Below are 216,549 nucleotides of genomic sequence, written 5' to 3' on the forward strand. Positions count from 1 at the left end.
CAATGAGAACACATGGATGCAAGGAGGGCTACAACACACACTGGGGCCTGACGCCGGTGGGGCCAGTGTGCAGGGGGAAGGAGAGCTTCAGGATAAATAGCTAATGCATGCTGGGCTTAATACCTAGGTGATGGGTTGATAGGTGCAACAAACCACCATGGCACGTGTTTGCCTATGCAACAAACCTACACATCCTGCACATGTATCGCAGAACTTAAAATAAAATAAATAAATATAAGCTGGATAATAACTGGTCAAATTTTCATTATAATAATGCTTACTAATATTTGTTGTGCTACCCTCTGTCATTAATACACACTTTAAAAAAATTCGGCTAGGTGCAGTGGCTCAGGCCTGTAATCCCAGCACTTTGGGAAGACGAGGCGAGAGGATCACGAGGTCAGGAGATGGAGACCATCCTGGCTAACACGGTGAATCCCCGTCTCTACTAAAAAAAATACAAAAAAAAGTTAGCCAGGGGTGGTGGCGGGTGCCTGTAGTCCCAGCTACTCTGGAGGCTGAGGCAGGAGAATGGTGTGAACGTAGGAGGTGGAGCTTGCAGTGAGCTGAGACCACACCACTGCACTCCAGTCTGGGCGACAGAGCGAGACTCCATCTCAAAAAAAAAAAAAAAATTTACTTGCCCAGGTTTTATAACTAATAAATAGTAGAATACACATTCAAAACCCAATCTCTCTGAGTACAGAAGACATATTCTAAACTCAATATTGAATCCCGAAGGATCAGTTTGTCAACAACATGGTAGGTTAGAGAAAAACGTCAGTTAGGAGGCAATTACAACAGGCTGGATGAGAAATAATGACAGTGTAAACTTAAGCCAAACTCTTTGAGAGCAAGAACCATATCTTTTTAACCATGATCTGGCATGATGTGCCTGACACATTTAGGTGTTTAATAAATATTTTCTGAATGAATGGAAATATGACTGAGAGGAGGACAAAAGGAACCAATTTAAGAAGTAGAGTTGGCATTTGGGAGGTAAGTGGTCAGGATTAGTTAGAGGAAGAAGTTAAAAGACTGGTTTCTAGTAGAAGCGATAAAGTGAATTGTGATGCCATTAACTGAGATATGAAACATCAGAGAGGAGCAGGTTTGGACAGTGAGGTGGATGAGGTGGTGGTGAGGAGGATGGGGTCTGTTTTGAGTTTTAAGTACCTGTGTAATGCTTAGATGGAGATGTCTGGTGGATAACTGGAAATATAGATCTGGAGCTCAAAGAGGAGTTCAATCTGAAGATAACCATCAATATATGGGTAGGAATCAATATAGACACTAAATGAATGAAATTTGTGGATATAACTTTACAGGTAAAATGTGTAATATGAAAAGACTCCTAAAGATCAAATCTGAACTGCACTAATATTTTAGTGATGGCCAGGGAGTGCTGAACCTGTAAATGGCACTGGGAAGGAGTAATAAATCTCAGAAGAGTGCCATCAAAGACAATGGGGGAAGGCCAAGAAGGAGGGAGTGGTTCACTGTCAGATTTTGCATGAGTCCTTACTTTAGTGTATCAGTTGGAAAAGGAAACAGAAAACACTGCAGGTGTTTTAAGCAAGAAGGATTGAATTCACAGAGATTGAGCTGCTTATAAAATTGTTAGGGCTGAAGTGGTAGATTCTAAGCCGGGCTTCCTGATCAGTGCAGAAGTGCCCCATGTCTCTTCACATGAGGACCCAGGCTGATTGCAACTCCGTCATCTGGAATGTCTCTGGTTTGCCAGACATTGCAAGGGGAAGGGAACAAAGAGGAAGCTTCTGTTTCCTAAAACTTCCGTCCAAATGGCAACACCTAATTGCGGGAAGCAGGGACATGCTGCATTACCTTGTGCTCAGGACGGGGAGTGTAGTCATAGCGAGCATATCACAGGCAAATTAACCTCCTGTACCTCACTTTCTTCATTTGTAATCATTCTTTGGCACTTATCTCTTAGGATTGTTAGAGTTAAACTAATGTATACAAGATGCTACAAAGAGTGATTGATCTAAAGTAAACCCTAAGCATTATTGTGTTTTTCTATCCCTTGTCTTTAACTCTCGTCTCCTCCAGTACCTCTCTTTCAGCCCTGGACTTGCTCGGTCCAGCCTGCATTTTATTCTGATCTGCCAGTGCATTCACTCCTCCAAGGAGAATAGCCCCTTTCTCCACCCACCACCCCACAAATCCATTGCTAGGGAAAAGAGAACAGAAAATTTCTCTTCTTCCTTGTCAAATTAAATTAGATGTCTCTCTTACAAGATGACAACTCAGGAAGATTATTAAATTATATCTAGTAAACTGCCTTCTATCCCCTGCTTCTCCTAGTGGGTCACAATGGCCAGTCCGCAACAGGCACTAAAAAATAATTTGGAGCGGATTGATTCCATAGCTGCTATCAGCTGCTACAGGGATTTTCACTTCTAGTCAACCTCGAACTGCTTGGAACTGCATATTCCCCCTTCCAGCAGCTCAGACAGGGAAGAATGGGAGTGAACAATCTTTCTTCTCCCTGTCAACTCCATTTCACTCTAAATCAGGGAATTGTATGCCTTCATGAACCTATTTCTGTCCTATCCCCAAGAGCAACAGAATCCATCACAGCTGCAGCCTAGAAGGGGAAGTGTCCTGAGTACAAACAGCTGCCTTCCCTGCTCGCACCAGGAGAAAAGCAGAGGAATTTATAGAGCTACACTTGGTCACGGCAGAGATTTAGTCATTCCCTTGAGCCCAAGAGACCCTTTTTGCCTCCCTCTTTTCACCCCACAACCCTATTTCTCTGATTCTTCAGCTCCACAGCAGTCTGAGGCACATTGGGTGGTGCCTCTGCTACCCTAAGCGTTTTCTTTTTCCCCAGACTCTTGGGGTCAAAGATATCATTTTGGGAATTCTTGACAATGACAAAAAACATCCAACAACTGAACATCCCTTTGTAGTTCTGACCTCTCATTCTTGAAGAAGGAAGAGTGGCATTATTTTTCTCCATACCTGTCATCTCTGCTGGGAATACATTGTCCAGGATGTCTGAGCCCTCTTATTGCTTTCTTGTAGGGTGCCTTGGAATGAAGCAAGCCACTGGCAGTAAGACTGTCACATGCTAACCCTGTTCACCTCCCCACTACCCCCTTACTCCCAAGCCTGAACTCTCTGCCAGGTCATGTCGTGCATGAGATCTGATTCCAGCCTGTTCTCTAATGGCATCAATGTCCCAAAGTCCTTGGTTGACTAACCAATTAATTAAGCAACTAGTATACCCAAACATGTCCTAGATACTGAGAATATGGAACAGATTTGATACTTGGGTTACTTTCTTTTGCTCTCAAGAAGCTCATTTTTAAATTTTTTATTATAAAATAATTCAAATAGTCAAAAAGTACAGCAATTACAACACTAAGGAGATGTAAACATCAACATTTGCCAAGGTTTTGAAGACTTTACATTGGTAAAAAAGAAAATGTTATCAACAGAGTTGAGGACGTCTCTGCCAACCTCTAAATTTCCCTGTCTCCCTCTTTCCTTTCTTCCTTCTTTCCTCCCTCCATTTTTTTCCCCAAAGGTAACTACCAGCCTAGTTACCTAGTGGCCATGTATTCATAAAAAGTAGGATTTTTATTTTTAAAAAAATACACTAAAGGTATCATACTTGATATGTCCTCTTGGATGTTACATTTTCCTTTCAAAATAATGTTTTTGACATTTATCCAAGTCAATACATGTAGAACCAATTCAATGTATTCTATCAGTTGAATGTTATTTTGTTATGTGAGTTTATCATAATTTATCTTTTTTTATTTTGATGATTATGCATACTAATTTCAGGGTTTTTGTTATTATAGTTCTGCAGTGAGCATTCATGTATGTGTTCCCTTGATTATGTGTGTGAGAATTTCTCTAGGACAATGTTTTGCAACTTTATTTTGACAAGGATCCACATGTAGACAACATTTTATATCATCATCACAAGTCCACATGCAAACACGTATAAACACATACATAGTCATTTAACTGAAAAAAACCCAATATATATTCTCATATTATTCTATTCTGTTCCTTTTCTGTTCTATTCTGTATGCTATTTCTTGTTATATTCTACTCTCTTCTACCCCTTGTTAAATTCAGGGACTGACATACTGAGTTGATTCCACAACTGAACAATGAGTCAGGATCCAGGGTTCGAAAAACACTAACTTAATGTATATATCCAGGAGCAGAATTGCTGTGTCTAAGAGTATGAGCATTTCAACTTCATTGTATATTGCCAAGCTGCTCTCTTCATAGCAAGATGTACCCATTTTAGAGATATTAGAGATATTAAAATATAAAATATGTGCATTTTATAATCTAGGTTATGCAATATTCTGGATACAAATTTTTCATTCATTGTATGAATTTCCATTTTTAAAATTTGTCCTTTAACTTTCTTTATGTATATTTTATCATGTGGATGTTTTTAATTTTGGAGTAGTCAAATGTGTAAAGATGTTTCATATAGCTAATTTAGCCTTTAAGATATTCCTACTTGATGTCATAAAGATAGTCTCCTACATCTCTTTCTGAAAATTCTGCAGTTTTGACTTTTGGCCGCAGACTTTTAATCTATCTGGGGTTGGCATTTTGTTATTGTGTGAGATAGGTATTAATGGATACCCTCAAGTATCCAAATTTTTTTTTGAGTCACCCATTTTTCCACATTGGAGTTTTTTGTTTGTTTTAAAATTTTTTATTTCCATAGGTTATTGGGGAATCAGTGGTGTTTGGTTACATGAGTAAGTTATTTAGTGGTGATTTGTGAGATTTTTGGTACACCCATCATCACACGAGGAGTATACACTGCACCCAATTTGTAGTCTTTTATCCCTCATGCACTTCCCATTCTTTCCCCCTGAGTCCCCAAAGTCCATCGTGTCATTCTTATGCCCTTGCATCCTCATAGCTTAGCTCCCACTTATGAGGGAGAACATACAGTGTTTGGTTTTCCATTCCTGAGTTACTTCACTTAGAATAATAGTCTCCAATCTCATCAAGGTTGCTGTGAATGCCATAAATTCATTCCTTTTTATGGCTGAGTAGTATTCCATCATATATAATACATATATATATGTATGTATGTATATGTGTGTGTATATATATATGTGTATATATGTATATATGTGTATATATGTATATATGTATATATGTGTATATATGTATATATATGTATATATGTATATATGTGTATATATGTATATATATGTATATATGTATATATGTGTATATATGTATATATGTATATATGTGTGTATATGTGTATATATGTATACATATGTATATATGTATACATGTATATGTGTATACATGTATACATATGTATATATGTATACATGTATATATGTATACATGTATACATATGTATATATGTATATATGATATATGTATATATGTATATATATGTGTATATATGATATATATGTATATATGTATATATATATGTGTATATATATATATGTATATATATATCACAGTTTCTTTATCCACTCGTTGACTGATGGACATTTGGGTTGGTTTCACATTTTTGCAATTGTGAATCATGCTGCTATAAACATGCATGTGCAAGTGTCTTTTTCCTATAACGACTTCTTGTCCTGTGAGTAGATACCTGGTAGTGAGATTGCTAAATCAAATGGTACTTCTACTCTTAGTTCTTTAAAAAATCTCCATGCTGTTTTTCATAGTGGTTGTACTAGTTTACATGCCCACCAGCAGTGTAGAAGTGTTCCCTGTTCACCGTATCTATGACAATATCTACTATTTTTTGATTTTTTGATTATGGCCATTCTTGCAGGAGTGAGGTAGTATTGCATTGTGGTTTTGATTTGCATTTCCCTGATCATTAGTGATATTGAGCATTTTTTTATTTGTTTCTTGGCCCTGTGTATATCTTCTTTTGAGAATTGTCTATGCATGTATTTGGCCCACTTTTTGATGGGATTGTTTGTTTTTTCTTGCTAATATGTTTGAGTTCATTATAGATTCTAGATATTAGTCCCATGTTAGATGTATAGATTGTGAAGATTTTCTCCCACTCTGTGGGTTGTCTGTTTACCCTGCTGACTATTCCTTTTGTTCCGCAAAATCTCTTTAGTTTAATTAAGTCCCAGCTATTTATCTTTGTTTTTATTGCATTTGCTTTTGGGTTCTTGATCATGAAATCCTTGCCTAAGCCAATGTCTATAAGGGTTTTTCCAATGTTATCTTCTAGAATTTTTATAGTTTCAGGTCTTAAATTTAAGTCCTTAATCCATCTTAAGTTAATTTTTGTATAAGATGAGTGATGAGAATCCAGTTTCATTCTCCTACATGTGGCTTGCCAATTATCCCAGCACCATTTGTTGAATAGGTTATCCTTTCCTCACTTTATGTTTTTGTTTGCTTTGTTGAAGATCAGTTAGCTGTTAAGTATTAAGTTAAGTATTTGGGTTTATTTCTGGGTTCTCTATTCTATTCCATTGGTCTATGTGCCTATTTTTATACCAGCACCATGCTGTTTTGGTGACTATGGCCTTATAATACAGTTTGAAATCAAGTAATGTGATGCCTCTAGATTTGTTCTTTTTGCTTAGTCTTGTTTTGGCTATGTGGGCTCTTTTTTGGTTCCATACGAATTTTAGGATTGTTTTTACTAATTCTGTGATGAATTATGCTGGTATTTTGATGAGAATAGCATTGAATTTGTAGATCGCTTTTGGCAGTATGGTCATTTTCACAATATTGATTCTACTCATCCAAGAGCATGGGATGTGTTTCCACTTGTTTGTGTTGTCTATGATTTCTTTCAGCAGTGTTTTGTAGTTTTCCTTGTTGAGGTCTTTCACCTCCTTGGTTGGGTATATTCCGAAGTTTTGCTTTTTGGGGGTATTTTGTTTGTTTGTTTTGTTTTTGCAGCTATTGTAAAATGTGTTGAGTTCTTGATTTGATTCTCAACTTGGTCACTGTTGGTATATAGACGAGCCACTGATTTGTGTACATTAATTTTGTACCCGGAAACTTTGCTGAATTCTTTTATCAGTTCTAAGAGTTTTCTGGAGGAGTCTTTAGGGTTTTCTAGACAAACAATCATATCATCAGCAAACAACAACAGTTTGACTTTCTCTTTGCCGATTTGGATGCCTTTTATTTCTTTCTTGTGTCTGATTGCTCTGGCTAGAACTTCCAGTACTATGTTGAAGAAGAGTGGTAAGAGGGGGCATCCTTGTCTTGTTCCAGTCCTCAGAAGGAGTGCTTTCAACTTTTCCTCATTCAGTATTATGTTGTCTGTGGGTTTGCCATAAATGGCTTTTATTACATTGAGGTATGTCCCTTGTATGCCAATTTTGCTGAGAGTTTTAATTATAAAGGGATGCTGGATTTTGTTGAATGATTTTTCTACATCTATTGAGATGATCATGTGATTTTTGTTTTTAGTTCTGTTCATGTGGCATATCACATTTATTGAGTTGCATATGTTAAACCATCCCTGCACCCCTTTTATGAAACCCATTTCATCATGGTGGATTATCTTTTTGATATGTTGTTGAATTTGGTTAGCTAGTATTTTGTTAAGGATTTTAGCATCTATATTCATCAGGGATATTGGTCTGTAGTTTTCTTTTTTAGCATGTCCTTTCCTGGTTTTGGTATTAGGATGATACTGGCTTCAAAGAATGATTTAGGGAGGGTTCCCTCTTTCTCTATCTTGTGGAATAGTGTCAGTAGGATTACTACCAATTTTTCTTTGTATGTCTGGTAGAATTCTACTGTGAATCCATCTGTCTGGACTTCTTTTTGTTGGTAATTTTTAAATTATCATTTCAATCTTGTCGCTTGTTGTTGGTCTGTTCAGGGTACTTAATTCTTCTTGATTTAAGCTGGAGAGTTGTATCTTTCCAGGAATTTATCCAGCTCCTCTAGGTTTTCTAGTTTATGCACATAAAGGTGTTCATAGTATCCTTGAATGATCTTTTGTATTTCTGTGGTGTCAGTTGTAATATCTCCTGTTTCATTTCTAATTGAGCATATTTGGATTTTCTCTCATCTTTTCCTGGTTAATCTTGCTAATGGTTTATCAATTTTATATATCTTTCCAAAGAACCATCTTCTTGTTTCATTTACCTTTTGCATTTTTTTGTTTCAATTTCATTTAATTCTGCTCAGATCTTGGTTATTTCCTTTCTTGTGCTGGGTTTGGGTTTGGTTTGTTCTTGTTTTTTTACTTCCTTGAGGTGTGACCTTATATTGTCTGTGCTCTTTCAGACTTTTTAATGTAGGTATTTAGGGCTATGAACTTTCCTCTTAGCACTGCCTTTGCTGTATCACAGAGGTTTTGATAGGTTGTGTTACTATTGTCATTCAGTTAGAAGAATTTTTTAATTTCCATCTTGATTTCATTTTTGACCCAATGATCATTCAGGAGCAGGTTATTCAATTTCCATGTGTTTGCATGGTTTCAAAGTTCCTTTTGGAGTTAATTTCCAGTTTTATTCCACTGTGGTCTGAGAGAGTGCTTGATATAATTTCAATTTTCTTAAATTTATTGAGACTTGTTTTGTGGCCTATCATATGGTCTATCTTGGAGAAAGTTTCGTGCACTGTTGGATAGAATGTATATTCTGTGGTTGTTGGGTGGAATGTTCTGTGTATATCTGTTAAGTCCATTTGTTCCAGGGTATAGTTTAAATCCATTGGTTTTTTGTTGACTTTCTGTCTTAATGACTTGTCTAGTGCTGTTAGTGGAGTATTCAAGTCCTCCACTATTATTGTGTTGCTATCTTATTTTTTAGATCTATTAGTAATCCTTTTATAAATGTGGGAGCTCCAGTGTTAGGTGCACGTATGTTTAGGATTGTAATATTTTCCTGTAGGAGAAGGCCTTTTATCATTGTATAGTGTCCCTCTTTGTCTTTTTAAATTGCTATTTCTTTAAAGTTTGTTTTGTCTGATATAAGAATAGTGACTCCTGCTCACTTTTGGTGTCCATTTGCATGAATTGTCTTTTTCCACCCCTTTACCTTAAGTGAGTCCTTATGTTTTAGGTGAGTCTCTTGAAGGCAGCAGATAGTTGGTTGGTGAATTCTTATCCATTCTGCAATTCTGTATCTTTTAAGTGGTGCATTTAGGCCATTTACATTCAATATTAGTATTGAGATGTGGGGTACCATTCCATTCATCATGCTATTTGTTGCCTGCATACCTTGGTTTTTTGTTTTTGTTTTAATGTATTTTTGTTTTATAGGTCCTTTGAGAGTTATGCTTTAAAGGAGTTCTGTTTTAATGTGTTTCCAGGATTTGTTTCAAGATTTAGAGCTCCTCTTAGCCGATCTTGTAGTGGTGGCTTGGTAGTGGTGAATTCTCTCAGTGTTTGTTTGTCTGAAAAAGACTGTAACTTTCCTTCATATATGAAGCTTAGTTTCACTGGATACAAAATCCTTGGTTGATAATTGTTTTGTTTGATGATGCTGGAGATAGGGCCCAATCCTTTCTAGCTTGTAGTGTTTCCACTGAGAAATCTGCTGTTAATCCTATAGGTTTTCCTTTATAGGTTACCTGGTGCTTTTGCCTCACAGCTCTTAAGATTCTTTCTTTCGTCTTAACTTTAGATAACCTGATGACAATGTGCATACGGGATGATCTTTTTGTGATGCATTTCCCAAGTGTTCTTTGAGCTTCTTATATTTGAATGTCTAGATGTCTAGCAAGGCCGGGGAAGTTTTCCTTGATTATTTCCCCAAACGTTTTCCAAATTTTTAGATTTCTCTTCTTCCTCAGGAACAACAATTATTCTTAGGTTTGGTCATTAAACATAATCCCAGACTTCTTGAAGGCTTTGTTCATATTTTCTTTTCTTTTTTTTTTTTTTTTGAGACAGAGTCTCGCTCTGTCACCCAGGCTGGAGTGCAGGGTGTGATCTTGGCTCACTGCAACCTCTGCCTCCTGGGTTCAAGTGATTCTTCTGCCTCAGCCTCCTGAGTAGCTGGGACTACAGCCATGCACCACCATGCCCAGCTAATTTTTGTATTTTTAATAGAGACAGGGTTTTCACCATATTAGCCAGGCTGGTCTTGGACTCCTGACCTCATGATCCACCAGTCTTGACCTCCCAAAGTGCTGGGATTACAGGGGTGAGCCACCATGCCTGGCCTTTGTTCATATTATCTTATTCTTTTTTCTTTGTCTTTGTTGGATTGGGTTAATTCAAAGACCTTGTCTTTGAGCTCTGAAGTTCTTTCTTCTGCTTATTCAATTCTATTGCTGAGACTTTCTGGAGCATTTTGCATTTCTATAAATGTGTCCATTGTTTCCTGAAGTTTTGATTTTTTTTTTAAATTTATGCTATCTATTTCATTGAATATTTTTCCCTTCACTTATTGTATTATTATTATTTTTTGATTTCCTTAAATTGGGCTTCACCTTTCTCTGGTGCCTCCCTGATTAGCATAATAACTAGCCTCCTGAATTCTTTTTTAGGTAAATTAGAAATTTCTTCTTGGTTTGGAGCCATTGATGGTGAGCTAGTGTAATTTTTGGGGGGTGTTAAAGAACCTTGTTTTGTCATATTAGCAGAGTTGATTTCCTGGTTCCTTCTCATTTGGGTAGCCTCCGTCAAAGGGAATGTCTAGGGCTGAAGGCTGTTGATCAGATTCTTTTGTCTATGGAGTCTTCCCTTGATTTAGTACTCTCCCCTTTTTCCTATGGATGTGGATTCTGGAGAGCTGGGCTGTAGTAATTGTTATCTCTCTTCTGGATCTAGCCACCCAGCAAGTCTAACAGGCTCTGGGCTGGTACTGGGGACTGTCTGCACAGAGTCCTGTGATATGAACCGTCTGTGGGTCCTGCAGCCATGGATACCAGCACCTGCTCTGGCGAAAGTGGAAGCAGGATGAAATGGACTCTCTGATTGACCCTAGCTTAGGTGGTTTAATGCACTATTTTTGTGCCCATTGGCCTCCTGTCAACACTTTCCAGACAGCATCAGCTCTGGTAGTATAGGGAGGAACAGTGGGTGTGGGGGCCCTGGAACTCCCAAGAGTATATGTCATTTGTCTTCAGTTACCAGGGTAGGTAGGGAAGGACCACTGGGTGGGGGCAGGGCTAGGCATGTCTGAGCTCAGACTCTCCTTGGACAGGTCTTGTTGTGGCTGCTGTGGGGGATGGGGGTGAGGTTCCCAGGTCAACAGTTATGTTCCTAGAAGGATTATGGCTGCCTCTACCATGTAATGCAGGTCGTCAGGAAAGTGGGGGAAAGCCAGCAGTCACAGCCCAGTTCCCACACAATCTAAAAGGCTGGTCTCACTCCCACCATGCCCTGACCAACAGCACCAAGACTGTTTCCAAGCAGTGGGTGAGCAGGGCTGAGAATGTGCCACAGGCTACCTGACTCCCAGCTGCAAAACCAAGTAGGGCTTTTATTCTTCCCCCATCTGTAGAGTTTGCACACTGGATTCACACCCTCTCCCGAGTTCTGGCCAGGAGACTTCGGTTTAAGTTATTACAAAGTTCAGCTGGAGGTTGCCTTCTCCCTCTGGCCTTTTCCCAGTGCCTCTATCCACCGTCCCCAGGGATTCCTGTGAGGCAAGGCAGAAATGGCTTGCTAAGGGACCCTGAGAGCCAACAGGTCTTTTCCTGCTGCCTTCTCTACCCTGTATTTCACTCTGCTCTCTAAATTGACGGAGCTCCAGGTAAGGTCAGAATCTTCTCCCTTAATCTAGACCTGCAGGTTCCCCAGTGGGGGTGTGTGTTCCGGGCAGATGATCTCCCTTTCCCACTTCTGCAGTTTGGGCACTCATAGTATTTGGGGTGTCTTCAGGGTCCTACAGGAGCAATCCACTTCCTTCAGAGGATCTGTGGTTCCCTCAGTTTTCCTAATATATTCCTACAGTCGTTCTGGAGCAAAAGTTCATGAGGCAAGCCTCCACATGCTGCATGTTGTTAGAGTCAGAGCTGCAATCTAGTTCCACCTCCTGTCCACCATCATCTCCGTCCACATTAGAGTTTTAATACCATTATTGTCCTGTATCAAGCACTCAGATTATGTGAGTTTGTTTCTTGGAATTCCTTTTTTTTTTTTTTTCAGTTGCAGAGCTTATCCCTGCATAAGCATCACAGTGTTATTTACTAAAGCTTTATTTTAAAAATCTCCTATAGAATTGCATAGGCTTATCTTGATGACTTATTTTTCTCAAGTTTTTTAGAATCAGCTTGTCTAATTCCATGAAAAAGTACACTGAGAATTTGATTGGAATTACACGAATTTATAGATCACTTTAAAGAGAATTGTCATATTTTAACCATTTATTCTTTGAATCCATGGATGTAGTGTATCTCCTTATGTATTTAACCTTCATTAAAAATCTTAATAATACAGCTTGTACATATTGACATACTGAATGCTGTGGTATGAAGCACTGAGAAAAATACAACCTTATTTCTGTTAGTCTTAACAAAAATGCATAACTTCAATCCACTCATAAGAAAACATCAGAAAAAGTCCAAACTGAGGAAGATTCAACAGAATAACTGATCAACCCTGGCAAAAGTGTCATGATCGTGGAAAGCAAGGTAACGCTGGGGAATGACTCCAAACTTTGGGAGACAGTTATGTCTAACAATGAAATGTCATGTAAAATCTTCTATAGGAAACTAGAACAGGAAAAGGACATTAGGAGAAAACTTGTGAAGCTCTAAGATCTTTAGCTGATAGTATCGTACCAATGCTAATGTCCAGATTTTAATAATCATACTCTGATCATATAAGAGGTTAACATTTGGGGAGGCTAGGTAAGGAATATAAAGAAACTCTCCATACTATTTTTCAACTTTTCTATAAGTTTAAAATTAGTTCAACATAAAAAGTTAAAAAACATGTTTGTAAATTGACATCGTTGTGTTAGTTGGGACTTCAACATTTCACTCATAGCATATGTTGTTTGCTCTTGGTCTTAGGTAGGTATTCTTCAGCCGTTTAAGGGGTTTCTGTCTTATTCATAGTTGGATAAATGTGTGTGTAGGAGGAGGTGTTTAATCACCTCTAGATGTTGAATTTAATCCAATATTTTTTCTATCTATACCAACTGATGTATTCAAGTACAGTGTTTTGTCTTTCCCTTTTAGTTTGCAAATGTGTTAAATTACTACCTTTTCTAATATTAAGTCACCTTGTAGTTCCAAAATAAATCCCCTTTGTCATATGTGTTTTTAAGGTACATTGATAGATTTGATGTACTAATGTTTAATGCATTGTTTTTATATCTATGTTCATCACCTGAGATTGTTAATGAGTTTTCTTTACTATAATTTTTATTGTTTTGCATGCTTACTTTTTTTTTCTGAGTTTCCTTTTACTTCTTAAATTATGGCTTTTCTATTGCCTTTTGTCTTTTTTTACCCCCATTCTTCAATACTGGATCACCTATGTAGACTTTTAGTTGGTATTATCTTCTCTAGGACTACCATAACATTTTAAAGTACCCTTGCCTTCTGGCCTTTACTTTCACTTATGAGAAACTTTGCTGCAAGTCTAATTGCTATTCATTTACAGGCAATTTGTTCCTTTGCTCAAGTTGTTGTTTTTTAAGATTCATTTTTTGTCTTTGGTGTTCTGCAGTCTCCTTATAATGCATCTGGGATACTCAAGAACCAATCTGAGGATCATGACCTTTCTTAATTCTAGAAAATTATCAGGCATTATTTTTAAAAATATTGTCTCATCTACACTAATTCTCTTCTTGTTCTTTGCAATTATTTTGGATGTATATTGAATTTTTCTCCATAGTCTTCCATGCCCCTTATACTGTCTTTAATATGTTTTTTATTCTCTTTATTTGTGCTGCTTTTTTGGGCACTTAGACCAGATTCATCTTCCAACATACTGATTTTTCCCTTTAGCTATGTCTAATCTATTGCTTAACCAATTTATTTAGTGTGTTAATTTTAATAAGTATGTTTTTTTTTCCAGAATATCTACTTTCTCTTTTCCAAGTCCACATTACTGTGGCCACATCTTTAATTTTATTTTCTGTTTCTTCTTATATGTCTTAAACACTTCGATTACTATTTTACAGAGCTATTTTTATCATTGCAAACCCTTGGGATATTTTTTATTATTTCAAATGTTTGTTCTTTATTGTTGTACTTGCTCTTCCTTTTCAAGATAGGTCATTTTCCAGTACACTTTGTATTTTTTTTATTGTGAGCTTCTCTTCAGGAGGGTGTGTGTGTTTCTGTGTATGTTTTAATTGGAGTCCCATGTGACTTGGTTGCTGGAGATTTTACTAGTGAGAGGTTTTATATTTGCTTTTATGTGGTACTTTAGGCATTTTACTACTCTAGGACCAAATTTCATATTCACCTCCTTGTTGTGGGTTAAATTGTGTCCTCTAAAATGAGGTGTTCAATTCATAACCCCTAGAGCTAATGGATGTGACCTTATTTGGAAACAGAGTCTTTGCAGATGTAATCAAGTTAAGATACGGTCATATGGGATTAGGGTGAGCCCTAAACCCAGTGACTGGTGTCTTTATAAGACAAGGGAAGGGAGCTGTTAAAACAGAGGGAGAGAGAGAGACAGTGAAGAAGGCCATGTGACAATGGAGGTAGGAATTGGAGTGATGCCGCTCCAAGACAAGGATCACCAAGGATTGCCAGCCACCACCAGAAGCCAGGAGAGAGGCACAGGACAGAGTCTCCCTCGGGGCCTCTAGAAGGAACAAACTCTACCAACACTTTGGTTTCAGACTTTTGGCCTCCAGCACTGTGGCAGAATAAATTGCTGTTGTTTTAAGATACCTAGTTTGTGGCGCTTTGTCATGACACCCTAGGAAACAGACAATCCTGGCTCGGTATTTCCTGTGAGGACATTAAAATTTCATTTGTTTGTCTTTAGAGCTTTTATCTGGGTTAGGTATCCCTTGGCATTGGCGTAGACACTCACTGCTTTGATTTTGAAATCCCACTTGAGGGTTTCCTTTTTTCCTAAGGCTGGCTTTCTACAGTATTATAATTTTGTTTTAAATATTTGATCCAACACAGATAACTGTATCTAAAAGGAAAGTTATCTGCATTAACTCTATCCACTATATTTCTAGACTCTGAAATCTGATTCTCACTTATGGCCAAGGAAAGGAAATTACAATAGCCTGCTCTGTACAATAGCCATACCATGTGCTATGGGCACAAAGAGGCAGAGAACTGTGGAAAGTAGGAAGTGTGGAGGGATCCCAGTACCTCATCAAACTCTCCTAGGCCTTCAAGTATTTTCATATTTGAGAAAACATAAGCTCATTTGTGTAAACTGAGAGTCCCTGCGTATGTCCTGTCTCATCTCTCACCACCCCCTCCTTTTCATAAACCATCACTCAGGCCAAGGAAAATGCTTCCTTTCTTCAAATGGACTATTATTTCTTTCACTCTCTTGCCGCACATGTAAATTTCTTCTTCCTAGAACATTCCTGTTCCTTTCTGGCATCCAAATCCTACATGTTCTTTAGGCCTTCTCTGGATGAGAGAAGCCCCACCAGTTACTAAATAAGCAGTGGGTGAGAGGAAGCAAGACTGAAAGCAGGATCCCAGAAAGGACGTGATGTGGACCGACCTAAGATTTGGGGATGGAGAGGAATAGATTTACTTAAGTGGGAAGAGTCACTGAGTTCCTATTATTAAGCATGTGGGGGTTATCTAGTCAACAAGTATCTCGTATGTATTTTTGGCTTTATTTTTCTTACCAGATCAGAACTTCCTTAAGGTCAGTAACATTATGGAAAAACATTTTTATCCTACACAGGGCCTATCCCAGGACATTGCAATAAAGAAATAAATATTTGTTGACTGAGGGGCTCAAAATATAAATTAATGAACATATATTCATTGAAAATATATTTTCCATATCTTCAAGTATAATATATACGGTCTGAGTTTCAATTTTAATAAGCCTCATTGTGGGTTTGTTTTGTTTTATATTTGGTGAGGGCTGGGATTTTGTGTTTTCTTGAGAATGGTTGGTGGAATTTATTTAATGATTCTGTGGTTATGTCTTCTGTTTTAATCTTTTATTTTTCTAGTGCTTTGTGTCTTGATGTGAGTCCTCAGAGAAAGGGCCTTGCTCATTCTATGTACCACAGAGGGCTTAGCATATTTTTGGCACTCATTAAATGTTAACATCAACAAGAGGATCATGAAGAATGATTACACAAGAGGGAAGTAAACAGAAAGGCAAGAGTTGGCAAGCGTCAAATAGATACACTCACTTCTTCCCCCAAACTCATGATTATAAAAGGTATTTATTTTCTCAGCATCTTTAACTCATTCACTTCTGGATACAAGTACAGAGCAGAACAGATTGCAAAACTCGTTTTTCTAAAGAATTGATCAGGAATTCAAATCTTTTTTTCACTGCAGCAGCTATTCCAAAAATTATAAAACAAGGTTTATTCTTTTGAAACCTCCAAGGTTAGCAGTATCCGTGTTGGCAGGAGTGGTACATACAGCTCCAGTTTTCCTTTTTCCCCAATAGTGAAAGGACTCCAGTGTGAAGGAAGCTCTTTGGTGCCAAAGGACTATGGCTCCTAACTCCTGTCTATAGCAAAACCAGGGAAATAGATTTTTTTAAAAAAAGCAAAATCCAGCTACCAAACACCTTGTCTCCATCAACAGTTCTGGCTAGATCAGCTGCTTTTTTATTCTAATTAAGTCTTTCCAAAAAAATTTATATGTCAGCAGAAGTGAGAGAAATAAAGGAAGCATTTTTACTTGGCAACAGTGAAACTTTTCGTTGGCCAAAAAATATGTGAATGAAGTAAGCTTTTAAGAGCTTATGGGTTCTTTGTCAATATGAACCTAATAAATTAAAATTGGAAATACTTTCTGCCATCCCCCCAACATCTCATCAATCACCAATGTACTTCGTCTCCCTCCCTCCTTTCCCACCTCAGATACAGTAAAGGAAGACAGCTAGCAAGCTATGGAGTCTTAGTTAAAACAGGTCATATTATTAGTAAAGAAACAGGGGTCTTGCTACAGGAATTCTGAAGCACTAGCGTCAGGTTTACTTTTTAAATGTGCAAAAGGAAGAGGAATGTTTTAAAGAGAGAGAAAAATCTTTGGAATCTTCAAAGTTGGCGTTTGTTGGTATCACAGCTAAGCGTTAGCACAAAAGTCCCAAAGACATGGAAATGAGAAGAATGAATTAAATATTGTCCTCACATCTTCATCCTTCACTTGTAATGGCATGTAGCACCACTCAGGTGGAAAACTAGATCTTCTCTGAGGATAAATATCAAAAACCTTTTACTAGGTAAAATTTGCACTACAGTTAAATCACAAAACTGTTTTTCCCCCCAGGTACATCCTTAGTCTACAATGTTATTAACGCATTTGAGTCAAGTGTAAATATAGTATAGACTGAGGCTTTGACTGTCTTCTTCCTTGTTTTTTAAAAGGGAAAAGAATGAAACTGTGTTTTCATTTGCATCATTTGGACATTAAGCACTAAAGACTTCAACTCATGAAACTCAGAACATTATAAGAAATATTTTGCCCTATTCCTCACTGTTCCCCAGTGCTTTACACTGGCTTTGGAGCACTCTTTGAAGGTCTGTAGGCATTTGATTTATCCCCTCTTCCTTTTCCTAGATACTCTGTCCATGAAAACTCAGAGCAAGAAAAGAGGATAAAAGTGCTGAAAAATGGCCAGGGACATACTCACTAGAGGGGATCAGGAATGAGTTGTGTTCAGGCAATAGTAGAAGATCTCAGCAAGAACAATTGTGACACAGGCTATACTTAGTAGTGGGTTTCCAAGCTCAGCAGTGGGGTCATAGCAGGACTGAGAGGAGATCTTCCTTGTGAACACAGAGCTTAGTCATAGGAAAGGGCTGTGCAGAAGGATTCCCCCTCCTGGGAAAATAGATGGCTTTTAATGAAAAGGGAACTGGATTACTCAGTGCCAGGGAGAGCTTTGCATGGGGTCATCCAGCAGTTGAATTCACATTCTGGTTATGGGTCAAGGAGCCCCTGGGATGAATTTGGGATCCTGTTGGTCGGCACTTGGCCTTTCAGATCCCAGATTTGGGAATGTTGTGCAATCCTAAGTCCTACTAAATTTGGCACCTGGGTTGTTTAAATGTCTTACATGTGGATTCATCCATGCCTGGAGAAAGATCAAGTCTTAAGAAAAGAAGAGCCATGGCAGGGCCATTTGGAATATAGGCTGGTAGAGGCCTAGAAAGGAGTTGGGGGCTGACATCAGCTTCCTTCCAGGAATTCATCAGGAACATCATTTTTCATGCTTAGGTAGCAAGTTTTCCTATTGCTTTTACTTATAAATCCATTTGCCTAAAGTCTTATCTAAAGGGTTGGCTTTACTATCTAAGACCTAATTATTTGTCCTTTGTATTCAAGTAAGTATTTTCTGTCATGTCATTTTATTTGTATATTAATTAAATGACACAGATAACTCAAAATAGAAGTCACACCCTATCTCTAAAGAAGTTACATAATTTATTTTCTGTAAGAGAAAAAGAAATCTACACAGTCAAGTGGGCTACAGGGTAACTTTCATTTGCACCTCCAAATCCACACTCTAACATGCTCTCTGCCCCAGGAGGCTGACCTATAAGAAACAAACAAAGGAATCCACTGACCACCGCTTCCAGTTTGGTTCTACAATGGGAGGCACTAATGGGAGATGAAAGGGTGGGAGGGATGTGAGGTGGGGATTGCCAGGGCTTGGCCTTGTGCTTCTGCCAGAATCCCTACAATCTTTCAAGTTGTTTTTTCCATGTGGCTCTTGCTCCAAGTTCCTCTCTTTGTCCCTTCAGGCCTAGACATGGTAACAGAAACACTTTTGCCTTCCTAAACCCTTCTATCTTTGTAAATTGATCTGTCCCAGATTTGGTTCCGAAGAAGCAGACTCCAAGATGGAGATTTGTGGGCATGAGGTTTATTAGGGAGTGCTCTCAGGATCCAAACCTGCAGGAAGGAAGGGGAGGGAGAAAAGTAGGGCAGAGGAAGAGGCTAGGTAAGCCCAAAGTGACTGGGAGCCTGAAGCTGGGATGCACCTTCAGAGGTAGATGCACCTCTTTGTGGGATGCTTCACAGAGGCAAAGGGTAAGGCCTTTATAGTCTTGGGCTGACAAGTTATTGGATGCAGGCTCTCCCTGGAAGAGAGCATGAAGTTGGGTGAGGTGACTGTCTTCAGCCTATGGGGACTAGGTCCTTCATTCCTGATGGGAAATTTGAGATGTGCAGTTTCCATGACAGCTCAGCTCTTGTGCTTCATGGATCCACTTCTTTCTGCATGTTAAGGAGAAGCATCTCTAGGATCACAGTTGGCCTCTTTTCCTGGGGAAATCTTCCTGTTTTGTTTACAGTCTAAATTTCCTGTCTCTTTTTGGTACCTCTGCTGGTCTACTTGGCTGCTGGAATGACCTAGCTAGCTTCTCACTCCTGAGAAGACCCATCACTATGCCTTTGTTAGGTGGAGGCTGTTGCATTTATCCATCTATTATTAAAAAATGGGCAAGGGAATTCTAAGGGACACCCAGGCAAGTTAGCTGGGGGCCTCTCTGTGGCCTTGTGTCAGCAGTCCCAGCTCCTTCTCAAGAATGGGATTGATTAATGCCTATGGTATGGTGATTCCTCTTCTTGCTTGGTAATCTCTTGGCATGAGGAGCCTGATGCTTCCAAGTGGCAGCCTTAACCTCATGTTCAATTGAATGCTTGTTGTATTCCCTGATGGAAGCACATCTCCTTTGGGCACCAGGACCTCTAAACCCACAGAGCCTAGGCACAAGTTCCCTAAGGAGTCAACTGTATTGATGGTAAGTGAGGCTATTGCTGCGTCCACTCCTTAACTCCCACATATTTTACCTCTTGGGGACACAGCATCATATAATGATTGTTTATTTAGCATGTATATTACACCCAGGAGAATCTGATGATGACATTACCTTGCAAGGATGGGGCACCATTTTCCTGGGTGTAATACACATGCTAAATAAACCTCCAATGACATTACCTTGCAATGGTGTGGCCCCTCCACTATGCCTTCAACAGGGCTTTCCATCACTCTGTTAGTGTGGCAGCTTCTGGATGGTGCATGATGTGATGGGACTAGTAGAGCTTGTTCCAGCTGGGGCAAGCTGGAGCTTGTCCACTTACGCACCTCCTTTCTTGTAAAGTGGGTCACTTGGTTTGATGGGATGTTATGTGAGATGCCATGTTGGTGGATCACTAACTCTCTAAGCCTTTAGATGCTGGTGCCAGCTGAGGCCCTGCAGGCAAGAACAGTAAATCCAACCCAGAACCACGAATTAATTAATACCAAAATGAATCAATGACCTTTCCAGGGTAGAAGATATTCAAATTTCCACCATGTGGCTGGTTGATCTCAAGGGCTAATACCATAGCTGGGCAGGGATGAAGGTCATCCTTGGTTTCTGTTGCTGAAAGGTTGAATATTTCAGCCTTGGTGGCTGGGTCAACGTTGTGGAGTGGGAGTGCATATTGCTGGATCCATGCATAGCCCCCACTCCTGCTACCAGGGCTATGCCATTCATGCACCGTTGTTTGAACATTGACATCTAATGACAGAGGCTGGCCAAAGTCAACGGGCCACATATTCTCTTGTGTCTATTGGTGATTTAGTGGGATGTTCTTTTGTAGTGGATGTTCCCTAGTGATCATTAACATGTAATAAAAGGATCTCCACACCTCCTTCCTGTTCCCATAAATCCATTCACAGCTCTTTCACCCAGACTTGCTTCATCCTGATTTTCCAATCTTTCTTGATCAAATAGTTAAGCAATTTTCTTGTTCGTGAATCCATACATATTCTTATCTGGTGATGATATTGGGACTAAGAGAGGAAGGGAGGCAATGAGGAAGTAAGAAGAGAGAAAAGTTGAAATATTGGTTAGTCATTTTACAAGAACACTTGAACAATCAGAAAGCTGTGGCAGGTAAGAATTGCATATTCCCATTTAGTTTCTACTAATGCCTCTGAAGACTCTAAAGGCAAAATATTTTGTTTCAAATCTGAAATATTTGGCAGGACAGTAATGCTGATATTTAAGTTACTTCAAACAGGAATGATTTGATACATTTATGGATCATCTTTTCTAAAATTTCTAGCAAATTAAAAACTGGAAGATAAGAAACAGCTTTCAGAATGAGGCAAGTAATTCTAAATAAATGTATATGAACTCAAGAAAAAAATAATGCTTCTCTGTGGCGTCTCCAAGATAAATAATAAAATAATGTGGTTTTTTTTGTAAAATACTAAAGCAGAGGAGGAGGAAGAAAAGGAGGTGCCCTGGGTATGTGCAAAACTTTCACTCATGCTAGGCATATCAAAACCGTGCAAAACTTTCACTCATGCTAGGCATATCAAAACCGTGCAAAACTTTCACTCATGCTAGGCATATCAAAACCATCCCCCTTCAGCTCACATTTTAAAGGAAATAGGATACAGGGAATTACCATATCCTTCCCAGGTCCAAACATTTTGAAAAACTTGCCATTTTCTCCACAGTGGTTGCCCTGACGTTTTTAGTCTTTTCCAGTACGAATCATAGCTTCCCCTCATTATAAAGCAAACACTTTATATCTCCATTATATAAAGCTGTAATCCCCATTATAAAACAAAAACTCTATACAATAGAAATAAAACTTTAATGTCCTTTTGATCATTTATTACTTCACATTTTTAATAACTTTTGGTTGAATACTTCACAGAATGCTAGGCTCCGAGTATATCTGGATGAGCAACACAATGTGTCTGAGTCCAAATGTAATAACGTATCATATTTGTAATGACACGAGAAGTAAATGGGCTCATGAAAGCAAATATTAGGGATACTTGTTCCAGTCTGGTGGGAGTATAAGAATGAAGTCACAGATTTGACATTTAAACTGAGACCTGGAAAGTATTTAGGATAAAGTTTAGATAAAACTGTTAGCCATGGTGGATGAAAGCCAGGGAAGAAATAGTTGCAGAACTCTAACACAGGTTTGGAGAGTCATCAAGAACAGGTAACAAAAGGTATAGACACTATCCCAAGGCTAATAGGAAGTTACTGAAGGGTTTCAAGCACTTCTTCTTCCTTCCCTTCCTCTCTGCCTCCTTCTCTCCCTCATTCCCTTCATCCATTCTTTCCTTGTTTTTTTTTTTTGCCTTTTTTAAAAAAGATGACACTGACTGCCCTATCAAAAATGAAAGAAGAGGGTAGATTCAATAATATTTTTTATGATGGACTCAATAGAACTTGGCCACAAGAAATATTGAGTTAAGAGGTAAGAATAAGGTTAAAACCCAGGTTTTTCAATCCATCTATGAGAAGATAGTGATCTCACTGACAAATTTGCAGCAGAGAAGGTGAAGAAGATTCCCTCTGTGTTCACTGATCACAAATATATATATTTTTTATATGATGGACTAAGATAAGAACTCTTTTGTTTACGTTTTTATCCTCAGAACCTAGTCACAGATCTCATTTCAAAAATCTTGAATCGCCTTGGAGCTTGTGATGGATAATTTTATGTGTCAATTTGACTTGGATTAAAGATGCCAAGATAGCTGGTAAGACACTATTTTTAAATGTATCTGTGAGGGCTGTTTCAGGGAGAGATTAGCATTTGAATCAGTATGCTGTGTAAAGAAGATCCACCTTCACCAATGTGGAAGGACATAATTCAATCTGTTCACAGCCCAGATAGAACAACAACAACAAAAAAAAAATGGAGGATAGGCTAGTTTGCACCCTCTCTCTCCTTGAGCAGGGAGATACTTGCATTACACCTTAATGACCACTAGAGAATATGCACTTCAAAAGAATATCCCCACTAAATCACCAATAGACACAGAAGAATAATTTGGCCAGTTGATATTGACCAGCCTCTGTCATTAGATGCCAGTGTTCAAACAACAGTTCATGAATGGCATAGCCCTGGTAGTAGGAGTGGAGGCTGTGCATGGATTTAGCAATATTCACTCCCACTACTCAACAGTGACACAGATACTGGTGCTGACAAATATTCTTTCTAGCAACAGAGGCCAGTGAGGACACTCATCCCCACTCAGGTATGGTATTAATCCTTTAGGCCAACCAGCTACATGGTGGAAAGCTGGCTACATTGAATATTTTCTACCCTGGAAAGGTCATTGATTCATTTTGGTTGGAAATGATTTGTGTTTCATGATTCATGTTTTACTCTTCTTTTTCTGAGACACCAGTATCTCGTTCTCAGGCCTTTGGATTTAGCCTGGAGATTACACCATCTGACCCCACCCCTTCAGACTCTGATCAGGACTTATACCATTGACTCCCCTGATTCTCAGGCTTTTAGACTCAAAATGAATTACATCACCAGATTTCCTTGGTCTTTAGTTTGCAAATGGCAGATCACGGGGCTTCTTAGCCTCTATAATTGCATGAGCCAGTTCCCATAATAAACAAACAAATATATATCTCTCCATATATCTTACTGGTTCTGTTTCTCTGAGAACCCTGACTAATAAGTCTAATTTTCAAGTGATGGCAGGCAGTAATGGTTTTTCATGCACCAAATCCATTCAGTGGATAATTTATTTTCCCACACAAGTTTAGGTTAACCTAAAGGAAAAAAAAAAAACAAAAAAACACAAGAACCAAATAAACACTACACTGGATCCACACCAGCCCTATAAAACTAAATGACTTCCTTTAATTTTGACGTGCTCCAAGATTCAGTCCTGGATATTATTCTCCTAATTATCTACACTCATATCAATCTGATCCAATTCCATGGCTTTAAATACTATCTACATTTTGACAACTCCTAAATGCATGTATCTAGCTCCAATTTCTCTGCTGAATCCCAGATTTGTATATTCTCCCTAACCAGTATCTCTACACTGATGTTTGGTAGACATCTTAAACTTAACATATACAAAACTGAACTATCTTTTCCTGCTGTTACAGAATACCTGAGACTGGGTTATTTACAATGAACAGAAATATATTGGCTTACAGTTCTGCAGGCTTGGAAGTCCAAGACTGAGGGTTTAGCATCTGGTGAGGGCTTTCTTGCTGCACCATCCCATTGCAGGAGGCAAAAAGGCAAAAGATGACCCATTCCTGAAAGCATTTTTATCAAGGCATTAAATCCACCTCTTAAATATCTCACCTCTTCATACCATTACTATAGCAATTAAATTTCAACACGAATTTTGGAAGCGACATTCAAACCATAGCACCTACTCTATCTGAAGTCTGCTCCATCTCTAGCCATCCACTTTCTTAGGACAAAAATTTCGACATCCCATATTCAATCACCTTAAAACCTGTTGGCTCTGCCTTCAGAAAATATCCAGACTCTATTTCCCACTACCTCTTGTGCTATTACCCTGGTCTGAGCCACCATCCTATCTCACTTGGATTCCTGAAATTGCTTTCCAATGAGTCTCCTCATTTTCCTCCTGCAGCCTACAGTTCATGATCAACAGGGCAATTCCTTTTGAAAACAGAAGTCATGTTAGTCATATCACTCCTCTGTTTAAAACCCATCAATGATTTCTAACTCATTCAAAGTAGAAACCTAAGAGGTTCCATATGATCAGATATACAATTGGATAACTTCCTGACCTACTTCAAGCCTTTGCTCAAACATGAATTTTTCAGTGACTCCTTCATCGACAATTCCATTTAAAATTGTCACTCCTCTTCCTCAGACACTTCAGATCAGAGATCACCACTCCCCAACCCCCACCTTTGTTCTACAATTTGTTATTTTTGATAGCACTTATCTCCCACAAAAAAGAACCCTGAGTTAGGGTTCTCAGAGAAATAGAACCAATAGGCTATATGGAGACAAGAACTACATAATTCACTTGCACATTATGTTCATTGTGTATTGTTTTTCTTCTGTCACTAAAATATAAACTCCATGAGAGCAGGGATCTTTGTATGTTTTGTTTTTTGATATATTGTAAGAACTTCAAACAGTTCTGATAGATAACAGGTGTTCAAAAATGTCTATTGAATGAAATCATGAATGTCTTCTTTCTTTTAACGAGGTTCTGTGGCTAGTGGTATACTATATTACTGTTCACAAAAATTCAGTGTCTCCTCACCATCTAAAGAACATAGTCATCACCAAATGACTTTTTTTATCTAATAAAATGTAAGTAGGAAGAAATTTGTGTTGTATGTGTTCAGAAGCTTTAAGGACCAGCATGGGATTTAGCACACTCTCTTTTCCCTACCCCTGCATTGTGGAAGCATGTGTGGAGGTGGGGCCTCCACCATCCTGAATTCCTGAGGGCCTGTGATGAGGAGAATCATCTTGCCAAACTATGATGGACATGTAGCTTAATGACAAATGAAATTTGATATTATGGCCTATCCTGACTAATATAGAATCAAATTCTGGGGTCTTCATACTCAAGTTAAGTATCATCAGGTGATTGGAATTAATTGCATTTTATGAACATTTATGTTTATCATGCTCTCCAATTAAAGTAGAATATCTGAGAGTCACAATTAGGCCTTTCAGGTGCAATGTAGGAAAAAGAAGGCATTATATGGTTTCGTTGTCTCTTGAAACATCAAGATATAGGGAGTCTCCATGATGCTAGAGGAACTGCAGTGATGGTTGTCTTCCCAAGGTAGCATGCACACAGCAACTGAGAAAAAGGTGAATCAGATGGGAGAGTCACAGTGTAGGTGAACCTTGCCTAGATGTGGATCCATGTATCATTGGGTCAATTCAAGTCTCTTCTCAATGACACTTTTAACCTCTTTGTAGAGCATCATTCACCTGTCCATGTTTCCCACCATAGATATAAAAGAGGGACACTGAGTCTACAAAAAGACACAAATGGCTAGTGTCTTCATTTCTTTGAAGGCAATGTAGAGGTTCTTAAAGACCAGAAAAAGTTCAACTCAGTAAGCTCAGCCCCAGGGAAACCATTTGGGTCTGGATGGCTGGAGCTTCAGACCAATTGCCTCTAACTGTGGGCAACACTATCTAATTATCCTAATGATTGGTGGAAATGTTTTAATTTTTAATGCATGCTGTGAGGTGAAAAATTCAGCAATCATGCAATATGATAAGTGGTTGAAAAATATAAATTGCCATGGAAGCCACAGGACGGTCAACCCATCTATACTTCCTGGTCTCATTAGAAAATTAAAGATCCAGATTTCTGTCAGAATCCAGCCATAATGTAACCACAGGTTGCATCTTGGGAATCCACAGGCATAATGCTTTGGGAAATCTTGTCAAAACCATTGCTTAACTTTTTAACCCAAAATTCTTGATGTTAGAATGTGACCAGTATTCTAATAAAAAAGTATTCCAGAAATTTAATACAGAGTTTCTATACAGAGAGAAGAAATTGTCCAAGATTCAGAGGAGAGGGCCAGTGTCCAGAAATATTCTTAGAAGACTATAACATTATCAGCAGCCATGCCCTTCCATTTCTGCCCATGGATGTCAGATGGACATTCACTGTGCCATCCAGCTGTTAGGGGATCCTTCCCCTTGCCACTTCTGCAAAGGTCCAGGGAATGCCCAGGGCCAGAGACATTGGAGTCATTGTGAGAAAGGGGAAAGGGATGCACACCCAAGTTAACTTCTCTGCTCACCTCAAGCTTGGCCTGAGAGATGCAGCTGGCACTGTTACCTATTAAAGAGAAGCAAACCCCCGATGGGCACAGGTTTCTGTCACACTCTTCTGACCAGACATCTCTAATTGCTTAGTGTGGGTGAGAATGGGGATTCCCCAGAGCAGCATCCCAGTTAGGCACTGTCCCAACCATTCTCCCATAATTGATCCAACATTTGTGAAATGTTATTGGATAATTGCAACATTACTAAAATGCAAAGACTTTGAAGCACATGTTTCTGCCTCAAGGTTAAACAACAGGTTTGGGAAGGGTTATAGGTCAATAACCAATATGGTTTGATTCTGTGTCTTCACCCAAATCTCACCTCTAATTGTAATTCCCATGTGTCAAGGGAGGGACTTGGTGGTAGGTGATTGGATCATGGGGCAGTTTCCCTCATGCTATTCTCATGATCGAATTCATAGTTTAATAAGTGTGAGGCTCTTCCACTTCACTCTTCTCATCACAGCCCCTCCCATCATAGGCCTGGAGGCCAAGGAGGCAAAAATTGTTATGTGGGCTGGGTCCAGGACCCTGCTGCTCTGTGCAACCTCAAAACTTGGTGCCCTGTATCCCAGCCTCTCCAGCTCGAAGTATTGCTAACAGGGGCAAACATACAGCTCAAGTTGTTACTTCAGAGGGTGCAAGCCCCAAACCTTGATGGGTTCTACATGGTGTTGGGCCTGTGGATGTGCAGAAGACAAGAGTCGAACTCTGGGAGTCTCTGCCTAGATTTCAGAGGATGTATGGAAATGCCTGGATGTCCAGGCAGAATTCTGCTACAGGGGTGGAGCTGCCTAAGGCTGTGGGAGCCCACCCCTTGCATCAGTGTGCCCAAGAAGTGAGACGTGGAGTAAAAGGAGATTTTGGAGCTTTAAGATTTAATGAATGTCCCACTGGGTTTTGGACATGTGTAAGGCCTTTGGCCCCTTGGTTTTGGTCAATTTCTCCCACTTGGAACAGGAACATTTACCCAATGTCTGTACTCCTATTGTATCTTGGAAGTAACTAGCTTGTTTTTTATTTTACAGGCTCACAGGCAGAAAGGACTTGCCTTGTCTCAGATGAGACTTTGGACTTGGACTTCTGAGTTAATGCTGGAATGACTTAAACCTTTGGGGGACTGTTGGGAAAGCATAATTGGTATTGAAATGTGAAAAGGACATGAGATTTGGGAGAGGCCAGGGGTTCAATAATATGTCTTGGCTCTGTATCCCCACCCAAATCTCATCTCAAATTGTAACCCCCATGTGTCAAGGGAGGGAACTGGTGGGAAGGTGATTGCATCATGGGGGCAGTTTCCCCCATGTTCTTCTTGTAATAGAATTATCACACGATCTGGTTGTTTGATAAATGTATGGCTCTTCCCCTTTGCTCTTCTCTGTCCCCTGTCAGCTTGTGAAGAGGTGCCTGCTCCCGTGTCGCCTTCAGCCATGATTGTAAGTTTCCTGAGGCCTCCCCAGCCATGCAGAACTATGAGTCAATTAAACCTCCTTTCTTTATAAATTACTCAGTCTCAGAGAGCGTGTTTATGGCAGTGTGAAGACAGGCTAATACAATGACTCACCTATAATCCATGTAAGAATTGAGCAAAGGGCACACTTGTATTTTACGGGTAATATATGGTGGTTCCCAGGGGCTGTGAGCATGGAGAAATAAGAGACCTCCCTAAAACAAGGTAAAATTGGGGTGGGTCATCTTAGGACACACCATTTTTTCTCACCACAATCCTGGTTATGACGTAATGTAACAACCTCAAATTGACTGGCACCTTCGACATCCCAGTGGGGTTATTTTCTATAAGCCTCACTTCCAGCATCTGAAAACATACATTGTCTGGGGCATAGGGAAGGGCAACAACATGTTTGCTTCTTGCTAGAGCCAGGGCTCACTGAGCATGGAGCATGGCCACACATCTCTGGACTCTAACCCCAGAGCTTATGCTAGATATATAAGCACACTGCTCAGGGAAACAAAAAAAGTGAAACTTAAGCTTTGTGTCTAAATCTACCTGGGATTTAGACTATACAGTAATCACTTCTAGAGCTACTTTTTTTGTTTTGTTATGTGTTTTTTTGAGACATTTTTCTGTCATTAAGGCTGAAGTGTAGTGGTGCAATCTTGACACTGCAACCTCTGTCTCCCAAATTTAAGTGATTCTCGGGCCTCAGCCTCCTGAGAAGCTGGGATTCCTGGCATGTGCCACCACACCCAGCTAATTTTTGTATTTTTAGTGTAAATGGGGTTTTGCCATGTTGGCCAGGCTGCTGTCTGAAAGATTCTCCCTGGGGCTTGAAAGCTTAAAGGGATGAGTAATTCCTCCCCTCTCAAGTCCAGTCCCAAGGCACAAGGTGACTTGAGCCAGCAGTGTGCATCAGCAAGATAACAGAAGCAGGAAGAGAGCCAGGTGGAAGACACCTACCCTGGCCGGAAGACACGTACCCCTGAAGAGCAAGAAAGAGGCCATCCAGGTACTACGTAGCAGTCATGTCAGACTAGGACACTTCCTATTTCCAGGAGACCATAAAACCCCTGCCCCATCCTCATTTGATGCTGACGCCATTTTAGGCCTTAGCCTACCTGTACCCAGGTGCTCATTAAAACAGCATGTTGCTCCACATCACCTCATGTTGTCTGTTGGCATGCTCTCGGGGTTCGAACTGATACAATCTAGTTGCTGAAATCTGGTGGTGAAATCCAGGAGGGGCTTATGTCTGCATTCTCCGTGGACCTACCCCTCCACCCCAGAGAGCAAGCCACAGCAGCCAGACAAAGGAAGCTCCTCAGCCTCCAGTGGCCTCTCTGTGCATGCACATCAGTCACTGATCTCACCTACTCGTAAATTTCCCAGGAGCCCAGTTAACAGGGGAGAATCTGCACAGCCTCTCTTGGTTTCTCCTGTCCAAAAATTCAACATTGGCGCAAGAAGGCTCTGGCGTATGCCAGGCACTCACTGATCATCTGGTCTTAGGGGGCCTCTAAGCCATTTGATCCCGTTTGGGTAACAAAAAAGGCAGCAGTGACGATTGCTTCTTTTATCAATCATCTCCCTCTGGCCGTCCAGGACGGTCTCATTTTTCCCTTCTCCCAAGCCTACCTTCTGTTATGGGAAACTCTCAGTCCTCCATTCCAAAAAAACAGCCCTCTAGGCTGCCTCCTAAAAAAATTGCAAACCTTAGTCCTCAGGCAAAATATCCACTCTAAGTGCCTTGTCTTTTTTGCAATTCTCTCTGGCCACAGTGGGTCCAAATGGGCCACAAATGGAACATTCAACTTTACAATTTTAACTGACTTAAGCAATTGTTGCTGACGAATGGAGCAATGGGGAGAAATTCCTTATGTCCAGGCCTTTTTGCCCTCAGATCACAACCCGACCTCTGCAATTCTTGCTCCCCTGTTCAAATCCTTCTCCTCCATTCTCTCCACCCTGATCACCTTTCCCCTCCCAACCCTACCTCTTTTTCCTCATTAGATCCAGCAGACTGCTGTCCACCCCTGCTAGCCCCCACCTCTCCCTCTCAACTGTCTTCTTTACCCCCATAAGCCTCCTCATTATTTTCTCATCTGCGATCTTCTTAGCCGCCATCTTCCCAGCTGCCATCTTCCCAGTCAGTTGTATCCACTTCTTTTCCTACACTTTCCCCTCCTCAGGACAATTTTAGTATTGCCTGCACCCATTCTCCTCCCCCACCGCCCTCTCCTGAGGCTTGTAAACCCATCCCGCCATTTTACACCTCTATCTATTCTCCACTGCCTGTTAACTCAAACCCCCTTCTCCCTTCAAACCCTCAGCAGGAACCACTTCCAGGTTCTTTCTTCTCTCCCACCCGTACTCAGGCGCCATCTTTGGCCCATGCCCCACCCTTACTTTAGCGCCTGTGCTAGAGTGCCCCCTTCAGGAAGTAGCAGGCACTGAAAGTATTGTTAGAGTTCATGTTGCCTTCCCCCTCACTGATCTCTCTCAAATTAACAAAAGACTTGGCTCATTTCCAGAAGACCCTACCTCTTATATTAGGGAGTTTCAGTACCTTACCCAGTCTTATGAACTAACTTGGCATGACCTCTACATTATCCTCTCTTCCACCCTCTCCCCAGAAGATGGGGACCGTATCTGGACCCTAACTCAGGTGCATGCTGATACAATTCATCACCAAGCTCCTGCCCAGCCTACTGGTGCAGAGGCAGTCCCTAACCAGGACCATTACTGGGATTATCAAGACGGGGACCCTGGATGCCACCATCAAGACCACATGATTATGTGTCTCCTTGCAGGACTCAAAAAGGATGCCCATAAAGCAGTGAACTATGAAAAACTTTCAGAAATCACCCAAGGTCCTGACAAAAACCCAGCCTTTTTCTCTTTCATTTAACTGAAGCCATGAGAAAGTATACCAACCTAGACCCAGACAGCCCAGAAGGAATCAGTATCTTAAACCTGCAGTTCATCTCCCAATCCACCCTCAATGTTCAGTGCAAGCTTCAGAAGCTTGACGACGGTCTTCAAACCCCACAACAAGACCTTCTTAATTTAGCCTTCAAAGTCTTTAACAATCATGATGAGGAAAGTAAAAGGCAAAAACAGGCAGAGTTTCAAATGCTTGCCTCTGCCATCAGGGGCTCTGCAGGCCTAGAGGGCTGCAGCTCCACACAGAAGCCTCCTAGCAATCCATCTCCACCTGGCGCCTGTTTCAAGTGCAGCAATGAAGGCCACTGGTCCAGACAATGCCCAAACCCAGGTAAGCCCACCAGGCCATGCCCCCTCTGAGGAGGACCGCACTGGAAGTCAGACTGTGAGTGGCCCCTGCAAGGACTGCCCCCATCACTTTCTAAGCTGGCCAAAACCTCCTAATGGGATCTCATTGGCTTTACCACTGAAGACTGATGGTGCCCTGGAACAGATGCACTGGCAACTACCATTGCTTCATCTGAGCCAAGGGGAACACTGATGGTGGTAGGTAGGCCAGTATTTTTTTTTTTTTAATTAATATCAGGGCAACCTACTGTACTTTACCTAATTTTTCAGGACCCACCGAGTACTCCCGGGTCTCTTTTGTAGGACTTGATGGACAAGTCTCCAAACCCCGAGCCAACCCTCCACTTTTCTTCTCCCTGCACACCTTTTCCTTCACTCACTCTTTCTTGGTCCTGCCTTCATGCCCAACTCCACTCCTAGGCAGAGACATCCTTTCAAAACTCCACACTACTCTCCACTTTCACATTCTCCATAGTACCCGATGCATCTACCCAGTCCCCTCCAGTACTTCTAACTTCCTTCTACTCCTCCAACCTTCCACCCTAAACCATGCAACTTTTCCTTATTCCCCATCCGTAGTTAACCCCACTGTTTAGGATACTTCACACCCTCAGTCGCAGAACACCACACCCCCTTCCGCATTATTGTTAAAGAGCCCACCTAGTTCCTGTCACAGAAGCAGTATCCCATCCCCTAAGCAGCTCTCATATGCCTAAAGCCTATCATTTCTTGCCTCCTCGCCAGTCACCTACTCTGCCCAACAAACTCCCCTTTTAACACACCAGTTCTAACTGTTAAAAAGCTGGATGGAACTTATCGCTTAGTCCAGGACCTCAGGCTCATTAACCAAGCTGTACTCCCGGTATGTCCAGTAGTTCCTAACCCATATACTTTACTTTCCACAATTCCCTTCAATACCACCCCTTTTTCTGTTCTAAACCTAAAGGATGCTTTTTTTTTCACAATTCCTTTACAACCTGATTCCCAAAACCTCTTTGCCTTTAAATAGGAAAACCCTGACACCCAACTTTCACGTCAGTCAGCTCACCTGGTGTGTACTACCTCAAGGTTTCAGAGACAGCCCCCACCTTTTTGGACAGACCCTTGCTCACAACCTCTGTGCTTTATCCCTAAAACAGTCCACTGTCCCTCAATGTGTTAATGATCTGCTCCTGTGTAACCCCTCTCCAAGAGACTGCAACGCCCATACTATCTCTCTCTTTTAAACTTTTTGGCAGAACGGGCGTATTGGGTCTCCCCTAAGAAAGCACAAATATGCACCCCCTCAGTCACCTATCTAGGCCTAGCTCTTACCCGGTGAACCCAAGGTCTCACAACCAACCACATATCCCTCCTCCAGTCCCTCCTGCCTCCACAAACTAAGCAAGAAATTATCTCTTTTCTAGGACTAGTGGGATATTTTAGGCCCTGGGTTCCCTCCTTCACTCTACTTGCCAAACCGTTATACCAAGCCGCTAAAGGCCCTCTCCATGAGCCTTCAAACCGTGCACAGCCTATTATCCAACCTTTCCGTCTACTCCAGAAGGCTTTCACCTCAGCTCCTGTCCTCACTCTCCCAGACCTCACCAAACTTTTCTCCCTCTAGACTGACAAATGGCGTGGAATTGCACTAGGTGTTCTAACCCAGTTTAAGCGACCCACCCTCCAGGTTGTTGCCTACCTTTCTAAACAGCTTGAAGCCACAGTTCTCGGATGGCCTGCCTGCCTCTGAGCATTGGCACATTGGCGGTAGCTGCAGTCCTCACCCTTGAAAGCCTAAAACTATCTCTCTATGCCAACCTAACAGTTTATTCAACCCATAACATCAAAGACACGCTAGCTCACTGCAGTGTACTGTCTCATCTCTGCCCCACAGCTCCTCCAATTGTATGCTCTATTCATAGAAACTTCCCACATCACCATGCTAACCAGCTCCCATCTAAACCCGGCCACACTCTGTCCCTGTCCTTTTTCTCTTGTCCTTACTCCTCAGAAGAAAAGCAGGACTTCTGATCCCAAAACCTTCAAAAGCAAGGACCATGGCATGTCAAGGAAGGGTGCTTTGTTCTTCCTCACTCTCAAACAATCTATCGTCTAAAGCCCCCACAACTATTTCCATGTCGGGTACAAACCTCTCTTGCAACTTCTCCACCCTGTCCTCACCTTTCCAGCCTTGTTCGAGAGATTACCCAGTCCTGCTCTATCTGCCACTCAGTATCGCTCCAGGGTTCCCTCTGACTGCCGCCTTTTCCTACCCACTAAGCCCAGGGCCAGGTACTGAGGCAAGATTGACAGGTAGACTTCACTCACATGCCGCCTGATAAACGGTTCCACTAACTTCTGGTCTTTGTACTTTCTCCGCGTGGGTAGAAGCATTCCCAACAACTTCAGAAGGTGCAAATGTCGTCACACAAACTCTCATCATGCATATAATTCCCTGTTTCAGACTCCCAACATCCATCTAGTCGGATAACGAGCCCACCTTCATCAACCAAATTACCCAAGGTGTCTCTACATTCTTAGGTTAAAATGGGTTCTCCACACACCCTACAGGCCTCAATCTTCAAGTAAAGTTGAAAAAATTAACTCTGTCCTTAAAGCCCAACTTACCAAGTTGCTTCTAGAAACCCAGCTGTCTTGGACAAAAAAATCTCCCTTTCCCCCTCATGAGACTCCACACAACACCAAAAGAACCCTCTTTTTACAGTCCCTTTGAAATCTTCCGTGGCCGAACTTTTGTTTTAGGGCCTCCATCCTTATGAGACTCTGAGCCACTCGTGAATTACCTCCACTCCTTAATCCAGACACGGTCTTTCATTCATGAAGCAGCAGATGAGGCCATGCCGCTCCCTGTCGACACGTCCTTGTCCTCTCAACATAACTGTCTTGCAGGCACAGATGTGTTTATCTGCCAACCCGACCCTCACCAGTAGCTACAACCAAAGTGGACAGGCCCCTATACTGTGATACTCAGCATGCCAACTGCAGTGAGAGTCCAAGGACTCCCCCACTGGGTCCATCACAGCAGGGTCAAGCTCACCCCCAAGGCTACTCCTTCCTCCAAAACATTAACGGTGGGCAACACCCTCGGAGTCCCTGTATGTAATAACCTAAACAAAGAAAAATGATCCTTAAAGGCAGGAGGAAGCCTAAGATGGCAAGAGGACGAATGGCCTCTGCAACAGATCTTTGAATATCATGGTCCTGCCACTTGGGCTGAGGATGGTTCATGGGGTTATTGCACTCCCATATATATGCTAAATAGAATAGTTAGACTACAGGTAGTTCTAGAGATAATCACTAACCAAACCGCCTCAGCCCTGGAAATGCCCGCACAACACCAAAACCAAATGCATGCAGCAATTTATCAAAACAGGCTAGCACTACTCTGCTTATTAGCAGAAGAAGGTGGGGTGTGTGGTAAGTTTAATATCTCTAATTGCTGTCCTAACATAGACGATAATGGAAAAGCAGTTTTAGAAATCACTTCAAACATCAGAAAAGTAGCCCATGTACCAGTCCAAACCTAGAAGGGATGGGACCCAATAAATCTTCTAAGAAGATGGTTCTCTAATTTAGGAGGATTTAAAACACTGGTAAGGACAGTAATCTTCATCACTGGACTCGTCCTGTTTCTCCCATTGTTATCCCACTGATAATAAAAGCCATTAAAATTCTTGTTGAAACTACAGTTAACTGCCAGACAATCCAGACAATGCTCCTGTTACAATGACACAATGGATACCAACCCGTCTCTCAAGAATACCCACAAAATTAAGTTTTTCTTTTTCCAAGATGCCCATACCACCCCCATGTCATGACTGAAGTAATTATTGAGAAAGTAGCCCCTTTTCCCTTTCTTCTATAACCAATAGACAGGAATGGAAAGATACTCCCCGGGGTCTGAAAGCTTAAAGGGATGAGTAACTCCTCCCTTCTCAGGCCCAGTCCCAAGGTGCAAGCCTACTTGAGCCAGCATCGTGAGTCAGCAAGATAGCAGAAGCAGGAAGAGAGCCGCCAGGAAGACACCTACCCTGGCTGGAAGACACGTACCCCTGAAGATCGAGAAAGAAGCCGTCTGGGTACTACGTAGCAGTTTTGTCAGACTGAGACACTTCCTGTTTCCAGGAGACCATAAAACTCCTGTCCCATCCTCATTTGGTGCTGATACCATTTTAGTCCTCAGCCTGTCTGCACCCAGGTGCTCATTAAAAGAGCCTCGTGTTGTCTGTTGGTGCACTCTAGGGGTTCGTACCTATACAAGAACCTTACAGTCTCAAACTCCTGGCTTCAAGTGATCTGTCGCCTTCACCTCCAAAAGTGCTTGGATTATAGGTATGAGCCACCGCACCCAACCTAGAGCTACTTTTGAATTCATCCAGCCTTATAATCACTTCAAGAGGTGTCTAGGGAGATCTCCCTTTACTCCTTTTCTTGCATTCATTTCTAGACTGTAGAACATTTTTCTCATACATATACAGTAGCTGATGGGGAATTTCTGAAGCTTCAAGATACACTCTTCTCACACCATGTTTTTTATTTTAAAAGAACATACTTACTCAAGTGTTATTTGTTAAAAATACTTTATTGAAATCTTCTATTTGCTTTATAGGACTTTGTACATATTCTCTCAGGGAGAGAGTTCTCCAGTGTTCTCCAGTGCCCCTAAGAGACATATCTGTGGGTAAATGTAGAAGAATCTGTGGTAACTGTCATTCTGCCTTGTCTGAGGGTCATCTGTAAGACAAGGTGCTGAGAGAAAAGTACTACACATGCACACACACGCCACACACACAGGGTGATTTAAGGATAATAACAGCCTTTTAGTATGTAATCCCACTTCTAAATTCAAAGCATATGGTTAAGTTCTGATTTTTAAACAATAGCCAATTTGTATGCTTGTTGTGAGCAAAACTGGTTTGACTTAACTTGACTTTTCCCGGCTGAAAACTTCTCAGTTGCTGCCTTCAATGGAAAACAGATTAAGAGACAAATTTCAAATGAACCCTTGATGCCCTTTCTTGAAAGGAGGAAAACAGAAGGGGAATGCTCTGCTGGGGCTGGTTTCTGTGAGGCTTGCTGTCAGCACCACAGTCCTTATCCCTCTGCATTTATTTAACTAGCACTGGAAATGTGCTGGGTTGTGAAAATGTGATCAAGCCCACCCCATGAAAGTTTCAGGGTCACATCATTTACTGGAACACATTTATATTTTTTTGCACATAAATTACCTACATGCCTTTAGATTAAATGCACCTTCCAAAAAAAAAAATTCCACATCATTATTGAATTGCAATTTCATACACTTAGCCTGAAATTTCCATTCTGTCAGAATCACTCATGTTACCCACAATTTCAAAAGACTAAAATCATTTTACTGTAACTACATTTTTTTCAATACTAGGCCAAGGATAAATGTGGTTACATTGATTTCTCACAAATGAACCTTAAACCACTGATTTGGAATGAGAAAACCATTGTTTGAAATCATTTTCAATCTGAGGTATGTTTAATTGGCTTTAAAGAAACTTTGCCAGCTTATTTGGAAAAAACAAAAAACAAAACAAAAACAAAAAAACCTCTTGATCTCACTTTTGTTTTCAATCCCCTAGAAGAAGCTTGACTGTGAAAGAACCTCTTTCTTCACTGTTTTCAGCTTTTTCACCCTCCTGAAAGCCACCGACTTCCTGTTGGCCTCCCTTCTGAGGTGCCCTATCAATTTTGGCCCAGGGTTGGTCATGTCTAATCCATAATTAGAATGGGCTGGGCGCAGTGGCTCATCTCTGTAATCCCAGGACTTTGGAAGGCAGAGGTGTAAGGACCCCTTGAGTCCAGGGGTTTCAGACCCACCTGAGCAACATGGCAAAACTCTGTCTCTACAAAAAAATACAAAAGTTAGCTGGGCGTGGTGGGGTGCACCCATGGTCCCAGTTGCTCCAAAGGCTGAGGTAGAAGGACCGCTTGAGCCTGGAAGGTCAAAGCTGAAGTGAGCCAGTATTGTACCACTGCACTCCAGACTGGGCTACAGAGTGAGAACATGTTTCAAAAAAAAAAAAAAAAATTATAAGAAAAGAAAAGATTGAGGTATTGTCCCAACCTGAACTCGAGATTGGTGGGAATGCTGATTTTTCAGGTTCTGAGTGTGTTATCAACAGCAGATCTCTTCTTCCGGCAGCCTTCAGGTTACGGCATAATGATCAGATATTCATCACTTGGATATAACCAATATTGGTCCACAAAAAGAGGACTGCCTTAACCCACTCACAATCATCCTCTGCTCCAGGCCCTTTCTGTTGACCTCTCAGATCCATGCTCCTCAAGAGCACTGGGTGCCCCAAGGGACCTGTCTCCATGCCTGCATCAAAGGCTCCCTTGTCACCTGGCTTCTGTTGGTTCAGCCACAGGAGGCACTGGCAGGAGGTCGGGGTGAGAAAGAAGGGTAAGTTCAGGTCATGTTTGCATGATTCCATCACTGTGGGTCATCCCTAGGGTGGCTTGAGATTTTTTCTTTTCTTTCTTGTTTGTTTGTTAACTGAAGGCTGCAGCTACGGCCAGGCAAACCTCAATAACAACTACTATATCTTCTTTAGTTAACTTTTCTCCTATCCCCTTTGCCCCTTAGGTCTAAGGTTGGTGAGATCATGCCAGGATGCTTCATAACATTTTGCTTTTTGTTAATCCTACTAATTCCTTTATAAAACTCAATTTAATTGCCTCTTTGAGTGAACTGTGTCAAACTGTGACAAGCTTTGCTACGTTACCATAGCTTAAGGGCTGTTCCTTTACTTATTATACCTTCTGAGAATATAGAAGAAAGGAGATCCCACTCAATGAAAACTAAACTAATTAGTCACTTACAGATAGAGAACATGAAAGGAATCCACTCAGGTATAAGAAGAAGGTAGGCCAACCATCTGGTATTTCATTTAACTGATCTGGGCTCCACCAGGCTAGGGGCTACAGTTCCTTTAATGATACTTCCTAATTTTCTCTTAGCCCTAGGCATTGAGAATAAAGTGTATTTGTCTGTCTGCATTAGCATTCCTTCTAAGAAGATTAAAAGATCAATTATTAATTTAAGGAGGGCGCACATCATTGAATTTGAAGTTACAAATTTGAACCAGTACAACTGTTCTGAGTGACAAACTGATATATGCAGGGAATATTAAACACTTCAGGTTCTGCTTTGAAAGATGATCAAACAATGACAGAATAGGTCAGAGGCAGATTGTTTCAATCTGATCTACAGATGAAAGCAAAGTGGAAGCAGGGGACCAAAAATTAATATTGATGTTTCAGAATCAGAAAATAGGGGTTTAGTTTCCATTCTTAATGGTTATGCGACTTTGAGCAAATTAGTTTTAGAGACACATTAGAAGGTTGGTTTCTATGATACAAGGCTGCTGGCATATATTCTGCTAGGGATTTCCCTCCCTTCCTGCAAAGACTCGTTTCTTAATCATTGGGTTCCTTACTCTACATCATAGCTACTAAAACACGTTTTGATCTCTGTAATTTAAAATATTTACATAGATAATCCATTTTTTATTATTTTTAGAATCGATTTTGGCTAAATTTCAAGTTTTTAAATGATCTCTTGAATGGACAGGAATCATCTCCAAAATATAAGCCCCAAACCCACCTAGGTATAATGACAAACATAAATTTATAAATTCGGCATTTCTTATTTTAAAGATACATAGACCCTAATACTTCAGTACTGATTTTTAATCTAATGTATCCTTTTCACCAGATAACACGTCCTCCAGTCTTTGGATTTCTGATATTATATTTTCCTCACATGAATATATTGAAAGGAACTTTTTAAGAGAAGGCTAAATCTAAACCCTCTTTGCTACTCATTCCGTTACTGTTTTTCAAACTTCTCCTTGATTTCTTCTACATTTCCTCATTGCACTCTGACAAAATTCTGAGAAGCTCTGCAATTCTTTGTAATGGCCTGGCTCAGGTCATTGGTTCCCTTCATTAATGACAGTTCATTCCAACCGTGGACCCTCAGTGGGGACTCTGGCAACCTGTCCCTTCCTACTGGCTCTTTTCTTGGTATTACTGACATGCTCCAGGAAAGATTTCAGGAATGACATTTTCTATTTGATACTATTTCCATTCCCACTGAATTGAGATTTGTAGATCACATAGTAGAAAACCGTTGCTGGCTTGCTGAGGTAACATTGAAAATGTTTGTTTTATTTATTTTTAATATTGACAAACATACAAGGTAGAGCTCATAAGTCAGCCAATTATTTTAATATAGGTATATTCATTTACAAACAAACAAATAAATATATACAAATACATGTGTTAGTGACCAGTTTAAATAGCTCATGACATTTATCACTCAAGTAGTGTTTACAACTTACTCTGTAAGAACAACCCAGCGTGCACAGAGATCCTGTCACACGCAGGAATAGCAGATCAAGAATCAAGAATGGTCACTCTTTCTTACTGAGCATGCCTCCTGAACACTTCTGCTTAGGTTTTCTGACATTGCCCTAACTCCGTGTAACCAAGACCAAATCCATTTTTCACAATACCGTTTATCTCCCCAATTTGCCTTATTCTCATAGAAATCTTCATTGTCCTCATTATCCAAGAGGTGTTGCCTCTTTCATCTTTCTACCTTTTATTCATATATCTAATCAATTACTGGTCCCTACATTCTTACTGATGAAAAGTTCTTCAAAATAGCTACCATATTATTGCTGATAAAGGCTACAATATAAGAAGACTGTTTCATTTTTAAGAGGCAATCAGCTAGCATGACATTCTGAAAACTGTCAAGAACAGCATTCCAGAGCCTTTTAAAAATAAATATTAGCTGCCAGGATAATAATATGCATGTGACATATTGATAAAATAAAATAATTTAAAATGAATATTAAGGTTTTATATCTCCTTATATATTGTGAAGAACTGTATTTTCGACCATGGCTTTCCTTAAGTCATTCTGCAACCTCACATCATTTCTTTCTGCTCCTTTGTGAGGTCAGCTCACTTTATGGTCCATCCTACCAGGGACATATAGGAAAAGGGAACAAAGGGAGAAAGCATGGTTTTAATATTCATTGTTTTGTGGTTCTATGTAGCTAAACAGTAACTCTAACCTGTCATTACCCTTACCACCCCTGCCGCTAGAGTACCTGAAAAATGTCAGAGGATAAGTTAAACATGATTCCTTTGTGCCTATGCAAGCCAACCCCTTATTACCCTCTTTTATAAAAAGGCTTATTCCGGTTGTATCTATACCCCAAGTTTCATATCAATCAAAAGGAATTCTAGGAGGAAAATTTTCTCAAGCCTTTTATTAAAGAAAAAATTACTGAAGAACCTCCTCATTGTCTCATAAATCTATAATTGGAATAACCTCTCCACTGTCCCCAGCTCCTGAGTTCAGATTCTCCAGACTCCATTCTTCATAATCATTTGCAACACATAATGCCTATGCCTTAGCCTCTGAGGTTCAAGGCCTCATGGTTGGTGGCTAAGGCCCTGCATTACTGGGACTCACTCTACTTGGTTAAACCTATTTCCATCACTTCCTGCCATATGCTTGTCAGCCAATCCCCCAATGTCCCTCTCCCCTAAAACAAAAATATATCTCTGCTTTTTAATTTGCCTCTATTTGATTGTTCTCTCTCCCTACACGCTCTCCATTCTTTCCTTTTCCTGTTTAAATCCTTCTAGTCCTCAAGGATCATTCCTTCACAGTCCAGTGAAGAACTGAGATACCCTTGTGTGCCTCATGCCTAGGGCAGACCAACTTCCAATGACCAGCCAATCTCCTTCACTTCTTCTCATACTTCCCTGCACTTCTTCGGTCTCCTGCTTTTATTTTTTCTAATACCTCCCTGTACTCCTTGGTTGCTTATTGACAGTGCCATGTGAGTTAGCACCTAACTTAGCACCCTTATATTTTTCCAGAATTAATAATGTATGTGTGCTAGTCTTCTCTCCTCAATTAGACTGTAATCAGGGACTGTGAGGAAGATTATTTTTTAATGTATATCTACGTGTGAAATTAAACTTATTTTAACGTATGTTGTGCATAAAACTACCTCTGGTCTTTTTAAAAAGATACTAAGTGATTAAATTATTCACCTCATAACAAACCTGAAGATTTGCAAGCCTCACATCATCAAAAAGGCACAGGGTGCATAAAACTGTCAGAATTTTGGAGAAGGGAGGTCACATACAAGAGCAAGAAGCTTAGAGCAGGGAGGGTGGTCCACGAAGAGAAACCATAGCTTTAGAGTAACAGTTTTGATCTAGATGGAGGATGTTCTAGGATATTCCAGGAAGAGGTAACAGACTACTTTGAAATAAAATAAATAAGCAAAACAGTGAAATAATAGATACTTGAACTCAAATCAATATTTGTAATTTTCATGGGGACTTTAATCATTTAGAACAGAAGATTGAAAAAATTAAAAGAAGATTGAATAGCCAGCAGCAAAGAGGGAATTAGGTCAAAGGTACATTACATTTCTTACAAAGAGACAATATATGGCAGGCCCAGCTTGGGGTGTGTGTGTGTGTGTGTTGTGGGTGAGGTGCCTGGAGGTGAAAGCCCAGCAGTGGAAAATGAAAAGAGTTAAAGGTAGGGAGGCAGACAAGTACTAAGAAGTGTAATGGCAGGTGAGAGGTAGCAGACAGGTAGGCTGAGAGGCAACTTGGAGAAGGTTTGGTGGCACATTCTAGGTACCTATTTATGTAAGCGGACACAGGCAAAACATAGTCTGTTGAGAGACTGGAAGGAGAAAGTGGGAATCTAGTTCCACAGAAATTCAGGTATGAGAATGAAAGCAGGTGTCTGCCTACTCTTTTCTGGAATACGAGGTCAGGTTTGGTGCTGTAACTGGAGGATTGATCACCAACCACTGGCTAAAGGCCCTTATCATGTCCAGACCAGGAGAAATGGTAAACCTTTTTAGCCTCCATAATCATGTGAGCCAATACTTGATTATGAAATGCCTCAGTGTATAATAAATACTTTTTTCTCCAGGGTCAACTGTAGAGATACAGATGCTGTATCTCTACAGTTGACTGGAAGCTGTTGACTGGAATCCTTTCTAATAACATAAACAGACAATTAACACATAAATAGAAATAATTCATGAATGCCTAATTTTTCTTAATTTTTAAAATATTTCTGGGCTACATAGTTTATCTGAGTTTTTTCAATCTTTCGCAAACCTCAAAAAAAAAATTCCAATATATTTATTTTTAAAAATCTATAGACCCATAAGTTTCAAACCCATGTTATTCAACGATTAACTGTATACAACTAAATTGGTTCTGTTTCTCTGGAAACTCTGCCTAATACATTTTCTGTGCTGGACTTTTCTTTTTAAAAGATAGCACCACTTGCCCTGGAGTTGTGGTCAGGGAAAGGGCAGGATTCAGAAGAAACATTATCTAACAGGCTTGGATTCAGACCTTAATATTCTCGCAAAGTCACAGAGGCCATTCTTGATGCTATTTCTGAAACCAGCTCCTCTCTACAACCAGCTTGAGCACATGGCAGGTGCTCCATAAACAATTAGTGGAGGTTAGAGCATTCCACACGAATGTTAAAGAAGTTCTCATTTGCAAACTTTACTTGCAGGAGCCTGTGCACTGAATCAAAGATTTTTGCCTTGGTTGCAAGAATGTAAATGTCACCATTTTCTTTCAGGAGGTACACATTTCACTTTAAATCAGCATGTATTATTCATTTCACTTTAATTCTGTGGTGCCGACCCTGGAATTGCTTATCCCTACACTGCTGCTGACTTCCAAGTGCCTTCTAGGAATAATGGCTAGTCTGAAGCTTCAAATAACATAACGCCTGACATCTCTCTATTTCCCACTGATTACGTGAGGTCACTTCATAAGCCTGCCAGAAACCCAGCTCCCCACTGGCAGAAGAGATTCATCTGCTAGCATAGCTCTGAGCTGAGAATATGTTTCATCCCTGAAAATATGTGCTTAAATATTTAATAAAAGCGTAAACTTGAAGAACTTATGGCAGCTGTAGGGAGAGAAGCTGAATAGAAGGCAAAAACAATCTTCATTTGAGGAGATTAAGAGAGTTAAAGAAATGTGTATGGTATTATACAGCTCTATGGTAAACAAACACTCCAGGCAAAAATGAAGAAAAAAAGACACACAGAGTGCTTGCCCATGCAAAGAAGAAAACACAATATAGAATATTCTAGAAGTTCAAGTTTGAAGTAAAATCCAAGTTATGTCAGCACTAACCACTGTCTATATAGCCTTCCATACAAATCAGCCCTGCTCCTCAGGAAGACAGATGGCTCAGTATACCACACTTACATAACCACAACCTGAGCTGAGAGGGACCTGCCATAAGCAAAGAAACAAAGCTGCCTCAGAGAAAAGATAAACTGTGCTCTTTTTAAAATCCACTGGAACTACTGCTCCCCTTGGCAACCCAGGGTACAGTAGGGGGGCATTGGCATCTTCCAACACACAGGCAACCAGCTGTACAACCTTGGCAGAACAGCTGGTAACTACAGCCAGGCGGCTGTGTGTCATTAGCTGAAGCCTCCAAACCCCAGGGTGGCTACCCGGTCCCCTAGGTTGTCCCAGGCGTGGCAGGAGCTGCCTTCTGAAGGCTCAGGGATCTGCATTCCTGCGCTGTCTTGGGGCGGGAGCATTAGTCAGCCTTCCTGAGCACAGACAGTACCAGACTTGCCCATCCGTGGCTTATAAATAAATGATCCAGGAATGACACAGAAGGTCATTCCTGCCAGGCTAAAGGTAGCACTCACATTCTGTTTCCAGGAAAGTCCGAATGAAATAACAGAGCATTGAGAGGATCTGTGGATGCTCAAAGCCAGGCAAAATCTGTGGAAATCAAGAGCAGTTTAGAGGATTAACCTCAATCGCCACTTAAAGCAAGCATCTCATGAATAAGTCATTCACTTTTGTGGGATTCGTTGCTATCAGCTTGTCTTCTGCATACTTGATATCTTGTTCAGTGAGAAAATCCATGTTATGACTGGGGTTAAAGGGGATATATTTTAAAGTGCAGTATTTTAGGAAATAGGACAAATCTGGGGTGAGGCAAAATAATGTCCTAAGCTATGTAAACCAAAAATAAAATTCTAAGGCCCCCAACCAACTGAACAGACCCCCTCACGGCCAAGGGAATCCCAAAGAGACCTGAAAAACTAGTTCAGGCCAAGACAGAAAGGGCCGTTGGATAGACACTCCTGCCTTGTTATACCCTCCTCCCTTTGGCATTTAGGCACAATTGAGCAGCATTAATATAAAATAAAGATCATAGACTGACAAAACAGACACTTTGCAGCAATAAGATGCAAAATTCCAACCTGACTCTGGTATAGCGTCACATGATAGATAGCAGTCCCTGAGGGAAATCAAAGTATTTTACTCCAAAATGCATTTTTTGACGTATTTTGAAATGGCTCTCCTTTCCCTTACTAGGTCTTTTCTGGAGAGTGTCACACCTTTTAAGGTCAGATAAAAGACATTTAAGACATTTACAATCTGTTCTTTCTGAAGGTTGCTACCTGGAGGTTTCATCTACATGATAAGAACCTTGGCTTCCATAACCCTCTTATCCTAGCTCAAGCATTTCTTCATGCTGACTTCAACTCTTCAGGCATAGCTTAACTCATTCAACCAATTGCCAGTCAGAAAAATCTTTGAATCCACCTATGGAAGCCTCCCTGCAACACCCTCAACCCTGCTTTGGGCTGAACCAATATATACCTTACATGTATTCATTTACACCTTTGCCTGTAACTTCTGTCTCCCTAAAATGTATAAAACCAAGCTGTGCCCCAACACATTAGGCACATGTTCTCAGGGCCTCCTGAGGCTGTATCATAGGCCATGGTCCTTGACTTTGTAAAATAAACCTCTAAATTAATTAAGTCCTGGCTCACATACTTTTTGATTTATAGACAAATAGACTATCGAATATCCCTTTTTCCAAAATAATTCCAAGGGCCAACCTACACAAATGACAGCAGACAGACCTTTTGGCTTCATTTCTGCATTCTGAGCCTCCTGCTCCCCAGGTTCAGATTTTAGGCTTGCTATGTGAGTCTTATGACTTACGATTTGGTGATGTTCTCAGTTACACTAATGTTTATCATTTGGATGGGAACCTACTCACCACACATAAGAATGTTTCTCCAAGAAACACTTTCCAAGTTCTCCACAAGTGACTTAATAAAATAAAATTTTAGAAAGCAATGTTTGTAAATTGGTAGCAGCTTATATCTAATATATTAGACCAGCTTATTTTCCATAATGAATTAAATTACATAGCGTCAAACTAAATTTTCCCCCAAATTTCATGCTCTACATTATCTATCACTCATTTATTTGCTAGTTTATTGGGTTCTTGCAAGATGTTATGGATTTAGACATGCACAAGACTTGGACCCAACTTTTAAGGATTTTGTACCCTGAAAAAGCAATTGCCGTACAACTCAGGAAGGGCTGAGATTAAAGGAAGAACAAGATGCTTCCTTCAGAAGGTGGATTTTGCGGAAGCATAGCAAGAAACCTTGAAGAGGAAGTGGCTCCAGACTCCTATCTTGAAGGACAAGAACATTAGATCCTATGGTCGGAATGTTTGTGTTCTTTTGAAATCCCTGTGTTAAAATTCTACCCCCTCAAGATGATGATATTAAAAGGTAGGGCCTTTAGAAAATGATTAAGACATAAAGATAGAGCCATTATGAATGTGATTAGTACTTTCCTTGGCCATTATGAATGTGATTAGTGCCTTTGTATAAAGAGGCTGAGGGAGTTTATTTGCCTCTTTCATGAGGACACAGAGAGAAGTTGCAACCCAAAAGAGGACGCTCACCAGAACCCAACCATGCTGGCATCCTGATCTTGGGCTTCCCAGCCTCTAAAGCTGTGAGAAATACGTTTCTGTTGTTTATAAGCCACCCAGTTAATGGTATTTTGTTGCAGCAGCCACAGTTGACTGAAGACATTAAACTTCTTCTGAGGAACATCCTTGTACGATACACTCTTATAGGGTGGGGCTTGAGTCTACTATTATTATTAACCATTTTAAAAAGTTACTAAGAACTGTTATAATCTGAAAAAACCCTGGACAACACTATCTAGCTACCTCCCCTACAAGTCTCTTCCCATGCCACCACGTCCAGTGGACCATTTGATTTACTTTTTGAATTTGATTGGGATTTATCTTATTGGAGGTACCTAAGCAGAAAGAGTCCTATCAAATTTCTGGTTACTCTGAAAACAGTGGGCCCATGGCTTTAGAGGCATCTAGTAGTAACAAAACCTTGACATGTTTTGTGACAGATTTCCCACTTCCCTGTAATATCTATGTGTCTTCAGGGTTAACTGAGCTGCTAGACCTCACAAAGAATAGTCAACAATGGAATTTAACATTTGTTGAATATTTAAATGCAATCATTAATTTAGGGAATATTTCAGATATCATATAGGCAATAGAATTTTGTCAGCAGGTACACTTGTGGTCCATCAATATAATTTCAATTAGTGCTTCTCAATTGGCAGGCAAATGTGCAATGCTGTGCCATTAATGGGCCATAGGAGTACTTTCCTTGGCCTTTATAGCAGCCATGTGGGACCCTGAGTTCCTGGGCCAGTGGCAATGGCATCTTTATCCATTTATCAAAATACTATAAAATATTATCATTTTCTAAGTTTGCATGATTTGAAAAACGTTTGAGAAGTCTTAGTTTGTACTAGAAGCTCGTTAATGAGCCTGACCAATCTGTCTTTGACCTCTCATTGTGCTGGACATAGGGTAAGATGCAGACAAACCCCCATGACCAAAAATAGCTCTCAGAAACACTGAGCTGAGCTTTATGATCACTCATTCCAACCACATGTGAAGAGTGCTTCAAATTATGTTTGATGATGATGGTAGTGAAGTCTAGCCTTCACTCTGAGATTCATACTCATCTAGACAGAAGAGAAGTTAAATCAGCTGCAGTCTACTCTTTACTGTTCCGTCTACCTCATAACTCCCCCAGCTGGCTCCATCTCTAAAAGAAGCAATTGAAAAAGATATCCTATTATAAGTAGACAAATTTAGTTTGTTTTGACTCATGAATAATCAAATAAAAGATTTTGAAAAATATTTATCATATAAAGGGGTAGTTTTGACATAAACCTGAGGCCAATGTAGTGTCAAAACTCCTACTTAGTAATCCAATGGGAAACTCAGTTGTCAAAATCCTCCCAGAAATGATAGTAAATGAGGGACAGTGAAGAAAGGCAGTGGTACTGTTCACTGTAGACATGTGTTAGCGGTAATGATGGCTCTGTGGCAGCTTCTAGGGCCATTTTATAACAGAAAATAGAAGGCTCACTGAACTGTCCACCCAAAATACCACACTGTTGGCATGTCATCACTGTCACCTCCCTCCCTCACACTGGAACTCTGGACAATTGGCATTCATTTTCTACAGAAGCCAAAGACATGAGGAACAATGGGACAGAGGGCACATGGAAGCCACCTCATCTTAGCCATTTTATGCCAATCTTTACCCCTATGTGCTCTTCATTTCAGACTGAGGAGTTGCACTGTCACAGACAGATCAGAACCAGCAGTTCTCTTCTTCAGCCTGTTTGACAAGACCTGTTATGCCTTTGAAATGAGAGACCACTGACTCAGGATGCAAGAGTCATCGCAATGGGCCTACAACCAGGAAGACTGGCTCAGCAGCCTGACAGCACATTGCCTGGAGACACATGTGGTGTTAACAACCCGATGAACCCATGTTTTCAAAAAGATAAGATTTGTGCATTATGAAGTCCCAGACCATTAGGGAGGATATTTTCTCAAGTCTTTAAATGTAACAACACAGAGGAATTTTTCTGAGGTTGAAGCCTAGATAGTCCATGTTGTGAGATAACAGTTGGCACTCAAAAGCAATTTCTCAGGAAGTGCTCATGATTATTTTTTTCTAACACTCATGTACATGTTGGAACAGAATAGAAAGAAAAACTGTATGTTGGGTGGCCAAAAGAGTGATACAAGACTCATGAGGCAAATCAAAGTTTTAAAAATAATGCTTTGTTTTACATTAATCCTGTTGATAATGCAATATAGAATGTGTATATATATATAATGTATATACTCAATCTACATATATATCACATATATGATGTATGTGCACACATATATACTTGACATGTATACGCATTGTATATACATATATACATTGTGATGGTTGATTTTATGTGTCACCTTGACTGGGCTAAGGAATGCCCATATAGTGGGTAAAACATTATTTCTAGGAACCCAGAAATAAATCCACATATTTATAGGCAACTTATTTTTGACAAAAGTGCCAAGAACATTTATTGGGAGAAGGACATCCTCTTCAATAAATGGTACTGGGGAAATTAGAGATCCATATATAGGAGAATGAATCTAACCCTCTATCTCTCACTATAAACAAAAATCAATGCAAAATGGATTAAAGGCTTAAATGTAAGACCTGAAACTATGAAACTAACAGAAGAAAACACCAGGGAAATGATTCAGGACATTGTTCTGGGCAAAGATTATATGGAGAAGACCTCAATAGAAAAGGCAACTAAAGCAAATATAGGCAAATGGGGTGATATGAAACTAAAACCTTTTGCACAACAAAGGAAACAATCAACACAATGGAGAGACAACCATCAGAATGGGAGAAAATATTTGCAAACTCTTCATCTGATAAGAGATTAATAACCGGAATATGCATGGAACTCAAACAACTCACCAGCAAAAAAACAAATAATCCCAACAAAAAGTGAAGAAAGGACTTGGATAGACATTTCTCAAAAGAAGATATCCAAATGGCCAGCAGGTGTATGAAAAAATGCTCCACACCATTCATCATCAGGAAAATGCAAATCACAACCACAGCAAGGTGTCACCTCATCTGATTTAGAAAGACTATTATTAAAAAAGACAAAGGTAAATGTTGGCAAGGATGTGGAGAAAAGGGAATGCTTATACACTGTTAGTGCAAGTGTAAATTGGTGCAATCATTATGGAAAATAGGAAGTGGTTCCTCAAAGAACTAATAATAAAACTACTATATGATCCAGCAATCCCACTATGAAGTATGTATCCAAAGTGAAAGAAATCAGTATGTCAAAGACATATTTACACTCCCATGTTTATTGAAGTGTGTTCACAATAGCCAAGATATGGAATCAGCCTCAATGTCCATTAACGGATGAATGCAAAAAGAAAATGTGATATATACAAATACTACCCAGCCATAAAAAAGAACAAAATGCTGTCATTTATGACATCATGGATGAGCCTGGAAGACACTATGTTAAGTGAAATAAGCCAGGCACAGAAAGACAAATACTGCATGTTCTCACTCAGGTGGAATCTTGAAAAGCATCTCATAGAGAGTCGAAAAGTGGTTACTAGAGACTGGGAAGGATGTTGAAGTAGGAAGAGGATATCCAGAAGTTGCTTAATGGATACAAAATTACAGCTAGATAGGAAGAATAAGTTCAAGAGTTCTATAGTATGGCAGGATGACTACAATTAAAATAAATTTATTGTATATTTTCAAGTAGCAAGAAGAGCAGATTACGAATGTTCCCAACACAATGAAATGATAAATGTTTGAGGTGATTGGACATGCTAATTACTCTGATTTGAGCATTATATGTTGTATACATGTATTGAAATAGCACACTGTATCCCATAAATATGTACAACTATTTTGTGTCAATTTAAAATATTAATAAAAGCAAAAAACAAAAATCACTGGGTGTGTCTGTGAAGGTGTTTCCAGAAGAGATTAGTATTTGAATCAGCAGAATGAGTAAAGAAGATTGCCCTCACCAATGCAGCTGGCCGTCATCTAATGCTTGAGGGCCTGAGCAGAACAAAAAGGCAGAGGATGGCAAATTCACTCTCTCTGTCTGAGCTAGGGCAGAAATCTCCTCCTGCCCTTGGACATTGGCTCCCCCAGTTCTCAAGCACTCAAACTCATATTGGAAGTTGCACCATCTGCATCCCCGGTTTTCAGGCCTTTGGACTCAGGCTAAAATCTCACCACTGGCGTTCCTGGTTCTCCAGCTTTGCAGATGGCAGATTATGGGACTTCTTAGCCTCCATAATTGTGTGAGTCAATTCCTTATAATCTCTCTCTCTCATTCTCTCTCTCTCTCCTATTGGTCTGTTTCTCTGAAGAACCCTAATTAATACATCCATCCACACATATATCTTACACACACAGATGTGTGTGTGGTCATTTCATCTACAAGAGGAATGGAGTCATAGGAATAAGCTCCTTCACTTCTGTACATACATATGTACACACATGTACGTATGTATAATAGTATACTTATTCATATGTGGTTCATTCATCCCTAAAACATGAGAAGGGGCTTCTTCTGGAAAGATAGCAAACTTAAAATAATGCAAAAAAAGAAAAAAATAAATTAAATTACATCAATACCTCAAAGAAATGCTAAAATAGAAATTTACTCAAACCAGAGAAAAACTGTATTAGTGAATTAGAAATGTGAGTTGTTATTTGACTTCTTGAAGACAAGAATTGATTTTAAATTAATTTGCATAGGCTACTAGACATTAGACAGAAGGCTTGCCCAGACCATTTTTAGGTGTGAGGTTCTTGAGAACAAGCAGAGAATTATGTTACATCAACTGGATGCTAAAAGTAGAAAAACTCAACAGCTCTGAACTCTTCTCACCCAATTTGCACTAACCACAGGGAGGCAGCATCATGTTACAGAGAACAGAGCCTAAACTGGGGAATCTGAAAGACACGGATTTAAATTATGGTTTCATTATTTACTAGCTGGATATATTATTTATTTTGAAGCTCAACTAATCTGTATAATTCACAGACAATTATCTCACAGTTTTTGTAAATAGAAGATAGCATTTGACATTCCTAACATATATTTTAAACACTCAGCAAATATTTATTCTTATTCTTTCACCCCTCAATTGTGGTGATGCATTGATCATTGTCCTAGTATCCAAAATAGCATATGGAAAGTCCACAGAACAGTATTAAGCAGTATACTAGATACTTTCACAATTATAGTGATTCTACTTAATACTTCCTTCAGTCTTGTATGACATATCCCATTTTATAGATGAGTAAGACCAGACTCTGAAGGGCCATATTCAAGAGCTGGACCAGTGTAACCACAAAGCTCTTCTCCCATGCATCTAGTTGCCCTCACTCTCCGTCGAGGCAGCATTTGTTCTATCGGCAGGGGTGTCTGCTTTCTTAGGCAGGAGTATCACAATCCATGCTGTAAAGAGTCCTCCCAGGCTCTGCCTAGGCTAAGAATTCATGTAGGCATCCATGCAACAGATATTTATTTATTGAGCATTTCCTGTATGCCAGGCACTGTCATAAATACTGGAAAACTGAATCCCCTGAAGATATTTAAATATACCAGTAGGTTGGGTCCTAAATCTTTAGTTTTCTCATTTCTACTACTGTTTCCCCAGAGTATAATGATAACTTTGCTGATAACCATGACCAAACATCACTGTATCCCATGTGACTCTAATGTCCCTGAGTCTTTGTGGATGCCATGTAATAACAAAATGGCTATTTCAAATACCCTTTTGAGAACTAAAACTTACACTGCAAAAAAGAGGTTACCTTTTTCTTTTTTTTTTATTATACTTTAAGTTCTAGGGTACATGTGAACAATGTGCAGGTTTGTTACATATGTATACATGTGTCATGTTGGTGTGCTGCACCCATTAACTCGTCATTTACATTAAGTATATCACCTAATGCTATCCCTCCCCCCTCACCCCACACAACTTCAGACCCCAATGTGTGATGTTCCCCTTCCTGTGTCCAAGTGTTCTCATTGTTCAATTCCCACCCATGAGTGAGAACATGCGGTGTTTGGTTTCTTGTCCTTGCGATAGTTTGCTGAGAATGATGGTTTCCAGCTTCATCCATGTCCCTACAAAGGACATGAACTCATCCTTTCTTATGGCTGCATAGTATTCCACGGTGTATATGTGCCACATTTTCTTAATCCAGTCTATCACTGGTGGATATCTGGGTTGGTTCCAAGTCTTTGCTATTGTGAATAGTGCCGCAATAAACACACGTGTGTATGTGTCTTTATTGCAGCATGCTTTATAATCCTTTGGGTATATACCCAGTAATGGGATGGCTGGGTCAAATGGTATTTCTAGTTCTAGACCCTTGAGGAATCACCACACTGTCTTCCACAATGGTTGAACTAGTTTACAGTCCCACCAACAGTGTAAAAGTGTTCCTATTACTCCACATCCTCTCCAGCACCTGTTGTTTCCTGACTTTTTAATGATTGCCATTCTAACTGGTGTAAGATGGTATCTCATTGTGGTTTTGGTTTGCATTTCTCTGATGGTCAGTGATGATGAGCATTTTTTCATGTGTCTGGTGGCTGCATAAATGTCTTCTTTTGAGAAGTGTCTGTTCATATCATTCACCCACTTTTTGATGGGGTTGTTTGTTTTTTTCTTGTAAATTTGTTTGAGTTCTTTATAGATTCTGAATATTAGCCGTTTGTCAGATGAGTAGATTGCAAAAATTTTCTCCCATTCTGTAGGTTGCCTATTCACTCTGGTGGTAGTTTCTTTTGCTATGAAGAAGCTCTTTAGTTTAATTAGATCCCATTTGTCAATCTTGGCTTTTGTTGCCATTGCTTTTGGTGTTTTAGACATGAAGGCCTTGCCCATGAGGTTACCCTTTTCTAGAGTCAGGTAAGTGCTGAGTGAAAATTGCTTGGATGATGGGCTTAGTGTAAAGTGGTGAGTTCAATGTGTAAGTGTTTCTCATTGCTGCATGTGCACCATCTCATGCATGAAGAACATGAGAAATGAATGACATCAAACAGGAATAAAATACTGCAAAGTGCCTTATTTTTCACTATCAAGCTGAAACACCAATAGTGTGGCAGAGAATTTCGGTAAGCAACTACCAGAGGTGCTCCTCATAACACAAAAAGTCAGCAAAAGTACAGCTCTTTGTATCTTCCTTTGGTATAAGAATTATCAGTCAGGAGCACTTCTGACACTCTCTTGAAATTCCAAGCTGCTCTCAGAGTCATGGGGGAGGGAGGTTCTTAGGGTTATAATTTTAGAGTCAGCCAAAGCTACTTTGGGAAGTAGCTTCCAGTGTGAAGACTTTTTGGCCAAATAGAACATCCCAAACCTTTTCCACCTTCATAGGAATTGCAGCAGTACCCTAAAGTTCCAGCGTTTCTTATGGCTCATTCAAACCATACTACCTCAAAGAAGCACTCTTCTCTCTTGCTGATGGAAATGAGTTTTCTTGGTGGCTATTCAATTCTGATCAACACTTTGGGCATTGTGGGATAAACTTCTGCCCAGCAACCCAACATTCCCGTCAACCTAGAAGTGTATATTGGGGAGCAGGAAGACCATGGGCAATGGAGAGAACCCCTACTATTCACTCGAAACATTCAGTGAGCAGGATTCTTTCATCTCAGGCTAGGAAGCATGCTTCATTAGTTATCTCATCATCCTTTTTACTTTATGGATGCTTAAAGTATTGACCTCTTTGTTCCAAATTCTATTCCTGAAAGCTCTCCAACATGGTACATAATTTCTTCCATTTGTTGGGTGAGTGTGCATCACATAAACCCACATATGCAACTGGGGGAAATGAACAGGAAAATGATGTCACAAAGCAAAGGAAATAAGGCTGCTGCAAACCACAAGTCAATACAGAAGCATCAGCTAACCATTTACGACCAATCATTAGTTTTTGTGTGCAGGTGGAACAGATAAGATATGGAAAAGATAGAGAGTTCTCTTCCTGTCTGTGAATCAACTTACCTTGGTCAAGCTTTCTTTTGGGAGGAAAAAGATGTTTTTAATGGGCAAGAGCCTCTTTCTGTTTAATTTTCTTTAGACAGTCTCTCCATGACTCTTTATAAAATCACAAATAATGTTTACCATTGTTCCTCCAGATGACAACACAAGCTTTCTCAAATACCCAAGAGTTATTCAAAAAAGTTCCTGATACAGTTGAAATGTGCTGTCTTAGTCTGTTCAGGCTGCCATAACAAAATACCATAGACTCGGTGGGTTTTAAACAACAGAAGTTTATTTCTCATGGTACTGGAGGCTGCAAAGTTCAAGATCAAGGTCCCAGCAGATTTGGTGTCTGGTGAGAGCCTGCTTCCTCACAGACAGCTGTCTTCTCCCTCTATTCTCACAGGGATGAGGGATTTCTCTGGGGTTTTTTTTTTTTCTTTTTTTGAGACAGTCTTTCTTTGTCACCCAGGCTGGAGTGCAGTGGTGTGATCTCGGCTCACTACAACCTGCATTTTCCAGGTTCAAGAGATTCTCCTGTCTCAGCCTCCTGAGTAGTTGGGATTACAGGCACCCGCCACCACACTCGGCTAATTTTTGTATTTTTAGTAGAGACGGGGTTTCACCATGTTGGCCAGAGTGGTCTGAAACTCCTGACTGCAAGTGATCCACCCGCCTCGGCCTCCCAAAGTGCCGGGCTTATAGGCGTGAGCCACCATGCCCGGCCTCTGGGGTCTCTTTTATAAGAACACTAACCTCATTTACAAGGGTTCCACCCCCATGATTAGATCAGCCCCATAATCTAATCACCTCCTAATGGCCACACGTCCTGATACCATAACCTTGGTGGGCGTGAAGATTTTACCACATGAATTCGGGAAGGGGTACAAATGTTCAGATTATAGCATGTGCTGTGCTGATTCTGCATTTGATGGATCTGTGGAGTTGATGAGGGAGAGTGTATGTGGAGTGAGAAGGACATGGGGCAGTGGCTCCTCTACACACATGCATACATGCACACACATCACACTCACACTCCCATCAGCCACCAGACGAGTAGTCAAGAATCCTTCAGGGTCTTCTGAGCAGTCTCACACTTAGGACACCAACTAAAAAGGGTCTCGGTGGAAAAAGAGGAAGTCAGTGGGGTAACATTTTCCCGTGGACATACATGTCTTTCTCATTATGTCACTGTCACGGCCCTGAAACTTATCTTAGATGCTACCATTGCAGGCATTTTAATTTTTAATAATCTGTCGTATTTGGCAGCAGCAAGGATAACATGTTGACAAAGAAAGGACTGACTGCATGGTCTCTAATCAACTATTTGGATCACAAAGTAATTATGCAGAGATAAACCCCAGAATGGCCTGGCACAGTGGCTCAAGCCTGTAATCCCAGCACTTTGGGAGGCCGAGGTGAGTGGATCACCTGAGGTCAGGAGTTTGAGACCAGCCTGGCCAACATGGTGAAACCCCATCTCTACTAAAAATACAAAAAATTAGCCAGACGTGGTGGCGGGCACCTGTTACCCCACCTACTCAGGAGGACAGATATAAGCAAGACCCCTGAATATCCGAAAGAAATACCTGGATTGGCAAAATAGCAAGAGCGACCTGCAGGTGAGACAGCAGTTCCCAGCTCTTTTTCAGGAAAAGAGCTCTTTTCCCCCCTGAAAAAGAGCTGGGAACTGCTGTCTCACCTGCAGGTCGCTCTTGCTATTTTGCCAATCCAGGTATTTCTTTCGGATATTCAGGGGTCTTGCTAATATTTTATATCTGTCCTCTTCCCTTTGGTAATACTCCCTGCTCTGATCTGATGGAAACCCCTCAGTGAAGATCTGCTCCTGAAGTTCACAGGTTCCTCACCCGGGTCCTCCATTCTCCTGAGGCAGGAGAATCACTTGAACCAGGAAGGTGGAGGTTGCAGTGAGCCAAGATTGCACCATTGCACTCCAGCCTGGGCAACAAGAGCAAAATTCCATCTCAAAAAAAAAAAAGAAAAAAAAGAGAAATAAATGAATAAATAAATGAACCACAGGAAACTGGGGAACAACCTAAAAGGCAAACACAGTAATGAGAGGTGGAGTGGAGAAACTTAAGGAAGCCACAGATGTACTGTTGAGCTGCCTTGGATTTGGGGAATTGCAGCCTCCTGGGGGGATGCATAACTCGCTTTTCCTGAAAAAGAGCTGGGAACTGCTGTCTCACCTGCAGGTCGCTCTTGCTATTTTGCCAGTCCAGGTATTTCTTTTGGATATTCAGGGGTCTTGCTAATATTTTATATCTGTCCTCTTCCCTTTGGTAATACTCCCTGCTCTGATCTGATGGAAACCCCTCAGTGAAGATCTGCTCCTGAAGTTCACAGTTTCCTCACCCGGGTCCTCCATTCAAAAACTGGCCACGACTCCCAAGGCTTTCTAGGCTTATGGATATTCTTCAAAAGTTGACACAACACATGTAAAAATGTGCCTAAAATGATCTCCTCTACAGGGAGCTCAAGACTTCATTTCTGTCAGGACATTTGGAGAATGGTGGGCTTGATTAAGAATGTGTACAGGGCCAGGTATGGTGGCTCACACCTGTAATCCCAGCACTTTGGGAAGACTAGGTGAGCAGATGGCTTGAGCCCAGGAGTTCAAGACCAGCCTGGGCAACATGGTGAAAACCCCTCTCTACAAAAGAATACAAAAAAGTAAGCCAGGTGTAGTGGCACATGTCTGTAGTCCCAGCTATTCGGGAGGCTGAGATGAAAGGATTGCTTGAGCCTGGGAGGTCGAGGCATCAGTGAGCCATGATTGGGCCACTGCACTCCAGCCTAGGTGACAGAGCAAGACCCTGCCCGAAAAAAAATAAAAATAAAATAAAATAAAATAAAGAAGATATACAGAAGGGCACATGATGAGGGGACTTAGGAGCGGGTTCTCCAGTGGAAGTGCCTGTGCAACCTTGGATAAATTACTCAAGTCCTTTAAGCTTGGTTTCCTTATTCACAAAATAGGAATCAGAAAATCTATCCTCTTGGATTTCTATATCCTGGTAATTCTGCTTTTCTGGTGAAATACTGATCGATACAATTCCTTATGGGGAGCTGACTTCCCTCACTGGAGTGGCGGCCAGGTTGTCCATTTCCCATGTCCCCTTAATTCTCAAACTCGAAGTGTCCTATTCCTTGAGCCATCCCTGGCCACAGGAGCAGAACCTGATGAAGGTGAGTCAGTCGGTGACCTCCCAGTCCCCAGCAGCAGTGATGGACTGAGGGCTGTGCACATTAGCTAAGTTGATCTAGTCAGGGGAATGTCCAGGTCTCTTACTAGATAATATGAGTAAAAGCACACATGGCTCTAGGAGTTCCCCGCAGCCATCTCACTAGCTTGGGTGAAGTTAGTCTGCAGACTGTTGACAAAAAATATTTTACTGTTGTAAAATACTTGAAGAGATTTATTCTGAGCCAAATATGAGTGACCATGTCCCATGACACAGGCCTCAGAACATGTGGCCGAGGTGGTTGGGGTGCAGCTTGGTTTTATACTTTTTAGGGAGGCATTAGACTTCAATCAAATACACTTAAGAAATACATTGGTTTGGTCCAGAAAGGCCAAAGTGGGGGTGAAGCTTGTAAGTTGATTTTTAAAAGTGGGGAGTTTCCAGTTTATAGGTAGATTTAAATTTTTTCTGATTGACAATACGTTTATTTATCCAAAGATCTGGGATCAGTAGAAAGGGATGTCTGGGTTAAGATAAAGGACTGTGGAGACCAGAGTCCTTATTTGCAGAGGAAGCCTTCAGGTAGTAGGTTTCAGAAAGAATAAGTTGTAAAATGACTCTTATCACACTTAAATTACGTGTTGATATTAATGCCACAGAGATATAATGAGGCATGCCCACCCCTATTTCCCATCATGTTTTGAACTAGTCTTTCAGGTTAAATTTTAAGAGTGCCTTGGCTGAGGACAAAGTCCATTCAGATGGTTGGGGGGACTTAGAATTTTATTTTTGGTATACAGGACAAAGCAGACAGGAGGACCAAGGCAGAACCAACAGCAGAGAAACACAGTTGCCGCTTTAATGATGATGTGGCCTCTGGAACCTGAATCCCCACTTTGCTTTCACTTTAAATGATCTATTTCTTTAAGAAAGAAGAAAAGAAACAAAATGCCCAGCGCCATGGCTCACACCTGTAATCCCAGCATTTTAGGAGGCCAAAGCAGGCCGATCACTTGAGGTCAGGAGTACGAGACAGCATGGCCAAGCTGGCGAAACCCTACTGAAAATACAAAAATTAGCTGGGCATGGTGGCAGGCACCTGTAGTCCCAGCTACTCAGGAGTCTGAGGCAGGAGAATCGCTTGAACCCTGGAGGTGGAGGCTCTAGTGAGCCGAAATCACACCACTGCACTCCAGCCTGGGCGACAGAGCAAGTCCCTGTCAAAAAAAAAAAAAAAAAAAAAAAAAAGAAAAAAGAAAAAAAAAGGAAAAGGAAAAGAAAGTTGAATTTTCTGCAATAGGAAGCATTGCCAATGCACTCATTCCCCATGGGACTCAGTCCTCTGGGAGTAAACACATAGCTCAGTACCTGATGCTGTGATGGACCCAGGTCCTCACCAGAGATGTTTGGTGTCCTTTCAGATGGGTTGGGAAGGGCCATGAGGAAAGGACAAAGATTCTGCCAAAGAGGAAAAGATGTTCTGTCTTTTTTTTGAGAGTCCAGCTATGTCTACCACAACAGACCTGGAGGGCATCTTTCCCAGCTTTGTTGGGAGACCTTATAGGAGATAAAGTCTACAAATCTACAAATTATAACAAAGACCTGAGATAAGGAAAAAGATACAATTGCCCATTTACATCCTCTGAGCATCTGCATCTGGTCCTATCTCAGATCCCACCTTTGCATCTTCAAGATTCCTAAGCAAAAAATTCTCATTTTTGCTTTAATTAGCTGGAGTTACGTTTCTATCAATTCCAACTTAAAGAGTTCTGATGAACGTGTATCCTTTTCAAGATGGCTCTGTTTAAATGCAAATATATCCCTTAAGATGACTAACGTGAGTCCAGGGGTACAGGGACTTGATGACGGAGGTGGCGCAACTGTGCTCCCTGGGGCGGCCTCTAGGCGGCGGCCAAATGGATGTGTCTGCAGGCCCCACCCCCACCCCATGCTAAGCAGCTCTACTTCTCTCTCTTCTGTTTTATGGACTGGGCTTCTGCATGAAGCGCTGTTTGAAGAAAGGAGTCCATGGTTAAAAGTATTTGAAAACCACTGGCTTGTCAGATTCAACAGAAGAGAGCAGGGCAGGAAGGCAATGGGATGCAGAGAAGTCTTGTTTTCCAAGGCCTGGAAGAACTCTACAAGAGAGGCCTGGAAAAGATCATGCAGTGCTAGAAATGACCACGAGAGGGCAGCCTAGAGACATCGGCAGCCTTGGCCCTAGTCCCAAAAAGGGAAATTCTCCTCTTTCCAGATGTGACCAACACCTGGCTTAGACTGCCTGCCTCAGTCATGTTTTTCTTAATTTTATTATTATTAGTCCTCACTCCCTATCGTGACTGTCTGAATTCAACTATAGTGAGAACAGATACCAGAGCATTTTCTGTTGCCGTTGCTGCTAGTCATTATGCCTCTTGGACATTATGCATAATAGGTCAACTTTCCGTGGATGTGTGTTTTGTTTGTTTGCTTGTTTTGTTCTATTTTTATGAAAATGATCATTGTGGAGAGAGACGGGTTATACCTCTGTACCTGTAGGTTGCTCTTTCCAATTTATCCACCAGATTCCATGTGCTTGCTAAGCCCATCTCCCTCTAGGACCTGTATTAAACGATTAACCACCCTGGGTTTCCTAATAATGGGGAACACAAATTGATCTCTCAGCTGTTCTAACCTAAGATCCAAATACCCACGCTGACGCCAAGGTTTTTGACTTCCTATAAATCCAGGCAACTTTTTTTCCTGGATGTTCTCCACAGCCTTGGAAACTAGAATTCAGCTGGAATGGTTTCTACATAAGTGAATAAAAGTCTGTAATGTGAACACTAAACTCCCGGTCACCTGGCTCTCCCTGTGTCACAAGGTCTTCTCGCAGACCAAATATTCCTGATCCAACTATTGACAGGAGTACAAGGCTCTCTTCGTTTCCCTTGGCTCCCCAAATCTCCATTAATCATTTCCTCACTGAGACCATTTGCTGAAATGCTCTGTAGCTTCAAAGTTGAATCTATTCTTGCTGCTTAATAGGCCATCTTATGATCTGGCTTTCTTTTCAAAAGCTCTTTATGTTCCTTCTTCTCAAAATCATTTCCACTTTGCCAAATGATACTGTTTTGAATAACAGTAAGAGCATTCTAGAAGTAAATTGTGATCTAAAACTGGCTTCATCAAAATAAAACAGATTAAAAAATAGGCCTAATTCAAAGGGACCCGAGCCAAGGACGAGAGGCAAAAGTCAGCTAAACTTCTAGACTGAATTTAAGGAGGACCACCTGCTTCAGTATCACTTGGATTACTGGTTAAAAATGCAAAGTTCTGCACCCAATATCTAACTTTCTAAATCTCTAGCAATCATCTAGACATCTGCATTCTAAACACCCTCTTTGAGGCAGTGATGCACATGGAAGTTTGAGAGCCTCTGCCCCATAGGTAGGCTCTTACCTGCTGAACCTATTTTATTTATATGGCCTTTTTCTCAGCCGGATACGTCCCCTCACCTTGGAGGCCAAAATCAAGACTTTGAACACTTACTAGCCTAATACTGCTCCATGACCACAGACTGTGTCCTAGCTGTTCAGAAATCCTATTCTAAAGCCACAAGGGGGACCAAACAAGAGGGTATGGATGATACATTAACTCAAATCCATCTCTACTATTGAAAAGACCATGCTGGAAATATCCCTTCCTGATCGTAATGCACTGGTATCATGAGAAATATCACATCAGTGGATATGCAGGTCAGCATTGCACTATGTGTATAGGGGAGTCTAGAGAGCACCTCCCTCCATTCTTGTAGATTCCAACCAAATTATTCCTCCCTGTAAATTTCTCTGTTCCCAGCATCATTTCAATCTCTTCCCATATCACTATTTTATCCTTAGATACCTGATTTGGATTCATGTGTCTATCACTAAATACAGCAGAGGTGCTCTTGAAGAAGTTTATGAAAAGATGGGGTTTTGTGTTTTGCTTTTTGGGAGGTTTTTAATTTCTTTGTATAAATCAAATCAAATTGTTAAATTTTGAGTTCATAAAGAAAATAAAATTTACCACCAGCAGATAACCTGCATAACACACAGGACTTTGTTGAAGGGTATTTATTCGGTACAGTCCAGTGAGAGGACTTTTGGTCAGTGGAACTATAAATGCCTTATCCACAGGCAAGGCTATTCCTCTTTCAGTTGAAGGACTCTTTATGAGATCATCTGAATTCCTTTTTAAATTAAGCTCCATGCTCACCAAAGAAACATTCTGATTATGATCTTGCTCCTTACATAACTTAGCAACAGGGAGGAAATGCTGTGAGTTTGCCTCCTGCCTTCTGGAGAAACCTTTTATCTTCATTTCTACCAACCACATTATAGTCTTCCTTTGGTTCAGAAAATCTTCCATGGTTTCTTTAATAAAAGTAACACATAACACTAAATAAAACTTATTTTTTCTGAGCTATGGCTTTAGTTCTCTTTTCTGAGAGTCTGCTTCTGACTCATCAATGGGTATGAATTAGTGGCAGAGGGAAAGAGCTAAAGACTGATCAAACCTCCAACCTTACATTTCCCTGAAATTCACAGAAGATGCATAATGAGCTATCACCTTACATATTTTTCACAACTGCCTTTACTCAGAAGTACCAAAATGCAAAGAACTCCTTTCTTATAGGCTGCAGAGCCTCAGAGACCAAATAAACTGTGAGCATTTGAATGACAACTGAAACCTCTTGTGTGCATTTTTATTTATCTAACTCAAGATTTGCTAGAGTTCAAGCAACTATTTAAAGTTCAAAAACCTATGATTAATGTTTAAATTGCTGATGAGATATTTTTCAGATCCTGATCATTGCTGAGCAATGGCATAACGTTAAATGCTGGAGCAGCAAGATTTTACTTTCCAAAGGACTGAGCTTACAGAACATGAGAGGGAGGCAGGAAGAGGGAAAGGGTGGAGGAGTCTGAGGCAGCTGAATGATAAGCAAAGAACTCTTTTGTTCTTTTCACACTACGGAATCAAAGTCATTTCAGTTCACTTCCCACACCTGAGATGTTTGTCACTAAGCCATTTCCTTCTCTCTGAAGTGGGTTTAGACAGTCATTTTGCTGTTGTGAAATTCACATCCCTCTTTTCCCAAACCACATCCATGCCTTTCTCAGTTCACCCTCCCCAGAAACACCTACTCTCAGGCAGGATTGGCAGTTTGCAAGTTTAGAGTCTCATAGAAGAGAAAGATGACAAATAAAGCTAGGAAAAAAAAAAAATCTCTTTTCAAGGAAATTGTAAGACCTCTTGAATACAAAACCTGTTTTTCCAGGTTTCTGATTTTAGCCGGTATGAAGATCAATGGAAGCAAACTGCATTACAATAAATGTTGTCAATCCCACTGATACTCCTTTAAAATGTATGTTCATGGAAGCCTACAGTCTGACCTTGTTTCAGTGGGATGCTTACCTGAAGTTCACCTCACTACATTCCAGTTACTGAAGCACATGACAAGTTGTGACTTGTGCATAGTTTTCCCCTGAGTTTTGAAAAGTAGAAAGCTGTTATTTAACTTTGTGGTTTGTTGGGGTTTAAATTTCTGTTGCTATTGCAGCTGTCTTAGTAGTGCAAATCCCAAAGCAAAGAATGATGTGAAAAATTTTGCTCATTTTGAAAGTGTTAGAGAATTTTTTTTAAACTTTGACTCCTTGAATTCTCCAGGAAATGATGTCAATCAGTTTAAACAAACAGCACTTTCCACAGAGCTCCCAGGCAAAGGCACATGGTGTTCTGTGTGCTTGGAACTCACCAGGTTGGTATTATGAGAGGGGACAAGTCAATTGGTAAGTTATAGCAGGGAGGAAAGTCTGAAAAACTTGGAGGATGGATGAGTTCCTGAGTGATTACCTAATTCATTCTCTTGACCACAAACAGTTCTATTGAAGAACCTTTCCCAAGAGACAGCTTTCTATTGTGTTTTCAAATATTTTTGGAGGGGAAGCTCTGCTCTGCAGGTTAGATAAAATGGGTAAACTGTCAACTCTAAGGTGGGCTGTAAGTAGGACTAAAGACATCTGCTTCTTGTCTGTGGCAAAATCCTAGATTTGGATAGATCAAATTTGGATAGATCACATGCAAGAATATATAAACAAACAAACAAACAAACCTTTAGAGAAACAATACTGAACTAGAAAGGAATGTAAACCTACTTCCAAAGATTCCGAGAAAAATCTTGTATTTGAAAAATAACTTTAAATCAGAAAAAAAAAATTTATGATGACATTTTCTTAATGTCATTAAAGGAAGCAGGACTACATGGCAACTATGAAAAAAGAGCAGAAAATTACGGGGAGAAAATTCATTCAGATGAAGACAGAGATAAAAAAAGAAGCATTCTTAAATTTAAAATGTAAAAAGAGTTCTGTAATCATACAGAATTAAAATGAATATGTGAATTGGAGGCATTAATGAATAGAATTGACAACACATAAAATGAATTGGTCCTGTGGAATAGTAACTTAAATATCTCCCAGAGCGTCAAGTAAAAAATAAAAGAGTTCAAGCTGCTGAGAGTGAAGATGATTGATGATCAACATGGGTAGCCAAGGAAAGAAAATCATAAAATAATAGATGTTCCAGAAAAAAGATATGTGATTGATGAGAATAAAACAGAAAGTAAAGATTCAATAAAACAAGATAAATATTAAGAAAGATCAAAAAGGAGTAGGATAAAACAAAATAGCAGAAGAAAAAGCAGGTAAATTAGTTAAGACAATAATGAAAGTAAACAGGAAAAAATTTGTTTCCAAAGGGCAAATACCCAGAATAAACATAAAACTACCTGGGCTATCAGACTCCTAATATATAAATCAAAAGGCCAAAGAAACATCAAATCTAAAAGAATAAAGAGTATTAGACAAATAGTAAAGATAAAAGAAACCATGCTTATGGCATTTCTAGCCAGAGAAAGTAAAGTTATAATTACAATGAGAAATGGAATATTTTCATAAATTGATGAAAATTATGATTGTCAGAGACATTTGAGCCAGAGCAACTCCATCTTGAATAGGGGCTAGATAAAATAAGGCTGAGACCTACTGGGCTGAATTCCCAGAAGGCTAAGGCATTCTTAGTCATAGAATGAGATAGGAGGTCAGCATGAGATACAGGTAATAAAGACCTTGCTGATAAAACAGGTTGCAGTAAAGAAGCTAGATAAAACTCAGCAAAACCAAGATGGCAATGAGAGTGACCTCTGTTCGTCCTCACTGCTACACTCCCACCAGCACCATGACAGCTTACAAATACCATGGCAACATCAGGAAGTTACCCTATATGGTCTAAAAAGGAGAGACATGAACAATCCACCCCTTGTTTAGCATATAACCAAGAAATAACCATAAAAACGGATAACTCCAGAGGCTGTTCTGCCTATGGAGTAGGCATTCTTTTATTCCTTTACTTTCCTAATAAACTTGCCTTCACTTTACTCTATGGACTCGCCTCAAGTTCTTTCTTGGGCGAGATCCAAGAACCCCCCTTGGGGTCTGGATTCGGACCCTCTTCCGGTAACATCTTTCTGGTGACCATGAAGGCACTATACTGAGGAGACCCCTAACCCAAAGGAAATAGACTGCAGTACTGATTGGCTGACTTTGGGTAAATGGTCAGGTACCCAGATAAGGGATGAGATTGAGTTAGAGGCCCAACTTAGGGGAGTTAGAGCCTCTCCTAAGACAGAGAGGGTTAAAGGTCCCTCTTAATAAAAGGCAAGAACACTTGACCGAACTTGGATTAGAGTCAAAACTTAGGAAGTTTAGAGCCCTTCCTAAGATTTGGGGGGTTAGAGGCCCCTCTCAGTAAAGTCCCTGTCAGCTAAAAGTGAGTCTGACACTATGGGATGTTAACCACAATTCTCTGTGGATGAATCTTTCTTGCACTCTTTGCTTATGGCTATGAGTGACAGAATTAGGCATATATAGGATCATGGGACATGGGGAGCTTTTTCCTCCTCAAAAGGGGAAACTTGAGAGCTCATGGGACTGCTGGAAATGATCCCTTCATGACTGACAAATGGCCACTTGAACTTTTGATTCAGCGTTGCTGGGATGGGTGGGTCTTTCTCTGGCCTCCCTGAGCATTTCACCTTCCTCACTCTGCTGCAGACAATGCTTTTCTCTCTCTCTTTCTTTCTGATATGGTTTGGCTCTGTGTTCCCACCCAAATCTCACCTTGAATTGCAATAATCCCCATGTGTCAAGGGTGGGAACAGGTGGAGATCATTGAATCATGGGGACGGTTTCCCCCATACTGTTGTCATGATAGTGAGTGAGTTCTCACGAAAGCTGATGGTTTTATAAGGGGCTTCCCCCTTTGCTCGGCACTCATTCTCTCTCTTGCAGCCCTGTGATGAGGTGCCTAACACCATGATTGGAAGTTTCCTGAGCCCTCCCCAGCCATGCAGAACTGTGAGTCAATTAAATCTCTTTTTTAAATAAATTACCCAGTTTTGGATATTTCTTCATAGCAGTGTGAGAAGGGACTAATACAGTAAATTGGTACCAGGAGGGGGGTAATACTATAAGGATACTTAAAAATGTGGAAGCAACTTTGGAACTGGGTAACAGGCAGAGGTTGGAACAGTTTGGAGGGCTCAGAATAAAACTGGGAAATGTGGGAAAGTTTGAAACTTCCTAGAAACTTGTTGAATGGCTTTGACCAAAATGCTGACAGTAATATGGACAATGAAGTCCAGGCTGAGGTGGTCTCAGACGGAGGTAAGGAACTTGTTGGAAACTGGAGTAAAGGTCACTCTTGCTATGCTTTAGCAAAGACACTGGCAAGATTTTGCTCCTGCCCTAGAGACGAACTTGAGAGAGATGATTTAGGGTACCTGGCAGAAGAAATTTCTAAGCAGTAAAGCATTCAAGAGACAGCAGATCATAAAAGTTTGGAGATTTTGCAGGATGATGATGCAATAGAAAAGAAAAACCCATTTTCTGGGGAGAAATTCAAGCCGGCTGCAGAAATTTGCATAAGTAATGAGGAGATGAATGTTAACAACCAAGACAATAGGGAAAATGTCTCCACAACATGTCAGAGACCTTCATGGCAGACCTCTCATCACAGACACAGAAGCCTAGGAGGGAAAAATGGTTTCCTGGGCTGGGCCCAAAACCCCCTGCTTTGTGCAGCCTCAGGACATGGTGCTCTGTATTCCAGCTGCTTCAGCTCCAGCTGTGGCTAAAATGGGCCAAGGTAAAGCTCAGGTCATTGCTTCAGAGTGCGCAAGCTTCAAGCCTTGGTGGTTTCCATATAGTGTTGAGCCTGTGGCTGCACAGAAGTCAAGAACTGAGGTTTAGGAACCTCTGCCTAGATTTCAGGGGATGTTTAGAAATACCTGGATGTCCAGGCAGAAGTGTGCTACAGGGGCAGAGCCCTCATGGAGAACCTCTGCTAGGGCAGTGCAGAAGAGAAATGTGGGGTTGGAATCCTCCCACAGAGTCTCTACTGGGGCACTGCCTAGTGGAGCTGTGAGAATAGGGTCACCATTCTCTAGACCCCAAAATGGTAGATCCACTAACAGCTTGCCCTGTGTGCTTGGAAAAGCTACAGGCACTCATTGCCAGCACATGAAAGCAGCCAGAAGGGGGGCTGTACCCTGCAAAGCCACAGGGGTAGAGCGGCCCAATTCTGTGGGAGCCCCATTCTTGCATGAGTATGACCTGAATATGAGACATGGAGTCAAAGGAGATCATTTTGAAACTTTAAGTTTTAATGACTGTCCTATTGGATTTGGACTTGCATGGAGTCTGTAGCCCCTTGGTTTTGGCCCATTTCTCCCATTTGGAATGGGTATATTTACCCAATGCCTATACCCACATTGTATCTAGGAAGTAACTAGCTTGCCTTTTGATTTTACAGGCTCATAGGTGGAAGGGGAATTGCTTTGTCTCAGATGAGATTTTGGACTTAAATTTTTAGGTTAGTGCCAGAATGAATTAAGACTGTGGGGGACTGTTGGAAGGGCATAAATGTATTTTGAAATATGAGGACATGAGATTTGGGAGGGGCCAGGGACAGAATAATATGATTTGGTTCTGTGTTCTCACCTAAATCTCACCTTGAATTGTAATAATCCCCATGTGTCAAGGGTGAGACCAGGTAGAGATAATTGAATAACGGGGGCAGTTACTCCATGCTGTTCTCATGATAGTAAGTGAGTTTTCATGAGATCTGATGGTTTTATAAAGGGCTGCCACCTTCACTTGGCACTCTTTCTCTCTTCTCCCATGGTGTGAATAGGTGCCTTCTGCCGTGATTGTAAGTTTCCTGAGGCCTCCCCAGCCATGCAGAACTGTGAGTCAATTAAACCTCTTTTCTTTACAAATTACCCAATCTCGGGTATTTCTTCATAGCAGGGTGAGAATGGAATAACACATCCTCCTTTCCCTTTTTTATCTTTTCTGTTACTCAGGGCAACCATCTTGCCCAGAGGCTACATGTTGAAAAATGTCCTTGGGAGCTTGACCTTGTAATCACGTGGTGGTACTTTCTCTTGGTCTCTGCCATGCAGGGAATAGGAATTTGGGTGTTCAAGAGCTAGCCCTAAAAATTATCTTGAGCAGTTAAAACCTTTGAAAGTTCAAAACTGGCTTCTCTAGACTCCTTCTGGGAAGTACAGTGGAAATTGCCCAATGCTGTAGCTCAGCAGCTAAGGCTTCGCCATTTTACGATAGTGCCCCGGGTTCAATGCCCGGATTTTGGAATGAGTCTTTTCTGATTTGATATCTATGTGACCTTTGCCATTTTTAAATTCTTTTCCCCTCCATGAACCATCTTGAATTTTCCTTTCTCTGAGCACATGGGATGTTTCTTTTAGTAAAGTTGAAAAGTCAGAAACATTGGACATTTGGCCAGCTAAAGTTGGGTAATAAGAAATTTAATTTTTTTAAAAAGAAAAGAATGCTGTAGTCAAAAGTCAGCTTGATTAAAAGCAGATATTCAAGCTCTAACAGCCTGGGACTCCTTGGGGATAACAAGAGGTGCCACAGACCCCATTTTGGGAAAAACCTTTGTTTCCCTCATGAAACCCCAGGAATTGAAAATGAATAGATCCCTCTCAAAATCTAAGGCTTTGCATTGTGTTATCTGACATTTTTGACTTTGAAGGGTATCGGAAATTGCTTTGCTAATATTATAAGAGAGCTTTAGTGTGTAATAACTAGGATGAAAATATAATTTTGGGGATGGCTAATAGCAGTTTCGGGGGGATTCTTGGATTTTTGCACATTTGGATAAGAGAAGCATGCTCTTGGCCACCTAGGAAGTATGCAGATGTCCCTAGACTCCACTGAGAGATAAGACTCCCATGGGAGATGGGCTGATTCTCTCTTTTTGGGATCCAGGATCTGGTATAAAAATGGGACTCTTAATTTTAGGGGTCTGTTTTTGCCTTCTAGCTGTGCCTGCTTATTAAGCTATATAAACTGCATGCTTTCCTGGCCCTGTTCTTCCAAGGGCTCCACCTTGAAGCCAGTAATTCAATTAGAAAACTGGCAAATGAAAAATCTTACAACTACTGGATCTTTTCTGTCTGTATATTTATATGTGTTGTGTGTGATGATATAAAAGCGCTTTGATTAATGGCTTAAAAATAATAAATACTTAAATCAAATATTTTGTCAGAAAAGTAAAAAGTGGAATGCCTCTTGGATTACATGACTTAAGTAATCTTTGGAAAATAAAATCAGTTTTACAAGCAAGGTATGTAAGGAAAGTAAAATGTGTTTCTGGTAAAAGATTATAAGAAGGCAAGGGGATATGGAATTTTTTTTTTTTTTTTTTTTTTTTTTTTTTTGCCTAGATTTAAAAGTGGAAGGATTGTTTTAAATTGGATAAGATAAAGCTAAAAGTTTAAGCAAGTTATGGAAGGCTTGCAAAAAGTTAATATTGTAAAAGAAATTCTGAATATGAACATATTGCCTAAAGTTAAAGGTATTATTCAATTTTTCCATAAATTGAACATTGGAATATAAGCACATCAGGTGTTTCTTAGAGCACTGATCTGCTCTTTCACAAACATTATAAAGGGTTATAAGAGGTTTATAATCCACTTTGCTAGGGAGGTGAGAAAAAAAGGTTTATAGGAATCTTATCTTATGGTCAAACTGATTAAGATTGAATAAATTTGTCTATAAGGTTTTATTAAGAATTGCTTTAACATTAATAGTACACTAATGCAACAGTAAAATTTGGCTTATTTGGTATAAAAGTCCTACAGGAAGCATTGTAAAATACAAAGTTGGCTTTTTTGGGCTGTATTTGTCTAAATATGTTATCGGTATGTGTTCCAAAATTATGGGAAACTCCTACAATTCTCGTAGGACTTAATGTTTGTTATTAATAATGATAATTGTTACATAAAATCATTGTATGCCACAGAGGTAACCAAAATTTCCTTGTCAATTGTGGCTTTAATAGTGGCTGTCCTAACTAAGACTTTTTGTCAGCCATTCCCTGGACAATTGTTGTCTTGTTTTGGTCCTCTTTAGAAAGTGGGTTATAGTCAGCTATAGGACTTTCTGCTGTTAAATGCAGGTTCCCAATGACTTTGGAAATTGTAACATTAAAATAGAGGGAAAAACTTTCAGGACGCTCAGGGATAGCAGAAATGTTCATGAATATCAAGCAGAACAGGAGTTAATTGCATGGACTGAACTAATAGAAGACTAAAGTAATATTTTTGACTTTTTGCTTAAAATGTTGCTGATCCTTTGTTCTGTTTTTCAAAGTCAAGGAAACTTTTCTCTTGAGATATTGACAGCATTTAACAATTGAGTAAAGTATAGTCCTGTGAACAAAAGTTGGAGCATATTTGTTTCTCTCTACCTGATTTCTCCAGAATTTGAAACTATTAATATTTGTGAGTATCTTAACTTAAGGCAATATAGTTATTTGCATAAGTGCAATAAGAATCTGTTTTCTGGCCGGGCGCGGTGGCTCACGCTTGTAATCCCAGCACTTTGGGAGGCCGAGGCGGGCGGATCACGAGGTCAGGAGATCGAGACCACGGTGAAACCCCGTCTCTACTAAAAATACAAAAAATTAGCCGGGCGTCGTGGCGGGCGCCTGTAGTCCCAGCTACTCAGAGAGGCTGAGGCAGGAGAATGGCGTGAACCCAGGAGGCGGAGCTTGCAGTGAGCCGAGATCGCGCCACTGCACTCCAGCCTGGGCGACAGAGCGAGACTCCGTCTCAAAAAAAAAAGAATCTGTTTTCTTTTGCAACAAGACACAATTGGAGAAACAGGTTATTTTACCAAGGCTTTGACTGAAATGGCTTGCTTTCCTTTAAGGAATCAAACTTGACTTGTAGAGCCAATAAATCTCCTTGGGAAAAATTGACCTCATACTTTGTCTACACAGTCCCTGTACAGGGTTTATGACCTATGGTAAGTAAAGAATGTCAATTTCTAACAGGCCCTGGAGCCCCAAGTTTTCCTGGGACCTCAGTAGGAGGGGAATTTACTCAGCTTATAGGTATTTGAAAGTATAAACCCATGTGTGGTATCAGCTTTAAAAAAGTCTTATCTGAGATTCCTTCTCTGGAAAAATTTCCGTCAGAACCAATTTAAAAAGAGCTTAGGTGACAAATATTCTTGCTGCACTTTATACAAATAATCAGACCAAGTATAATAAAGCAAATCAGTCTTACCATGATTTCTCCTTAGTAAAGATGGGAGATGGGAAACCGAAAAAAATTATGCTTTAAGAACTATGGCACACCTGTTATTACATTCTAGTCTCATCAGTTTTCCTTGAGCTTTTTCTCCTGACATTTAGACTGACCTTGATTATTACTGTGAACCAATCAGTGATCTCTGACAGCAGCTCAGAAGAAACAAGAGGGATGGGTAATGCAAAAATCTGGATTGATATTCTAATTCTGGACGGGTATTAGAATCAGCTAGCAACCCCATATCAGCTTGATTCCAACTGTTCAGTTAATGGAAAGTCTTCTAATTTAGTTTACTTGGGATAATATTGCTTATTTTCCTTTATTGTTGTGAAATATATTGCTGTTGTACTCTATGTGTAAGAATGCAGTATAAGCTTACTGAATGTTCTCTTAAATTGAACATACATTAATCTTCCAGATATCACTTTTCATTGGCACTCAAGAATTATGAATAGCCCTTGACATATAAATGATTTCCGACTGAGCTTCTCTCTACCCTGAATGCAAGAGACCCAATAGTTAAGTAGGAATATCATTGCCCCTATTCAACCTGAAGATGTGACAGAAGAAAGATTATCCCTCTACAAGCCTTAGGATGAAGGGTTCTCTTATAAAAGGGAGGGGGAAATGTCAGAGGTGTTTGAACCAGAGCAACTCCATCTTGAATAAGGGCTAGATAAAATAAGGCTGAGACCTACTAGGCTGCATTCCCAGAAGGTTAAGCCATTCTTAGTCACAGGATAAGCTAGGAGGTCAACATGATATACAGGTCATATAGGCCTTACTGGTAAAATAGGTTGCAGTAAAGAAGCTGGTTAAAACTCACCAAAACTAAGATGGCAACAAGAGTGACCTTTGGTCGTCCTCACTGCTATACTCCCACCAGCACCATGACAGTTTACAAATGCCATGGCAATGTCAGGAAGTTACCCTATATGGCCTAAAAAGGGGAGGCATGAATCATCCACCCCTTGTTTAGCATATGATAAAGATATAACCATAAAATGGGCAACCAGCAGCCCTGGGGGATGCTCTGCCTATGGAGTAGCCATTCTTTATTCCTTTACTTTCCTAATAAACTTGCTTTCACTTTACTGTATGGACTTGCCTCAAATTCTTTCTTGTGCGAGATCCAAGAACCCTCTCTTGGGGCCTGGATCAGGACCCCTTTCTGGCAACATAGTCAATATCAAAACTAAAGCATTCAGAACATTTATGTGCCAAAAAATACAGTGTCAAAATACAGAAGGCAAAAATTTTAGGCAATTAGAAAATAATTAACAAAACCATAACACAAGTTTCTGCCACCAACATACCAAAGAAATAATAATCGTCTATTGACTTCTGTACTTCAGAATAGTTTCCCAACCTACCAGCACTCTTGTATCCTTAGATTTCTTAAGCCTTGCATCATTCATGGAGCTTGGGTTGCTGGAATATTCGGGTTGGCCACCTCCAGCCTTGAGCAGCTTTTTCTGGGACTCTTCAGCAAACAGCCAGAAGAGAGGAGTCTGACAGCCTGACCCACAGTCCATGAAACCAATGAATACAATAGCAGTGTCTCTGGTGTAACACAGTGTGCATGATCAAAGAATGTCCTGCCACTTGGGCGTCTGATTCAACAGCCACCTGAAGACTGATCTGCTGCTGCCTGTCATAGACAAAGGCCCATGCACCTACAAAGGAGTTCATGTAGTGATGCCAAAGCACTAAGTTGTGCAGCTCAAACAGTGGTTGAATGATAGGGTAGATGAGTAAGAATCTGCTCAGGCAGCAGCCCTAAATTTCTGCTGTCATGTATTTTGGATACATCCATGCCTTTGTGGTTGATGTGCCTTCCAAGCTAGCAGCCAGCACCCTGTCTGTTCTAATGATGTACATATAACCCACAAATTAGAGCCTTATAGTTATTTTAAAATATTGATATAAAAACTTTAATTACATGTAAACCCATTTGCTTTATCACAATTTATATCAGAGTGTATTTGGGAAATAAAAGAAAGAACTGTTAATATCATTGAATATAATTTTAACTGTTGTAGAACTTTGAGTGGTTATTTTCAAATTTTTAAATTTGTTTTATCTGCTTGCATAAACAAAGGTTAGTACAGCATGGGGGAAACCACCCCCAAAATCCAATTACCTCCACCTGGTTTCTCCCTTGACATGTGGGGATTATAGGGATTCTAATTCAAGATGAGATTTGGGTGGGGACAAAAAGCCTAACCATATCACCACCATTAGGCTTTCTTCCCTAAGGTCTAAACAGAAACCAGCCTTTTCAAAGACTCCACACTGATAATGTTGACGACTAGCTTATGTTCCCAGGTAGAGAACAAAGACACGATGAGATTAATTATTTCCTCACCCCTCCCTGAGATGTCTGCTTCCTCTATTCTCATTTTCTTCATGTGTTTGCCTTATCTTATGTGTAATATAGATTTACTGGGCACTAGCTAAAGTCTCACGAGTATATAACCATTCTTCTCACTGTATCCCACCACCCACTCCCACCTTCCTAAGGAAAATATATAAATACTGATATGGTTTGGCTATGTCTCCACCCAAATCTCAACTCAAATTGTATCTCCCAGAATTCCCATGTGTTTTGGGAAGGAACCAGGAGGAGGTAATTGAATCATGGGGTCAGTTTTTCCCATGCTATTCTTGCAATAGTCAGTAAGTCTCATGAGATCTGATGGGTTTATCAGGGGTTTCCACTTTTGTCTCTTCCTTATTTTCTCTTGCCACCACCATGTAAGAAGTGCCTTTCACTTCCCACCATGATTCTGAGGCCTCCCCAGACATGTGGAACTGTAAGTCCAATTAAACCTCTTTTGCTCTGCAGTCTCGGGTATGTCTTTATTAGCAGCATGAAAACAGACTAATACAAATACTAAACCTCCTGAGAACTCCTTTGGAACAAATGGCCACAGATCCATCTGTGACTATTGTTTTTCCAGGTACATCCTCAAGCAGGCTCAATAAACCTTGACTGATTGGGCCACCTGCTGCAATCACTCATTTTGGTTGTCAAGGGCCATAAAAAATGAATTTACAGGAAATGATAGGAATGAATTGAAAAATATAAAGAATAGAAGGGAAGTTCTAGAACTAGAAAATATAATATCTCAAATAAAACATCAATTGGGCGGACTTAACAGCACATTAGAGATGGTAGAAGAAAGACTAAGTGAACTTGAAGACAGAGCAATACAAATTATCCATCCTCAAGAAGAGAATATAGGATTAACAACAGTAAAAAATGTATAGTGCCTCTGAAACCTGTAGGGAAATATAAAAACTCTAATATATGTTTAATTAGAGTTCTAGAACAGGTAAGAAAAGGAGAGAGTGAGGAAACAGTTGAAGAAACATTTACTGAAAAGTTTCAAAATTTGGTCAAAAACATTGACATAGAGATCAAAGAAGCCCAGTGAACCTCAAACAATATAACTTACAGATAAAGACACACACACACACACACACACACACACACACATACACATAGCCCTACCTCAGCGCATCATAGTCAAACTGGATATGATAAAAGATTAAAAAAAATCTTGAAGGAAGTCAGAAAAAAAATGACACAGTGCACAACAGGAAGTGACAGAAGAATGATGGTTGTATTAGTCTGTTCTCACACTGCTAATAAAGACATACCCAAGACTGGGTAATTTATAAAGAAAAAGAGGTTTAATGGACTCACAGTTCCACATGGCTGGGGAGTCCTCACAATCAGGGCTGAAGGCAAAGGAGAAGCAGTCACGTCTTACATGGTGGCAGGCAAGAGAGCTTGTGCAGGGCAACCACCATTTGTACAACCATCAGATCTTGTGAGACTTATTCATTACCATGAGAACAGTATGGGAGAAACTGCCCCCATGATTTAATTATCTCCACCTGGCCCTGCTCTTGACACATGGGGATTATTACAACTCAAGATGAGATTTGGGCGGGTACACAGCCAACTATATCAACAGTTTATGTCTACCTCATTAGCCACACAGAGGTCAGAAAACAATTTAATGGTTTCTTCAAAATGCTTAAAGAAAAAAAATCTGTCAACACAGAACTCTATATTCAAGGAAAATATTCATCAAAAATGAATGCAAAGTAAAGACTTTTACATATAATGCAAAAGTAGATTTCATTGCCATCAGGCTTTAATTTTAAGAAATGCAAAAAGGAAGTTATTTATCTGAAGGGAAATGACATCAGATGGAAACTTGTCTCTAAATAAAGGAATGAAAAGTCTTGGAAATGGTAAAACTGTGGGTAAACTTGGGAGGCTAAAGCGGGCATATCATGAGGTCAAGAGATCAAGACAATCCTGGCCAACATGGTGAAACCCCACCTCTACTAAAAATACAAAAATTAGCTGGGAGTGGTAGCACACGCCTGTAGTCCCAGCTACTGCAGAGGCTGAGGCAGGAGAATCGCTTGAACCTGGGAGGCGGAGGTTGCAGCGAGCTGAGATTGCATGCCACTGCACTCCAGCCTGGTGACAGAGCAAGGCTCTGTCTCAAAAAAAAAAAAAAAAAAAGTGGGTAAACATAAAAGGCTATAATTTTTTCTTCTATTATTTTCCTAAAAATGTATATGACTATTTACATAATAAATTATAGTACCATATTGTGGGGCATACAATGTGTATAGATATAATATATATGAAAACTTGTATATATATAATGAGGGTGAAATAGATTACATTTTTGCAAGGCTTTTACATCTCATGTCTCATATGGAACAGTACAATAGTATGCTAAGTATATGTAATAAATTAAGAATGTATTTCACAATCCCTACAATACCCTATATTGTAACTAAATAAATAGTGCAAAGAAATACACTAAAAACCAGTAGAGAAACTAAAAATGAATCTGACAAAATACAGCTATTCAAAAAAGGCAAGAAAAAGGGTAAGATTTTAAAAACAATGGCGCAACTAGAAAAAATATAGAAAAAAAAGTAGACATAAATCCAACTATGTAAGTAATTATATTAAATGAAATTGAAACACTCCAATTAAAAGACAGATATTGTAAGTGGATTTAACTTGGAAAAGGACCCAACTCTTTGGCATATATGAGGAGCAATTTAAATGTAGGGCACAGAGAAGTTGAAAATAAAAGAATAGAAAAAAATATCATAAAAACAGTCAGATAAGAAAGCTAGAGTGGCTATAATAAGATCAGACAAAATAAGCTTTAAGATAAGAAATATTATCAGCAATAAGGAAAGAAACTTTAAAATGATTAGGAAAATAATGATTAGGAAAATAACAACAATCATGGATGAATAGGTGTCCAATAACAAACCTTCAAAATACATGAAGAAAAAACTGACAAAATTAGAGGGTAATAGCCAAATCCACTATCATAGATTTTAGCAACTGTTTCAGCAACTGCTAGAACTTAAAAAGAAATAAGCAAGGATAGAGAAGATTTAAACATGATTATCATGACCTAATTGACATTTATATAACAAATAATCCAATAACTATAGAACACATCTTTCTTCTAACTATGTATAGAATATTTACCAAGGACCACATGCTGTGAAGTAAAACAATCATTAATTCACTCAAAGTTTAAATCTTACCAAGTATGTTTTCTGACCACATAAAATTAAATTAAAAATCAATAACAATATTTATTAAAGCCCCACTTAGTTAACACACTGCTAAATATCCTATGGGTCAAGACAGCAATCAGGAAACATTATAAAATACTTCAACTGAATGATAATAAAAGTACAATGTTATAATATGTGGGATTTAGGTTAAAGCAGTACATAGAGGGAAATTCATAGCTTTAAGTGCTTATACATATATTTATATATAAATTATATATAATATATATTTATATTTTAATTGATGTTTAAATTCAATATTCCTAGCTATCAACCTCAAAAGATGGAAAAAGACAATCAAATTAAATCCAAGATAATTTAAACACCAAAAGCAATGGCAACAAAAGCCAAAATTGACAAATGGGATCTAATTAAACTAAAGAGCTTCTGCACAGCAAAAGAAACTACCATCAGAGTGAACAGGCAACCTACAGAATGGGAGAAAATTTTTGCAACCTACTCATCTGACAAAGGGCTAATATCCAGAATCTACAATGAACTCAAACAAATTTACAAGAAAAAAATAACCCCATCAAAAAGTGGGCAAAGGACATGAACAGACACTTCTCAAAAGTGCAGCCAAAAAACACATGCAAAAATGCTCATCATCACTGGCCATCAGAGAAATGCAAATCAAAACCACAAGGAGATACTATCTCACACCAGTTAGAATGGCCATCATTAAAAAGTCAGGAAACAACAGGTGCTGGAGAGGATGTGGAGAAATAGGAACACTTTTACACTGTTGGGGGGACTGTAAACTAGTTCAACCATTGTGGAAGTCAGTGTGGCGATTCCTCAGGGATCTAGAACTAGAAATACCATTTGACCCAGCCATCCCATTACTGGGTATATACCCAAAGGACTATAAATCATGCTGCTATAAAGACACATGCACATGTATGTTTATTGCAGCACTATTCACAATAGCAAAGAGTTGGAACCAACCCAAATGTCCACCAATGATAGACTGGATTAAGAAAATGTGGCACATATACACCATGGAATACTATGCAGCCATAAAAAATGATGAGTTCATGTCTTTTGTAGGGACATGGATGAAACTGGAAAACATCATTCTCAGTAAACTATCGCAAGGACAAAAAACCAAACACTGCATGTTCTCACTCATAGGTGGGAATTGAACAATGAGAACTCATGGACACAGGAAGGGGAACATCACACTCCGGGGACTGTTGTGGGGTTGGGGGAGGGGGCAGGGACAGCATTAGGAGATATACCTAATGCTAAATGATGAGTTAATGGGTGCAGCAAACCAACATGTCACATGGATACATATGTAACAAACCTGCACATTTTGCACATGTACCTTAAAACCTAAAGTATAATAAAATAAAAAAAAATAAAAATAAATCCAAGATGAGTAGAAAATGATATAAAAAAGAGCAGAAATCAATGAAGTAGAAAACTTAAAACAATTTTTGAAAATTTAAGAAAGTCAAAAGTGGGTTCTCACTATTTCTATTCAATATTGTACTGGAAGTATTAGGCAGTTGAACACTGCAAGAAAAAAATAAATGCATAAAGATTAGAATGGAAGAGGTAAGTCACTCTTTAATAAAAAATTCAACTTTTATTTTAGATGTACACATGCAGGTTTGTTATATGCATATGTTGCATCCAGGTAACCAGCATAGTACCCAATAGATAGTTTTTTAACCCATGCTTCTCTCTCTACCTCCCCCATCTAGTAGTCCACAGTGTCTGTTGTTCCCATGTATATGTCCACGTGTGCTCAATGTTTAGCTTCCACTTATAAGTGAGAAGGTGAGATATTTGGTTTTCTGATTTTGCATTAATTCGCTTAGGATAATGGCCTCCAGCTGCATCCATGTTGCTGCAAAGGACATGACTTCATTCTTTTTTATGGGTGCATAGTATTTCATGGTATATATATACCACATTTTCTTTATCCAATCTGCAATTGATGGGAATCTAGGTTCGTTCCATGTCTTTACTATTATGAATAGTATGACTATGAACATATGAGTGTATGCATGTTTTTGGTATTATGATACACCCAGTTATGGCATTGCCGGGTTGAATGGTAGCACCTTTTTAAGTTTTTTGTGAAATCTCCAAGCTGCTTTCCACAGTTACTGAACTAATTTATATTCCTACCAACAGTGTATAAGCATTCCCTTTCCTCCACAGCCTCATTAGCATCTGTTATTTTTTGACTTTTTAACAATGGCCATTTTGACTGCTGTGAGACAGTATCTCACTGTGGTTTTAATTTGCATTTCTCTGATGATTAGTGATGATGAGCATTTTTTCATGTTTGTTGGCCATTTATATGTCCTCTTTTGAGAAGTGTCTGTATACATCCTTTGCCCATTTTTTTATAAGGGCTATTGGCTTTTTGCCTGTTGGTTTGTTTATATTTCTTATAGATTCTGAATATTAGACCTTTGTCAGATGAATAGTTTGTGAATATATTCTCCCATTCTGTAGGTTGTTTGTTTACTCTATTGATAGTTTCTTTTGCTGTGCAGAAGCTCTTTAGTTAAATTAGGTCCCACTTGTTAATTTTTTTTTTGTTGCAGTTGCTTTTGGGGACTTAGCCAAAAATTATTTGCCAAGACCAGGGTCAAGGAGGGTATTTCCTAGGTTTTCTTCTAGGATTTTTACAGTTTGAGGCCTGATTAAATATTTAATCCATCATGAGCTAATTTTTCTATATGGTAATAGGTCAGGGTTCAGTTTCATTCTTCTGAATATGGTTAGCTAGTTATCCCAACCCATTTATTGAATAGGAAGTCCTTTCTCCATTGCTTGCTTTTGTTGGCTTTGTCAAAGATGAGATGGTTGTAAGAGTGCGGCTTTATTTCTGAGTTTTCTATTCTCTTCCATTGATCTGTCTTTTGTACCAGTACCATGCTGGTTACTATATTCTTATAGTTTGAAACGAGTACTGCATTGCCTTCAGCTTTGTTCTTTTTGCTTAGGATTGCTTTAGCTATTGTGGCTCCTTTTTGGTTCCATATGATTTTTAGAATAGATTTTTCTTTTTCTAATTCTGTGAGAACAATATTGGTAGTTTATAGAAATAATATTGAATCTGTAAATTGCTTTGGCCAGTATGGCCATTTTAACATTACTGATTCTTGCAATCCATATTGCATGGAGTGTTGTGTAGTTCTCCTTGTAGAGATCTTTCACCTGTTCAGTTAGCTGTATTCCTATGTAGTAGATCACTTTTTATTTAAAGAAAACTTGATTATGTACATCGAAAATAGTAAGAAATTCACAATGTAAATATGAAAGTAAATAAGAGATTTTATCAAGGTCACAGAATGTAAAGTCAATAAAGAAAAACATTTGTCCTTTTATACACTAGGAGTAAACAATAGAAAAGGCAACATCTTTTTAAACATGGCTTTAAGATAACATCAAAATCATAAAATACTTAGGAATACATTCAACAAAACATGTAAAATGTCTACCCTGAAAACTATAAAACATTGATAAGAAAATGAAAAGACCTAAATAAAGAAAGAGCTATACTATGTTAAATGGACTGCCAGACTTAAACTTTTTAAGGTGTCAGTTCTCCACGAATTTTTCTATAGAGTCTAAGCAATCACATCACAATCTCAGAAGGCTTTAGAAAAAGAATTTGAGAAGGTGATTTGAAAATTTATGTAGAAATGAAAAAGACCTAAGAGTGCCAAAATAATCTTTGAAAAGAGCAAAATTAGAAGACATACTTTACTTCAATTTAAAATTTACTATCATCATCAACACAGTAAGATATAATCAGGATATATGAGTCAGAATAGACTCATAGTTTGACAGAAGAAAATGTAGAGCCCAGAAATAGACTCATATTTGTTCAGTCAATTGGTTTGGACAGCATTTTTAACAAATGGTGCTGAAACAAGTAAATATGCACATGGAAATAAACAAACAAACCCTTGATTCCCTGCCACACACACACATAAATCAAGCTGGATCATAGATCAAATCATAAAGGCTAAAACCACAAAGCTACTAGGAAGAAAAAAAAAAAAACCCAGGAGGGCCAAACCTGGTGGCTCACACCTGTAAACCCAGCATTTTGGGAGGCCAAGGTGGGTGGATCATCCAAGGTCAGGAATTCGAGACCAGCCTGGCTAACACTGCAAAACCCCATCTCAACTAAAAATACAAAAATTAGCTGGGTGTGGTGGTGCGCACCTGTAATCCCAGCTACTCGGGAGGCTGAGGCAGGACAGTCGCTTGAACCCAGGATGCAAAGGTTGCAGTGAGCTGAGATTGCACCACTGGACTTGAGCCTGGGTGACAGAATGAGACTCCGTCTCAAACAAAACAAAACCCAGGAGAATATCTTAATAAACTGGGTGTAGCTAAAGATTTCTTAGAATATGAAAATAGTAACAATAGAAGCAGAAGATTAGTAAGTAAGATTTCGTAAACCTCAAGATTGTGTTCATTGAAGAACAATGTTAAGAATATGAAGAGACAAGCCACAGACTTCCAGAAAATATTCTTAATGCATGTGTCTTGTGTAGAAAATATAGAGAGAACTTGGCCGGGCACGGTGGCTCACGCTTGTAATCCCAGCACTTTGGGAGGCCGAGGCGGGCGGATCACGAGGTCAGGAGATCGAGACCACGGTGAAACCCCATCTCTACTAAAAATACAAAAAATTAGCCGGGCGTGGTGGCGGGCGCCTGTAGTCCCAGCTACTCAGAGAGGCTGAGGCAGGAGAATGGCGTGAACCTGGGAGGTGGAGCTTGCAGTAAGCTGAGATTGTGCTCCAGCCTGGGTGACAGAGCGAGACTCCGTCTCAAAAAAAAAAAAAAGAAAATATAGAGAGAACTTTTACAAACAACTCAATGAATTACTGGCAAAAGATTAGAATGAACTTGTCAAAAATGAGGCTATATGAATGGCTAATAGCATTGGAAAGATTTCTCTACATCACTAGTCATCACTGAAATGCAAATTAAAAGCACAATAAGATACCACTTTGCATGTATTCGACTGGCTAAAACTAATATGACAAACACAACCAAAGTTGTTGAGAAGACAGAGCAACTAGAATTCTCATACATAGCTGATGGGTGTGAAAATGACACAACCACCACCACCTTTGAAAATGGTTTCGCTGTTTTTCATAATGTTATACATACACCTGGCCTATGATACAGCAATTACACTAAAAGATATTTACCCAACATAAACAAATGTGTATGTATATGTGTATGTGTGATGTAAAGACTTGAACACAATGTTCATAGAAATGCTTTTAATAGTAATCTCACATTGGAAAACTGGAAATAATATATAGATTCATTGATAAGGGAGTGGATTACAAAATTATGGTACAGTCATGAAACAGAATTTTAAAAAAGATAAATTATCCTTAATTTTAAAAAAGGATGAACTATCATTATAACAGCATAGATGAAATTCACTGACATTGGGCTGTAAAAGAATTCATTCTCTATGATTTCACCTACAGGATGTTCTAGTATAGGCAAAACTATTCCATGACGGAAAAAATTAAAAAGCAGTTGTCATTTGGTGATGGAGTATTAATTGGTTAGGAGACATAAAACTTTCTCAGGGGATGGATGTGCTGTTTATCTTCATAGCGGTTCAGATCCCAAGGCTGCATGTGCTTATCACAATTCATCGAATTGTACACTTAAGATATGTGCATTTTACAATATGCAAAATTTTATGCCAAACCAAAAGAAACAGAACACAAACAATATTGAACTCTATTGAATATGCTTGGGTGATTTTTTTGCAGAATTTGAAGCTAGGAATTCTAATTTATACTCTATGTATTCTATTATTGAGAAAACAACTAAATCTACTAAGGATAATGGAGACAATTTTCTCAACTATTGGATAAGGGCATTGTAAATATGGAAAGCATTAAAATGATAATGTAATGTGTGGTGTTGGATTGGAATTGAAAATGTCAACATTGACTCATTACAGGTAGGATGGATGGTTAGATAGATAGACAGATAGATAGATGAGAAGAAAAAGCTCTTCTTTATAGTGGAAAGCCAACCAATAAATCCATAAGGAGCCACAGAGTTAGAAAAACATGAATGCATGATAAAACTGAGTGGTTAAAATTCATTGAGGAGCAGGATATTTACATAATTGGAAAGTATCTCCTCAAAATTGCTTCAGAGAGTAGAGATCTATTGGATACTTCGTCAACTTAGTGATTAAAGTTAATATCCCCAGTACTGTGACAAGTCAACATTATATGATTCTTATATGATGCACTGAGAAGAGCCCAGCATCACTTATTTGGTATTCTTGCCAAAAACGCATTACCTAAATGTAATAATGAAGAAACATCATATAAACCCAGATTGATAGACATTCTACAAAGTAGTTGCCCTGCAATCTTAAACATTGACAAGGTCAAGAAAGAAAATGTAAGTCTGAAGACCTTATTCCCAGGCTTTTAGTAGACTAAAACACATGACAACTAAATGCAATTCATGATCCTTATGGATTTTGATTCAAGATTTAAAAAATAGTTATAAAACAATGTTATGACAAAAGGTAAAATGTAATATACATTGTGGATTAAGTGAGAATATTGTATCAATGTTAAATATCTTGATTTTGATCATTGTAAGAGAATGCATAAATATTTCAGAGTGCAGAGGCACAATATCTCCAACTTGCTCCTAAACAGTTCAGAAAAAAAAATTATATACGTGTATACACACACATGTTCATAAAGAAATGAGGCAAAATGCAGTAACTGTTAAGTCTGGGGTAAACGATATACAGAAGATCTTTGTATAATCCTTGAAGTTTTATCTGAGTTTAAAATTATCTCAAAATAAAAAACTATTGTAAAAATACTAAAATACTTGAAGTTAAATATTAAGTACAAAGGCAGAAACGATGAAATTGAACTTGTACATTTTTATTTTTTGAGACAGAGTCTTGCTCTGTTGCCCGGGCTGGAGTGCAGTGGTGCAATCTTGACTCAATCTCTGCCTCCCAGGCTAAAGTGATTCTCGTGCTTCAGCCTCCCGAGTGGCTGGGATTACAGGCATGCACCACCACGCCCAGCTAATTTTTGTATTTTTTAGTTGAGATAGGGTTTCTCCATGTTGCCCAGGCTGGCCTTGAACTCCTGGCCTCAAGTGATCCACATGCCTCGGCCTCCCAAACTGCTGGGATTACAGACATGAGCCACTGCGCCCAGCCTGAATTTGTACAATTGATAGATAATTTTATAGTTGTCTCTGACAACTGAAACAATATATGCATTTTCCAGAAATATTTTTAAAAGAATAACATCAATATTATAAATGAGAAAATAAGCATAAGCATTGATGTAGTAAATTAAAACTTGAATTTTTATACCTAGAAGCAGGGTGGAAGAGGGAAAATCCTTCTGGGAAGATGAAACAGTGCTAAGACCTTGTGCTAGGAGGGAGGATGAAGCTCTAGGGGAGAATCCATTTCCTTGCTTTTTCCAGTTCCTAGAGGCTGCTGGTTTTCTGTGGCTCATGGTCCCTCTCCTTCATCTTCAAAGTCGGCAGTGGTGGGCTGAATCCTTATCAAACTGTATCAATCTGATCTGCTCTTCTGCATAATTTTCTGCACATCAGAGATCCCTGTGATTACATTCAGCCTTCCTGGAGTAGTTAATCTACCTATTTTATAGTCTTCTAATTAGACATCTTAATTCTATTTGCAAGTTTCATTTCCCCTTTGCCATGGAATATATTCACAGGTTCCAGAGATTAGTATGTGAGTGTCTTTTGAGAACCAATACACTGCCTACCACAGTGAGTAGAAAGCCAGGGTTCTCGGAGTACAGAGAGTATGGGAAAGGGTGATAAAGACCACGCTAGAGGGGTAAACACTGGGACTCTATTACTACTTACACAACGTCCTCAGTTATTACAGACAAGAAGATGTATAGATCCCCTCTCTCCCAACCCTACTTCCCATCCTGTTTCCCACTAAGTACGTGGAAGAATCTAAAGATTCTTCTAAATATTCTAAAAAACAAAAGGAAATTTCAAATCATCATCTAAATAGTTGGATATGCAAAAGGGCACTTTTATGTAGGAATGTAGGTTGGAAATACCTAAAATGGGAGGACTTTTTTTTTCTCCTTAGAGAGATGGAGCAGAAAAGAGTCAAAAGAAGAGAAGAGGGTGGCAAGAAGGGAGTTCTCTTGTTCAAGAAACATGGGAGATTTGCTACAGGATCTTTATGAATGAAGATGTCTAACAATCTGTGTAATGTTTTTCTGCTCCTAAAATTTAAATCTCTAACTTTCGTCAAAGTTTGCTGTGTATAAGAAGGCTCTTAGCGAATAGATTTGTTGTAGAAATCAGAAACAGTGGCTGCATGCACCTCTGGGAGACGCCATTGGAGAGATAAACAAACACTGTAAGACACAAAGCCAACAAGGATAACTCAATAGAGGCAAAAAGTCCAAATGAGAGGTCACCATGAGATGGCATGAATTCCCTCTTAGAAACACAGAAGTCTAGGGAGGGCATTCAAGACAAACTTATTCAGATTCAGAGAGCTGAAAATCTCAAGTTGACATCTAGACCATGAGTTTGCCCTCTTTCTCTAAAACTGCATTTTTTCAAGGATGCCTGTTTTCAGCAGCATTTCATATTCTCTCACCCGTTTTGCAGCCTCTTTGCCTTACCAAGATCCCTTTTCCATAATTTTAATCCAGAAACAAATGATAGCTCTTAGAGTACATAGATGTAGGAAAAAAATGAGAGGAAAAGAGAGAACATGTTTGCAACTACAAATCAGAGCTGACATGGAAAATAGATCTTGGGTATCCCGAAATAATTTCACAGGGCAATGTGTGCAGGACAGCATGGAAGTAACCGACATTGAGTTTGGCCAATTTAAGGACTTTCCAATTACTTTGAAAGCCATTGATTGAATTTTCTATTCTGAAATAAATAGTCACGTAGTGTTCAATTGCTCTGTTCAGGACAGAGACTTACAAAGCAATCAGTAGTTTAGTTTCTAGAACTGTTAGCCAAATTGAAATCACTTCAGTGTCTGACACCTCGTTTTTCATTAAGTTTGGAAATGAGATGTAGTGAGAGGAGACGAGTCTCCAAGTTAGAGAGAGTTCACAGCTCTGGAGGGAGTGAATAGAAGCCAACCACACCCACCCCAAAAAGGAAATGCTTTTCAACACCTACGTATTTTTTTAAGTTGCATTTTGTGTGTTATTTTAAACAAAAACAGCTTGACACACTCTGTAGTGTCATGCACTAGAGCTGCTTTTCCTACATTTTATTTTCTGATTTCCCAGGATTTAATTTTTCCCTTCCATTTCCGACTTTATTTATCTTGAGTTAGAACAGTTGCTCCCCTCAATAAAAGTGCCAGAAGGAAGGCTCTCCAGCATTTCAACGGTCTCCAGCAAAATGGCCAGAGGAATAGTCAAGACTTTCTACTTCGCTTCTAATTCAATAGGGACCTCTATCATGAAAACTCAAGTGCTTATTCTATAGCCTCGGAGTTGAAATATTACATAAAATGCTGTTGAAGATCCCCTTTTAAAGTTATATGGAAACATGGGTTAATTACAAAAAAGAAGGATTATGAACTGAAGTGAGTATTCATATAATGAACTGGTACATCCATAAATGAGCCAGAGGTTTTAAAATGAGACGAGTGGCCAATTCTGTTACCTGTAAAATCACTTTTGAAGACATTATTTATACGCAGCTTTTACTAACATCTCTGTTAGTAAAAGCTGTGATGTGTAAAATTCCTACTCCCACTGAGAACAATGGGATTTGATCTGGACCACATGACAAACAAAGGATTCTCTATGAGATATTTGTTTATGCTAACAGGTCCTTGGCTGCTCCCATGTAAGAAATCAACATATTATGCACAGAAATAAATTTATCGCAGGTTCACAATTCTCATTTCAAGAGTTTCTTGTTTTTAATTCGCAAGTTCCTCCAATCCTTACTAAAGACTTGCAATATTTGTTTTGCAAAATAAGAAACAAGATCAAACAACATTGTTTAAAATGGTCAATATGTCCTCCAGTGTTGAAATCACGATTGAGAGTTTCTGTTTCTATATAACCTATGCTATTTCCTGATTCTTAGCTACGTTTTATGAGTACAGATTTGGAAACAACTTGGCCCTAATTCTCCCCTCCCCACCCTCAAGCTTTCTTTCTTCCTGCCCCAAAATTTTGATTTAAATGGTGGCAACAGATGATCCATAATGGTTGTTACTTGTAGGATGACCAGTATTGTGAAGAAAAAAGCAACATTAGGATAAAATAAGAATGAGAACTGAGTGAGACTGAAAGAGAACCTCAGAGATGCTTATATAAATCACATAGGTGATGGCCGATTGAGAGAGATAATTCTTTTTATAAAGGAATAGATGGAAATAAACACACTTAAGGCCCACAATGTTCTCTTATTTAATTTTCAAAAAATTATAACTTTGCCCAGGCACCGTGGCTCAGGTCTGTAATCCCAACACTTTGGGAGGCTGGGGCAAGAGGATTGCAACCAGTTCAAGACCAGCCTGGGAAACACAGGGAGACTCCATCTCTACAAAAACATTTAAAAATTGGCCGGGCATCGTGGCTCATGCCTGTAATCCCAGCACTTTGGGAGGCTGAGGTGGGCAGATCACTTGAGTTCAGGAGTTCAAGACCAACCTGGCCAACATGGTGAAACCCTATCTCTACTAAAAATACAAAAATTAGCTGGAAATGGTGGCGCACGTCTGTAATACCAACTACTCAGGAGGTTGAGGCATGAGAATAGCTGGAATCCAGGAAGCGGAGATTGCAGTGAGCCAAGATTGCGCCACTGCATTCCAGCCTGGGCTACAAAGGGAGACTCCGTCTAAAAAAAAAAAAAAAATTAAAAATTATCAAGTGTGGTGGCCCATGCCTGTGGTCCCGGCTACTCAGCATACTGAGACAGGAGGGGAGCCTGAGCCCAGGAGGCTGCACTCCAGCCTCGGTGTCAGAGTGAGACCTTGTGTCAAATATATATACATTATATATATGCATATCTATTCATGTTTATGGATAAGAAAACCAGGGCCACAGAGGTTGGGTTATTGTTTAAAGTGAAACAACAAAAATGAGTGACGGCATCCATATTAAACCCACAGCCATCTGGCTTCAGCATCTATCTTCTTTGGTAAGAAACATGGAGAAGTGACATATTTATGGATTTAAAGGGGCAAAGGGAGGCAGAATTTAAGATAGAGATTGAGAATGAAAACAGAGAGGAGGAGGCTCAGTCAGAATATCCAGTGTTTCCAAAATAGAGAAGAGATATGGTTAAGAATCCGAGCACAGAGGCCAAGAGAAAAATGTCAAGTTGGGTTTCAGAGGGCCATGAGGATAACATAAGAACTTGTTTGTTTGGAATTTAAGGGTCATCCCACAACTGTGCTCTGGTTCCCAATGCTTTCTCCTTTGTAGATTTCTAACTCCCCACCTCTTATTCTTTTCTATAACTTCATCCTCTCCATCTCCAGAGACTTCTTTACATCATCCTTGAACTATATCCATGTATCTTTTCACAACAAACATCTTCATTTTTGTCCTACAGCAGCTGTGGCTCTATTTCTCGTGTGCTTCTTTTCAAGCAAACTTCTTGAATTCATTGTTTTCACTTCCACATACCCTATTCACTCCTTAATCTGGTTTCCTGCTCCACCATAATCCCGTTATCAACAACATGTCATTAAGTCAAACACACATCTTCCATTGGACTTCAACTTCGCTTGATCTTTGAGCAGAATTTTGGCACTTTTATCATTCTTTGATTTCCCTGACATCACTCCCTCCTGGTTTTCTTCCTACCTCTGTTCACACTTCATTATCCTTTGTAGACTTACCTTCCTCTACCTGAACTTCAGGCACTGGTGATTCTGAGTTCTGCCATGGGCCCAGTGCCTTTCCCACAATTCTCATCTACCCATGGTGTCCTTATCCATGCTTGTGTCTTTCATTATCTGTCATGTGGAGTCATTTCCCTCAAGAATGCCTCAGTCTTATTTCCAGCTATCCACTAAACATGTACTCTTATCTCATGGAAACACAAAACCATGCATTTCTAAACCTGTTATTATATTATTACCGAAACCCAATATTTCTAGAGATTTCTACATTAGCAAATCTTTCATTCAATTTTCCCTTCTGCAAGGCAAACTCTGTTTCCTACTTCACCCATTCCCAGTTGCATCTATCCAAGTGTCAAATCTATTTTACCTTTTACAAATTATTCAGTGTAAATTAGTTCAGCCACTTTGGAAAGCAGTTTGGAGATTTCTCAAAGAACTTAAAACAGAACTACCATTCAACCCAGCGATCCCATTACTGCGTATAAACCCAAAGGAAAAAAAGACACATGCACTTGTTTATCATAGTGCTATTCATGATAGCAAAGACATGGAATCAACCTAGGTGATCAGTGGCTGATTGGATAAAGAAAATGTGGTCCATATACATCATGGAATACTATGCAGCCATGAAAAAGATGAAATCATGTCCTTCACAGCAACATGGATACAGCTGGAGGCCATTACCATAAGTGAATTAATGCAAAAGCAGGAAACCATATATCACATGTTCTCAATTATAAGTGCGAGCTAAACATTGGATACTCGTGGGCATAAAGATGGCAACAATAGACACTGGAGACTACTAGAAGGGAGAGGAAGAGACAGCGGCAAGGGTTGAAAAACTAACTGTTGGATACTATGCTCACTATCTGGGTGACAAGATCATTCATATCCTGAACCCCAGCATCACCCAATATACCTATGTAACGAACCTACATATGTCCCTCCTGAATCTAAATCTAAAATAAAAGTTGAAATTATAAAAATAGATAAATAAATACATATTATTTAAGATACTTTACTCCTTCCATTCTCACTTTTACTCTTCTAGCCACAGCAATATCATTTATTGCCTTCACAATAGTAGCCAACCCTCACTGGCTGCTCTGCTTCCAGCCTGTGGTCTTTAACTAATTCTCCATACTGTTCTAGAGTTTCTCATGTCACTCTTCTTTTAAAAATACTTTAATGGCTTTATAGTGTGGTTTAGGTAAATTTCACTCTAAATTGCTTACAAAACTCTGTATGATCTGATCTCTCCCTCCCTCCTACCGCATTCGATCCGCTCTCCTCCCACTCTATGGCTCTAGCAATGACAGAGCTTCCTGGAATGCTGTTACTGTCCACCACATCTTCTTTCTTTTCTTCTGGCTGCTGTTCTTTCTGCAGGCCTCAGCCCCGACATCATTCTTTTAGAGGGGCCTCCCTGGCCTTCAGGCTATATTTGGTTTTGCACTCCCATTGCACCTAGCGTTTTTCTTATTGTAATATCCATCAAACATTATGGTAATTGACCATTGTATTGTCTTCCCCACTGAACTGAGAGCTCCATGAGCACAAGGTTTATGGAAACATGCTCACCCCTATATTTGCAAAGTGTTGTGTCTTACACATGTAAGTTCTCTATAAATACTTGCTGAACAAATGAGCCCAAGATAACCACATAAAACCAGGGTGTCTAAGGTAGCTGGCCATGAAGCGGTACTTTCAGTCCCTCTACTTTGATCCCGTTGTTTATTCTCTGTTTCACCAATGTCACAGACAGCAAGTACATGGTATATAATCTGATTAGAAGTTCATGGGAAAAAAACTGATTAATAATATAATTTTTTTAATGTTTATTTTAGGTTCGGGGATACATGTGAAGGTTTGTTAAACAGGTAAACTCAGGTCACGGGGGTTTGTTATACGGATTATTTCATCATCTAGGTATTAAACCCAGTACCCAGTAGTTACCTTTTCTGTTCCTCTCCCTCCTTCCACCCTCCACCCTTAAGCAGACCCCAGTGTCTGTTATTTTTTCCTTTGTGTTCATAAGTTCTCATCATTTAGCTCCCATTCATAAGTGACAACATGAAGTATTTGGTTTTCTGTTCTTGTGTTAGTTTGCTGAGGAGTTAGTTTGCTGAGGATGATGGCCTCCAGCTCCATCCATGTTCTTGCAAAAGACATGATCTCATTCTTTTTTATGGCTGCATAGTATTCCATGGTGTATACGTACCACACTTTCTTTGTCCAATCTGTCATTGATGGGCATTTCGATTGATTCCATGTCTTTGCTATTATGAATAGTGCTGCAATGAACATTCGCTTTATGCTAGAGTGATTTCTATTCCTCTGAGTATATACCCAGTAATGAGATTGCAGGGTCAAATGGTAGTTGTGCTTTTAGCTCTTTGAAGAATCACCATACTGCTTTCCACAATGGCTGAACTAATTTACTCTCTCACCAACAGTGTGTAAGTGTTCCCCTTTCTCTGCAACCTCACCATCATGTTATTCTTTTACTTTTTAATTATAGACATTCTGACTAGTGTGAGATGGTACCTCATTGTGATTTTTATTCGCATTTCTCTAATGATTAGTGATATTGAGCTTTTTTCATATTCTTGTTGCAGCATAATAACAGAATTGTTCAATCCTAAAATAAAAAGAAATCTAATCCAGACAGAAATGTCTGGAGGAAACTTGACCATTATCTCATAAACTTACTAAGAAATAAACACAAGCTAATAGTCTCTTGTCTAATTCATATTATGAAATCCAAAAATAGATTTAATAGAGATAATACAGGATAAAAATATAAATAGCTAGACTAACCTATAAATTTTGTTATAATCAAAATATTTATAGGAAAAAAATCAAACATCATAAAATTTAGAGCAGCAAATTTTGACCTCAGAAAATCAGACTGTAGAAATAATAACTGTAAAAGAGAAAACTCTAAATGAAAGAACTTATATCTGATAAAAAGTTAATTTGGATTTCAGAAGTGATCAAGTAAAATCCATAGTAAAATTAATTGAGCCCACTGAAAATAATTTTAGTAAGACAAAAATGGTAAAAGATAAGAATTCAAAATTATTTGACTGCTTTTTAGAGATAATTAAACACTAAGCTGGCTTAGTGAATTTTTACACGGAAAATAATATTTTGGCAACATTATATTACTAAATACATACATATATGTGTGTATATATATTTGTATATACATATACAAACACATACCCCCCTATATATTATACGTATGTAATACATAATTAATTGTGTCAACATCCTTGGAGAAAAGAGTAAAATCAGTTGGGTCAAAATAATAGAAATCAAAAGTTTCTATGATCCAGGTGTTGTCTTTTACGGCCAATCTCACCAGCTCACAGGAATGTCAAGTGAGAATCAGAGAATTGCTTATTGAGCACGAAGTCTAAAGGAAAAAAATTAATTCAAATTAAAGTATTAATATTAGATAGCAATAGCCTAAAAAGGTTATGTGTTCCTCTTTGTAGCCAGGGCTAGACAACCCAAATTCTTTGGTTTCATATTTCCTGTTTTCAAAAGTATTTTTTGTGTGTGTGCCAGATTTAGAATGCAAATTTTACCACTTTACTCCCAACATTAAACTTTTAACTACCAAAAGACTGGTTCCCTCATTTACCCACAAATAGTGTCACACGCAATTCCTTCTTTGCAGTTTTGCTCCCTCTCTGCAATTCTCTCCTGTCCTTTTATCCATGTCTAAATCCATGCTTTCTGCTTCATAATGTCTACGCTGATCAACACAGCTTTATATTATCTCACCACTCTGCTTTGAATTTTTCTTTTTTTGAGACAGGGTCTCACTCTATCACCCAGGCTGGAATGCATTGGTGTAATCTCAGCTCACTGCAGCCTTGACCTCCTGGGATCAAGTAATCCTTCCACCTCAGCTTCTTGAGTAGCTGGGACTACAGGCACACACCACCACACTCAGCTAAGTTTTTTTTTTTATTATTTTTTATTTGTAGAGATGGAGTTTCACCATTTTCCTTAGGCTAGTCTTAAACTCCTGAACTCAAGCAAAACTCCTGCCTTGGCCTCCCAAAGTGCTGGGATTACAGGCATGAGCCACCATACCCAGCTCTGAATTCCTAAACAATTTTTATAATGTTTACAGATAGTTTCTTGACATTTTCATTTGCCATGTTTTTAAGAAATAGCACTTTATCGGGAGGAAAGTATTCTGTCTATTTCTCCTAACTAAATAATGAGTTCCTTGAAAAAAGGGGAAGATGATGCCTTAGCTCTGCATCTCTCATGCTGTCTTGAACATCACAGGCAACTCACATAAGCTTTTTAGATTCTGAAAAAAATGGAAATATCTTTGGAGAACATTTTATCCTGAGAGATGCATTTCTCCATGAAACTTAGCAGAAAATGGAAATATTCTATTTAATTTAAACTAATTAAATAGTTTAAACTTTAGTAGTTTAAATATTTAAACTAATTTAAATAGAATATTTAAATTAAATATTCTATTTAATTAATAACTTCACCTAAAATAATCTATTAGAACATATAGACCAGAGATTACAAACTAATAGCCTTTGGCCACAGACATGTCTTCAGCACTCAAATAATGCTGTTTTCAGTTTAATTCATTGTCAATCTTTGAAAATCAGAAAAATTCATATTAAAATCTACATTTCTACTTTCTCTTGAAAAATCAGAAGTGCTGGCAATACTGGGTTCATGTGGTTCAGCATAGCAACGATTGCCTAACTCAAACGTGGCTAGCCCTTTGAGGTGTTTTTTCACCATATTCTCTTCTCAGCTGTCTTCACTAGTTTTCTATTACTTGCCTGATCTAAATAGCCATTTGGGGTTATCTCACCGACTCTTTATGTTATTCTGAAGGGATGATAATGTTTTTAGTTGGTTTTAGAATAACAATTTCCAAGAAACAAAACTTCCTTCTCATCAGAAATGTGCCTTGCTTTTCCATCCTCAGACAGGTCAAATAAATTACAACTCAGATCCCATTCTACTGATGCTTGCGGCAATCCATATAAAAGGCAACATTCTGAGTATTCAAGAAAAGAAACCGAGCTACCATTCATGTGATGAAATCATAGCATGGCTCAAGAAAAAAGGGAAGATATCATTAGTCACCCAGACAGAATGTAAGATCTGCAGGAACTGGCAAAAAGTTCACTAAAATTACAGCAGAAAGGAGCACATGTTTGCTCAAGAAACACACAGAGATTTAGATCCAGCAAAGACAGAATGCTAGCCCAGCTCTGAGAACAATTGTTTATGCTCTCACATGGAGGATACCTAATTTAGAAAGCTGTAATGAACCTCGATTGTCAGGAACTTCTCAGAAACACTGTGCAGCTCAATCCACACCAAATGACACCAAGATTCAGTGGTTTATAAAAAGTTGGTTGACTTATCATAAGAATATGTTGGGGGTAAAATCCAGAAAGGCAGAAAGAAGAACTGTGTTTAATCAAGAGGAAGTGGAGAAAATTATATACATGTATTTTTATATAGAAAAGAGGGAGAGGATATTTAGAGCCTTTTGGTAAACATCAAATCCAAGAAGTCTGTGTCTGTCTCTCACTGAGGATATTGTAAAGATGCGAAGTAGGAAAGAATACACCACTAAAAGAAGCACAGTCTTTTGATTCTAACCTCTGTCCCAAGACTATCAGACCATGGAGTTTTTAACAAGTTGTTTAGTGAAAAAACGCTGCCCAAAAAGACTTGGGAGACTCTAATTCCCTTGTTTGTACATCAAGAAACTACAATCTAGATAGGCTGCATGATATGCTGAGGTCGTCATGCATTCAGCAATTATTTACCCGATACCTCCTTTTTTTTTTTGAAATGGAGTTTCACTCCTGTTGCCCATGCTGGAATGCAATGGCAAGATCTTGACTCACTGCCACCTCTGCCTCCTGGGTTCAAGCGATTCTCTTGCCTCAGCCTCCCGAGTAGCTGGGATTACAGGCATGAACCACCACACTCGGCTAATTTTGTATTTTTAGTAAAGATGGGGTTTCATCATGTTGGTCAGGGTAGTCTTGAACTCCTGACCTCAGGGGATCCACCTGCCTCAGCCTCCCAAAGTGCTGGGATTACAGTTGTGAGCCACCACGCCCAGCCCAGATACCTCTTTTTGATGTACAAAGATCAGTTAGCCAAAGTCATTGCACTCAGATGTCATAAAATCTATCAAGGAGAAAGGGCAGGAGCCCCAAAACAATATGTATTAATAGAATAATAATGTTAATGACAATAACAGTTTTCAGTTACCATATGCTGCAATGTTTCAAATGCTGTGTTATGTGATGAATTTCGATCACCTCATTTATTCTTCCAAACTTCCTACAGGTAGGTCTAACCATCCATACATTAAAGATTCAGTGATTAAAGCTTAGAAATTAAACATATTATTCTTTCATTCGATAATTCTAATTCAAGCTATTTGAAATATATACCTATATATGCATATATATGTCTAGTAGGAATAAGTGCTATGAAGAAAAATAAAGTAAGGCAATAGGATAAGAAGAGAAGAAAGGTTTCTCTAAGAGGTGATACTTGAGAAGAGACTTAAAGAAAGTGAGGAAAAGAGTCATTTGGGGGAAGAATATTTGAGGCACAAGAATAGAAAGAATAAAAGCCCTGGGTGAGAGTATATATAAGAAATATTAGTTCCCTCTTTCCTATTTCTTAGGAGATAGGATAAATTGGACTTGAATCCTTCTCTCAAGAAATTTATAATTGACTAGAAGGGTAGAACTTGTGCACTAATATAAAAAAAAAACTGTGGTAGAATATCAAAGAGATAGAAATGAAATTAAAAGTCAAAAGAGATGGATATTTTGTTTAACTTGGAAACAGGGGACCACTGCAGGTTGGAAAAGATTGAAAACCTCCCAGAAGTGGCTTTGGAACTTACCTTTAAGAATAAGTAATATTTATCCAAGTAATATTTGGATAGGGGGTAGATTCTCAAGAATGAGGAATACTTTCTAGCCAGTGGCTAGAACTTTGCAGAAAAAGTAGAAAAATGCTCTTTGGGAAGAGTATTACAGAAAAAAGTAATTTCAACTTGGCCAGAACATAGCAGGGATGAGCGCAAAAAGAGAGAAAAAACATTTGGAAACACTAAAGGAGGTGTATTCAGTCCAAGCTAAGGCCCTTGGAAGTAAATCTAGTAGGATTTACTTTGAGAGGAAAGGATGAAGTGAAGACGACACTGATGTTTTGCACCTTGGTGACAAGGAGAAAGACAAATAGAAATAAGGAAATCAGGAAGAGGAGCAAGTTGGTGACCTGGAAGACGATGTGTTTAGTATGTTAAATATGAGCTCTTAGAGCAGTGGTTCTCAATAATTCACATGCATCAAACTTAAAGGGAGTGCTCATGAAAACACTGATTTCTGGGCTCCACCTGTGGGAGTTTCCAAATCATAAATACAGAGATTTTTCATATTTAGCAAATTCCCAAGTAATTTCGATGCTGCTGGAGCAGAGACTACCCTTTGAGAACCACTATCTTGGAAGAATATTTAGGCTGACACAGACAGAGGAAAATGCAAGACTAGGAAGAGGTTGCCTTGAGAGTGGCAACGAATCCAATGGGAGCCCAGAGAAAAGTGACAAAGTTTTGCAAAGGTCACTGTGGGCGTCTTCTTAGAGAAATGGATGACAACCTAAGTCATCTATTTAGATTTCTCTCCATTTCATTGTCACACATTTTCTGTTCTTAACATGCCAATAACATAGCAACTATCCTAGGATTAAGAGTAGATGTTTCCAAATTACTTTGAAAGTGTTCTGGAAAGCATGATCCAATAGGAACATAATGCTAGCTACATGTATAATTTTTAAATTATCTAGTACATTCATTTAAAAGAGTAACGAAAGGGTAAAAAGTAACATGAAATTATGTGCAAAATATATTCAATCCAAAATGCAGTAAATATAACAAATTATAAAGAAGATATTTTACTTTTTTTCTATTAAGTCTTTGAAATCTAGTGTATATTTCACAATTACAGGCCATCTCAGCTTGGACTAGCCATGATGCAAGTATTCAATAGCCCCTTTTTTGGGAGGTTTTCAATCTTTTCCAACCTGCAGTGGTCTCCTGTTGCCAAGTTAAACAAAATACTTACCTCTTTTGACTTGTAATTTCATTTCTATCTCTTTTGTATTCTACCATGTTTTGATATTTGTGCATTTGTTTTACCATTCTAGTAAGTTATTAGTTTCTTGAGGGAAGGATTCAAGTTCGCATACTTACTATAACACAGTGGCTATCATAGTGGACAATGCAGCACTAGAATCATGTGATGGAAATGCCCAATAATAATGACAGAGTTATATATGTTTGGGATTTAAGAGAAGCAGTCATGAAAACAGGACCAAATGTAACTTAAATGTTACTGAATGTGATGGTTAATTTTAAGTGACAACTTGATTGGGTTAAGAGATACCCAGATAGCTAGTAAAGGAAAAGTTTGGCATGTGTCTGTAGGAGTGTTTCTGGAAGAGACTGACATTTATGTCAGTGGACTAAGGACAGAGATCTGCCTTCACCCAATATGGACAAACACCATTCAATTCATTGAGGGCCTGGATAGAACAAAAGGGCAGAGGAAAGGTGAATTTGTGTGTGCTCTCTCTCTCTCTTCCATGCTCTTTTGCAGCTGGGATCCTTTTCCTCCTGCCTTTGGACATTAGGACTCCAGATTCTTTAGCCTTGAATACTGCAGTTACATCGGCAGCCCCCTAGAATCTCAGGCCTTCAGCCTTGGACTGAGCCGTGCCACTAGCTTCCCTGGTTCTCTAGCTTGTGAATGACACAGTGGGACTTAGTCTTCATAATTGCATTAGCCAGTTCCCAAAAGAAATTCCTTCTCATATATTTATATATGAGATAGATCGATTAGATAGATAGATAGATAGATGATAGATAGATAGATAGATAGATAGATAGATAGATAGATAGATAATAGATAGATAGATAGATAGATGATAGGCAGACAGACGGATAGATGGAGTTACCTTACTGGTTCTGTTTCTCTAAAGAACTCTGACTAAAATACTGATCTTAATTTGTTTAGGCTAGGACAGAAGCCAGGAAAGGTACGTGAAGAGAGAAGCAAGGATAAGTGTAAACAGAAGTAAACTGACTGCTCTTCCAGCCATGATGGAGTCAAAGAAACCAGATTTACCCTCCTGACTGAAAGATAAAAAAAAAAAAAAACCTGACAAAATACATAAAACAGTGGTCATTCTATATTAGATATTATATATACAGTACAGGATATAAGTCCTGAGAGGGAAGAAATAGACAAAGTAAGACTTATGAAGGCATCTGCTTAGAGTTGGGAGAGTTCCTAGGCCATAATAGGGCAGGGAAGGGGAGTCCAAATGGAGGCTAGAAATCTCTGTGAATTGAGAACATTCAGTTCAAAACCTGGAGAGGACCAGGAGAGAAGAGTTTGTGGGGAAGATCATGGGAGAAGACAGAATGCATAGAAAGAGAATTCCAGAAATCCCCTGAGCAGCTCATGTGAATCTATGGCTGAGTACTATAAGAAAATGGCCTGGCATGGGAGGGAAAAATCACCCTAAAGTATTAGAAGGAACAATCCGCAGAACTCACACAGAGTTGGGAATAGTTTGTGTTCATTCTAGCAAGTGAAGAAAAAACCTCATAATTCACAGGACATTGAGTAGAGAACACAGAAGGCATTATCTCATAGTGGGAAGAAATCAGCCCTAAGCCAAGGCTGCTCTGATTCACATAATAAAGCTGAAAAGTAATCCTCAAAAGAATAAAACTACTACCAAATAATTTCACTTTGTCTTGGAGTAAAATTCAAGAATATTTATAGAAATTCAAAAATATCTAGCACTAAACAAAATAACATACACAACGTCTGGCATCCAATAAAAATTATCAGGCACACAAAGGAGCTAGAAATATGACCCATAATGAGGAGTGGGGAAAAATCAATGAATGAAACCCAGAAATTTCAAATTTCAAAGATGACAGAATTAGTAGACAAGGAAATTAAAAGTATTATTATAATTGGATTTTGTCTCAGTCAGTCAAGGTTTCTATAAGAGAATGCCATAGACTTGGCGGCTTAAACAACAGAAATTCAATTCTCATAGTTCTGGAGGCTGGGAATTATGAAAGCTGGTTTCCAGCATGATCAGGTTCTGGTGAGGGCCTTCTTCCTGGTTTGTAGATGGCTACTTTCTCACTGTGTCCTCACATGGCAGAGCATGAGAAAGAGAGAGCAGTCAGGTCTTTCTTCCTTCCCTTACCAGGTCCAAACCTCTTAGAGGACATACCTCCAAATTCTATAAATCCACATTAGGGTTTAAGGCTTTAACATATGAATTTTGGGGGGTACACGTTCACTCCATAGCATATTCCTTATATTCAAAAAGGAAGAGAAAAATCGAGTGTGTGAAATAGAGACAAAGTGTGTATATATGTGTATATATATATATATATATAATTTTTTTTGAGACAGAGTCTTGCTATGTTGCCCAGGCTGGAGTGCAATGGCACAATCTTGGCTCACTGCAACCTCCACCTCCTGGCTCCAAGCAATTACCCTGTCTCAGCCTCTCCAGTAGCTAGGACTACAGGTGCATACCACCATGCCTTGCTAATTTTTTGTATTTTTAGTAGAGACAGGGTTTCGCCATATTGGTCAGGCTGGTCTTGAAATCCTGACCTCAGGTGATCCACGGTGCCTTGGCCTCCCAAAGTGCTGGGATTATAGGCCTGGGCCACCACACCTGACCAAGAATATATTTTTTAAAAGACTTCTAGAGATGCTAAATACAATGGGTGTGATTAACAGTAGGTTAGACATTGCAAAAAAAAAAAAAAAGTCTGTAAAGTTGAAGACATAACAAAACAAAATATACAAAGTGAAACAGAAAATAGAAATAAAAGTTGAAGAGCATTAGTGAGCTATGGGGCAAGTGAAAGTAGTCTAATATATGTGTAATTGGAATTCTCAAAGATGAGGGAATTGGAAGAGGTCGAGACCATGGTGAAACCCTGTCTCTACTAAAAAAAATACAAAAAATTAGCCGGGCGTGGTGGCGGGCGCCTGTAGTCCCAGCTACTCAGAGAGGCTGAGGCAGGAGAATGGCGGGAACCTGGGAGGCGGAGCTTGCAGTGAGCCGAGATTGCGCCACTGCACTCCAGCCTGGGCAACAGAGCGAGACTCCGTCTCAAAACAAAACAAAACAAACAAAAAAAAAGAAAACATATTTGAAAAAATTATAGCTGAAAATCTTTCATGTTTGAAAAAAACAATAAATGCACATGTCCGAGAATCTCAGTGAACTCCAAATACACAGAACATAAAGGACATTACACCAAGGAACAGCACAATCAGATTGCTAACATCTTGGTCTGCTCAGGCTGCCATAACAAAATACCGTAAACTGGGTGACTTACATAATCAAAAGGTGTTTTCTTACACTTCTGAAGACTGGAAATTTAAGATCAAGATGTTAGCAGGGTCAGTGTCTAGTGAGAACTCTTTCCTTAGGTTGCAGATGGCCAGCTTCTTGCTATATGTCCTCACACAACCTTTCCATGGTGCATGCACACACAGAGAGAAGGTTTTGGTGTCTCTTCCTCTTTTAAAAAGGGCACTAAGGCCAGGCACGGTGGCTCACGCTTGCAATCCCAGCACTTTGGGAGGCCGAGGCGGGTGGATCACGAGGTCAGGAAATCGAGACCACGGTGAAACCCCGTCTCTACTAAAAATACAAAAAATTAGCCGGGCGTGGTGGCGGGCGCCTGTAGTCCCAGCTACTCAGAGAGGCTGAGGCAGGAGAATGGCGTGAACCCGGGAGGCGGAGCTTGCAGTGAGCCGAGATTGCGCCACTGCACTCCAGCCTGGGCGACAGAGCGAGACTCCGTCTCAAAAAAAAAAATAAAATAAATAAAATAAAATAAAAAATAAAAAGGGCACTAATTCCATCACATTGGAGGTTAGAGTTTCAACTATGAATTTTCGGGGAACAAATTTCAGCCTATAATAGCCAAAAAACAGTAATAATGAAAATATCTTAAAAGCAGCCAGAGAGAAAAGACAGATTAATATAAGGATGACGTCAGCTTTCTAATCAGAAACAATGCAAGCAAGACAGTGGAGCAATCTCCTTAAAGTCCTGAAAGACAAAACTCTCAACCTTTTATGACGACCTTTAGACATGTTTTTCTTTTAAATAAAAGGCAGGCTAAAATAGAAAAGATAAGTAGGGGTACAGAAAAGGCTTAATTAGGAATTACGGGTTTTTAGAGCAATGAGAAATAGATCTCTGCAGCTAGTTGTATCATTTGAAGAATATACTTTTTCTCAATGCTTAAAGAAGAATCTAGAATAAGAAAAGACATTTAGAAACTCTATTTTCTCTCTCCCATCTTGATTCCTATTATATTTGAAACAGGTGTCTCCAACCCAAACTTTATATAATAAGAGGTTGTTTGCAAAGAGATTTTAGTACTTGTTAGAGGTCTAACAACTTTCATTATGGTAAAATTTAGCTCTCACCACCTGCTTTGATCAAAACAAACATTGCAGAGTTCTCTTCATTGCCCCGCCAAAACCAACAAACAAACAACACTCCAATTACTTTATGTTCCTTCAAGTTGAATAATGCTGGTGGCTAGATAAGACTTTCCTGACTCCCTGTTCGGACTCTACCAACAAGAAAAGAAAATGAGTATGTCATGTGCCGAACTTTCCATCGAATTCCGGTTCAATTTCTCAACGGTTTCATATTTCAACTTTAATATAATTAAGATGGTGACTCTTGAAATACCTGATAGAGAAACAAATTACTCACTTCTCTCTGCTAAACCATATAATAGAATTATAGAATGTTAGATCTGGGAAGGACCTTTATTTTACAGATGGAAAACTGAGGAAAGTGAAGTGAACTCTCTGTGGCTCTAACAGGTTTTTGATGGTGGTTTCTCCCTCAGAGGCAATGTGTTAACAATGGAAAAGGCACAAATTTTGGAGTTGGATGGACCAGGGTTTGAAGATTTGAAGTCTGTTTCCATATACAATATGTACATGGACAATTTACTTATCTCATTAAGCCTCATACTCATTAACCATAAAATGGAAATGTTAGCTAGCTACTTACAGTTGTAATAGAAATTAGTGATTATATATATATGTATGTATATAGCAGGGTCAAAACTTATGCACTAACAATTGAGTTGCCTAAATATAACTTTATTCTTTTTTTATATCTAAATTCAACTCTTTCCTAAAGCTTCAATCTCCACAGAGTAAAAAAAAAAATTATTCTACCCAATTTTAATAAATCTACAGCAATCAGTGACCTTTAAAATCAAATTATTATTTCAGTTGCTTTCCAATTCTTAGCCACTTTGGGGAGCATATTCAGTCTTTGGAGGTTCCTTCCCTTTCCCTATCTCTATTGTCAACTCCTATGTTGATCTAAATTCCCAGAGAGATTCATGTGTTGCCCTCTTCTGGCACCAGAAAAGAGTAAGCAATCCCCATGGGCTTGAGTTGGAGAGATCTTATCGTCCTAATTTCTAAGCATGAGCCCGCCATGTCACTGGGCATCCTCAGCTGATACCACCGAGGTTGGTCTGGTCTCACTGGCCTTTTGGGCATTATGCCAACATCAGTCACTAAAGACAAGGAACTTAGTCAATGCCTCCAGATGGCAGCTCCCTGCCTTCTGCAGCTTCTTTATCTCTAATCTGGCTTTAGTCACTCAGTTATCACTGTGTTTCCCTGCAGCATCCTCAGGTGCTCAGAAACAATCAGCTGCTTTCCCTGAAACTCCCCTGAATCTTCTCTTGAGCCCACTTGCTAGAAGTCTTCCCTGGTCATGACAACTTGACCATTGCCACACTGTGCTGGTTTTTGGGACTCTCATATTTCCAAACACAAAGTGGAATGCACCTGCTTTCCAATTGTCTGAGGTTTATATTGCCTCACATCTTCCATCATGGTGCGAAGCCGGGGAAAGACATATGCTGGTTCCCAAGGAACTCAAGTAGTGTCTCTACCCTTAGTCTAGTCTTCTCTAACTTACTCCCCAAACTTCTCCCTAATTCCAAAGGGTTTTTTGTTTCCCACCCTGTGGAGATGGTTGGTGGGGGGGACTTCCTTTGTGCTGCCCTCATTTTTTTCCTGCTATGTGATTTATACCATAGCCAAAGATTTTTTTTTAGTTTCTTTAAATCCTCTCAAAATTCTGGAGGCCAGAAGTCCAACATTAGTATCACTAGGCTAATAGCAAGGTGTTGGCAGGGACACTTCTACAGCTCTGTAGGGGAGAATTCACTCCTTGCCTCTTCTATACTTGAAGCCAATTCTTTGGCTCATGGTCCCTTCTACCATCAAAGCCAGCAATATAGCATCTTCAAATCACTCACTCTGCTCCCATCATCACACCTCCTTCTGCCTTCTGAGTGTGTCTAATCTTTCTCTGCCTGTGTCTTAGAAGAACATTTATGATGGCATTTAGGATCCACCCAGATAATGCAGAACAATCCCCTCATCTCAAGATCCTTAATTGAATCACACCTGTGAAAACTTTACCAAGAAGGTAAAGTTTCCATGGATTAGGATCTGATAACTTTGTGGGGGGGCGGTCACCATTCAGCCCACTCCAGCTGCCAGTGCAATTAAATGGTGAAGAAAATGTTTTCAACAGAGCACCGGATATCTATACGGAAAAAGATAAGGTATCCCTATTTAATGCTATATGTACAGATTAATTGGAAATGGATCATAGTATTAAATGTAAAAGATAAAACTATAAAGCTTTTAATATCAGTATTTTTCTGAATTGATATTCCTCAAAGCAGCTAGTATAGTGTGTGGTGTAAGAGAATTATGTGAGAGTTTAATCTCCTCATTGTCTCATTCTTTTATTTAAATGTTGAAGGGAAATGTTAAACATGATGTATTTATACCCTCTCTGTTATAATAGGAATGCACTCCAATTTATAAAATGCATACACTGGAATAGGAAACTTTATATTAATTAAATAGGTGTGACGATGGCGAAATAAAGTGTTTGAGAACAATTAAGCCAGGAAAGAGGTTAGGAAATAAATTGCATGCTGGGAATCTCAGGTCAGGTGACTTAAAATCTGACTCTTCTACCTGCTGGCACAGAGGACATAATATATAGTATTCATAAAACGTTAAAGTGTCTATAACATAAAAACATACTTGTTACCCAAAAGAATCACAGTTTTCTTGATACTGAGACTCAGCAAAAATTTCTTCCTGGGTCTTCATGAAAAGTGGTCTGTAGTGAACACTTCCTCAATATCAGTCCTTCAATTAATTTAATAATTAGAGCTTCCAGAACAACATCTCAGTATGCCCCTCAGTGTAGGCAGATGGAGTAAAGCCAAAGTGCACCTCAATAAAGCCAGTTCTACAGAGATTCAAATAATTGCCTAGGTTCCATCGCTGTCTAAAAACTGAGTTTTATCCAAAATGAATAGGTATTATGCAAAACAAAATAAAAGGGATTTCCTCTTCAAATAAATTTGAGAGACTCTGGGCTAAAAATGTTCAAGAGAGTAAAACTACTAAAAGTGTGTGGTGAACTTAATCTTTACTCATTTAGTTAATACTTAGGGAATAGGCACACTGGTTCTTAGAGAAGAAAACACACACACACGCAAAAACAATTCTTCATGCCATTGCTTAATTAAAAAAAAAGCAAAAAAAATGTTCAAGAGAGTTCATTGTTGTGGGACTTTTCAGAGCCTTTAATTCACTAATGTATATTGTGAATTTTTAAAAAGTCATTATTTCCCGTACTATCAAACTAATTTGCCTGGAATTAATTTCCCAATTATGTTTCTCAAATTAACTATGTGGAGAATATTTTAGAGCATCTGTAGAAGCTAGTATTTTGCCAAAAACACTTTGATTAAAGTTGATCCAGAGAAACAATACATCTATGTAGTGCTACAGCTCTTGTCAAATTGAGGATTGTGTGTTGTGAATTAGATGCAGAGGATAAAGGATGAGAGGAGGCCAGGAGAAACCTCATTTCTAGCTTGTATGAATGGGCAGCTACCTTTGCCCAGGCTCCATATCAGAGGACATTGTATTTTTCTGGTGTATGAGGCCTAAGAGTTGAGTTTCATCCTTGCAAACTAGTTTTCAGTAGATGTGTTTGTATGAAGAAAAATTGGTGTTAAATGTAATCAAATGCATTAATCTGCAGCATTCCCGTCACCCATCAAAAAATAGGAAAAGCTGAAGAATTGAAGATGTTTACTTGGTTCAGAATAAGAACAATTTTAGACAAATACTTAGAAACAACAAACCCCAAAACAAAGGTCTTAGAAAAAGACATCTTCAAAACACACAATGATAGAAAAAAAATTAATTTCTCTGAAAATAAAAGCAACTAATTTGAATGTGAAAAGTAACCTCACAGTTTCCCAAACTTCCCTTCCCTGAAGCTTTTTGCTTAGAGAACAAAATGCTTCTCACTTCACTAGACCAGCTGTCTCTTAAAACACAGATAAGACCTGCTAATGCTGGGTTCCTGAGTGCCTGCTCGGGTATCAGTTTCTCTACGGCAGCAGAGCCCTTTTGCTCCCCAATTTTGATACACACAAGCATTCTATTAGGAGGGGAGAGCGCACATTAAAATGATGGCAAATTTCTCAGTGCCGGATATGTTTTGCCCTCGTGTTCCAAGAAAGGTCAACAAGATTAAAGCTGCAATTTTCAAGGAAGAGCAATCATCCATAAACTTCCTTATTAGACATTCTGTGCTACTGTATTTTATAAGGAATATTATCTGCCAGACTAATTCTTTGTCTAGGCTAGTCTAGTCTTGCCTTGAAATAGCTAAGGAAGAAGCCTCGATGGCTAATTCTCTAACCCATAGTGTCTCCATCTATTCTGATTTAAGGACACAGGGAAAGAGATTTCTGCCCTAAAGCATCCACCCTACTTTTTGAGTGGTAGTGTCATTGCCATAATTATAGACACACACTGCCCCTTGGGCCTATCTCAGGGAAATTAAGATGAGATCAAATACTTGAAGTGTGGTCTCATTTCTTAGACCTTACCAAGTAAGAATTAAAGAGCAGGTACTTTTAGGAATGGATCCCTGAGAGATACTGAATAAGGTCTTGGAAAACAACTAAGTGCAATAAACTCAAAGAAAGGCAGGCCTAATGTGTAGCTAAGCCAAACGAGTCTGATGGATAATAAAGTTCTGTAAAGACAGAAGACCATAGCTGTGAATTCATCTACTGTAAGGAATGGAGCAAAGGTACCCAGAGTTAAGAAAGAAGAGTTAAGGCCAAAATGTAGAGAGGGAAGTAGGTGGTTTCTAAACAGAGATTAAATTTAGCATCTAAGAGTTGAGAGAAGAACCAAAGACGTCCCAGATTCCAAAAGCACAGTCCAGTGGGTATCTTCCAAAACTGGCATAGTCCAGAGAGAACAGATCCGGACTGCTAAGCAGGCTGGGCTAGCCGAGAATAGTCAGTTTACAGTGCAGCACAAATGGACATGTTCACATAAGAGAATATGAATACTGAGACTTGATGAGCCTCTCTTCTTTCTTGCTTTTAGAAATGCTGTGTAGGATAACTTGAAATGGGCTAGGCAGGAGGCATGTCTCCCTAGGCTACTTTAACTGTTTAACTATGATGAAGACAAGAACCTCAAGGAGCATTCAAAAAGAATCTTACAACTGACTTTCATAATTCCATTTCATCAAACAATGCATAGCTATCTTTTTCCTTCATCAATATTCTGAAGTCTTCCACTTTAGTATAATTAATTCGGAGATGAGAACTTTCAGATCCACATCTCCAGTCCACCCCCTTTTCTCACCACATCTTCCCTGGGATAGTGCCCATCTTCGGTCCCCAGATTCTTTCATGTGGGCTCTTTTCATGCTTAACTCCCTATTTGGCATAGAGTCACCTTTCCCTCTGCCTTCTCATCAGCAATCTCGTATGTCCCACCCACTTAACCTAGCAAATCTCTGATTTTGGGTCAAGCAAACCACCACTTTTTCCTTGTGTCTGCATCCTGGGTGCTGAAAAAATCAAATTATATGACTCAGTTGGTTATACCACGGAATAATGGTCTCTGGTCTTAGTTTATCTCTCAGAAACACACTTTTTCTTTAATTCATTCAACAAACTGTCACTGCTCACTACTTTCCCAATACGTGCAGAGAAGTATTTCAAAGTGTTGATATATATGTCAAAAGTACCAAATATTGATGCAAGTTTGAATAACGAAGAGCTCTTATGAGATGCTTGAAATGATTAAGATGCATTAATTATCTTTTTACCTTGCCTTTTAACATAAGGATGACGACATCTTAGAATTTCTAAGGACACCCCCAAAACTAAATGTGAACAAGAACAGAGTCTAGCTTTCAGCATCCGTGGAGACACAGATCTCAGAACCTTCCAAACATGGAACTTCAGGAAGAAAGCACTGAGAATCAGTGCTTTTCTGTCTCCTTCCCCTCTGAAGCTTTGGGTCCTTAGCATTCTTTGAACTGCCTGGAGTTTCTGGCAGTGTTACCAGACTGTCCTCTCCAGGTAATACTCTCAGCTAGAAATATGTCCTCCATCTTACTCCAGTTTGTCTCAGAAAGCACTCTTGGGAGATATACTGCATGCCAGACTCTGTGTTGAGAACATAGACATGAATATGATTCCTTCCACAAAGTCACTGAATTTCCTCTTGAACTTCCATTGAACTGACACTTTCTGATTGTTTTTATCATCTTAACTCAGAAAAATTATCATAGTCTTATATGCAATTTGTATTAAGGGTAAGCCTTGGAAATGGACAGGTACATTTCTTCCTTGGAAAAAAGTGGGAAACTTGGTAGAGTTTGATGGCTCATGCCTGTAGTCTTAGCACTTTGAGAGGCCAAGGCAGGAGGATCACTTGAGCCCAGGAGTTCGAGACCAGCCTGAGCAACATTGCAAGACCCTGTCTCTACAAAAAATAAAAAACTTAGCTGGGTATGGTGACACATGCCTGTGGTACCAGCCAGTGGGGAGACTAAATGGGGAGAATCACTTGAGCCCAGAAGGCTGAGGCTGCAGTGTTCATGCTGCTGCACTCCAGCCTAGGTGACATAGTGTAACCCTGTCTCAAATAAATAAATCAATAACATTTTAAAAATAGGAAGGTCAGAAGGATGGATAACCATCTAGATAAGCCCTAAGGAAGGTGAGTATGGTAAAAGCTGAAAACATCATACACTGGCAGCCTGCATTTCCCATGAATGACTCTGTGATTTCCCCTGCTGTGGGTTCACGGTAAGGGTGATGGGGACAGGGTGGAGTTGTGACCTTTAATGAGATAAATGTCTGGGATAGCTGCTATTAATATGAAAAGGAAAAGACAATCTGAGCACCTTTTCACAACCCTAACTTACTAACTTACTAGGTTATTTCACCTGTCCTTTCTTAAGACCAGAATGCTAGTTTATCCAAGGGTCTGTGCTTACTTTATTGTCCTCCTCTTTTTTTTTTTTTTTGAGACGGAGTCTGGCTCTGTCGCCCAGGCTGGAGTGCAGTGACGCGATCTCGGCTCACTGCAAGCTCCGCCTCCCGGGTTCAGGCCATTCTCCTGCCTCAGCCTCCGGAGTAGCTGGGAGTACAGGCGCCCGCCACCAGGCCTGGTTAATTTTTTGCATTTTTTTTTAGTAGAGACGGGGTTTCACCGTGTTAGCCAGGATGGTCTCGATCTACTGACCTCATGTTCCGCCCGCCTCGGCCTCCCAAAGTGCTAGGATTACAGGCGTGAGCCACTGTGCCCGGCCTGTCCTCCTTTTAATATTAAAAAAAAAATCTTCACTTTAACCCTTTCAAATTAAAGTCTGTGCCATTGGATAATAGTTATTGAATAATAACTATTTTTCGTTGGCTTCTATAATGTCTTGAGACAAGAGATTAGAAAAGTGAATGAGATTCTGCCTTAACCTTCGGGACACAGGCATGGGAGTCCGTTCTGAGCAGTGGTTAAGAGCACAGGTTCTCACATCAGATGCTGAGGGTGTGAACCCGCACTCTGCCAGTTTTCAGTTATTTAATGTTAGACAAATTAACCTCATCATTCCTGGTATTTATATGTAAAATGGAGATAATTGATAGATTTATTGCATTAGTTTGAAGATTAAATGATATTACAGATGTAAATATTGTTCAGTTTAATATCTAGTGCAAGAGAAAGTACTACATAAGTTTTAGCCATTATTTTTAGCCCTGGCTCTCAAGACATAACCAGCTTAGGCTATGAGGATGTCAGTCATGGTGAGTAGTAGAAGTTTTTCAGGGATTTACAAACTTACAAAATTTATATGAGATAGGACTGTGGTTTAATTTTAACACTAAGTCAAGCTTGTTTAAATTCCAGAAAGGGACATCAAAGTCCCAAATCAGGAATCAGTTGAATAATTTTGTCTCTTTTGGCCTAACGTAATGATTTATCTCTTGTCCCTTTTCTTTGCTCTTCTGTCTTCACTCTCTCCCTGGTAATCTCATTTAATATCAAGAGTAAAGCCATCATCTTGAGAGAATTGAGTCTCAAATATCTTTCCTGAACTCCAGGCCCATACTTCCAACATCCTGAAAAATATTTCTGCCTGGATGTTTCCCCAACCTAGGAAACTGTATTTTGCCTTCTTCATCTGAGTGTCTAATCTTCACTTATAAGAAGTATAAATATATTTGTGTTTAAATGGATATAGTGAAGAGAATATGCAAATACATGCATGTAAATGAATGAGTAAATGAATAAAACTTGTGAACAGTTTTTCAATTTAGACTAAGATTAGCATATAAAAAGCCTTCAAACTATTTCCCATTCACGAAGTCAAACTAAGTTGAAAAATAACATGCTGACTTCATTCTTCAATTTGGAATAGACGTCTAAAAGTGGGGTTTGGTGAAGAATCTGTCCTGCCACCCAAAGTCAGCAAAAAGGCTTAGGCAGCAAAATAGTGAGATAGAAAGGAGACTGTCAACCTCAGTCACAGGCAGATCACAGACACACACTTGCATAATCATTGCTCTAAGTCCAAGCAATTTCTAAGGGTAGGAAAAAGCTAGACAGTCTATATCAAGTAAACATGGCTGTGCACTGCAAGCATCAACCTTCTTTATGGAAAGCATGTGAGTTGTGGGTACAAGTGGTGGGGATAATGGTGGACCCCACTGACAGTGGACCAGGAACTAAACATATAAATACATCCCCATCCTCTACTTATGGTCTAGACTCCAGTGAAAAAAGAGCAGGAAGTAAAAATTTGGAGAAAGTATGTAAGAAACAGAGCTCCCTCTCATTAGTTTTATCTGTTTAACAAAAAACTCCTGAATGCCCTCCAAGTTTCAGGGACTGTTAGATGCTCTGTCAGATATCCTAATCAAACCATGTGATAAGAGTGGTATTTGGTGTCCACACAAGTCTACTGTACTCTGGGGGGAAGTTGCTGCAACATTTCCAAGTCCTTCTGATTCCTTTTGAATACGCACACATACACACATACACATGTGTCTGGGACTACGGTCTGGTGGGATGTAAGGGGCATGACCTTCTGTTCAGGCGACCAATGTCTTGGAGTAGAAGGACACATCTTTCTCTGATCTTTGTCACCAGGAGACCTTCGGTGTCAGCCTCATGAGGCCTCTACAGGCTGGCCTCCACTGAAGAATTCAATAGTAAGCCAGAGGCAGATGGAGACTGGAAGATTTTTATTCCTTATCCTGGCCAAGTCTAATATTTCCAAGAACTTGTATCCCCTTAAAAGATATGTTAAAGTCCTAATTCCTGTACCTGAGAATGTGACCTTATTTGGAGATAAGGTTTTTACAGAGGTAAACAAGTTAAAACAAAGTCCATTAGGTTGGACCCTAACCTTATATGACAGGTGTTCTTATAAAAAGGGGAAGTTAGGGGCACAGATATGTGTTCAGGGAGAACGCTATGTGAGGATGAAGGCAGAGATCAGGGTGATGCTTGTTCATAACAAAGAATGCCAAAGATTGCCAGCAAACCATCCAAAGTAAGGGGTAGGCATGGGACAGATTCCCTACCCAGCCCTCAGAAGGAGCCAACCCTACTGACACCTTGGCCTCAGACTTCCAGCTCCAAAACTAAGAGAACAAATTTCTGTTGTTTAAGACTGTCACTAAGTTTTTGGTATGTGCTTTATTGTGGCAGCCCTAGCAAGCTGATACACAAGGCTAATGCTTCCAACTATTCTGGAAACCAAATTGTATCCAGGTTCATATGCTACCTCATAGGAGATGTGAATGCCTATCAAAATCTTTTCAAATTTATGTTAATAGCATTGAAAGTGAAAAGAAAAAAGAGCAAATATTGTCTCTTCAGAATGATTCTCCCAAAATCATGACAATGTGCTCTTTGAAAAGCTCCTCTCTTTGGAAAAGGCATCCTGTATCCTAATCATTTGTTTCCAGCTGAGACAAAGAACTGCTCTTTTATTTCAACAGCAGATAAAACAGTCAAGCCAAAACAGCAGTAATTAACATAAACTGTCTTATGAGTTGCTTGTACAACTACCTCATTTTTGTCTCATGAGCCGAGCTACAAGATAAATTAATTAAAAACCAGAACAGACCAAAGATGGGCAAGTTTGGGTATATTAATACTTACTATGAAATTATGATTATGACAACTTAGATAAAGTGAAAACTATTTAAACAAGGCTTCATTGTTTCCTTTTCTAGGCTAATAATCATCACCACTCAATTCTGGCATCAAACCAGAGCTCAGGGAGGCATTGTGACTTACAAGTGAAGAGAATGGATTCTAACCTGGGTTTAGCAGGTATAGCTACGTAGTTTGCAGGGCTGGTGCAAAATGAAAATGCAGGGTTCATTGGTAAAAAGCAGGAAAAGAGTCATTGAAGGCACTAAAATAATATAAAGTTTCCTTCCTTCATCACAGGGTTTTAAATTATATTTAATGCGGTTTAATATGGTTCTAAGTAAATTAAAATTAACATTTTTAATTGGCTGGGTGTAGTGGCTCATGCCTGTAATCCTAGCACTTCAGGAGCTCAGGAGTTTGAGACCAGCCTGGGCAACACAGTGCAACCCCGTCTCTACTAAAAATACAAAAATATTAGCCAGGCATGGCGGTGTGCACCTGTAGTCCCAGCTACTCGGGAGGCTGAGGCAGGAGAACTGCTTGAACCTGGGAGACAGAGGTTGCAGTGAGCCAAGATCGCGCCACTGCACTAGAGTCTGGGTGACAGAGTGAGACTCCATCTCCAAAAAAAAAAAAAAAAAAGTTAAATTATGAGTGAATTTTACTATTTAGCTTTATATTGTGCTATGAGTTTTAAATGCCAATGTAAGAGTATTTGATGTGTATGCAGAATCACTGAAATCACACAACTCATATTTCATAGTTTTTACGTGCATATTTATTTTGTTCTTATCAGAAAAGTGGAAACACTGCACAGAATAAACTTGAATGTGTTTATTTCAATTCTTGATGTGCACACATTCTACAAACTCTTCCTACCTTTGGGGTTACTGATGGCTAAGGAAAAATTAAAAGGAAAAAGAACTATGGATTGCCCTGTCTTTCCCTTTCCTTCCATGTCAGCATATTCAGCATAAGTGGCTGACTACTGCAAGGGAGTAACACGTGTAAGAAAGGATACAATAGGGTTCCTTGGTGGTTTGTGTTTCTTGGAACACCATAGTCTTCTCTCTGCATTCTAAGCAAGTTCCCCTTGGAATGGAAAGTGTAACCTCTCTTGGGGCTGTCAGAAGCCCCACCATGCCTCGCAATCACTCAGAATGAACATAACAGGCTTACCTTGCAATCACTTGGAGTCTCCCTGAACTCCATGCATTGTGGTTACCAGAATTCTGTGCTCAGGGCCACCACACGCTCTGTGCACATGAAGCGGCAAAGAACAGCACGAGCTTCATCATTGCATTGCACTTCTGTTACAAATCACAAGTTCAAAGATAATTAAGAATTTCTAACAGTGACAGCAGAGCATTAAACCAAGCGTGGGGCCCTGTGTAATTGCATAGTTTGCACAACCACAAACACAGTCCTGGGTTCTCGCCTGGATCCTCCCAGTAACTTAACTATATCCTGAGCAATCCACTAATCTCTGTGGGAGTCATTTTCCATGTCTGTGAAATAAGAAGGAACAAACTCTCATACTACTCAAAAATTCTATGGATCTGCACTTTTCATGCCGTTTCTTTCTCATCATTCCTTATCCATTTTACAGCAGTCTCACCCACTCCTACTCACAAGAATGTAAATTCTATAAACGCAGGGACTTGCTCACCACTTTATCCACAATGAGTAGAACCAGGCTTAGAATATAGTAGGTCCTCTTTTTTTTTTTTTTTTTTTTTTTATGAGACAGAGTCTCGCTCTGTCGCCCGGGCTGGAGTGCAGTGGCACAATCTCGGCTCACTGCAAGCTCCGCCTCCCGGGTTCACGCCATTCTCCTGCTGGGACTACAGGCGCCCGCCACCGCGCCCGGCTAATTTTTTGTATTTTTTAGTAGAGACGGGGTTTCACCGTGGTCTCGATCTCCTGACCTCGTGATCCGCCCGCCTCGGCCTCCCAAAGTGCTGGGATTACAAGCGTGAGCCACCGCGCCCGGCAGTAGGTCCTCTTTTAAATTTATAATGAATGAAGAAATAATAAACAACACCCTCACCACTGTACTAGCTAATCTTCCCCACTCCCTTTATTCATATAATAAGACCTAGGACCAAACACTTTAAAAGCATATTACATTGAAACCAAAAATCAACTCTGGCCTAATGATGTAGTTTTGATGACCTATGCAATTAATACAAATATAGTGCCAACGTTTTAAATTTGGGAAATTTCACATTAGATACAACATTCCAGTTATTTTTTTAAACCCTAAAGATATGGTGCTACTCATCTGAAGTAGAGCTGGGCACACTCTCAAATTTGTCATAGCCTTATTAGGCCTGCTTCTCTCATGAATGTCACCTGGGGTCCTCTCTAAATATTTGAGTTAATGATCTCTGTTTTAGATCATCTGGAGAGAAATAAAAGAGATGATATTGACGATTTCAAGTCACCCACAGTGACATGGCTTATTGGCATTTTTTGTCTACCCTCTCAGGGCCAGCATTCTAACAAGCAAAGCATCACCATGCCTGGGCCTGCCCATGGTATGGGTAAGGATGTGTCTCACACCAAATCCTTTTCCGTAGACCCTTGACGGTGTCTCTTTGCAGCCTCAAGTTGTCTAGTTTAATAGAAAGCCTCTGATACATAAATAATTCATAACATGGTCCTAATAAATCAATGAGCTAATCCTTCTCCAAAGCAATTTCATTTTAAAGAAGCTCTAGCCAGAGAATTGCAATGCTCTACCCATTCATTTAATTTCAGTTGCTGTGATACCTAAGTTCAGGACATAGTTGTGATGAGAAAAGAGAGTTGAAGCACAACTCAAATCGTATCAACAAGTTAATATCTATTTTTCTGATTTTTAAAGTTTACACTGTATATAGAGCAGCTCTAAAGTAAGGTCTGTGACTTTCAAAAAGTAGATAATATTATATTTCTAAGTACTTGTGATTAGATATAAGTTCATACTAATCAGATATGTATAATTCATAAACACTTGGGGTGATATTTATGACCAGGTACTATTATATTGGAATATGTATATCACAGTATATATGTATGAATTAAAATTTTTCATATATAAGTGCCTATGTGTGTATGTGTGTATACACACATGCACACACACACACACACACACACATATATAGAGAGAAAGATCATATTCATGATAAGGTATTAACTTTTATAATATGTATTCAATAAACACATATCAGAATCGGAAAGATTATTGTAAATTTAAAAATGATTTCGTTTGATAGTGAAAGTCTATATATTCTTATAGTGCAAGACCCTGCACTGTTTTCTAATAAGATATTTAAAACCAAACCAAATGCTCAGAACATTTTTTCCAGCAAGAAAATCCAATTGTTTCATTTGTTTTAGTCCAAAGAACATGCTTTAGCAAGGCCTTTGTCTTGAGGATTTTACCACTGTCTTTGAAACTCGCTTCAAAATTTAGTCTTTTTAAAACTGCACAAGTAAAAAAGGAAACTTTCTTTCCCTATAAAATTCAATTTACATGTAAAATTAATTTGAAATCTAACATAAAGTCAGATTTTTACAAGCATTATTCCAAAACTCATGCCAAGAAACAGGCACTTGTACAATTTCATGCCTCGCACTTCATTTCTTCTTAAGTAAAGCAATTGAAAAATTCATTAATTTTTGTCTTGATCATTAGCTTGAAAGTTTTCATTTAATGAGACCATCAGTTGAAGCTATTTGATGTATTCTATGGTTGCCTCTGAGGTTAACTCTCTGTTACCAGTTTTAACCATGCTATAGTCCAGACAAAATTTTTATTTGCTGACTTGTTTGAATAGTTACAGTTTTCTATACCCTGGGCATTATAATTATTCTAACTTTCCTCCAAAATCTTGCAATCTTTTGCCCCCAGGGCCAGTAAGGGTGCATGTTCAGTGACACCATTCAGGCTCTGCTTGCCGCTTGGAGTGGAGTTTGGAGAATAGTGGGGATGCTTTTGCCTTTCCTGCCTTCTCCCATCCAATTTGCCCTGATGAGATCATGCTACTATTTAAGTGGCCAGGGCCCTGAAAATCCCCTACTAATTCATATCAGATACATACATCCTGGGTTTAAAACTGTAAACAATAAATGGCCTGGGCTTTTTTTCTGTTTTTTTTTTTCCTACTTTACTGATTTTTCCACTTGTATTTCTCCCTCTTTCCTTATTTTGACGTTTTAGTGTCTTTGTGTGTTTTCTTAACTTTTGAATTGTATGTTTATTGCTTTTATTTTCTTTCTTTTAAAAATGTTAACATGGTTTCTATAAGCTTTTTTTCTAGAAATTCTGTAATTTTGATTTGTATGTTTCCTTTGACTCAAGATTTATTTTTAAAAGGATTCTTGTCTCCAATCAGGTAGATTTTACTTTTTGTCATTTGTTTCTAGTCACACTGCATATTTATATTGGCAGATGTTACTTGCATAATTTATTATTGATTTATTATTCTTTAATGATTGGGCAAGAGATTCTTTCTGTATTGTGAATTTATTTTTAAATATGTCTCAAACTCCTTTTCCTTATTTTCTTGCTGACCCTTTTGGCTCTTCCAGACCGGGAGCAAGAGGGGCACAGTAGTATACAGAACACAGACGTGGACCCCAGTCAGACCTGAGTGTGAATCCCTGCTGGGCTTCCTGGCTGTGTGACTGGGGCAAAGTGATCTTTTAGTTTCAGTTTCCTCAACTGAACAAATGCTAAGATTAAAGGAGATAATGTATGCAAAGGCTTTAAAGGGGTACCACGAAAATGGTTGTTATTCATCATCATCATCATTATGATTACTCTTGTCTACTTCACTACCAATAAATTACTTATATAAAAATTGCTTTTATGAAATTCCTGGAGAAATTGGAAACTGTTACCTAGCTAATGTGAATAGGGGATACAAACACACACATATATAGAGAGATATGCATGCTATATGCAATTTTATTAATCTTTTTATTAATCCTATGAAGTAAGTAAAGTGAGAAATATTCCACCCATTATATAAAGAGACCATGATTAGATAATCTATGGAGCCACCTTCAATGACTAAGGAACTACTAATTCCAGGGGGTTGACCCAGGCCTTCTAACTAAAACTATATTCTACATAATCACACACTCCTAGTTGATTTAATTCATGTTGCTCAAATGATTTCTGAGTATGCATCAGGTAACTGTAAAGTATTTGTTAAAGCAGGCCATTATCAGTAGTAGTCATGGTACACTTTCACATTTCCAAGGACAAGAATATAGGTTAAGAAATAGCCCAGTCTAATTGGATCTACATTCATGCTCTTAATGTGTAAGGGAAGCATGGAATAAGAGGACATGATCAGTGAAGAACAAGTTTAAGACATCTTTTGTTTGGTTATGTTTTTGACGCCAGCAATCTGAAATTCTGAAAAAATCTTATTTGTAGCAATGAGACATCTTAGCTGCTTTCCTCACGAAGTCCAGAGAATTGTGGATTTTTTCAAGGCTGGAAGACCTTTGAGACGGAGGTCAAGAAAAGTAAAAGATGTTCCAAAGAGTGCTGTCTGGGCAAGCCATTTCAAAATATTAAATGGGTTATTGTCTCTCAAAACAACACTACTGGGAGCTATATAATTCTATTATATATATAGATGCCTCATTTTATTGACATCTCCCAGGAGTTCTGAAGTGCTTTGTAACTGACTGGTTCCCCAACCCCCACCTCTGGAGAATGACAGAAAAGCTAGTGATCCCAACCTTGCATCAAAACTGCTTGCACGGGCATCTTTGATGTACCTACAGCAGACTTGGACAAGGGTGCTAATGCTGCACAGTGCCCCTTCGGTTCTTCTTCTGTCCAGGTGATAGATTATAGACATAGCAGTTTGACTTTGGAGTATAAAGAACACCACTGGGAGGCAGAGGCAGGTGGATTGCCTGAGCTCAGAAGTTGGAGACCAGGCTGGCCAACATGGTGAAACCCTGTCTCTACTAAAAATACAAAAAAAATTAGCCAGTCATGGTGGTGTGTGCCTGTAGTCCCAACTACTTGGGAGGCTGAGGCATGAGAATTGCTTGAACCTGAAAGGTAGAGGTTGCAGTGAGCTGAGATCATGCCACTGCACTCCAGCCTGGGCGACAGAAGGAGACTCTGTCTCTAAATAAATAAATAAATAACACACCTTCCCCATAACATTGTAAAATGTTGGTTTACCAAACAAAGTATTCATTTCACATTTGATTTCTGGGTATTTTTTAGAAAACGATCCTTTCATAAAAAGGCCTCTGTATTTGTTTGGTGAGAAACAACAAACAAACAAATTAAAATCTAAGAGGAAGAGTGTGCACTGGGGTGGGAGATGTTTACAAGGAAGTGTGCTCACCTTCCACAATGATCACTTAACAAGCATGTATTGAGCCCCTATTGAATGCTCAAAGACAACAGAAAAGTACTTTCCGTACAAAGAAGATTCCTGTTCAAAGTAAGAGTGAGATTGACAAGTGGTTCCAGATTTTCAGACACATGACCTCCTTTCAGGGCCTTCTCTTTGAATCATCCATTTTGTTCCATTGCTAGGGAACTCCCCTTTGACATACAAGCATTCAGCTACAGCCGTGCCCAGGAACACTATGCAGCCAGGACATTTGTGTCCTGTGAGACCCGTGAGAGGTACCCCAAACCTTGGGGTACCTCTATCTCTTCTGGTCCCTTGACCACTAAAACACACTTCCTCTCTTCTTTAAAAGTGTAATGGATTTGTCCCTAAGAGTTGTAGAAATGCCAACAGGATTTATTTCATTTTTCGTCAATCTCCTGGGATGGCTGGACTGAGAGAAAAATAGAGACTAGTAAATTTTCATTGTATGTATGCACAGTTGATCTGAGCATGAAATAGTACTCATTGATATGGTTGAAATATCTGCAGAAATCCACGGATCTGCCTTGCAAAACCATGTATCAGGACACTTTGATGACATATATGCAAGAAAAGATGGTAAAAGCATAAAAATTCTCACAATCCAACTGAGAACCTAGAAAAGAAAATGAGCAAGCTATGCACATTGAAATTTGCTTTTTAAAAAACATAAACATAAAGCTTTAATCAGTGTAGTTTTATATCAATTCATTCATACTGTCTTGTTTAAACTATTGTCGTCTACTAATAATTCATTTACAATAAATTATTGGATTCCTCTTTCAGTCATGATGGAATAACTGATATCAGATTTGCTTTCTTACTGTAAACAACTAGAAAACAGGGCAGAGTATAAAAAAGGATTGTTACCAGTTCTTAGAAATGGCAGTACAGGATTATGATCCCTGAGAGAAAATAAACAAATGAGGTGACCCTTGTAATTGCCTCACCTTCCTTCCTTCCAGGCCACAATACTGGGAAAAGGAGCATAGCTCTCTCACTGAGCTGAGGATACAGAGTTTGGAGTTCAGGGAAGATGGGGAGCCTGGAATGTGTGGTGCAGGTTGCTAGAGAAGCAAGCTATGCAGATAAAAACATCCCCCAAATCTGCGTGGAATCCTCTCTAGTCTTTGCCTGAATAACATGAGCATACTGTGAGAATCCACAAGACTAGGCAATAAAAAACAACTTCTGAAGAAAAACAACAAAAAGTAGGGAGCTCTGTGCAGAATAATTCCCAGAGCTCACACAGCACTGAGACATCTTTGAGATTCATCCAGCTAGTGTGGAGTATACTCCTGAAACACCCAGAATATTCAGGAAAGACCCAAGACACTCCAGTCTTAATAATAAAGCTAAACTGCTTCTAGAATAAAGGTTGGCCTAAACCCATCTTAACAAGTTTTAAAATAAGCTTTAAAAATATGGAGCTCACATATAAATAACTTACTGCCAAAAGAAAATTTAATACTACTTAAAGAAAAATAAAACCCCAAAGACACATATTGTATATATGTTTATATATTTTAAGTAATATAATATATACTAGTTTAATACATAAATATATTAATATACATTATATTATTCAGTAATATATATGATAATATTGTATATAAATATATTTTATGTTATATATATTTATATATATTCTCTCTCTCTCATCATATATATAAATAGAAAGAGAGAGAGAGAGAGATACTTGCAGCAATGTGATGTTACAATGTCCAGCTTCCATTAAAACATCACTGGACATATGGAGAAGCATGAAAAATGTGACCCACAACCATAAAAAAATCAGTCAATAGGCACAGACACAGAAATAATAGAGAGATAAAATTAACAAGGAGTTCAGAAAAGCTATTATAAATATGTTCAAAGATTTTTTTAAACATAAGAATTTTATGGAAATTTTAAATGCGACAACATCTAAGAGAGGAGAAAGATGGAGTTGAAAAAGCAATTTGTAGCCAGGTTATGAACTATGGATGCCAGGTTTGCACACCTGCACACCCAGGTGGATTATACACTTGTAGAGTGGAACTGACAGGCAGAGAGGCCCTGGAGCAGGACTGCCTTGGTTACCAGGCTGTGGATACCAGACACCTCAGCATGCCCCTCTCAAGACACTTAATCCCACAATGCCTTCCTTCCTCTCTGATAAACAGTTGTAATAATATTACCTAGTTACAGGTTATGCTGGTGACTAATTAAGTTACTGCAACCAACGGGTTATAGAAGTGTTAGCTGTTATTATGTGTGTATGTGCATGTGTTTGTATACACACACTGACTTATATGTGACATTATTCTCTGTTTGTTTTTCTCTTACAGGTTCTCTGGGAAGTCATCACTGCCTAGAGAATGAAATCAGCAAGTATCTAGCATACACCATATATGTGACTTCCTTCCATCTGAGTCCAGGAAGTCAGTCTGATAACCATCATAGCTTTCCTCCATCCATCCAGCTCTAACTGGAACCATATGGATATTATAAAATCTCAACCTTGAACTCCCTTTAATGCAGCCAGGGGCTCAAGTTTATTTAAGTGTTTGATCTCCTGTTTTCCCTATGTATGAGATGGGAGTATTTCTCTATCAATATTTAAAAGCTGGTACTAAATGACCTTGAGTATGGTTAAATAGTTTTCTCTATCAGTTCATCTCTTATGGTTTGGCTCTAGTGAAGTTTAAGGAAGTGATTTGATTATAGAAGGATGTGGGATTCTACCAAATGCACATTTCTAATCTTAGTGGAGGCATTTACTTATTTCATTACGTGTTCACCTGTTGTCTCACCTTCTTGGAAGAGTTTTATCATGTGTACTAGCCAGGTTCAACCAGAGAAGCAGAACCACTAGGAGATTTATATGCATTAGAATATTGTAAGGGATTTCACAACTGTGGAAGCTGGTTAAGTTTCAAGTGAGATGCCAATGCAGGAAGTCCAGAGGGCAGATAGTCAGGAAGATTATTGCTATAGACTGAATGTTTGTGTCCCAACAAAATTTATTAAAATTCTAACCCCCAATTGATGGTATTAGGAGACGGGGTCTTCAGGAGGTGATTAGTTCATGAGGGTGGAGCCCTCATGAATGCAGTTACTGTCTTCATAAAAGAAATCCTAGAGAGCTCTCTCCCCACTTCCACAGATGTCTCACCAGACCCTGAATCTGCCGGCACTTTGATCTTGGACTCCCCAGCCCCAAGAACTGAGAGAAATAAGTTTCTGTTGTTTGTAAGCCTTCCAGTATATGATAGTTAGTTATAGAAGCCCAAATGGCCTAAGGCAGTCACAAAGTGGGGGAGAGCCAAACAAGCTGGGGCTCAAGTGCATGGAGCAGGACACAAAGGCCCAAGGACTGATTAAAACTCCTGTCCACTCTTCTTGCTATGTCATTGGTAGCATGGGCATCCTGCAGAAGCCAGGGCCCTTCCTCAACAGAGGTAAAGACATATACCTGACCCAGAAATCAGAGAAGGGGGAGAAGGCTCCAGGGAGAGGAAAAGCAGCTGCAGACCCACGTGTTGCTTTAAGCCAGCAGAGTCAGTCAACTATTGTTGATTATTTGTGTAGAAAACCAACGTATGAACTGCAGAATCATAAGGCTGCTAGAAATTGCAGAGGTCATTTATTCCAGTCTTCTATCTCCAGAAAGGCTTTGTCCAAATCTCTTCAGACAAAACCCTAGCCACCTCTCTCTTTGTTCAAGGTGTCCTCACATAGGCTTTCAACCACCCTTTGCATTATTTAACAATAGGTTGGACTCTGTTTCTATCTCTATCAATTGTAAAGCTGAAATAATCTTGAAAATTTGGACTATGTATCTATTATTAACTAACATTTCTGGAAAACTTAAGTGAAAATGGAATTTGTGGATTTGTGAGGAAATAGTTGTAATTATCTACCTGGCATTGACAGTGGCTATTTATTCATTTGGTCAGTGGTCAATTTGACTGGCTACTCCACAGTTTCATGGCTACCCTAGCTCATGGGCCAAGTGGACTGTGCTGAGACCATAACAAGCCCTAAGGCCAAAATAAACAATTTTGGGATCTCAAGTATGACAGTTCATGCCTGTAATCCTAGTGTTTGGGGAGGCTGAGGGGGAGGATTGCTTGAGGACAGGAGTTTGAAGCCAGCCTGGACAACATAAGAGATCTCATCTCTATAAAATATATAAATTATCTCTATAAAATAATAAAAAAATTAGCTGGTCATGGTGGCTGGCATGTGCCTGTAGTCCCAGCTACTGGGAAGGCTGAGCTGGGAGGGTGGCTTGAGCCCAGGAGCTCTAGGCTGCAGTGAGCTGTGATAGCACCACTGCACTGTAGCCTGGGTGGCAGAGTGAGATCCTCTGTCAAAAAAAAAAAAAAAAAGAAAGCGGAATACTTTCTGGGAGACTCAGGTGACCACATATTTACCTTGTTAGTAAATATTACTACTTCTAGTAAGATAATTTCCCCTTGTTTCTAACATAAACCTTCAACTTCAACAATTCCCTTTTCTTTATTCAAGTTGAATCAGTAACAGAGTGTCCAGCATCTTGCTAATTAGGCCTTTGTATAAATGAAGACATTTTAGCCACACAGTTTTTCTTAAGTGATTCTGATTTCTGTAGCCATCCTACTCCTTTATTTTCCAGCTCTTTGGTCATTTCTTCCCTTCATCTCCCAAAATCTTGACAAATTCTCTTCCTATTTCCTAGGCTCTAAAACTATGGAAAAGTTAGATGGAAGACATTGTTTGAACTGGGATTAAAGATGTGCAGAGGACATTTATGCAGCATAATTTTCTCACTATATTCAGTGTGGACATCTTCTAAACAGTATTCTGGGTGGGAAGTTCACAGCCCTTCTCTGTTCCCCAATTCTGCAATTCACTTGATCACTTTGTCTTGATGGAGTCCTGGTGTCATTTTAAAGGCTTTATCTTAATAGCTTAAGCTGCACTTATTATATTTTATATCATATAAACAGTCTGTAAAGAGCCCTTAAAAGGCAAATTGATTTTTTTTTTTTTTTTTTGTCAGTCACAACAAGCAAAAGGACAGTTCACCTTCACCGCCTTGAGGTTGTTATGTTTTGTTTGCGAAGCAGTCCGGAATAAGAATTATGCAACAGAGTTCTAATAGAACACTCTCAACTGTCAATATCATGTACAGATCATGTCTACCAGTGGCATTACTGAAGGTGAATAGTGAATACTCTCTTTTGCTCTCCTGTTACCTCTAGACTATTTAGAGCTTCTCAGAAGAAATGTGATGGTATTGTCTTTGTCTGCCCAAGTTGCCATAGTAAAATACCATATACTGGGTGTTTTAAGTTACATAAATTTATTTCTTACAGTTCTGGAGCCTGAGAAGGCCCAGTCAAGGGGCTAGACAGTTCTGTTTCTCCTGAGGGCCCTTTTCCTGGTGTAAGATGGCACCTTCTTTCTGTGTCCTTGCTTGGCAGAAGAGAGCATGCTCTGGTGTCTCTTCCTTTTTCATAAGGGCACGAGCCCTATTGGAGTAGGACCCCACCTTCATAATCTCTATTAACCTTTATCATCTACTCACAGGCTGTATCTCCAAATACAGTCACATTGTGGGTTAGGCCTTCAACATGTGAATTTGGGGGAACACAAAAATTCAGTCCATAACATTCTGCCCCTGACCTCTCAAATTTTAAATTCTTCTTCCATGCGAAATACTTTCATTTAGTTCTAACAATTCCAACCCTAAAAGTCTAAATTCATTCCACCATCAGCTCTAAAGCTTAAAGTTCAAAGTCTCATCTAAACATCTAAATCAGATATAGAGGTGAATCATGGTATAATTCATTCTGAAGAAAAATCCCCCTGCAGCTGTGAACTTATGAAACCAAATGAGTTATGGGCTTCCAAAATACAGTGGTGAGAACAGACATTCCCATTCTCAAAGAGAGAAATTGGGAGAAAGTGGTGATGTTATCAAGAAGATCCAAAACCGAGGAGGACAAATCCATTAGACCTTAAGGTTTGAGAATAATCCTCTTTGGCTTGATGTCTGTGATAGTTAATACTAAGTGTCAACTTGATTGGATTGAAGGATACAGGTATTGATCCTGGGCGTGTCTATGAGGGTGTTGCCAAGGGAGATTAACATATTGGTCAGTGGACTGGGAAAGGCAGACCCACTCTTAATCCAGATGGGCACAGTCTAATCAGCTGCCAGCATGGCTAGACTATAAGCAGCCAGAAAAATGTGAAAAGAGAGACTGACCTAGCCTCCCAGCCTACATCTTTCTCCCATGTTGGATTCTTCCTGCCCTCGAACATCAGACTCCAAGTTATTCAGTTTTGGAACTTGGAATGGCTCTCCTTGCTCCTCAGCCTACAGATGGCCTATGGTGGGACCTTGTGATAGTGTGAATTAATACTTAACAAACTCCCCTTTATATATATATTATATATAAAATATATAATATATATTAAATATATAAGTATATATTATATATAATGTATATTATATATAATATATAAAATATATATTTTATATAATGTATATTATATATAATATATAAAATATATATTTTATATAATGTATATTATATATAATATATAAAAATATATATTTTTTATATATATATATATATATTCCATTAGTTTTGTCCCTCTAGATAACCCTGACTAATACAGTCTCCCAACTTCCAGCCTTCCCGGAATGGTAGTGTCATTCCACAGCTTTGCAGAGCCACCCTGTCCCTCCAGCTATCTGGGAGGGACCTGCCCCGACAACTGTCTGTGAGGGCCCCACCCCTGAGGCTCTCTGTGAGTGCCACATAACTCTATGCCAGATCCCCTTTCTCTGAAACCAAGGAGAAAACAGTCTTACCCCCTGGGCCTGTGGCAGGAGTGGCAGTCCTGCCTGTCTCTGAATTCACTTCAGGGCCATTCTTCTCCTTTCTTGAAGAACAGTGTATCTTCACAGCCAAATACCTCTATGGTCCTGCCCTGTAGAATCCAAGAAGCCTTGACAGCCTTCCTTTATTTTGTCCCATCTCCATCCCCTTTCATTCAAACTGGCAGAGTTTCTGCTCATATACGCCATAAACTCTTTATCAAGTGATAGTTCAGCCACACCTTTGATGTTCTCTTTAGAACACGCTTTATCTTTTTTTGCAATATGGATAGACTGAGGATTTTCTCAATATTTAATTTCTGACATTTTTGGGGTTTTTTGTGACTTGGTTGATTTGGGATTTTATTGTTTGTTTGCTTAACAATTCATTCTTCAATTTATCTCTCTCTTCTTGTATTTTACTATAAGCAGTCAGGTGGAACCAAGCCACTGCTTCAACACTTTGCTTACAAATCTCTTGAAGCTATATAACCAACTTCCTTGCTCTCAAGTTTCTGCAAAACGTAAGGACACACAATTCAGCCAAGTTTGTTACTTTATAACAAGGATAACCTTTCCTTGAGTTTCCTATAACACGTTCCTCATTTCTATCTGAAACCTCACCAGAATGGCCTCTAATGTACATATTTCTACCAATATTCTGTTCATGATTATATCCCAGCCCAAGGAAGTTGGGTGGGACAGTTTCCCCTTACTCATGGGAATGTCAGCCTTTTGTCCTGTTCAGGCCCTCAACTAACTGAATGAGACCCACTCAAAATATGGAGGACAATAAGCTTTACTCAGTCTGCTGAATCAAATGTTGGTTTCATCCACAAACACCTTCACAGATACATCCAAAATAATGCCTAAACAAATATCAGGGCATCCCATGGCCGTGGCAAGTTGGCACATAAAATCCACCATCACAGGTACCTTCTATTTTACTTTCAAAATTTGTGTGGATTTGTTGAGAGGATATGTTTGTTATTGTCTGTTTAACTGATTCATCCAACAAAAATTCATGAGTTACTATTATGTGCGGAGCTATACAATGTCCTATATTCTGTACAAAATTCTGACTGCTCAGAGAAAGACTTTTTTCATTTACCACTTAAGCAGAGGAGGGAATAATTACTTTCTTTCCCTTTAAGAGACATACGATATTTGGGAAAATGCTGGTTAGTGGAATACCTGTTCTCAGCATGGTTTTCTAACACTTTAGACTTACAAATAAGTGACCTGTTACAGACATTGATGTTGGCAATATCAGTAGGTCTGAGACCCAGACCAGGGTAAATATATTGGAAACCTACAGTGAAAATCATATATAAAAAGAAAAAATATTCACTTACTTGCAACTGTAGACATGTGCTGATGAGAAGGGAGTGAGAGCTGAAATCACTGGTCATTCCAAATGGTCTGAGGGCCCACTCTCAGCCCTAACCCTGCCAGAGAAGGGCAGGTTTCTAGGGTCTGTTTGATTTGTGGCCTCTGACTCAGCAGGGCTTCAGCAGCACTTGCGTCATGTAAGAGAATGATTTGATGCAAGCCTCATTTAAAGGGTCACTAGATAGCTATGATTTTTGACCTCTGCCTGTTTCTGCTCAATGCATATAGAGACAAACAAACAAAACATTTTGATCAAACTAGCTCCCTTCAAAAAAGGTAAGATAGTAGTGGCTGTACAAGGTCACTTCTTGATAATACTTAGATGTGGACAAAAGAAAACAGCAATAAAGAGCCATAGTATCTCACGACGGTGAGATCATTGTGACAACACACTGATTCTTCAGGGAATGTGCCTGTGTCTAAGATACTTCTCAATATATGGTTAGGAGCCCATTCTGCAGTGCAAGCACTAAGCTATTTTCCATTTTAGTGGTATCTATAACAGATAATTAAAAATCACTGGATATTTACAAAAACCTTATCTATGGAAAGAAAAGAACAAAGTTTCCAACAAATACATCAGAGTTTTGTGAAAGAAAATCAATTCAGCCAGATGCAGTGGCTCATGCCTGTAATCCCAACACTTTGGGAGGCTGAGGCAGGAGGATCACTTGAGCCCAGGAGTTCAAGACCAGCCTGGGCATAGCAAGACCCCGTCTCTACAAAAAATAAAATAAAATAGCCAGGCTTGGTTGTACATGCCTTATTCCCAGCCTCTGACTCGGTGGGGCATCAGCAGTGATGCCCTCTATTCAGAGGCTGAGGCAGGGGAATCACTTGAGCCTAAGAGGTTGAGGCTGCAGTGAGCCATGATCATGCCATTGCACTTCAGCCTGGGCAACAGAGTTCTTTTTTTTCTTCCAAAAAAAGGAAAGAAAGAAGGAGAGAGGAAAGAGGAAAGAAGAAAGAAGAAAGAAAGAAAGAAAAGAAGAAAGAAAGAAAGAAGAAAGAAAGAAAGAAAGAAAAAAAGAAAGAAAGAAAGAAAGGGAGAGAGAGAGAGAGGGAGGGAGGGAGGGAAAGAAAGAAAGAAAAAGAAAGAAAAGAAAGAAAGAAAGAAAGAAAGAAAGAAAGAAAGAAAGAAAGAAAGAAAGAAGAAGAAAGAAAGAAAAAGGAAGGAAGGAAGGAAGGAGAGGAAGGGAGGGAGGGAGAGAGGGAGGAAGAAAGGAAGAAAAAGTAAGGAAGGAAGGAAGAAAGGAAGGAAGGAAGGAAGGAAGGAAGGAAGGAGAGGGAGGGAGGGAGAGAGGGAGGAAGAAAGGAAGAAAAAGTAAGGAAGGAAGGAAGAAAGGAAGGAAAAGGAAGGAAGAGAGGGAATAAATTCATAGGTAAAGGGGGAACTCAGTAAGTATAATCTCAACATCCAAAAGTCCTTCAAAAGGGCTTATTCAAAAATCTATCATGGAAATTGCCTTCCAATGTGACTATCCTTACAGTCTCTGGTGACGAGAGAAAAAGCTTGATTTATCAATAACAGAGAAATGCCTTGTGTAAGGATAAATGGGCACTGAAATAGATGAAGGATTTTACACCATGGAAGATCAGTATTCTAACTAGTTTCATGTAACAAGTAAATGTCGTGGAGGAATCAGGAGGGGAATGTAGAAGTTTAAAGATGGAATTAAACTCTTTGGAGTAGTGAAAACACCACATTAACGAGGAGTACAGGAGATTTAACTTGGTCTAATGAACGGAGAAAAATTGCAGATAAATTTCTTTGTGAGTAAGCACAAAGTACTGCAATTATAGATATAAACTTATGGACACCGAGCTATAATTTATAGCCCAGATAATGGTTTTGGAAAGTTACAAAGGGTATTGTGAAGACGTGATGCTTAAAGTTATTTTGGCAATAGATAGTGAATACATAAGTGAAGACCCTAAAGATATTGGCCAGTTGAGGCACTGTTTATAAAGCCCAGAAAAATACTGAATATCATCAAAGCCCTCAAACCCCAAGCACATCTTTTAACATTTATTACATTACCATGGGTTCAATATTAATACAGAATGGGATCTTATATTAATATGTCATATGGAAAGATAAGTAGTCAGACCAAGCATGTCATTGAAAGCATCTAAAATTTCCTGAAAGCATATTTTAAGATATTTCTAAAAGCACTGAAAAGCTAGCAAGATAGCATTAATAAACCAACACAGAAACCCAAAGAGACGAAAAGAGCACCAAGACCACTTTTGCCCTAAGGACTTCAAGCTAAGAATTTAAAGTTTTAGAGAGAGACAATATATTACAGAAAAAAGTAACCAGCTAAGTTGATGCTAGACCAGATTGCCTAGGTTTAAATACTAACCCACCACTTGACTTTGGGGCAGTGATTTAACTTCTCTAAACCCTAAGTTTTTCAATTATGGAATGGGTTAATGATAGTGGCTTTTAGGGTTGACATGAAGATTAAATAAATTAAAGCACATAGAGCAGTATCTGACAAATAGGGAGCTATACATAAGTGTAAACAAATTTTAAAGTATTTAAGAAAAAATAAAAGATGGGAAAGAGGGGAATGCGACTGGGGAAGGCAGACTGAGCTTTCTGGGTGCTTGTAATATTGTTCTTGACCATACTGGAGATTATGCAGAGATTCACTTTAGTATTATTGTTGAATGATATAGCTATTTTTTATTCACTTTTCTGTATGTGGTTGTATCTTATTTTTAAAATGGAGTAAACCCCGTGGAGTGGTTCTCAAATATTTTGTTCTCAGGTCCCTTTAAAGTCTTCAAAACTGTTGATCATTATAAACAACTTTTGTTTACAAGTTATATTTATCAGTTCTGATTTTAAAAATGAAAACTGAGAAGTTTTAAATAGTTACTAATGAATTTTAAAATCACAACAACAATTACATGGTAACATAAATTACATATTTTTTAAAAATTGCTACATTTTTGGAAACCAAAAACAATTAATGAGAAAAGTGGCATTTAAAAAGATTTTTGCAAATTGCTTCAATAACTGGCTTAATAAAATCCAGCTAAATTCTCATATTTTCTGCTCTCAATTTGTTGATATTTATTGCTTTGGTTAAAGTACATGAAGAAAATCCAGCCTTATACAGACATGACTTTGGAAACAAAGAGAACATTTAAATTGGCTTTTTAGATATTTGTGAATATTCTTCTTTGATACGATATCAAAAGTAGACAAATGGTAATTGTTTAAATGTTGCTTGCAATGTAGAATCAAATTATATCAATAAAATTTTATACATCTATGCCTCTAACTTTCACTTTGAATGAATCTTTTATTCATTCATAAACTCCTACTGGTTCCCCGAGTTAGGTAGATCTCTCAAATGTTAACACATTTTACTAGGCAATATCATAAGTGGCATTCATTAATATCACCACCAATCTCATCGGAAACTTTTTAAGTGCTAGCAAACTGTCATATTAAGAATGGCAGATTACATTTTCCAAAGTTTCAATTTTCTCTTGAAAGCTTTAAGTTTATCATTAGCAACAAAGGTGATGATTGTTTTCCTGAACTGACAGTCTGACATTAATTTTCAAGAAAATGCCTGCCCTATACCCAAACATGAATAACTGTATCTCATCTGTTAGTAGCTCTTTCAAAAAAAAAACAAAAACCCTGATATTCTTGGGAAAAGTGGCTAATTCGGGTTGCAATTGAAACAATCTCACATTGCTTGCAATAGCCATCATACTTTGGTGTGCAACAGAAATGGCCTATGTACATTTCCCATTTTGTCATAACGAAAACCTAAAAAGGTATGTATTCAAGTATCAAAATTTTAAATGGTAACATGTTTACTGTTTCAACAAGGACATTCTTAAGTGAAATTGACTTACTCTTTTTCTGTTTACTGCAAATGTGTGGTTTGGGTAACAAGAAAGACAACTTGGCCTTTCATCCACTGGTCTTTAGTTCCCGTAAGAGATAAGACACATGCTTGAAATGTCCAGGCCAATATGAAAAGTCTTATGTTCATCTTGTTGAGGGACATGCAAACACCAGGAGATCACTAAACTTCATCATGACATTATGCAACCTAACCACTCCTGTGCATCTTTCTGATCAAACACATTTATAAACATTCACCTTGAAAGATATGTTTTGTGCCTATTGCAAAGCAAGAAAAAATTGGTCCAATTTAAACTTAGAAATAATACCTCTCCTACAATATTCTAAGCATTAATTCAGGCAATTCTGTCTATATATCTGAACGGTCTTGGATCAAAAATGCCATTAATTTATTTATTCCAGTTTTCTGAATACTTCACTAGATCACCAAAAACATGCTATGAAAAGGCAAAAGTTCAAATAACAAAAGTCTAGTATGAGGGGTCTTCAAAAACTCCATGAAGAATGTATATTGTAAAAAAAAATGCATGGATTTCAAATTTTTTGCACCAAAATCAACTTGTACTAATTTGTTAGAGTGTGCAAAAAGAATCTAGTTGGAAGCACTGAGAAAGAAAAGTTTGAAAAGAACCCCTATCAGAACAACATGAATTCTGCTAAAACTGAAGCAAGAACAAACATCAAATTTATGATGAAAGTTGGGTGAAAGAATGGTAAAAGAATTGATGATTTACAAAAAGTTCCAGGAACCATGCCCCAAAGAAACCAGCAGTTTACAAATGTGTAACTTATTTGAAGAAGGGACAAGGTGACATTGAAGATGAAGCCCACAGTGGCAGACCATCCACATTAATTTACAAGAAAAAAATTAAGCTTTTTCATGCCCTAATTGAATAGGAACAACAATAACTGCAGAAACCACAGCCAACACCATAGACATCTCAATTTTTTCAGCTTTTGCAATTCTGACGAAAAATTAAAGCTGAGCAAGCTTTCCACTTGATGGGTGTCAAGACTGTTGCAACCAGATCAGCTGCAGACAGGAGCATAGATTTCAATGGAAATTTCAAATAAGTGGAATCAAGATTCTAAAGCATGTCTTCAAAGAATTGTAACAGGATAGGAAACCTGCCTTTACCAGTATGATCCTGAAGACAAAGCACAATCAAAGCAGAGGCTACTAAGAGGTGGAAGTGGTCTAGTCACAACAAAAATGGTTGTTCAAGAGCAAAGGTCATGGCAATGGTTTTTGGGGATGCAAAAAGCATTTTGCTTGTTGACTTTCTGGAGAGCCAAAGAACGATAACATCTGCTTATCATGACAGTGCTTGGAGAAAGTTATCCAAAGCTTTAGCAGAAACATGCCCGGAAAATATTCACTGGAGTGTCCTTCTCTACCATAACAATGTTATTTCTCTCATCAAACTAGGGACATTTTGTGAGAGTTTTTATGGTGAATCATCAGGCATCCACCTTACAGTCCTGATTTGGCTCCTTCTGCCTTCTTTTTGTTTCCTAAACTTATAAAATTTTTAAGGGGCATCCATTTTTCTTCAGTTAATAATGTAAAAAAGACTGCATTGACACAAGTGAATTCCCAGGACCCTCAGTTCTGTAGGGGATGGACTAAATGGCTGGTATTATTGTTTACAAAAGTGTTTTGAATTTGATGGAGCTAATAAAGTTTATAAGGTTGTGTTTTTATGAGAAATAAAGTTTATGTTTTTTATTTTTTTAATTTCATTTTCTATGAAATTTTTGAAGTCCCTTCACACACTTCTTAATTCAGAGATTTAAGTTCAACAAATTTAATCTACAAAGAGTTTGAAACCACACACACACACACACACACACACACACACACTTCTCAGACAGCTCTTTGTGAAAATAAAAGCAAAGGCTTTACCCTTAGGAGGATTAGATAATATGTGAATGAATATGAGGCGAACATAAAACCTGGAGTGTCTATGCCGAGTTGGCAGTGATGGGGATGTGAGAAACTGCAGGTGCTGATGTCAGGGTAGGAGGAAGAGAAGCAGAGGTGGGCTTACTTGACGATAGCATTGTTATCGTACTCAATTCAAGTGGTACAGAGTGTACTTTATATAAAGTTCACTGTGGGAAGAAAATTTCTAGAAAAATTATGTTTAACCAGTTGCTACAGTTAAATGCAGTGTAAAACCAGAAATAAACCAAAGAATCTTAAGTAAGACCATAAGCTTTGGTGACTGTATCAGTTTTCTATTGCTTTATAAGAAATTACACTTAGAGGCTTAAAACAACACCCACCCATGTATTAGTTTACAGTTTGGTAAGTCACAAGTCCCAGCACAGTGTAACCACATTGTCTGCTCAGGGTCTTATGAGACTGAAGTCAAGTTGTCAGCCAGGCTGCATTTCTTTCTGGAAGCTCTGAGGAAGAATCTGCTTCCACACTCATGCAGGTTGCTGGCCAAATTCAGTTAGTTCCCTGCAGTTGTAAGATGGAGGTCCCTATTCCCCTGCAGGATGTCAATCAGAGCCACTTAGATCTCAGAGGCCACCCATATTCCTTGCCATTTGGCCAGTAGTGAGGAAAACTATGTGTGCAACGAGGGCTGCTTGGAATTTCATCTCTTGGACAAGGTTTATGTTCATGTTTTATCTCATATAATCACATTTAGACATGATTAAAGAGTGGTCTTGTTTTTGTTTTGGTGCATCATGCTCACAAAGTGGCCTTGTTTGATGTTGAGGTCCCACAAAATCATTTGTGTTCAACGACAGCACATCAAAGCCTAGCTGAAGCACCAGGCTGGCCCCTTGATGTCTGCAGCGTAAGGGGCCATTGGACGACCAGAGTGGTGCTAAAGTACTGAATTTGGAGGAATTTCACTCTTTACACTTAGGACAAGTTTGGGGCTCAAGGATATTGATGATCTGCTACAGATCCTTGGGCATGAGTCCCGTGTGTGGGCTCTTGCATGAGCTTTCGCCCTACCGTGGCCGCCTCCCATTCTACAGGACCAGAGAGTAGAATGTAGCATGTGCAATATCCTGTGTGTCCTCGTCACTGGTGCCCAGCATGGTCACCTCACGTCCTCCATAAGCTCCATGTGACTTATCGGGCAGTCCTCCATTGTGGGTAGCTGTACTTACCTCAGGGCTCTCAAGTCCTTCGTTCTGTGACATGAATGCACCCTTCACATAGGTATCCTCCTTGCTCCCAGTTAATGTGTGGATATCATTGCTCACCATAAGCCATGCTAAGAGGACTGCTTAAGTGGGTGGACTACTCTACCATGGTCCCTCCCCTATTCTCCCCCGATGGAAATTTGTGGAAGCCGGGGATATGGTCATTATTGAAAGAGATCATATAATTACAACCTGAAGAATTCCAGAGGTCATGTTTGGAAGATGTGTTCCTCTATGTTTATGCTGTAAAACTCCTAATGGTAAATTTAACATGAGAAGGAAACAAAATACTGTTCGTATTTTCCCACATACTCTGGGGGCAACCTTTGCAGTCATCATCAACAAAACAAAGTAACAACCTTTGAAAGAGTCACTAAAAGCCCATACTCATGGGCTGCTTTTGGTTGACCCAGCATCCTGAGTAATGATGTCACCAGCATCGAATCGATGATGTCAGTGAACTGTAGAAGCAAGAAGGTCTGTGTTGTTTCTATCAAACATTCTGAAGAGCCACGGCATCGTGAGTTGCAAAATTTTTCTCACTATTGAATATATATGAAATTAGCCAGGGGCAGCATTTTTGATAATTAAGAACATGCACAGATGATTTCTAAACCTGAACAGGAAGAAGAGATGGTGCCTAGACACCCTAAAGATCTTTCATGTGCCCTGCTGAGAATTTACACAAATATGCAACCACTTCTCTACCCATTATTCTATTATCTTCATTCAATTCTTGCTTGAATTGTGTAATACATTCTTAAATCAAAATGTTTATATTGACAGTCGTCCTACAAGAAGTGTTTTCCAGGCCAGGCACAGTGGCTCCCACGCCTGTAATCCCAGCACTTTGGGAGGCCGAGGTGGGTGGATTACCTGAGGTCAGGAGTTCAAGACCAGCCTGTCCAACATGGTGAAACCCCGTCTCTACAAAAATACAAAAATTAGCCAGGCATGATGGTAAGTGCCTGTAATACCAGCTACTCAGGAGGCTGAAGCGGGAGAATCACTTGAACTCAGAAGGCAGAGGTTGCAGTGAGCTGAGATTGCACTATTGCACTCCAGCCTGGGTGACAGAGAGAGACTCTATCTCAAAAAAAAAAAAAAAAAACTGATTTCAGCATACACCCTAGGAGATGCCTTGCAGGGAAGGCTTCCTGAAGAAGTCAGGTTTAAGATACAAAAGTATGTTTAGGAGTTAAGTAGACAAAGAGGGGAGTGAAGTTTGTTCCAGTCAGAGAACATGTGCAAAGGTCCTGTGGTGGGAAGGACCAGGTGAGTATGAGGGACTAAAACAACACATTCTAAAGGACAGTCAGTGGATTCTGTTAATAGTCTGGTTCCCCACTCACCAAGGGACTGGTAAAAAGCCTCAGTCAGTATAACATCGTTGTGTGTGCTCCACACAGTTCTCATTCCCCTGTACCTGCCCTATGCTTGCTCCCCATCTCAGCTTCTTGCTTGGGGCTTTGACTGCTCACAGGAGATGGTTTCTAGTCTTTGCTCCTTGGCTGGAAGGAAGAGAGCTACACCTCTCATTCCTTAATTGCAGTCCTTCACAGCTACAGCTTCGGATTTCTTCTTTCTGTCATGGCTATGGGAGGATATTTTTTAATGCCTGTGGTGGAAAGTGAGTCCTTGCTTAGTGAGAGAGGCTGAACAAACCCCTTGTTGTGTAGAAGAATACACGTGGCGACATTCCTCTGTAATAAAGCTAATGCTTCCCCTAGCAACTGATGCTTGGAACATAACTGTTTAGTCACCTTACACCCAGTAACGCAGGGGCGGTATCAGCTTTGCTTCAAAGCTGAAATGAAGATCAAAACTAATATAAAGTATAGGGGGAGGCAGCATTAAGTAGGCCCAGGGTCTGGCATCTTTTCTTTTAAGTTTTGTCCCAATGGATCTGAATTGCTTTTATTCAATGATTTTTCCCCAGGCTTTAATCCCATTGGCTTTTTTCTCAGGTAAAAAGCAAATCCCAAGTGTCTATGCCGTGTGCCTACTGGTAAGGTAAAGAAATCTGTCTGAAGAGTGGAATCTTGACATAGACCCAGCTCCTCTGAGGAAGGGGAACAGTACCAAGGCTGGGAAAAAAAATGGGAGTAATGGGAATTGGAGGGGCATAGGTGTCACACACACAGCCTTGTGAGAGTATCTCCTCTAAGAAGCCTCCTTTGATTTACACTCCCCACCGCCCCCACCTTAATTCTCAAACTGCCTGTCTAAGATTTAATAGAATATATGCATTTTTTCCCAACTTAATCTCAGCCAGATTGAAGCCAATCTCCACCAGATTGAAAGGAGCAGCTGGATATGGGATGCTAGTGCTTGAAACCAGAAGGAGAGCTCATCTGAGACATGCTGAGTGGTGACACTTCTGAGCGGATTGCAAGAACGAAGAAACGAAGGAATATCTTGACTCCTTACATACACTGCAAGTCCCTTGAGTGAAAAAATGACTCTCCTTATCCTGAAAACCTGAAAATACTACCTCAAAAATCAACTCAATACATGTTTTGTGATAATGTGATTATGTGCTTTGTGCCAGTTTTGTGAATCACATCTTACAGATAATGGTGTTGATATCGATGGTAATGTTTCTGGTAAAGGAGCTTTGGCTCCAAGAAAGAAAAAGAAAAGAAGATCCTGCCCCATGTGCAGGTCTACTCAGGTATGGCTCAGGAGGGCATTTGGGGTAAAATCCTTTGTTTTTTGGATAAAAGAAGAAAGACCCAGCAATTACATATATATGTCTCTGTAAATATGTGAAAGGGTGAGCAACATTCACTCAAAACAAAGAGGGTTTATGTCTCAAAGGATTCTCAAGCACTCACATATTTAATCCACTAAATTACTCGGGGTAATTTTACACCAGCTTTTCACTTGAAACTGAGATCCAGTGATGTTGTACCTTCCTGAGGTTATTCTGCAAGGAAGGGCTGGAGTTTGCAGCCAGAGCCTCTGTCTCTGTTTCAAAGCTCACTTTGCAACTCCATAGTTGCCAAAACTGTGGGATGCAATTGACAGTTCATTCTGATGGAGAGTGAGTCCAAAAAATATTTGTTTAAGACAGAAATCCAGATTTGTTCAAAACAGCAATATCCTCTTCAGCCAGTTGTTTGCACAGACATCTTTGCTGCCATCCAGGCAAATCTGAGCACATACCTTCCCGGTGCTTCCCTGCCTTGAGCCAATGCTGTCCTTATTTGACAAGGAAGGGCAGGACAGCCTGCAGCCAAGACTAGGAGACACAACACTGAGTTTCTTTGCTCCCGGGACCCAGAGAAGTCACTCAACTATAGAGCTGGAGGGACCGCCAGCCTCTGGGAAATGCTGCTCTTTAACCAAACCAGAAAGATCATTGTCTGCCTGTTTTTTGACAGTCAGATAAGGAAATGCCACTGATTCCCTTGAAGAGTCATCCTGGTCAATCAGAAAACTTTTCTCTAAATGGCACCAACAGCAAAAACAGAAAGGATAATTATTAACCTTAACATAGGGATTCCAGATGGCAATCTGTTCTTTCATCTCAATTAAGGGGAAATGGCAGAGACAAAAGTCAAGATATGAAAAACGGAAGAGGCACTGCCTGTGGGTGCTTCAGCTTAGCATTTCAATGGTTTTAGAGCTGGATGTCGATTAGGCAAAACTGAGGTCTCCTCTCAGAAGGTGGACTATCATTTCACTAACAGGATGTTGAGTGCTTCTCTCTGATCCCTTGAGTACATGTATGGCAAGTACGTCTCATTACACAAGAATAAGACTAATAGAATTGCTTCCAATACTTTTTGGATGGATATTGTGGGAGGCCATTGAGAAACAGAAGCCAGATTTCACACATATTTAATTTTAAAACACTATTTAAATAGTATTAAGTTTTCCATGCTTCCATATTGGCTTAAAATTCATAATGTCGTGATTCAAAGCACTTTTTCTCTAACTTAGTGGTTCAAAATAAGTGCTTATTAAAGGAAATGTATTGTGCATTGACCTTTTTAAATTTTCTTTCTTGGATCTTAATCACAGAAAAATAATTAATAAACAGAACCTTTGCCCAGCAGTCAGTTCTTTCACTGTTAGCTGTGGAATCAAACCTGTCTCTGTGTTTCCCTTGACACAACAACACTAACACCTAACTAGAGCTATACTGACTGCTTGAGGATTCCTGAATACGAATTGTGTTTTCTCTATTTTATTATAAATATTTTGAGGTAAATAGCTGAGGCTTTGGAATCAAATGAGCCGAAGTCAAACTACTTACTCACTGTATGTTCTTGAGCAAATTATTTTTCCTCCCTGAGCCTCAGTTTTCTCATCTGTTAAATAGGGATAATAATAAATACTTCATAAGATTGTCATTGAAGAATTCACTAGCTAATACATGTAATGTAGTTGTTCAATGAAAGGTAGCTTGTTTTTATCCCCGTTGTTGTTATCAACTTCCTCTTTGTATTAATTTTTTTTCCGACAGAAAATAAATTCTCATTCCTACTTATATTTTCAACCATTGAAATTCCACCTGTTATCCAATGTCCTCTCTCAGGAGACTTCCCCAGTCCTCTCTGCTAGAATTGAATTATCCATTATCTCTAATCCTATGTCTTGTGTAGCACTTGCCACTTATTATGCTGTGCTCTAGTTTCTTTTTGCACAAATCTCATCATCCTAATTAGAATGAAAGCCTCAGAGGGCAGGAAGCAAAATGATTTTTCCTGTAAAATACCTTTTGAATGCCTGTTGAATGAATATTGAAGACTTCCCTATTTCATTTTGCATTATTTGTTGAATAAAAACAGAAATGATTTTTCATTTTTGTACTTTTTAAAATTTTAGAGTTTAGATATGTCAATTTAGTAAATGTTTCATCCTGAAGTTACGACGTAATAGTTGAAGTCAGGATGAAAACATACATTGCTGAATGGTCTTATTCTTTTGCTCTGACAGAGTACGGCAGCCGTTTGCCTTTGACTCCCTGTAAGTAGACACCATTCCTCCCATATCTAGGTGGTAACACTTCCAAAACAACCTGCAATGCAGCCGTGTAACCTCCAGTCCTGCTCCGGTTTTCTCACCTATAAAATAGGTGGGGGATATAATCAGATGACCTACAAAAGACTTTCTTTTTCTTTCTTTTCTTTTCTTTTGTTTATTTTATTTTATTTTATTTTATTTATTTTTTGGAGACAGAGTCCTGCTCTATCCCCCAGGCTGGAGTGCAGTGGCACAATCTTGGCTCACTGCAACCTCCACCTCCTGAGTTCAAGTGATTCTCTTGCCTCAGCCTCCCAAGTAGCTGGGATTACAGGCACCCACGACCACACCTGGCTAATTTTTGTTTTTTTAGTAGAGATGGGGTTTCACTATGTTGGCCAGACTGGTCTTGAACTTCTGACCTCGGATGATCCTCCCGCTTAGGCCTCTCAATGTGCTGGGATTACAGGCATGAGCAACCGTGCTCGGCAAGACTTTCCTTTTCTTAGAGTTTCTGGTTTATCATTTTTTAAATGAGAGCATTCTACTTGGTAATTGTGAGGTTTTCTCTTTGTGGAGTGAGTTTTGTTACCTTTTCTTTCCCAGATGACATACATTCCCAATAAGAAAAACAAAACATTAATTTCTTGGGTGTTGCATCCACTATTCAAAAATTTCCCAGCTACTTCTGAACATCCCCCTAGAGTTTTTCAAATATACTCATAAATAAGTTGCTCTGTACTCCCTAAGGATCCCGTGATTTTTTTTTTTTTTATATTCCAAACATGTCTTTAGCTGCTCCTACATCTCATAAAGTTGACTATGCTGCTGGGGCCTCACTGTTTTAGGATCAGAGGTTTTGACTTGATTTTCTTAGCTTTACAATGAACTACACTCCTACATCTCCTGCACTGCTCTTATGCAAAACTGGCGGATGGGGGATTCTGAGTCTTAGGATAAACATATCTTAGACCACAAGAAGGACTCCCATTCTATAATAATACAATAATTTAGATATACTGTAAGATGTCTGATGATTAATAATAATGTTAATATAAGAGTTTGTCAAAAGTAATTCTTATTAGGAATCCCCCAGTACAACCAGGATTTAAGTAAATTGGCCAGTCACTGCGATTAGAATGATCTAACAGGTGTGGTGGCTCATGCCTGTAATCCCAACACTTTGGTAGGCCAAGATGGGCAGATCTCCTGATGTCAGGAGTTCAAGACCAGCCTGGCCAACGTGGCGAAACTCCATCTCTACTAAAAAAATACAAAAGAATTCGGGCTTGGCAGCAGGTGACTGCAATCCCAGCTACTCAGGAGGCTGAGACCGGAAGACTTGCTTGAACCTGGGAGGTGGAGGTTGCAGTGAGTAGAGATTGTACCACTGCACTCCTGCCTGGGCAACAGAAAAAGAGTCTGTCTCAAAAAAAAAAAAAAAAAAAAAAAGATTTAAATCATTCCAAGGAGCTAACACTGACTGTGATCATTGGAAGGAAGACCTCAGCTTGGCTAGGCCACCTCAGACACTGTACATGGAAAGGATTTATTAGTACTGATAGGAACTTGAGATACAGGGAGGAGGTACAGAGACACAGATTCTGCTTTTTCTCATGGATTTATGCAAATCATGTGTCAGATGCATATTCTAATCTTTGCAAATGAAGGGTTTGACATGCCCAAACTCTTTGCCCGACTACCTACTCCACATTGACAAAAGTTCAGGTGGAAGTCAAAGATTTTAAAATTGAGCCAGGTGAGTGAAGATTGGAGCATTCACAGAAAAGAGCAAAAAAATCACTAAAAAAATTTTTGTTGTTGTAATAGTCTCACTCTCTTGCCCAGGCTGGAGGGCAGTGGCCGGATCTCGGCTCACTGCAAATTCCACCTCCCGGGGTTCAAGTGATTCTCACGCCTCAGCCTCCTGAGTAGCTGGGACTAGAGGCATGCACACGATGCTCAGCTAATTTTTTGTATTTTTAATAGAGATGAGGTTTTGTTACATCAGCCAGCCTGGTCTCAAACTCCTGGCCTCAATCGATCTCCCTGCCTTGGCCTCCGAAGTACTGGGATTACAGGCATGAGCCACAGAGCTCAGACTAAAAATGCTTTTGCTTTTGTGTGGAATCTCACTTTGGGAAATTCTCCTTTGGATTGTCTCTTTTTTTTTTTTTTTGTAATAGGAAGATGGTGTTGTCAGCCACTTGGGGAAAAGTACCTTTTCAGCTGCTGAGTGATGAGACCCGTTGAGTGAAATGTCAAGAGGCTGAAAGTAAATGAACTGTCAGCTGTCCCTCTCCCCAGCTTCTAGTTTGGGTAACAGGGTCCTCAGAGACAATGCACAGTGCAACTCATTTCCTCCATAGGAAGCTACATAAAAGTTTAGGCCAAAACCCCTGTTAGTAATAGAGTGTTAATTATCCTGGTGGGTCCCATCTGCTTGCCTCCTGGAAGACCTGCAAAGATGGAAGGCAGATGGTGGAGGACTCAGAGTTTTAGGATCCCAGCCGTCTATGTCTCTTCCATTAGAAAACCTACTAACACCTACTATGGGCCTGGCTCTGGACTCAGCACTAGAAAGTTGGGGAAATATCAAGGCAAAAATATTTCTGGGACTTATCTCATCACTTGGTTACAATTCCCAAAAGGCTGGACTCCATTCAGGATCCCAGATCCAAGCCATTCAGGGGACTCAGCTGCAGCAGAGGGTGGGTGCTCACCACCTTCTAGAATGTGACTCTTGCCCTATGAACAGCAGCAAGATGAAGAGATATCTGCACTGCCTTGTTTATTGTAGCACTATTCACAGTAGTCAAGATATGGAAGCAACCCAAGTGTCCATCAGCAGATGAATGGCTGAAGAAAATGTGGTATGTATACCTGTATTCTGCAATGGAATACTATTCAGCCATAAAAAGAATTAAATCCTGTGATTTGCGGCAACATGGATGAACATTATGTTAAGCGAAATGAGCCAGAAACAGAAAGACATGATATCACTCATATGCAGAAACTAACAAAGCTAATCTTGTAGGAGAGTGGTTACCATTGTGCTCCAAGCAAATACACCACTGGGGAAGGGAGGAGGTCATGGGTTCATGGGTACAGGGTCACAGTTAGGAGGAATCTCCTAGGAGACAGGAGGAATAAGTTCTGGAATACTGTTGCACAGAACGGTGATTATAGTTAACAAACTCTTGGTGTATTTCAAAATATTTAGAAGAGAGGATTTTGAATGTTCATTCTCACAACAAAAAAGATATATGTTTGAGATAATGAAAATAACTATCCTGATTTGATCACTACACATTAAATACATGTATTGAAACATCTCACTGTACCCTACAAATATGTACAATAATTATGTATCAATTAAAGATTATGATTACATAAATTAAAAACAAATAAAGCCACAGCAACTTACTGTCTGTTTGATGTGCTCCCTGCTTTGCTAAGAGAGAAAAAAGAGATTTAAGTCAACAAAAGAACATTCCTAGGTTGCAAAAGAAGGTCATTTTTTAAAAGAAATTGTTCTGCTAGGAAACTGGATTTTTGTTTTCTCTTCACCCACTATTTTTCCATGAATTTATAATATTCTTTTGGGGGGGGATTTGTGGTATGTGGTATTCTGTCTATCAGAGCACTGTGTATTTACATTCTTGCATCAAGACAGCCTGTCCAGCTAGCAAGGCAGGTTGTTAAACTGTAACAGAGACTTAAAATAACAGAGAGAGCTTATTACAAGCAAGATGAAGCGTTGACTGATAGTAAGCATTTCTGAGAAATTCCAAGGAGAAAAACATTTGGCAATGAATTGGAAAAATAACCCGGTGGTAAAGAGTGTTTCTATCCCTCACCTAACCCCTTACCCCAGCCCTCTTGCTATGAGCAATTCTTGCTGTGCACGTCTTCCCCCTTGAGGAGGAAAGATTGAATTAAGTAAAACCGCCATTCTTCCAGTCTCCAAGGTTGTAGAGTGCTAATAAATGCTGTCCTTGTTACTTTGAATCATTTCCCCAGGGCATTTGTCATTTGTGCACTGAAACATTCTGACAGCCACTTGGCACTTGCATTTTGTCATGTCGTAATGGAGTATATTGCCATTGCATTCAATATATTCAATATTTTTTTCATTCCAATTACATGCAGTGAATCAAACCCTTGCTACACTGAAATTGGTTTGAAGCCCTCCCCAGAGCCAAGATCCACCAGAGAACCCCGATCTGATGTCTGCCGGCGGGTCTGTGCAGTGCCTTCCTCTCGATTTGAAGAGCAGCTAATTTAATTTGTTCTCTTATTTGAGAGTGAACCAGATCATTTGCATTGTAAATAAAACCATTTCTTGTCTTTATTTCCATCATTTTTGGTTGCTTTTGGCGGCTTAACTTGGATAACTTAATCACGGGCCATATGAAAGAAAGCAGAAAAAGATTTTAAATAAGTTTAGGAGTGAGTGCAAAGCAAATCCGTGGCAGTAACAGGTGACTAAAACGTCTCTGCTATCAGACTTTGTAAGCATCATATGGCACTTGAGTTATCATCTCTGCTGCTAGAGGTCAGAGGAAAATTGGAATAGTGGCCTCTTGAAATAGGTCCTCTGTGCTAAATTCAGGCTAGGAACTACATGATGTGCAGCATTTCAGGGAGACCCTGGTGTTCTACCCATGGTGGAAGAGCACGACCTCTGCAGCCAGGCCCTGCAGCTAGTGCTGCCTCTGCTCCCCTCAGCCCAGAATCCGAGTGAAGGCAGAGCAGCGCTGCATAGGATTGCTTCTCTGCAATGGCCATTATGGGATAGAGAATGAAAGGAACAGTTTTAATAACTAGTTTCCTTTTCGCTATAATTTAACAATTTTGCGATAGCATCCGTTCCCCAGCATAGTGAAAAGGGCATGAACTTAAAATAGCCACAAAGATCATTTTTTAAGCCTAAATTACCTGTGTTGTACTTAATCATTATTGATGTGATAATCTCAAGAATTACAATTCTTTCTAAAGATGATGGTATTTTAAGATGGGCTTTCCCCATGCACAGGAAGATCTCTGAGGTGCCAAGAAGTTTTTCGTGAAGTAGTTAATTCCTTACTTGCTTCATGTACAGTCTTGGTAATAGCCTTGAGCAGCAGGTGGTGGATTGCACGTCCTATTTAGAGCAGTATGGAGTTTCCTATTCCACTTATGGGCAACATGAAAAACCTCAAGGAGGTTGTGCTTGGGATACGCACTGTCCATCCCAGCCTCAGCTGACTCATTGAAAAGAGGCTGATTGCAATCTCCCGAGACACTCTCTTTCCTGGGAAGGACAGGGAACTCCAGTACAGCTAGCTCTTGATGGGCCTCGGGGCATGCCTTCTGAGTCCACTAGAGGACTATTGGGCCTAACTTGGCATCTAGTGCCCCACTAAATCCCCCATGCCTCACCTACTTTGCCCCTTTTGTTCTGATCCTCTCTCCTCTTTCAACGTTTTATCCTCATACTGCTCTATGTTGCCTCTTTCCTCACCCGAGCCCGCAACAGCTTTCTTCTCCTCTTAATCTTTCCTCAGTGCTCTTTGGAACTCCATATCCATGGTTAGCCAGTTCTACTTCCATGATTATTCCTTTCACCTCCTAGCCTTGACCAAACATTGTTACTTCCCTGGGAATTTCACAGCCCCAGAAAGCTTCTCCAGGTGGGAGGCTGCACAGTCCTATGCCCCCTAAGTCAGGTGTTTGGGAAGCTGAATCAGCGAGCTCCTCATTTCCAGCTGCTTCTTCCAGACTCATGCTAATTGTCTCATGCGCAGTTTGAGTGAGCTCATTTGCGGCTCACACCAAGCATTCATATACCATTGATCACCCCCTCTACTGAACGCCTAAGACTTCAGGCCTGCTGGGATCATGTGGCATGCTGATGTCATTGTAAATCTGATGAATATTGCATAGGTTTGGAGTTCTTTTCTTTAGAAATTAAATGTTTATTGCTTATCTATGACCACCTTATTTTTCTGACCCCTTCACACACATTCTGCTCCCTGACTACACCTCATTTTTGCCTTCTTTATGTGTTGACCCATTACTTTGCTCCAAACTCTGCTTCCCACAAGCCATCTAGTCTATTTCATTCCAAGTTGTTGAGTCTCTGTTCAAGTTCACTCTTTTTCATGAAATGTCTTCAGATGTACCACCCCAAGGTGGATTCTCATCACATGTATTCGCATTTATTATGTCTGCCTGGTGTTCAAAAATAAAGCGTATACTAGTTGTGATAGCCTCTGAGTCTGTGAAACTTTTGATTCATTTCCCTACCCTTTCAAATCTCCTGTCATTACTGTTTTGTGCCACACAAAAGCCCCTGGTTGTGTGAGCCCATCATCCTCCTCATCACCATGGGGTACAAGAAGAGTGAGCCCTGCATGGGGCAGGCAGACACCTTGGACCATTAAAGGGCAGATTTGTCATCACTATCACATATACGATGATTGAACGCAAAAAACTGACATTAGAACTCATTATAAATAGTAATTTAATCACTTTCTTTACACACCTACAAATGTTTTTCATACTTGCAGAATGCACTGCTAATTAGCTTTTTAAATGCTCTTATAGTGACAAAACCTGCCTAAATCAGAGAATTTTAGAGATGAAGGGCATTCACTTCCTACACTACTTATTTTACCAAAAAAAAATTTTAAATGTATGTTACTTTATCAGTCAGAATAACTTTAAATCAGCCAAAGCTTGCTTTTCACTAATGGTATATATCGAGTATAGGTCAGTGGGAGGAGATTAGTTCATCACAGTTTCTCAGGAACACAGGTAGATACAGTCTATATTATAACACATGCTTCTACTATTGCTGAGGTGGAGAAATCAGAGCTCTGGAAGATCTTTCCCTAGTGACAAAGTTCTGGCCCAGGAATGACATCTTTCACAAAAGCCAGAACCATTATTCAGGAACAATCCATGACCCACCCAACCACAAAGGAGCCAAGAAGCTCAGTCATTCATGTACCCTGTACTGAAGTTGATGGGCAGCTCTAGTAAACAGCATAACTATAACTACTCCTCAGCTACCTGTGTTATATTAATGCCATTTCATTATAATACGATAGAAGTTAGTAAAATGAGTATGCATTTTGGAGCCAGATAGCCTAGGTTCAGAACCCTGTTCTGCCACTTGTTAGCTGAGCCTGTGTGGCCTTGGGCAACATACTTAATCCCTCTGAGCCTCAATTTTATTAACTTCTAAATGGGTATTTAACAAGGTTACTGGGAGGATTCAATGAGATGGAATGTATAAAAAGATAAAAACCTAAAACAATGTCTAGCAAGTAGTACATACTCGATACATATTAGTTTTTGTTTTCCCTCCATCTCCCCACCCACATTGTTTTGTTCACCTTCATTTTGTCCTTCCTTACTTCCCTTGTGAGTATGAATTTGTTCTTGCCTTGGGTTTGAAAGATTGAATCCCATTTCCCTCACCAGCAGATAAGCACATTCGCTTCAATGCTATAACAAGAGTGTGCTTTCTTTAATATCTCCACCACTATCTCCAGGGCTGTGTTGTTAGAGAGTTTTCTCTATTTGATTTGGTCCAGCTATTAGATCAATTCCTTTCAAAAATTTGTGAATCACTCCTCGCCCCAGCCTCACTTGAATTCTGTTAACATATCTCACCATGAAGATCATAAGCCTTTCAGGGATAAGGACCACATTTCAAACCTTTGTGTCACTCACATAGTCAAGTATTTTGTTACTCACACAATCTCAGGTGTAAAGCAGTTAATTGGGTATATTAGTTTCCTAGGGCTGGCCATAACAATTTACAATCTTCTGGGTGGCTTAAACAACCGAAATTTATCTTCTCTCTAGAAGCTAGAAATCCAAGATCAAAGTGTCAGTAGGGCTGGTTGCTTCTGAGAGCTGTGTGGGAGAATCTGTTCCATGCCTCTCCCCTGGTTTCTGGTGGTTTGCTGGCATTCTGTGGCTTATAGAAGCATCACCCTAGTATCTGCCTTCATCTTCACATGGTGTTCTTGTGTGGGTGCATCTGTGTCCAAATTTCCCCTGTTTATAAGGGCATCACTCATACTAAATTAGGGCTTATCACCCCAGTGACCTCATCTCAACTAATTACATCTGCAGCAATGCTGTCTCCAAGTAGTCACATCCTGAGGTACTTTTTCTAAAAGAAAAAAAAAAAAAAAAGCCTTTTATTTCAGGTTCATGGGGTACATGTGCTGGTTTGTTGTATGGGTAAATTGCATATCACTGAGGTTTGGAGTACAAATGATATTGTCACCCAGATAGTGAGCACAGTACCCAACAGGTAGTTTTTCAACCCTTGTCCCCCTCCATCCCTCCCCCATCCAGTAGTTCCCAGTGTCTACTGTTCCCATTTTTATGTCCATGTGTACTCAATATTTAGCCCCCACTTACAAGTGAGAACATGTGCTCTTTGGTTTTCTGTTTCTGGGTTAATTTGCTTAGAATAATGGCCCCCAGTTGCATCCATGTTGCTGCAAACAACATAATCTTGTTCTTTTTTTATGGCCATGTAGTGTCCTATGGTGTATACATATTACATTTTCTTTATCCAGTACACTGTTGATGGGCATCTAAGTTGATTCCATGTCTTTGCTATTGTGACATTCTGAGGTACTGGGGGTTAGCACTCCAACACATGAATTTAGCAAGCCCCAAAATTCAACCCATAACACATGAGTAACTATAATTGGGATGATTATTTAATTATCTTGCAGAGAAAATAGTATGACGTCAATGTCTCTGCCACATCAAAGTATGATTTTCAAAGTGCTGAGAACTTGATACTGCAATAAATGTAAAGTGAACAGGTATCCAAAAATTGTTTTATCTAATTCATCAGAGAACTAGCAGGATGATAAAACTAATTTCAAGAACATTTGAGGAACAGAGGTTTATATATTCCTCAGCAAAGATATGTTGAAATAAGTTTACAGAGTTAAAGTGACAAATGGCCTACAAACTATAAACCCACAACCTTTGGGGTCACCTTTTCAGTGATCATAAATTATTTACACCTCTACTGAATACAAGTCAGCAAATTAATATGTAACATCCCAGAGTCTTGGCTCCAATCAGTAATATACAGCAGGTCAAACAAAGACACATACCCCAATATAATTGACTGTCTCTTGGATAGCATGGTAGGATATTGAAAGGACTTGGAGCCATCCTTTTCCCTTATTTTCATGATTTAGATATGTTTTCTTAGAACCTTCCAGCCAAAATCATCTCAAAGGATTATCACTAATTACAAAAGGGCTGGTTTCATAATGATTCCACCTGATTAATTTATATGTTAAGCAAGAGGTGTTATTAAACCATATAACCTTCTTTATAATCATCCAATCTTTATGATTATTAAGCACAGTTACTAAAATCACAGAGTTAACTTCAGTCTGGAAATTTTATAAAGAATCTTGGACTCTGAATAAACTTTTAAAAGCCTCTATTATTCGTTCTTCAATCTGGAAGCTAGGAAGCCAAGCCCAAGAAATTCTCTCACCTAGGTTTCACTTGCAATATCTATAAATGTGGGTGAACTCGTCTCTCCTGCGGTTTATCAATATCTGCTAACATATTTGACCTTCAAAGAAATGACCTTCCTTACTCCCCGTAATGCTAGGACTCTGTAAATACAAAACAGGTACCAGACTAGTTTCCTGGGAGGGCTTTATAGGTATTGATTCCACTTGTGAATGAGCTACCTTTGTTCCTTAATTGTGATCTTATCACAAAAGTGTTAAATGAGTTATCAAACATGACACTCCAAGTAAGTATTTGGTTACACAATAAATTGCTTCAATTATATCCTGGTAGAAAGGAGATCAGGTATGTACTGAACCTATGCAAATAACCACATTGCCGTGAAAAGTAAACATAGTAAAATGCTTGTTTCTGTATTTTGAGAGATCAAGAAGGGAAAGATAACATTTAAAGAATGTTTCTTTTCAAGCTACAGAATTATTTTGTGCTAAGTTGAGGGATAGAGACAGATCAAGAGAAAGGGAAAAGGGTTTTCTGGAATAACAGTAAAATACAGAATATTAAAAACAGTATAAATAATATTTCAAAGCAAATAACCATAATTCTATTTTCCTCCTTATCAATGCTAGTTAATCTTTTTTTTTTTTCTGCTGGATCTTGGGACAGCAGTTGCTTTCATAAAATCATCTTATTCTGGGGGCCGGGCGTGGTGGCTCACGCTTGTAATCCCAGCACTTTGGGAGGCCGAGGCGGGTTGATCACGAGGTCAGGAGATCGAGACCACGGTGAAACCCCGTCTCTACTAAAAATACAAAAAAATTAGCCGGGCGTGGTGGCGGGCGCCTGTAGTCCCAGCTACTTGGAGAGGCTGAGGCAGGAGAATGGCATGAACCCGGGAGGCGGAGCTTACAGTGAGCCGAGATTGCGCCACTGCCCTCCAGCCTGGGCGACAGAGCAAGACTCTGTCTCAAAAAAAAAAAAACAAAAAAAAAAAACATCTCATTCTGGATTGAGAAGAGTTCTGGAAATCCTCACTTAATCCCAAATACAGTCAGAGTTGCCTAAGACATGTCAATTTGAAAGTCCACACTGTAAAATATCAGTGTTAAGTGCATTAGTCTGCAAGGACTGCCATAACAAAAGTACTACAGACTGGGTGGCTTAAATTACCTACATTTATTTGCTCACAGTTCTGGAGGTTGGAAGTTCATCATCAACATGTCAGCAGGACTGGTTTCATTCTGAGGCCTCTCTCCTTGGCTTATAGATGGCTATCTTCTCCCTTTATCTTCACATTTTTCTCTGTGTCTGTGTCCTAATCTCTTCTTTATAAGAACAATAGTAATATTGGCTTAGGGCCCATAATGTGCCCTTATTTTACCTTAATTATCTCTTTAAAGACCCTATCTCCAAGCACAGACCCATTCTGAAGCACTGGGGGTTAGGACTTCAACATATGAATTCTGGGAAGACATAATTCAGCTTATAACATTAAGTATATCCGGTTTAGTCCTTTTAAAAATATATTTTCATGGGTACATAGTGGGTATATATATTTATGGGGTACATAAAAGATTTTGATACAGTCAGACAATGCTCAATAATCACATCAGGGTAAATGGGGTATCCATCGCCTCAAGCATTTACCATTTCTTTGTGTTACAAACATTCCAGTTATACTCAGTCATTTTTAAATGTACAATAAATTATTGTTGACTGTAGTTATCTTATTGTGCTATCAAATACTAGATCTTATTCATTCTAACTATATGTGCACATATATGTATACACATAGGACCCATTAACCATCCCCACCTCTCCCGCCCCCAACTGGTTTAGTCTTTAGCAAGAAGCTCTCAAGTTTTCCTTTGTTGACAACCAAATTCATGACTTCAGGCAATTGTGAGCAGAAAGTAGAAACAACTTGGCAATGTTAAGGTTGAATAGCTGTTAATTTTTTACAGTAATAATAAATACAGTGATAGAGAAGTAGAAAATTCTCTATTTAAGTACACAAATACACAACTCTTTTGTAAGGATCAAATCAATGCTTCCACTCAGGGTAAGAACATATTATGGACTAACAAATTTTCATGGCCTTCTAACGCATCTTGTAAAGTGTGCAATCTATATAATATGTATTTATATTAATAATGTTTTTCCTGCACAAAATTAACCTAGAGAAAGACGTGCTTCTTCTTTTATTTGACAATTATGAAATTCATGCAACAAGTTGAGCTAATTAAGAGCAATGAAACCAGGAAGTCTGATTGTTTTTATCATCTCTCTTTCTATAAAAGACAAAATGTTTATGATTTTCTTTTTTCTTATCTTTTATTTTCTTTTTTTTGTTTGAAATAGCGTCTTGTTCTGTAGCCCAGGCGGAAGTACAGTGGCACAATCATAGCTCACTGTGGCCTCTATTTCCCAGACTCAAGTGATCCTCCCACCTCAGATACTCAAGTAGCTGGGACTACAGGGACACGCCACTATGTCCTGCTAATTTTCTCTTCTTTTTCGGTAGAGACGAAATTTTGCTTTGTTGCCAATGCTGGTCTCAAACTCCAGAGCCCGAGCTCAAGCAACCCTTCCACCTTGGCCTCCCAAAGTGCTGGGATTACAGACAGGAGCCACTGCACCCAGCTTAAAAGTTTATGATTTGCTAATATTCATCTGGAAAATCTCAAAGATAGTTTTAGGTATAAAGACATTGTGACTTTATTTTTTAATTTAAGACTAAATCTTGTGAAGAGAAAATGAAAAATGATATTAGGGAAGAGATCATCATTTATTGACTTTGGAACATATTGTGTAAGAGTAATGAATGGTTGAGGTAATACTGGTTGAGTTTAACTACATGTTAGTTAAAGTGACTTTATCATATTTTAAAATAAACATAAAGTAAGAAGATAAATTGGAAGAAACCACAACAGTTCAGAACTGAGAAACTGTTGTTATTTGTTTCTTAAAACAAATCAAGTTATACAACAAAGTCATTACAAAGCACAGAAAGTTATTTTGCTGACATATAAAATCCTGCTTTCTGGCAAGATTATCCAACGAGTATAGAATATTCTTGTATTAGCTCTTATTAAGGGTAGATTAGATACTCCAAATCTTATTTGTCACTTGAAGATTGAAAAATTGACACTCTACTCTTTTTTTAACAAAATTATTTTATAAATTGTATTAGTCTGTTCTTACACTGCTATAAAGAACTACCTGAAATTGAGTAATTTACAAAGAAAAGAGGTTTAATTCATTCAGTTTCACATGCTGTACAGGAGGCATGGCTAGGGAGGCCTCAGGAAACTTGCAATCATGGTGGAAGTGTGAAGGGAAAGCAAGCATGTCTTCACATGATGGCGGGAGAGAGAGAGAGAAAGCTCAAAGGGGGAAGTGCTATGCACTTTTAAACAATCAGATCTCATGAGAATTCACTCACAATCATGAGAACAGTAAGGGGGAAATCTGCCCCCGTGATCCAATCTCCTCCTCCAAGGTCCCCCTCCCAACACTGGGAATTACAATTTGACATGAGATTTGGGTGGAGACACAGAGCCAAATCATATCATAAATAAATGCATCAAAACCAAACTCTTGAGAACCAAAATCTTTCTCTTCTGACCAAGATGGAGTAACAGAGGCAGGATTTATCATTCCACCTTAAATAACCAGAACACTGAAAAAAATTATATGAGGCAATGATTTTTTCAAACATGGGACAACAGTAAACAAAGGACCATTATCCCTGAGAGAAGGGGAAAAAATTAGGAGAGCTTTATGTTTGCTCCAGCTTATTGCTTGGAGACAATTGAATTTGTAGTTAAAACCTTCCAACAGAGAAATTTTCATGCCAAATGTTTTCATTAGTGAAACTTTTGAACATTTAAAAAAATATATCAGTTTATATAAATATGCTAGAAAATTGAAGAGGAGAGAACACTTCTCAACTCATTTTATGAAGCCAATATTAGCTTAATAAGAAAACCAGACAAAGACACTATAAGAACAAAAAGCCACAAATCAATATCCTGCATGAATATAGAAGTAAAAATCCTTAAGGTAATTTTATCAAGTCGAATTAAGTAATTTACAGAAAGGATAATAAACAGACCAGATGATGTTTACCCCAGGCTTGCCAGTTTAGATTAGCATTAGAAAATAAGTCAGTGTACGGAGAGGCTGAGGTGGGAGAATGGCGTGAACCTGGGAGGCAGAGCTTGCAGTGAGCCAAGATTGCGCCACTGCACTCCAGCCTGGGTGACAGAGCGAGACTCTGTCTCAAAAAAAAAAAAAAAGAAAAAGAAGAAAATAAGTCAGTGTATTTCATCATATTAACAAACTAAAATAGAAAATAAAAACATATGATCTCAACAGATATGAACCCATAAACAGACAAAGAAAGAGAACTTAACCTGATAAAGGACATCTACTAGGAACTTACAGTAACTGATATCATACCATACTTAATTATGAAATAATGAATGTGTTCCCCCTAAGAGAAGACAATTTCTGTTCTCACCACCACCATTAAACACCGTATTAGAGATCTTACACAATGCAATAAGGCAAGAAAAATAAGGCATACAAATGTTTTATTCATGGACAGGTACTTGCCCTGCCATTGTATAAAATCCTAAGTGATCCACAAAAAGACAATTCAAACTAACACAGGAGTTTAGTAAGAGAGATATAGGATCAATATTAAGAAATCATTTGAATTTCTCTATATCAGCAATAACAATTAGATATTAAAATTAATAATACCATTTATAATAACATCAAAATATACAGATTATTTAGAGATAAGTTTGACAAAAATTGTGCAAGATGTATATAATGAAAACTAAAAAATATTGAAAAGAGAAATTTTTAAAGAATTAAATGAATGAAATAGATAAAGCAATCAGAAAAGGGCTCTTTTAATTTTACAGGCTTTGTAATCTAATTTATTAATGCTTTCTGGCAGTAGAAAATATTTCAAACTTACACAATGAGAGATAAATGTTTTTCTCAATTATAGTCACATCAATGCAAAGAGAACTTACAACATCAGTTCTACAACATTAGCCAAGGGTCAAAAATAAACACAGAACAAAAACAGCTTAACAGTCCAGATCTCAAAAGGCTTCTCTCCTATCTAGAGAGAATGAAATATTTTTATAGTTGATTTGACTGCATTAAAAACACATTAACAAACAGACTAACAATTTTAATTTTTCTGATATATCTCACTCCTTCAAAGATAGCTCTTCACTGTCCACACGAGAGAGATCACGAAATGATCAGACCATAAAACAAGGTTCCCAGTTATCACTGTCTCCAACAGCAAATAATTTACCAGTGGTGCACAGATTGTATTCTTATATACGAGATGCTTTTCTGACTACTCAGATGAGTCCAGCCCAGTAGTCTGATAACCTTTAATCTCTGGACCCAGTTGTAGAAAGACACAATGCCCAAACAACCAATTTATGTACAAGTTTTTCTATTACTTACACAGTCACAACCAGTCTGGTGATCTGACAACTACTAATCCCTGGTCTCACCTTTGGAAAGGAATACAGCCCTAGCTCTGATAGACAGACATTGATAGACCAACAGATTTAGCCATGAGCCAGAAAGAACACAAAAATAGAAAAAGAAAAAAAAAAAGAAAACAAGAAAAAAGATTCAGGACAAAAAAAAACATGTTCTAATGCTACTTGAAATTCATTCTGGGAGGCCAGAAAAGATGTGCCTAGTCTTTAGCAGCCCAGGAAGTACACTTACATGGCAACATGGTATAATTGGCTTTGGTAAGTGTGAGTCCACTAGGACATCTTAGTGGAATGACCTCAAAAATTGTTACATAATAATTCATTGTATAAATTTCAAAAGATTAAAAAACATGAGTGTCTTAGTCCATTAGGGCTGCTTTGACAAAATACCATAAACTGGGTAGCTTATAAGCAATAAACATTTATTTCTTCTAGTTCTGGAGGCTGGGACTTCCAAGATCAAAGTGCTCACAGATTGCCTGGTGAGGACCCATTTTCTCAAAGAGATGCCTTCTTATTGTGTCCCCACATAGTAGAGGGGGAAGGGTTTCTCTGGGGCCTGTTTTATAAGGGCACTGATTCCATTTATGATGGCTCTGCCCTCATGAACTAATCACCTCGCAAAGGTCCCATCTCCTAATACTATCACATTGGGTGTTAAGATTTCAACATATAAATTTGAGGGGCACACAAACATTCAGACCATAACAAAGACTCATACAAATATAAAATAAACACATTTCAAAGATTTATTTAACTCATTAATGAGGCAATCAGCCAAATTTAGTTAAAACGGGGGAGAGCATTTCACAAATATAGTCTTTTAGAAACAGCATGCTGAAATAAGTGTGCAAAGTTGGAAGAAAATTTCAATATGGTAATACCCAGTGGTAGATAAAACTTGGTAAACTTTGGACTTCTTTTTCTTTGAAGCTCTTCCAGACAACATCAAGTTAACACACTTCACAGAGTGTAGGCCCTAACCAAAACAAATAACAAGTCAAACAAAAATATATTCCTGTATGAGTCCATTCTCACACTGCTGTAAGGAACTACCCAAGACTGGGTAATTTATGAAGAAGAGAGGTTTAATTGACTCACAGTTCTGCATGCTGTACAAGAAACATGGCAGGGAGGTAAGAAAACTTACAATCATGGTGTAAAGCAAAGAGGAAGCAAGCATGTCTTACCGTGGGGGAGCAGGAGAGTGAGGGAGCAAAGAGGGAAGTGCTACACACTTGCAAACAACCAGGTCTCATGAGAACTCACTCACTATCCTGAGAACAGCAAGGGGTAACTGCTCCCACGATCCAATCACCTCCCACCAGGTTCCTATCCCAACATCGAGGATTACAATTCAACATGAGAATTGGGTGGGAACACAGAGTCAAACTGTATTAGTTTGTTCTCACACTGCTAATAAAAATATACCCAAGACTGAGGTAATTTATAAAGGAATTTATAAATTCCTTTATAATTTATAGAGGGGGTAATTTATAAAGGAAAGAGGTTTAATGAACTCACAGCTCCACATGGCTGGGGAGGCCTCACAATCCTGGCTGAAGGTGAAAGAGGCGCAAAGTCATGTCTCACACAAAGGCAGGACAAGATAGCGTGTGCAGGGGAACTCTCCTTTATAAAACCATCAGATGTCATGAGACTTATTCACTATCAGGAGAACAACACGAGAATGACCCACCCCCATGATTCAATTACCTCCCACCGGGTCCCTCCCGTGACACATGGGAATGATGGAGCTACAATTCAAGATGAGATTTGGGTGGGGACACAGCCAAACCACATCACAAACCATATCAATTCCTCTAGAGAACTAAGTAATTTTGGGACAGGCCCAATAGAAAATGTGCTGAATGACAGCCTTCCTTTCCTCTAATTTTCAATATTCACCATTTTTTTCTTAACAGCTCCAAGACAGGTATATGTCTTTAACATGGACCCCAATCAGGAAATGATTATCCCCATCAAAATAGCAGAATTTCCCCTACCTCTGATTGCTGTAAATCAGAATAGAATGCCAAGATGCAAGTGAAAAGAGCACCTCAAGATGCAGGATCATGCAAACTGAGAAAGAATCTACTCTCTAATCATAGGAAATCTGTAGCAGGGACTCGGTGTGCAATACAGTGCACTACTGAGCACAAATATAGGTCTGTAGTTAATAAGGAACCACTTAGGGTGAAATTTGAGAAATTATAGAAGCGCAGACTGAGAGGATTTAATATCATCTGTAAAAACTCTTCAGTCTTTGAATACATTCTCTATGAGCTAACAGAGATATAGATTTCAGAAACTAGACTCATTTTAACAGGAAGGAGCCAAAAATAGAAGGGACACACATCCACAGGAAGACCCACAATCACCGAGCAAACAGAGATGTGCCCCGTCTCTTTTCAGCTTTCATGTGCAAAATCGAAGAATTATTCTAAAATTATACATTGTATGCCTGCAAAGTGCAAGCACTGTGCTAGGTGACATGGGAAATTCAAAGGTGAAGGAGATAAAGGTTTAAGTTCTAATTTAGTTCCATCCCTAGCCTAGTATATGACACCATAAAATCCAAATGTTGCCAGAATTCGGTTTTCCAAGCGGTAAAAATCTCTCAGGTTTCTTGAAATTGCACAAGACTATAAATCTATAATTTTGTAAATCCTGTCCTCAAAGAGTGTAGTGATTTTTTATGAAGACTTCAAAAAATATACACAGTGGGATGGGAGTGGGAGGGAGTTCCCAATACAGAGATTATTTTATTCAGAAGTTTTCAAATTTTACGTTACTTTTTACTTTTAGTGATGAATTATTTGCTCAAAAGCATTATTAACTAGAAACCTAAAGAAGTAAAACAAGTATGTGGAGATGTTATGATGGAATCAGTTGGGAGATACCAGGACCCTGGCTTGGCGGACGCTCCCATCTTGACCTTTGGACATCTGTGTGTCCTAAGCAGCTCCACAGAACCCCCCAGGGCTCTCTAGAGCATGTCAAAAATCATTTAAGAAGTCCAACCTACTTCTTTTATGGATAATATAATAATAGCCAAAGAGAAGTCAAGTTTTCTTAATCAGGAAATGTTCTTTCCAAGTTCACAGAGATAAGGGACAGAATGAGGACTGGGTTTCACCTGCAAATAAGTCTCTTCTCCAGATACTCTCTGGCACTCTATGTCATCTCCCCTAATATGCTGATCACTTTTCTGTATACCATCAGCTCATTTGCTCTCTTTTCATAGTCACTCCTCAGAATGCAAAAGGGACTCATATTTGCTTTCGATTCTATTAAACGTTGTTATTTTTATAGACTTGCAAAGGGACCATTCAACACCAAGATCAATCTATCTAAACACTTTCCTAAGAGTTATCTGGTAAATGAAAAGACCAATGGAAAAATGTCTTGGGGCAAATAACACAGCACGCTTGGCGACACTTGCCTCCTAGAAACATTTGTAAAAGTTTCATTTTTGTTCATGAACATAGTGATGGAGGATTTTAAAGTTTTTTCTAGAGCTTCAAAGGTCATTTAAAAATTTTTCCATTTTCTCTGTCATTTCCTGCTCCTAGATCAGGTTATATATTTCCTGCTGTGACTCTATGTTTCCCAGTGAGGCAGATTCTTATTGTTCTTTTAGTGTTTGTCAATTTAATGAACTGTTTTATGACTTAGACCCAAATAATGGAGCTTTTGTGGGAAAAGGCAGGGGACAGGAAAGAAAGGAGAGGAGAAGGGGGTGTAGGGTAAAGTGATAAACTCTAACACATTGGGATTGCCTTTTAAAATCCTACACAGTTTCTTCCCCCATTCAGATAACTTGCTGACCTTATCTTATGCTACATCTGATTGCAATTACTTCAGTTTGTTAGGCTGACCAATTTTAGAAACTTGGACAATGTACTTCGTTGCAATCAGATCTGCATTAAAACTCAGAAATGAAGGATAAATCAGTTATTGCCATTGAAGTCGTTATGGTGTTTTTTTCCAAAAGAAATACACTCATGTCAGCAGGCCTGAACTTTCGTTTCTCTAAACTTCTAACATGACATCTGCAAATAAGTCTGGTATCTTCTACATAATTAATCTGTAATCTTATAAAACCCAGTTACACGCTGTTTCAATAGTTCTTCCTAATTCCTATCTGCTTGTCTCCTTTTTAAATTTTATAATTATTGACAAAACACTTGAAGATACAATGCACATAGAGAGGAAAAAAAACCTAGGGAAGAGCCAGCATATTTTTTTCAGCTTTAGAATTTTAACCCTCCTTATTCACTAATAGATAGCAATTTATCTTTCCACCAGGCTGCCATGCCATAGGTAGAGTGATTTGGCAACTTCTTAACACAACGTTATTTGAAGGGTATAAAATAAGACATCTCTGATTTAAAAATTTCCCCCACAAATTGTCATAGCCTCCAAAATTCCCACCCTTACCTTCCGGAGTGAGGATCTATGGAGAAGACTCAATGAAAATGTAGACGTGTCACTGAGAATGCATACTAGGATCTGTGGTAAATACATTGTCATTTCCCAAGTAGAGAGCCCTGAGGGGGTAAGATGGGATTTTAATGGGGATAGTGAGTCAGGAAGGGAGCAGAGCCTTTAGGGCAAGCAGGCAGTCACCCTCCCTTGCTTCATAAAATCACACACACACACACACACACACACACACACACACACACACACACACATATATATATAGTTAACAAGGAAGTACAGGCCTAGGAGAAATACTTTGGCAGAGCCACCAGCAAGTATGGGATACTGAGAAAGTCAACTATTTGCCCAGCACTGGTGGTCTCAAACACATTACCTTATCTTATCTTACCTTCATCCTCAAGACACACATGAGAGTTAGAGGCAACTGTACTAGTGGAGAGAAAAGGAAATCAGCTCCACAGACTTCAAGTTCACAGAGTTACTTTACATCAGCATCTGGATTTGGATTCATGGTCACACTCAATTTCACTTCCTCACAGGAACTATAGGAAGGTAGAACGTATGGAACCTGACACATGGCAGGGAGACAGAGGAAGCTGGAAGCCACTGGTGCCTATTTCACAATTCTGCTTCTTGTGATATCTGGCATGTGAAAGTGAAATGAACCCTAGTTCTGATTAATTCTGAGTGGAATAGAAAAACTGAATTCCAGATGGGTAAATATTCAGCTTCCAATTGATTTGCTGAGGCTTCTCTCCTCCTTTTCCCTGAGTTCGCCCTGTGCTCCAATATTCTACTTTGCCCCATCTGTGCATTTGTTCATGCCATTCCCTCCGCCAGGAAAGTTCTTTTCTTCCTCTATGCTTGTCAAACTCCAATGAAGTGGAGTCACTTCCAGTGCAGGAGTTACATTATAAAGTCAACACATAGGCATAAATCGACTTTGTCAAAGTTAATCTTTAAAATCCCTAAAATCACCTTCAAAGTTCAATATCCTTGCACGTGTCATTGTCAATCTCTACAGCCTAAGAGAACAGAGGCTTCCGAGGCAACAGTAGATTCATGTCTTCCATCTCATGCTCTGTCCAGGATGCATTCTCATCAAATAGGAGGGTGGATGGAAATGGCCTTGACCTAACTTAGTTGCTTTGTGTCTTTCTTTTTCTCTTCTAATTTATAGCACATGTAATTCAACTCATGTAAATTACTCATGTGATTTGCTGTCAGTCATTCAAAGTGGATTGATATCATACTTCTTCAATAGATATGAAACCAACCTTTCATCTCATTTGGTGCTTACTTTATTCTTCCTTGTAATTATTTTTATTGGACCCCTCTGCATGGATTATAAGATTTCTATGGCCACAGTCTGTTTTTCATTCATATTTCTAGGCCTCACTCTGCATAATAAATGTGTTGAATTTTAATAAATTAAAATGCTAGTTGTATATAGATAGTTTTTCTCTGGCTGGCCAGAACCACTTGCTGAAATGTGCCCAGATACTTTATGGCCTCTATGGGTAGAGCAGGCATGGGGAGGCCAACTGGAGTAGAAAACTCTTAGGAGAGGAAAGGCCCCAAGCCCAGCCTGGCAGCAGCAGCTAGGCAAAGTCAATGGTTCCAGTGTAAGGTAGGGAAAGTACCTATCCTCACCATTGTCTAGAATGCCAGAGGCTTTGCTAGGCAGAGGTGGCCCTGCCTTGGGATTGATGGACTGTTTACTGGAGCCAAGAAGACCTCATCACAGACTGAGCAATGCTTAGGAAGGGAAATGGATGGAGGATGTCTTTGGAAGAATCTTAGGACAGAAGTGTCATGATGAATAGGGAAGACAGGCTTTCAAAAATCTTTCCTTGGGTGGCCAAATTATGGGCTGTGCTACAGGATTATAAACCCCATCTGAAGAGATTATCCAAAATAAGCACCTTGGAGAGACATGTCCTTTCCACTTTCATATGGACTCAATGCTGACCTTAATGTTTAAATATCTGTTCATTCTAAGTTTGTCTTTCTACATTGGCAGCTTTTAGGTATATGACTAATATGATTTGGCTTTGTCCCCACCCAAAGCTCACCTTGAATTGTAATAATCCCTGTGTGTCAAGGGTGGGGCTAGGTAGAGATAATTGAATCATGGGGGCAGTTTCCCCCATGCTGTTCTAGTGGTAGTGAATAAGTTTCATGAGATCTTATGGTTTTATAAATGGGAGTTCCACTGCACAAGCTCTCTTGCCTGCCACCATGTAAAAAGTGCCTTTGCTCTTCCTTAGTCTCCTCTGCCATGATTATGAGACCTCTCCAGCCACATGGAACTGTGAGCCCATTAAACCTCTTTCCTTAATAAATTACCCAGTTTGGGGTATGTCTTTATTAGCAGCATGAGAACAGACTAATATGACAACCTTGAGTGAGTTTTTAAACTGTTCTCTTCCTCAGGGTTTTTTTTTTTTAAATCTCTTAAATGGAAGTAATAATCATACTTATTTCAAAGGGTTGCTTGATGGATTAAATGAGTAAGTTCACACAAACCACCTAGGATAGTATCTGGCCCTGAGTAAGCTCTCGATAAATATTAACCCTGTACCTTGTCCATCTTCATCAATTCATCTATTGACCACAGCTTGACCTCTTACTCTATTTGGCACTGCTCCATTTCAAATACCCCAGCCTTGGTGCTCAACCTGCACCATCTCAGTTTCAAGAGTCTGCCCACATTCCTCTCTCAAGCTGAGTGGCAGAGTCTGTTAATTGTTCCTGGTATCTTTCCTCTGCCTCTTTCCCCTGAGTTTTAGCTGACCCCAGTCACTCAGCCAAAGACTACCTTTCCCAGGCTTCCTTTCAGCTAAGTGTGGCCCTGAAACTAGGTTCTGGCCAATGGGAGCTGAGATAAATTGAAGTGTACAATTTTCAGATCATGCTATTATAAAAGAAGAAGTATGCCCTCCATTTTGCTGGCTGAAGTGTGAGCATACCACAAGATGGAAGCCACATGTGAAGGCAACAGAGCACGAAGACAGGATGAGCCTGGGTCCCTTGTGACTTCCCAGGGCAGAGCCACCCACATTTAAACAAGCACGGCAGGTTGGCTTTAATTTCTGTTATGGATTATTCTTTTCTACTTGGTACCTTTGCTCTTTATGGTCTATTATAACCTGTATCAGAGACAAGGATATCTAAAAAGAGGATCAATTTCAGGTCTCTAAGAACTTATGGTTTTCAAAGATCTTAAAGTGAAAAAAATGACAAGTTGATTACTCTACATTCTACTGTAAATAAATTACAGAGGCTGGCTATTTCCCCCCTTCCTTGCTTGCCTTTTGGTTTGAGAAAAACTGATTTCTCATCACTTACCTCTTTTTCTTGCTAATCAGTACAATTTTTAAATATTGAGACACCTTGGCTAAATCATAAATGTTTTGTTAACATGCGTTCGTTGTAAAAACTTGCCTTGACTCATCTATGATTGTTCCAAAGATTTATATGACCAATTCATGCCTGTTTCTCCACAAAGTGATCTTCCCTCGCTTCTGAATATCTGTCAGCACACATCTGTGCCTGTGTGTACAAAAACTTCACCTCTTGAGAGCCCCAGATTTGACAGAATCAAGTTTGCCTCATTTTTCAAACAGCGTTAACTCAGTTTAAAAATACTTTTCTCATTATGTTATTGCAAGGGTCTTTTATTCCATCTCATGCTTTTGTCTATTTTGGATCTAACATTTATTTAATTAGAAATCTATTATTGGGGAGGGGGCACAAATAAAATTTAGCTACCACTAACCACCCCCTGTCAAATGGTGGTATGTTAAAGAGATGAAGGAAGGTATTACTTTCTTCAGATAACATAAGACAAACATTTAAAATTCAGTCCACTTGGAAAATGCTTTCTCCACATCTTCTTTTATGTGGAGGGTGATTTCCTTTTTAGTGGGTTACACAATGCAAATGAGGCACAGTTCATTTATATCCAAGTCCAGGGAAATGAATTTATAGGCACTCCAGAGGAAAAGTTCCATGGAGATATTCAAGCTTTCTTACTTTCAGACTATCGGAAGCTCTGCAATGTATGTCTTTCCCTAGATATCTTAAGGGCACCCAATAAAGCCAGTCTTGCCTGAGAAAAGCCATTTATACCCCTGCTTTCCATGGAAGACTAATTGGAATCGCTGTTACCATTTTAAATCTCTTCAACTGGTTAGGGTGTTGTTATCAGTATAACTCAATCAACCAACATATACTTAATGATTTCCAGTTAGAAGAAAGCTTCTTCCTTCTACAAAACATACAAGGAAAAACATTATTTCTGCCCTGAAGGAGTTGCCAATCTAGTTGCAAAAACTTGTGACAGTCTCTGGCTCCATCAAGACCCCTTAAAAAGACAAAGTCATGTCCTGCAGTGCCCCATAAATGGGTGTACACTCTCCTTTGGCAGTTCTAGTCCATCTTGTGTGTCATCATATTGCCTAAGTTTGAATAAGCCTTTTAATCTTCAGTAAATTAAATTCTTAGCAGGGGCTTATAAATCCTGTTGTTCTCAATGCCTAACCCAGTGCCTGATCCACAGAATACATTCATGAACAAATAAAGGAGTGGATGAGTTAGAAGCAGAAAGTAAAACAGTGGTTACCAGAGATTGAGTAGGGGAGGCAGGAGGGGAGGATGGAGAAAGGTTAGTCAACAAGTACATAGTTAAAACTAGATAGAAGAAATAAGTTCTGATGTTCCATTGCACAGTGGGGTGACCATAGTTAGCAGTAACATATTGTATATTACCAAATAGCTAGAAGAGAGGCGTTTGAATGTCCTCACCACAAAGAAATGATAAGTGCATGAGGTGATGGTTACACCTGATTTGATCATTATACAATATATATGTATCAAACATCAAATTGTATCCCACAATATGTATAATTATAACATGTTGATTTAAAAAAAAGCGAATGAGTAAATCAATGTAGGTTACAAAACTATCTAATTCATCTTCAGGTCTACACCCAGGACATTCTGGCACAATAATTGCTATTTATGCCCAAGAGGCACTAAAGATCCCTTTATTCCATTTATCTATTCAAATTTTCAACAAATCTTTATTGAGAGTTCAGTATCTGTGCAATATTTTCTTAGGTGCTGGGAATACGATGGGAGTAAGCCAAGAATTTGCCCTAAGGAAGCTTGTATTCTAGGGAGAAAATGATGAGGAAAGAATCTCTCTATAGCCAGCCAGGGAAGGACCATGACACCACATCAGCTTGGGCTTATAGGTAAATAAATGGGACATGTCTATTAAGATTTATTAAATTCAACAACAAAATGGCTTTGATCTCACAAGTGAATAAACCACAACAAATTACTCCTTGAAAAGTAGAAATGAAAAATTATTACATTTCTCCTTCCTAATTGGTACATCCATAAGGGAAACATTAAAAAAAAAAAAAAAAAACTAAGATGAAAATCAAAAATGTGCCCCAGAAAGAACTATCTGAACTATTTTGCATGAAACTGTATTCTGTGCTTAAAGCCAATGTTTCCCTAATTTATGTGCTATCCTTCCTTAATTCCTTCTGTCTCCTTTAACAGTCTTTTACGAATGCATTGATTTCTTCACTAAAATTCTCATGAGGGCAAAAACACAGACAAGATGCCCAACTGTAAAAACTTACTTATGTCTTATATAGTCTACTGAATAAAATACTGTTAATGAAAAACATCAAAGTGATGCATTTAACCCATGTGGAAGTTAACACCACTTAGCTTCCCGCTTCCTCCCCCCATAATAACAGAAAAATGAGTGACTGAGGTAGGCATTAGTGATGGAGGAGGTGGACATATCTCTCTAAAATTTAAATTTCTAATTTTCTCTTTTTGAATAATAATCAGCCAGGTGCCTTTGATCACCAAGGGTAGGTAAAGACAGAAAGTTGAAATACATTCTTCATGAAGTAGCAAAATCATTTTTAAAGTAGAAACTTTGAACTTAAAATATTACTGTTTATTGTTCATCATACACTTTATGTCTCTTGCTAAATAATAAATTAGGCTACATGGAGCTTCCTCCATATATTTATGTCTGTTGAAAATATTTGGCTAAATTCATTTTGGAAATACTTCACTTCCATGAAATATTGACATGGCAAAGACCATGTCAGAAACTTTGCCATTTTTCTGTGGAAAATAATACACGTGTCAGCCATACTTTATTCCTTCCCACACTTTAATGCTTAATGATTAAACATTTGAAAAGTACTATTTCTAAATATTCTTCCAGACTACCCGTCCAACACTGAGTTAGCTATTCCAGTGCAAAGTCCTGGCTCCCAGACAACTAAGGGATCTTCAGAAAGGGGTAGAAAATGGCGGCTTCTCACGAGAGCCCTAAAACTGGGTAAACTCTAGGAAGGAAACAAAGTGTAGAAGGGGATGGGGAAGGAAAGGGAAGGAGTCTGGCATCTGTGATGGAGCTGGCCAGGTGGCTACAAACTCATTTCTCCTTCTGAGCTCAGGAATAAGCCACATTTGCCACCCATGCCTGGCAGTTAGCAGTGGCCATGAGACTGAGTTCTGGGCTGTGTGGAACGTGGGTAGAAGTGGTGCTCACCACTTCCAGGCCTCACCCATAAAACTCCCTGCACAAACCTGCACATGCTCTGCCTCTCCCAGGACCACCCAGCTGCAAAGGGCAGCTCTCTCAGGAGGCGCTGGGGCATGGTGGAGCCACTGGGCACAAATGCGATATCTAACTTGATTCGTTGCATTTCTCTCAGACTTCTGAATAACTGAGGGCAACAGAGCACCCACACTGGATGAGTGATGTCAGAAATACAACTCTGTGTGAAGCCGCTGAGGTGTGGGGTGATTTCTGACAGCAGTAGTCTTCTCTGGCTAATTCAGCGAATAAAGAAATAGAGTGATAAGGACAAGCTCCACTTCTTCATCTAGTCCTGTGAAGCAGTTGATCTTTTTCAACGTCTCAGTTATGACATCTCTCATGTGAAAAGCATCAACGCCAGGAGCTGCTCCATGTCCTCTGAGCAAGGGATGCATCCCATCCATTTACAGACTATAAAAACTCAGGGGGAGGGTTTCATTGCTCAATGAGGGGCTTGAATTTTCTTTGATCCCCTACTGATGGCGAATGATCTCTTTATTCCTTACACAGGGAGGGAGGATAAAACCTGGGGCAATTACATTAGATTCCGTTGACATGTGAAGCAATTTTGGCAAACCTAGCGAGCCTTTTGGTTGTGATTTATATCTAGTCAGGGAGAAATGACATCTGGGATGTCTGATTTATTCACTAGCAAAATGCTGGCTGAACCTAAAATAAGAAAATAGAGATTTATGTAACAGATTGCAGAGCCTTAATTTAAGAATGGTTAGGAAAGCAGCAGACACTCCAAGGCTCCGCTCTGCTTGGAATCACATGCTGCAAGTTAATATTACCTTTCTTAAAGTATTAAGTGACATGTTGAGAGTTAGAGCATTATTTCTTCAAAATTCAACACCTGAATCTTTTCAAGATGACTGTTTCATATCCAAATAAGTCCAGGCATTCCTTTACATATTGACTGCCATAGAGAAGCAAACAGCTCTGTGAAATTTAGCAGACAGCTACAGTCTATTGTAGTTCTACCTGCAACCCTACAAGCAACTTCATATTAATCTCCATGCGAGGAGAACCTGGAAAGTACTGGGACTTGGTGAATAGGGAATTCTGTCCCCTCTGTTAAGAGACCACGTGGAGTCAGCACCATAATTGTTTCCTCTTCGAAACCTAACAAAATTTTTCTGGAAGAGACTCAATGTTGTAGACACCAAAATGCAATTTCTTTCCGGTCTCAGTGCCCACAGTAGATGTGCTCCTGCATGTAGTGCTCACTAGACGAGCCACTGATTTATTCTTGCCTGGTGACACAGTCCTGTTTCCCGCTTCCTGCTTTACATTGGCCTTTGGAAAGCTCAGAGTCAAGAGGCAATCCCCACTGAGAATGCAGAGGACTCCACGGCACAAATGCGATATCTAACTTGATTCCTTGCATTTCTCTCTCTTTTCTGACTTTGTTTCACGCGTTCTCATCTATGCATCAGTTGATCAAGCAATTCATTTATCATCTCAGCTGGCTGAAATTCTGAATAAGGTGAGGGTATCCACAGAGAGAGAAAAAAATCATAAAAGAGAGAAGAGAATGATGAAATAAGAGGGGAAGAAGAAAGGGAGAGAGAAAGAGAAAGAGGATAGGGAAAGGTGACTGGGCTGGGAAGGATGAATAGGACACAGGCAGGGATAGAGGGAAAGACATACCCCCCATTTCCATCAGTGTTCAGCTGGTGAGAAAGCTGAGTGCTTATCAAAGGTTCACTAAACAGATGGATTTATCTTTTCCTTTAGAGAAAACTAAAGCTCTTGCTATTGTTCCTTTCTTCTTTTAGATTTCGCATATAATGAAGGGATTGCACTGAAGAATCTCTTCCACAATATGAAATTTTGCTAACTAATCACACCTTCGTTGATGTTACGATTTGGAAAGAGTCATTGCTGTAAAAATTGGGGATGAGATTTTTGTCCCTAGCAAGTCTAACCTTGGTAAGCCTGCTAAGGCTGTTTAGTTGCCCCCTTTCAATGCTACTATTGGAGACAGACTATCCAATGTCTCAGGGAGCATGGTTTCAGCTTCTTTACACCCTTCACTCTGACTGAGAAGCACAGCTACTAGGATGAATGGTGACATAAGTAAAGTGCTTCCTGCCTGCCTCCCCTCTTTATGAACTCAGCCCTTTGCTCAGGCATAGCATACCATCTTGCTGACCTTGAATAATTCCTTGGTGTGACCTTGGGCCTCTGTGTCTGCATCTAACACAACAAGACCCACCTGGGAAGAGGGCCTGATTTTTTTTCTCCTACCAAAACTAAGTGCTTCTTTCTTCTCTTTGGAAAAATATTTAGTAAGTGATTTCATCCTTATGTGCTATCAGGTTCCAATCCAAGTTCTTAAGGCAAGGACGGGAGCAAGATAGAGCTGCAGAATCTGCCAATATGGACTTTTATGGGAAGATGAAAAGCATTACCTGAAAACTGAAAACTCAGACAGGGGTCATTGAAGGTGAGCTGTGTGCCTTTCTGGTTGCCCATCTCTCGAGGTGCTTGATCATGGACATTAGGTTGTAAATTTCTTCCAGCTATATCTATGTATTTAACAATGCATTTTCTTTAGCCAAAGCAATGCATCTATAGTGCATATGAAATTTAGTCCACAAAAACTAGAGTGCAATAAATGTCACATTTATTTCTTTTCTTAATTTATTATAAGTTTCCTTTTCTTTTTTTTTCTTTTCTTTCTTTTTCTTTATGAAAAATCCAATCATGATCATTATTTGGGGTTTTATTCCCACTTTCCCAGTCAAGCAAAGTTCCTTGTGGTCCTAGGCACTTGGCAGTGTTAGGTGAGGGCACCTGGTCTTCTGTTCATATGTGCTCACCACTGGCGTGCTTGCTTCCCAAGCCCAAGAGGAGTTTCAGCTTCCATGCCAAGCAAGGACACTGAGCTTGGCATTTATGTTTAGTCCACTCTCCCAGCCCCTGAGCTATCCTCCTTCTGGGGCTCTGTGTATAAGTGTGTGATAGGGGGAGGCTGTAGCACTTTCTTGGGCCTCTGGTTTCCTTCTCTCCTTTTCAGCCCAGTCAATTCTGTCTTTTGAACTCAGAGCACTACAATTCATCCACGCACTCCTCTCCCAGGACTTTCTAGTGTAACAAGCCTGAGTTCTCACAGTGACCCCTAAGCATCTAAGAAGGATTGCCTTCTTTGCTTAGTTACTCCCACTTTCCTCCCTGTGCCACAAGTGTGCTCCCAAAATGAGACCCGACTACAAGAATCAAGTAAAAGCCAACAACTCAATCAACTGTCCCTCCACCAACAACCAGAGACAGATGAAGTGATATCTGCAGCTGAGGAGCTGACGTAGAAGAAAACATAGGGCAGCATGGGCTCGTGACTCCCCACCCCACTCCACTTGAAGGGGGAGCCCCGCCACTCATATCCAAGCAAGAGGAGAAGAGATCCTCTCTGGGAAAGGAACCCAGTTTGGTTGTGTAAAGAACAAAGCTTTCAATTGAGAAAAATCTGGGCTCAAATATGGGTTCTACCCTTTACAACCCCTGAGATATTATGCAAATTAATCCCTACTCTGCTTCTTGGCAGAGTCCTTTCTGTAAAATGGTAGGTGTTCCTTCCTTGCAAAGTCCCCATGAGGAGCCAAGGAGTTCCTGCTCTCCTTGACGCCTCTCTCAAATGCAACAAATTACTCGCTAAGATACTTGGAGGATGGACAGGAAATGGCAGAAAGGCCAGGGGAGACATCCTAGAAATCCAAAGATTTTTCTGCTACAGCCCAGTATCTTATTATGCTCCACATGCCAGATCAAGCAAATGAGAGGAGACAGACATGCTAGGAGCACAGGTCCACTATTCTCTATCCCCTGTCCTCTCCTGGTGTCCCCGAAGGTGATCCTGTCAAATACAGTGTCATGGGTCAACCTCAAAGCCTGGGAGTCACTCAGGCCTCAGTAGAATCTCAACATCATCACAGGGAGGGTGAGTGAGCCTACTGATGTGTGATACAGGGACCATCCTACTTGTGACATAGAGTTATTGTAAGAAAAAATGAGATGACACATAAAGGTCTCACCCAGTGCCTGACAATACTAATGTTACTCTTCTTTTTCTTATTAACATCTTCTGTCCACTCGCTAAGAAATCTTTCAATAAATAACATCTGTTACGAGATTTTTCCTTTTTCTTCTTGTTTAGTTAGTTTTATTTGTAAACTTTTCAAAACTTTTTTTTAGAGACAGGGTCTCATTCTATTGCCCAGGCTGGAGTGCAGTGGTGTGACCTTGGCTCATTGCAGCCTCAACCTCCTGGGCTCAAGCAATCCTCCCAGCTCAGCCTCCTGACTAGCTGGGAGTATAAGCACACACTACCATGCCAGGCTAATTTTTGTATTTTTTTTTTTTTTTTTTTTTTTTTTGTAGAGAAGCAGTCTCACTGTGTTGTGCAGGAAACAAGTTTTTTAGCCTTTTCCTGAGTATGTTCAACCTTGTGTGAATTCCATTAATCCACTAACTTGGAATCTGAATAATCTCCAGCCATTCCACAGCAGCTCCAAAATACAAGAATCCACTAACAACAGATCTGCTTCCATGGAGCTAAGAGTGAACATCCCAACACACACTGCAAAGCAAACTGTGTGCAGGGTATATGCTTATAAACAGTCTCACCTTCACCCAGGATACCATCTTTTATTATTATTATTACTCTCTGTTTTCCTCTCGAATGCTGACAAGTTGCACTAGGTATTTCCTTCTCTCTTAGATACCAAAATAAAGCCTCTTCCAAACTTCTGGCTGTTGAGCTGCTATGCCAGGGTGTCAGAGCCAGCCCCTGAGTCACTCAGCCGAAAGCCAAGCCGAGGGGAGGTGGTTTTCATTGCAGGAACTTGGGTTAGCTTCCTAGAGACAAAACACAGCGACATCAATAAATAGGGTAGAAAGGAGGCAGTGATAAAAGATGAATTTAAACCTCAGCTTCAATATTAACTAAAAAGCATCCAATAGTTAAACATAGCTATACAATAGAATGCATTTCTATACAGTGGAAGAAAAGGGTCAAAGTCAAAGGCAGAATAGGCTTTGATTCTTCCATACATGAAGTCAACATGGACAGAAATAGCATTTTCTTAAATCCACAGCCTTTTTATGGCAATAGCCCAGCCTGTTTCTAATGGGTATTTTCAAGTTCCTTTTTTTCATTCATTCTGTAAATATTTATAAGTGCCTCCTATGTACCAGATGCTGGGGATACTACAGAGAAGACACTGAAGTTCCCTGACTTCATGGAGTGTCTATTTTACTGGAAAAGATAGATTATAAACAATGCACGCCAAGGGATGATGAACAAACTGTGTGACCCTGGGAAAGTGTCTTAATCATCCTATGCCACCTATTTCTCATCTGCTTAAGGGGGCTACTAATAGTCCCGACACGATTTGGTGTGTAGGCTTGGTGTGCAGATGAATGAGTGTTATGTGTTTGAGGCTAAGCACAGTGTCTGGCTCTGGGTCAGCTTTGCCTATGTGCAGGCTGTTATAGCCCCACTGGAATGGAAGCTCAGAGGGTAGGGACCTCTTGTCTGTTTTGTCCATTGTCATCCCCGTGCTTAGAAATAAAATAAACACGTGCTCAATCAATAGTTGTTGAATGACTAAAATTTTAAAAAGTGATAGATTGTGATTTATGTTTTGAAAGAAATGAGCAGGGTCCTCTAAAAGAGAGGACAAGGAGAGCAGGAAGCAGGGATAACAGCCAGGATAACCTCTCTGGGGAGAGATAGGGGAAGAATATTCCAGAAAGAGGGAGTGAGTACAAATGCATTGAGGCAGGAAAAGCTTGCTGTGTTCCAGGGTCTCCCGAACGCTCCAGGGTGAGCACATGCGTCTCTGTGGTTGCGGGTTTCCCAGGCTGTAGCCTCTGGTCCCACCACTGTCCATCTCCAGCCTTTTCCTTCCCTCCTTGTTACTTAGTTTATTTCCCCCACACTGCAGCACACGATTTCTCTCAGTTGAAATATATCTTACTATTTCCTTTAAGGAATAATAGTGGAATATAGAGGGAGACAGTAGGAAGTGAAAGAACACAGATCCCTCAAAAATTTCAGCTCTTCACAGACTCAGATGAACCTGGTTGGTTGCAGTGTAGTCATGCTGGAGTTTCCAGACATCTCTCTGTATCTTTTATCCCTGTGTTTCATGCCCCTTCCTGAGGACGTTTAACAACTTGGGATTCCCAAGACCTGCCCTTAAGTCTTTAAGTGGGGAGGTTGCATCGTGTCTCACAAACTCATTCCCCATTAAGGGATGTTCAACCTATGTGTTTCCATCCCTCTAGGCTCAAAGTTATTCTAAAATAATTGCTGAGATGTCTTCAGAAATGCTCATATTTTCTCAAAGGAGAAAGTGGTATTTATTTTCTTATAATAAATAAAGCAGACTTTCCTCTGTTTTATGAGGCAATATGTAATCTAATAGGATGTGCCTGTGACTAGAAAGACCAGAGTGAAGAAGAACCCTTGACTCCTCCTGAGAGCTCCTCAAGTGTTCAGGCTACAGATGTGCCCATCCAGACAGTGAGAGGCATCAGCCATCACACAGCTCCCAAAACTGTTCAATTCCCCCAACACTCTTGCTGTCAGCCTTTGTAAATTAGTTATTTCCTAGCCATGCTGAGGAAAGAAGAGCAGTCAGTGAAGAGATTTAATGTGTCATTCTTTCTGTTAGCCCATGGAAAAGGAAAGAGCAAGAGAAACTTTAAGTGGGATCTCTGCTGGCTTCTTTGTCATGATTTTGTAATATCCAGGATATAGGCTGGGCATGGTGGCGCAAGCCTGTAATCCAGTGCTTTGGGAGGCTGAGGCAGGTGGATTTCTTGAGCCCAGGAGTTCAAGACCAGCCTGGGCAATGTGTCAATACCCCATCTCTACAAAAAAAATACAAAAATTAGCCAGGTATGGTAGTGTGCCTCTCTTGTCCCAGCTACTTGGAAGACTGAGTGGGAGGATTGCTTGAGCCCCGGAGGTAACTGAGGCTGCAGTGAGCTATGATCTCCCCACTGCACTCCAACCTGGGCAACAGAGTAAGACCCTGTCTCTCTCCGTGTCTCTCTCTCTTTCTCTCTCTCTCTCTATATATATATACCTCCAGGATATGTTCATCAAATTGAGAAATGCAATTCCCTTGGGAGTAGATAAAAATGTTTCCATTATATAATATCTTCTTACTGAAAACCAATAGAGATCCCTTCTTTCCTTTTTCCAAGACTAAGTGGGTGTACTTGTATAAATGCCCAACTGGGAGCTGAGGCTTGGGGTTCTAGTCTTGGGAATGACGTTTTGTTCCTTGAGAAGTCCCCATGGCCTCAGCATCCTTGCCTATAAAGTAAAAGGCCCTGGGCTTGGTGTCTGTTCAGCTCTCACACATTCCGTGGGTCTATTTAACAAGCATCAACTTGCGGGTGTTCATGTGGCACACCCAAAAGGGAATTTGTCCTGTTCTGGCTCCATTTAGTGAAGCCTGTTCTGTACTGTTTCTGCCAATGTCAGTTGGACCTACCTAGTTCCCACATCTTTCTGTAGCAAGTCCAGGTAGGATTATGTTTTATTAGATTTTTAAAGGAGAAAAAAATCTGTGAATGCACTGTGGATCTTTGTGTGTAAGCAGAATGTTAATAAGCTGTGCATCTTATGTTCTACGGCATCAGTTTATTAACGCTATGTTTACACATGAAGATCCAGAGTTGCATCAATTAGCAACAATCACTGCACGCATATAACTATAGGGTGGTTTGCTGTAGTACCTCCAATCTTTCCAACATGTTAATATAAACACTTAGACAGATACCTGGAAGGCAAATATTTCTGCCATGGTTCTGTTCTCATCTTCGTTTTATAGGCCTCTTTCAAAGCAGGGCAGGAATCCTCCTGTATTCCATACCAGTGTGTATGTGACCTTCTTTATAGACAGATTGGGAGAATTCTTAGTGGCTTCTATGATTTCACAGCATTCACACATTAAAGTTCAGAGTCTTCATCGGTTATCTTTATATAACTCTAGCTATTTCTATTCCTACTTGTGAATGCACAGACTTATGCAAATGCAAGACGATGGAAAGCATGGCTCACCTCCAGGGCCCACTCTACAACGTGGGATTGCTGCCACTTGCCTGCTACAAAAAAAACCTTCTTTTCTGTGCCTGCAGCCACGGAAGGGCTTCTATGGACCTTCCTGCCTTTTGGCATGAAAAGAACGTCTGAACTGAATACTGTCTAAAGAATGCTTCCCGACTATGTAGAAGGCATTACCCCAAGGTGACTTCCTGAGTCACCCAGCCAATGACCCCAGAAAGACAGCAGCTGTGAATCAAGCCATGAACTTTCTGGTCACAGGGAGTTTCTTGTTTAACTATTTTACCCCCACTTACTCCAAATTGTACTCTCTTGGTTGTCAGGAATCTGTCTTCTTTAGCTTAAGTACACAGTGATTCATCACTTATTGGGAACTACAGAAGAGGAAACTCAGTAAAACCTCCTGTTAAAAGTTGACCCAGAATTATGTAAGTGGGTGAAATGAATAGCAGAAACAGATGATTTTAATGTCTCTCATCTGCTCATTACCTGCAGGGCAGATGCATATATTTGTAACTATTGCAGCATAAGCTCCATTTTTCATTTACCACATCCTTTGACCCCCTTCGTTGCATTAGAGATCCTTAAGTTCCCTTTCTTGGAAAGCTATATATAATCTCAACATTCCTCAATTTCCATCCTGTGCTTCTCATGTGATCAACAAAAATATATCAATTCTTGTAAAACTGTGAAAGCTACTTCTTGTTTCTATGAAAACTGGGATTCGTTCTCAGCCTCTCCTTGCAATGTATCCCCATGCCCACTCCCTTCCAAATGTGTGACTTTAGTTCATTATTCTTATCCTCTGTTACTTCCACTATAGATATTTATTCAATTTCAATCTTAGAACTCATCTGTTTGTGGTGCATGTAGATCTACTTAACCTTACCCAAGAGTTTATCACTAAAAATGAAATTGTCTTTGAATCCTTTACTCCATAAATCTCCAGGAAATATAGATGGTGGCCTCCATCTCCTATGACAGATAATATTCTTGTCCTGGATTACCCTACTTGACTTGCACAAAAAAAACCTACCCAAGCGCTCACCATTCCTTCATGCTCAGCACAGTCCCCGCATGGAGGCTTCCATGAGGACCCTTGCCTTTATGGGTCACCTCTCCACTGCAATCCCAGGGCATCAATGGCCCAGCACTCAGACAGATCCTGTGTCATACTGACCAGTGCTGCTCTGTGTGAGGTACTCCTGTGTTGCCAATTACATTAGTATTTTCTTGATGTCTGTGTAATGTTACTAGATCTTCATGTCTTCCCTGGACCTCTACCTCCTTCCCTATAAAGAATAAAATGAACTCTCTTCTGAGATCCCTTATCTATTTTCCCTCTAGAATGATGACTTTCCCCTGTAGAAAAATGAATGTAATTTTTTTTCTGACATTCCTTCTCTATTAGTCTATTCTCACACAGTTAATAAAGACACACCCAAGACTAGGTAATTTATAAGGAAAGAGGTTTAATTGTCTCATAGTTCCACATGGCTGGGGAGGCCTCACAATCACGGCAGAAGGTGAGTGAGAAGCAAAGTCACATCTTACACGGTGGCAGGTAAGAGGGCGTGTTCAGGGAAACTTCCCTTTATAAAACCATCAGATCTTGTGAGACTTACTCACTATCACAAGAACAACACAGGAAAAACCCAGCCCCATGACTCGATTACCTCCCACCAGGTCCCTCCCACAACACATGAGGATTATTACAATTCAAGGTGACATTTGGGTCAGGACACAGAGTCAAACCATATCACCTGGCTGTACTACTATTAAATAGATTGTAAACTCATAGAAAGTGAGTCAGTGCTTCATTCACCCTTCTATCATCTATGCTCAGTGCAGAACTTTTAGGAAGTGTTTGTTCCATATGGAAGAGATAAATGGGTAATAACCAATTGTTGAGATTTTTAAATCCTTTGTAGTGTTTTAACATTCAACTTATTAAATGTTAGAGAATCAATAAACACTGCACATCAACAATTCAGTCTTATCTTTTTGACTGGCCAAAGTTATTTTCCCTGCCCAGATTTTCCCAAATGAGTAAAGCATTCAATTACGTGCTAGAGATACTCAGTCATTGCTAAGATGCAAATAAAATGTAGCACTCTGCACTGAGAAATGTGACCTGAAAATAGTTGCTAGTTTATACATAATATGCCTAGAGAGGTGCAGAAATGTTCAGTGATTTCTATGCGTTTGATGGCTCCAAGGGCAACATCTAAGTATCATTTAAAAAAAAAAAAAAGGCTGCTCAATGTGAAAAGCTGACAGTCAGCCATGGCTCCTGCTGAGGGTCTGCCTCATGGCTGGTATCAGGGAGAGATATTTTCTTTGTGTCATCAAAGTTGACAGTGAATATTAAAGTGGTCTTTCACCTTGCCTGAGACCTCTAACAAAATACCTCTCTATCTCTTCTTTCTATGCTCATAGCAAAAGAGCTAACCTAAAAATCACATCAGCAGGTTCAACCCACTGTTATTTCAAAGTGCAACCCACATGTGGGAAAGGGGCCTGTGGCAAGCCGTTCAAGGTATTAAAACTGTGACTCACTGCCAGACAGAAAAAAAGTATTCTCTGCACAGAAATTCAGTACCATGTTATTGCTAAAATTAAAAAAAAATTAAACCCTCAAAACAAGCCTGTGATGTATCTGTATAAATGGTGGCATTAGAACATAAATATGCAAAAAGGTCTAATTTTTCAGTAAATTCACGGAAGAACATAAGATCATATCAAAAAGCAGAAACAAAACGGAAGAGATGCATCTGAAAAATGCTTTCTTTAACTGAATGAAGTCATAGAGTTATGAGAAGGGAAGGACAGTCTGGCTTTCTTGGCAAGGCTGTATGTAAACCAAGTTTGGAAGTAATTTTAAAAAGATTATCATTCCACAAAAAATATATCAGCTGCATCATTTTCAACAGCAGTTACTCTGCACCATGGACAGAGATCCCTCCTTGTGTCTCTCTGGCTCATCACAGGGATTGAGAGTTGCTAATAGGAACCACAGTCCCTGTGTTGCACATGGTACAAAGACTCTCACTTCACATTTTATAGCAAACCAACCAGTCTTTCTGAGAGTTTACAATGCTGTATCCAAAACATATGCATGATCAAATGAGGCAACAACTCAGGAATAAAATCAATCTTACAATTAGAAAATATTGCTTTATCTTTCATTTCATGCAGGTAGTGGCTGAAGATTGTTGAGAGCAAGGGAAGATCAATAAGTGTCTCCACAATGTCAAAAGAGGTTGAAGAATGAAAGATTCACTTAGTCTCTCAGTTGTTTATGTTGGTGGTGAAAACAAATATTTGACTCTTTGTGAGCTGAATTGGTCCCTTTGAAAATTGCAAAGTGTAACTTGGAGGAATGATGAGCACACAATTATTTAAAAGGGCAAAAAGGAGTGTAAATATATGGGTAAGAATAATGGAGAACTCTGGAGTGGAGGCTGCAGAACGTGGTGGAAAATGCAGTTTCACATGCTTACCATCCAGCTGAGAGCAATTTCTAAGAGCACCACCCAAAGAACCATGAGGCTCTAGTGGCAGGTGTTTGGTTCAGGAGCCAGAGCTCATGACTGGCAGCTCACTTCAGGAGGCTGTGTGAAATGCATCCACATTTGGTCCAGAGCAAGCCTGTGGAGCTTTAACCATATAACTGATTTAAGCAGGAAACCCTAATGCAAAAAGTTAAGTAAATTTAATATTAACTGAAAGTTCCTTAAAGAAAAACACCATCAGATGGATCTGGAAAAATTTGGAGGAAGATCTGTGGTGTCACAAAGATCTGTTCTGGGCCTTGTTGTGTTCACCATTACTCTGTGATTCATATGATAATATAGATGCTATTTCTATCATTTACAAGAAAATTTTTTAAAGAACATTGAATTGAGGTCTGAAACTATCTCAAATCCTGGGACAATGGGCCGAATCCAACACCCGTAAATCTCACTCCTCCTTCAGGACCTAACTGAAATCATGTTTCTTCAGCAAGGTCTTCCCCAATCATTAGACCAGGCAAGGTCTCTCATGTGCTTCTGGAGTATCTTGTCCTGTTCCTTTCTTTGTAGTCAAATCGTAAATTTGTTGAGGGCAGGAGAACAAGTCTATTTCATTCACCATTGAACTCCTAGTGCTCATAGCAGTTCCTGGCACATAGCAAGTGTTTCATACAAATTCTTTGAGTTAAAAAAGAATATACAAAATGTCGTGCATTTTGGCTAAAGGCATTAGTGTGTGATTAGAAGATGTAGCAAGGGGGTGGTGGAGATTGTGATTGCTAAAGAGTGGCAGATATGACAGCAAGATATAGAAACCTTACTATATCAACAATAAGTCAAGACCTCAAACAGTTAGTACAGCACAATAAATTCAAAATTCCACCAAAAAAGACGGAGATAGTACACTTCCAGTCATCCTTGAAATTGTATATCCAGTTCTGGGGAAAATGACAAACTGAAATTAATCTAGAGGCAAGCTAACGTGGTAGTTGGGCCTGTGAACCATGAAAGAGGCCTAAACCTCTGAGGCTAATTAAAACCAAAAAAAATAATTTTTAGATCTTACCTTTAAGTCTTTAATCCATTTTGAACTGATCTTTGGGTATGGTGTAAGATAAGGATTCAATTTCATTCTATTGCACATGAATATCCAGTTTTCCCAAAACCATTTGTTAAAGAGACAACCCTCTCCCACTGTGTATTCTTGATACCCTTGGTGAAGATCAGTTGATCATATACAAGTGAGTTTATTTATGGTCTCTCTATTCAATTCCATTGGTCTAGATGTATGTCTTTATGTCAGTATCATATTGTTTTAATTACTTTAGCTTTATAATATATTTTGAAATCAGAAATGTGATGTCTCCAACTTTGTTCTTCTTTCTCAAGACTGCTTTTGCTATTCAGGGTCTTTTGAAACTTCTGTAAAAAATAGGAGGAAAGCTTCTTGACACTGGTCATGGCAATGATTTCTTGGATATGACACTTAAAGCATGGGCAACAAAAGCAAAAGTAGACTGGTAAGACTACGTCAAACATAAATGAGTCTGCACTGCAAAGGAAATAATCAGCAAAACGATTGTTTCTTTTGCAACCTACAAAATTTAGGAAAATATTCACTAATTATATATCTGATAAGGGGTTAATCTCCAAAATATATATAAGTAACTCCTACAACTCAATAGCAAAAAATCAAATAATCCAATTTTTTTAATTGGGCAAAGGACTTGAATAGACATTTCTCAAAAGAAGACATACAAATAGCCAACAGGTATATGAAAAAAGTCTCAAGATCACTAATCACTAAGGGAAATGCAAATCAAAACCACAGTGAAATAGCACTTCACATATATTAGATTGGCTATTACCAAAAAAACAAAGACTAGTTTTGGTGAGGATGTGGAGAAAAGGGAACCCTTGCACAGAGGTGATGGAATGTAAGTTGGTACAGCCATGATGTAAAACACTGTGGAGGTTCTAAAAAAATTTTTTAAATAGGTCTACCATATGATCCAGGAATCCCACTTCTGAGTTTATAGAAAAAAAAAATTGAAATCAGGATCTCAAAGAGATAGTGCACACCCATGTTCACTATAGCATTATTCACAATGACCAAGACATGGAAACAACCTACATGTCCATCAGCAGATAAATGGATAAAAAATGTGATCTATACACTCAATGGCATATTACTGGGCATTGAAAAACGAGATCCTTCAACATGAAACGGCATAGATGAACCTGGAGGACATTATGCTCAGTGAAGTAAGCCAGTCACAGAAGGAAAAAATCCTGCATGATTCGTCTTATATGAGGTAGCTAAAATAGTCAAATTTAGGGAAGCAAAGACTTGGACGGTGGTGCCAGGGACTGGGTAGAGGCAGAAATTGGGAGCTGTTGTTCAATGGGTATGAAGTTTCAATGATGCAAGATGCATGAGTTTTAGAGATCTGCTATACAACACTATGCCTATAGTTAACTATGCACTTAAAAATTTGTTAAAGAGGCTGGGCTCAGTGGCTCAGGCCTGTAATCCCAGCACTTTGGGAGGCCCAGGCTGGTGGATCACCTGAGGTCAGGAGTTCGAAACCAGCCTGGCCAACATAGTGAAACCCCATCTCTACTACAAATACAAAACATTAGCCAAGCGTGATGGCAGATGCCTGTAATCCCAGCTACTTGGGAGGCTGAGGCAGGAGAATTGCTTGAACTGAGAGGCAGAGGTCGTGGTGAGCCGAGATTGTGCCACTACACTCCAGCCTGGGTGACAGAGTGAGACTGTGTCTCAAAAAAAAAAAAAAATTGTTAAAGAGAGTGTATCACATTAAATATTCCTACAAAAAAAAAAACAAAATAAATAAATATTCTTTTTAAAAATGTTTTATTTTAAGTTCCAGATACATGTGCAGGACCTGCAGGTTTGTTACATAAGTAAACATGTGCCATGGTGGTTTGCTTCACCTATCAACCCATCACCTAGGTATGAAGCCCTGCATGCATTAGCTATTTATCCTGATGCTGTCCCTCATCTCCCCTGCCACCAACAGGCCCCAGTGTGTGTTGTTCCCCTCCCTGTGTCCATGCGTTCTCATTGTTCAGCTCCCATATATAAGTCAGAACATGCAGCATTTGTTTGGTTTTCTGTTCTTGTGTTAGTTTGCTGAGGATAATGGCTTCCAGCTCCATCCATGTCCCTGCAAAAAAACATGATCCTGTTTCTTTCTATGACTGTATAATAGTCCATGGTGTGTATGTATAATAAATGTCTATTCTTGCCTGATACAAACACACACGTACACAAAGGTGCGCAAGGAAACTTTTGGAGGTGAATATGTTTCTTGCCTTGATTTTAATGATGGTTTCAGAGGTGTATGCCTATATTAAAATTAATCAAATTGTACATTAAATATGCCAATTTACTTCAATAAGGGTGTTAAAAAATTTAAAATGAGACTGGTGGGAAGACCAGAAAGCAATCTTCACATATTTTAAGGGGTGTCCTGCAAAAGAGGGATCAGACTTTTTACTGCATCTGGCTCTGGAGAACAGAGAAAGGGGAAAGGCATATAGATTATAAAGAGGTAAGGTTTAGCTTGATAAAAGGAAAAATCCTAATAATTATAGCTATTTAAAAACGAAATATGCTTATTGAACTTTTAAAGGTGATATTATGGACAAATGCTTAATGAAAAAGGATAAAAGATGGTTCTAAAACATGAGTAGTACAATTCTTTTAGAATAAAGGTATGCATACCCATGCACGCATGCATACACACACACACACACACACACATACGCACACCTGGGCACATACATCAGAATGTTCATGATGTTTATCTCTGAGTGATAGTGTTACAGATATTTTTAATTTTTATTTTGTACATTTTGGTTTTGTTTTCTAAAATTATTACAGTGAATGCAAATTATTTTTCTTATGACAGGAAAACACTGTACAGCAAAAATGGTTGTGGGACCTGGGGAGTTCTATTTTGTTGGAGGTGTTTGAGCAGAACCTGTAGTTGCTGTTGTTAACTCCCGGGATGTTGAAAAGGAGACTGTTATAGACAGGAAGACGGCTATTACCTCTTTTAACCTCTATAGTGCTTCAGATTCTGAGAATCTATTGCACAAAATAATAATTATAACTAATAATTATAACCATTATAACTATTAACATATAACCTGTAGTTATTAATAGTTATGATTAATAAAGTCATAGAATCTCAGATTTGTCAGGGAACTCAGAAGTCAACTTTCTCAGCCAATATAAGACAGTATGAAAAATCCTTGGCCACACATGCAGATAAAGGATTGCCCATGGCTGGGAATGTATATCCTTTCCTGCTGCTCACTGGTCTACACTAGCAGGTAAGAAACACATTTGTCTCTAAACACCCAGCCCAGTGGTACATGAAATGATCTTCATCTATTTGTTTCTCAAGCATGAAATGATAGCCTACACACAATTTTTGCATATTGTAGCCACTCTGTGATCTTTCAAAATGAAAATAAAGAGGTCTTGTCACTAGGTGTACAATCTATTTTCCTTGACTTGAAATCTCATCTTTTATTTCTTCAAAGCACATAAGGAATTTTTCTTTAATTGTATCTTATGTTCTGTCATCAAATCCATTTGTTGTTGTTCTATGTCTGCTCAGGATATCTGAACATTTTTACATAGAGTAACTTTAAGTGTGAACCTAAGTCGAATTCAAAACAAGACATCTAACTCTAAGAAAAGCCTTAGGTAAAACTTTGAATATATTTATCTTGAATGCTACAAGATGTCCAAATTATCCCTAGACATCCTCTCTTCACTTTCTTCAGACACCTAACCCTTCCTCCCTCTGCCACTTCAAATTCAAAATTCACACTTAGGAGAAAGATTTGTAATTTTTTCAAATCAAAGCTTATAGTAGAAGCCAATCAACTAATTCTGTAATTGTCTCTTAAATGCCCTAAACTATGCAGGACCACTTCATTGCAAAAACAAAATAAACTCTTGAAATCACAAGGTAATATATAGCAATTAACAATTCAACATTACAAACAGTAAATGTTATCGGTAAATGCTACTGAAGTTCAGGAAATAAAAGGTAATTATCTTTGAGCTGAAAAATTTACAGCACTCCCAACAAATGAAGGAATTACTGTATAGTGTGCTAGCAGGGATCCTGGGAGATCTGGTGGAGACAGAAGTTCTAGCTGAACTTCAGAACCCTCCAATACAAACAGGCTTATCTGAGGGGACAGGTCAGTCCTGCACACTATTGCAAACGTTCTCAAAGTGTGGTCCACGGACCAGCATCCTCTACACCACTTGGGAGCTTGTTAAAGATACAGAATCGAGGGCCCCGTCCAGAACTAGTAAATAAAAAATCTAGATTTTTAACAAGCTCCCAGGATGATTATTCATATGCACATTGAAGTTTGAGAAGCTCTGGTCTGCACAATGGCGATTCTGCTCAGTTTCTTCGCATTTTAGTCCCAGGCGTTTCAAAGCTACTTGCTTTTTTAAATCAACTATTAATTTGTGGCCTACAATTGTCACAACTGCAAAATTAACTCATTACTTAACTTTATTCTATTTCTCATGCACTTCCCCCTCAACGTCCCTTTTTCTCCAAAGGTGGTCCCTTGAGAATGACAGATTTTTCACCACCCAGCAACCAAGGCACTACCCCACATCCTACACGAGGGGGCGCATGAGGACTAAGATTCGGGATCTTCTAGGCCGTCTTCTCACAGTGATTTTATCAGCGACGGCCCCCTTTTTTCTCCAGGATTGGTTTCCCAATGACATCACTTGGAAGCATGAAGAGCTGCTAGAATCCTCTCCTCCACCCACAAGCCAGGCATTTCCTGAACCCTTGCTGCGTTCACCGCTTTCCACCCCATACCATTTCCCTAAGGGACAAGCATTCAGATGATCTACCCCCAGGGGTCCCAGGGAAGGAGGGAGAAGCAGTGCTTTAAATACAAGGGCAGATCAGAGGGCCCTTGGTCAATATCTCTGCTCTCGTTTCTCCTATGTTTCATTTTCCATCAGGTCATGCAGCGTTGAAAGTCTTTGACACATCACCCCTCCCTTCAGATCCCAGCCTCTCCAATATTTCAGCAGAGCTTAGTCTTTTATAATCTAATTTTAAAAAACTCTTGCTCCATTCTGTTCTTTTACTGCAAACACAGAGTAGCTGAGTGAGTGGCGTGAGGATGAGGAGTTCAGAGCTGAGGCTTGTGGATTTCCCGGGAAGTTACTCACTCAACCTTTGGCCTGGGGAATAATTAAAAAAATGAATGTTTCATTCCCTTGAGAAGCCTTTTTCTTTGTCCATTGGAACCCAATACTGGCGCTGTGGCTGTGTTTTAGATAGTGTCTAGTGGTGCTAACTTGCTAAATCCATGAGGTTTATCACTGTTATGCACAGTGCCCACCATGTGTTGGCAACAAGCAACTCACAAATGCACTTTGGCAATCACTATGAAATTTTCAGTGTCATATGGGTCTTCCACCTCCTAAAAGTGTTGTCCTGATGAAAGCCTTTATTTTAACTGTAGTTTTTCCCTAATAGGGCTCTATTTCAAACTTTAACAGTTGTAATTATTTGTATCAACGTGCAATCCCACACTTAAACAAATTGGAGCCCACTCCAGAACAAAATTAAAATGGCTTCAAAGAATGACAGAAAAACATTTCTTTTGGCAGGGAATAACAGGAAGGCAGAAGGAATACAGGAGAGATCCAGTGGAGAGGGTAAAGCAATGGGAGGCCTTTCCACATGTGTAGGCCCCTAAAAAAATTACTACGATTCCTTATGTTGCCTATGCAGGATACAACCCTTTCTCTTAGTAAAAATGGTCTCCCCACCCCCGCAATTCTTATGGCTATTACCAAACAGTGCTTCTTATAAAAGAAAAAGAATATGACAAAGCAACCACAAGGAAGGTTAAAAAAAAAAAGATAAAACCCAGGGCTAGACGATACACTCAGCTGATGCTCAATAATGATCGACTTAAATATTTGTGTGGCACAAGGTACAGAGTGGGTTTCTTTCACATCGATTTGGAAATTCATAGCTTCTTCAGGCTTCTTGTCATACATATCATGTGAAATATTTTATGACATGGCCCCGTGGATCCTGAAATTCTCAGTTGCTTTCTGTCTGAAAGTAGCACTTCCCTTTTCCTATTGGGCCCTTCACCAAGAGCCCTTAGCGTCTGAGGCGTCTCCCCGGTTATACTTTCCCCCCAACACAAGCACTTTCATTGTTATCATTTACTGATATCAGATAGAGAAATAAGGTGAGGAATCATCATATACTGTGTATTTATCACAAAATCGAGCCTACCCTCTATGCCTGGGAGAACACTGGCATGACCTAGTTCACTTCCGTAGGGCTGGATACCCTTCAAGTCTTCCTCCGTGAAGGAGAATCTTTCTCCTTGTATGAGCCAAGAACACATTTCAGTGCATGCATTTCCTTAGAAGTTTAGATCTATTTTAATTGGGTAAATCTTTCATTACATAAATACAAATATTAGCAGGGGCCAGATACTGTATCAGGCACACCAAAGCCAAGTGGCTGGAGGTGCTGTGCCCCACCAACAGGCTTTTTTTTTTTTCACTGTGATAATTTCCGTTCCTTAACATAAGACATCAGATAGAAACCATTCCATTTGCAGACAAGAAAATACATCTACTGTCCAATTTACATGCATTTGTATGGCTGGGAGGAGAGGGTAGACCATTCCAGGCCTGGGAAGCTGTCCAGGGAAACAGGAGGAAGTGAGCCAGCAAAGTGTGTTTAGAGTGGAGAGAGCATGATTAGACTCAAGCAAAGGAGCACATCACAGGAGGAAAGAATAATTATTTTGGACGAGTGGGCAGGATAGTTTGGGGAGTGCCCTGAGAGCTAGTAAGGGGTCATGGTCATGACATCGTAGGCAGTTGGGAGCCCTGCCATGACTTAGAGTGGTGGCATCTGAAAGAGAGTAGGGTTAGGCATGCAGAGTGGATTGGGGCTACAGAAATCCACGGCAAAACGTATTCATGTCTTTTTAAAGTCTTTTTGGTTACAAGCGTCGAAGCCAGCAAAGTTTGGCTAATCAATAAACAAGAACTTACTGTAAGGATGCAAAGTCATCCTCAGAAGTCAATAGCAAATGAAGCCCGGCCTCTTTTGACTCGGTTCATTCTTTGTCATTGCCTTTTGGTTTTCTCTACACACTGACTTGTTCTGATTCTCCCTGCGTATGGCCACCATGGCTCCAAAATTCATGTCTGAGCCAAACACAGATGCTGATTTCTATTTATCCATTTCTTTAAGTCCAATTCCAAATTCCCAAGAGAAAGATACTGATTGTCCAGCTTGGGTCAATGAGAACTCTGATGCAATCTATGGCCAAAGTGGAAGGGTCGTGGTGGATGCACGGTTACTTGAGCTTTCCTTTTGTGGAGAGGGGGAAGATTCCTTGAGAAATGGTGTCATAGGCTGGGAAGGAACTCCAAAAGATGTTTACAACCACCTGCCAGAAGTCTGCTGGTGTATTTTAATACTGCCATCCTGCAAGCTCATTGTCAGTAAGAACAAAAGAAAGGGATAAATAAAGGGAATGTTTGCCATAGTTCTAGAAACTGGGCAGGTTTAGGACACACTGGAGTGCCAGCCATGGGAATGACATCAGGATAGAATGGTCTGAACGGGAAGAGGCATTTCCACAAAACTGCCCAAGGCAGTGTGCACTACTAGGTTCAGAAGAATTCAGAGACCCAAGGGGGGGCTGCTATTTAGAATAGCTGAGAACATCACAGGTGTGCTGGCTTTCTACTTTAATGTGAAGCTGGGTGTGGAGTTTTTAAAGCGCTTTGCAAGACCTCACTGTTCCCAAAACATGGAAGGAAGTTTCACCTCAGAACATTCTCACATATTAATCAACACACCAAATATTTACCAAGGACCTACTCTGTGCCCAGTGCTGTTCGATACTGTAATGCTCGGTCAGGGCTGTAGAGACAGAAGGGCCATCCCTCTGCTGTTGTAGAAAGCCCCTTCGGGTATTCTGTAGGGAGTTGGATGCCAGGAAGTTTCCCAGCCTCCTCTCAGCCTCCCTTCCCAAACTCAAAGAAACGTGCTCCCTCCACTCTCCTCTTCTGCCTGCCAGAGTTTCCAGATTTGTTCTGTTTTGCAGTTGCGTCAAGCCACACTCAATTCCAATCCTAGCAGAAGGCATAAATTAACATTTTATTATGCGTGCTTGTTAGGGTCTCTTAAAGCAGACATGCAAATTCGAGGCTCCCATAGTAAATTAGGGCATACCCAGATTTTGCTGAAAATAAATCAAGTTGCCCTGGCCAAACCCTTGGAAAGCAGCACTTCGCTGAGCGATCCTGGGACAGATGCTCCCCTCAGCTCCTGCCCCAGGTTGTTTATCCTGGCGCCTGGCCATTTCCTGCCCCGTTTGGCACCCCGGTCCTCTCTGTCCAGCTGCCACTGGCTCATAAGACTCTTGGTCGACTTTCACTTACAAGGAACCGATTTCACAAGCAGCTGTAGGTGAGCCTTTTACGGGCCTCTGGCAAGTGAGTGAGAGGCCTCAGGTCTTCTCCCGCAAGCAGCTGGACAAATATATCTGCCTTGGCCTTCCAGGGGGACCAGCTATTTTGAGGCTCCCCTTTGATTGACTGTTCCTACTACTGTGCCTTTAATTGCAGTTTATAGCTCTTAAAACCTTATAGAACAGGAGCTTCAAGCTAGACAGAGCTTGATTTGATTTGGCTTGGCTGTGGCGGAGGAATTCGAATTAGCAAAATCAAAAGTGAGAAGTAGTTAGTATGCACTTACGCTCTACTAGGTTCCATTTTTAATTGTTCTGTGGCCTTTCTTTCTGGCATGCTGATTAGGTCATATAATTTTGTGTGTGGTTGGAGAAAGGTGGACAGGGGAAAGAGAGAAAGAATGTTTTCCACATTGCCACTTTAATTCTCAAAGTGCCCTTTCACATCCCTCATTGTTATAAACATCTGCCCCCTTGGGAACAGGCGTGGATGATCCCACCCAGATAGAGAGAAGGTGGTAAAGGCAAGGAAGCCATCACTGCCCTCCTGTGTCAGGCCACAGGCATTGGTCACAGATTGGAAACCCTAGTTCTGACCTGGCTAGGTGGAAGAGCTGACTTCAGGGGCCTTGTGCCAGCCTAGATGAGCATGGCAAGTATTCACATGGGATATTTGAGCCTCCCTATCTTAGAGGTTACACTGGAAGACATCATCAAATGGGTCCTATGTAATGCGAGTGTGCGGGAGTGCCTCCAGCGTTCCTGCAACCCTGCTTCCTGAAGACTACTTGTCCCTCCACTCCTGTGGCTCTCAGGAAGTTGTGTTCCTTCTAAGTGCTGGAAGATACACCGGGACCTGTGGCTGCCACTCTGAAGGCCCCAGTTCTCTGCCCTGTTGCTATCTCTATTTTATTTCTCCTTCCAAACAGATGCTTCTTAACCTCCTTTCTCCTACCTCTCACCTCGCTCCCAGCTTTTCTGCATCCTTTGTCTCCTTGTTTCACCCAGTTCTTCTTTGCATCTCATTTCACCTTCCTGCTCTGCAGAGAGCTATGTGTGGCTCTTACCTTCCCCCAGTGGCATTTAAAGTGTTTCTTGGTGCAAAACATCCTATTCATTGCCATAGAAACAGGAAGCTCAGTGTGGAAGAAAAAGGAAAAAAAGAAGTCTGACACTCCAAAGCTGTGCAATTCTGTTATTTTGCCCAAATCCATAAACGGCAACATGCTGGGAGATATGCAAAAGCCCACCCGCTGCTAGAACTACAGAAGGAAGGGCCTTCCATTCCTAGGAGACTGTCTGCAGGTTTTAAACCAGGCCCTTAAACCAGGCGAGAGCTGGCTCAGTGGAAAGAATTGCTACTTTTCCTTCACATGGAAACTCACAGCTGAGTCTAGAAAAGTCAGACTGCCAGGACCCTGAGTGAGGAGTCAGACAGACCTGGTTCTGTGATAAATGCTGCCTCTGAAAAGCTGCAGCCTTTTGGACTCTTCACTTAACCCCTCTCAGTCTCCTTAGCTATAAAATAAGGGTATGAATATTGCCACGGCCTTTTTGTCAGGCTCCAATGAGGGCATGTGGTGCTGTACTTCATTGCACTCCTGCTGGACTCACTGTTTCCTTACCCCATCCTTGGAAAGCACAAGTTTGGGTTATCTATTCACCATGGTAAACAACTCCCTGACATAAAACTAAGAGAAGAACTTCACATTCACATAATTCCTAAAATAAAGCCAATCAGCCACAGCATTCTTTAAAATGTACTAAGAAGTATTTATTTTTTACATCTTCATGCAAAACCTGGACAGGAGCCTTCTCCAAACCATTGATTTCCAAGATGCATCTTCAACCTACCCTGAGTACTGCCTTTTTCTTCTGGGTCCCAAGCACTCTAGAAGTTGTTATTCCCTAAGCTGAGAACAGGCTAAGTAAGTATGGATCAGAGCTTCAAGCTAATGATGTGAAGTTTGCTGGTTTAATCTCCACTCAGCCAGTGGGTCTCTCCGAGGCAACCTATGTTCTATTCCCAGAAGTGCACCCTGGCTTTCAACAACTTCCTTTGTTCTGCATCTCTTAGATTCTGCATTTGGCATCCATTAATCACAGGGACAAATGAATAGCCAAAGTTGTTTGCATCTTCCCTGTGATCCACTTGCACTGGCCCATAAAAATTGCATTAACAACCCTCCGATCCATCCCAAACTAGTACCTCAAACCACCTCATTGAACTAACTCCCACAAACTAAGTCAATAGTCCCCGGCCCTAGGGCCAGGTACCAAACTAGAAACCACCCCACCAGACCAGAGCTCACTGACTTTGTTCAAACTGAGCCGCCCTAAGCTGTTTCCCTACCCTGCCTTGCCTCTCCTATGAAAAACACAATGAGGGCTCTGGCCATGGTCTCTCGTTGCACCTCCTTCTGCCTCCTGACCAAACCTGGTGCCTTCCCACGTGGCCTTCTGTGGTGTGGTGGCCCCCTTCTCTTGGAAACTGTAGGTAATAAAAACCTTCTTTCAATGGCAATGGCCTCTCTTGTCATCAATCATTCACCTCCATAAATTAAGAGCCAGGCACAAATCAACCTTGTCCACATCTGTCATACCAGTGACAGAGATACCCTGGTAACGAGGAGTAACTGGTTCATCACGTACACATCACACGCTTGGTGGTGCTAGCTCAGCAGCATCTTCATCTATAAATAAGGCAACCATATGTCCCACTGTGCCCTGTAGAGTCCAAATTTACCCCTAGTTGACCTGTACAATTATTAATAGTGGCCTCATTCACTCTCAAAGCAATTCTGGTTTGGAATATAAATGATATGGTTACCCTACTACAAAGGACAGAAAAATATTCTTCTATGAAATAGGTAAATGTCTTTGTTTCAGGGGACTAATTGCAACTGAATCATTCAGTGCCATATCTCCACTTGAGGAAAGGGTCTAAATGAATGGTACAGACGTTCTAAAAATAGAAGTGCTTGTCTTCACATAATATGCAAGAAGTTCAAGAGGAAAAACCAGCTGCATGAAGTGTCTATACAAAGCAGAGCAAAGAATCATGATTACGCTGAGGTTTCTTTCACGAGCATCAAGGATGATGGTAGCTTTGTTCACCGTGACCCAAAAGCTGGATCAGGGTAGGAGTCACTATGGACCAAATGATCAGGTGATTAGCTCATGTTTTCATATCTGGTATCTGACAGGAGATTGAGTCATTCAGTCATTCTGCAAGTCTATTTTGTCGCTAATATGTGCTGGACACTAGGGATACAATCAGTTTCTGTTCCTGTCTTCAAGGAGTTTCTTCTGTAAAGGAAGACATTAACACACACAAGAAGTATTTCAAAAGGCACAAGCACAGGTTACCAGGGGACCATTTACGAGGAGCGCTTGTTCTAGTCCTGGGGGTTATTAACTGACTTTATGAGTGAAATTTGGGGTGGGTGTAGGGAGATAAGAGGGTAGATTGTAAGACCCTAATTCAATCTGAACCAGTAAGCATAGAGACCACTGTCTAAGGTCCTGGAAATCAAAGGAAAAAACCTGAGGGCATTGGAGCATGAGACTGGGGGACAGTCCAAATTCAAGCAACCAAATGAACAGAATATACTGATTGCCTGAATGCTGCAGAAAATTCAGCCCCAAGTTCTAGCATTTCTTGACAGGTAGAAATGAGGAATGTTAAGGACCACTCGAAAAAAATACATCAAACCCAATACATGAGAAAATTGATTATGAATGCTCTAAATTTTTACCCCAACCCTAAACTCATCCCATTCTTCCCTAGGTGCCAGGACTGGTGCTCATCTTTGCCCTTCAACGTTCTAGCCTCAGTTCCAAGGAGGAGAAGGATCAGCTGCGTGCCGGGGACAACTTCCTCATCATCCTCCCAGGGAAGTCTGTCGGAGGTTGTTTGTAATCAAGCCCTAAAAATCTATGACATGCAGCTGCACTGTCTGTGATGGCACGTACGTCAAGGAGAAAAATTCATGATTTAGGAATGCATAGAGCTATGTTTTGCTCCTCCACACCCTAGTCAGATGCAGAGTTGTTTTGGTCCTCTACAGAGTTATAAATAAAAAGCCAGCTCTAAAGATTTGCTGAAGCAAACCCAAGGCTGAAGGAGCAATCCTTCTTAATTGACCTGACTTACACAATGCTTCTGGCATATGGTCTTGCTCTCCCCAGACAAAGAGAATGTCTATAAAAAGCAATACATAACATTGGCCCTAGCATTGTTTTAGAGTCACAGAATGTAAGACACAGGGGATATTAGAGATCATTTTGCCCTATGCATACATCTTACAGATCAAGAGTGTCAGAGGTTGTGGAGCTATTTAATAGGATTCCTTGACTGGGATTCGTTTTTATTTCAGAAACAAACACAATTAGATTCAATACCTTGGAAAACAGAATTTTGGTACACTTCGAAGTTATAGACAGCTGTCTCTGTTGTATCCTTGATACACTTAGAATAAGCAAAAGAGTAAAATAGGCTGCGTATTACTTACACCCCCAAGTATTCAGTGCCTCATTATACAACCCCCAGGACCTATCATCGAACTTCTCCTGATGAGTGTCCTCTACTTGGGATGGGTCTCTCCATCCTCTTACTTGTCACCAAATTTCCCTATTATGTTTCCTGTTATCAGCGCCCTGACAAAAGATACTGGTCTGATAAACTCATTCACCCCAAGGTGTACATATAAATAGTAGCCTAATGAGAGTAAATTTGTAAAATACTTATCCACTAAATAACAATTTTTTAAAATAGAGGCCAACACTTTTGAGTATCAGGGTGCAGACATTGCACCAATCATTTTAACCACATCATCTTATTTAATCTTGTCAACTCTACAACATAAGTATCGTATTATACCCGTTTTTTGGATGAGTAAAGCACGGTTTGGAGTGGTCTCCCAAAGTCATACTATTAATCAATGGTCAAGCTGGGATTTCAATACAGGCCATTTGAATCCAAAGCCTATAGTTTTCACCACAGTGCCATGAATTGTGACTGCTATAAATAACAACGACAACAAAAATCATAAAACTTGCATATCTGCTTTAATGTATTTCTTCTGAAAGCACAAATCATGGCCATTCAGACTGGTTTATTCTTTTCTCCAGCTTTATTGAGACATGATTGACAAATAAAAATTGTGCATTTTCAAGTTGTACAATGTGATAATTTGATATATGTATACATTATAAGTGACTACCACATCAATTCACTTCCAAAAGCCTTCATATAACCGCTTATTGGCAGCTTCCTCATATCTCTGTATTTCCATTCATTAATTTGGCCCTAATAATTTCAACAGCTATAAAAAATAGAAGCAAGTCCAGACCTTCTCTGACAATGAAGCTGCCTCCATTTTTCCAAGATCAAGAGTTGCTGCTGGGTGTGGTGACTCAGGCCTGTAATCCCAGCACTTTGGGAGGCCGAGGTGAAATATTTAAATTAAAAAAAAAAAGGTGCAATGTCTTTGTCATTCCTCTGTGCTCTGTTTTCAGTCGTATTATTTTCTTCATCATCGTTACTATCCTGCTTCCTCCCTCAAGACTGTTCAAACCCCTCTGGCTTCTGGAAATGGTCTCTGTTACTGTAAGTGGTCAGAGACAGAAGGGCCATGAACGTGGCCTAACCCACTCCAGGAAACCCATCACCTTTTCAACTTCCCCTTTCCTCACGCCTGCTCCCGCCCCCAGCTGCTCTCCCTACGCCTTCACTTCCTCATTTGCAGCATAAGAAAATGTGCCGGGGAAACCAGCACAGGACAAATCCTGGAACACACTCAACATTGTACTTCCCATGAAGAGAGCAGTCATGTCTGGGTCCAGAAGCTTGCAGTCAGCCTCCAGGGCTCTGAGGAGAAGGGGCCATTACCTCAGCCTCCCAGAGACAGACTCAGGCGCCCTGGCACCGCCACACACAGTGACACTGCCTGGCAGGGGGCTGTTTTTCACTGTCTCTACTGTCTGTGGGGCTCCTGCAGCTGCCTCCAGTTCTCTAATCCAATCAGAGCTACATTGTCCTGTTTCTGTTATAATCATGCTCAGATTGCCAGACACAAGATATTTATCAATTCTGGCAAACTCGTCTCTCTCAAGAGAGGCCATCTCTGAGTCAGGCTGAGCTGCCTTACCTGCCCAGACTGTTCAGGGTCTTTCTTTGGTAAGACTCCACTTTCTATGCCTTTTCCAATTCGTTCACATTCCTTCATGCTCTCCAGGATCCTTGGGGCAATTTAGTGCCCTTGATAATGTCTTGAGTGTGGTGGAAAGCCCCACTTCCTGCAGGGTGGTGCATGACATAGAAAGGCTGAGCTCCTCTGTTGACAGCATTCAGTCAAGGACTTACTGACGTGTTCTAACAAGCCATCTCCATACCCGTCTGGTGGAAAACTGATGTACCTGTTCAAGGGGTGCAGACAGTGTTTAGAAGTTTTCCCCAAAAGTTATCATTACATTTTTCTTTCAAGTAAGACACAATAATGACCTCCCCCCGACCCCCTGCAACACGCGCATGCGCGCACACACACACATTCTAATTCCCGGAACCCTGTGAATATGTGACCTTACCTGGCAAAGGGGACATTGCAGCTGTGATAAGTTAAGGATCCGGAGTTGAGGAACGTATCCTGGATTATTCAGGTGGGATCAATGTATTCACATGGGTCCTTAACTATCAGAGTACCTTTCCCAGCTGTGATCAGAGAGAGGTGGCTAAGACAGGAAACACTGCTGGCTTTGAAGATGAAGAAAGAGAACATGAGCCAAGGAATAAAGACAGCTTCTGGAAGCCAGAAAAGGCAAGAGAATGATTGTCCCTTAGAGCCTCTGGAAAGAAGGCAGCCCTCCAGACACCTTGCTTTTACCCCAGTGAGAGCTGTGTGGGGCTTCTGACATCTAGAACTGTAAGATAATGAATTTGTATTGTGTTAAGCCACTGCATTTGTGGTGATTTGTTATGGTGGAGGTAGGAAACGATATAGGCCTAAAAGAAGGAACAGGTAGTTCAAGGACCTTTTCTTCTTAGAGCCTCATTAGATCAGAAATTATCAAATACCCACCTCTTAATTGGCAGTTACCCTCTCAACAGGCAACTGTCACAACATCTATGAAAAAGATAAAGTCATTGTGTCATCAAATGGGACTTGCTGCTGTTTTCTGAAGAGATTCAACGGGAGAAATTTTGAAAAAAAAAAAAAAGCCATAAAAAATGTAAAAGACCAACATTATCCAAGCGATTTAGGAATATCTGTTGCTGCTGACTGGGAAAAACATGGACTGTTACATATTAATTTTAACCCTGAGCTCATTTCCAATGCAAATTGTTAACCTTTAACAGGAACGTTCTTTTTGATTACAAAGGAAATAAGCACAATGCAGAGTTAAACATTTTGTTTTCTAGAGTCTGAAAGACATAAAGGAATACTGGAAATCTTTGAGATCATTTGGAGTCAGGGTGACTTGGATAATGTCAACTCACAATTAAGGCTGGAGAACTTGTCTGCAGCCCATATTGTGGCATTTAGGAAGTACTGCAGGGCCCAATCATCAAACTTTCAAGTGGAGAAAACTAGACCCAATGCCATTCTGGTATGAAGTGGTTACACTTGTCCAAATTTGATCAAGAGTGTTTAAAGCAAATGTCAAGGTAATTGAAACTTTCTCTTGTCATTCAAGTTTCATTTCACACCTTCTCCCAAATATTACAAAAGTGAATTTTCTTTGCCCCAGCCCTTGAATATGGCATCAAAAAACAAAACAGCTTTGTGTTCTTTTATTACTTATCTTTATTTTAATTGTAAAAAAACTGAGATAATAAAAATTGCTACTATTTACTGAGCAACTATTATGTGCCAGTCACCTAACATTCACTATCTCATTTAATCCCTCAATTAAGGATTATTATTTCCATTCATTACATGAAAAAAATGAGGTTGGAAAGTCTAAATAACTTGCCCAAACTCACAGAGTGAGAGGTGGTGAATGTCAGAGCATCTTCACTGCTCCTTGGTCAAGGGGCTCTTGGTTCACTCATTATTTCTCATGTTTCTTGAGTGTGAAATATAGTCAAAGCCAAAAAGAAGTGTAAAATAAAATTTTATTAGTAACCAGTGGGTCCACTATGAGTTTATGAGTCCATGCCCCACCTCAAATTTGGGCTTCCCATAGCAGTATGCAGAGAGGACCACCAGCTTCCCTCTCTGGGGTAGACGAATAGGGAACTAACAAACCTCTTCCTCATTTAAAAGTGTGGCTTAAGCAGTCAGTAATTAAATTTATCTTGTGATACGGCATCCTGAGAGGCCTGGAAGGGTAGGAATACCAACATGGCCTGAAGGCACATGTCACAATTGAGGATCACAAGTTACTTTAGTTTTATCACTGCTTCCTAAAAATGTTTTTCTAATATCCTAGTGCCATGCACATTGATGCATTTGCTGTATCAAAGTAGTTAGCCCTCAGATGTTTCTTCTTCTATAGTTCCTGGCCCACCCTCCATTCTTTGCATCAAAATAAATATTTCATAGAGGTTTTCTACTGCAATGGCTGCTGGGGAATAATTCCTCAACTCTCTCCTTTCTTACCTTCCTTTTAGCTGCCTTAATTCTGCTCCATCTTGCAATTTCAGTGGCCAGTCTTAATTTCTCCAATTTGCTGTGCAGTTGCCATGATGTTATGATTTCCTTGTGAATCACATTACAGTGTCTGGAGCTCCGTTCAGGTGGGTGGAGGACTTTCAGCCAATAATTAGTAATAATAGTATGATTGCATTGTCTGCTACAAGAACAACCAAGAATAAAATACAGTGAATTCATTTTTTCTGGTTCTAGTCACTTAAGTTTCACTCTCCAGCAGGAACAATGCTGTTTTTGCTAAGGAGCCAACCTTAGCTCATTGGTGTAGTGATCAATACTTATGACATTTTACCACTTACATAGGTATATAATTAATATGATACAATTACTGTTTGTATGCTGTGGCAGTCGATTTAGAAAACAAGAGAGGTAATAAGACAATGGGTTTAGGGTTTTGGTTTGGGTTTGGTTTTGAATTATGTTCCCAGGCTCAGAAGAATCACTAGCATTATGGGCAGTATACCTGTAGATGGGTCAAAATATGACAGTAAATGCCTTGTGAGAAAGTAGGTCACTTCTTGTGGAGATTGTTCTAATGCAAGAAATAAAAGAGAAAGCAATCCATCTGGGATCTGGCCTTTCATTTTTCTGATTTAGAGTTCGGGCCGAAATGTAGGAAAGCCTGCATTCTATTCCTGTGCTTAGTACTCATTCTTCCAGGATTCCTCAGGGTTACAAGTAATAAAACAGGCAGAGAATTGCAAGCAAGAAGACACAAACTTCCTTCTAAAATATTGGACAAGGCCAACCTCTATAGTCAGACTAATACAGAGTGAAATTCAGGAAAAATGATACCAGCAAACAAAACCAAAACAAAACAGAAAGCTGTATGCCAACTCAACATCAGGAAATATGACTACCTATAATTTGCCTTAATAATATCTGAATGAAATGTAGAAATTATAAGTAGGAGAGATTAAAAATAAATTACAAAATTTACAGGTGCTAGACTAGGTGCAATCAGACTTTAAACACATCCAGATTAAATATCAAATGTCTTGATGTAAAATATTTCATCAAGGGAAGCTGAGAAAGCCTTGGTATACTAAAATAAGAGGCGAACAAACATTAATAAGAACTTTGTTATAAGGATGACTGATACCTGCAGCAACCATGTACAAAATTTTATTTGGAGTTATTATTTTCCCCAAATTTCAGTATTTCTAATGCACATCTCAAGGTAATAATTTTTCTTTTATTTCTGAAGTTTAGCAAACACATTACAAATTCCCTGGAAGGGGCTAGAGCATGGGAATATAAAGGCAAGGGGCTAATATTTTCTTCAGATAACTGACCAAGAAACAGGAAAGATGTGTTGAGTGATATCTTCAAAATCATGTATTAGACTTTTACTTCTAGAAAATGAAGTGGTTTGCACCAAATCAATTATTAAGAACAAACAGAAAAGCCAGATAAAATATTTTTTTAAAAAAATCAGGAACAACAACCCTCTACTTGAAGGCATTGGAGAGAGACTGAGGCAACCAGGATTTGACGAACCAACATCCTGGAGAGAAGAGAAAAAGGAGAAACAGAGAGCTGAGCTGATATTCTACAAGCAGGTTTTCCCCTTAGAGCAATTGACAGATTTTTTCTTGAAACCAGAAGTTAAGAATCCACTTTACAGGACTGTAGCTAATAAACAGAGAAACAAACAGAGCTTATAGAAATCTCACAGGGCTGTAGAGAAAAAAACACACAAAAGAAAAAACAAAACAAAAATAGTAATATGGGGTGGTGGGGGGAGTGGGACGGGGGGGCAGTTGCCAAAGTATCCAAGACTTGAGGGAACAGAATCCAGGAGAGAAGGGTAGCAGGAGGAAGTAGACTAGATATACTCATTTTCTCCAAGAGGCATTTGCTGATTTCTTAAGCTGCACAAGACAAGAAGCGGAGCAGGAAGTCACAGAAAATCAGAGCAGAGTTTTTGACCTTCTCACAGAGTTGAAGTGGCAAAAACTGGAGTTCAGAACCTGTCAAGGTGCAGAAGCCCCAGTCAATACTCCAGGATCTCAGCTGAGACTTCTGGGGGCTACACACCAATGAGCAGTGAACCAGAAGTCGATGCAACTGTCAGAACTTCAGAACAATGTATACACTCACACATACAGACACCTTACTGGTTGTGTTTCTCTAGAGAACACTGACCAGTAAAGTTCAAAGGACTCAAATGGGAACAGGAGAAAGCTTTAATAAGTGTAATTGGAACTCCAGAGGCAAGGAGAGAATGACAATGAGGAAGAAACACTATTTGAAGGTATAATGGCTTAGTATTTACCAAACCCGATGAAGGACTTGAGCCACAGATTGATTCAAGGAGCATTATAAAAACCAAATTGGAGAAATACTAAGAAAACCATACCTAGGCACCCCACTGCTAAAAACAAGAAAAAGAGTTTCTTGGGAATGATGTCAGCAAAATGGCGGAGTAGGCAGCTCCAAGATCCCGTACCCCCAAAGAAACATCAAAAAACCAGCAAAAACTGTCAACCAAATATATAAGAACGCTGAGAAAGAGTCATGATTTGCAGCAACCTAAGAAAATGTGGAATTAAGAAAAAGGCAACTTTTAAAATTTCCTGGCATTCAAGGAAATCTTCGTCAAATTGCCAATGGGACACAAACTAAGGGACAGAGATTTCAGTGATACCACACTTCAGAATTTAGGAACCCTCATATTTTTGGTGGGAGTATAAAATGAAGCAGCCACTGTAGAAAACAGTTCAGCAGTTTCTCATGAAGTTAACATAGAATATCGTATTATCCAGCAATTTTTCTCCTAGGTATTTACCCAAAATATTAAAAACAAGGACTCAAATGGATGGATACTTGTATGCCAATATTCACTGCAGGATTATTCACAATAGCCAAAAGGTAAAACAACCTAAATGTCCACCAACAGATGACTGGATAAACAAGACAATATATCCATACAATGGAATGTCAATCAGCCATAAAAAGGAATGAAGTTCTAATACATGCTACATCATGTATGAACCATGAAAACATGCTAAGTGAAAGAAGTCAGTCACAAAAAAGTAAATATTTTTCTTCCATTTATATAAAATTCCTACAATAGACAAAATCATAGAGACAGCAGGTAGAATAGAGATTACCAGAAGCTTGGGAAAGGCTGTAATGGGAATTTATTGCTTAATGGGTACAGAGTTTCTGTCTGTGATGATGGAAAAGTTTTGAAAATAGTTGTGATGGTCGCACAACATTAAAAGTTGCTAGATAAAATGGAAACCTTATTTTCAAAGGATCAATGACACTGACAGCTGACTCCTCAAGAGAAACACAAAATCAGAAGATAACATACTAATATATTTAAAGTGTTTTAAAGTGCTACATCTACCAAGAATTCAATAATAGTGAAAATATTCTTTACTAGTAAAAGGTAAGTAAAGGCACTTCCAGGAAAAAAACTGAATTTTTTTTTTTACTTTTATTTTAAATTCAGGGATACATGTGCAGGATGTGCAGGATTTTTACACAGGAAAACGTGTCTCATAAGGGTTTACTGTACAGATTATTTTGTCACCCAGGCATTAAGCACAGTATCCATTAGTTATTTTTCCTGATTCTCTCCCTCATCCCACTTTCCACCGTCCAGTAGGCCCCAGTGTGTGTTGTTCCACTCTATGTGTCCATGTGTTCTCATTATTTAGATTCCACTTGTAAGTGAGAACTTGCAGTATTTGGTTTTCTGTTCCTGCATTAGTTTGCTAAGGATAATGGCCTCCAGCTCCATCCATGTGCCTGCAAAGGACATGATCTCATTCTTTTTTATGGCTGCATAGTATTCCATGGTATATATGTATCACATTTTCTTTATCCAGTCTATCATTGATAGGCACTTGGGTTGATTCCATGTCTTTCCTATTGTGAATAGGGCTGCAGTAAACATATGCATCCATGTGTCTCTATAATCGAATGATTTACATTCCTTTGGGTATATGCCCAGTAATAGGGATTGTTGGGTTGAATGATATTTCTGTTTTTAGGTCTTTGAGGAAATGCCACGCTGTCTTCTACAATGATTGTACTAATTTACACCCCTACCAACAGTGTATAAGCATTCCTTTTTCTCTACAAACTTGCCAGCATCTCTTATTTTTTGACCTTTTAATAATAGCCTTTTTGACTGGCGTGAGATGGTATCTCATTATGGTTTTGATTTTCATTTTTCTAATAATCAGTGATGTTGAGCGTTTTTAAAAATTTTTTTGTAGAGATGGGGTCTTGCCATGTTGCCCCAGGCTGGTCTCAAACTCCTGGACTCCAGCAACCTTTCTGCCATGGCCTCCCGAAGTGCTGGGATTATAGGTGTGCGCTACCGCACCTGGCCTCTGCCATTTCCTTTGTCTCTTCACAAACATTCAGCACAAGGATGTCCTTCATCAAATTATTAAGACTAAGGGTCAAGACAATTGCTAGAAATTAGCCTGAACTTAACCCAAGTTTGTCTTCTGCCCTATGCAGCACTACCATGTATCTTATTCATCACCCCTCATCAGCCTACCTACCTCACTCACACTCTGTTTAGTGTTTCCACAATGGCTGATGGAAGCCTAATGCAACCAATATCCCAGTAGGAAGTCATTAACTACCATCTCCCCTTTACAACTATTAAGAGAGAGCATACCAAAATAATGGTACACTCCCTGCCACCCCTATTCTATCCAGCACTCAACAGTGAGGATCCTGACACTCGGTCCCCTGGGTACAGAAAACAAACTCACACAGTGTTGCCATTGGAAGGTCAGAGCCCTTCAAATTGTATTCCTACATAATCGCCTGTTACTTCTTGGCAGGCCAGCCTTTTCCTGACAAAAATTCAGTTATTTGGGCCCTAACTAAAGTGAGCTTCCAAGACTGTTGTTTTGGCCTGAAATCCGTTGGGTTTAATTGCTTTTAAGGGTGCTAAACACCATATTAAACAGTGTTGACTGATATCTCACTTATTTGAATAATGCCAGTTATCAATGGTTTCATCAGGTGAATGGCATAGATCACTCTGCAGACTATGCAGCCTAATACATAGGAAGGTTCTGAAAGAAATAGTCCTGAGATGGCTTTGATTTTATTTAAGAGTATGGTGGGCTGGGCGCAGTGCCTCACTCCTGTAATCCCAGCACTTTGGGAGGCTCAGGAGGGTGGATCACAAGGTCAGGAGTTCAAGACCAGCCTGGCCAACGTGGAGAAACCCCGTCTCTACTAAAAACATAAAAATAGCTGGGCATGGTGGAGCGTGCCTGTAATCCCAGCTACTTGGGAGGCTGAGGAAGGAGAATTGCTTGAACCAGGACCCGGGAGGCAGAGGTAGCAGTAAGCCGAGATCACACCACTGCACTCCAGCCTGGGCAATAGAGCAAGACTTTGTCTCAAAACAAAAGAAGAAAAAAAAAAAGTATGGCATTGAAAGTCAAACTCTCTCTTTTTCTAATAAGAGTAGAGAAATTTTAGGCCTCTTCATTTGGAGTTAGGAGGATCTCAGACATATTAGACCAATATCTAAGATTCAGCAAGCTTAAAGTTAAATATGTCTGTGTTAAGGAAATGGATGTCTAACCCCAAGTGATTTCCTTATTTTTTGAAATCCCTTCTGAATTGGGCATGGGCATTCTTATGGGGTAAAGAAAATCCTATGAAATCTTTTTTGAGAGAACTGTATTGGTTGATAGCTAAGCAGCGGTCCCTCAAATAAGCATTTAAAACCATGGAAATATCCTGAAGGTCCAGGGGAGATGATGAGACATGCTATATATCACTGCTATTTATAAAGAATGTATAACTTACTTGGAAGTTACCAGTCTGTGTCGGATATGTGAGACCTGAGGAATGGTTCTTCCAATGGCACTGAACTTCCATTGATCATGGACTTCCTGAGTAACCAGCTGTCTCAAGCCTGCTTCCTCACAGATCTTTCTCCAGGACGCTGTCCCAGAATTCCAGTCATGAAGTCACCACCTTGGGATGTCATCTGCTACAAGTTTTTGAGCCAGCAGACCATTGAGCACCTTCCAGTTGCCAAACTATGGATGGCATGGTGCATTTTACTCCCTGCTGTCCCTAGAAGCAGGCACAATGCATTTCCAAGAGCCTGCTCCAAGAACCCCTCTCTTTGTAGTGAATATGCCTACTTTCCAAATCCTGATCCCTCCTAGTCTGACCATATCTGCTACCTCTTCAGCCTAATCAATCAAACTCTGTGGCCTGTGGATATATGTGCATGTGCACACATATGTTCATGTATGGATGCATGTAAACTCAGAGAATGATACAGCAGAAAATACCTTAACTAATTAGCCCGTATTTTTTAGATCTTCTTTGTCTTGTCCTAGGGATCCTGCAGAACCCCTTTAAGGGCAGAGTAGCTTTAGGAGGAGAAAATGAGGAAACTCAGAAGATTTCAGGGACCCCAAAGCCCCACAACAATTCAGCTTTCTGACCATCAGTTTTACATGTTGACTTTTACAGAAAGGATGTTTTTGAAGAAAGGGTGCTCTCACTTTAAACAACAAAAAGAAATCAACAGTGGTTGAAAACCAGAGATTCTAGTCCAACTCCTTTGTTTTACAAGTAAGAAACTCATGAAGAAATGAAGATTGTCCCACAGTCACATAGCTATTTAGCTAGAGTTGGAACTAGAACTGAGGTTGATTGATTCCCCAAGTGTGCATTTCCTATTCACCACACAGCAAGGAGAAAGGGAAAAAAAACAATACTGGTGTGCTTGTTGCATGCATTAGTGATTAGGATATGTCTCGATGACAACCTAGGGTTTAAATGGCAAGTGAGAAATGTGGGAGTGGAATTGTTCCCTCCTATAATGAGTCCCAAGAAATCTCGAGCAAATGAGAGAGTAAGAAAAGGACTGAAATCTTGGGCCAAAGGAAATTCTTTCCGGATATGTTTGGTAACCTTCAGCCTACATTTTCACAGAGTAAAGAGGCAGCATGAATCCTAAATGGTCCTTGTAAAAAGCTTCCAATCAGAAACATCAAGATGGCAAGTCACCTTATAAGCCAGCAGATTTCAGAGCTTCTTGTATATTTGATATTTGTTAAAAGTGTTCACACAGTTGTGGCAAGGCTTCTGAACAGAATGCAAACTGCATCTGGTCAAGAAAACTCTAGTGAAGAAAGCTGCTAAAGCCGATTGGGATGGTCTTACTGATCAGAATCTTTTGTACATGCGGATATACATGGACCTACAGAATCATGCTGAAAAGGATTCTCCTAAGCTTTAAATCTGTATTTCATTTGCAGTATGAATGAGTAGGAGCAATACTCCATCATGGATGTGGATTAGAATCACCTGGGGGGCCTTAAAAATTACTGCTGCCCAGACTCAACTGAAAAGAATTAGGAATTTCCACAGGTGAGAGTTGGACATCAGTATTTTTTTAATGTTCCAAATGATTTCAATATTTGAACAAGGCCAAGAACCACTGAGTCAGAGGGTTCTCAAAAGAATCCAAAAGATGAAGAAGGAAGAATGAGAGGGAAAGGAAGATTACTGGGTCCTGATCAACTAAAGTGATGCTCTGTCAGATCACTTTTTGGTGTTTAAAGAGCACCCTTTCTCAGCAAACATAAGTGGTGAGTGACCCACATCACTGACAGAACCGTGCTAGGAGCATGTGGCTGCCATGCTCCAACCCTCAGAGCCTGACTACTCCAGCGGGTCTTGCTCTTGGTGTAAAACAGTCTCCAGAATTCTGCCTGAAAGGCAACCACCCAGGTCTCACTCATGACCCTTGCTTCCACTTCTAGGACCAGCTACTTTTACCCCCATCTATCAGGAAGACTTGAACCTTTCACTGAAAGGACACCTATCTTTCACCACCATGAGTATAAAAGAGAATGTTCTCATATGCCATTGTTTTTTATGAGTCCCCAATGGAACCCCTCTTGCTTCTTCTCACAGCCTCTGTCTCCAGGTAAAGAGAAAGGAGACTCTTCTGGTAATGGACATTTCTTCTCAACTGAATCTTTTTTTTTTTTTTTTTTTTTTTTTTTTTTTTTTTTTTTTTAAGAGACAGGGTCTCACTCTGTTGCCTGGGCTGGAGTGCAGTCACAGCTCACTGCAGCCTCTACGTCCTGGGCTCAAGCAATCCTCCCACTCAGCCTTCTAAGTAGCTGGGACCTACAGGCACACGCCACCATGCCTAAGTTGTTTACTCTTTGTAGAGACAGGGTCTCACTATGTTGCCCTGGCTGTTCTCAAACCCTGGCCTCAAGGGATCCTCCCACCTTGGCCTCCCAAAGTGCTGGGATTGCAGGCATGAGCCACCCAGCCCAACCTGAATCCCTTTATAACACTTGAATTTCCAGTAGCCAAAAGAAACTCCAAAGACCTCTGCTAGCTTTGGTGAAAGCTCAAATGCTGCAGTCCAAACCCCCTTTAGGGGATACTGCTCATCACCTGTTTACAATGTCCAGATCGCCCACCCTTTCAGCAAGCAAGCATTCCCTTCACTTAACTCCTCACAGAGCCCAGCACGTTACAAAAATATGGAACAAAGTATTTTTTGTGTGTCCTGGCAGCCTGACTTGGTTGAGAGTGCAACTGCTCAGCCTCCTGGACTGCTTGCGTTCCACAGCCCTGACAGCTGCGAATCTGCTCCTGGGAGGGAGGCCAAAGTTCTGAGGGAGGGAAATTGGAAGTGGATTTATCCTCCTATGAATATCATCACATCCTCAATACCTGTGTGGTTTTGTTTGTTTGTTTTTCATTAGCAGGAGCTAATAGAAGGCATATTCTGTGGTGTCGGGGAGTAGGGTAGGGGGTGGTAAGGAGCTCCTCTGAGGCAGGTGGGGCAATGAGATGATAATAATTCCAGGAGTCAGAAATTATGAAGTCTGCTCCCAGCTTCATCAGTCATGTGTGTGGGACCAAGGGCAAGTGTCCATTTCCACATTTCCAAAGCAAAATGGTCTCTAAGGAAAGCACAGTGGGGATGGCATGGCCTTGCCATGCCTGCAGCTGGGGAAATCTCAATAGAAAAACAACTGGGGCACAGAAGAAATCATTTCAGGAGTCAGAAGGCAATATAAAGAAAAGTTAAAAGTACTATCTTCAATGCTTTAAGAAGTGAACAAAGGAATAATTTTATTAAGGGAATAGTGTATGAAATTCTTTTCCACAAGAACTGAGGCTACTGAATTTCAGGAAGAAACACAATTCTTAATATTTGGATCAGGCGTTGCGTATGTAAGAATTGAATGTTCCCATTTCCTGAACATGCAGAGCCTTTGTTCTCCATATGCTACCTCTATGCTCCCTGCACAGGCTTCTCGTCAGAATTATACAGAATGCCCAAATCTTGGAGAACTGGGATGATTTTGCATCTAACAACTTGGCTTCCAATTTGGATCCCCTAGGAAATGAAATTCCAAGGGGAGATTTAGTCTAAATGAAGCCCCCACAGGAAAAGCTTGCAGGGATGCCAGCTCTAGCTTTTCCAAGCTCCTGCAGTAATGCTGAGAACGACAGGCAACCAACCATCAAGAAGAGACAAAGAGCCAAATGTGTTTCGCAGATCTAACCACACTGTGAGCCTGCTGGTGAATGTCTAAAGATGTCCCTGACAGCACAGGCTGCTCCATCATGGACCCAAGGAAGCCCCATCACTTGGGATCTAAAACTGGCCAAACAGTAGGCTGACACATCTCCTTAGTGGCCGCATTGTTCAGACAGGGAAGCCCACAGTGTGTCCTCATTCTGAAGGTCTTTTCCTTTGCGGGTATCTAAGGATCCGCAGGCTGGGAGCTTCCTGGGATGAACAGAAGGACTGGGTCTGTGCATGTTCACACATCTCATTTCATTCACTCACACTTCAAAAGGCTTCAGCTTATGTTAAAATTTTAGCTCTTTCTTATTCTCAAATCTGTTTTTGAAGCTGCCACCAGTATGCCTGAGTTCCAGGTATAATATATAGCTCTTCACTGCCTCCCACTTCCAAGCCTTGCTACCAAGTATGCCACTCACATTTTCCCCTTTCAACACAAACCTGATGCTTTTCATGCTTTCCTCTGCAAATGATGGATGGTAGCTGAGCTAAATATGGAGACAGGGGTTACAGACACATTTTGTTCCTGTTAAGTGTTCTACTTCTTGTGTTATTGCTTTCTCTGCTTCACATTAACTCACTTCCTTCCTGGTTTCTAAAATGTAGGTGCCTATGATTGGAACCTTGGAGGCTGAGAGAGAGACTTCATATTCTAGATCTATCTTTAGGTCTAAAGAGTGCCTCCATTTACCTGTAATTTCCCGTTAGAAGGAAGTCAATCACCTGTCACTTTTGTGGTCTGAGACGAACAAGCTGCTTGAAATTTGGGACACCCGTTGTTTTGTCTCCCACCAATGAAATGAAGAGTAATTATGAAAGTGGCATTTCTGGAAGATTACTGTTCCAAGTTTTCCCATAACTTTTAACAAGCTAAACTTGGGGTCTTGTGAAAATTCATGAATACAGACAAAAAAGTAGAGGGCTCAGGCTTTGGAGATGATCACAACTTAGTCTCCTGTTTCTACCTCTCACAAGCTTGTGACCTTAGGCAAGCTGTTTATACTTTGCTATAGCTGGCATATTGTCGTCCTAACCTCCTGTGGAAATTTGATCCCCAGTGTTGGAGGTGGGACCTAATGGGAGGTGTTTGGGTCATGGGGGCAGATCCCTCATGAATGGATTAATGCCTTCCTTGAGGCGGGGTGAGTGAATGCTCACTATTGATTCCCAGGAGAGCTGGTTGTTAAAAAGAGCTTGGTGCCCTCCACCCCTGCTTCCTCTCTCATTGTGTAATGACTGCACAACTGGGCTCCCCTTAGCCTTACACCGTGAGTGGAAGCAGCCTGAAGCTCTCACCAGAAGCAGATGTTGGAGCCATGCTTATTGCACAGCCTGCATAATCGGGAGCTAGATAAACCTCTTTTCTTTATAAATTACCCAACCTCAGGTACTCCTTTTTAGCAACACGAAGACACAGTTGGAGATCCTCAGTTTCCCAGTCCAGGTGCCCACATTGCAGTTAGGTGTCATATCTCTTTAGTCTCCTTTAATAGAGAACGATTCCCATGTATTTTTTAAAATTTTGTTTATTGTTGTCTCTCTTGATGTTGACATTCAGAACAGTTATTTTGGAAACTATCTCACGTTTTGAATTTGTCCTGTTTTTTCCTCATGATTATATTCAGGTTTTCAAAGTGTGGCAAGAATACTACAAAGTTGATGTATGTCTCATTGCATCTCATTGAGTGGCACATAATGCCAATTTGTCCCCTCAGGAGTGATACCAGGTTTGATTACTTGTTTAAGGTGGTTTCTGCCAGATCTCTCCATTCAAAATGAACTTCTTTTCTTTGTAATTAATAAATAATATTCAGTGGGGTAAAATTTTGAAACTTAATGAATATTCAGCTCCTCAAAAACCTTTCAACCAATAGCTTTGGAATCTCTTTGTTATCCTTGTATAAATCATTCATTTATCATTTATCCACTGAGGTTTACAAAATGTTGATTTTTTTTTTTTTTTTTGAGACAGAGTCTCGCTCTGTTGCCCAAGCTGGAGTGCAGTGGCACAATCTCGGCTCACAGCAATCTCTGCCTCCTGGGTTCAAGCAATTCTCCTGCCTCAGCCTCCCAAGTAACTGAGATTACAGGCATGCGCCACCACGCCTAGCTAATTTTTGTATTTTTAGTAGAGATGGGGTTTTACCATGTTGGCCAGGCTAGTCTTGAACTCTTGACTTTGTGATCCGCCTGCCTTGGCCTCCCAAAGTGCAGGGATTACAGGCGTGAGCCACCACGCCTGGCCACAAAGTGATGATTTTTGAAGTCTATCATTTTTTGTTTCTTCTATACATATTAATTGGCTTTACTTGGTTTTTAAAAAAGCCAACAAACAAAATAAAACTTTTCGTTTCTTTCTCTCTTTCCTGGTGATATTTTTAAAATCAATGTGCCATTGCCGTGATTATTTTTATTGATGTTCGAATTGCCATAAATGTGGTCGAAGGGGCTTCTGTGAAATTTCAGCTTTGTTTTGTTTTGAGTGACTGACTTAGTGTTTACAATATACATAGCTATCTTATCACAGTCTACTTTCAAATAACATTATACTGATTTACAAATTGTTCTTGACCATTATAATGGCATGTGTCCATATCTCCCCTCCAGCCCTGTGTGCTATTGTTGTCATGTAATTTTACTTCTATATACTTTTATAAATACAATAATAATTATTTTTGCTTTAAAGTCAACTATTTTTAAAGGAATTAAAATGAGAAAATTTTTCTTATATTTACTCATATTTTTCGTTTTCTAGTACACTTCACTTCTTTGTGTGGATCCAAATGTCTACCTGTTATTTTGCATTTACTTGAAGAACTTTAACATTGTTCTAACACAGGTCTGCTGGTAATGAATTCTCTCTCTCTCTCTCTTTTTTTTTTTTTTTTTTTTTTTTTTTTGATACAGGGTCTCACTGTCTCCCAGGCTGGATTGTGATGTGATCTCGGCTCACTGCAGCCTTGACCTCCTGAGCTCAAGCAGTCCTTCCACCTCAGCCTCCCGAGTAGCTGGGACTACAGGCACACACCACCATGCCCTACTAATTTTTGTGGAGACAAGGTTTCTCCACTTTGCGCAGACTGGCCTTGAACTCCTGAGCTCAATCCTGCCTTGGCCTCCCAAAGTGCTGGGATTACAGGTGTGTGTCACCGCAACTGGCCTGGGTTTTAATTTTTTTTTTTTTTTTTTGAGATGGAGTCTCGCTCTGTCACCCAGGCACCCAGGCTGGAGTGCATGGCAGGATCTCGGCTCACTGCAAGCTCCGCCTCCTGGGTTCATGCCATTCTCCTGCCTCAGCCTCTCCTAGTAGCTGGGACTACAGGTGCCCGCCACCACGCCTGGCTAATTTTTTGTATTTTTAGTAGAGACGGGGTTTCACCGTGGTCTCGATCTCCTGACCTCGTGATCCACCCGCCTCGGCCTCCCAAAATGCTGGGATTACAAGCGTGAGCCACCACGCCTGGCCGGGTTTTCATTTTTAAAAGCAATTTTGTTATGCTTCATTTTTAGAAGACATTTTTGCTGGTTATAGAATTTTAGATCCATATTTTTTCTTTCATACTGAAAAAATGTAACTGTCTTTTGGCTTGTACAGTTTCTCACAATAAGTCCACTGCCATTCTTACATTTGTTTCTCTGTTAATAATATGTTTTACTTTTTAGTTGCTTTAAACATCTTTTTTCTTTAGCATTAGTTTCAATAATGGGAATATACTATGCTTTATTGTGACTTTATTTAGATTTATTTTGTTTGGGTTCTTTGAACGTCTCACATCGGTGGGTTTATAGGTAAATTTGTTTGTTTGAATCAAATTTGGAAGTTTTTTTACCATTATTTCCTCACATTTTTTTCTAGCTTCTTCCTTCCCTTCTTGTAATAGAAGTAATTGCATGTATATTGTACTGCTTGCTACTGTCAAATAGCTCATGGAACTTTATTGTTATTTTTGTATTTGTTTTGTTGGGTTTTGCTGTTGCTGTTGTCCTTAGTTTTATTCTTTTCCCTCTTCTCCTGCTCCTCTTCTCTTCTGTTGTTTTCTTCTCCTTCTTTAGTCATTTTTCTCTGTGATTTGTGGGTTAGTTTCTACTTCTATGTCTTCATATAACCTTTGAGTCTACAGTGCCTAATCTGCTGTTAATAGCATCTAGTGCACTTTTTATTTCAGATATTGTATTTTTCATCTTTAATATTTCTGTTTGGGTCTTTTTGTATCTTCTGTTTCTCTCCTTGTTATATTCATGTTTTCCTTTATCTTTTGGTGCATACCAAGCATATTTATAATAGTGTTTTTGATGTCTTTGTCTGCCAATTTCGTCATCTCAGTCATTTTGGGGTGAATTTCTATTGACTGATTTTTCTCTTAGACTTGGGCTATATTGTACTACTTCTTTGCATGACTAGCTATTGTTGGTTTAATGTTGGACACTGTGGTTTGAGCTTTTCAGTGCTGTATTTTGTTGTATTTCTTTGAATATTACTGGAACTTGTTCTTCCTTGCAGTTAAGGTACTTGGAATCAGTTGTTTTCATGTTACTTGGAAAATATTTTGTTGGGGTGGGTTAAGAGCAGTATTCAATGTAGGGATAATTTATCCCCACTGCCAAAATAATATCCTTTTGAGAACTATACCCAACATCTCATGTGTTATGAGGTCTTCCCACTTTGGCTGGTGGAAGCACGAACTATTCCCAGCCCTCTGTGAGTTTTAGGAATTCTTCAGCCTACTGCTTTCCAGTAATTCTTTCCTTAGTCTTGGACATTTTCTTCTCTAGTATGCACAGAGAAGCACTCTGCTAAAGCCTGTAGACAACTCTCTGCAAACCTCTAGAGCTCTCTCTGTGCAACTCCCTTCTCTCTAGTATATGGCCCTGCAAACTCTGGCTGCCTTGGCCTCCCCAATTTCTAATCTATTTATCTTTAACTTAATGAGATTCCCAGACTCTGTTGGGTTCCCCCTCCCCTGTACTGCAGCCTGGAAACTTCCTTAAAGCAGTAATCTGGGTCAGTTATAGGACTGACTTCATTTGTTTCCTTTTCTCTGGAATGATAATCCTTTGATGTCTATTGTCCAATGTCTAACATTATTGTATCACACTTTCTGCTCAGTGTTCTAGTTGTTTAAGGCAGGGGGATCAGTTAGGTGCATGTTACTCTATCACTGATGAAAGGAAAAGTTCTCTTATGTCTTTTGTCAAGTCTCCATCAGTGTTTGATTACCTTTTCACTTTCTGACATAACTGGATATTCTAGGTTAAAATTATTATTTCGCTAGTCCCATACCCAGAATCAGCCATTTCTCCAAGGAGCTCTTGTTCCTTTAGTGGGAAATAACATTTGGAAAACAAGATACGGGTACTAGATGTGCTCATTTACACTGTGGCACCATTTAATCTGTGCACTTTTATTGGATAGATTTAGTAGGTATAATTTCTGAAATCATTCCTCTATACTGATATCTTGAATTAAAATTTAACAGCATTCTCTTCACCTTCCTCAGACCATATTTATATCTCTCTTTTGCTACAATAAGAACCATGGTTCTCAAAACATCACTATATTTATTTATTTACTAAGTACATATGATATAATTTCAGAATTATAACATCAATACCATTACCACAACAAACCTACTAGGTAAAGTTTAGGATTCTTTTCCAATTATTATTGTCTTCAATATATTTCCCACAAAGTATGAATAGTCAGAGTACTGTGTTCAAAAGTTATTTGGATTTTTTTATGTGATTTTGTTATAAATCTGATAATACAGTTAAGTTTATTTCTTGTTTTTATTTAATTTTAGAGCTTGCTTTTATCTCACCATTTTTGTTCAATTTTATTTCTTGAAAATGAATAACCTTTACTTGATACAAAAATCAAAGCCGTCAGAGAACCCCTCTCCTGTCCCAAACTCCTCTCCTGCATTCTGTGTACCTGTAGAGCAAACCATTGACATTACTCATTTATGTTCCCCATAGAGTGAACCATCTACGTTACTGATGTATTTTCTCTATGTGTTCTTTTAAATGAGCAAATTTGCATTTAGGAGTGTGTGTTTATGTATTTGTATTCTTATTCCTTCTTTCCATATACAAAATATAACACATCATATATGCTACTTTTGTTTTTGTTTTGTTTTTTGCACATAACAATGGAAATGTACATATAAGATGTCTCGTATGCATCCAATTATAGATATCAAATAGATAAATTGAGCATAGAAATATGGAGTTCAAGGGAAAGATGAGAGCCTTGAGATTTCTTCCTGACAAGTTTCTCTACTAATTATTGAATAAGACTTCCTTATATTTTTACCCTGCCAATTATCAAAGCCTGCTTCACTTTGGTTTTGTTCAAGTCAACTCCTCTTGAAATTTTTTGTACACTACTTGAAAATAATAACCAAAAGTCTCCAAAGCACATTTTGAAAAGGCAGACTTCTCTTTATCCTGATGAGTTAGAATTCCATTATCCTCAATTCAATTGACCCCATTTTTAAAAACTCAATTCTCTTTATGTATGACCTTTGAGAACTTTCCGAGTTAACCACAGCTTGCTTAATTTGAGGAGGCCTATAAATGAAACTGTCTCAATTCAGTTTCAACTTCCTTATTTCTTCTAAACATTTCTCTAAAGATCTGGAACATTTTGAATTCTATATTTGCTCCATAAGCAGATTTCCACAAGAGCCAACCTGAAATTGTAGGAAAAGGAGGGTTTCTGTTGTTTGGTCAAATGAAATTATTTCAGTGTAAAACAGACATGAAAAGCAAACAAACAATAACTGTGTTTACTGAAGAACTGACATTGAAAACCTGTTACTCGCATTACACAATAAGAGTAACTGATGTTAGTATATTGCACTGTCTTAGAGCAATTCATTGTCGTGGCCTTTCTATTCTTTCAACAGTGTAGTACTACTAAGTAGAAAACCTAGATGAGGGGCTGAACAATTGCACATCTGAATAAATCAGAGCTCTTGCCTTCAAAGGGCTTTCTTACAGTTAAGGAGGCAATTATATTCACAGGTATTTTTAAACTAAGAGGTATCGTATATTATCATGAAAGAACCTTAAGTAAGAGGCAATGAGAGTTTAGTAACAGGTGCATTAATTCTGATGGAGGGATTTGATAAAGTTCATACAGGACATAAGACTAAATCTGACCCTTTGAAGGTTGAGCAGGACTTTGACAGCAACAAGTGACAATTGGTTTTTTTGGGTTTTTTTGTTTTGTTTTGTTTTTATTATTATTATACTTTAAGTTTTAGGGTACATGTGCACAACATCTGTTGTAACACATGAGACAGCAAATGATAGAAACTTTAACTGAGCCGATTGCAGTGGGAGTGGAGAGGACAGGAAGGTCAAACGTCCAAAAATAGGAGGATTTAGTCAAATGTCATTCACTGTCCCACATTGCACTTTTTTTTTTTTTCTGAGACAGAGTTTCACTTTTGTTGCCCAGGCTGGAGTGCAATGGTGCAATCTCAGCTCACTGCAACCTCTGCATCCCAGGATCAAGCAATTCTCCTGCCTCAGCCTCCCTAGTAGCTGGGATTACAGGCACCTATCACCACGCCGAGCTATTTTTTTTGTATTTTTAGTAGAGATGGGGTTTCACTCTGTTGGCCAGGCTGGTCTCGAACTCCTGACCTCAGGCGATCCACCCACCTTAGCCTCCCAAAATGCTGGGATTACGGGCGTGAGCCACAGCGCCTGGCTGCACATTTTTTTTTTTTTTTTTTTAATAACCTAAACCTTGGAGATGCTGAGAAAACAAAGTGAGTTTTGGGGGGATTTATTCTACCTTTCTTACAGAGTTTTCATGAATATCAACAAAAGTGAATGTGAAAAATAGTTTGTTTATTGTGTGGTGTTCCTGTTATTTCTATTAACAAAAGGAACAATAATAATATAGTTATTTAAAGGTGTTATTTTTTCCTTTGTGAAAACCTGGAAGTAAAATTGAAACCAAAGGCCATAGTGAGTTTTGCTGTAGAAAATAATTCTACCACCGGTTTCAGAGTAAACTGTAGCTCCTGGGATTGAATACATTGGGTTCTACGACTGTACAAAAAGGGCCTCTGAACTTGTATTTTAGCAGGAGAACTAGTTTTGTTTCCCAGTGAGAAAGGAAACCATTGCAACACAAATAGTTCATTTTTCCCAGGGGTACAGAGTGGGTTCTGGTAATCCGGGATTTTCAGGAATCTTTATTTTCCTCCTGTTCCTCAAAAAGACGTGTGAAGACAAGTCATGGCCCACAGTCCAATTCTATGACCAGTCTCATCTCTTCCACCCTGCACAGGCTGCATGACCTCAGAGGGACACATTCAGGCATACATTTCCCAAATAACGTATTGTCATCACCAGTATCATCTGCAAAGCATTTTGATAAATACCTGGTTTTACATGACTGCCCTTGTCAGTGCCTGCTGGTGTAGATAACCACAGACATAGACCTTACTAATTCAGCTCAACGGCTCAGTGCAATATAGGTTTCTGATAAGCAGGGAAAGCAATAATACCTAATATTTATGAAGTGCATATTACATATCCAGACTGTCTTATAGCAGAGTCTCATTTTGTCTCAATTTCAGCATTAAATCACCATTTGAGTAAAGGCTTTTTCTTAACCTTATTTTACTGATGAGATAACTGAAGCAAAGAGTGATTAAATTTCTCATCCAGGCCGGGTGCAGTGGCTCACGCCTGTAATCCCAGCACTTTGGGAGGCTGAGGCAGGCAGATCATCTGAGCTCAGGAGTTCGAGACCAGCCTGGCCAACATGATGAAACCCCGTCTCTACTAAAAATACCAAAAATTAGCTGGGCCTAGTGGCAGGTGCCTGTAATCCCAGCAAATCAGGAGGCTGAGACAGGAAAATCACTTGAACCCAGGAGTTGAAGGTTGCAGTCAGCCGAGATCGCACCATTGCACTCCAACCTGGGGAACAAGAGTGAAACTCTGTCTCAAAAAAAAAAAAAAAAAGTATCTCATCCAAATTACAGTACTGTGTGGTGGGGCCAGGGATTTTCACCCCAGCAGTGTAGCTTCAGAGTTTATATTTTTAATCACTGAAGTTTATTGCTGCCAACAATGTATTTCACGAATTAAGAATAGGAAGGACTTATAGCTGGTTGGAATCTAAGAAAAGAAACAGAGAATTTCATGTCTGGATATGGGTTAAAGAGATCATGGCAGCCTCTCAAAGGAGAGAGGAGAGAGCAAAAAAGCCAGGCTTGGGTTTGAATGAAAGCTTTGCCACTTATTAAGACTGTGACTTTTGGGGGATACTTAGCCTCTGCATATCTCTGTTTCTTTATCTATAAAATGAGGATGAATGTAGCACATACAGCAAACAATTGAAGTGAGGTTTATAAAACTAATACAGGTGAAGAGTCTATTAGTAGTAATTGGCACATAGACTATGTTTAAATTACTATTATTTTTAGAGAAAGGGTCTAGCTCTATGGCCCTGACTAGATTGCAGTGGTATGATCATAGCTCACTGCAACCTTAAAATCCTGGGCTCAATATATCCTCCTGCCTCAGCCTCCTAAGTAGCTTGGACTACAGACTCACATCACCATGCCTAGCTAATTTTTTCTCTTTTTTGTAGAAGTGAGGACTCATTCTGTTGCCCAGGTTGTTCTTGAACTCATGGGCTCAAGCAACCCTCCTGCTTTGGCCTCCTGAAGTGCTGAGATTACTGGCATGTGCCACCAAGACAGGCCAAAATTATTATTATTATTATCATTATTTTGAAACAGAGTCTTTTGTTGTCACTCAGGCTGGAGTGCATTGGCACAATCACAGCTCACTTCAGCCTCAGCCTCCTGGGCTCAAGTGATCCTCCTGTCTCAGCCTCCCAAGTAGCTGGGACCACAGGCATGCACCCCTATGCCCAGCTAATTTTTTAATTTGTATTTCTTTTTTTAGAGATGGGATCTCACTAGGTTGCCCTGGTTGGTCTTGAACTCCTGGACTCAAGCAATTCTCCCGCCTCAGCCTCCCCAAGTGTGGGGATTATAGATGGAGCCACCACACAAATGAGAATTTGGCTACCAGGCAGCTCCTCTGAAGAACAGCACAGTTTGTCCTCATACTATAATGTGTGTTCACAGGTAACAGAACATTCTCTCCTCAGACAGGGACATATTTGGACTGAGGAAGAATTGAGGGAGAAGGAGCAGGTGTTTGAGGAATTGAAGGCCCACCCCAGCCAAGACTCCAGCTCTCCACCATAGGCTCCTCAGTTATGACATTGAAGTGCCCTCTGAATTGGCTTCCTTCCTTACCCAGGGTTCTGGCTTGCATGGTAGATTCTCATGGTAGATTTAGGCTCCTCCTCAGTCGCTTCCTCCTGCAACAGCCACAGAGCAGTCCTGGGTACCTGCCTCTCACTGGAACACAGGGAGACGTTGTCTCGTCCCAGGCATGCCCTGCTTAGAAGAGAATCTCAGCCTCTTAGAAAATGAAAATAAAGCTGAAGGAAAGTAAGAGTATTAAGGCATCATGAGGGTTCATAACTCAGACCAGAAAAGGTCTGAACAGATCTGATTTTAACTCCTTGCTTACCAGATGAGGAAACAAGGAACAAGGAAAATGATTTGCCAAAGATCACTTAAGCAGGGTGCAGCAGAAAAGGGCATTCCTGATGCACCAGATTCCTGGAGCAGCGATAATTGTTTTTCAGTCTGTGCTCCTCAGAGCCCCAGGGCTTCTCTGATGTCCTTCTGAGACCTCCAAGAAAGAAGGGAGTAGGAAGGCTCCCAGGCATTTCTTCAACCCATGCATCCCCACTTGGAGTGGTTCACATGTGGGGCTTCTGCCTGAGACTGGTTTTGAAGGAAGGGCTCCAGCACCCAGGGAATGTCTGAGAACCACTGTCTTAGACGTTGCTGCCTCACAGATACTCATCATTAAACAACTTCTAGAGAGTGAACTAGAACGTTCTCCCACTTACGGAACCTTTTATTGTTACACAGGCCAAGGAAGTCAGGCAATTATACTTCAGGTCATCAGATAAATGTTCAAGTAGACCCAAAGATAAAAGCATTCAAAAACTTCAGGATGTTTCTCTGCAGTTCACATGTTTTATGAATTTCACTATGTTCAAATTAACGGTAAATAATTTGTCTGAACAGGACAGATATTAATAGAGTAATAAAGATAATATCTTCAACAAATATTTATCGAGTGCCTACTCTGAGTGTCTTGAGCTTTGCCTGTAGCCTGAATAAATGTCTCATTCAAATGTGCTACATTTTTCCAATGCAGCCAGATGATTTTACCACTGATAAAATCCAAATGTAAAATGTTGTTCAATTTATCAGAACCTTCACTTATTGTAAGATTTTCTCAGTCAGCGTTGATATTTTTATTTGAAAAAGATATATTCTCATCTGTAAAAAAAAAAAAAAAATTAGGGAACTCTGGTTAGACTGCAGGACAACAATGAACATTGAGTAATAAATTCTGCTACTCCATCAACCTAGACAGGGGAAATTTTCTGAGTGTTTCTAGGTGATTTCAGGTCCTCAGCTGTATTTCTGTATTTTGTTTTTTGTGAGACTGGTCATAACTGTATTTCATGCGTTATCACTCAAATTCAACCAAGTCTTCTGTGCAGAAGGCCTCAGAGAATTGAGCTAGTTACATTATCTGGATATTAATTAAAATAGAAATCTTTTGAAGAGAGGTATGATATAATGTTTTTATTTCTCTCCACTACACAAGGACCCTGTGACTCTATGGGATGACAAAGCCTTATATAGCAATGTTAGCACTTGCTTAACATAACAGAGATCATAGAAGATGAGCAAGCATAACAGAGCAGATAATCTTGTCATTTGTCATAATTAACAGGAACGTGGAGGGGGGTGGGCAGTTTGATGAAACTGGATGGAAATGAAGCTGCCATTCAGTGTTTACTTGGTGACTGGAGGAAATCACTGGCTGGGCTGGGCTGTAAGGATAGCCTAAGGTAACTAGGACATCACCACACTAACACCTCAGGAATATCAGGAATGTTGGAGAAGCAGTATCTTTTGTGTGGTGCTTCGTACTGCTCGTAATCTCCAACCCACAGTCTCTGCAGGGACCATGAGGCTAGCTGGAGCTTAGGGGAACATCCTCTTGGGAGAGAGAAGGCAGTCTAGAGTGAGAGCCAACATTGTGGCTGGGAAAGCAGTGCCCGTTAGCAAAGGGCAATGCAAGGGGAGGACCAGAGGATGTGTAGCCAGGTCAGTGGCCTGGAGGTCATTGAACAGAAGGGAGAGCCTGAAACCCCAGATGACTTGGATGAGAATCACTTTGTCCTTTGTCTCCCCTGCTGAAACATGGGCAGCTACAACTCTTAAAGGTGTCTCATGGGCTGAGCTGCCCGTGGAATGAGTCACAAATACAGCTTCTGCAGGACGAGCTATCTCTTTCCACTGGACTTTGAATAAATACCCTAGATGTTAGGAAAACTCCTAATACTTTCTCACCCAAGGGCAACAGTGTTCTACTGCTCTTAACCTTCTTGAAACTGTAGGAGAGTTAACCTTCCCAGATGACAGGTACTTCTTTTGTCAAGTTATTTGATCCAACCCTCAGTGAGGCTCCTCCAGAATTCGTACAGTGTTATGGACTGGATTGCATCTCCCCCATCCCCTGCAAATTCATATATTGAAGCCCTAACCTCCAATGGGATGGTATTTGAAGACAGAACCTTTGGGATATAATTAAGTTAGATAGGGTCATGAGAATGGGGTCCTCATGATGGAATTAGAGCCCTTATTTAAAAAGGAAGAGAGGCCTGGTGTGAGGGCTCACACTTG

The 216,549-nt window shown here is 39.7% G+C and overlaps 1 long non-coding RNA gene across 1 annotated transcript; it reads right to left on the reverse strand.

The window, feature by feature from the left end:
• Nucleotides 1-18,930: 18,930 nt before the first annotated feature.
• Nucleotides 18,931-126,216, reverse strand: LOC129474504 (uncharacterized). The gene is made up of 3 exons (XR_008654557.1): nucleotides 126,093-126,216; nucleotides 84,209-84,445; nucleotides 18,931-20,860 (listed from the first exon to the last, which is right to left on the reverse strand). It is a non-coding gene; the product is annotated as an uncharacterized lncRNA (long non-coding RNA).
• Between the last annotated feature and the right edge of the window lie 90,333 nt (nucleotides 126,217-216,549).

This window comes from Symphalangus syndactylus, chromosome 2 (genome assembly GCF_028878055.3).
Source record: "Symphalangus syndactylus isolate Jambi chromosome 2, NHGRI_mSymSyn1-v2.1_pri, whole genome shotgun sequence".
NCBI lineage: Eukaryota > Metazoa > Chordata > Mammalia > Primates > Hylobatidae > Symphalangus > Symphalangus syndactylus.